Source organism: Drosophila sechellia, chromosome 2L, assembly GCF_004382195.2.
Source record: "Drosophila sechellia strain sech25 chromosome 2L, ASM438219v1, whole genome shotgun sequence".
In the NCBI taxonomy this organism is placed as follows: domain Eukaryota; kingdom Metazoa; phylum Arthropoda; class Insecta; order Diptera; family Drosophilidae; genus Drosophila; species Drosophila sechellia.
This window is the reverse complement of record NC_045949.1, coordinates 18,140,633-18,411,040: the sequence shown is the minus strand read 5'-3', so window position 1 is coordinate 18,411,040 and position 270,408 is coordinate 18,140,633. Positions and strand designations below refer to the sequence as shown.

Here is a 270,408-nt window from a genome sequence, read left to right as displayed (position 1 = left end):
CCGTCGTTCTTTTTTCCGTCGGTTTTATTTGGTTTTTCTCGATACTTTTCCACTACCCACTCAGACTTTTTTGCGAGACGCGTGTGCAACAGGAAAAGCAGGACGAAAACAAAAAAAGACAGACATCGGCTAGATTTTTGCTAGCCTAGCCACAAATTTGCAAACACCACCCCTCGGGATTCCTATGCAAATGCAATTGTGTCGGTTGTCCACCCCGGAAAAACTTGTGTTCTTGAATTGCAAAAGTGATTTTTAATTGTTTCGACTTCTTGGCTTAAAGAGTGAGATAGAGATAAGGAAAGCGAGAAAAAACAAAGCTGAGTATGTCAATGTCATTGGCCAAGTGCACCTGCATTGCTAAAGGATTTAGCCTCAGTCTTTGATTTCTCTGGACTATGGATATTAGCAAAGTCTAGTTTAATGACGTCACTGCTGGAGATTATCATGCGATCGAAAGCGATTGCCAGGAAATTTAATCAGGGTGAGTAAGTAGTTCAGTTGAAAGGATTTTTCAAATGGCCTCAGGGATGCTCTACATGACTGGCAGTAGTTCTAACTCATTCATTTATTCAACATTAAAAGAATTATATAAAATGTTATATGCGTCAGATAATATAAGATTATTTATTTACATGCGACTTGATTAAAATTGAAATGAATCTGAAACAATACTAATGAGTAATTGTACCAAATGAGTAATTGTTTTTTCCCATTAATATACCAACAGCTTCAAAAAAATTATCCCAAGGAGACCCATTAGGAACCATAAAATATACATCATTTCATAAAGTCATGCATAGTATGATTACGAATAGGCTCGGTTCGGACATGTTCTTTTTATTTTTGATAAAAGCCTCGAGTTATTTTTGATATTACTCCTAGAAGAATAGAGATATCACACATTTTAATTATACCCGTTACTTGTAGAGTTAAGGGGTATGATAGATTCGTTTGAAAAGTATTTAACAGAGCCAATAGCCGAGTCGATCTGACCACATCCGTCTGTCCGTCCATCTGTCCGTGCGTTCGTCCGTATGAGAGTCGAGATCTCAGAAATTATAAAGCTATCTGATAGTCGGTGAGCTCGACTATGACGTTCCCTCTCGTTTTATGTCGCGATTGAGTAATCATTTTTAAGACTCAGAAATATCAGAAATATTATCAACCCTTTGGGGAACATAAAAAGAGAAGTAAGAATTGGATTTAAGGCATTCCCCAGAGAGTTATTCTGTATGTAGCGGGAATTTCGTCACAGAATAAAACGTGGAATCAAAGTTTCTGAAATATTTTGACTTGCGGTTCCGTTCTTTCCCTCAAATAATCTGAGATTATATCCAAGACATCAACATCAATGTACAGCTCGTGTCTTTTATCCGCTTCCTCCTGAGCTCCGGATAAGAAGATTTTTAGAAACGGGAAGTTCCGCAGACAGGAATTAGCTAAATGTCTTGCTCGTTAGCTATAATTATTTGCCACTGAAAGCGAAAAATTCCGGAGACAAATTTTGGAGATCTAAGTAGATTGTGCGTACTTTTAGAAGTATTTAGTTGCTGATATAAATATTTAAAGAGAATTGACCCTTCCTGGAAAACATTTGATTAGCCAATTGTCGTTTAATTTCTGCCGGATTTCCTAATGCAGTTTTCTATATCGCAAGTTTTCCGTTTTATTAATAGAGTGATTCAAACAACGTCGATTGAATTCCTGAGGGGATACAAAGTTTCTGATTTGAGCTTATTTTTCTACCAGTCAGAATGTTTTTGATTGCTGAACAGACAAGTCAAATGTTATGTTTTAAAGTTTTATTTATCATAAATTATAAAATACTTAAAAAATACTCGCATTAAGATCGAAAATCCTGAAGACAATTTCCGAACAAGTAAATCAAAATTCTTACATTTTTGTTTGACCCTTTGCTCAATCTGTTGAACAGACGGACTTACCCCCACCAAATGTCACGAGTGTCCCCAAAAAGCACCAAAACGAGCGATAATCTACAATCGATAGCCAAAAGTTTCGGGCAATCGTGACCATCATCATAGCACTATCACCACCATCATCATCGGACCGCCTTCCATCATCGATCGGCTACTCAGTGAGTTGTGCCGACTCAGGTCGATGGTAAAATCCTTATCGGCTCCGAGTATCAGCACTTTTACGACCTGTGAATCGATTGTATTAAGAGCTATTAAAATATTTTCTAAAACCTGCTATCATATCATTCAATTAGGCAAGAAACGGCTATATATAGGATCATAAAACATAACATTCGGTGTCGCCTGATAATGGAAGACTCAAACACCAATCACTTGTGCCGTGGTTCTTTCTCAACACATTAAGGCGTCATAAATACATCAAAATAAAAGTGTCGCCCACGGAGAATTTACAGTTCGCGGGCAGATAATGGGAGAAGACCAGAATTGGGCGTCTTAAATTCGGCTGTAACTTGGCCAGATCGCCGGTGCTAGATACAATTCGCAGTAGACAAGTTCTCTTTCGACCGAATGTTTGTTTCGCTCGTGCAGAGATAAACGCCAGATAAGCGTTGGGATCAAGATTATGCAGCTAGTGGTGGAGTACTGGGTTATCAGCGGGACACGCTTTATGGTCGGTGCTATTGGATACTCTCATAAAGCAGTAATTTATGAAGTTCCCCCAGCGCTACTTGACTTTTGTTTTCATCTTTTCCATTGGGCGAGGTGCCATCGTCTTGCTGCCAAAAGTGGGTTAACCCATTTTCTGCTAACCTTGTATTGATACCCAAAGAATACATTTGAATATTAAAACTTCGAAAGAAGTGTTTCAAAAGTTACTAAAACAGTTAACAACGTATTTGCATTAGGACATTTCATAATGTATATATTGTACTTTTTGATAGCTGCTTGTATTATAGGTACACAATTAGAAAAGGTGCAATACCGATGAATTTTAGAATTGAATGCATTTAATTGTAAATTAAACCAAGAAAATCGACTTCGAGCAACCGGTGAAATTTACAGCTACAGTTAAGCACACATGGAAATCGCTCCACTAAAAAAGAAAGAATCTATGTTTGTTCGTATTTCCTGATGATATCATCTATCAGAGCGCACGTTTCACTACGGTTTTATTGTGCACTTGTGCGTTTTTAGCTCTCCTTCAACGCTTCTATATTTTTTTTGGATTGTGTTGCTTCATCGCAAAAGAACGGAAAATATCATCGGGAGTGGGGCATTAGGCGGGTTAAGGGGCGGGGGATATGGCGCATGCATCGCACCTGATATTTTTATGGATTTACAACACCCGAATTATTCTTCCAATTTCGACAATTTATTGCCGAATACACACTTTTGACATTTATTTGCTCGTTTCAATTCCCAACGATTCGGATTCGATTCGATTCAACTCGACTCTATTCGGCTTCGGACTCACCAAGTTCGACGTTTTACTGTCCGAAAGCAAAAGTGTTTCTTGTCGCCAACCTTTTTGTCTAGATAGAAACAGCCGATGATAGCCCTGGACAGACCCTGCGTATACGTTATATGGCCGAAGACAAGGGGTTCCAAGCGAGGCGCAGTTTAGTATTTTGTGCCGGAAAGGCGGTTGCTACATATATGGATCAAGTGTATCTAAGCTGTGTAGATTAAGATATATTCAAAGAGTATCATATCTTTAGGATAATCACTGAATAATATTATAGTAATTACACCCTTGGTCTAAACACATTTTTTTATTACTTGATAGCTCTATTTCCAAAGCAAAGATACTTTTCTTAGTGTCCAGTTTATCTGAACGACCCAGTCCCAGCACAGTCTTTTGTTTACGACATTACGTCAAGGTTTTTGTTGCAGATAAATAACTCTGGACTATGCCACAAGATATTTATTTAGATGACGAATTAAATGGAAGCCGAGTGGAGAGTGCATGGGAATTATGATACCCCACACCAAGGGGTATGTGGGTATGGTATTTGAGCGGGCTTGGTTTTATCGGCGTAACTGTCAGTGTCTTGTCACTGGTCTATTGTTTATCAACGTAACCGTCTCCTATAACGTTGTTTATGTTGTGGAACAAAAAAGCCTAGTGGTCAGTGAGGATAGTTCCGATATGCGGGAGGTACAGATACAGATACTTCATAAATACATATACTCTGCTAAAGAAAGGGAATACTTGAGGTAGGTGATACCCGTTAAAGAAGTAAGCGTGGACTTAATAAATTAAAGTACGAGATATTTTGCATCTAACGTCTAAGAACAATAAGCTGATATGCACAATTCTAAAAGGGCGGCTTATTGAGAATATTACAAATTGCACAACAGTCTAAGAAGCTATTATATTGTTGTCCCCTGATATTTCGCTTTCAAACAGTATTATTTATAGTACATTCCGTCAAAGTTCAATTAGGCTTAGATCATATTTATGCCATTATTGTAAACTAGTAATCAACTTTATAACGGCTTTGATAGACAGTTATAAAGATAGGGCCTATCGCACCGTTTTCCCACCATTCATTCATGTATCCAAGTTGGCTAACCACTAATCATATGAGTAACAGGTCCCTTCTCGCAGTGCATATTGTACTTTGCCGTTTTCCCTGCACCATAAATTCTATGACTTGAAATAGAATAGATAGTAAATAGGCTGTAGATATCAGTCGCGGGGTGCATAGTACACATGCCTACAATGTGGGCCCCATCACAGATACTAACTACTAACTACGAGAACGAGTATATTATACTTTCGATCAAGTGCTCGGCGCGTTTGGTTGGTTACGATCCTCGAGCACGAAGTGGCTTTATTGATAAGGTTTTGCTGGTGCTGCTTTTTGGAGGTCTCTCCCGGATTCAGAATCATTTGTCGGGTTTCTTCTATTTTTAACGTTCTGTGAGCAGTTCGTTCTTATTCTCCCGATTCTCACAAAAGTGCTCCGAATGCGCTTGCTTAGCGCCAACTTCCGAGAAAGGCAATTAATTGTCGAACGGCCAGCTTCGGACTTAGTTTATGACAATCTCTGGTCCGCGGTGTGCGGGATTGCGTTGCGTCGGCAAAATGGAAAAAGATAGCCCTCGAGTTCGCTTGATAAATGAGAGGAAGCTACCCAAATAAATAGACTAACCCAAAAAAAAAATAGTGACGTTATTCTCACGCTAATTAAAAGTGTTGTGCAAAAAAATAAAAATAATTCAAAATTCGGCAAAATACAGGAAAATCCGAAGAAAGCCGCAAATAAAAGGGTTACATGTGAGTGACATTTTCCAATTAATTGTTCATCTTTTGAGGTCAGATCCCCAGTGTTTCTGATCACCGGTTGAACCTGAACCACCCTGCTGCAATCGAAGATCCTGGCAGATGTGATTTTAGTGGAAAGTGTGCCAAGACAGGAAGCAGAGGGTATCTGCTCCTCTTCTACCATTTCCGTTGCACACTGCAAATTGCACTTGGGTAAACTCGATTCGAGGGCGCGTGCTGCAGGGATGGGTTCGAATCTTGCTCCAGATTCGAGTTTGCAGCTTTGGCTGGTATTAAGTTACGATCTCTGAGTTCACGCCTGCCGCTCCCCCTCCTCCTTCTACCCAGACGCGATCTTCAACGGCATTCGTAACGGTTTGACCTTGCCATAATTATAGTCCTGACCCCGCTCGTCTGTCTCGCGCATTTTGACTTGAGAACTTGCCCTGCTTCACTTTTTCCTTGGGGTCCTTTTCGGCAGAGAAGAGCGACTTCCGCTCCGCCTCGAAGGCAGAACAATGGAACAGCGGTCCTCGCAATAGCAATAGCAATCAGAATCGGAATCGGAGTAGGCATCGGCATCCGAACGGGAATCGCTACGGCAATCGCAGTGAGTCCTGTCCTGTCAATGAGACACACACACACAGTTGAAGTTGCCAGGCTTACAAGATCAGCGGAGATTGATATACAAATTCGCACAGTGCAGGGTAGACTAATGTAATGGCATTTTGCGATTTATATATAAGTTGATATATAATATATATATATATATAATATACCTGAAAATGTTTTATTTGATGCTTAGAAAACATTGATTTAAACACAAGCCAAATTTATTTAAAAAAAATATACCTACAACTGAATTTTGCAATTTGTTTGCAATCGAACTAGTATTCTTTCCGCAATCGTAGACGTTCCACATCGAAGTCGGTTCCACTCAACTGTTGTTTTATGCCAAAAGAAGGGCATTCCTACACACTCGGTCCTCCACTCGAGATCCGAACAATGGTAGCGATATGTGGACCGAGACGACTTTTGATTCCGATTCCTTCAAGAACTTTATTTCCCTGCACTCCGCAGCTTGTAAAAGCCATTCACAAAAGCCAGGGCAAGTCTTTGTCCTGGCTCAGACAGTCGGAGTCAAAGATCAGCCATCCAGCTGAGTTAATTACAGTCGACAGGACTTCCACAGAGACAAACCGGAGTCACTGACTCTGAATGGAACTCGCATGGAGTCCTTTTTGCCAGAAAGGAAGTGTCCCAGCCTCGGGATATTCAGTCGATCTGAAAAGCATATTTCGCTTCATTTTTGGCGCGTTAAAATTTGAATTTCAGCTGCAATTTCAAGCCTATTTTAGTGGTAGTGAAGTGTCCACGTCTTTTTTATTATCTGCAGTTGCTTTTGTGCTTTTTTATCTTTCGTATTTTTTTCAACCTAAATGTGCATGAGATATTATATAAAATGAGTTTTCAAATGTTGCTTCCGTTCAGATAAAGGAATTTATTAGTCAGATATAATTGTGTCTCTTCCTTTAATTTATTCCATCTGTTAACAGAGGAAAAAGCCATAAATATATATTCCTTCTTTTCCACCACAATGCACTGCAATCCTTTAATTGAAATTTTATCACCTTTTACTGACTGTCTGATCTGACCTGATTATTCCTGGTTATGCATTTCCACGGCTCCGCCCCTCGTGGAATTATTGACTTTTTCCGAGGCGTGTTGGCTAATGAATTATGGGCTATCATATGCGGAACAATCCGCCGACAAAGCGCAGAGCAAACGAAACCAGAGCGAAATGCAAATAAAGACACATCCTTTTTTCTATCTTTTGGGTCCTCGCGTGTGTTAAATTATGTGACAGCGTCGTGGAAGGGGTGACTCGTTGTCGATTATGTTGTTTTAATTTAACGCTATTAGCAGTGGAGTCAGAGCTGAATGTCAGGATACCCTCCGTTTCAACCCTTAAGCGCCCCTTTTTCGGCGATGACATTCCACCAATATTGCACCCGTATGTTGTGAGCTCCTAATTGAGTGCTGCTGTTTGACAAACGCAAACAGACAACGATGTGGATAGAAATTTGTGTACTTTATGGGCACCGTTTTTAGCACCTCTTCGCTGCGAAACCCGAAAGCCCATATTTCTGACCCTCGACATATCATGCAAATAAATAACAAGTGAAGGAATTTATGACCCCATCACAATGGAATTGCTCAAATATAAGCTTTTTTTTTCGGCCTGACAGGAAACACGCGGAATTAAACCATTTTTTTGTATGCATTATTATGATTCATATATATATATATTTTTTTTTTTTGGGAAATATGAAAAAAAAGCCAATTATGAGAAAATGTTGTAATACTTAATATTTATCTTGCATAAAAATATAATTATTACACTCGATACGTTCTTTATATAAAATCATTATACCATGTTTTGATTATGACACATGATTTCGACGTTCGCTTACAAAAGATATACTGTTGCATTTAATAATAACTTTATAACACTTTTAATACTCAAGACAAATCAAATTGATAAATAACTTGCGTTTCTTTTTCAATTTATACTCTGAATAGATTTTATGTATATTGGATAAGCGTAAAGAAAATGTAAAATCTTTAATTTCTCACCATAATTCCCTATTACTTATCTCATGGAAAAAAACAATATTCCTTATATACATATAGAGGTGATACTATCTTAGAGTGCGGGAATATCTTTGCTGACGCAAAGGCCGAGCAATAATATATTAAGATTACCTACTACGTGAGATAATATGAGGCAAAGTCTTAAAGGAAAATAATAGACCTCCGATTAAAAGGGGACCTCCTAAGTTCCATCTAATAGCCAGTCATCTATTCCCCCTCATCAGCATAACTTCCCACCCCCCACTTAGTCTAAGCCAAAGCCCAACAAAATTCCGCCAAAACATGAAAAAGTTTAACGACAGATACAAAATTAAGTTGCAAACAAAAGACCAAAAAGCCCGTGCACTTGTCACCCCCACCTTCCCCAAAAAAAACCAGGATTGTTGTTGTTTGCGCAGGGAAAAAGAGCAACCACAAGGAAGAGTGGAGAAAGTCGAGGAAATCAGCCCGGCACACTTTGCCTTTTCTGCCGCAGGCTAAAAGTCGTCGTCGCTTTCAATTATAGCCGTGAGTTTTCTCTGTCCGGCCAACACACACACACACACACTTTTATACACACCTATACAGTTGGCAGGAAGCCATAAACACACACAAACACTGAAGCGGTAGGGCAGTCTACACCCACACACAGCCATTAGCCTAATGTGTGTGCTTATTGCGCACGCTTTGGAACAGACGCAGGTTGAATTTTGGGGGAAAATTCAAGGGAGGTGGGTGCTGGTTGTGAAAAAGCCCACTGAGCTAACGAAGCCACAATCCCCAAACCAAAAGCCGAGTCCCCTTTGAAAACCAAACCTAAATGGATGCTAAGGATAAGGCAACCGCAACTTGCCACTTTGTCTTCTCGTCGGTGAGAAGGGGGTGGGGGGTGGCAAATCAGAAGAGGGGGCTGTGGGTGGTGTCTGGTCTGGGCCAACCGCAAACAAACAAACAGAGGAGCGCAACAGAGACAGAGACAGTACCGGCAGCCAGAAAAAGAGAGCAACAGCATCTCTGTATCTGTATCTGTATCTACAGCTGCATCGGAGTCTGCTCTGCCTCCATTTCGGTATATAGATATGCAGAGATATATAAAGCACAGTCTACATGTAGCCGAGTGCATAATGAATGCGAAGATGTGCCCGCCTATTATCCTGACTCCTCCCTCAACTCGAGCTGGCTGTCTGTGTATCTCAAAGATACATAGCCGCATTCTGATAGGAAAAATAGAGGGGTAAATAAGGCCATCGCACTCGCTCTCTCTCTCTTGCTCAGTCTCTGTCCCTGTCTTGTTGATGGCCATCTCCCTCTGTTATCCTTTCTGTGGCCACTGGCACTAAGGATTCGAATCAGAATCACCAAGTTTCAGATAATAATAATGACTGCGAACTGACACAGATTTCAAGGGGCGAGAAAGAGAGCTGTTCTCGCCGAGAAAGAGAAGGAGGAACAGAATCCGAGAGAGAGTGTGTGTGAGCGCAGGCTGGAGATACATATATAAACGCACTGTTAAAGATACAGATGCTGCACTCTCTCTCTCTTTCTCTCTATCTCTCTCCACCGATTTTGCTCTCCAGTTTCATCCCCTATCCTTTTGGTTTTGCTTTGCGAAAGATAGCCAGGACATCAGGGCGATCCTCTGGGAGATGGGATGAGATTTTCGGTTGGGAGAGAGGAGCGGAAACAACCACCATGGCGAATGGATAGCCAACCAGCCAACCGGCCCGAAAAATTCCCATTCAAACCGAGAATCCGAATCCGGCAATCCGAGAATCCTCATCGCCTCCAGACAATTCAGTTTCAGTTCGTTGCTGAGCGTGCTGGCAATCGGAATCGGAAAATCACACTCGCTTTTCGCTGCCGCCGTTTGCACTCTCGGTCGCCGTCGACGTCGACGTCGCTGCCACACAATTCTGTTTCTGTTCTTCACATATAAATATTTTTTGCGCTATCGCCGCTTCTTTTCCTGGCTGGCTGGCAGCAGTCTTGCGAAGACAACCGGCAGATAGAGACGACACCCATCACATAAATAAATATCCGTTGAAATCGTAGCAATATCGGGACCTACATAAAGCAACATCAAGCATACGCAGTGTTGGCCCCGCGGAAAATGTCGCATCGCGTGTTATGAAAATATTTGCCAGCGATCTGTTTATTGTGATAATTACAAGTAACGTTTGAAAGCGGAATCATGCTGTTCGATCGATATGTCATATCAGGTTGGTTCCACGCCGTGTTAATAAACAAAAGTCGGTATCTCGCACTGTCGCTTACAGGGAATCGGAGTTCCCTGAACTGAATCAGTTGCTTTGAAAACAGTTTACAACGGCCCTAACTTAAACAGAAGCCAAGTGAATCAGTTTGAACAAATCCACCCATTAGTTGTTCGATTGTTTTCTAACCCTAAAACATCAATGACAAGAATTGTGACAAATCAAGTGCCTAAAATAAGTGATGTCGTGGTTTTATCTCCTATTGTCTTGGCCATAATTAAAACATTTGGATTTGAATACATTTTTTCATTTAAATGTCCACAAAACTGGTGTTTATTTCCTACGGAATTTTTTAGACTTGCAGGAAATCCAAGGCTTGCTATTCAAATAGAATATGATCAAATTATATCAACCCAGCTAAAATACTTAATTCATTATTCAGTTAAATTGGCATATACCATTGAAAATAATTGAAGTACTGAAAAAAATTAGCACTAAACATTTTTTAAGAGCTCCGTATCTCGGGCCACAAAAAACATCTTTTAATCTAGTTTCCTTACTAAACTTGCCGCAACTTTTAATGACCAAACTAAAACCGAAGTAAGCCCTAAGTAAACCCATTAAAATCGATCCCCACTTATCAAGCCCCCACACACTGGCAATCAAGCGTTTATGGGCAGTTTTATCAGCAGACCAGTCCCAAATGTGATTACCTAAAACACAAATTAGCCGAAGGTCCCGTTGCAAAAACACTTGCGCTTGGGTAAAAGCGAAAACTAAAGAAAACCAGTGTGATTAACAATTGGGTTGTCAAATAGAGCCGAGGATAAACGCGAGATGAGTGGTTGCGAGGGCGCTCTTTGAAGTGTAGGCCACTTCAAAAAGATTTCGCTAAATGGTGTGAAGCCGTCGGGGTTCGCGATCGAAGTGCCAGGATACTGTGCAAACAGAGTGTGCCGCAGGATGTGCGAAATGCAGCAGGTTGTTTCGGGTCGAGAACTCCAAACGCAGTTTGCTATTTGTTTAGCCATTGTTTGCGAGCCATTGCTTTGTGGTCTGTTTATATGGCCGATACTTATCTGTTTCGGGGTAATGTTACTGTTACTCGTTGGCTCGTTATCTTCGGAGAGCTGTCATATTTTGTCTAACAGCTCAAATTACGATTTAGTTTCAAGTGTTCGAACAAGGCGGATGGACAAGACAAGAAACCAAACAGCAAACAACAACTATTAGTTGCTCAAATATCAATAATCGCCGGGTAATTTGTCCGTGTATACTTATGTTCCGAGCCCACCGATTATCGGTATATTAAAGAAGTGGGTGCTATTTTTTCAAATGACACCATGGGAATGCACTGACTAAGTTACCCATCACCACCCATCTAAAATAGTGCAAAATATTATTCTGAAGGTGAAAATCAAATGACCCCTGATTCTACTGTCACTAAGCTGACTCATCAAGTCGCCTAGTTCAGGTTTTTTATCTATTCAATCGGCAAAAGTCAATCCAGTCACATCAATTAAAAGTGAAGATAAACAGCAAATCTAAGCAATTTAAGTCGGAATTATTGTGTCAACAAAATAGTTTAAATATTCCCCGTCGATATTTATCCAGATTTTATTTGCTCAGCCTGCTTGGCTTAGCCGGGAAAACAGACGAGGTAACTGATACGCCCTGTCTGTGGAAAGGGTAGAGACACCTGTCTTGTGGGGAAGATAGGAGCCACGTAGAGTGGGCAGTGATAAACGGTCCAAGCTGTCCAAGTCGTGCATTGCAAAATCCCCGAAGACACCTTTATATGAAACCGGGCAACGATTGTCATCTCGACGTGAAGAGTCATTGGCTTTATCTATTTTATTTTGGGAGTGAATTGACAGCCAACAACTGATTAGGATTAGTGCTTTGAGTGCTTGCCAGCGGTCGGAAAAGTCATTTCTAATCGCTGTCTATTTCTTATCCGCTTCGGTTGTTAACAGGCTCCGGAGGCGACGACTTCGATCCAAGTGCAAGTGTAGCGCGCCACCATCATCACCTCCATCACCTGGATCTGAGTGCCAGGAGTCAGGGCTTCAATCCGCTGTCTGAACAAATCGAGGATTCATTCGCTGCCCGCCATCACTTACCGCAGCAGGATCCCGTGGAAGGATCTCCGCCGAGGCGGGATCATCTTGATATACAGGATCAGGAGCTCCTTCACCATCCAAATCACTTCCACCAGCAGAACCAGCGACAACAGCCACCGCCTCCCACGTTGCCACTGTCCGTGGAATCCTCCTCCGCCGCCGCCGACGGCATGGATGCCTTCTTCAAGGACCGCGCCCAGGCGGAGCACATCCTGCAGGAGTGGGTGCGAAGGCGCGAACCAGTCTGTGAGCTGGACATCCGTGATAGTGGTGGCGTCTACGCCAAGACGCCGCTCCAGAGGGGCACTCGCTACGGACCCTTTCCCATGAAGCTCAGCCACCAACCCAATGATCCTCAGCTGGCCTGGAAGGTATGTCGTTTTGACAATTCTGGAAATAGAGATAAATAATTTTTTAAGTTCTGACAAGTTAATATAACTATGGGGATGCAGTAGAGAAGACATTGAAGATTTAGAAACAAGCAATAGATAGATAGATATTTAAACTTGTAGTCTAAAGTTTTTTAGTTGATTGGGGTGGATCTGATTTTATTTTATTTATTTGCATAACTTATTAAACTACTTTCTAACGATGGTTTAAATATGTTTTAGTTGCTTAATGCTTACTAACCTAATTAATTTAAAAATCGGTACAACCCAATAATGTCGTTAGTTGCAATTATAATTATTTTCCCATGCAATCAGAAGCACAAATCCCATGCCTGAAACCCCAAAACTTTTATAAAACACATTTATCACCAAACGGCCCTTAAGCCTTTTACATGTGTGCGCATTTTGGCAATCTCAAATTTCCGATATTAGTTTTTCGCTGGTCGGGAAATTTAATCCCATCAGATCCGTACCAATTTTTATGTGCGAAAATTGCAAGCGAATTGAGTCATCCCAATTTTTGGGTGGTTTTCGCAGGGAAAATCAAACGATTGGAAAGAGATTTGATTAGAGCTCTACCTCGAGGGTATCAATTGTCAGTCAAATGTGCCTAATCCCTGGCCAGAGCTAATTTACCTTCCGCCGGAGTGGAAAACCAGGACGAAAGTCCACAAAGTGCACCCCAAATGAGGCTTAAGTCGAGGCCGGCTGATGATTCCAATTAGGGTATACGGATCCGATCCCAGTCTGAACCCTTCGATCGGTTGTCAGTCAGTCAGTCAGTCAACTGACACTTTTCCTCCTCCCTCCGCTACCACTTTTCTCTACCGAAAAACAGAGACAATCCAATCAAATTATCGCGCCTCGTCCTGTTGACAATTCGCAAAAGGAGATCCCTTCTTTTTACCTACTCGGCCCAGGTATTGCTACGAAAATATTGTTCCTGCCACTCGAGCGAAAATTGCAAAAATAACACAGCTCGGCTCGGATCGGATCCCTTCTGGCCTTTATTCCTGGATGATCCTCAAATCAAGCGCACTTTTATCGTTCACGTTTCCGTTTTGACAGATACATTGGCCGTATCTGTATCTGTATCTGTGCCTATCTGCCACCGTTTCCCGTCCGATCCTCCTGGAGGATCTGGATCTGATCTGGCAATTCGAAGCCAGTTCTGCCAGCCGAACCTAACCGAACCGAAGCCAACACTTTGAGATTATCTCTGGCGCGTAAATATTTTTCCTGCCCATTGACGTTTTCGTGTTTTTCTGCCGTGAGCGTGGTGGCCTCCTTTTTAATAAAGTTATGAATAGGCAAGGACATGTGTGATGTCTGTCCGGGGATTATCGGCAGACAAAACCAGCAACTGGAACTGTTTGCCAAACGGTTGCGGATATTTCTGGCCGTGTATTTGGGCATATCCAGATGATCTTATCATTTTTTAGTGGCTGCATCGGATTGCAGTTTCCTTTGCCGTCTTGAATAACCAGGAAAAACGGGGGAAATGTCATGTAAAGATATTCAGGTGATCAGTTCTGATTGCCTGAATAATCTTGAATATAAAACCATGTGGAAACTTAAAATTTCTTATACTAATTTGTCATAAATTTGCCACAGTACTGAAATAATAATTGCAAACATATAACTTACCTATTTTCCGTATTATAAATTCTTTTGGTTTGATGCTCAATATTGATTAAATAAATTAACTGTGCCTTCCCCTTTGAAGAGCGATTGCTTTCACCCCACATGTTCCTACTACTCCACCGTCTTCTAATTATTGTAATTGCGAATTGCCCCGTGTTTCGCAAATCAAAGCCCTTCCAATTATACATTTTTGCAACTATAACTTGCGTGGCCCTCGCCGAATGGAAAGCACAGACTGCAACCTACTTGTTTGGCAAGCCACTCGAGGAAACCTCTCTCCCTCGTCCTGAAAACGCAAAGTTTATTTCATTTATGTATTTATTTTATTTTTTATTTTTGCGCTGCATATGCCGCGGGGCAGCAGAAGCCACTTGAGGCGTTGTTAACTTAATTTTTGGAGCGTGCACATGACTCTCTCTCTCTCTCGTTCTCCCTAGACTCTCCCACTCGACGCACACACCCACATGAGCACACGCACACATAAACACACACACACACTCATACCACTTCATCGCCAACTGCAAAATGCCGTTTTTCCAAATGACTTCATAGACAAGAGTTCGACGGCGGCGACTTGAACGTTGCGCATACGCAAAGTCATTCAGTCAACCGCAGCATTTGAGTTTTTTTATTTTTTTCTTTTTCGGTTTTTTTGATTTTAATTTGTGGTTGCGGCAGCATCAAACTTTCGGCGTCGCAAAGTCTAAGGCAGTTTTTCCCATTTCCAGCCGCAACTACAAAACAAGAGAAAAAGAAAAAATCCACAGCCGCTGTTAACGATTTGTGTAAATTATGCGTAATTCAGCTTGGCGCCGCTGCTTTTATTTGTACACAAAAACTGTTGGCGGTTTTTGTTTAGTTTTCTGTTGTTTTGCTCTTTTCTTGTATTTTTGCACCGTGGCTGCAGTTTCCTCTTACTGTTTAGTGACCTTGATTTTGCGGGCAGACTTGTGGGCGGCGTCTGGCTGGGCCTGCATTTTACTGGAGTGTTTGAAGACCCTTATTAATTGGCTAAGTAATTATGCAGACGCTCAATGAAAATTTGTTTATAGGAGCTACTCAAAAATTATTCTAATATGCTCGCATTTTAGTGTGAGTTGTTGCAAGCTTGCATTTTGTATAAATAGTTAATTAAATTGCAAAGCATTTTCAGTTATTTTTTGTATTTTGTGTGTATATCTGAGTTGTATTTCTATTTTTTATTTATTTAAAACATATTTTACATATAAAAAGTTGATATATACTTACAAATATACACAAATATAACACTTTTGAGGGTTGTGTCTTGGCTTAGCAAAGACAAACGTGTAGAAATAGCACAGTTACCAGGGGTAGGCCAACAGATGGCGCCGGCAGATATTTTTCGAAACTGATTTCTAATTAACTTTTTTAATGAAAAGGAAAACACTTGAAATAAATATATTTTAAATTGATTACCCTTATACTGTGTTTGCAGGCCCATAGTAGACACTATAATGGATGGCTAGAGCCCACAGAAGATGTGTCCACGTGGTTGAAAAAAATCCGAAGCGTTCAGGACGATTGTATAGGCGAGGCTAATTTACAGAGTTACATTAATGCTGGTTATGTTAGTATACAACCCCAACCCCTTTATATAAAGCCCTTCAGCACGTGCCACTCGATTTTTTACAATTTTAACCATTACTTTCACTTGCCTTTTTATAGCTGTGGTACGAGACGAATCGGTACGTGAATGCTGGCAGTGAAATGGTCGTCGACGGGCGGCCCAAGAGTCCTGTTCAACTGAACGAGGACTTCATGAACGGCGGCAAGGTCCTGGCAGCAGCCGCAGCAGCAGCCGCCGCAGTGGTAGCCGCCTCCTCCTCGGGAGCAAAGAGCGGCGGTGGGGGCAGCTCCGCGCCCAGCGATGATCGCAGCGATCGTGATAATGGTGAGTTTCGTTTAAATATTTGGTTTGCCTAAGAATTTATTCCAAGTTAAAAATATTTACTGAAATTTTATTCCAAGAAGTTTAAAATATTTACTAAAATTTTTAAGTTATATCAAACATAAGCATATGTGTAGAGTGTATCAATCATCTTGTAATTGATATCCAAACATTTTTATTTATATTCGTCCTCTACTGGCAAAAGAATATCATGGGTTCATTTTTTAAAATGAAGCAATATTCAGCCTGCTGCTGTTAATCAAGATATCAATGCCCATTGTAATGCTTAGTTACCAGGACCCTGCCCAAAAAATGGGGCAATTCCATCAGGATTTGACATTGAATAAGAGTGTAATAACGTATGTGTTGTGTCCATGCTGGTGTGGCTAATAAGTGCAGCTGTGGTGCCAGGCAATTAGCGCGCAACGCAACCACTGTGGGTCACATCAAATCTAAAATCTAGAACCCAGAGTCCAGAATCCGGCGGCAATGCCCGTGACAGAGTTCCTGGCACGAGCGATACGTCCTGCGATACAATCTCAATTTCGGGTGCAGGAACAGTGGCTTATGAGGGCTCACAGAATCGGATACAGAAGAGCAGGCAGGCATCCCTTCTCCGATATTGCCGGTCACCCTTTTTGCCTCCCCTAAATGCGATCAATTTGTGCGCTGCGCATGCGCCCATGCAATATTGCGGCAACCGCACATGTTTTCATTTGTTATTAAAATGTTTGATAATTTCATTAGAGATCCATCAGCAAACAAAGGGTCCGAGATTGTGTCAGCGATATGCGGCATGTGCGATATGCTGCCGACAGTCAAAATGGCACACGCTCAATTTAAGCCTAATCCTGCATCCCTCGAATCGCCGAAAAACGGGAAGCCGGGGCGTGTTTGATTATAAACATGTGGGATTTATGGACAGCTCATTTGGCGTTTCACACTCTCTTTTTTTCATGCTTATCACAAATTTAAATCTCCACGAGTATGTGTTCGTTGGCGAGTCGGCTTTAAATTTGAATATGTAATGAACATAATGGTTAATTCCATACGCTTATCTGCCGGATCATAGTGCCTTACAATGGTCTAGCATTTATATTCGAGTTTTTCAATTAAAGCCAAGCTGTCAAAGTTTCCGCGTAAGTCCTTTTTCAAGCTTGATATTCAACCCGCTTTTCCGTTCAGCACAAGGGACACCTGTGTCTTGACTTTTTAACGTATTTTCGGGCAACTTTTCTCGCAGTTCACGCGCTGCTAAGCAGGGAAATTCCCTCTACTCTCTGGCAGAAGACAAGGCCCAGATGTCCTGTGCGTCCAAGGACATGCAGCGAGTGCCACCAGTGCAGCACGGGGGTGGCAACGCGATCGAGGTTCCGTCGCCGAGACCCGGAAAGGAAAGGAGGTGGCAAAGAGCGATCGAAAGTGTGGTTGCAACGGTAGCAAAGGATCGCTGGATTTCCAGGAGAGGGAGTTCCAAGTTCCGACCGTTACTTTTCTCGAGGAATACTTAATGAGCGGCGGGCTGGGAATTTTTCGCGTTCCAGAATTTTCAGTATGGAAAATGCTAATGTCAAGGGGTGCACTCTACAATGCATGGGAATGTTTTTTAAAAGTTGTACATAATATTAAATGCAATTGCTATTTTCCAAAAAAAAAAAAAACAATTTAATAATAAGTTTGAATGACTGTATTCAGTTTTAAATCAACTTACTTACTTCATAATACCGCAACTATTTGACAATGACTTCTAACCATTCCTCCAATCACTCCAAAGTCAACCAACCCACAAAGTTGTCAAAGCGAGCTCCCTTCACCTTGACTCCACCTCCGCCGCCGAAAAACCAAAACACAGAACCAAAAAAAGCATTCCCAACAATACAGAAACGAAACCAAGACACTTTTGAGATGGCTTTCGGCTTAAATCGCGGCAACTTTTCAATCGACCAATCAAACAATGGAACAAACTATACACGAAGCACATTTAGATACGTTCGTATCGCCAACTGGCGACTGGCAGAACACACGCCAGATAGACCAAGCCCATAAACGAGATCCTAACTAACTCTCAGATACGAATCCAAAACCGAAAAACTCAACAGACCTCCGTCGATTGACACTTTGTCGCCTGCAAAGCTGATGGATGATTAATGAGCTGAAAAATAAAAAGCGAAAGAGTAAAATTAAATTGAATAGAAGGCTCGTGTCGCGTCTTCCGCCAAATGATCATCGTGTGTCTATTTGGGCATCATTAGGAGTGCCACCTAACCCTTTTTGTTTGTTATTTTTTATTTTGTGCTGCTGCTGCCAAATCGATTAGCAGGCGGATCTAACTTTGATTTTTTCACATTTCGATTGAGCAAGTTGTAAGGTGTAAATAATTCAATCAATCATTTGTCAACAGTTTCGGCTTCCGTTTAGCAATATAGCCTCCGATTCAGGGTCAGCCGCTGGCTTTTGGCAGCCAGCAGCATATTCTCTGATATGTAATTGGCATGTCAAAGAGTTTCCAGCCCGCCCGCCTCCTTCGGCATCCCTTGGCCCTGGTTAATCCACATCCTGATCCCTCACAATGACTCTATTGATTGTCAGTTCGCTGTTGGTCGAGTGAATCAATCTGTCAGATGAAAGGGGAATCCAGCTGCAAGAGATCGGGTGAAAGGCGTGAAAGGATTGTGCAGGATTTGGGGGAGATGCTGACAAGGGGGCTGGGCAATGACCAAATGATAAGGCATCGATGGGCGAACTGACAGCGGAGATGCCTTTGTGGAAAGACAAATAAATTAGGAACTTTCATTGGGTATTTGATTAATTGCTTTGTTAAAGGGGTTTTAAAAAGAGTCAGAACAAATAGTAGTTTATTGGAAGTATCATTTTATTTATTTTTAAATTTTTCTTAAACTTGCTTAACTACTCCCAAGAGCAGCTGCTCTTAATATCTTCAAACTTAGTTCCCAGGAACTAGTTCCCTACTTCAAGCAACCCACCCAAACATAAGTTTTCCCAAGCATTCTCAGGCTCAAGGAACCTACAGCTACCCTCCTATTTGCCCAGGGCACCATATGTCAACCCACTCCTACCTTGACTCCTATGTGTCATCTCCACCCCCTAGAAACGGCGCCTACCCTCCTACTATCCCACGCTTGCCCACCCAAAATTAAGAACTGTAGAAACTCCGGGCAAAGTTCAAGTGCAGCCCACAAGGAAAACCCTTGACGTGGGAATCTTCGCTGCCCTTTGCGGCCATACGCTGAAAATTAACTTTTGACCCAAACAGCAATTACCACTCCGTTTTCAGAGCGGGCAAGGCTTGGGTGTTTGGTAAGCACCCCTCGTCGAGTGGGCAACCAAAGGGGGTGGGCTGCCTTGAGAGGCAACACCTGTTTAGAGGCCAAAAGCAGCGATACGCTGCTGCAAGGTGCCACATCTACATATATGACTTTTCAAACGAAATCAGTCCAACGGAACTAGAATTGCAGGGTGGCAGAGGTTGAGGGGTTGACTGCTGACGCTGTCCCTTCGGATGTGCTTGCATGCATAATCTCTGGTCATCGCCATCATCCCTTAGTCGCTGTGTTGGTGTCACCTGGTGGTTGTCCACTGCCCACCACCCCTGCTAACTAGTACCACTACCAATACGAGTACCACTACCACTACCAGTGTCAGTAGCCTACCCCAACCTCTACACCCCCTAGAGCACCTCAGCTTTCTCCTCAACCTCTCTGCTCATATTCAACACTCATTTCCCATAGGAATTGTTTAAAGATGCAGAGAGAGAAAAATTGGTAAGCAATTATGCTTCAAAAGCCCAGCCGCTATATGCTCATTAAAACTAAAGCATTATATAATGAAGAACTTCTGTGCAGCCAATGAAAACATACAGAATATAATCCAAGTAAAATTCATTCTAACTCTTATTTTATTTTAATTTTTAAACTATGCTTGCAATCTCCACATCATGTGTAAGTCTTATTCTAATTATACATAAAACTTATTTAAGACATACTCAAAGTTTTCTCCTCGTGCATCTGTGCACTTGGCACTCGTCGGGAGTTGGCCAAGTTAAGAGAGGGGTGAGGTGTGCCTCTAGAGATGGTGGGGTGGGTAGGGGTGTCTTGCCTTTACCTTACTTTCATTTGGGACAATTATCTATTCAACGTCAAGCTATGCGAGTGCCATATATGAGTGCACACGATTTCGTCTCTGCTACCAATTTTGTGTTAAGTGTTTGCGTGTTTACTCCCGAGCAAGCGTACTTGTGTGTGTGTGTGCTGGTGTGCAAAGGTGTGTGGTGGTCATATGCCAGTGCGTCCTGGCCAGAAAAAGGACCTGCCGCAGATTGTTAGCGGACAAACAGAACATTAGCTCGTCGGCATTATGCTCCGCAAACGACACACTTGTTCATCAAACGCGAAGCCGAACGGTTGTGTGTCAAGTGAGCAGCTCAAGTGATAACTGAAGGATCGAAGTGATATATAGTGAACATACGCAGTTGAACTTGATGGTATCCTGATTCTCTGTGAGTGCTAAAGAGCTGCAAATAAAACATAATAGTTTATTGAGATCTGTAATATCTTACGATCGCTTTTAAGCTGAACAAAGACCAATGCTTGAATATTTAGAATAAATCTAGTTCCTAAATCTGCAATATATAACAATTATATAATTATCCAACTTTCTTCTAATCGAGTGCATTTTCTTCATTCCAGGCTCCCTGTACAGTGGCGACGAATTCTCCAAGGATAAGAAAAACTCCTCGCTAATCAGAGAGGGCGACATCGATTTCACAGACGACGAAAACGGTTTCGATATACGCTGTGAGGTCTGTGATAAAGTCTATCCGGATTTGGATCTGTAAGTACGACTGGCCAACTTAATAGCCATTTATCAGACCCCCGAGGGGGAACCCCTCCAGGGTATCAAGTGTAGCTCCCGATTTTGGCGTAGGAGAATGTCTGCTGCCGAAATTGCTTTGGCATTTAAGCAGCAGCGACAATAATCTAAATCAAATTTTGTGTATAGCTTAGGATCTACAAAAAAAATCGAAAAAGTACAACAAGCCTCCAATTAGCTTCCATCTTACCCGAAAGAATTATGGGTGCGCAGCGAATAAAATCCGTGCAGAAGTATAAGTGTACAAGTTGAAAGAGAAATCCGACAGAGATACAAAGTATTCGCAAATGTTGCTAAATGCCTTTGGATCTAAGTGGATATGCGGTCTGATGCCAGACTCCGGCGGAGATCTTAATTAAAAGTTGATGGCGATAATAGTCCGCCCAATAAAAGTGCCATTAAACATCCAAGAGACGCTCAACCGAAAGTGAGAGTGAGCTCCGAGCTCGGAAATAAATCGAAATGGTCTTGGTCTTGATTTGACTGGCTTTCGGTTCGCTTTGGCCACCTGAAGTTTACTGTAAACTTCGGTTTGGCTTGGTTTGGCTTGACTTGGCCCGTTCCATGATTGGTTTTTTATGGGCCCAAATGTGCAATCTGTAGGTGTTAACTGAGCCTTAATGCCTCCTGCATTGATGCGGCATTTCGATTTCATTGGCCTTTATTTCGTTTTTCACCAAAGTTTGTTTTTCGCTCAATTTTCTGCACTTGCAGTAGTCCAGAGTGACTATCAAAAAAGGAAAAAGAAAATACTTGGCTTAATATCTTATATTTATAAACTAAATCATCATATAGATCACGGTATTCACATGACTTTCCCAACTAAGCTGACGGCTTTCCCTTGAATATCTGACCATCAATCTGGCCATTTAGTTTTCCCTCTTCAAAAACAAACACGACCATCATCATCCTCCCACACAAGTGGTTAATGCAAAAGTTTAGTCCCAATATTTACAAATGTTTTACGTTGTAATAAATAAATGACCCACAAGCAACAATTGGCGGCAACACGCAAATGACATTTCTATATGCCTGCGATGGCTATAATCATAGATACCCATATATTTAAGTTGAAGTGCTAAAAGCGAGCTTTGATTTGATGTTTGCCCCGAGATGTGGAGCGGCGGTCTATATGTTTACCGTTACTAGAGTGGGAGTCAGTGGGTCTCCAATCCCCCTGGGGTGCACTTATCAGTGCCGGTGATTTATTGAATTTTACATGAGCAGCTCTGGATGGAAGGGAAGCTATGTGAGCAATGTCTGCGTGTCCAGGCTGTCTCTATATTTTTTCGTTTCGTTCCTTTTTTTTGCCATTTATCTGATGTCGAACATGCATGGACTGTAAGTCAAACAAACGCCCACACTTCAGGTGAAGGTAGCGAAAAAAGGGGGGATTTGGGGGGACTCGGAACTATCAACTCTTCCATGACGATGACAAAACAAAGAAAAATGAAAACGTTGCCGCCTCTTGTCGACATCGCTTTGCCTCACATATATATATATTTTTTTTTTACTCCACCCACATACAAGTCGATAAGCATCGCACCACCACGCACCACTTTTGGCCACAATTCTCCTCCATCAAGGACGCCTCTGCTCATTGGTCGCAGCTGTTTCCTTTTTTTCGGACTAAGATCTCTTATCAGCTGGCCGCGCATATTAAATATTGAACATCATTTGACTAATTGACGCCCGTCCGGGAAAAAGGGGGAGGGATTTTCCGAGGTGGGCGTTATCCCAGGTGGTCGGCAAACAAAGGCGTGTGAACTGGCGCACATGACTTTGATTGAACCGCGGCGATTTGGCGCAGAGAGCCTCACGAAAATGTCACAATGCTAATTTCCCAACTTGCGATGACAGCCAGTCAGATAAGGGCGGGTAAAGTGGCTCCTGGTGCCCGGAGTTTTCCTTGAACTGCACTTCTAAGCATTTTCTTCTCTTTTCCTTCATTTTCAGCTTGGACGATCATCTGATAGGCGCTCACCATTTCAAGCAGGACGAATTCCCCTGCAAGCAATGCGCTCTGCGATTTTGCCATCGTCCTTTGCTGATTAAACACGAAGCTATCTCCCACAATAACATACGCAAATATTCCTGCGAAAATTGCAGCAAGGTAAGCATTTTTAAAAGTTTAAGATACACGTTGCATAAATAGTCCAAAAAAGTATCATCATCCACGACTTAAGACTTCTGATGAAGATAAAGAGAGAGCATCTCGGCCATAGCTTCTGTTACCAACAACCTTCGATCGGCCGAAAACTTACGCCGTCATTAATTATTGTATCAGCTCGTGGTGCTCTGGTGGCTTGGCAACACAAAAAGACTTTTGATTTCAAGCGGATCAATAGTCGCGGGCTGCTAACTTGGCTTTTAAGAGTGTGCCCCCTGCACCACCTGGCCCACCTGGTCCACCTTTTGAGCACGCGCTGAGCGGCTTACTTGCAATAGCTGGAAATCAGGGCGTGTACTCATCCAAAGCAGAAACACTTAAGCGACCCGTAATGAAGAAACCCTGTCGCAGCCCCCCTTTGCCCCGCCCTTGGTGGAGTTCATCTTCGCTGGCTGCATTTGAATGCCAAAGCGAAATCAAAAGGGCTTGGGAGCGGAGGCAACGCCATCAGAGCATTCAACCATTCCATCCATTCCATCCATTCCATCCATCCATCTAGCCATCGAAAATCAGGCATCCATCCATCGAACGATTCGTTTCATGCGTCATTGTCATCGCACTGCGACTTCGACATCTTCCAAAGATGTTTTAATGGCATGTTGATTACGATCTTGTGGTCGCAGTTGGGCCTTTTCTCTTGGCTTTTCCCATTTCCATTTCCAAATCCGAATCCCAATCCCAATCCAAATCGAACGGTATTTCAATGCCCATCGAGCATTACAGTTGGTTTACTTAGCGCTCTGTAATTGTTTCGGTGGCATGTAAGTAGCACGCATTGCGGCTCCACGGCTCCATGTACATATCTCCGAAGAAACCCATCCCTAAACGGGAGCCACTCGGCCCAAACAAATGATGATCGATCTTTTGGGCCAGACTTTCGCTGGGGTCCGAGCTTTTTTTGTGTTAACCTCTTCTGTAGGCCCTCTGACGGGCCCAAAAAGAGCTGCAGCTGTCAGCTTTGTTTGTTTTAAGCAGCGGGCTTAAGGCGTTTCCAAAGGGATTTGCCACGGATCTACAAGGCTTTGTTCGAGGGCTTAGCTTGGCATCCGTGATGAGGCAGTTGAGTGCACAATGGTGTTAAGAGGGGCGGATAACTGTAAAGTCTTTAGGGGGGTTAACTGACGGCACAGGAATGTGGTCTATTTAAAAGGAGAGTTTAAAATATGCAGCCATGAATTCTTATTTAAAGCAATTATAATTAAGTACCTTTCATAAGATTCAAATGAACGCTAGCACTTTTATCGGGCTTTCATTAGTTTATTTCCTTGCAACTTCAGCCAGAAGTTTCAACTCCATTAGGCTACCAGAGTCCGATCCCATCTTCAGGCCATGGACTCACAGGCACTGATGCCTTGGCTGACCCCACGTACGCTCCTAGATCTTGGCACACAGCCTCGTTCCGTCCCGTCCCCTTGACGACCATCTCCTCCTTAATAATACCCCCACCCAAGGCACATTCCACAGAAAAACAGAGATCTCGTCGGAGCCCCTGCACCACTTTCCCTTCTTCACTTCTGCACCGCCGAATGCCAAAACACCTACACTCAACCCAACGAAGCTGCGACTGCTTTTCATCTTTCAGTACACAGAAAAAAATATCTAAAAATTTGTTTCTTTGATCCTAAATCCAAGATCTTAGCATCTAAAAATATAATTTACTGAATATAAATCATTCCACTAGTTATATATGATATATGTTATATATGCTTATGTTCAGATCCTGTGTTAGTTTTGATTTTTTCACTGCTGCTTTAGTTGTTTTTTTCCTCGTTTGTTGTTTTTGCTGTAACACCGAGATCGTCGTTGTCTTTATATATATATACATATAATGTTTCTGTAGTTGTCGTTGTCTATTGTGGCGTTTTTCGCCTTTTTCGAGAGTAGTTGAATCTAATCCATTTGATGTAGTTATAGCACGAGCTATTCTTGTATGTCGCCTCTCTCTCTCGCTCTTCGGCTTCCCTGGATGTCCCAGCTTATCCCCACCAAGCCCCCCGTCCCACGGTTTTCCACCTTTTGTGTGGCTCATGGAGATAGACAAAAAAGGCTGCCTCGATCATCGTTTGATATGAATTCGTAGCGCATTATGACAGCATGATTAGGCATAACAGTTTCGTAAAAAGGCGACGGGGGAGTCGCAACGGCTGACCGAAATCAAGTTTGAAGTGGGTACACAAAACTGGATGCCAGGCTGGATCCCCTGCCCCACGGAAACACCTCCGCCGCCACCACCTGCCCCCGTATCCTCCACAACAAATCCCAAGCCCGATCTGTCATTGCCTTCGCCCCTCCGAAGTACGAAATGTGCGAGCTTCACATGGAGCACTTCTTACTTAGGGCTGGTCGCAATATTGGTTAAACAAATCTTATTTTATACAATTAGTTTAAAATATATACAAAATATAATTTTCCAATTAATTGTAAAAAAATGTTAATATAATATATACTTGTGTGACTTTCATGATTAGCCTTGTGCCACCTTGCTTTCCCATTTTGGCTTCACATATGAAGGGGGCTTCTCGTGTCCAGCCCTGATCTCCGCTTGGAGACCTTCCCGGGGGTGATGGATGATTCGGGCCAGGCAATGACAATTGTAGCAATTGATGTTAATAATTGACGAAGGTGTTTGGCTGCTGCCAAGTGGGTGGAGATGATGTTGTTGCCATTCGTCGCCGTTGCTCTGGTTACCTTTGCGTAATCTCGGAGAGCGTCGGGCATTGTCTAGCCCAAATAAGAGATCCGTTTAAGCGGCAAAAGCGGCAGCAGCAGCACCACCACCAGATGATTAATTAATTTCAGTTTCGTTTCATTTGGATTTGGAACCAGATCACCCGACCAGTTCACTATTTCGTACAGAGGAAGAAATTTTTATTTAGAAAAAGTCCACCCAAATTAATTAGTATAAGTTCTGTGTAAATTTCCATTAAAACAACGAAATTACAAAGAAGTGCAAGTATGACACATTTTATTATAATGTGAAATACTCATTTATATTTCTGAATTTGTAGCAGTGTACGCATTTTTTATTTTATTGCCAACAACCAATCGCAACTCACACCGTTCGCTTTGCTCTGTGATCCGTATTTTGCAGGTATTTTGTGACCCCTCGAATCTACAGCGGCATATTCGCGCCTACCACGTCGGAGCTCGCTGTCATCCGTGTCCGGAGTGCGGGAAAACGTTCGGAACCTCGTCGGGCCTGAAGCAGCACCAGCACATCCACAGCTCCGTGAAGCCCTTCGCCTGCGAGGTGTGCTCCAAGGCGTATACGCAATTCTCGAATCTGTGCCGGCACAAGCGGATGCACGCCACCTGTCGGATGCAGATCAAGTGCGACAAGTGCAACCAGAGCTTCAGCACGTTGACCTCCCTGACCAAGCACAAAAAGTTCTGTGATTCAACGGGTCCGGGTCCGTATCGAAACCAGCACGTGAATCGCCACCATCAGCACCCGCACCAGCACCCACTTCCGCATCAGCCCCACCTGGCCGCCACTGCCACATCCACCTGTCCAGCGCCACCAAGAGAATCTTCGGAGTCCTCGTCCTCAGCAGCAGCTGCCGCCGTTGCCGCCATGTCGACGCCACCGAATCCTTTCCTAATGTTCCGCACTGCACCGTCTTTCTTTCCCGGATTTCCGCCTTACGGATTCTCCCCCTTTCTACCACAAAATCCGCTGCATCCTACGAACATTCCAATGTTTTTCTCGAAAAATCCCATGGATTTGGGTTGCGGTGGCCCGGAAATCACCTCACCCGTTTCCGCCTTTGATCAGAAACTACCATTTGGCTTTCTGAAGGGTGAGAACTGTGAATCGCAGGCCTATGATAAAGTTACGGAGAAGGAGTTGGCCTTCAAGGCGGACGAAAAACTGAAGAAGGAGCCACTTGTGCAGGCTTTCGAAGGCGAAGAGGACGAGAGCCGGAATTCCCTGGACATTAAGGAGAAATTGGAGGACGCCAGAAACGACTCAAAATCTGAGGAGCAGGACGATATGAAGCAGGAACCCGAAAGGGTTAGCAGTCCCGATCAACAGCAGGCCGAGGATGATAGGGTAAGTTCGAAAGAGATACGCCGATGTATTTTAGTTCGTTTCTTTTTAGTTGCCAAAAATATACCCTTATTACAAGGGAATTGAAGTAGTTAGTTACTTTAATTGTTTTAAATTTTTCTAACCCGTATTCCCTTTGCCCACAGAAATCCATTGACATCATGAGCACACCACCACCCGCAGACACTCCCTCTGGAGTAGATGGACCGTTGGACCTTTCCATCTGCCGCAAACGCTCGCCTGGATCATTCTTTAACGCACCGGCAGAGGAAAACCTTATGCTCCATAGGTTCATGCCCAGGTTACACGAATTTGAAGCAGAAAGGGGGCCGCCGCTGAAAATGCGCAAATCACACAGCTCGGCGGAGTCGTCCACCTCGCAGAAGTCCCACAAGGGCAGCAGTCCCACACCCACGCCCACCGCCTCGCCCGGACTCACCCCTTCGCCGTCGCCACCCACAAGTGCGGGCGGCGAGCTGAGCAGCACGTCCGAGGGCGGAGCGGTACCGACGATAGCGGCAGCAGCGTTCGCAGCGGACCACAGCGCTCTGGCCTCTGGGCCAACGCTTCCGCAGACTCATCCCACCTTTCATCCGCTGTTGCTGGAGGAGATCTACCGCTCGGGGTTTCCTTTTTTATGCCAACCGGGCGGACGGCGCGGCATTGAGGCGCTGCTGGCGGGAGCCGCCGCAGCTGCCCCAAAGCGGCCGCTTCCGCCCGTGAAGTTCTCAACGGGCAGTGTGGTGGGACTCAAGACGAAGGATCGCTACAGCTGCAAGTTCTGCGGCAAGGTGTTCCCCAGATCGGCCAATCTGACGAGGCATTTGAGGACGCACACGGGCGAGCAGCCGTATCCCTGCAAGTACTGCGATCGGGCATTCAGTATATCCTCGAACCTGCAGCGCCATGTGAGGAACATCCACAACAAGGAGCGTCCTTTTCGCTGCGAGCTCTGCGATAGATCCTTTGGCCAGCAGACGAATCTCGATCGGCACGTGAAGAAGCACGAGTCGGAGGGCAACAATTTCCGGGATTCGCCCAGTTCCAGTGGCATTGCCGAAAGGGAGGAGTACTTCGATGACATAAGGAAGTTCATGAATCGGGTCTACACGCCCAACAGTCTGGTCGGCAATGAGGGCGATACCGAGGAGTATGCCAATAGCGACGATCAGTCTGTGACTCTGGAAAAGGACAGCGGCAACTTCAACAACAACAGCAGCAACATCAGCAACAACAACAGCAGCGGCGGCAACAACAACAACAACGCCAAGGCCATTACAATAAGCTCTTAGGAATCGTAAGAGATTAGAGAGCTTGCTTTCCTCGTTGTTAAATGATAAACTTACTTTAACTCTTACTTAAGCGTGCCTCCGAGAGGGAAATCTATCTTTAAGTAGTTACCATTTCGACGCAACTTGTACTAAACGAAACTCTAAACATTAGCTATGCAATCAATGGAAAAAGACGGTGAAGCATCAAACATTAACCTAAAATACAAACCAATAAATACAACTTAAAGGCAAAAACTTTATAAACAACTTACTATACATACTTACCCCCCTCTCTAAAACCACCTTAAAATTGTAGCTAATTTAAACAACTGTACATAGACATATGAAAGTCTTAACTTACTGGGTCGATTTCAACTACTTTGAAACTCTGTGAATTATATGCATATAAATATATGGATATATGTATATGGATATGGATATATTGATTGTGTACGTGTATAGGCTTTCTATGTATACATAAATCTTTATGTGTAAATCGATTTGTAACGTATGCCGTAAGTTTAACATATTTATAGAGCTAATTACTGCAATTCTCAACAACAAAAAACCCGAAAAACAAAATCAATTTTATAACATTTACTTAACGTTTAATTATATTATTATTATTATTATATATATGAAAACCAGAAAAGATCGTTATGAAACATGAAAAATCAATAAATGAAACAATCGCATACAAATTATGGGCTTTAAATTGGAATAAATGGCAGAGCAAATTGAGAATAAACTGGAGTAATTGCCTAAACAACAAAAAAGCATAAAAGGTAAAAGAAAAGGTTTAGACCATTTAAATTTTCCAGCTTATGTTTCGTCAGTTTATTGGCCCATGTTTTCCGAATCCAGATCGCTGCAAACCGCACAAGCCAAGCCAAATCTTGTGGGCATAATAAAGCCATTGAAAGAGGTTGGTTCATCCACACTCAATTACCGCATAAAAGAAGCCTTTATACACCCATCAATCCTGGCCGCAGACCCGAAACATAATTGTGAACGCATTTGCCTATATAAACCAGCTCGCCCGATTATTAATCATCGGCGCAGAGCAAAAATCAAATACGAGAAGGAAAAAAAAAACAGATCAGAAAGATCCAAACGAAACGAAAGCCGAAACTTATAGCTTTTTAATACACCCGGCCATCCATCTGGGCAACCAGCCCAAGTCATCTATCTATCCATCCGACCATTCATCCATCTCGAGTCCGATCTCCAGACTAGGAGCTCGAAACTCGATAACTCCGAGCTCGAAACTCCGATCTGAATGCAAAGGCGTGATCGGCAAAGCGAGTTAATTACCCTTCCGGTTTAGAGTGTGTTACGCCTTCGGCGAAATGCGGTTAAAACTATGCGATATATCCATGAATACTTTTCATTTTTTTCCGTCTTTTATATTTTTACCAAACGTATTTCGTTCGTTTGCGTTTGGTCTTTTGTTTTTAACTGAATTTTAAATTGTATTAGCCGGGGCGCTCGCCATTGGCATCAATCATTTTTTGCCAAAGCCTTTTTGGATACATTTTTTTTGTGTTTTTTTGCTCCAATCTTGTGTATTTCAATATTTCCCCAACCTGTGCATAACCGACGATCGACCGTTACCCGACTGGCATACAAAAGATCAGTCAAATAGCTGCGGTTCGGTCACTTTCGATTATGCGAAATACGCTTGGCAGTCAGCCAGTAGCCAAAATAATAATCTTCGGCCACAATTGGAGTCAGCCGGAGCCAACTGCCTCTGCCCGCCCATCTCCTTTTGGCCATGGAGCCGTTTCTTGGCCCTGACCACAGCCAACTTCCACAAATTGTGCCACAAATTTGAACGCAAAACTGGCCAAATTATGTTAAATTTGTGTGGAAAACAGTAGATAATTGGTAATTGGCTTCACATCCAGTGCCCCGCCCTGATCTCGGCCAGAATTCTATCTTGTCGGGGCGCATTAGCCGGTTATTTGGTCACAGTCTGCGACGGAAAATTGATCTCGGGGCGTTAATTGAAGAAGGCATAATTTGCAGTGGAGCTAGCCGACTAGATGAACAAATTCTTGGGCAACATGCTGGCCAATTACCAAGTTAGGAATATGAGAGTGATCATTAGAGCATTCCATGTTGTTATAAGTAGGGCATTTGTGTATTTGAATCAATTAAACGAGAAGAGACCTTATTCATAATAGCCCATATACGATCTACTTAAAAGTAACTGTTGGCAATTGACTCACTTTTATCTCCGATTCTTTCTTTAAGATACTTTTTGCCGTCCAAAACCAGATAGCCAGCCAAAGAAATCGCCGAGGTCAAGGAATGCCATCCAACCGCCCAGCGGACTTGGCAAGTGGTTTCTACTAGTTTTAACCTTTCTAACCGTTTATGGCTGCTAGAAATGCTTTTTTAATATGAGAGGATCAAGTAGCTTTTTGCCGAGATATTTTCCAACATTCTCTTTGGCAAGCCGGCCCAGCAATTTTCCTGCCCCATCCCCATCTCCATCCCTTCTCCAACGGCGACCGCTGACCAACCTTATTCAGGTCACTCACACCTCGCTGATTACAGAGTCGCTGGCTCCCGATCCCGATTCCGATCCCGATGCACATGGATCCACCCACCTCATCGAGTCCATTCAGTATCCGAGGGATCTGAGGCAGCCCGCCCAAATGAGGCAACACATTATGATAACGAGCATGGATAAAGCCGCAGAGCGCTGGAAACCTTGGCTGCGGCCTGGATCGAAATGTGGAAATTCGGAGGAACGCGATCCATAACGCCCTGACTAAGCAACTGTTGATTATGTGCCAGTTGCGCAAATGGGCTTTGTTGCGCCTCAGTTACACGCCCCAAAACGGATCGAATCGGGTCTGTATCCTCCGCTCGAATGTGACCGGCACTTGGAAAAAAGTGTTACTTGAACTCGATTCTAGCTTACTAACTAAGATATTTCGAGGAAACGGTTTTTCTTCAAACCAATCGAATCTATCTATTCTCTTTAATCCAATTTTAGAAACTCTACATTTGTAAGCATGTTAAGTATGTAGACTTTAATTTATTCTATGTCAAAAAACATTGAAGTCGAATTGCATTCTAAGCTATTCAAGTCCATTTAACGAAATATTTTTAAGTGTGGGTGGAAAAGCGCATCAATGTGCACATTAGGAGGGACCGTTAAATGCGACTTTCGAAAGGCAGGAAAAATGCTTGCCTAAACGGATGCAAATGTAGACACAAGCCAAAAAGGGGAAAGGGTTGCAACGCGGCGGAGGGGCAGTGAGGGAGGGCCAGACTGCAGTCGGCCACGTTAATGGCACAATTATGGCCAACGAAGTCGGGCGAACGGAAGACGTGCAAAGCGCAGAGCAGCAAACAGAATCTAGCCGAAGGACATCACGCGTATCCCATTGATCCATGAAGACCCACATTGCCGGATTGCCGGGCACTCGGCCAGGCTAACTCCGACTAACTGTTGTTCATAACCTGGCTGAGTGATTGGGCAGACTTTTGGCTTTCAAATGCTCTTATTGCGAATGGGCTCTCTGGATTTTTAACCTAATTAAAAATCTTTATTCTTAATCAATAATAGTCTTAATCAATTAAAATAATACTACTCATTTTGAAAATATGGAAAGTAGCTCAAAATTTCGTTATTATGCAGTGCGTATTTGTAATCCCTAAAGTCAAAGATTAAATATCATAAATACGGCTTTTTAATCTTACCATAAAAGAAAATGTATCTTAAAACTATCGGCTCAATTGTAAAATAAGATTTAGCATTGAACCAAACTGTAAATCCTTTGCCATTTCAATAAGATAACTTATTATTCCCCAGGGATCGACTGGCGAGTGCATTGGATCTTCGTCGTGGGGCGGATGATCCTCCTTTCCAGGCGTTTTTGCGGCTGCAAATCTGCGACCAGGGGGCAATCAGTCAGCAGATGTTTTCATTTCCTACTCCGGCATCGGCAGCGGAAAAAAAGCGGCAAAAAGCAGCCGAAGGTATTCAAGGCGCAGATGTTTGGCACAGTTTCGTGTAGCAAATTGCGCACAGTGGGCCCAGCAAAACGCCCGCCACCCCCCGGGCGCCCAGCCCCCCAGCCCCCCATCCGCCCCCGCTCACGCCCCCCACCTTTTTCGCCACGACTGCCACTGATGGAATCAAATATTGTGCAAACTACAAGAGCCATCCGAGGGGCATCGAACGTTCAACGGGATGTTGAATGTAAGTCAGACGAGCCAGCTCCGCATTTGTATCTGTATCTGCAAGTCGGGGCTCCGCAGCTTTTTGCTAGCCAGGTAGTTTGATAGTTTCGAAGCCGAACTGAGGAGCTTGTGTCATGCGCCTGGCACACGGCCTGTAACTAAATCACACTAATCAAGCCCCAAGTGCTGCTTTTCGAGTGCACTCGAAACATTTTACTGCCCAAAAGCGCGGCAAGTCAAGTCCATAAACATTGTGCGGCACAGAGACGAACATGTCCTGTGGATGGGAAAGTTGTTTTTGAGGATTATTGATTTTAATGAAGCACATATTCAATGATTTAACTTATGGCAAGAATTTAGACGTGTAGTGTACATATAAAATACGACGAAATTATTAGAAGGGGAACAACCAATTATTTTGCCAGTGCAGCCCAGTTTTGCCGCTCTGCTCGTGCCATTTTTCGTGCCTTCGTCGCCTCCGACGCACTCGCCGAGCACTGAAATTGGCAAATCAAAGCAATTGATACATTAAAATACAATGCCAACGATTTGTACACGACTCCACGCCTCGTCTTCAGCGTCACCTGGAGATCAGCCTTTAGACATCAGACATCCGACATACGACATCATCCGCAGCCGCAGCCTCAGCCATCCACGCACGCTGCAAATTTATCGCCGTGTCAGAGCTAAAGCCCGATCCGAACCTGAATCTGAGTTGAGGACGTAGCTGTGGCTCTGGCTGTAGCTGGTGTCATCGTCAACGCTGCCAAAATGCCAAACGGCAGACAAGAGACAAGATCGAGGCGGCTGGCAAATAGGCAAGTTTTTGGGCCATACGATACCCGCTAGTCGGGCACCTTTACGTCTTTATTGGCTGTCATAAGTCTTAAATAGCTTAATTGCATTTAATCAATTTTCCCCCGACGCCACATGCTGCTGTAATTGGCTGCCGACATTTATACAATTTAATTTAAGTCATGTTTTTTATCGAGCTCTTGATGTTAAAATTGTTAATTCACATCGTAACTTTAAAAAATATGCTCTATCATAGGTTGGCTTTCGTTGCTAATGACTGATATTTGGTTCAACTAAATTTAAGCTCTATACACCCATTAGTAATGGATATCAAAAGTCGGCGGAGATGTGCCTTGCCAGTCAACACCCATTACCGATGGGAAGGCTCATGATGCCCGGGATGAGGATGAGGATGCGGATGTCCCCATCCAGATTTGTGTCCCACTCCCCTCCGAAATCAGCCTGACATCGCAATCTACACTCTCTCTCCGGCGATCTCTCCGTGCGTGGGCCTAAATTATGTTGGAAATGTCATCGTAAGATTCAACACGACAACAAGGGATGACATAAATTTCCACCAACATGTTGTGCCTGGGTTGTAGAGACGCCACACTCTCCTCGCGGACGCGACGTCTGCCAGCTCCAAAAATGGCAACGCGCTTGCAGCTCACAGCCAACAGCTCAAGACAAAAGCGGGCAGAGATCGAAGAAAAGGAGAAAAAAAATGAAACCAAAACTGGAGTATGCGAATTGGCCGGGCCGTAGAGGAGCTCCATCTGGGTGTATGAGCCCCACATCCAGGCTACACATCATTGCTCTATCAGTTGAGATCTCGCGGAGATTGCGGCCAGAGACTGGGAGGCTTGCAGACTTGGGGGCTGTAAGACTGTTGGCTCGAATCGCGGGCCAGGCCAAAAACAACAGACAACGTTGATGATGACAATTGCCGGGTTAAGGCAAAGGGGTGGAGTACAAATATCTAGCCATATGCATAGACGAATTGGGTAGCTTAATGAATTGTTCTTTATTAATAATAAGTGTACGAGCAATCAAGGCCTGCTTAAATCATTACTAATTGTATTAATTTAGAAAAACATATATTAACAGATTTGATAGATATTTAAATTTTACAACTCTTTTGAGTTTATTTCAATGATTTTATTGATATGTATTCATAACAAAATATTTTAAAATCTTCGATCCACCCACTTATCATTATCCATGTGGCCCACAACAAATACTACAAAGTAAAACGGATCAAAAGGCCCAAACCAGCATAGAGATACGATACTACAGCAAAACCCCGCATCTCATATGTAAGGCTCCAGTGTAATTTCTGGCTCAGAGAGCTGAATCCCCCCGCATCGCCTAACTGGATCCCCGAACTACCTATGTGTATCCCCCCTTGGGATCCCCCAAAAGAGACCATCCGAAAAAATTCAGCTGTGGCTGCAAAGGTGTTTTGCAATTTAACTGGCAACGCCGAGGCAGAAACCTCAACTTGAGCATTGCAACGTGGTGGACGGGGATCCGTCTTTTGGGCCAAGAAGAGGAATGGGGAGAGGGTCGGCGATGGGGGATATTATAGGCTGTGTGAGGGCAACGGGATCTTGGATCTTGGCTCCAAAGCTGTAGCTGGAGCTGGAGCTGCACACTCCACATGCCACATGGCAAACATAAGTAGGCGCGTGGCATTCGTGTGTTGTTGTTACCATTATTGTTGTCGATTATTGTTGTCTTTGTGGCCGTTGCCTTGATTGTTGTTGCTTGTGTTGTTGCCTGCGCTGCAGCCAGACAACGTAAAATGACAATAAAATGCAAGCCGAGCAACAACAAATCCAAATTGAATGCAAATGAAAGCCACAAACTATGCTAAATTCCTGAAATCGCATCGCATCGAATTGGCAATTTGTGCTTTCCTTTTTATGTGTGTCTAGTACTGGTGATGATCTCTTTTCGTCGTCTTGGCCCTGGTCAGGCCACAAAAAAAAAATGGGAAAATACGAAAATGGGAAATGGAATCGACTCCACATCGGAGTCTTCTTCGACCGATGCCTTCGCCATGCAATTGGGTCGCACTTTGGAGTTCTATTTTCCCGATCTGGACTGCGAATGCGGTGATGTGGCTGTTATTGGGATCCGAAGAGTTTCGAAGGTCTAATGAACGTGGCCAGTAAGTGATCGGGAGGGAAATTCGACATGAAGGTTTCCATTCTGCTGCATGCAAATATGGATGTGCCTTCTCTGGCTCTATTATGCTACATCATGTGAATAAACCAATCGGTTGATTAGGAGGAACATAAATATTATTGCATTTGCCAGCTAAAATAAAACTAGATTGATCCTGTCAAATAATATATTGTTGAATATATTTCTTGGAAACATTATTAAGTAATGTTGTTCCACATCCCTGACAATAAATAATGAGTGGATCGAGTGGGTATAGATCGAGTCACTCTTACATCCTCCTCGGCGATTGAAGCAACAAACTGACTGACTGACCCCTGTCCACCTAAACATTTCCCATTTTTCATTGTCATAGGGCCGAGCAGTAAACACATTCTCTATGCTAATTTCTGACTGACGACTGGTGGTCAAGTTCCTGCATCCGTCTAGATCCGACAACAGGGTCGCCCACATACGGTGCTGTATATATATATAGTAGTAGTAGTGGTGGCTACCCCCGTATTCCCCCTTGATCACTGGGACCCCTTTGAGCGATCACTTTCCGGCTAAACTCCCCCGAACAAAACTCGATCCAATCAATTCGGCTTGCATTACATCAGCTGTGAGATTTCGCACTTTACGCAAAATGATATAAATCATTTGTCGATGTCGGATTTCGTGTCCAAGTGCCCATTAAAGTGAAGCATTTCTACATAAATAAATTGCCATACATACACACACGTCTAGAAAAAAACCGAAAAACAAAGCCCGGCTAAGGCGGAAAAAAATTAAATAGCAATGCAAATGGCAATAGATTTATTTTATTTTTCGCTTCCAGTCTTACAACAACCACTCATCACTGAAGCGGTCAGTAAATTGAAAATAACAAAACGGAAAATGCCCCAACAACGCCTAGTTACGGATATTCCTATACCACATATATATTGTATATTGAATGGGTATATGCGGCGGCACCTAATATAGCGAAACAAATTTAATTTAAATTACAGGCGTGGTCGCAATTGTGCATTTGCCTGTTTGCCTGTAGTTGTGGCTGTATAGTTCATAAAATATGCAATAATACGGCAAGAGAGCCCCGACACAAAGTTTAGAGGTCGCCATGGACTTTCTAATTTATTTATGCGTCGCTCCGGTCGTGTTCTCCATATAATTTCTGATCCTAGGCCAGGTTTTTCATCTCATGATGCGTTCGCGCCGGCCAGATAACAGATTGCGTCTATAAAGTAGCCGCTGACTTGGCATTGATAGACCAGCCCCACCCCCCAGAATGCCCAGTTACACCCAATTTCAACAATTGCAGTTGCAGACCTCTAGGTTTTTGGTTTTTGTGTTGTGGATGGTCAGGAGGGGTCTGGGATGCGAAAGGGGGGACCACCACGACCGCCGGCGAACACGCCCAAACGAGTCGCACAGCTGTGCAGAAACGATATCAGCCCTGACTTGGCCGCCAGCCATCGTTATGGCCACCGATCCGATCCGATCCGATCCGGAGTTGCAGTTGCAGTTGCATTAGCGGCCGCATTTTGTGGCTCAGACCGACGCGGCGGGTCAAGTCTTAATTCAATTTGCCTATTGTCGGTCAGACGAAAAGTATAGACGCGCCAGCCGGGGGACACAACTACTTATTAGTTCTCATAAAACTTTTAATTAAATGGAAGCACAATGAAATGGAAAATCAAGAAGGTTCGGTTGTTAGCACACTTTGCAATCGAAAGAAACATTAACATTAGGGGTGCCATTTAGCATTAAAATAATATTAATTTAAATTAAATTTAATCTGAATCCTTAGTTAATTGCTATCTAGTCCATAGTTAAAGATACAAATAGTTCATTCCATTCCATTGCATTCCAATATTTGTATAAACAATACACTCCCGCTGAAAACATGTAAACGAATAACCCGTTCAACAATTGTCGGGCAATAAAACGTTCTTTACATTAATTAGTAAAATCGAGTAATAAATATTTTCCTGCACCGTGGAATTTAGTTAGAAAGAGAATAGAATAAAATATAGCGCATTTTTTTATAAGCAATAAATGTTAAGCCAATGTTAAACATGCAAATCGATTAATGCGAAGCAAACATTGGCATAAATTACCACCCACGCCCAATATACATATGAGCAAATACATGTGGTGGTAAGTGGTAACTTTAAAACAAAAATAATGAAATGATCGTAAAGAAAACCTACTACTTCCCCTAACTAACTGAAGCGAATCTGAAGCAAAGCCCACCACGTGCAGATCACACTCGTATATCATCTAATCTGCAGACCCGATCTCAACACATCGCAACCAGCCCACAAAACAAAACTTTATTTATCTTTTAATATACGCTCTTTTCTTTTTGTGCTTTTTGATTAAATTGTAACAAGTGCCAGCCCACATGGCTTTTTGTCTGGCTAAAAATTTTGAACAAATTTATTGCTAATATTTCATGTTTTATGTCATGTTGCATAAATACAAAAGCCACACAGCCACATTTGATATGGGCCCCTTGGCCACCTTAACCCCTTAGTGCCCGCAATTTCCCCCTTTTCTTAATTGCAAACTTTTGCTTTTAATGGTCCAAAAAGGAGAGGGAAGTGCTGATTTTCCGGAGAGCGCTGAGAACATTTTCGCTTGTGTAGGAGAGCGGTCACCAATGGAGTCCACACCCATACACACACACACACAAACACTGCCGAACGACTGGCGCTAACGGTAATCGGCTGCGCAGTCGACGTCGGCGTCTGCGCATGCGCAAAGCCCGACTTTTGGCTTACTAACAAAGCCGTTATGGGCAGTAGCCGCTTGGGCGGGTGCCCACACCGCAAAAAACCACAGCACACCACAAACCGCACACCAGCGAACCAACCACCCAACCACCAGGGCATCGGCAGCACCACAGTACGTATACGTACGTGGCCGCAGCACCACCATAAATGTGGCTCAATTGTAGCAAAGGCCGCCAGTCGCCAGTCTTTTGTCTTTAGCTTTGAGCGTGACTCGTTTCTGGTGGCTCTTATAGCCGCTTTTTTCCGTTTTTTTCCTATTTCTTATTTTGCACGAGACTCCCGACGGCGACGGCGGCTGCGCTGCAGCTGCGACGCCACCACACCCTTGACTGGATTGCAAAAAAAATGGCAAAAACTCACAGACAAAAAGGAAAAACGCGAGAGGAGGACTGGTTTTTAGAGCGAAGCTTAGAATACTCTATCGCTAATCTGCATATGCTAACATATTATTAGTGGGCATGATAAAGATTCTAGTAACTCAAATAATACGGGTGATACGAGCAAAACAAAGTAGTACTATATATATCTATATCTTTCTATCTATAATAATATGTATAGATACTTTTTAAAAGGCTATAACTGGAACTGAAATCATTAAGGCACATCGTCTAATTAAAGAACTGTTATTACCAATTTTTGAAACATATATGTTTCCAAACAACTTGTCCCTTATTTCGAGAATAGCTCATCTCAAAGTTTCGTTACCCACTAGGGTATTAGAAGCCTAGATCGCCTTGGTCCACTCGCGTGGTTGGTCTTGTGTTTTCCTCAGCTGCTGCTGCATTGCTTTTGCTGCTCTGGCATTTGTTGCGGCGTCAATTTGCTTTTAGCCATTTCGCGCCGCAACCGCAGAGGCTGCACCACCCAGCACCGCCTTGAAGCACCACCAGCCCCTCCTCGATGGTCCCCCATCCCGGGGCAGCTGCTCCTTTTGTAATTGTGCCTTTGCTATTTTGATCAGCCTCGGACTCCGGCTGAGCCTTGTTTTTCAGCCTTTTCGTATGCGGAGGGGTCTGTGGGCCATTCCACATCGGTCCGGTTCGGACTTCTTTCTGTCTTAATGTACAGTGAACCTTAAATAGTTTCGACTTTACAAAAAATGTGACAATAAGTGTGTAAAGTGAAGATGAATCTAGGATTATTTTAGCCATTATTAAAATTAAAAAAACCACTTGTAAATTTAAGTTACAATTCAATCCTAGAAATAATCCTTCGTCTGTTTTTACCAATATCGGCAAATGCCTTGGCTTGCGCCAACTTCAGACAACCCCCGCTTTTCTCTCAGTGTGTTTCGGTTTCTGGGCTGATTCGAGTTTCGGATCCAGCCCCCAGATGGCAGCTGCAGCGGGGCGTTAATGTGGCTCGGCTATTTTATTTATTCATGGCAAAGCGTCTAAGCTAGTAAATTGTATTGCTGGACGCGAAAACTCGGGCTTGGCTTCCATCGGACATCGGACGATGGACAGTAGACAGTATTTGGTGTGTGTTGTGCGGTGTAGTTGTGTGTGTGGTTGTGTGCGGAGTGCACAGATGCATCGAGCGGGCTGGGACAGCTTTTGCTTTTCTTTGGACCACAACAACGACGACATCAGATTGTCATTCTTGTTTTTGCTTGCTTCTTTTTTAATTGAAAGTCGCCAGGCGTAGTTGATTATACCCTCTAGAGAGTTGAGGGTAGTCTCGTTTATGTAATAGTTACAAAAACCATGTTTACGGGCTTTTCAGCACTTTTTGTCAGCATCGAATTGATGTCATTCGATATGCTGTCAATTAAATATGGTTTTCAATCACAATCACATTACAGTTTGCTATTTCGTTGTTAAAAATATTGTATAAAAAATTTTATTAGTTTCTCACAAGAACAAAATAAGTTTTTTGTTATTTTCTGAAATCATAAGTAAAGCCGCTTTCACAGGCCTCAAAACTTTCACATACTCTCTTTTAAACCCCAATCACCCCATTAGCTCCCCATTTAGCAATCCATAAAATCCCACCTGCCAGGGTATTCCCACTTCCAGCCGTTTATGCCTTTCATGTCTTCCCCTCAATTTTTTGCTCTATTTGCCGTGGCCATTAATTTGTTGCTCTAATATCTTGTGTGGAAATTGGTTTGGCTCTGTGGGGCAGCTGGCTTCAGCTGGATTCACTTTTTAATGACTGCGTGGTGTGGTGCTGCCGTGGTCCAGCTCCAGTTTCAGTTCCAACTCCAGCTCCAGCTCCAGATATCCTCCAACCAATACCCCCCCTAAAGACCGATGCCTGTTGTTACACAATTGCGGATATGAATGAGTAATCCGTGGGCTTTGGCCTGATATATGTCCGTTATACATATTCAGATAGGCTGACACAAAGAGTGAAGTACTGAATGGCAGTGAAGAGGGGTGGGAAGAGAGGGAAGGGGGTGATCATACAATGGCTGCACACGTGTCGTATACGTAACGCAAATTTGTTTGACGATTCTTATCGACCACGTGTTTGGCGATTGCCGCCCGAACGTCCGTCGCTGCGTTTATTTGTTTGTTTATTCATATGTTTATTTGTTTGTTTGTTTGCTGGCTGCTGTTTGCTAGCTGGTTATGTAATTGCTCCAGCGAGCCTCTGTCGACTCATTAGGCCAACTTAATTTCGTGCAAATTTTTAACAGCTTCATGCTGAGCCGAGTGCCTCGGACAGGCCAATCACCCACGCGCCCGTCGACGGATGATTCATGGTGTCACGGTGTCAGTTGCTCCTACTCCATCCATCTCAAACAGCAGGCTGCCATTCAAAGTTCCCGCTCACCTGAAGAAAAATCTACGTTGGATGTTGACCCAAGAAACGCAAACAAAAGTACAAATATAGTCGTTTTGTTTCGACCAAAATGTAGTAAAAATTATGTCGGAGGATGCCATCATATCAAGCCATGAATTAGAATGTCCTTTACCCTCACCGTTCATAATATACCAATTTTTTTCTCTGTATGCCCGTTTAGAATTCGGTAGTCATTAAGCCCTGAACCACGGAGCATCAGCAGCCAGAGACAACCTCAGCCACAAGTCGGCCGATCTTTCGGCTTCAGTTTTCAGCTCTGTAGGTGATCGTAAAACCGCTCCACACACAGATCTTGCACGCCCATAAAAAGCGACTACAAAAGATCGGTTGGCGTTTAAAACTGCCGACGGCATTTTAAATAGCCATGTGGTGCCAAGTCATATCTTTTGGCTATGCGTGTTTTTCTTCGCCTTCGGCTGCGTTGGTTTTTAGGGCTTTGTTAATAGCAATTGTAACTGAGATGGCTAAGTAGCCGCGGGCCAGAATAGCTGAAAAAAGTGGGTGACTCCATAAATCGAAAGTAAGTGACATAACCGAATTGATTGAAAGCAGGAGGAAAGAGGAGTGGGAGTTGGAGATTGTTAATTGACTTGATCTGCAGGTGATTTGTAAGTGAAGCGAGGGAGTTGGATTCCGAAAGCTAATCATAAATCACAAAAAAAATAAATTATTAAAATATTATTAATTCATTACTATACATACCTAATAAGAAGGTGGTTCATAACATGCTCCGTTAGATTCATCAAAAGAAATAGTGTGCTTCTAGTTAATATTACTCATTAAAACTAATCCCACACAGCCCGCTTCCATAAAGAATTTTTTAATAGCATTTCAATAAAAACTGAAAGCCATCTACACCAAAGATCCAACGACTGAGATATGAACTAAAACAAGGTATAAATTCACTGCTACAGCCATTCCACCATATTGAAATATAAAGTGATTAAATAATTAGTAAGAATTTGCCAATTGCGCGGAGAATTATTGCACATAGTATATAAAATGCACGGGCGCACCGAAGACGGCCGATAAGAAGTCAGGAAGGCGGCAGGTGCTATATAGATACATATATATATATGCATATATATAGACAACTTTAGATCAGACGATGTCGCGCTACAGATAAAAAGCAGCAACAACAAGGTGGTTCAAGAAAAACCAGTGCACTTAACAAAAATCGCGCAAAAAATAAAAGTGGCGAGCAAAAAATATCGCCTCAACAAAACGAAAAGTGACAATTTAATTGCGTCAAACGCAGCGTTCGATTGGCGGCGATGGCCGGTGGGAAAGAGAGGGGTGCAGATCGCCGACAGAGAGAGGGATGCATCTGTATCTATATCTATATAGACAGATATGTGGATATATCAGCGGTGTCTGGCGACACTTTGCTCAAGACCCCGGCGATCGCGAGCTCGTTTAATTGAGAGGAGCTCATAAAAAGCGCTTATGACTTGTTTATAAGCAGCCGATCGAATCGCATCGGATTGAAATCAGTTGCTCTATTCAATTCGAACTGAGTTGGGAGCATTTTTGGGCCGGTATTGGGGGAGATGTCGTCTGGCCAGTGGCTACCGCAGATTGCTTGTAAATTATAATGAGATGCCAGTTACTTTTCGATATACGTAACCTTCCGAGCTCTACCTACTTGCTGAAAGGCATTCCTAGGCCGCCAGCGGATCGGGCTGATATATATAATTCACTCGATTGCAGGCACTTTCGAGTCAACTTTATGACTCTTTGATTGACTCAAACTTATTTCGGCACATGATACTTAAAGTCATTTACAAACAATGCTTTTAATGCTAAAGTAAAAAATTAAATAGACAATAGCCCGTATTCCTGTTCAAAAGTAAGATACAGCTTATTATTCCGAAGGATCCAATTAAAATGCTATTTACTGTTAATTGTTAGTCATTAGCGTCTTTTATGCTCTTTAACCTTTCAAAACACTTTGGTCTAATTATTGGTAACTTTCCAACACTCATGCAATCGTCAACACCCACTAGTCTGTTTTATACGCTTGGGAAAATCATACATCTGATATATTTACATTTGAAAATGTCGTTTGTCTGGAGATAACGATTTTCTTATTTTTTTAAGGATAAGAATATATTATTGGAAAATCAAAAAGAATATTAATTTATTTTCATTTAAAGAGATTTCAGTGTATTTATTTAATCAGCCTTAGAAGTTGGTAGTTCTTAGCCTCTCCTTCCTTTTGCCAACGACAAGGGTGTAAAAATCGCTTGCACGTTTCCATCAGATGCCTTTGCTCGCTGGCCGCGATTTTTCCCTTGTCTGCTGGTGGAGTTAACTCGGTTTTGGTGTGCTTTTATTGATTTATTTGCCGGGGCGACACAAGTTGGCATCATTAAGTGCCAGCACACACCGTTCTCTATTAGCCGACAAATTCTTGGCCTTCCCTGTCTCTTGGACTCTCGGCTGGCAGATAATTCTTGTTCACAATCTAAATGGCCGTCTTGACACACCTTAGAATTTGTGTGTTACAATTTGATGTTGTCGACAATGGCGGCAGTGGCTTGTTGGCCACGCTGGAGCTGGCCAACTGCATCGGCGGATTGTGAAAGTATCCGATGGATACCAGTGCCGGAGGGTGGGGTTGTTGGCATCCCAGTGCCCAGTGAGCAGTGTTCAGTTGCCAACTAGAAACTGGCAACAATCAACTGGCGCATGTGCCACACGGCGTATGCTTAATTACGAACAAGGGAAAACAAAGAGTCGGGCCAAGTTAAGATTTTGAGCCTGCCCAGGCTCTGAGAAGATTAGTCGCAGTGGGTCGCACATTTCGTTTCGCAATCGATTGCAACATGCAACACGGCAACAGCAACAACAACAACAGCAATACAAGCAACAACATCAGCGCGAAACGAATGTGGCTAGCTCTGCTGCTCTAAATCAACGATATATAAAACTAGTTTAGGTGGGTCCAATGGATATTCTTTTACTGCTATTTTGTTGCAACTGTTGCGCCGACTCCAGCTGAAGCTTGCCTCAGTTTTTTTGCTGATTTTTCCAGCGTTTTTTGCAGCACATTTTTTTTGGTGCATTCTAATGGCCGCCCAATATGACTAAGCACACTCATCGCGCACTCCTGCGTCCAACGTGTATGCAAATCAAAACCAGTTTAAGCCGCGGCAACAACAACAGCATCAACAGCCAGCTAACTTTATATATAGCAAAAATATGGGTCGAGATCTGCAAAATGCAGCTGATCGAATTTTTGCATTAGGCGCAGCAGCAGCAGCAACCGCAGCAGCAGCAGCCGCACCAGCAACAACTGCCATCCGGCCAGCTTGGAGCAACTGAATCGCAAGTCTGAGGCTGCTGCCTGATTATCTCTCAAGGAAGGCATGCCAGACTTTTGGGGGTGGGGGGAGTTCCGGGGGGTTTCCGCGGCAGGAGGGGCACATAGCCTGCAAACTGCAACTGCAACTGCAGCCGGCACCGGGTGAATATCGAATGCTATCTATATCTTACGAAGCAGGGCCATATAGCCAACATTTCGCTATTAGCCGCCAACAGAAATACTAAACACTCTTACACCCGGGGAAAAGGGGAGCCACCACAATAATATTGGACATCATATTCAATTCTATACTATTAAACTAAAGATTTGTTATAGTAAGCCTATCAAGCGGATCCCTAAAAGTATTAGTATTTCATGCTTACTTTTGAATAATTTAATTGGTATCCTTATCTTAATATATGCACTGAGACTGCAATTCTTATTGATAAGGAAATCCTTAAGAAGTGCATCTAACTATTTTCTCAGTGCATTCGCAGACGTATCTATATCTGAGTCTGGTCCAGGCAAACGCAAAGAAACGTAACGTATAATCTAGGAGGCAGCACAGCGAAAAAATGCGGCGGCTGTGCAAAATCAAGAGTGTGTCTAAGCCATGGCAATCCAGGCATCGGGCCAACAGAGCCACCAGGCACATTGCCTTGCCAGTGGACCGGGCAGCTGCTCCGACTTCTGATGAAATGCATTGTGAGCCACCGCCACCAGTGTGGCACCACCATCGCACCACCACCGCTATTGCAGTTGCATGTACGTGGCGTTTGCTTTCGGGGCGGCAGCCTTAGCTGCCCAATATTCCAGCAAATAGAGAACTAAAGCATCAAAACACTGAAGGAAACTTAATTTGGTCATCAGACAGTCTATCAGGACAAGAACAAATAGAACAAATAGTACTTTGAAAAAGAATGAGAGAATCTTGAGTTTATCAAAGGGCAAGATAATTTTAAAAATGCATTTTCCTTTTTCTCATTCCAAAATTTGTACAACTTTTTTGTAATATTCATGTGTGATTGTGATCCTATAATTGCCTATATTCATTAAACAAATAAGTTGCTTATAAGAAGTGTCAAGTGACAGTCAAAAAACGTAATCAGCTTAGGTAAAACGTCAGTTTTAAAATAGACTTGCATTTATGTGCAACAATCAATTTCCAATATCATCTACAAAAAGTACAAATTAATGGCCAATTATGGATTTGTTTTTTTCCTGTGCAAATAGTGCCAGTCAAACTAAAAGTAAAGACTAAAAAATGCGATGCGATGCTCGCTGGACCCACAGGCCACTCAACCACAACTGCAGAAAAAATCTACATTTGTCCAAAATATCACAAAATGCCAGCTTGTCGGTTGAAGGGGGCGGGGGTGGATGGAGAGGGGGGTTGAGGTTGCAACCAGGAGAGGCTGCAACTGCGATGCTGTGTGTTGCATAAAAGCAACGCTCCAAATTGCTAACTGAGCGATCCAGTTTAAATTGCAATTGCTCCTTAATGGGCTCTAAAACGTGCCAGTGTCGGTGTGACTGTGTGTGTGTGTGTGTGTTGGCGAATGCATCTGTGTGCGTTGCATTGCAGCGCTTGCTATTTTTTTCGGCGTCTTTACAGCTCGGTAATCCGAGCCGAAATGGCTGTCGTGTGGCATGCGAGGCGTATGCGCAACGAATCAACTCGGACAACGCGCATACGCGCAGTGGCACTCCATGGCAGGGAACGGATCTGTACAGAAAGGGAAATGAGAATATAATTACATAAGTTAATAATGCTTAGTGCCACATATCAGCAATTTGACTATTTGGAGCATTCAACGGGGATGATCTCAACAATCCAATTGTGAGATGAAAAAAAATAGAACAGATTAATCTCTAACAGCAGTCATAAAAACAATATTTAATAATATATATAAAATAATTTTATGCTGGATTTCAATTGTATTTCTTATTCTCATTAATAAATTAGTGGGTATTTGATGTTTATCAACAATTACTATTGTATATCCATGAGCCCAATCGGTTGTGTGTAATTTGTGTCTTACATAAAATCTGCTCCAATCGAATTCCCCCCTCCCGTCGTTACTCATCCAAACGATGTAGAATTCCTGAGTGCAATCGGAACATTGCCTTTCCCAGATCAAATGGAAGTGAAAATTCCGAGTGCATGTACCACGCCCCCGCATTTTGCGCAGATGTGGCAGCCCTCGGCTAACTTTACACACATTTGTCGCATCGCACGGCGGCAACAACGAGTTAGAGCATTACAACGTATTTTACAATTACGAAACAATTCGGCCCACAACTAAATACAGAAACCTCAGGCACTCTTCAGCTCTTCAGCCAGGCACACTGAACAATGGACGTAATAGAAAAACTCTAAAAAATAGAAAAATCCAAACTCTGAAATCCGAAGTTCGAAATGCGAAGCAAAGCTCGACGAGATCAGCAGACGAATAGGCGTAGACGCCAGACCAAGAACCGTGTCTCCAAAATGCGGCCTACTAGGGCGGCATGCCAACAGCACTCACACACTTGCAACAGAACGAAACCAGATCAAAAGCCCATGGCAATAATTATGAAAACACTCGGAGTCGCGACGACGTCGTCATCGTCATCGATGTAATTTTCCTGTTCGTGCCTTAATAATCTGCGCAAACGGCGGCCGCATATTGAAATTCCCCACAGTAATAATAACAATAATCGCGCGGCAGCAACATCTATTAAAATATCGATGGAGTGACTGACTGACTGACTGACTGCCTCTGTGACTCCCTGACTGACTTTGCCGGCTCTGGTTTTTCGTTTTTCTATAGTCTTTTCCATTTTCTTGGCTTTTTGGCTGGCTGGCTGGTGAAGCGATCAAAAGTCGCTAAAAGCAAACGCACACTGACGGCGTTATTATTGATTTAAACATCAAGATAAATTTCACCGGCTCCCCCGTACCGAACCACCCGCGCATTAAAATCGCCCTCAAGTGGGAATCTTTAGGAACCCTAGCTGAAGATCAGGCTGTAACTGAAGATCGCTCACTGCGAAAAATAATCAAGTGGAAACAAAAGTTTATAAAATAAACATCTTCTATTTCCATTAGTGTAATACCATGCTATCTTAAATTTAAAACTACAATTTTATAAGCATCACATATTTAATTTATGGAGTTAAATTCTTAAAAAGATCCAGATACAAAAACATCTATTAAAAAGCATATTTTTGTGAATCTTTTTTTTCCGTTTTTAAAAACTACCACCATTCTCTTAGTGCATTTCTGAGGCACCATATTGGATCGCTTTTTGGCCACTAACGAAGTTTCCTTTTGCCAGCGCTGTTGTTGTTGTTGCTGTTTCGCTATTGTTGTAATTGTGGGTAATTGTTGTTGCCGTTGTACCGACTGCTGTTGTTGCTGTTGCTGCATTGGGCGCTACAAATTTCCAAACCCACTAGGCACATTTGAACTGGCGCACGATCGCAAAAAAGAAAAAACCGAAAATCCAATGAACGGAGCAGCAATTGTAACATCAACATGAGATGTGCCCTGGCTCCAAAAAGGAGCAACGTGCCCGAAGATTCAGAGAGAGAGATGGCCACCGTCGAATAGAAAGAGATGGGCTATGAAGGCATAGGGAGTTGGAGTTAGCTTGTGCCCGGGTCTTTTGCTACTTTGACTTGTCGCTCGTTCCAAAACGTCGAATGCGTCTAATTTCTTGGCTTGCTTTTGGCTCTTTTTGTGCTGCCTATGTTTTTTTCGGCTTTATATCTGTCTCTTGGCCAGGCGAGCGAGGACAGAGCACGGGGAGGGGTGGAGTTCTCGGTGGATGTCGTGTCTCGGTCTCCGAAAGTCTGGCTCCAAAGCCTGGCGATCCATTCGCCAACGTCTGCTCGGCGGCTGCCGCGTTTGTCGTTTAAATCGTACCACCACAGGCGACATAAAAATAATGAAGTGTGCGGGTGTGGTCGACTCGCTTTTGGCCAGGTCTGGTCTTCAGTCTTCAGTCTCCAGTCCGCAGTCTCCAAGTCTTGGCTCTTTGCGCTGAGCCTGGTCCTCTCAGCCTGAGCATGCATCTCGGCCCGATTCGGGAACTGACTGGCCGATCGGGTGACTGTCGACTGTCGAACGCTGCGACGTTTGCAGATTGCCGAGTCGTGTTTGGCCCAGCGGTGCGGTGTCGGCGGCCCATAACCAAATCAACATTTGGCGGGAGTAAAGGTTTCTTGGCCGGGCTCCCTTTTTGGTATGATTTTACAGGGCGCAATGGCAGCCTTAGTTGGCCGAAATGAGGCTGAAGAGGAGTAATTTGAATATGGTTTACAAGCGATCGGGCATTGTTAAACTGAAAATTGGGATTAATTTAGATGATTTATATGATAGGTAGTTAAGCTCGTAATCTGGAAAACTATGAAGGACATTACTTTAAAATTTTACTAAATATTACAGTGATATATATTTCATCTAATATTTATTTAAATTGTGCAGCTCTATTACATATGTAAATTAAAAGCTCGCTTTGATTGATATTAAATATTAATAAAAAAAACCACCCAAATAGTTAAGTTGCAAATGTTTGTTGGGTAATCCGCTGAACACACGCCCAACCAACTGCAAAAATATAACGGCATCCAAGGTTGTGCTACGCTTAAAATGTAATTGTTCGACTTAAAGAGCCAGAGCAACAACATCAGCCAACAGCGAAACAACAAAACCAGAAACAACAACAGCACTGCGATCAAGTTTGCCGCCGTCGCCTTTTGCCGTCTAATCAAATACCAGACCAAGACCCAGCGAAAAACTACAGCGACGGAGACTCTGAGCTACCCACCTATGGATACGATGCGATACCATACGATATGTAGATACATCCCATAACCGGCAGATGCATGTGCAGTGAAAATAACACGCATTAATAACTAGATTAATTAGTCAGCAACTATTGTGTTTCTTTCAAAATATATTACATATTTGTATTTCTTAACTAAAAATTTTACCTTTGATTTGTTAATGGATCAACAAGCATTGCACCATTTAAATTTAAATTATATTATCGAACAGAATAAGTATCTTAATATTTACAATTTTTAAAGTCTCTTATATAAAATTAAAAGTATTAAATCGTTCTTTTAAATGCATCATGATTGTACACTATAGTGGCCATTCCATCAATCTCGCTTCCAGATTCTTGGCAGATTATGATTTCTCTCCGTGTCGATCCATGGCCATGCCTGCATGGGCAGGGAGACACCAACCAACACATGGTCGGATCCGAAATTCAAATCCCAGCTCAACGTCATCGAAGCGCCGCACTCTGGAGGACTCCGCGATGCATCGCAGCGGGTCTTTGGGGGCTGGGGCGGAATTTTCACTTGAATATTCGACACACTTTGAGCCCGGGCACACACAGCTGGAAGTCGCGAAGGTTTGCAGGATTTCCAGACTCAGATTCAGATTGAGATTCAGGGAGGGGCGCCACAGCTTGGCTGTCTCAGCGATTCTTGGGGCTATGCATCATCATCATCATAATCGGCCGGGCCGGCGTCGAAGTTGGAGCTGCAACATGGCAACATGTTGCAATCTGCCAGCTCTGCATGCATAAAATATTATGCAACATTATGCCACAGACACAGGCCAGACGACACTCTTGGTTTTATTTGCACTTTTTTCGGGCTGTGGCCACCCCTCTCCCGAAATGTTGCGGCTTATTAGTGCCGGGATGTTGACAGCGTTTAGATCTAATTGAATCGCCCGGATCGCCGATTTCTGGGCCGTTCGTAGAACATTTGGCTTGGCCCGCTCCCATTTGGCCCATAACCCATAAATCTAACACACCGGCACGAGAGATTTATAGAGTTCAGATTGCGAAATGCGCAGAAGCACAGCACAGCACAGCAGAGCGCAGCTCAGAGCTCGGAAAATCTTGAAAAATTAAAATGACTAGTGCCGCACGATCAAGACCGGGCTGTCGTCTTGATACCAGACAATGGCAACTCCGGAGGAGATGGAAAGCCCAAAAGCGAAACCTCAGCGGTAGTCAGCATTGGGGCGTCTGCAGTTCAACGTTCAAGTGGCACAGTACGCCCTAGAAAAATGAATTGATTCGATTGTTTTTCGCCGCAACTCGGGCTCCTTTACTTTATCTGCCAGCGTCGAGCGGAAAAATCTGAAAATGGTAAAAAAAAAAACTAAAAATCAGGGGCAGAGGCAAAGGCAGAGGCAGGGAGCGCGCCCCGAAAAATACTGATGATACAATCGCGTTTTTGACTTTGAAAAGTCAGCTTGGAGTCAGCCGGGCTATTGTTCAATGGGCCAACTGCAGCAGCAGCGGCAACATCAGCAACAGCAGCAGCAGCGGCAGCGGCCGACACTGATTGTTATGGTTTATGAGATGAAAATGCACTCGAAACAATATTCTGGGGCCAATGCAATTTGCGATTTTTAATCAACTCCTCTCGTCAGCACTCAGCAGCAGAAGAAAACATCGTATTTGGGGGCCCCTGATTGCAGCTTCCACTTCGAGAATCGTGGCTCCTTCATCTGGCTTTTGATCTTCTCCCCGTCCCCGAGATGGTTCCCCTGGCTCCTGGCCTGCATCCACTCGACCATCATCTGCAGGCCAGCAGAGCTGCCCTCCAGTTCGCCGCCCACTTTGCGGCCACAGTGCGTATGCGCGATGTAGCCACACACCTTCAGCTCAGCGGCTTTGTGGGCCACAGCTGAAAGCAGGGCCTCATCGGAATCTTCGGGCACACTCATTTCGTACGCTAATAGGTAGAATTCTGGCTGCGGTTGGAGCACCAGTTCCAGCGACATTATTGGGATTTGAAATTTGAGTATATGAGTTTTCACGGCTTTTTGAAAATAAATGATCCAGATTTCCCAAGTTACTCTGCTGATGATATAATCAAGAAATTTGAGCGGAGTATATCACTGATACATCCAAAGGTAAGCATTTAAAACCAATTCTGAATGTTTAAAAATTCTATACTTTTATATTTATATATAGTTTCGTATAAAGTATTTTTATAATCTTTTCTTGTTAGATAATTGATAATTTTAAAAAATGCCAATAATCATGCTTTGCGTATATCATCAGTTTAATCAATTTAGTTTAAAAACAAACATACACGCCAAAATTATAACCCTAAGTTATTTGCATATCTTGCAGCCAAACTAAACAAGAAATGACATTTAGAGGGTCCTATAGTTGGATGTTCAGTGAGGATATTCAACTGAGGACCGAGTTTAAGTTTTACAATATAATTTCAAGGAACCAATTTCGTGATATAATTCTTCAACAGTGCCACAAAAACCATGTAACCGGATACATAGTATTCACCCACCGGGGCAAACGAGCATTTGGAGTGATGGATGGAAAGCGGAAAGACTTAAACCTGATAAAGCACTGCCTACTGAGTTTTTGCATTCCAGAACCCTTTAAGCAACGAGCCACTTTTTCAGCCTACGAGTTATGCTTCAATCCGAACGAAGAGAAATTTAATATTAAGAATAGAGTGCCCAAGGGAACAAAGTTTTTGGGAGATATTTACGAGGACTGCTTTCTGAGGTTCAAGAATCAAAAACCGGAACCGGGAGAGGAAACCGAGGAAACTAAAGCCTTGCTCGCAAAACATGCAGACTTCTTTACCTCTAAATATTTCGCCAATTGTTAAACGACAATGGATACCGAGAGCTAAGACTATGCCAGCAAATTCCCGTTTTCCTTTGGTCGCAGGGATTTCTCGCAGTGTCGATGCGACTCGTGCTGGCCATTGTTCAACACTATTTGCGGCACTCAATCTCTTAATTAAATATGCGACTAACTGGCAGCTCGGAGGCACTCGAAGAGTGCCCCAGACATCGCCGTTTAGTGTCGAAATTGTGCAAGTTTTGATTTTCCTTTTGTTGTTATGGAAGTCGCTGTTTGTTTTTTTTTCGTTTTGGGTTGGCTTGGTTTGGTTTTCTTGTTCGCTGGATAATCACAGGCCCGGCGAATAGACGGCAGAAATTAAATCAGCCAAGGTTATCGCATTAATAAGCCCCCTGGTTTGGGTTTTACAGTTTTCTGAGCCAGTCAATTATTAAATTTGCAATTTCCGTAGCTGAACTTTTGGGGTCAGTAGACTGATTTAAATCAAAACCGTAATTGAGCATTGCCCGCGAGCTAGAACCAATCGCACCAAAATCCAAATACCAAATACCAACCTCCGGGCAGGAAAATTGACAAATGTTTGATCGCTACCTTTTCGGATTTCTTGTTTCACGTGCATATGTTTTCCTCCAATAGCGGATGTGGGGAGGCTGCGAATCCGATTCAGAAAAAAAAATCGATAATCAAAAACTCCCAGCTAAGTGGCTTTCCATGACATTTTACTGACACTCTTGCCGTTGAACTGGAAGACCTGTTTTCGTTTTCCCTCTTAGCGCAACTTAACACATTTGACGAAGATGTCTATGCCAGCAAATGACGTGTCATCAATGGAGCCCGCACTCCCACATAAAGATGCACAGCGTCCTCAACTCGATCTCGGATCTCGCATCTCGTACCCCAGCCACAAATCCCCAGCACTTGAAGCTTGAAGAGATCTGTTGGTGCTGTTGTATTAATAAGCCTGACATTTGAGCAGAGCATCCACTCGAAGCCATCGAGTTTCGGTTTTGCGTGTAGGCGTCTGAAAATAATAATTAAAAAATCGTTTCTAATGCGGAAATCTCGCGTTTTTGAGCTGGGGGTGAGCTTAATGCCGAAGATGTTAGACAAATATATCAGATTTCTATTTCTTTTTTTGTCGCGCTCTTCGCTTTGGTTAATCTTCAGTGGACGGTTGTGGGGGATCGGCAAATCGGTGACATGGGTAAAGATGGATCGTTGGGAAAGCAATTGAACAGTGGATCGTCAGAGGTGGGTCGTGGAATCGTATGGGACCACAAGATGTAAAAGGTGTAAAAAGAAAAAAAATTAGATTTGTAGGCTTGTGAGAAAAATGTATAAACTAATCCAACCGGCAATGTATCAGAAACATGAAAATAAATTGGCTATGAGAATAATATCTTTAAGCTTCATAAATTACATGGTAATTATAAACCCACAAAGTATTTATTGGCTAACCAAAGGGGGTTTGCAGAAGGAGTTTCTTCATAATATATCTTTATAATCGAACACCTAACGGCAGTTAATCGTTAACAATTAAACAAGTCACAACGACGAGAGATGGACAGATCGACAGCGGATATTAAGGCCAATAGGTTGGTCATTGGGCTGGGCTGTGGCCGAAAGCATTAGGCCAAGTGTCCCGGCCCGCCCAAGAATTTAAAGACCTGGCCCGCCCAAATAATTAAATATGTAAGAGGCAAGCGCCCAAGTTAATAACAGCTGCTACCACAGAAGCCTTTTGCCGGCCAAACGCTGAAAATTTAATAATCGCCTGCGAGTATAAGGCGGCCAGATGCATTCGGAGGCTCAGAGATACAGATACAGATGCAGGCCCATGCCCATGCCCAGGTCGAGATACAATATACAATATACTGTAATATGTACTGGTGCAATATAGTCGAAGGCAGCAGGCTCTGCGAGAAGGTCAGACCTCGCACGTTTCATGGCTCATAGCGCTCCTATCGTATAATTAGAAACGAACGACGACAACACGACGACAAACAACGACCGCCGTTCGCCGCTGTATCCGTATCTGTGGCCCGAATGTATCTGTATCTGGGAAACAGGGGAAGGTCTCTGGCTCTGGATACGCAACAAGCGATTCTCAAATGAGCCAATTGTAGAATGCCCGACTACGTCAGTGTGTGTGTATGCCCACTGTTTTTGTGTACATAAAGAGTGCCATAGTTCTGCAGAAACAGATAGCTTGTGTTGAGCAAGAAGAATGGAATAATACGTGCTAAGTGTGGGTTCGTTCAGAAAAAGGTTGATCTATTTATGGAATTAAAAAAAAGAATAAATAGTAAGTATGACGTAAAATAGTTCTAATGTGTCTGGCTGTCAAACATCTGATTTTTATTTCTGGCCAGGTTACGTACTTTAAATTCTTTTAATTTTCTGATATAAAAAAGAATGTCGAAACATATGAACTTCATAAAAATTCCATAAATTCCAGACTTTGTATCTTAGGGATGTGCTGGTCTGCTTTAAAAATATTTCAAAATATTGATATTCAGGCGCTTCAGGATTGTCTTAAAAACTTTTGTGTCCTAAGCTAACCAACATTGCATTAGGAGGTTTGCTTTGACTTTCCATTAAAGTTAAAAGTGCTGGGTGCCGTAAAGATAGCCATGTTCGTTACGGCTCGTCTCTTTGCCGCCATTCCACATTCCTGGCAGATAGCCACCCAACTGAATCTTTTCAGCTGGGGCACACTCTTCGCTTTTAAAACCCAGTGGTGCAATGTGGAACCGACAACCATGGTGGCCACCAGCGCGTATAAAGCCGACTCTATGCACCGAAAAATAATACTATCAATTTCAGTTACCAATTGCTTAAAATTAGCTTTTATTAACTCAAATTTCGAACACTGTGTTGGGGTGTATTATGAAATATTTTTATTGTTATTTTTATTCAATATATTTATATATAATGAACAAAGGCTGTCTTTATTGTGATACTATTTATTTATTTATTTTAACATTGTAGACACAAGTTTTAAACTTATGCAACAATTGATATAGCTGCTTGGGCTTTCAGCAGGACTTCTTTAATATTTAATTAAGTATTAAGTTACAACATTATTTATAATTATTTACAATATAAATACCGTGATTAACAATTAGATATTACAGAGATGTGCTGTTTTTTTTACAAAATAGTGTTTGCATAAAATAGATTGTGTTGCCTTATCAATCATTTAAAACAAAGATATCCTTCAAGTTCTATCAAGTATTTCTTCCATACGACTTTTAGAACACTATTGTTTTCAAATATGATTTATTTAAATATTATTTATATCATTGAAGTGTACGATTCCGCGGCCCGATGTGCCATACGATGGTCGTCGGCCGGTCGACCGGCCATGCAAAGTCTCTCGGAAATAGTGGAGGGGATCAGATCGGATCGGATCGGACGGGGGGCAGTACGTGATGTGATGTGGCGACTGATGCGGGTATAGTGTGTATGGCGTGGTATATGGGGGATCGGATGGGGGCACTACGAGCGCTCTGATACGTCGACAACATTGCCGGGTAGCGCTTCGTTATATGCTCACTTTCGATGTGTTTCATTTTTTCTTTCGTTTTCATTCGCTGTGCGATTTGAAAACGTTTAAACAAAAACTCGCCAGCGGCGGCAGCAAAAACAACAACAACACCGGCGGTCCAAAGGCGGGCGGGTCTTCCACACACACACACAGATACACCACACACGCGCATAAACCGCCACACCTGCAACAACCAAACGAAAAATAAATGTTTACGATCGCTCCATGTTGTTGTTTTTCTCCAGTTGTGGGCCAATTATGTGCAGCAGCTGCCGTTGAAGGGTTAAGGGGGCGAAAAGGGGACGGCGTTGGGGGCGCCGAGGTGTTAAAGCTCTCCTAAACACTCTTAAAAAAATAAGTTGCTATAGCTGCTATAGTTTCGCGTTTATTATTTTGCTCTTTTATTCATTTTTCCGTTTTTTTTGTCGCAGCTCGCATAAATTTATCAAACTGTTTATTCGGCTTAACTGTTGTTGTCTCGTTTAGTTAAAAGGTATAAGCCATAAACTAAACGTTTATTTAGCCATTTAACAGCGGCACTTTGCATGTGTATTTGAGTTTGGTTAATTATTTTATATGAACATTTTAATTATGCCCAATCTCCGTGGCATCGTGCCTGACTTATGCGAATCGATCGGCCTTATGCTAATTTCCTATATGTATATTGCTGCCAATCGGAGCTATGCGGCGTTTATAACTATGCTGGTATGTACCTGCCCAGATGAAGTTAATCAGGAAATTCTTCGCTCCACAGAACATGATTTGTGTTGACAAGGTTCCGAGCATGGCGATCATCGATGGCGAATAGAGCTTCGATGGGAGAAAAACTAAGTAATTAAATACTACATAACTCAAGGGGATATCAGATTGAGGTATTTATTCAAGGTGTGGTGCACTCATTTTCACATACAACATATCTTATTCGTGAAGTAACATGAAATGCTACCCAAGAATTTATTCTACCGAACTGAACTAATGAATATATCGTTCATACATCTTCCCCCCATCTATTTTTCTTCAATCAACAACTCACTCAAGCCCAAAGTTCCGGCATTTCACCGTCAATCTACTCCGCATTCCACCACCCAATTCCAATCACTCCACAAAGGATGCCCCAATCATCCAACTGAATTCCATCGTTGACCCACATTCCTCCGCCACGCTAATTAATAAAAGATAATCTTCAACTCATTTGCAGCACACCGGCCATCATAACAATCCTTTTGGCCACAGAGGCCCAAAATACAAGCCAGCCGACTTCATATTATCAAAGCATCAATCAAGTGAAGACAACAAGGCGCTTCCCTGCCCGGAAAAACAGCCAAGCGAGCGAAGGAAAATGCTGTGCGGGGATCGCGTGGAAAGCGGGAGCGGGTGGAAAAAGGAAAGGCCATTAAGGAAAAATAGAAAAATAGTTGTGAACTCATTGACTCAAATAAATAACCAACGACCATGGCACGCGGCCGACGCTGTGAAAGATGAGAGCGTCGAGGAGAGTGGGTATGGGTATCTCGGCCTTCGCAGCTTCCTCTTGGCGGGATGAAGATGATGGCAGATCATCAGCTAGAATAACAAGAGGAGAACAGCTACAATAACAGCTCAAGATGCTGCGGAACCTGGAGATTTGCAAATATCTGAGCCATAAAGCTGCCAAGTGTTGGCCTGGCCGATCATCAGCATGATGGCAGTGGAGAAATGGACAGTGCGGACTGGGGACTGCGGACTGCGGACTGTGGACAAACGACCTGATGTGCATGGGGTGCGCTGTACCTGTAACGGTAAAATTTCTACAAGGGAATGTGCTTTCATTTTGAAGTGTTGTATGTCCATGCTCTTGGACTTGGACTTGCGCCAAAAAATCAAGGCAGCCAAGCTACTGTTAGACAGCCGCAGCGGCCGGAGCAGCGGCAGCAGCAACATCAGCAACTTGCAACAGCAACTAGCAACGGCAGCTGGCAGTTAGGCAGTTAGTCACTTCACAAAGTCATTTTTGATTTGATCGATTTCGTGCAACAGCAACAGCAGCCAGGCACCGCAGCAACATCAAGAGTTGCAGTTGCTGCTGCTGCAGCTATTGCTGCTGCAGTTGCAGTTGCAATTGCTGCTTCTGCTGTTGCTGTTGCAGCTGTGTGAAGTGGCCAAGAAGAAGGCACATGACATGGTCTTGAACATGGACATGGACATTGAAAATGCCCGATTCCAGTCTCGTGCCAAGTAGGACACACAAGTTAAGACCAGAGACCCTTCTCTGACCGTATGTTAATCTGCGATCAGTGAAAGAACCCGTTGAACTTTCCCATTCCCCTAAAGAGTGTGCACACAGAGAAACGATGAGATATTTCTTGACAAGGAGAAAGAAATCAGTCCACAAAAGACTTCATTCGGACTTCTACACATTTGGTATAACCATTTTGTCTTTCATACTTCGATAATTTTTGACAAGAGTATATCATTGTTTATAATAATTTACAATAGAGTTTTAAGTGTGATTATCCCAGCAGCTATGTAAAATAATTAAATACTAACGTGTAGATTCAATTAAAGCTTTAAAAAGCAAGGTGCATCTCTATAATTGAATGAATGCATCTTAAAATTGAATTCAAAAGATACATTCCCGTGTATCCTACAACTAAAATTCGCCCCATTCAACCCATGAGTAATCTATTTTTCTTTCTGTGCACCTCCCCTTCCCAAGTTACTAGAATGTTGTCCGCTTGTGGCCCGCTCGAGCTTCCAGCGGCGACTGCTTCACGCTCACTTTTCAGATACAGTATCTCGGCGTTTGTGGAACCCAAGTGGAGCGGCCACGAGATCGGCTTTGGTTCGGGTTCGGGTCTTGAGCTCGGCTCTCTGTTCGGCGCTGGGGCGGAAGATCTCCACCCAGTTTTTGGATGCAGGTCTAGCGCTTTTGGAATTTTCATTGAGTAAAACCAGGCAGGATGCATTGCGCGGATCGCTCGGCTGGCGGCCCCTCATTTACCGTTCGAAACTCGTCTAGGCCAGAGCATCTTTGTATGTGTTCGTGTATCGGTGTGAGCACGTTCGCTGGATCACTCTACATTAAGAAAGAAGTGTATTAGCTTCGATTTATTGCATCGTTGCCTAGGCCTCTGCCTCGGTCGCTGCCCCTGCTGGCGTCGCTGGTGCAGCTGGCGTCGCTGCCGACGCTGTGGATTGTGAGTCTCGCGTGGAAGTGGAATCATCACTGGGGGATCGGGGATCGGTCTTTTATCGTTGTGTATTCATTCAGAGCACCCATACACTCGCCGAAGACGTCGTCTATTTTGCGTTTTTTCCTTCTGTTATGTTTCTGAGCTGTGCTGCTGCTCTTTTCTTAGCTTTTCGTTATTAGGAAATCGAAAACTGAAGCTGCGACTGCGACTGGGTCTATCATCAGTCCGTGAGACGGTCTCAAAGCTATTGGTCGTGTTGTCGCTTTTGTCGGAAAAACAGCAGCACGTAACGCTGAGCAGAAGAGATCCACTACGTAAAGCGGTCGTAAGACGTAACGCCATGCGATCGGTGATAACGGTAAAACATTCAAAATGAAGCGCTACCGTTTACAGTGAAGTGAAGATAGGATCGCTTAAGGATACATCCTAAATACAAAATATATGTTATGTGTTAATTAAAAGTATATGCAAATGCAAATTCCTAACTGTGTAACTTTCATCCTAGACAAAAACAACAAGAAACTATCTCCAAACTCGAATCCTCCTATAGACAATAAATCTATACAACTTTGCTGCAAATCTCGAATAAAACGTACAATTTATGCTTCTCACACAAATAAAATCACAAATTGCTTAGGAATTTTATGGACTACGCCCAGTACTTTGATGATGTGATATTAAAACACTTACACAGAGCGATGCATATCTATGGCCTATATATACCAGAGATCGGTGCTAAATCAATGATAACTACTCGCTTAGATCCAATTAATGCAAATTGTGACAGCGCGTAAATGAAAAGTGATCCAAGCCGAGCTGCACGGAAATCAACAACAAATGCCACCGAGACATGTGTACAGGCTGATGATTATGGGCAGACATTAAACAGACAATCCATAATGAAATTATAAAATTGAAAAGATTATAGCCCGGGCTGAGCGATCGTCGAGAGGAAACTGAAACGACTGGGAAGTGCGGTGAGATTGGATCGAAGCGGCTTGGCCGGGGATCGATGTCAACTCCGGGGAGAACAGCTCGCCAATTAAAACGAATTAAATAGAAATATACATACATATAATAAAAAGTAATTCTAAGCAACTTGTATCATAAATCAGACCGAACTGGCCAACGCGAGTGATTGTAAAAAGTGTAAAAAGATCAGTAAAATATACCTATATCTCAAAGTGGCAACTTCCCTCGTATATACGTACAACTAAAGCTCCTAATTACCATAAATCTAAAAGTGTTAAATACAATAATTTATAAAATACATTCGATCAACATCTTTTACCGTTGACTACATTTGATTGATAAAACGAATATTGACAGCCAGACAATATTTATTAAAAGTTGTACAAAGCTATTTTCTGCTATAAAAAAACTACCTAAAGACTATCCTATACAAACTTAAATCCATCTGAAAAATACCGCCTAAACTGAAATTCCCACGCGCCATCGGATATCAAAGCTAGATATATCCAATATATCTTATATCTTGGCCCGATCACAGGATGACTTACGCTCCACTGCGACAACAACAAAAACCAGCTGAAGCAACAACTATAACCACCAGAAGATCAAATTTGTATAGCAACCAATGCCAGTCGAGCTATCAACATCCGTAAGCCGCGAGAGAAAAATACGCTGCAATAGCCAAACGGTGCTCAAATGGTGATTTCTTCCTGCCAGCGGCCAACGGATATCCGTGCGGATTTTATACCAACAACAACGACAACGAGTTGTGCAATTAGAGCAAAGCTGCTCAATAAACTAGAAGAGGCTGGCAAATCGATGCTACCAAAGCGATCAGAAATATCAAGCATGTAAGTTGAAAGATATACATAGATGGTGATATGATAAAGGAATCTGAAGAGGTTGAGCAAAAGATACTTTTTCCGATGGGCAAAAAACAATATACAAATACCTTAGAATATCCCAAATGAACAGACATAGTACCACAATATTCAAGAAACCTTCCTGCCTTTTACGCTTACTAAATGAATTTTAAAAGTCTAATGAACCACTACAGCTTAATTTAATTGATTACAATAAGCACCATCACAGGATCAACAAATATTAGACTTAATGTCAACTGAGGAACATTTACCACCAACAAAAAGTTGATAGATGAATTTTAGTTTTTGTACCTGGCTGCCTCGCGATCCGCAGACACGTATTCGAAAGATTCAAGGCTTCCAACGCTCGAAACTGTATTTTTCTTGTATTGTAATTGATGAATGAATGAAATTGAAGTTCGAGTAATGACGCAGCGATTTCGTGGGGCGGCATTAAGATTTAGCCAGGCCAAAAAGACGGGCCGAGCGAAATAGAGTTGTCCGCGCACACAGACACAGACACACTTTTTAATTTGGCAATCAAAAGAAAAAATAAATTATATAATTTTTCCCTTTTGGCTACGCCTAGATTCACGCACTATTGGCCCACCGAGCGAGCATGGAATGTATTTTCTATAAATTCGATTGTTTCCTTAGCCCAAGAAGAGTGTTGTGCTTTATTTTCGAAAGTGATTAATAGGTTTGACATGTTACTTTTACGCTAATTGAGCGATCAAAATCGAATCGAAATGGTGAAGGGCGAAAGGGTAGCAGCGGCGATAATGATAATCCCCGAACGGAATAAAAGTGTCCAAAAAGCGTTTATGCGTTAAATGCACGGAAATCGGCCGCATGTATCCGCCAGATGCAGATACATTGAATCCGTAGGCATTGGGGCGATTAGTAGCGCCTTTCGATTTTTTTTCGCCCCTCGTTTTGGAGTGAATGTTTTGGGCGCGTCCATCGCAGAGGAGGAGTAACGAGGGGTGGGGGCAAATTAAGCAGGTTAATTTAATTTTAAATAGAAGTCGATGGTCAGTCGGTTGGATACAGATTTTTTCCTTTTCTTTTTGTTTTTGGTTTTGGGAGTGCGGTGGCAGATGGGCGTAAAAGAAGCGCCCGAAACAGAAACAACAGATCATTAATTAAACGTTTGGAGGTTAGTGAGTGGCCAAAAAGCCAGACAGGTTGATAGAAGCCAGTCCCTGTTCCAGAGCCCCAGTAATGAAATAAACTATTAGACCATTAGATCATTAGGCGAGGAACACGAAGTAAAGCGAAGAAGTGACGAATCGATGGTCTGCGGACAGTTCAATGAAGTTCTCAAAAGGCGAGGTCCAATTTAGATTGTGTGAAGAGATACATTCATCTACTTCCCATAAGTAATATTTTAAATAAGATGTTCATGGGACTTAAGGAAGTATAACTCACTTAGCACGTTTAATTTGAAACACTAGGTTAGTAAATTATGTATCTAAAATGTTAAAACTACTAATTGGGCTGACGTTTCTTCTATTATAGTCTTCAAATTTGTAGCTAATACTCGAACTATTATGAGCTGGCTGGAAAATATCATAGCAACAAAATTGCAATAAACCAAGCATTGTTAGGGACCATGAAAAACTTTCGCACAAATTCACACACAGCCCATTTCACTGAGGTGGCGAAAAGAAATTATGACACTTGATCGTTCGGGGGCAGTGAATAATTTGTTTACGGCATTAAAATGCCAATTAAAGTGCGAGTTGGCCCGAAAGGAAGTAAATCGAGTGAAATTAAATGAAATGTTTCAGAGATAATCTGCGAAATGATGGCCATGACGCTAAATATAGCAAAGTCGGGTCCCCAGTCCGAACGGGCACTACAAAGCTTCCACCGCCAAATGCAGTGGGAATCGCAGGGGAGGAGGAGCTGGTTGCCCACTGGCAAGAGCGTAATCCAAGGTAGTTAATTGCGCCTTAAACCGGAAGCGATGGCTTTGATTGCGTTACACATTTTGCTGGCTGCGAACGGAATGTGCGCTGATTTCAGTTGCCCTCTCTTTCTGGCCAGCTCAGGCCCTCTCTCTCTATCTATCTATATTTACGTGTATTTTTCAATTTAAACTCTATTTTCGTTGGCTTTTCGATGACGACGGTGATGATGATGATGGTGACGGTGACTTCGATAACCGCAGAGCGGCGCAATCTGAAAAGCAAATCACTCTAGGCTATACAAAGTCTTGGCTCGGAATACACTTAATCCACATTCAAATCGGGGAAAAAGCGGCGGGGACAATGAAAGTTTGTGGAGCCATTACTGCTGCCCGAAATACGCAAATCGATTAAATGAAAAGCCTAGGAAAATCGGGCAAAAGGAGCCATAGAGCTGGGAGCACACTAAGCAAAATTAATTGCCACAAAATGTTGTTATTTACTTTTGGCAACAAAACTTTCCAAATTTCAAATAAATTAGTTGATTGCATTAAATGCTCCTATCGATATAACACTTTAAATTAACTAAATGGGTAATAAGCAGTGTTATCTTTTTTTAATAATCTAGGATACACATTTCTTTCGGTGCAGCAATAGACTTGCACCAAATCCAAGACCGTAGACAACTCAATAACAGAGTTTTACATAGATGCCTCGCCCTGACTTATGTAAGGCGCAATTTGCAATGCAACAATTTGCAAATGCGGCCCAGGAGATGAGTTGTATTTTAATTGGAGCGACAGTCGGCCGCAGCTTAAATGGATCGCCTCGGCAAAAATAAAAACAAACACAAGCGCCGAATGCTAAATAGCTCCAGATATGCTATTAGTACTTATAATATATGCGCACGGGGAGATAGTGAACTATCGAGTTTGGCCTGGTCTAAAAGGCAGCTGGTGGGAACAGAGAAAGGTCGAGAAAATGATTAGCTCGAGCAAAGTTTAGAAATAAGCTCATCAAATTGTTAATATCCACGATGAAAATAAAGTGTATAATTTCCACAATCAAAAGCAAGTAAATTCTAAAAATACGATTGAATCTATATGAAGGTTGTCCAATCTTTTTAGGCTTCAGAAACTGTAATTTGCATAAACATCTTCATGTAACTAAGAAATATCCTAATATCCTTATTCCACATAAAACAGACTCATATATAATTTAGCTGCAAATACCTTACTTCTTGATCAACACTTCCATTCTCCACGCGACTCCTATGATTAGGCGACCCCTACCACAAATCTCACAACAGCAAAAGCGCAAGAGCCACCGATGAGATCAGATCATCAATTTAAATCACATTCTAAATGTGTTCGAGATCAATCACAATGCCCTGGCCACACCTTTCGATGGAGCCCAGTTGCCAATCATCGATCCTATCGAGCAACCATCTCATCTGGCTTCTGCAACTCGGCGGCGCTAATTCTCTTTCTCTAGACCCCGTTTATAGCCATATAGCCAAGTATACGAGTATAGTAGCTAGGTGAGTTGGTAGGTAGAGAGCGTTTTGTCGAGATCAAACCTTAACAGCGCAGAAAATCTACTTAAACAACTTAATGATTACCCCACCCATTTGCAGCAACAGCAACGCATATTTTGAAAGCAAAAGTAAAGTGTTTTGAAAGTAAACTACACTAATTTAAAGCTGTAAATTAACCAAGTGAACAACATAGCGCTTCCAAAGATAACCTTGAATGCAATGAGAGCTTTAATTAATTGTGAACGAGTGTGCGTGTGCTTGTGTGTGTGTTGGTAATGAAAAAGGTGTAAAGGGGCAGAGATTTCTGGAGCCAATTCTGATGCCAAGAAATAGGTAGTTAATCGTAATCGAAATTGAAATCGAAATTGAAATATTTTCATAGAAATGTAACTTTTTAATGGGGCCAATTTTCATGCCCCTCGCATCAGTGTCGAGAAATTCAAGCCTAAGGGCAAAAGTGCATTGATTTCGGAGAAGCGTAACTTGTACTTGAAAATGAGTTGACCAACAGCCGAAAGCGAAAAGAAAACTACAAAAATGTGCTTCAGACCGAAATAACCACAACTTTGGAGACGTTGTTCGGCTGATGAGATGAGTAAACACAACCGGAGCGTCGCGTTGATTACAATAGGAAATAATCCCACAAATTGCTTTAATATTCACTGCAAATCAAATGAACCACCCCGCCGCCATCGAAAAAAATAGGAAAAAACACATCTCAAAAGTCCCAGACAAAAGTCACCATTTTTTTGTGTGTCTCTGCCTTCTTTCTTGGCTCTTTTCTTGCTTTTCAGCTTCATTTTCAAAGCATTTAACCTTGGACCATAAAACTCGGCAGACAAAGGCAGCAGCACTAACAACAACAACAACTGCACATAATATGTAATCACATCGCATTGAATCTTAAATTCCCTCCCCCCGCCCATCGCATGTGTGTGAAAATTCGCATTTTTCAAGACGACAAAAAGAGCTGAAAAAAATGGCAAAAAAATTAAAAAACGTCTATCTCGGCCTCTGATAATTGTATCGCATTTAGCTTTTGGCATATTGTTTAGCAGACGATGATATATGGGAACCCATTCCGCACAGACAGCAGGTGTACTATATGGATATATGGCTATGGATTTGGATTTGGCCAGCTCCTAACTTCTCGACTTTGTGAACTTCGCCTTTGATGACGGCGACTTACGCTCTAGATATTGGCATAGGAGGCATGGATGTGGTTCCATTGTCGGATCCTAAGTGGGCTAGTTTGTGGGCAATTTCGGAAGAATTCGCGTGGTTTGGTTTCAGTTTTTTTCTTTTTTTTTTGTTTCTTTTGGAGTGTGGCACGATCTGAATTGTGGGTTGACATGGAAGTGCCTCGTTTGCGGTCGTAAGCTGGTGGTTCCAACATGTGCCAAAGGGAGTTTTTGGCAGATGATGAGTTGGCGGAATGAATTAAGGCCTGATTTGCCAGCTCGCCCTTGCCTATAACTTGAGCAAATTTTAAACGATTCCGTTGCTGGTTTACTGGAGATGTGTGGTTTCCGGTTTGGGGTTGAACAAAAAATGGCTTCGGAATTTTAACAGGCAGCGGTAATAAAATATGTAAGATTGGATAATTAATAGGAATCTGCAGCAGTTTCAAATATTTCAAGAACTGCTACAAAATTGCTTATATGCATAGTTAAAATTTGTAACAGCATGTTGCTTAGCCGTTATACAACTTTTTTCTCGTTTATCAATCTTCATATCCAATAACCTCTCTTGATCTTGATAACTCGTTAACATCTCGTGGAAATATCTTAGTTATCGCATGCAAATTCCAGCAAATCCCCTCTATTGAATAAAATGATATGCTAATGGGAGTGTTCTGCCATGTGGCAAGCTAAATCACTTAATATCCAATCACAAGCCTCTTCAGCCATTATAACTTAATGCGCCCTAATGCATGCAATTTTGTGAATGATAACTAGCTTTTTTGCATCTTGCACTTCAACACTCACGCTCACCAATTAAACAATAGCTGTTCGTTCGGGTTTGTTTTCCTTTTTGTGTTGACCGGAAGGAAATACCATTTTGTTCACTAGCAGAAACCTCGAGGCCCAGGTCTTCAGGCAATTGACCAACACTGGAGCCGTCAATTGTGATTGCCAGCGAGCTAATAGCGGCGCACTTGAAGCTTTCAGTCATGGCAATTATTCCGCAGTGTGCGATGCACTGAGAAAATACAACGAAGTCAAGATAAGTCAACACACACTAAAAAGTGTTTGAATTATATTAAAGGCTGGTCACACTTAAGTCTAGTGTCATCATGTGTCAAATCATGTTTATTACCGTATTTAGGGATATTCTAAAAGTCGTTTGTAAGTGTAGTTGTTTCGTGTGCTGAAGTGGAGAGAGGCTGGGTGATGAGATGGATGGATGGGTGGTTAGTCGGCTGGGTGGCGCAGCTTAGAGGAGGGTGCAGCGTGGACACAAACAACTTGTCAGCAAGTGTGCAGCGACTGCTCATCGAGGAGGAGTCAAGGCACTTGGCCGCATCCGCAAATGAAGCCAGGGTCCAGTCTCAGCCCCAGCATCGTTGGCTGCATCGTCAATTGGAGCACTTTCACTTTAGGCCGCCTAAGTCCGAGCCAGATCGGTATTTGCTCTTTGATTGGTACTGTTGTTAGAGGGGCCGTTGCTGCCGTGGCTACTGATGATACACTTCCTTGGAGAGAGTGCAGTGAAGTGGATGCCCGCATGCATATTAAGATGCTTTGATAATGATTACGATTGCTGCTGTTGAAGATTGTCGTTAGCGATGTGGAAAACTTAAATAGGGAATAGCCAAAGCAACAACACATAGAGTGATAATTACGTAAGAGTACAGTGTCCTAAGATTGGGAAAACCATCATAGACAACAGGACAGGATTGTAGTTTTTGGGTAAAGTACACCCACCTAGTGTATTCCATCTTCGACCATTGCACCTAGTGGAATCCCTCCCACCCCCCTCATTCTGTTGGCCTGGCTACTGCTTTTGTTATTGTTGCGCCTGCCACTGGTTGTCGTTGTTGTTGACTGTTGCCAGCTTTGTTGTTGCTTTTGCTTTGTTTGTTGTTTGGTGTTGCTTGCTCGGTGTTTTGTGCTTCTTGTTGTTTTGTGTCGCGGCGCACGTGTTTGAACGGTAGCATGTGTCAGGCAATGATAGGTTGCGGCTCAAGCCCCCACTTGGACCGCTTCGGATCGGAGCGGATCGGAGCGGATCGGATCGGATCGGCGGCAATATAATTAGGCCTGCCGCGGATCGCAGCGACATGTGGACACTTTGGATGTGCGCAATATTTCATGCTTATGGCCAAAAAAAGGAGCTCGTAGCCTGCCATGTTACAGTTAGGTTTCCTTTTTTTGGCCCCAGCTCCATTGTTCCAACGCCCGCTAGATCGCAGGCTCCTCCGAGTCCGGCAGATAGTATATATAGGTATAAATTGCAATATATATATAGAGTTATAAAAAAAAAACAGAGTCTTGGGGCAGCGCAGTGCAAACACACAAAAATGGCCAAGACAACTTTCTTCTTCCTCTCTCAGGTGCAAACTGGTTTACTTATGATGTGAATGTTGATATGGTTTCTTTTAAATTTTTTTTTCTTTTTCTATTTGTATTTTTGCTTCTTTCTTCGGCCCCTGGGCTGCTGCTTCTATTTCGATGGTTTAATGGAGCTTATATGACAAACGAAAAGCCAACAGTTAGCAGAAAACTGGCCAAGGAGGAGTTGCAGTTTGGCTATCGCTTTCAACTAGAACAAGCTTGACTGGCTTGGATGTGTCTGCAAATGTGGCTTTATAAATAATTGTATCATTTGGCCCGCTTCGAGTGTGTGGTAATAAATCGAAATCAAACTGCTCCCATCGATATGTGAGTGTATGTGTGTGCCCACACTGGCACTTTACCAGCTGGCTGGAATGAAGAAATAAAAATCTAATTAATTGCATCAAAAATGCTGAGCTGTTGAAAACGTTTAGGCAATCAAATGGAGCAGTTTATTCCCCCCGCTCCCAATCCTATTTAATTTTATTTTGCCTGATTTGTGAACTGCTCCACTCCGCTTCGCTTTGCGCTATGGAATCGTGAAATGTGGCATTATTTCGCGGCTGCTTTTTCAATTAAGTATTTGAATACCTTGCCTGGATGAGTGTTTGTACTGTGCTTTATTTTGTGTGTTTTTGGGTCCGGTGTCCGTTTGCCGTTAGCCGTTAGCCTGGTCATATGGGCACTTTCAAAAATTTCGCCATTCACTCTTTTTGGCTCGGCCAGTTAGCTGGATGTTCGTTCGGCTATTTCTGTTTCGGTGGGTGGATGTCGCGTCGGCTGTCTGATATACGGATGCACATCTGGCCATCTGGATGCACATTTGGCTCGTTTTCATGCTCTCTGTTGCCTTTCAATTAGTTAATAGTTAGGAGCCTTCATTAGTTCCATTCAGGGCGGTCCCGTTTACATTCCCTGTGAAGCAAATGGCACACTGCCAACTTAACGCGCTGCCATTGCCATTACCATTAAAAAGAGTACTTTCAAATTGTTCCATTTCTTAGTGGCTCAGCTATCGGCAATACATTTCTGCAAACTTTATTTTATGTCCAAGTGTGTAGGATCCTTAAAAATTTAAACCACCACTCGCAAATACAGCTCTCGATGGACTACAACTACTGTATCAAATTTATGCTCCATCTCGTCTAACATCATACATACTTAAATTTTGTTTTACTCCTTTTACAATAAAATGTTCACTTGAAAAGTGCTCTAAGCAAACACACAGGAGTGGAAATCCCGAAAACAATTATTGCACTTTTGAAAGTATTGACTTTTATCTCCTCGCTATAGTTGAATATAAGCTTTATCGCACACGAATCCGCCGAATGGCTGAGCCTTTGGCTCTGGCAAATATTTAAACCAGGCAAATCGCTATAAATCAATCCCGTCCACCGATAATTACAAAGTGCGGCCATTGATTATCTCTGGGCTCTAAACTGGCACCTCCGAAATTCAATTGAGCTGTATTTCATGCATTCCAAACATTTGCCCAGCTCGCTGGCAATAAAAGTAAAATCCGAAGACCCGCTAAACACAAATTTATGGGCTCCAGTTTGTCCGTATGTCCGTACGTCCAGTTGTCCGTTTGTCCGTCATTTACAAATGATCCGGTGCGAAAGAGAGGCTCCAGCTTAGAGGGACATAAAATTGCCCAAGACTGGCAAAGCTAAACTTATTTTTGCACCTAAAAAAAAAAGAGCAAATGAGGGGGAATAAGGCGGCGGGGGGAAGAAAATCTCAATTATTTAGGCTGAGCATTTAGCCAGAGCTGAGTTAACTGGTTGGTCGTCTGCATGTGTGCTAGTTATATAAAGATAAAGTAAGAAATAAAACATCGCAAACTATAACAAACAACAGGATGCAGTCAGCCAGCGGCGAGGCAGCCAACTGGTCTGTGTTTTAATTTTTGTTTTTATTTTTTTTTTATTTTAGTTTTCCTCTTCATTTTTCCCTCGATTTTTTGGAGCATTGGGAAAGCACTTGCTGGCTGGCTGGCATACGTAGAAAAATGCTTTTCGATACACTTTTCGACATTCATTCATTTGGCGGACGGACCAACGACCGACCAACCGACCGGCTGGCTGGCTGGCTGGCTGCTCAAGTTGCCTATCCGATGACGATGGCAATTGCAATTGCGGCAACTTTTAGCTAGCTGCTAGTTTGTTGGCTTCGTTTGGAAAATTGAAACAATTTCCGATGTCACTCTCACTTTTTATTTCACCTGACGACGAGTTGCAGCCAATCTAGACAACCAGATATGTAACGACGACGATGGACGGCGGCGACTACAGCACAACGTGATTTGGAGATGTGTTTGCTCTCTGTTGCAACTGTCGCTGCTGCTGCTGCTGCTGCACTTGTTGTGTCCAGCGGGGAAAAAGTGGTTCAGATGGCACTAGAGTCCCAGCTCCAGCTCCAGCTCCAGCCACAGCGTCATCATCATTATCGCCATCGTCATCATCGGCTGACTCCCCAAAAACGCATCCATGGCAGCTAATGCAACATCTGCGGCTGCTGCTGCATGTTGCTGCTGCAGAAGTTGCTCTCGTTGATGAGTTGCACAGTTCGCCACAGCAACTTGGGCATCTTGGGGCTTTCGGTTTGAGGACCCCTGTTCCTGACAGGCCATTACTTACGTATGCCCGGGTTAGAGAGCAGATCTTGCTGGGGATTTTACGACCAGCAGGTGCAAGAATCATCAAATTTGGCCCAGTTATCTTGGGGAATACAATTTAGAAGTTTCAACAATTCAGTTTGCATTAAGCATAAACTAACATACACAAGGGTGGTCATAGGTAATTATATCTTGTCATCACTTTAAAGGAAAACTTGTATTTGCGCATTGAGTGTTAACGTACGAAATGCAATCCATTAAGATATCAGTGACTTATTAAATCGCAGGCTTATCTTAACTTGCTGATGCTGCCGCTCGCATATCTGCATTTTTCGATATTCTTCGGATTGGTAAAATATCTACTCAACCAATAAATGCCTGCGATGATCTTGTGAATGATCTCGCGTATTAATCTCTTCTATCTGAGGCATTTTTCGCATTGGCTTTGTTGCTCGTGCGTGTCTCTGTCTTTTTGCTTCTCTGTTTGTTTGCTTGCTTGTTTGTTTGTTTGTTTGTTTGTCGTTGCATGTTGTGTTTGTTGTGACGCTTTTGGTATCAGGTTGCCATTGCCTCGTTAGAGAGTGTGCATGAGTGTGTGTGAGCCGCTATCCTGGCAGCGAATATTTGTTGTTGTCGCCACTGCCAGTTGCAAGTTGCTGTGTGCAGTTGTTGCTGATGCTGCGATGTTGCTGCTGCTTGGACTGATGTAACGAGGTTTAATTTTCCATTTCAGTGAGCGGCTTGCTTTGGAGATTTTACTCTCGTTTTTCATTGTGTCGCCGGCTTTGGCTCGGTTTTCCTTTTAGCCAAGTCGCAGTCTGGGCCCTGGTTGTGGTTTTGTTGCGCTTGATTATGCTTTTGGCTCTTGCTATTGCCGCTGCTGAAGCGCGACTGCGTCGACTGATTGTCATGATTAGCACGATAATTATGCGGCCAGGCCAGCATTTAATAATCACCATGCCGCTGCTGATGACGGGGGTTCGTCTGAAATTTGACAAAGTTAATTTGGGGCTACTCGTACGATTCGCTCTATAACTATGCTTCAATTGCAGTACAGCACTGAAGAAAAATCCATGTATTAAATCCAACAAAAACATCTAAATCGCTTTATAAATTTTAAAATATTAATGCACTATGCAAACCCTTCAGCTTCAGCTTAAATAAGTCCTTTCTTGTGCCACAAATACCTATGATTTGAATTTTTATTGAGCAGGATTGTATTTCTTTTATATTTTGTATAGTATTTTTTTATATTTGGTATCTAGCTGTTATCATAAAATAAGAACAAGGTGGTTACAAATAACACTTTAACATTTTTGACCACAGTAATGGTGGCGCTGGGCTATTTCCTCAGTGCAGTTGCAGTTGCAACTGCAATCCCGTACCAGCAACATTGTCAACGACAACAACATCTCCTCCGCTGGACATTTTTGCCAATCTGGAGCGCCGTTTTCCATCGTCGCCATCGCCATCGCCTGTCTGCCTGACTGCGTTTTTCGCGGTTTTACAACTTTGATTTCACTTTTCTTTGCAACATGCGACGCCGCTTGCGGGATTCGGTTGGTACTCGCATTCGTATCTGTATCTGTGGCTTTTTCGCTGTGCATCTGCAGCCGCACGTACCTGTGTATCTGAATCTGTATCCGTACCTTCACCGTCCGTTTCTTGAACTGTTTGCTTCATTGCTCCCGTTGTTGTCGTCCACTGTCGCTCCGCTAAAACTCTGTTACTCTTTAATTGGTTTCTTTTTTTTGTTATTTTATTATTTTCTTCCCGGCTTTCGCAGGCATCCGCTTAAAGGTGACCATCGCTGCGATGATCGCGTCGCTGATGATGATGCAGTGGCGTCCAGCTGAGGAGTCGGATATAATTGTCAACCGCTTTGGCACGTTTGCAACAAATTATAAAACACATCGCGGCTTTTGGGCAATGGAGAGCGGCTTGGGATTTGTCAAAGTCACATGAAAGGTGTTGACGCTTCAGGTGCAACACGGGCTTAATTGTCGCGGTCAGGTTGAGATTCATTCATTATGAAGAATCTTGTTCGCTACAGCGAACAAATACTGTTCCCAACTTAATAAGTTAAATATATCTTGATCCTTAGCCATAAAAGATATGAAAGTATAATGCTACAACCTACAAAAGTATTGCATACAAGACCAATTTGTTTATTACCCTGTAATTCATTTAAGACGATACTAACTTTCATATTTTGCCATCTTCAATTGGCTCGAACTCGTTTCGGCTCGACTATAAACCGACAATTTCTTTACCAGCTAAGCAAATAGAAGAAAAATATGTTGATAATGCCAACCAATTTCAAATATTTGATAACCGATTAGATTAGCAAAGTAAAGCTTAGTTTGTGGGCCTCACTAAGTAAATAATTTCCAGACTCTTGAAATTCCAATTAACTTACTTATAATTTTATCTTCCGAAATCTTAAACGATTCATAAAAAACACCTGATCGTTGCATTTATGAACGCTGCAATCTTTCCACGCGTTCTCAAGCTCTAATTACAATTCTGCAACAATCATTTTCGACTCCATAACACCGCAGACAACAAATCAAAGGCAGCAAATGCGGCTAATTAACTTTTTGGCAACACGGCCAACCAGCCGGCCAGTCAGCAACAACAACAAAACGCAATTTGTTGTCGCCAGACGATCGCTAAATGCTGCAACAACAACAACGAGTTGCAACAAAAACAACAGCCACATCAGCGACGACAGCAGCAACCCACGAAAATGTCTCATGAAAAATTCTGTTCTAGATAGGAGAACAGAGCTCCATAGATCAACGCGCCCACCTGAATGCAAGTTGTCTGTTAAAGTTGTTGCTGTTGCAGCAGTTGTTGCAGTTGCTGCAGTCGCTGTTGCTGATGCAGTTTGCAAATATGCAACTTTACTTGCCGTTGCTGTTGCCGTTGAGCTCGGTTCACATGATGAGCCGTGGAGTTGGGGATCTCTTTAAGGTCTATTCTTGGCGTGCCATCTGCCCAGAGTCGAGCTTCAGCTTATGCACAGCACAAAAATGCGTACTAAACATAAATACAAGGAAAAATATATAACTAGGATTTACTTTACACTAAGCTTATTTTAATTTTATAAAGCTATAGCTCTTAAATGATTTGATTGCTTATTGTGTTAATAATATGATTTTCTGCACTTTCAAAATCTTCACACTTAGTCCTTGTTTTCGCGCAGTGTAACCCACCCTCCTTCTTGAAAGCCCACGCATTTTCCGCTGACTCGCACGCACCTTCAGGCGATGTTGGACGACCTCCACACGAGGTGCCACTGTACCCCACTTCCTACCCATGGGCTGCCCCCACCACCCCCTTGGAGGTGTGTGCTTAGATGTTTGTCTGCCCGTCTGTTTGTCTTACATAATCGTCACTCTAGATACCGTTAAGGTTTTTGTTAATTTTCATGACTTCTTTTTCTTGTCAGTTTTCAAGTATTTTTCCACCCTAAAACAACAGACAATAGAACAATTGTTTAAACATTTCGGCGGCCCCCTTCCTTTTCGAACTTTTTTGGCATTGCGGCAAAAGAATCCATTAAAATGAGAAGAGAAGAAAATAACCAGAAAATGGTCCAAAATGATGTTCTTTGGGTTGCCGAACAGTCGACACTGCACTATTATTAGATGGGTTGGTGTGTCGCCAGGCCGCTTAATGACGTACATGGAATTACCTTAAACATAATGATAGTAAAGAACATATAGTCCGATCTACACAGCTGCGAAAAGTCGAACTCTGTGACGCACCAGGGAACTGGGTTTATTAGTCTAGAATTGGATTTTAATTTCGGCAATGGGTGTAAGCACTTGCCTTCTTTTGGGTCCAAGTAAACAAAGCTTTTGAATGAATTTGTTAGGTCTAATGAAAAGTTATAGGTATAGGCCACAGTATATCTTGATATATATCCAGTTATATCTTAATATCCAACTTTTTAGATTGCACCTTTAACAAAAGTTTTGAAATTCGAACCATGACGAACCATGAATCATCACACTAACTGAAATTTAACCAATTTGTACCGAATGATATAATTTTAGCGCTACCTTTCGATTGAAAGGTCACACACTCTCGTGGTGCGCTTCGTCACTAAGTAGAGTGCCATCCACAATGATATGATTTGTGTTTAAAATAGTCTTATACTCTTATTAATCAACCAAGCTTTGCTTTTCCTTTCAGGTACATAATCACTGTAAGTCGAAGGCAATTCTGAAACAGAATCATTCTGAGTATCCTTGGCACCAGACGCATTGAAAGTTGAGAAAGCAAGCACCAAACCTAAAACCTATAACCTACAAGTCCACCAATCAATCAATCAAACAATCGAAATCAAGGGGATAACGCAGGAAAACGGAGGAAAAACTCGGTTACCGCCCGTTCGCGACTTATGAGAGTTATGAGAGAGAAAGACCACTCACCAAGAAAGATGCTTCCTAGCCCGAAACAGGGCTGCGTATACCCTGCCTTAGGATTAATACCCACATCGTATATATCACACGTACCTTATGATCTGGCCTCCTCAGCGGCGGTGGCGGCAACATCCTCGTCATCAACGTCGCCGACGACGACGTCGGCAACGACAACTGGGCGGCTGCAGCACCAACACTCCCACCAGCAACACCAGACCTTAAATCACCATGCCAAGGGCAAGCGGAGAAGCAGTTTCGATCAGCCGTTGGATCTGCGTTTGGCACACAAGCGGAAGACGGACCTGGTGGATCAAGGACCCATGGAGGATGAGAACAGCAACCTCATCATGTTCGCCAGTGAACTGGCGGTGGCTCAGCAAAAGGAGAAGGAGCTGAACAACAACCATATCGCAGCATCGCTGGCTGACCTGGGCTTTGATATGAGCCGCAAAATGCTGAGGGCCTTGAGAGAGGGTGGTGCAGGTGGCGGTGGTGGAGGAGTTGGAGGAAGCGGCGGTGGACCACCCAACGCACCGCCCTTAACACCAGCGCAATGTTCGATACCCGCCGTACATCCCACACTCCTAGAAGCCATGACCAAGAACTTGCCCTTGCAGTATCGCAATGTGTTCGCTGGGGTTTTGCCGGGCAAGGTGACCAGTCCAGCGGCCTCAAGTAGTCCGACGGGCGCCGATTTCCCGTTCCGGCATCCGCTCAAGAAATGCGAGCTCACCTGGCCACCGCCCACAGAGCAATTGCAACTGGAGCTGCCTCATCCGAACCCGAAGTTGTCGCCGGTCCTGCCGCATCCGCAACTGCAGGACTATCAGACGCGGCGGAAAAACAAGGCCAGAACAGCTGCCACCGGGGGCAATGCTACGCCCAACTTGCCACAACGCAACAAGGATCGCTATACCTGCAAGTTTTGCGGAAAAGTCTTTCCGAGATCGGCGAACCTGACGCGGCATCTGCGAACGCACACGGGCGAGCAGCCCTACAAGTGCAAATACTGCGAACGTTCCTTTAGCATATCCTCGAATCTGCAGCGCCATGTGCGGAATATCCACAACAAGGAGCGACCCTTCAAGTGTGAGATATGCGAGCGATGCTTTGGCCAACAGACGAATCTGGACAGGCACCTCAAGAAGCACGAGTCGGATGCGGTGTCCTTGAGCGCCCTGTCGGGCGTGAGCGAAAGGATGCACTGCATACGCAGATTCTGCGAGAATCCCACTGAAGAATCCTATTTCGAGGAGATACGCAGCTTCATGGGCAAGGTCACGCAGCAGCAGCAGCAGCAGCACGACCAACAGCAGCAGCAACAGCACCAGTCAACCGCAACATCGGCGTCCAGTTCGTGCTCCTCGTCGCGGGACACGCCCACATCCTCACAGGAGGAGGTGGACCATGCGCCAGCAGCATCGGCGGCTGACACGGCAGCACCATCGTCCAGCAGAGACCAGGAGGAGGAGGACTCGCAGCCGATCATGGAGCTCAAGAGGACCCTCACCTCCAAGCTCTTCCCCACCACTACCGCAGACAGCGCGATGACGACGCCCCAAACAACATCCATCAAGGAAGAGGAACCCTAACTACGTAAAATGAATTTCAGCAAACAAATTTCCTATAGAAGAGGAGCCGGATGGAGGCGAAGAAGTTTCTAAACTATGTCTAACACTTAGCTGAGGAGCAGATCCCTAAAACTATTTCTAATATCTAGCTGTAAATATATGTATACATGTATCCCTAAACCCCTATATGTTCTACAAATACGTGTAAATCGAATTGTACAAATCGAGAATTGGCAGATATTTTAATATAAATAAATACGAACGTATGTGCATAACTATTATTAGATTCGTCCTAAGCATTGGTATTCTTTTGTACATATACGAGCGTGACATGACGAAAAGTGTATGAAAAGTAATGACAAACAAAACAACGCGCCCACTGTTTGAATAAAAAGTTACAATTTTTTGAAATTAAAATAAACTGAATTCTTAACTGGGTTGGGTTTAAGGAAAAAAAAATGTAATAAAAATAAAAATGAAATGTTCACTGAAAAAACGAATTTCAAATTTGACATTCTGTATTTTGTATGTATTATACATCGATTTTACGAAGATTTTGACATACATATATTTAGCCTGGAACCCAACCAGTCTGGTTGTGATCTGAGCTATTCAAATCTTTAAACTTTGCCAAAGGATTGAATTGCATATTGTTTTTTAATCAGGCCCAATATTTTATTTTTAGCTTGAGAAATTAGGTAACATGACTTTTATCACTTATTTTCAGCTTTGTTCAAAAATAAGAATATTAAATACAATTCAAGTCGCAGTTCTATTAAAATTCTATTATAATAGTTTCCTTATCAGGCCTTAAAATGTTCTTACACAAGTGCCTCGATCGATTGTGTGGGCGCCAAATTCAAACGTAACCGCATATATCTTAACAAACACTATCTACTTCCAGTCGAGAGATGCAGATGCAAAAGATTGTGCTGCCCTCTCGACGTATAAAAAGTGAAATATTTGCCAGACTTAGGACAATATTTGATCGTTCGCAAAATAAATACACTGATAGCGTCCGACTTTTACTTTAGATCTTGGGGCACATTTCGAGGCACTAATCTCGGCGGGCGGCGGACAACCGCTGTCATATGCCCCACGAACCAGATAATAAATAAATCCAAATGCACATCTTCAAGGGGCAAATAGTATGGACGCGGACTTAGTCAGTGTCAAGCGGTCAGGCAATCAAGTTGAGCTCTCGCTCTCACTATAAATCGTAGCCGTGGGCCACTGCAGCCTAATTCAATTCAATTAAAATTAAAACGCAGATCTACGCGTTCGAGTGAAATTGCCCCAAATTTCCGACAATTATAGGCCACGCTCTCGTCAGTGATCCCGCGTCTGCGTAGGCGGCAATAGCTGAATCCCGGTCATGCAATCGGACGCATCTCCCCCGGGAGCTGCTGCCACGGATTCCCTACCCATGCACCGCTCCACCTCCATGCCGGTGAAGCCCAAGCCACTGGAGCAGAAGCCGCTGCTCCGTTCATCCGAAAAGGAGACGGTCAATGCGTCGGATTACTATCCGGAAAGTCCGGGCTTCGTACGGCGCAGAAGGTCAAAAGCAGCCGGGGATCACCTGGAAACACGCAGCGAGCAGAAGTGAGTTGAGTTTACGCAAAAGGAATTACTAATCAGATAATTTTTATAATGACTATGGAAACGATGAAGGAGTGAATTGAATATTTTCTTTAATCTGAACAATAATTTTATAATGGGTTATTGTATTAAATTAAGGTTTTATGAAACAAAACCCCTTCTTTTTTATGAACTTTTCTGGTATTATAATAACCTTACAAGTTCATAGAAATAGTTATTTTAAATAACTAAATTTTCTATATACCCCACGTTTAGTTTCCCCTACGCACACGACTGGGCGGGCAGTACGATAGAGCTTACTCCAGATTTGGGATCCGGACCGCGGACTTCCACCTCCGATGGACTGAGGCGCAGTCTTAATCGCGTGATGGAAAAGAACGGCAAGGAGAACGTTGTGTTCCGGCGCATTCCGGAGAAGTCATGGCGCTACATGCGGGATCTGGTCACCACGCTGGTAAGATCCTGGTTTGGCCACAGGAAAACGTCAACGCCCAGAGCCGATCAATTGCGATCGGATGTGTATAGCATAACGCCAAGTATTCAGCGCAGACTCGATGAACTGGCCAATGAGCCACCGCACCTGAGTCCCCATCTTTCGAAGTCTAATCCTAACCAAAACGAGCGCGTCACGTTCAGCATATAGTCTGTAGTACATGGCTTGATCATGACCGACTAAAATACTCACACATATTAATAAATACGTATTAACCAACCACATATCCACTTGCCAAAATGGGGGGAATATGCAGTAAAGCTATTAAAATGGATAGTATTTTCATTCATTGGTAATCTATAAAGGTCGTTTCTTTCCAATCGCACAGATGGAACTGGAGTGGAAGTATATGCTGACCCTGTTCCTGGGCAGCTACTTCCTCAGCTGGCTGCTCTTCGCCGCCCTCTGCTACGTGGTGGCCTACTCGCACGGTGACTTTATCTTCGATCCGGTAAGCGGCAAGCGAATGGGCGAGGGCGTCGATCCCTGCATCTACGGGGTGCACAGCTGGGTGGCCATGATCATATACTCTGTGGAAACACAGACGACCCTCGGATTCGGCGAAAAGTACGCCAGCGAGGAGTGTCCGGAGACGATCTTCCTGTTCGTCATGCAGATGGTGAGTGCGGCCCTAATCGAGGGCTGTATGGTGAGCGTGATCTATGCCAAAACCGCACGGCCAGCGAAGCAGCTGACCAAGCTGAAGTTCAGCGATAAGGCGGTGGTAAGTAAACTACCTCCACTGGGCGAGGGGCACACCCATCCATTCGGATCCATCCTTTAGCGATTATCTCACGTAGATCTGTTATCGCGACGGCAGGCTTTGTTTGCTATTCCGCGTCTGCGATCCCCGCGAGCAGCAGTCTATCGAGTCCAAGATACGAGTCTACATCATCGTGGACAAGCGGTGAGTCACTGTCGCATTTTCGGGAAAATCTCAATACTTAAGTAAAATCTGACTATAATCTGATTATAATCATATAATAAGTATAATAATAATATATAATAATAAGGAATTGGAAGTTAATATTTAAATAATAAATTTAAAAATTCTATAGAACCACTCTAATCACACTTGAATTACTGAACGATTCCTATTGAAACCTTAATAAATAGAATTAGTTCCCTTAAAAAAAAAAAAAAAAAAGAATCCTTAAATATTGACATTGACACAGTCATAAGGAAAATCCTAAATTAACTGACCTTTCATTTAGATAGTACTTGCTGCTGGATAAAACAAGCAACTAATACGAACCCCCATCTTATCTATTTCGCTGACAGCACGCGCGAGGGTGAGACTATTAAAAGTCACGTGGAACTGAAGCTGGAGGGGAATGGGGAGCAGATTATTCTCTGGCCCGATGTGGTGTGCCATGTCATTGATGAGACCAGTCCGTTGTCCCAGTTCACCACAGCAAAACTCTTCAATGCTGCCCAATTCGAGTTGTATGTGTCCATTGTGGGCACTTCGCCTGCCACGGCGCAGATGACGGAGGCCAAGACGTCCTATCTGCCAAGGGAGATTTTCTGGGGCCAGCGGTTCGTCAATATCATTCATTACGACGCTCAAAACGAGCGCTACATTGTCGACTACGAGAAATTCAACAGGACCATATCGGTGGACATGCCCATCGTTAGTCCAAAAAATGATCACTTAAAGCTGGAATACAGAAAGTGAAGTTTTTTATAAAATACATTTTAAGAAGCTTTCTTATCGCATTACACTTTTGGCGGCACTTTATTAATAACGAATTTAAAAACATTTTATAGACCGCGGTAAATATTCTAAAACATTTGTAAAATATTATCTAAATGTATCGATTAACGAATTAAAATTTTCATAAGATTCATGAGACGCCAAAACCTATTTTGAAAAATGTTACTAATAGTTGAAAATAACAATAAATTAAATATAATAATAACAATGTTTCAATTAATTATTAACATGTCTTCCGCTCATTTTACTCTCCGCATGATTCCGTTTGCTCCTGCTCCAGGTAGAACTTCAATTTGGCCTTTAACATTTCGTTTTCATTTTTTAGGCGCGAGAACTCGCGCATGAAGCTATCTCCTTGAAGTAGTAAAGCTAGGGCGTCCCGGATCTCCCTTGTGTTTTCCGCCTGCTTGTCCATGTATTTGGTCATCTTATTAGCCAGTAGCCGCTGATTAGAGAAGGTAACATACTCCAGTTCCCGCTCCACCTTCCCGCAGCGCTGGTCTACAAAATCTCTTAGCTCGCTGAATTCCTTGCGCCAATCTGCATCCATTTGGGCGGAAAGTCCGCTTGACGATTTGGCCAGCAACTGCTGAGGCTTCAAGAGAGGATTTGAGGATTGTGGTGTGATGTTAGTATGGTGCGGGGTACTGTTTCGACTGGCCGAAAGTAGGCGCAGACGTCGTTTCATTTCTGCGTCTACCGGCGGGGGATTCTCTTTGTCGCTGCCGCCTCCTGTGCTGCTGGCTACGGAAATGTTGGCAGACTGCTCCTCGCAGAGCTCGTCCGTCTCGGCGATCTTCATCAGCTTTCCATCTCCGGAAATGTTGCTCCGATCTTTAAGTGGGCCGCTTAAGGTCTCTGCAAATAATAAGCTTATTAAAACTAAAAAAAAAATAATCTCTACAGTAACTTGCGTTGCAGTGACTCCGTGGTAGAGCTGTTAACTGAGTTATCCACCGAGGTGGGGCCAGATGCCACTGGAGGACAAAGACTTTGACGGTTGGCAGTTTCATTAGGTTGCGGTTTTCGGTTGAGCGTCTCCCAGTCAAAACTATCTCTGTAAGAGGCGCCCAAGCGGGTCGACATGCGATCCACAGCCCTCGGACCTTGGGCATCCAGGAACTCGCAAAAGGAATCCCGGCGAACTATGGTAGGTGTTGACACGCCGTAACCCAGACTGGTCAGATGATGGTTTTGGGTGCTCAACAAATTAGCGGCAATCGATTTACGCAACTCATCGCTGGGCCCGCGCTCTACACGAGGAGCTTCGGCCGTCAAACCAGTTGCATTTTCGGAGCTGTTGAGGCTACCGTTCTGCTGGCTATCCACACTTGGCACGGGCACAAAGGCTACACGTGTCACAGCCGCATCATGAACACTCCTCACGGTCAGCGGAGCCTTCGTACTCCTCATATCATAGGCTATCAATTCGCCCTTAAGGTTTCCAGCACAAAGGTAAGTGCCACATTCACTCAGCGACACCGTCGATAGTGGATGCGAGTAGGTCAGGCGATCCGTGGATGCCTGAGCACGATTTCGTCTAATGTCGAAGATGTTTATCTTGCAATCGTAGCCCACGCTGACCAGCACCGCCGGCTGGGATGCGCACATACTGATGTCCCGGCAGGGAGCACTGTGTGCTTCGCTGGCATGGAAAATCTTCCGCATTCCCTGCACATCATAGACGGTCACGGCTCCTTTATAGGAAGCGATTGACAAATGGAAGCGTTTGCTCGGATGAAAGCGCACAAGAGTAGAGCTGATATTAACAGGATAGCGAAAGGTTAATGCAATCTTGTTCTAAGATGCCTATGTTATTAGGTCTTTTACTTACTCGCCATCTATGGTGAAGGTGTTGGTCTTCTGCTTGGTCTTGGTGCCCAAGATACTGATGTCCCCGCCATCGCGCACGGCGGCTATATACTCGTCCGTATTGTTGTAGTCCATGTAGAGGACAGTACTCCTTTGCGGGTCTGCCGGAAAACGGTGGATGAGCTGTGCCGTCCGGAAGTTGTATAGCTTAACACAACCGCTCTGGCCCACGGCGATCTCTTCCAGGGATTGTTTGGCGCACGCCACACAGAAGGCATTGTCGATGGTGAGCTTACGGACTCGTTGAATCTCGGGCGCTGTGATATGGGAAGTTGTTTACATTCGTGGTATTTGGGGATCGGCAACTCTCTCTTACTCTTGCCATCCTTCTCCTTTATTCGCATCACGGCCAAGCCCGCCATTTTATCCACCTCCACGAAGACGCGGCGCTGGCCGTTGAACTGAAAGTCCGTGGGCTCTGCATTCTGGTGCACATACTCAGACTTTGTTTCCAGATCCGCGAAGTCGGAGAGCACGGTTTTCTTAGACGTGGAAATCACATACATTTTGATCTATTTCTTCAGTTATTACCCAATTCAAATCTGAGTGCTATTGTCCGGATTGATAAAAGAATGTGCCCGCCGCTTTATTACCTGAAAATTCCAAAGCTCTTCCGTCGATTCACCAAGTGATGTTAGACAAATAGGCTGATTCCACTACTCCTTGTCTTCATCTGACACCTTTCAAATAAATGTCAATATTGCTTTTAATCAGTTCTGTGTTTTACAGCGTCAGGCATAGAGATCAAATAAATAAGAAAAATATTTTTTTAATAAGCGAACTCAAATTGTTAGTGCGCTAATAGCAGCTGCTGTGACCGCTGGAGTTCGCAGTGAGAACACTTCGGCCTGCGCGGTCACACTAGTCATTCACAACTAAATTCATCGGATCATTGGCAGAAAGGCAAGAAGAAGAGCAAGCAATCACCTGCGGAAAAGAAATAAATTGCCAAGAAATGTTAAACACCTTGTAGTGCGGCAATTTGGCGTGCGTTGAAATGATTCCTGGCGACCAGTAGAATCATTTAGTGCCCACGGTTCTCATCCCCCGTCCCTCGCCGCAGCGGCTGAGCCACTGGACAAAGGCCAGCTTACAACAAAAACAACACCACAGAGACAGTCACGGCCCATTGGCACCCACACAAACACACACACATACGCACGCACTGCGTAGAAGCCAACAACAACGTCAACTGGGAACGGAGGCCTTCAACTGCAGGAAATATGGAAGCTGATGGACTGACCAACGAACAGACGGAGAAGGTGCTCCAGTTCCAGGATCTCACCGGCATCGAGGACATGAACGTCTGTCGCGACGTCCTAATCAGACACCAATGGGATCTCGAGGTATGCAAATGTTTATATGCCCACACAGTGAATGTCAGAATAACAGGGACACGTAAGACGCCAGTCCTTCATACAGTGGTGGCTGGAAAAATACTACTACCAACGACTAAAGATAGTAATCATTTTATACGAAATTATTTTTATATTTCTTTTTTTTTTCAATGGGCCATATTCGCCCTGCAATAGGAAATACCAGCTTATTTACCATTTGTCATATCTAAATTTGTAGGTGGCCTTCCAGGAGCAGCTAAATATCCGCGAGGGCCGTCCCACTATGTTCGCCGCCTCCACAGATGTCCGAGCGCCCGCTGTCGTTAACGACCGCTTCCTGCAGCAGGTGTTTTCCGCCAACATGCCTGGCGGAAGGACGGTTAGCCGGGTGCCCAGTGGCCCCGTTCCCCGCAGCTTCACCGGCATTCTTGGATACGTGATTAACTTCGTATTTCAATACTTCTATTCCACGGTGACGAGCATCATCAGTGCGTTTGTGAACCTGGGCGGCGGAAACGAAGCCCGCTTGGTGACAGATCCACTGGGCGATGTGATGAAGTTTATTAGGGAATACTACGAAAGGTATCCCGAGCACCCGGTCTTCTATCAGGGCACATATGCCCAGGCCCTGAACGATGCTAAGCAGGAGCTGCGCTTTCTAATCGTTTACCTGCACAAGGATCCCACCAAGAACCCAGATGTGGAATCGTTCTGCCGCAACACACTGTCGTCAAGATCGGTCATTGACTACATTAACACACACACTCTGTTATGGGGATGCGACGTAGCCACGCCGGAGGGCTACCGGGTTATGCAGTCGATCACGGTGCGCAGCTATCCAATAATGGTGATGATCAGCCTTCGAGCAAATCGCATGATGATCGTCGGACGCTTCGAGGGGGATTGCACGCCCGAAGAGCTGCTCCGTCGCCTCCAGTCGGTGACGAACGCCAACGAGGTGTGGCTGAGTCAAGCGCGTGCAGATCGCTTGGAGCGGAATTTTACACAGACTTTAAGAAGACAGCAGGACGAGGCCTATGAACAGAGTTTGCTTGCGGACGAGGAGAAGGAGCGTCAGCGCCAAAGGGAGCGAGATGCCGTCCGGCAGGCGGAGGAGGCTGTGGAACAAGCTCGACGCGATGTCGAGCTTCGCAAGGAGGAGATTGCCCGGCAAAAGATCGAGCTGGCCACTCTGGTGCCATCCGAGCCGGCAGTGGATGCTGTCGACGCCATCGCAGTTGTATTCAAGCTGCCCAGTGGAACACGCCTAGAGCGCCGATTTAACCAGACGGATTCGGTGCTTGTGAGTTACACAAATTTAAACTGCTAATTTTGGATTGATTTTCTAATATTTTTGCAGGACGTTTATCACTATCTCTTCTGCCATCCCGATTCGCCGGATGAGTTCGAGATCACAACGAATTTCCCAAAGCGCGTGCTCTTCTCGAAAGCGAATTTGGATGAGGCTGGGGAAGCAGGCACAGCCAAGGATACGCTGACCAAAAGCCTTCAGGACGTGGGACTCAAGAACCGCGAGGTGCTGTTCGTTAACGATCTGGAAGCGTAACCAAGCACCACTTACCAAATGAAAGCATCATCGTGTTACCAGCAGCAACGCATTACCAAAACTTGAACCAAGTTTTAAGTAGTCGTAGTCAACGTCCAAGTCGGAGGATAAACGAGAAACTATTTCTAATTTAATCATGAACATTAATATTAATATTTGTTTAATAATGTTTAGGTTGATTCTCTAATCTGCCCAACACCACCAACCAACCTGTTTCTCAAACATTCACACATCAGTAAAAATCGTTTCCAGAATAATTTCCGTGAACCACAATTTAGTTCTTTTTATTTAAGATGCGTTGTTATGTTAGCTGTACTTATACTTCCGTCTGTTTAACGGAAAATAGAGCCACATTCTTGTTATTTGACAGAGTTTGAATTCAATTTGAATGTGGTCAAATTGAAGTTATAATAATCATTTTAAGTGAGAACGTTCAAATACACAAGTTCGGGACAGTTGATCATAAAAATATAGTTATACAGACATTACTTTAAAACACCAAACAAGTGCTTTTCTATAATATGGGCTTCTTGTAAGTTTACTGAATATCAAAAGAAAAACCAAATTTAAGTTTAAAATATATATTTTTTAATTTTTGGTATGGCAACGCCATTTGTACCTATCGATAGCTCATGGTGATGGACTATTACGACTCACGCACTTAATGCCTAATATTTAATTAATTTAATAATTAATTTTACAATTTCATTGCTAGCGAATGATTAAAATGGGTAAAGTTAAATTGTGCGACGAGTGTATACAATTCCTTCTTGTGTACTCACGGCAGCAGTCACGAGCCCACCTCCAGAACCCCATAGTCATTGCTTGTTAGTCAGCACGAAAGTCACGACGGAGTCGTGTGAAAATCTGCATATACGCTGGAATTCCGAGGATTGGAGGATAATAGTGAGCAAGAGGACAATAACAACTGGTTCACCGACGACGAGAGGACGCGTCTGCTGCCCGGGAAAAGGGCAAAATCAGCAACCACTGGCTTGCGGCCGAAAATTCGGCAGTTGACTTCTAATCTGCTCAACGTAGAGGAGGTTCGCAACGTCGCACGGAGCCTACGTCAACCGAGCTATCAGAAGCTCTTTCAGCAAGACAAGAGTCAGCAGGACATCCGCAATAACCCGAAGACCATGACAACGCCCTCCACTTCCGTGGGCGATGCAGCCGCCGCCTTGTCCGGCAATCTTCAGTTGCCGCCTCTGCGAACCCTCGATGACTTCATCCTGGGATCGGCCCGATTCCAACTGCCCAATCTCAAGGATTTTGAGAAGTGGGGCAACCGAGTGGTGAAGAACCTGCTCTACTACCAAACAAATTACTTTTTGCTCTTCCTTACCATCTACGCTTTGATGATTTTCTGCAATCCTTCAAAGATTATTACTGGTCTGCTGGTGCAGGCTTTGATCATAGGCGTTATCTGGCAGTTCTTCAGCGGAAAGTCGAAGAAGAACTTCATCGCTAGTCGTCTGACCGGCGGAAATGCCAATGCAGCGGAGCAGAATGCCCAACAGAAGTGGTACATACTGGCTGGAGCTCTGCTCGGAGGTTATCTCCTTCTGCACCTGCTGAGCGCAGTGCTCTTGACGATTTTCACCGTGTTGCTGCCTATTTCGCTGACCTTCATCCACGCCTCCTTGCGATTGCGAAACATCAAGAACAAGCTGACCAACAGCATCGAGAGCTTTGCTCCCTCCACTCCCATGGGCTCCTTTCTGGATGCCCTAAATGTCCGGGCCGAAGGCGTCTTTAATTAGACTGACCCGTTTGACACAGTTTGAATGATCGTTTTTATCGCTAGTTATCCTTGTCAATGTTGATCCTTGCTAAGCAAATCCCGGTATTATAATCGATTTTTATTTTTACTTTTGTATTAAACTATGATTTTATGCAGCCATCATGTAACGCAAATATTACAAATGTCAATAAAGTTTTCCCAGGAATTTCGCTGTGTTGCTCCTCTAAAGGTAATCTAATCTTATAAGGGCCAATCCTCGCACCCAAATCAAAAGTTGCAACCTTTAATAGTTAGTAGCGTAAATAGATTTTATGATAGCCGCGCATGCAGTCACTCGCATTTATTCTATCACATAAAAACGGTATTGGCTTTTGATTTCAATTTGAGGTTTCCTCGATGTTTTTACTCCTATTTTTAGTTGGTAGGCATTTTAGTTGTTCAGGGGATGAAGAGCTGGAGCGTTGGACGCTGCGATTTCGGCGGCAGTGAGAGCGTCATCGTTTTTGCCACCCGTCTGCGATAAATGCTTGACGAGGTCCACCCAATCCCAGCCACGTTCCCGGTCTCCTTTGTGATCGGTTCTCTCCCACTGACGGCGCTTTTGCGCCTTAGTCAAGTGCTCCTTCTTGGGCTCCTTCTTCTTGGACTCCGCATCGGCATTGGGATCGGAGATCTTTAGAGCACCCACGCCATCATCCACTAACGCTACCGTGGGAGCGGATTCGGGTTGCTCTGCGGTTAGTTGCTCCAGATTGTCCTTAAGGCATTCGAATAGAGTATATGTCATGCCACAGCCCAGCCATTGGTCCGCTTCCGTACTCAGAGCCGTTTGGATCCCTTCCTTGACAGCTGGCAGTCTGTTGAAAAGGAAAGCGTCGTCTTTAGAGCTAAGCATTGTCCAATATCCCAGGGCATACCGATGCACTTACAGATTCCTATTGTAAAACGCGTTCATGTTGATCGCTGGCGCTTCATCGGGGTAATTTTCGCCCCACTTGAGCTCGACCAAAAAGGACTTGTAGTTATCCTCTTCGCCATACTAAAAGTTCATTTATTAAATTCAAAATTAACATATTTGTGTGCATTTTTGTATCCATGTGGCGGCTTACTTTGTACTGAAATGTGACGCTATCTATTTCCTTGAAGTTCGTGTCGCCCTCGTATATTGACTGCAATGCCTCCCGTTCTTCCGTTTGCTGTTCCAGTGGCGTGCTCATGGTAAATTGTGTAGATTATCTTTACTGTTTAAGATTTTAACATTTTTTGTTAAAACAACACAAAAATCATAAGTGATTTTGTAACAAAAACAAAAGCAACAGAAACAATCAGCTGGCCACCGGTGGATGTGTGGTCGTTCCATTTTAAATCAGTTATAGCTTGTTTCCACTTTCGCATGCGGCCTTAAAATAAATATATGTTTTTTTATTTATCGGACAGGATATTATGTTTATATTTATATTCTATTAATTTTAAATAGCTCTGTAGTTTTTTTTAGTGTTTCCAAATATTTGATGATGCAGTTAAAGGTTTTCAATCAAAATTTAAAGAAGATAAAAGAGAAATTCAACGTAATATGAAACCGATGATGAAGGGTAACCAATCTTCGTAGGTGGGAATATCCCGAATCCTTTTCGATAGGCAGAGCAAAGTTATCGAGCCAGTACAGTTCAGTTCGCAGCAGAACAACATAGAAGAACGCAAACAATAACAACATAAAAACTCATAAAATGCACAGTGCGCGCGTGAATCATCGTTGAGCAACAATTAGCATTGATTAACTCATGATCGCGCGGCGCCACTAGCAGCGGCAACAGGAACTGGGGTACACGCGACCCTTGACAAGTATGTCGTCAGATGCGATTCCCGCATCGGAATGTGCGCACCTGGTGGAATTTAAGCGATTTCTGGCCAGTACGGCGGAGAAGGCAGCAGCCGTAAGCGAGGAGGTGGTCAGCCGGAGTTGTGTAACCCGTACGTCCAATGAGACATACAAAGTGTCCGGCGAGGAGCGTCATGCCGAATTGGTCTCAGCGATTTGGAAACAACTGGAGACTCGAGGATGTCCGGCGCAGTTCCGGATTAAGCTACTCCATCGAAGCACACAGCAGCTGGAGCGGGATCTGTGCTTTGCCAAGGAGTGTGAAGTCACCGTGGAGGGTCCGCCACAGTACGATCTTCTCAAGCTGCAGAAGTTCGTGGCCAGTGAGTTTGAGAAGTACATCCTAAAACTCACCGACAACTCGGAGGTGGATCGCCTCAAGGACTTCGCTGATGAGGCGGCGACGGAAAACTGCGAGTGCCACCAGCAGAAAGAACCCCTGCACACATCTGCCGCTGTAAAGAACAAACCCCGCAAAATGGAGGATCGCTGTGTTTGCCTGGATCGATTTGGTGAAATGTTCGAGTTGCCGGACAAGACCACCCGTTTTTTTGGCGTCTTTGATGGTCACTCTGGCTCTTTATCCGCCACCTATGCAACCAGCCAACTTCCACAACTGCTGGCCGATCAGCTTAAAGCAAATTCAGATCCTGCTGCACTCTCCCCAGACTTTTATCGCAATGCCTTCGAGTCGGCATTTTTGTTGGCCGACGAGCGTTTCACCCAGAAGAAGATCACCAGCGGCACAACCAGCGTGTGTGCCTTGATCACAAAGGATCAGCTTTATATCGCTTGGGTGGGCGATTCCAAGGCCCTTCTCGTGGGCAAGCGGACTCAATTGCAGCTGGTGAAACCGCACAAGCCAGAGAATCCGGATGAGCGCAAGAGAATAGAAACAGCCGGTGGAACAGTGCTCCACGCCCAGGGGCAGTGGCGTGTAAATGGCATACTGAACGTGGCTCGCTCCATTGGCGACTACAGCCTGGAGGCAGTGATCGCAGAGCCGGACTTCGTGGATGTGCAGTTAAATGAGGCTCACGACTTTCTCGTACTAGGTACCGATGGCCTGTGGGATCATGTGCCCGAGTCGCTCATAATCGAAACCGTTTACGATTCCCTAGCGGATACCACAATGAAGTTGGACGACATTCCCAAACTGCTGATAGAGGCTGCCAAGGAGCGGGATTCCCAGGACAACATAACAGCGGTGGTGGTTTTGCTCAAACCGCGACACCAGATCGAACATCTTTAAAAGTTTAGGTCCGAGGAGCGAATTTTTTATATTGTTACCCGCCTTGGGATGGGTTAATTTTGTACAAATTCGAAGCAACTTAAAAGTCTTAGTAGCGAAAAGTAATCTTAAAAAATCATATCAAATTTTACGTATTCGAAAAAGAAAAGTGCCAAATATTTTTAATCAATTCAAGAACGCAATATACACTTGATATTGGCATGTATATTGTGGGAATATAGGAGAAATATTCCATTTTCTAAAAGATTATTGAACGTACGCAATCGTTTAATGTGATACAACGAAAATAAGGTATTACAAGATGATAGAACCCAAATCCTTGCCTAATTAAAAACTAATAATATGCCCAAAGATTACTTTCCGAACCTATGCACATGTGCACATTAGTCATCAACGAAAATTAACCCAGACCGACACATTGTTGTTTCGTTTACTTTACGTTATTGTTGTAATGTAAATAGCTTGGAGCTGTTCAGAGTGCTCCTACCCTTATTGTCACATTCTCACGTGCCTACGTGGTCCTGGAAATGGATGACCCCATCCCGGTCCACATGTTTGGTTGCTCGAATAAGCTCAATCAAAATATTTTGTGGTTGCTCAGCAGTTGAACGAAATTTTAACAAGTTACATCCAAGTCTCGGCTTAAGGCAACTGTTGTTAGCCCCAATAGTATATAGAAAAAGTGCACAAGTACGCACATAAACATGTTTGCATATATTTTAGATTAGCCAGCAAGCATATTTATACACATTGAAGTTGTTTTCGGCCGCTTAGTGCTTCCTGCTGTACGATAATAAGCCAAGCCAGGTAGCCAGTTAGCCAGGTATACATGTATCGTAGTTAAACGCGTATATATATTTACACCCGTTAACGTATTTAATGATCCTAAACAGATTAAGTACCTTTTTATACAAATCCAACGAACCTTTCATGCATTTTATCGAACAACCCAGAACACATTTTTAACACACACGCAAATTGATGAAGATTTTTTATTGGAATAATAAAAGTAATTCACTGAATTGTCATACCTATCTCTAGCTGGGTGGCGGCTGATGTGACCGGTTGTTCGGCGGAGGAGGAGCAAAGGGTGGTGGTGGCGGGTACATGTGTGGGTACATGGGCGGCGGCATGGCGTAGGGCATTCCGTAGCCATAGTTGGGCACTGGGAACGGCATGCCAGGATGCTGCTGAGCCATGTTAAAGTTAGCTGCTGCCTGGTGATAGTTCTGGTAGTAGTTGGAGTGCCAGCTGCCCGGATTGTAGCTTGGATGGTAGTTGTACTGTTCGTCCCGTGGCTGATTTTGGTTGTTCTGGTTGATGGAGGGTCGCTGGCTCTGGCGGAAACTCTCTCGTTGCCCACGACGTCCGCGCTGACGAGGAGGAGGAACCACTGAAGAAGCCTGAGTGGCTGTCGTGGCCACCGAGGTTACCGTGTCCACGGAATCTGTGGAGTTTGTGCGATCCCTTTGGCGGCGCTTTCGCTGCTCTGCCCTGGCTTCTCTTTCCTCTTCATCATCCGAGTGATCTACGTAGCGGGCTGGTGGTTCTACATCGTGCTCCCACGAAGCATCCGATCCTCGAACTTGCATCAGCTTGGAGAGGATCACAAATTGAGTGTGTTCGGTTTTGGGAGCGCAGTACACTACGTCGCCAATTTTGATGCCCCTATCGAGGATCTGTTGGTTACTGTTGAATCGAACGCAGTACAGTGGATCCGACACTTGACCCAACACATCGAACACTTCGCCCAGGACCTTGCGACCCTTCTCCAGGAACAAAACGGTGTCGAGATCGAATAGCATGGAATTCGGCAGCACGGAAACCAAAACAAGCTGATCGACGATGGACTGAACCTTGCCCAGTTCAACGCATTCATCCTCGGGTACAGTAATCTCTAGCTGGTGGATGGGTGGAAGGTCATCAAGGAGCATTTCTCCTCGTACTTTCGGGGGCTGGCGACGACGAGACCGATCTCCTGTAGCACCATCTTCATCGAAGTCCTCGTCATCCTCATCGCAATCCACGGTGTTGATCCTTTTGTCAATCTTCTTGCGAAGTACGGTGAGGTACTCTCCTTCGGAATCGGAGTCTGAGTCACTGCTGCTGCTGCTGCTCTTTGAGCTCTCGTCGTCCGAGCTAACAGCTACAACTGGACGATATGCGGTGGTGGAGGAGGCGGGGTCTGTAACTGGAACTTCAATCACATCGTTGTCGCCGTTCTGCACTTTTTCCTCATCGGAGTCATCAGAGCTGTAGGCAGCCAACAGACTGAGGCCACTTGCTTGAGGACTTGAATTAACCTCTGGAGCGGGATGAACTTGAGGTGCGGTCACAGTGGCAGACGCGTCAGAGGCAACTTTTTTGGATTCATCCGATGTTAAAGGAGTGGCTTCCGATTGACCAGACGTTTCACAATCCATTTCCTGAGGGGGATCTTGTTTTTTTCCGCGACTTCCCTGGACAACGAGATTTGATGAAGTTTCGCACTCCATTCCCATACTCTGTTGCTCCTGTGCAAGATTATTCACTGAATCCGCAGCCTTTTCCTGGGTTGTGGTCGATGTTATGGCTTGTGTTGACTCATTTACCAGTTCATTCTCCACCTGCTGCTCCATTTCTATTGGTTCTTCTACTGCATTCGTAGTTTCTGCATTAAAATTCCAAGTATATTATTGAACTAATAGCATAGAAAGCTCATAAGATTACCTGTAGTCGCTGATTGCACCTTATCTGTTGATAAGTCTGCTTCCAAGGCGCTATGTTTCCCCAATTCAACAGCTGTTTCATTGGATTGCGGCTCTTCAATTGGAGCCGGAGCCTTTACAGCCGTTGGCTGCTCACTTTCCATACTTATTTAACTTTAAATAGTTAGATGATTCCTTAATCAAGTTGAAATCGCAGGTAAACGAATATCAACTGGGAATAAACACGTTGAATGCCCGCACGTGTTGTCTTCTTCTTCCTAAAATAACATTCACAGTCACAGTAAAGAAAATACATCGAATCGTTACGAATGGCAAAGGTATATGCCGCTTTCAAAAATTTTAAATTCTTAAAAACGCATGTGTAATTTTTTCCTTAAAATTTTTTACTTTTATTTGTTTTGTTAAAATCGTTTGCGTGGTGAGACGGTATGCACACAATTCATGTATTGCATTCATTGAAAAGCATTTTAGTTAAGCAAAAATGGACGCCAACTTATTTCGTAGATATTCGAAGCTAATAATTAACTTACTATTGCACATTTAGCATTAAAAAAAAGCTTAAAACTTTGTACACTTTTTGCTCAGAATGCAATTGAAACTGGTTTTCCGTAGTTCGTTGTGAGATTCTTCATGACTAAAATCTAAAAATGTATTGTATGCTCTCGAAATATCGAAGTGCATACTTACAATAAGTCCTTACAAAATAGATTCTTGATTTTCTTTTGTGTCTCCTTTAGTCCTAGTAGCAGCTAGTAATTGAAACAATGTCTTCCGATAAATTCATGGGTAAAAGCAGGGCTAAATTAGCTTATCAAATATCGGTTACAAACATTACTTTGTGCTAAGGCAGAGTTAGTTGGAAGATGTTCAAGTGCGAACGAGATTCACAAAGCTAATTCTAGGTAAATATCAATAGCACTTAGTTAATATCAATGTTTTCGCTCTATGGTAGCCATGTGAGATATGTGAGAATGATAATGAAGTCCAATGAAATCAATTCTTCAGGTCAAAGCAAGCAACTAAGGTCAAAATCAAAAGCAATCAAAGTCACCATCCTCCTACACCTTCCAGTCCAAGCGGTATTCGTCCACCAGCAGCAAATGCTGATGGATTAGCCAACCTATAATACATAGAAAAATTATTTAGGGCTATAGCACAAATAGTACAAATGGATTCATATTATCCCTACCCTCTTGCTGCGCCAGCGCCAAAAACTCCTGCCACTTCGTCTGTATGTCCCAGTATTTCTCCTTAATCTGATTCCTGTCCTGCAAATAGGACACCGCAAAGAAGTACGCCTTCAGCACATCTTGCGGGCGCGTTTCAAAGTGCAGATATACACCCAGACACTTTTTGGTCTGTGCGATGATGAAGTGCTCGTGGGGATCGAAGGAGGACACTATGTTCTCAATAACACTGCTGCTCTTGTACTCGTCAATCAGATTTTTAACGCTCAGTCCGAGCTTTATGTTCAGTGACACAGAAACCGTTTGGCCAACAGTCACCCGCTCCATGGCGTTCACCTAGAAAAAATAAGCCAAAGCTGAACAAAACCATATTTTTCGACAAGATCAACGATGTACCAACCTGCTGCGGACTGAGCATCCTTGACGACCTGAAAAACTCCTCGAGGGCGATCAAATAGCGCGACTCGTTAAAGCTTCGTAAGCATACCGCCCGTACCGCTTTCAGATTGGCATACAGATGCAGGCTGACCACCACGTAGAATATGGTGTACAGGACCGCCTGACTCTTGATCAGGGAGAGGAGATACAGGCCCACAAAGGAGGCCACCAGATTCACGCACGTCTCCTGCGAACTGTCCTTGGATGCCACATCCGCCAGGTTGCCCCTCAAGGCATGATGCTGGGTCAATGCCGATCTAGTGGCACCTCCGGCAACGCCCACAATCGCCTTCAGCAGGGTCGAGCAGCACAGGATTTGGGTGCTTAAATGCGGATACTTGGGAAGCACGTAGATCTCGATGCCCATGGCCAGATCGTTCAGAAAATCCGCACGCAGGCGCCATTTCTTTGAGTCCACATCCAACTGGGAGCCCTGCCACCATGCGAACACTATGCGACCCACGTGACCACTGCCCTCCTTCAAGATCCAAGTTGCTGTTGCGGAAAAGGCATTGATGTTCTCGCTGCCAACGCCGATGCCCTTCAAGATGGCGTGTGTGCACAGGGTGCCGCAGATGGTGCTACAGAATGCCTGAGCCGTGTCCCAGATCTGGTATGCCGCATAGTCCTCACTCACACTATCCGGATAGCCCTTGGGCAGGAAGACCTTCTGCAGCACGCGAAACAGCAGGAACTTTTCCTGGATGACCAGCTTATCCCCACGCAGCGGCACACGCACAATGTTGCTCTGATCTGGAGTTGGGATGACAAACTAGTAATTAAGTATATATACCGCCAACCTAATCGTTTCAGAATATATTCATACACATTTACCTAAATAAATTAATAACAAAGCAAAGAGAAACAATGTCAATGAACAAAAGCTTGTCTTAAAAGTCGATATGCTATAAAAAGATAGGGTAATGCAAGTAAAACGCCATAATTCCAAACAAAAATAATAATAATAAACAAGATTATTAAATGTTAGAATTTTAAGCTTGAACAGTTCCAATGGTGTTTCCCCAAGTTTCGTAGTGCCAGTACGGCTACTGAATTTTCGCCTGCCATGTTTTGGCTTGTTGGTTTGATCGATTTGCTCACCTGCTGGCGTCACATAGAGGATTTCCTCCCCCTTCCTTCCATACTGCTCCCGAAAATGGATTTTCATCTTTGCTGTGCGTGTCTGGCTCTTTGGTAGTTGTGCGTCGTCTGGAAATTATGACTTATGGCCTATCCGGGACTGGCTGGGCTGTCTGCTTTTCAGTGGCTCCAGCAGCAAAGCTTCACCCTCCTGGCTCCACTAGCACCCGCAACCAGCGCTTCTTAGTCAGTTACCTTGGCTGTCTGTCTCAGGCGGGTAGTCCGCGAAAAGCCATCGAACTAGCGGCTAGCGCAACTGAACTCGAACGAACCAATGAACACGGCGTTGGGAAGCGAACTCTAGGGCATTTTACAAACAAGCCAATGGAGCTGGAGCTGCTTCAATCAAATGCTAGCAACTTATTGTGGCCCAAAATAAATATATCCCAAAATGAAATTCTCCCCTTCCGATTGTCTTATCAGTCAGCTGTGCAATGGGTGCGTTTCGCGGTGAATGCTGGATTATTTTCACCATGCCATATTCGGTCATACTAAATATTTGATTTAAATTCTGCAAAATTACAGTTTGTCAGCGTTGTGTGAAATGGACAGTTAATCTAACCAGTGTTTGTTTAGAAAAATGAAAATATTCTAGTGAAAATAATTCGTGCTAAGTCGACCCCTCAGCAACGTCACATACACCTGCCCATGAGCTTCCCACCACCCACATCTGTATTCCATCAGCTGCAATTGTCTCGCTGCGAATGGCAACAGCTGACAGGCGCGGACGGTCACACCAACGGCTAGTTTATAAAAACGAAAGTCCTGATAAATTCGCCAGCAATAACAGCTCAGCAGACAAGCAAAAGCAAGCAACAAAACAAACTATAAGCAGTCCCAGTGACAGCCACAAAGCTAAACAGTCCCTATTGCTATCATTTGCAGGGGCCAGTGTGTGTGATACAATCGTCTAAATTTAAAGTGTGAAGAACTGAGCAAACTTTTGGCAGTCGACTGCAGAGTGAATCCCGTTGGTGTGTGTGCCTAGTGTTACACTGAAAAACAAAGAAACACTTGGAACAAAACCATCAGAAAGCAGGCAATGTCATTGGAGGATCTCAAGACCAAGCTGCGCCGTCATCCGAAGTTATTGGGAGTTGGCCTCATTACTGCGTAAGTAATTCACGCCATGTCAACCGAGAAAACCACAACAAACCCATTTCTCAAGCAGCTGCTACAGGTCGCAGTACACAGAAGATAAGATGTGGCTCCGTTTACATGCTCGTCAATTTTTAATTAAAAAATGTAATAATTCGCTTAGTATTGACTAGTGTTTTTAACTAATCAATGTCCAAATCTTATTAAATTGACCTACTAAAAAGACTATAATTTCGTATAAAAAATTTTCTTTGTTTGCCGTGAAAATAGGGAATTTAGAAACAAACATCCCGATGACTCACAACTTTTACAGGGCTTACTACGTTTTAGGGGGCTCGTATGCACACGTTTTTATTTATTTTTGCCCCATTTTACATGGCGCCACATGGCACCGATCAGTCGTACGATCTGTGCATACTATATGCAAATATCGGGTAAACAACAACAACAACTGATCTTGTTTTCCGCATTCCCTATACTAAATGGGTGTTGTCGCACCGGTGACGTCTTTTGTTTACAGCAAATGGCGCGGTGAATAATCATGCATTAGCGGAAAACTGGTTACAAAAAAAGGGTTTTCAGTGGGGTGACTTTAAGTGGAAGTTGATAATATGTTGATAGCATTTTAATTAAGAATTGCACTTGACCTTAAAATTACAGTTATAAATTGATCTCATTTCACTCTAGCAAATAACCATAATTTATCAGACATTTTACTAGACTTAAGTCCAGTTAGAGCTGACAAAACCTATTTTCATAAACTGTATTTTTACGTTTCAAAGGGTATTTTCGTGGTGTTAATCATGCGGTTCATATACAGACTCTTTTTTTTTTTCTCGGCGAAACACGATCAAAACATAACGTACGATTTTGTAAAAGTGAGATAGCAAGCTGGTGAAGTTTGTTTGTGTTATTGTTTTTGGCTCGCCTCTACTTCTTCTTCTTCAGCGTGTGCGTTCACAGCTGTTCAAGGCCCCCACAAAAAAAAGAAACACTGAAAAAAAAAAAAACAGATACCAAAACTAGCATGGCGCCATTGAAGTGCGCAGTTTTTAATGTTAGTGCCCCCCGCGAATTTATAGTTCCGCTTATCAGAAGTGATAATAGTTCTATTCTTATTGTTTGTTTTGTAATTTTGCACTTGGCGCGTGTTTTCAAATACGAAGAATGGGATAAGTAGGTAGTTGTTTTTTGCAATCCGAGGTGACGCGCCCACTTTTTATAAATAAACAAACTAGTCTTTGATTTCACTTTTGTTGTTGTTTATCTCGCGTTTATCTCAATAACAAATAGTTGGCAGCTAAAGGTGTTGTTGTTATTTAAGGTCAAAATAATCTAAAAAAAATAAAAACAATCAAACGGAAGTTAAGAGTGATAAGAAATCAAGAACTTAAATCAAATGGGTTCACTTTCTAAATTATTGATTCGAAGATTTATAAAAGTTGAAATGTTTATATGGAAATATTAAAACTTATTTGTTATATAAGAAAACGAGTAGAACAATATTGTAAACCATAACAGAATATTTAAAATATATAGTATTACTTTTTTTTCAGTGCTGGTTTCTTGCTGTACGAGTCGCCCCAGGTCCGCCGGTTCCTTTCCCAATATGTGGACAAGAAATCGCCGGAGCCGGACAAACGGCGTGCCGAGTACATCTACATCAAGTACCACATCTACCGCGAGTCCATGCGAAAGCTAAAGCAGAAGGAGGAGGACGAGAAGAAGTGGATCAGCGTGATCATCAACCCGATTGGGAAATGGTGGAAGGCGGCTAAGCACTCGGTGGCCTGGCGACTGCTCAATATCGCCCAAACTGGCAGCCAGCCGGAACGGCTCAAGGCGGTCCAGCAGCTCATCTGCATGGATCACTTGAAAGACTGGGACTTCCGTCATCTTGCCCAAATCTGCGATGCTCGCACGGCTGTCTCCTTGGCCCGTTGCAATGCCGACACGCGCTGGTTCATGCCCGTTCCCCGACGTGGGTGCATCAAGAATCCCAAGATGCTCCTCTCGGAACTCCACGTGATGCTGGCCCGCCTGCGACCCATGGCATGCGTAGACCACTTCTTTAGCAAATACTTTCCCGAACAGGATCCCATTGTAAGCTGAACCTAATAACCACATTTTGCATGATACAAAATCAATCTTGTTTTCCTGCAGGAGGACATTCACGAATACTTGACCCAGGAGCAGACAATAGTTCTTTCCACAGCCGACACGGACTTACTGAAAGAAATCATCTCGTTCCTGCACCACATCACAAAGGATCCCGAGGTCTCCGCCAGACTTATGAGGGATGGAGGCCTCGTGCATCTCATGGAGCTACGAAAGATATTTAACGACGACAACGAGACCTTATCGACTCTGTGCAAAGTGTTGGCCAATATGTCCCTGGTGTCCGATGCCGTGGAACATTTCTTTACGTCCGGCTGGGTGGGCGCTCTGGCCGAGTGGCAACAATGTCCCGATCTCCGCCTGCAGGTGATCTCGGCTAAGACTATGGCCAATCTGGATCACGACGATCCGAACCAGTGCACGTATCCACCAAATGTCTATCCCCTGCATCCGCGAGTTCGCACCCGCAGGAAGCCAAAGGCAGACATTGTTTTCGTCCACGGATTGCTGGGAGGTGTTTTTATCACCTGGCGTCAGCGAGATAGGAAGCCCACTGAGCTGGGTCTCTACGGAAAAAACGCCTTCTACACCAGCGAAACAGACGACGTATTTCTGGTGGGCGAGCAGAAGAGACTTAATGGAGGCAAACAAAAACCCGGCGAGGCGGTCAAAAATGTCAATAGCAACCAAAAGACAGAAACAATTAAAGGTAAATGACAGTACTCATATTACAATTGGTTTTTGACTAATTCACAATTTATTTCCAACTCTAGATCCTGTCTTGAAAGCTAGCAAAAAAGTGGAGGAACAGCGTCTGAACATTAGCGATGCTGCCACCAAGGAGTTCGTGGAAACACTGAGAAACGAAGCCGAGTTGGACTCGGATTGGGAAGTGGTCCACCCCGATGTTCCCCTAAATGCCAACGAAGAGTGCGAGGGAAAATTTAGTGTGTGCGGGAGCGAATGGCGGAACCAGGACACAAGTGAGGAGTACACCAACTGCTGGCCCATGGAATGGCTGCCAGATGATTATCCAGATTCCAGAATTCTCGGCATAGATTACACATCAGCAGTCACAGAGTGGTCTGCCAATTTTACAAAATACTGTCCGTGTGAAAAGGGTCAGGGTCACATTGATGTGAGAGCTAACACACTGCTCGACAGGATCTCAGCGTCCGATGTGGGCAACGACCGTCCGATCGTGTGGATAGGACATTCCATGGGCGGCCTGCTGACCAAGCTGATACTGCTGAAATCCCTGGACTCCCAAGAGCCGAAGGTCCAACAGCTGGCCAAAAATACTAAAGGCATTGTATTTTTGGGAACCCCACACCGGGGCTCACCAATTGCCAAGTGGAAGCAGCACATGCAGATGATCCTGTCTCCATCGATTGAGGTCAAGGAGATGGAAGAGAACTCGCCGAAGCTGCTGGAGATGCACCGCCGCTTTATGGGGTGCTTGCACACGTTCCTGCGCCATGTAAAGGTGGTCAGTGTAGCTGAAGGATCCCCCACCATGTTAACCTCGTTCAAGTTCCCACTGCGCATTGTCACTGAAGAGTCCTCTAAGATAGATTTCGGGGACTTCTATCTGCTGAAGGATGATCACTTGAGTCTCTCCAAGCCCATTTACCGGCAATCGTTTCTGTATCAGAGATTATTGCACGTAATCCGCGAGGCCATTAAGGAACGATCAGATCCCAAGGATCAGGATGGCCAGTCACAAAGCACTTCGAGTCAAGATGTTGTGCTTGTCAAGATCGTGGCTGCTCTGCTGAAGGGAGCCAAGGGTCTGTTCGAATCGCTCCCCAGAGTCGCGCTCAGATTTAGCACTTAGGATGGGCTAAGTCCCACTAAACACCAGTACCTTAATAGTATCCCGACTAGTCTTTAAAGACTTGTGAAGTATTTTCTACACGAGCCCTCACCATCATGACCATTACACTTTGTAAATACTCTAGCACTCCATATAGTTTTTTACACCCGAATCCTAACTTATTATTCTCGGTCTCAGAATAAAATGTTTTAATAAATATACATGTGTAACACTAAAGCGAGTGGTATTAATAAGATTAAGGGTATATTTAAAGCGAGCAAGTCCCGATATTCATCACCGATCGAAGTATAGAAAAATCAATTTAGAAATTATGTACCGTCGCTTAACTTTCAAGGTAGCTTATTCATTTATTTTTATAAATTATCCTTTTAAAAATATGCGTTCTTATATCATAAATAGTTCGCCATACACTATCTTTTACTTGCGTTCTCCTGCTGCTGCTTGGCCTTAAGTCGCTCCTGCGCCAGTCTGCGGTTTTCCGCAATTCTGGCCATCTGTTCGTTGGATAATTTCTTTGCCGCCGGTGTGGGAGGCTGTGAGGGAGGCAGCGGCTGACCATAGTCGCTGATGTCCATCGATGCCAACGGAGCTCCATTTCGATCGAAGGCCGGAGCCACAGGAGCTCCAGTTCCGTCGAAGGTCGCATTCACACCGGAGTACGGCGTGGACATCACAGCATTGCCGCGGGAGAATGAGGGAGTAACCAGCGTGCTGTTACTGGAAGCAGTGGGCGTTTTCCTTTGGTGCGGGCTGCGAGGCGCCAGTCTGGACATGGCAATCTGTTCACCTAGCAGGGCGTCGAACTCATCAAAGGGTTCCTCGCCGGCACCTTCCTGTTGCTCATCTTGCGCCTCCTCCAGAGCTTCCACTTCGTGGGCGCGCATCTGCTCCAGCTGCCCGAGTCGATATCGCGCCATGTGCACTTGGAGGGGTTTCTTCTTGCCCAGCCGTTCGATATTGTTAAGCACATCGTCAAAGGTGTAAGTGGGATACATACGATGGCCCCAGTGTTGCAGGCGGCGGAGCACCTCGTCGAGATCGGTTTTCTCGTAACCCTTGCCCTTGAATTTGATATCCTTAAAATAATCTTCGATGGTCTGGATGCCACGAGGACCTCGAAGTGTTTCCACAGTGAGTCGCGGTCGGGGATTTCGTACAGCTCGCTTCTTAGGCTCCACTATCTGACCATCCTGGCTACCAGGTTCTTCGCCGTTGTCCTCGTCGTCCGCAAACAGCTTTTCGCCTTCGCCATCGCTGGGCAGCTGATCCGGGTCCGTCGGAATGTTGTCATTGAATAGGTCATCCACACCATCATCTCCGAACAGTGATGCCATGGAACTAGTGGCCAAAACTTAAATACCAAATAAACAATCTAACAAAATTTTGCCGCCAATTTTTCTTCTTCTTCTCTATCTACCATTCACAGGAGACGCTTGCATAAGCCACAGGGGGCTGCCAACTGAACAGCTCTTTGTTCTTTTAATTTTCCGATTACATAACTATTTGAGCTTTCCCGAAGGCTATTTTGATTTGCTTAGACATATTTTCATTAGTTTGTGGCACTAAAAGTCGTTTTTACAGCCAACCCGGCTTTTGCATTGGTGGCAACAGACATAAGAGATGGCAGCGTGACACGTTTTGCAGTCACTAGGCGATAAAGTCACGAATTTTTGTTATAATATTTTATTTATACCATTATACAACGAAGGTAATTCATCCATAGATTGTAGTTGTTCAATTTATTGGTCATTTGATCGGAACTCTTATAATTTCTATTGAAATATTTAATTAAATTTATTAATTTACTTATAAGAGGAGTTGGCAATGTTGTAAAATAAAAACATTATTAGCTAGCTTCTTTTTCTTCTATTTACTCAAATTACTCATAGCACATAAAAATTAAATTTAATTATTACATTCCATGGCCATGGTTGCTATTGTTTTGAGGAAGCTTAATGAAATGAATTTTTTTAATTGAAAGTAGTAAAGTTGCGTTAAAATACATTTATTCAGCTGTTATGTGCAACTCAAGTACAGTTTCGTGCAAAATATTTTCACTTCGTGCTTGTCGTGCTCAACCTTCCATCGCGGCAAACTACCATCTCTATGCCCCAAATCAACTCTGCGGTTCGCCACAAAGTGGCAACGCCAGCAAAACGCCATACTTTTAAGAGCATTTTCGGGGCGAGTTTACATTCTGCGGACAATTGTGGAAAAAGCGGTGAAAGAACGTTCAAACACGAACCGAAAAACCGATGTCTAAATGCGGTCACCACGTGCGATAAGAACGTCACGGTTAAAACGATAAATCCATTAGATTCTGGCCAAGAAAAGAGCGGTTCTTTTGCTAGGGCGAGCAAGGAAAATTAAGTGTGGTGGGAATTGTAATCGGGATTCTACGCACTGTACGGCGTATCAGCTGAAGAAGATTGTGTGCACCCCAAGCGACGCAAACAAAACCAAAACAAAACAAAAACATTTGGAGAATTATGAGATCGTAGGACCAACGGCACGGGATTTAATTCGACCGCCATGGACAAGCGATTCAAGTGGCCGCTCAAACAGCGGACCAACTACTCGCCCTATCACCACAACCCGTCTCGTGGCCACCAAAGGCATCTGCACGGCCACCCCAATCAGACGCAGCATCTGCATCAGCATCCCGGGAAGAGCTATGTACGCCAGCAATATGGCTATGATCGTGGAGGACATGGCGGGGGTAATAACAACTACCGAAAGCCTTTGCCTCCGCCGCCTGCTCCTCTAGGTGAGCATGGTGGCGGAGCCATGGCCCCTCCTTCCTCCGGCGGAACTGTGGGTGCCGGAGCCGATATGGTCACCCTCATCGTGGAGAACAACAACCTGAAGCGCATGATTGTGTTGCACTTGAAGCTGATGCAGGAGCAGACGGACAGCATTGCGGCCAAGGACAAGGAGCTGGACGACCAAAGCGCTAAGATGAGCGTGGTGATGGCGCAGAATATGGAATTAAAGCAGGCCGTTGCCCAGCTGGAGGCCGCCAACGAGGATCTATCCAAACAGCTGCGGCGAAAGAACCAGCGAAGGAACGACAATGACGACGACGACGATGATCCCTCACTGCCACCTGCTGCCCCGCAGCAGAAGTTGATACGTTGCCATGCTGAGACGCAAACTGTGTTTCGGGAGCGGGAACAGGGCACACAAACGATAGATGCGCAGCCTCAACTCGCTAATGCTTTTCCCAGGGGTATCAACATGGAGGAGTCTCCGGCTGTGTACCAGCACGCTGGAGCGGAAACGAATCAACCAGCCAGCAAACGCTCAGAGAGCAAAGGCCGCGGTGAATTCAACGGCAAAAAGGTGAGCACTTTTATTCTCCAGCGCATGAATCAGGATTTCGAGCACCACATCCACGACCAAACGGAAGCGGCAGAGGAGCACGAGATGGAGGCACATAAGGAGCAACTATCGCAGGAAGAGGACCAGCTGGTCGCCGAGGAAGATCATCTGCAAATGCAAGAAGTGCACACCGAGGAAGTCGTTGGAGGCGATATCTTTCATGATGCTTTGGAATCAATTGAAATGGAAGTGGTCACCGAAGAGCTGGTTGATATGGAGGAGCATGGACAGTCCGTGGATGCCAACGGCCATATCGAAGAGGACGATGACGAGGATGACGAAGATGAGGAGAATAGTGATAAAGATGATGACAGTGAAGAGGATGATTATCAGTGGATGGATAACGATGCGAAAGTAAACGCCAGAACTGAGGAAGAGCTCTGGCAGAATCAGGTATGTTTAATGTTATTTTTTAATCAAAAGAATATGTCAAGCAATCCTCTACTCTTTCAGAATTACTTTTTGGAATTGGACCCGACGGAGGAGAAGACCTGTGCGCCTTCGGCACATTCAACTCCCAATCACCAGCAGAAGTCTTCGACACAGGCAGATATAAGGATGAAGGGAAACCAGAATTGGATAACTGAAAAGATGTTGCAACTAAAGCCTGAGCCAATGGAAGCAGGGGACGCAATAGAAGCGCCGATTATCCTGAGCTGGGTGGGTCTAAAAAAAAAGGATAAGGAACATGAATCAGTCCCCGAGCCCCCAGAAGTACCTAAGCAGCAGACGCATCAGGAAGATGCCACCGTTGATCATAAAGCAATAAAGAATAAGTTGGAAGTTCCAAAGTCGGACCTAAAACCGAAGGACCAGCCCAAAGAGGAACAGAGGCAGGATGGGCATGTTCGCGTGGAACAACAAGAGGATGTTCGTAAGGAACAGAAAGAAACTCTGAAAAAGCAGCCGGAGGATGCACCTAAGCACCTTACGAATGCGGTAGCCCCAAAGGTAGCTTCTGTTACGAAAACATCCTCTCGAGAATGTACGTTGCCCAAGGCAAACACCGCTGACATAAAAGATGCTCCCGCTCAAAAAATATTAGCCAACCATCAGTCCACCAAGACGCAAACGGAACCTGTAAAAACGCAGCGTTTGCAGGTTAAGATCAGGCAGTATGAAATGCATCCTGAAATGAGAACCGGCTCCTCCGCCCCGTCTGATATTCGAAAACAGAAGAACGTAGATCCAGTTTCGGCGCCCGAGACGAAAACCATTAAAAGTATGTTGGTCAATGATAAAAAGACCACGTCGGAAACGTCTCAGAGCCTAGATCATGAAATAGATGATGTGGAAACAGTTAAAAGAAAACTGGCGGAACATTTAAAAAAGGAGCTTCTAAGCCAGAGCCATCAGTCACAGGTTACGCTCAAGAAAATCAGAGAGAGAGTCGCCACAAATCTAATATATCCACCACCCAGTGCACCAGTATCCTCAACAACAATAACCCCAGCGCCCACGCCGTCAACGACACCAACGCCTGGCTCAACGCCACAGCATGCGGTTACATCCTCAATGGACCAGGAAATATCTGCGGCCAAATCGAAATCCAAGGCAGCTGAACAAATAGCAACTCCTCTGACACCTCAATCTAATAGCAGTGTTAGCAGCACCACTTCGACTATCAGAAAAACGCTAAACAACTGTTCACCCCATACGTACAGCAAGGCAACGGCGAGATCGGGAAAACTGCAGTCCAGATTCCGCACTGCCACGTTTCCGTACAGCACGAGAACGTGGGAGGATCAGGAGTTCCACTGTGACAACGAGTTCTTCCTGGAGGAGGCCGACGAGCTGCTGGCGGATAACCCTAGTCTGGAGATACCCAAGTGGCGGGATGTCCCAGTGCCACCCAGTTCGGATAAAATTGACACAGAACCACTGAGCGATGCGACCTTCGAGCGCCGGCACCAGAAATATGTGAAGGATGAGGTCGATCGAAAGTGTCGGGATGCACGTTATATGAAGGAGCAGATACGGCTTGAACAGCTTAGGATGCGACGGAACCAAGACGAGGTGTTGGTTGCGCTGGATCCGCTGCGCGCCTCCACTTTCTACCCGCTGCCCGAGGACATAGAGGCCATCCAATTCGTCAACGAGGTGACAGTTCAGGCATTCGGCGAAAACGTGGTCAACATGGAGGCGCGGGATGATTTCGGTGTGCCTTGGGTGGATGCAGTCGAAGCGCCAACCTCCATAGCCAGGTCCAAGGCACTGGCTGAGCCGGTGGCAACGTTGGCAAGCAAAAAGATACCCACCACTGCTGCCGAGGCGAGGCATCAAGAAAACCACTCCTCCTACGTATTTCCCAAGCGACGCAAGCGCCAGAAGAATCGTTAGCCAGGCAACGCCTGGGGGATCTGCTACTGGAGCTAAGCTGAAGACTGTCGGTTGGGGGGAAGTCGTTGCGTCTACCATACTAATGATTTTCAGTTTTCAATCATTAATTATTTCTTAAGCGTAAAGTGAAAGCACCAGAGTTAACAGTAGCGATTCCCACAGATCGTCTGGAAGTCAAATAATCCAGAGCAGACGATGTTTATTGTATATATGGTTCCTCAACTGTCCGTCTTTATTTGTGTAATAAAATGAACGGAACGCTGAATTCTGGGACATTAGAAATTCTTTGTTATAGAATCTATAAATTTATGTCAAAGTTTTGTCGTTTCTTATGCGATGAGAGGTCATAAAAGGCAAGTAAATTGAGCTGTCCTATTCAAACTTTTTTCTATTAAATTGTTATATTTATTTCCTTGAAATATAAATAATTCGATCTGATATTAGATGTAAATGAATCTAAATGTTCGTCGCCTGGTCTGGAAATTATAAGTTTTAGTTAACGTCTTGCAATTGAAGAGTTTCACTCCTGCTTGTTTCCAATCTACGTAAATTACTTAGTCCACCTCAGCTGTAATCCAAACCAGTCGCTTAGTTAGATTCGATAACTCATCTCAGCTTTATCACCTTAAAAATCGCCCGCACTAAAGTGATAAGAACGCGAAAGATATACACATAAGTTATATTGGGCATTTTTTTGGAGAAAAACAATGAAATTCGTAGACTTATATTTTTAAATATTTTTTTTCCTAGCCCTTAAAACCTTTTTTTTGTCTACATTTATACTGTGTTATATCTGTCGATTCTCGAATGCAGACAACGTGTGTGTTGCAAAGAGTTACTCAGGTATATCTCTATTTTCTTTTTTTTTTTAAATTTGATTGTGTAAAAATTGAGTGCGAGTTGTTGTCTGCTTAGAGTAATCAAATTATACATTGGACGACCTATTGTTTTATTATATTAACTTCCTTAAACTCGTTTTATGTTGTATCGAACAAGAAAGACCGTTAAGATGCAAACAAGATTTAAAGAATAAATATAAAACTGATTCCCAAGCTGCAAACCCGTTTGGCCTTATGGGCACCATGCATTTTTGGCAAAATATTGTTTCGTTTAACACTTCTTCTATTTGACTTTCTGTCGCAATGATAAGGAGCCTGCCAACGTCCGGAGATATCAAATCCCCAGCTCGCTTTCGAGTGGCGTCTTATTTTTGTACATTTCGGTAGGTGTTAAGTCGGTTATTTGTAATATAGCGTTAAGTAGGCACGTACCCAAACGCATAGAGATAATTATAATGTAACAAAGTGAATACGATACCATGTACATTGTCCAGGAGACGGAGGAGCGGGTGAGCGGAGGGTGGAGGAACTTCGTTCAACACCCATTTTACACCATTCAATGTAATTAGCGTTAATTAGTTCAATTTACTGAAGCTTCAACTGAAAATCAATTCGAAATTAATTGCCACCATTGTAGAGCCCTAAACAAACTCACCTACTGTAAGAATAAATGTACTACATACAATGTATTTGTATTTGTTTAACAAGTTTTATTGTAAAGATAACGATAATAATATACAGGATAAAGTAAATTGTAACGCAACGAAATGCAATCAATACTTGGACTTGCAACTTATTGTGCACAGGTGATATGTAAATGAAATTCTAATAATTGACAATGGGTTTATTTAACAGGCCTCATTTGATTTTCCAAGGACCTGGTATCGATTGATTCTGGTTTCCTCAGATGTCTTTTCGTTTTCGATCCTCTCAATATCAAATTGTTTAGGGGCTAATTGCACATGTATTTAACATCTTACACAATGCTTAATTATACACTATATATTGGCTGTGACAATTTTATCTGACTCTCGTCAGCTAATGGAAAACATAACATACGAAATCTTCAACAACCACAACACCTGGATTGAAAATCAGTTAAAATACCTTTAAAATCGGAAAAGCCCCTCGGAATTTTATATTATTTATTGCTCTGCGTCAAGTACTGGTGTCCAGTGCTTGCCCACAGCTCATCAATATCGCCCAAGCTCTCGCGCCACAGCTTCTGGAGGAGCTTCCATCCCTTTTCCTGGGTCACCAGCAGGTACTCATTTGTGGGATGCAGCGTGTGGGTGTAGAGTCCCATTACCAGGCTCTGAACCAATCGGGCAGCCACACAGTACTTGAGAAGGGCCAGCTCGGAGTTCTCAATGGGGTTCAGACTGGTATAACCGGACAGAAATATGCCACCATTGGCCAAATCATTGGCCTGCAGGATCATATAAGTGAGGGCAATACCAATTTCGAAGATCAGTGGCGATTTGCTTGTATCACCGAAATCAATAACTCCCTTAATGGTATATTCAGTTTGATTGGGCACCTGCTCCACCACTATATTCTGTTCGTTGAAGTCCCCATGGATGATCTGGTGCTCCATAGAGGGCAGTTGGCTCAGAACCTTGGCTTCGAAGGCATCGATCACCTCGTCGCAGATAAGCCGCAGCTCCTGATCCTTCACCACGTACAGGAATTGCCTCAGCTCCGGAACACTCTGAAGCATCCACAAGGTCTTGTGGGTTTCATATGCCTGGTGGTTGAAGTTCTTGAGCGCCCGATCCAATCTGGCCAAGTATTCGCCGCTGCGGTAGAGCAGGTGCTTCGTCACCGGCACCTGGTGGAAGATCTCTCCCGGTATAAATTCTAGCAGTCGCACCACATTCGAGTTCCCATTCAGCCGTTCCACGGAGTAATACTTTCCTGTTGCATTGGCTACTGGTCGTGGGCACTTCACACTGTGTTTTCCTAGTTAATAAGATTGCATTTTCAATTTGCTGATGATTTGGCTAGCAATTCTTACCCAAGTAAAGCAGCATCTGGTTTTGGGCATCCACGAAGTCCTCTTTCTTAGAGTCCAGTGAGTTGAGGATTTTCAGGACGTATCCTTGTGGACAGTGGGTCACAATGAGGGGGTTCTTAACATTACTGCAATACGGAAATGTATTCAATAAGAAATTACTTATCTTGAGAAGTAAATAATAAATGAGGCATAACAAAGCGCCACATTCATAAAAATACAAAAAAATATCTGTTAGAAATATTGAATTATTTTTAAAATCCAAGTGTTGGATAACGATAAACATATGCGTCCCATGTGAATGGCAATTCGAATTTTTTTTATAGCATCGCGCTTTGGTCACACTGATGCATTGGCAATTTTGGCGCTAAGATCCGCAATTTTATTAATTGTTTATTTCGTTTTTATATGTGTTATTATTGTTGGTCCTAACCATGGGCATTACCGGCCTAATTCCCTTCGTGGGCAAGGCCTCCTCGCAGCTGCATCTAAAAGACATTCGCGGCAGCACAGTGGCCGTGGACACATATTGCTGGCTACACAAGGGAGTCTTCGGCTGTGCGGAGAAGTTGGCCCGCGGCGAGGATACGGATGTGTATATTCAGTACTGCCTGAAGTATGTGAATATGCTGCTGTCCTACGACATCAAGCCCATTCTGGTCTTCGATGGGCAGCACTTGCCGGCCAAGGCGTTGACCGAAAAACGGAGAAGGGACTCCAGGAAGCAGAGCAAAGAGCGGGCGGCGGAACTCCTCCGATTAGGTCGCATCGAAGAGGCGCGATCCCATATGCGACGCTGCGTGGATGTCACCCACGACATGGCGTTGCGGTTGATCCGGGAATGCCGGAGCCGGAATGTTGACTGCATTGTGGCGCCCTACGAGGCCGATGCCCAAATGGCCTGGCTGAATAGAGCAGATGTGGCCCAGTACATCATCACCGAAGACTCGGACTTAACGCTTTTTGGCGCCAAGAACATCATATTCAAGCTGGACCTCAATGGCAGCGGCCTGCTGGTGGAGGCGGAAAAACTTCACCTGGCCATGGGCTGCACGGAGGAGAAGTACCACTTTGACAAGTTCCGCCGCATGTGCATCCTATCCGGCTGTGATTACCTGGACTCACTGCCTGGCATCGGATTGGCCAAGGCATGCAAATTTATACTAAAAACGGAACAGGAAGACATGCGAATAGCATTAAAAAAGATTCCAAGTTACCTCAATATGCGAAATCTTGAGGTAAGTTATCTTGCAGTTGGGTCTGAATTGTAAGACTAATAATCTTTTAATCCAGGTAGATGACGATTATATTGAAAATTTCATGAAAGCGGAGGCCACCTTCAGGCACATGTTTATCTACAACCCGCTAGAGCGTCGCATGCAGCGGTTGTGTGCCCTGGAAGATTATGAAACTGATGAGCGCTACTGCAGCAATGCTGGCACCTTGCTGGAGGATAGCGTGCAGGCTTTGCACTTGGCCCTAGGCAACTTGAACCCCTTCTCTATGAAGCGACTGGACTCTTGGACACCGGAAAAGGCATGGCCAACGCCGAAGAACGTGAAACGATCCAAGCACAAAAGTATTTGGCAAACGAATTTTCAAAACGAAAACACTCACACGCCGAAGAAAGAAAATCCGTGTGCCTTGTTCTTCAAAAAAGTGGATTTCGTGAGCAAAACTGTAAACGAGGAAATCGAGGCTAATCAGCGACTGGAACAGGCTAAACAAACGGAGGCCCAGTTGTTTAACATGTACAGTTTTAAAGCCAAAAGGAGGAGAAGTCCGAGCAGGGAAGATTCTCTAGATCAAGAACGTACACCTCCTCCGTCGCCGGTGCACAAAAGTCGGCACAATCCATTTGCCAAGGAAAGGACTGGAGAAGAAGCTAATCAGCGATCCCCGGTGGTTTGTGAGAATGCCTCTTTGCTGCGTTTGCTCAGCCCGAAGAAGGCAAGTCCGATGGGTGGAGAAGCTGATGTAAAGAAGGTTGATTCTCTTAAAAGAAGCATATTCGCCAAGGAACAAGTTCAGGTGCGAAGTCGCTTCTTCGCCTCGCAGGATGAACAGACAAGGCTTCAAAGGGAGCACTCAAAAGACACGGAAAATGACGATATGGACGAGCAGAAGCTGGGCTCTCACTCAGGCCATAAGAAACTAAGACTCGAATGGAAAGACATTCCAGGGAAGAACCCAATAAGACAACGTTTTAGCTCACAAATGAGTGACGGTGAAACAGATACAGATACCACAGCCTCTTCTCTTTTGGAATCACAAGATAAGTGTGTTCCTTCGCCTTTAGAATCCCAAGAAGATCACAACAATTATCAACCCCAAATACCAACTGAAGGCAATACCAATTCCACAACTATTCGCATTAAGTCACTGGATTTACTTTTGGAAAACTCTTCGGAACCCACTCAGGAATCCGACAGGAACAACAATGATGCCATCGTTCTGCTATCGGACGACAGCTGTAGCTCAGATCAAAGAGCATCATCTACCTCATCCTCCAGCCTGCAACGCCAGAACTCTTTGCCAACCAGCAAACGAAGAGTGGGGCTGAGTAAACCCTCCACTGCCAAGAAGGGCACTCCTAAATCAAGGACGAATGGAAAACTGGGTGCCGTGAGCCAGAATCAAACCAAGCTCAGCATGTTTGGCTTCCAGACGAAACCTGTCCTCAAATAGATTGCTCTTCTAGACTGTAAGCTTATTGTTCTGTAGATTAATCTAATTTATTAAAATGAAGACCTGAACTGACTACATCAGTGCTGAAAACCATGAATCCATCAAGATAGCAATTGCGATGCTGGCAAGGTGACTGTCGACTGCGTCACACTCAACTGCCGCGATTAACAACTTTAATTAAACTGGGTATAAATAGATGCTACACCCCGCCGCATTTCTCCGGCTTATTATCATTTGTTTTCGTGTTGCACAGTCGTGCTACGAACAGCAGCTAAAATTGCAGTCATGTCAAAGCACAGAAAATATGTTGTTGATGCTTTAAAAGAAGAATTATTCCATGCAACGAATTATTGTGTTTACTATCTCGAAGACTAATCCTGATCTAAATGATATATTATGATGTCTGAAATTGCCTGTGCTAATTTTCTGACTGCAGCTGTATGAGATGCTTACGCTGAACTCCCTGACACGAGATAAACCTCCGGATGTGGTGCTGGATTGGGAAAGGGTGTCAGCGAGATACCGCCATCGCTTTGCTTACCTATCCTCCTTGACAAAGAAGTTGCGATCGTCGTAGGCGACGATTTCCTTAACCTCGCTTATCGTGATCCCGTAGAGGCGTCGCAGCAGGCTCTCCACGTCCTCGGGCTCCACTTTTGGGCGCACATCCGATCCGGGCTTGAGGAGATCGCCATCTGCAGCTGCTGATTCATCGGCACTGGTGCCATTGCCATTCGAGGACTTTGCCGTGTTTTCCTTGTTCAACTTCTCGGCGGCATCGTAGGCATGATTCAGGGTATACGACTTTTTGGACATGTTCGTCAGCTCCACATTGTTCCACTGCTCCATTTTATTTTTGGGGCTCTATCGGAGACGCAAAAGACCAAAGGCCAAGAAACCGTGAGTAAACAAATATCAATTAGAAGACGAATAAGAGCAGAGGTGGAAAATGTTTTCGGTTGCGCGTTCTCCAGCGAAATGAATTGTGTTTCAGTTTGCGTCTCAATTGAAACGAGTTCGTCGACGTCTTCTCCATATCTTTTTCGCCAGTTTGTGTGCGTTCAACTACAGTCAAGCGTCGTCTATATAATCCACAATCTTAAGTTAAACACAATTTACAATAAGGTCGATTTTTAAAGATCAAAGTTTTTAAAGTAAAGTTTTAGTTTTTATATAGCACCTTTACTAGCTTTTCATTTTAAAGCCTTTACAATGATTTGTAGTTATTTTTTCTGAGATTCTTATGGTGATCTTTTAACTGTAGCCAATTTAGAGCTAATTAATCACAAATTGTGTTTAAAGGCTAGTCAGTTTAAGCATTAAACATGCTTTTTTCATTTCAAATATAACGTTTTGGTTAATTATGTTGGAAATTTAAGGTTTGAGTGAAATAATTCTGTTGAGTGGGTGTTTTTTTGCGAGGGTCGCCTTTATACTTCGCCGGTATTTGATTAGCGAGTTTCGACTGTACCTACGTAAGATTCAGTCCCGTGAGTTTTGTTCCAAGTGGGTGAGTGTGTGAGCTTCTGTTGCCACTTGCAGTGTTAACTTGGCTATTTGCTCTATTGCTTAAAGCCGGCTCTGTTTGCATTTTGATTGTGAGCTCCATGGTGCAGTGGACGAGCCTTATTTTCGACTCTTTTCGGTGCTTATCAGGGGACAGGGACAGTGGTTGCCCAACCGCAGCAAAGCAAACTGTCAGTCGTGATCGGCTTTGGTTAACGCTCCAGTGGAAACCACATCAATTATATGGCGCATAAACCGAACAGGTCGCAGGGATTAGAGGCACTAATATGGACAGAAAGAGGGAAGAGCAAATACCTTTTTCAGGTCATAAATTCAAACGTCAGTGGAAAGGTTTTCAAACCCGAACCGATCGATGATAAGCAGGGCAGGTGGAATATGTGTAAATATTTGGGCGGAGAGAGGCGATAATAATTGAATTTAAATGTACATAAGCGAGTAGCTATCGAAGTTTGTCAATCAAGTGTCAATTGCTGACCTTGACTCAATTACTGTTTATTGCTTATACGCAGTGATGTACGTAACTACGATTTCTGGGCTCACACACACGGCCACAAGCTCCCACTCTGGCACACACACACACGCGCAGCTGGGGGTAATTAAAAGCCAAATATAGTGTGCATGTGAGAGACGCAAATATGCACAGCTGACTGCTAATCAAGCACATAAACAAGCCGCCGAATACACAAACAAGAGACTAAGACAAGCTTATTTACCTGGTCACGGAAAATGCACCTGTGTCTCCGAATCGGAAAAGTGGTCAACTAAACTTAGTAACTCTGAGCGCTGCGGATGGAAACTGGCCGGTCAGAGGACAGTCGATTAGATTCAGTCCCACCTGTGCGATTGCTTATGTAAACTGACAAGCGGAGCAACTAACTTTGATTAAAACAATAAACAACACTCGAAAAACAATGAGAAAAAGGAATAAACGAACACATTCAAAAATTCAAAGCAATGTGCAGGTACGCCGACATGCGAATGAAGCTGCTGCTTCTATCCACTGTCTAATCAGCTGTTTATTTGTTCGCTTCGCAGCTGCGTTTGCCAACACTAGATGGCGGGGAATTTGAATGTTATACATATAAGTTATTAACTCGGTGGTGTGGCATTCAATGCGTTGTATTCAGCTTTCACCATCATATATGTATGTGAGCACCTTTTAATATTACTCCCTAGAAATGATACTCACAAAAAATACTTCAGAATAGAAAACATAAAACAAAAATAAACAAAAAAACTCAAAAAATGACCCATAAAAAGACAAAGCATTTGAAAGACGTGGTACCTGGCGTGGTTAACCTGGAGAGTCTGGAAGGAGAGCAATTTGACCCTTGGGAAATTCCTTTTCCCTTGCCGGAGCAAGAAGATCCATCAATGTGCCGAGATGAGTTTCTTAAGGATCTGATAAGGGAGCACGAGTCCCGAGTGGCCTCACTAGTGGTCAGATCTACAATGCGTGACGCTTCGACAGTCAAGCGGCCAGTGGAGCTACAAGACTCAGATGTAAAGGAAGCCGAGGCTATGGTGGTGCTGCAGATGGCCAAAAAGCGCCAGAGAACGTCCGTTAGGAGAACAATGGAGGAAGTTATAGCCAGCATAAGATTGAGGTCCACCATAATAGCAGATCTCATTCGCCAAATCCAAAAGGCGGCCATCGAGTTCCTATCGGTTCGTCTGCTCAGACAGTTGCGGCTCTTCTCGATGCCCTGGCCAGGCGAACTGGAGGAGACCCCAAACAACCTGTTTAGCTGGTCGTTGGATGACTTCTTATTCCGACTGGACGTGAAGCAGATGTACCTTGATGTCCTCCATCGGGAGCGAAGTGTCAAGGATCTTGATTGCGTAAAGTTCTGCAAGGATCTTAGCGAAATCGAACACCTTATACAAGAGATGAGAAGAGATTTTCGAGACGACGTAGACCTCTGCGAAAACAGCCTTCGTTTGTTAAAGTAAGAGTATTTCGATAGCTGTGTAGTTACGTAGTGCGACATTGACATTTGTGTTCCATTGCAGAAATGCACAATACCACATAAATGCCCCTTGGGTAAAGAGCCTTAATGCTAACATCCAAAATCTGGCGTCCAGTGCGTCAGTCGCTATGCTCAATGAGCAAAGTGGCTCCTTGACGTCGTTGCGTCGTAACTCATCGGCAATGATAGTGTTCGAAACGAAATCAGGTGAGTGAGGTTACTATGTGCCATATTTGGAAAACTCATCTTCTTCCGCAGCGATGAACCCGATTGAAACGCGATATCAAATCAACTGGTTTAGAAGCTGTACGGATCAGCGTCTGACCCGGATGAATGGAAGAAATGTGGAGATAAAAAAAGAACTACATGACCTGGAGGTACAAGCAGTGCAGGATGAAAAGGTGCAGTATTCCTCCGGACTCATGTATGAGTTGGAGGTGGGAAAGCTTAGGGAAAGCATCAGAAATTGGCAGGACCGACTTGATACCGATTTGGAACACGCCGACGTCATGTGCACCGTATCAAGGCTTGCACTGCAAAAGGTTAAGGACGACCTAAAGTTTTACATGGAACAGAAGGACATGTATCTCCACCGAATCGAAGAAGTGCAAGCTCTCATAGATCAGGAAAGGATGATTCGCGAAGAAAGGGTAAGTCTTGGCGGAGAAATCGAATTTTGGAGTCATCATTATATGAAATGTCACTAGGAATTAGCCGCCTTAAAACGAATGTCGAGGGGGTCCTTAAGGAAATCTGTACCAAAAGCTACAAAGAACTTTCAAAAGAAGTCTAAAAGGAAGTCTGAAAAGAAGTCTGAAAAGAAGTCTGAAATGAAGTCTGAAGTCAAGTCTGATATAAAGCCTGATATGAAGACGGAAAGAAAGTCTGACGTAAAAGCTGAAAGAAAATCCCAAACAATGTTGGCGGAAAAATCTCAAAGAAAATCCACAAATTCTAAAGCTGAATAGCATATCCTTTATTTCGGCCCATTCTACTTATATATGTTTACAATTTACCAACGGTTTCAATAAAATACTTCTTAAGCTTGAGCTCATCCTTCTTATTAATGCAGAATTGAAAACCAGCTACGAACTTATTGATAAATACTTCTGCTGAAGATCGTTGAAGACTCTATTGATTCTAGCAAAGTAGAATTTTATATAAAGTATTCAAAGTATACAGTAGCTGTATTGATTTTACAGAAAATGTGACACATTCAAACACAACACTCAACAGAATAAAACACAAAAAAAAAAAACAAAAAAATAAAAAAAAAAATGGTTTCCAAAAAGAGAAAAAATTCTGATGAAAGTAAGAAGAAGGTAGAAACCACGTTTGAGTCCGATCCATATGAGATTAAATTTCCATTGCCGGAGCAACTCGATCCGTCCCAATGCCGCGATGAATTCATTGGCACATTCATTCGGGAGCACGAACTTCGGGCCAGTTCCCTGCGGCCCAGATCAACATTCCGGGCCGCTTCGGAATTCAGGTCATCACAGGATCTCACGGATCAGGGGCCCGAAAAGGGGGCAGAGGCTATGGTGGTGCGACAGTTGGTGAGTCAGCGCAAAAGATTAAGTCTGCGGAAGACGAAGGAAGAGATCTTGGAGAACATTAAGCTCCGGTGTACCATGATGAATGACCTGAACCTGAAATGCCAGAAGGCGGCCATCGAGTTCCTGTCGGTTCGCCTGCTAAAGCAGTTGCGCCTCTTTTCGAGTCCCTGGCCTGGAGACACTGGGGATATCCCTTACAACCTGTTTAGCTGGTCGATGGACGACTTCCTGATGCGCTTGTCCATCAAGCAGGTCTATCTAGACGTCATCAATCGGGAGAGAAGTGCGGAGGATCTTGACTGTCTCAAGTTCTGCAAGGACCTAGGTCAGATCGAACTTCTTATACACGAGATCAGAGAAGACTATCGCAACGATAGGGATCTATGTCAGGGGAGCATGGAGTTGTTAAGGTAAGGATGATACATATGATTTCGCCTGTTTATAAAGAGTACTCACTATCTGATATCATTAAATTGCAGAAGTGCCCAATACAACATTAACGCACCTTGGGTCAGTACTCTTAAAGAAAATCTTGAGAGCATTAGATCCAGTTCTTTAACCGCAAGGCTTTTTGCTCAAAGTAGCGCCTTTAACATAGTAATGCGTCACTCATCGGCAATGGGAGCCTTCGAAGACGAGTCAGGTGAGTGGGTTTACTATGAGGCATATCTGGAAGACTAACCTCCGTCCGCAGCTCAGGATCCGATTGAAATGCGGTACCAAATCAACTGGATTAGAAGCTGTACGGATCAGCGTCTCTACCGGATAAACGGAAGGGAGGAGAAGATGAGAAAGGAACTAAATGACCTGGAGGTACAAGCACTGCAGGATGAAAAGGTACGTAATTCCTCCGAGCTCATATACTCGCTAGAGGTGGGAAAGCTTAGGGAAAGCGTCAGAGTGTGGCAGGAGCGGCTTGATACCGATTTGGAGAACGCCGAGGTCACGTGCACCGTATCAAGGCTTGCATTGCAAAAGGTCAAGGATGATATTAAGTTCTACAAAGAACAGAAGGACATGTACCTCCAGCGAATCGAAGAAGTGCAGGCTTTAATAGCTCAGGAACAGGGGGTAAGTCAATATGAAGTGATTCCGTGTTTTTGACTACCATAATATGACATATGCTTAGATATTTGTTTCCACCCGAAGCCGATTGTCCAGGAAGTCGGTTCGAAATTCCGAGAGAAAGTCCGAAAGGAAGTCCGAGAGAAAGTCAGAGAGGAAGTCCGCGAGGATTTCCGAAAATAAGATAGCACGAAAATCTGAAAGGCTTTCTGAGAGAAGGTCTGAAAGGAAGTCCCGAAATTCCAAAATGCAATAGAAGACTCTCCGATTTGGCCTCCTTGAATTTACCTATGTGTTTGCAATTTACCAAAGATTACATTAAACATTTTTTTTAAAGTTAGAACGACTTCTTTCTTAATAAAACTAATTCCTATCTAACTAATTAAATTAACAGTGTTAAAACTTTGAAATCACACAGCAGTTGTGTTTCTTTTTATTGAAAACCTGACATTTATACAAAAAAAAAACATTTAAGTGGGGAAAAGCTAAATAAAAGCCCAAGAAATTATAATGGATGTGTTAATAGACGAAAAAGAATCGGATCCTTTTGCGATTCAGTTCCCTTTGCCGGATCAGCTCGATCCCTCCCAATGCCGCGATAAATTCCTTAGCACAATCATCGAGGATCACGAACGCCGGGTGAGTTCGTTGTTGGCCGCATCGTCCATTCGGGGCAAATCCGTGGTTGATTATCCTGTGGAGACCGTGGATCGGGTGGTCGAAAATGGAGCAGAGGCTATGGTGGTGCGGCAGATGACCAGGATGCGGAAGAGGGAGAGCGGAAGGAAGACCGTAAAGGAGGCCATAGAAAGCATTAAATTGCGATCGTCCATGATGACCGAGTTGAATATCAAATGCCAGAAGGCGGCCATAGAGTTCCTATCCGTTCGCCTGCTGAAGCAACTGCGTCTCTTTTCGAGTCCTTGGCCCGGTAAGATCGACGAGATTCCCTACAATCTATTCAAGTGGCCGTTGGATCACTTCCTGGCACGACTGGAACATAACCAGTTGTACCTGGACGTGATCCATCGCGAACGGACCGCCGAGGATCTCGACTGCGTAAAGTTCCGCACTGATCTGAATGAGATCGAACAAATTCTACACGAAATGCGTGAGGACTTTCAAAGGGATGACGACCTTTGCGAAAATAGCATTAAACTCATACGGTATTGGCCTTATTTGGTTCAAGAAGAACTTTCTATATTTGAAACCTCTATATTCATAGAGATTGCAAGTACAACACGGTTGGTGCATGGTTTGAGGCCCTCAAGGACAATTCCCGGATTAAGGAGGGAATGAGCAACAGTAGTCTGGCAATGGAATCCAGCTTATCTAGTCTGGATATCCATCAAACTGCACTCGCAGACCCCTTCGAAGGCAGTAGTTGTGAGTTATTAATTTTTAACATATACCAAAAGATACATTTTTTGTACATTTTCTTAGTGACTGATCCGATACAGATGCGTTACCACATCAAGTGGGTAAACAGCTGTATGGATCAGCGACTAATGCTTAACAGTAAGCGGGAGGATCTGCTGAGAAAGGAGTTGATGGAACTGGAAACCAAGCTGAAACAGGACATGACGGTGCAGCGCAGCTCGGAGATGATATACTCCTGGGAAGTGGAGAAGCTCAAGATACGCAAAAGGGAGTGGGAGGCCAAGCTGGAGCGTGATCTGGAAAACGCCGAGGTGCAGTGCACGATAGCCAGGCTCGCACTGCAGAAGGTCAAGGACGATCACAAGTTCTGCATGGAACAGGAGGAAATGTACCATCAAAAAATAGCCGAGATCAACAAGCTGATGGGAACGCAAAACGCTCGTCAGCAAAAACAGGTGGGCTTAATTCATTTTATTTTAAAAGATTAAATAGATAGACAAGCCTTTACAAATTAGTCAATCCTATAGATGATATGAAATTGAAAATTAATACAATTTGTTTAATTTCAGCATGTATAAGCCAGGAAGCCAGAAATCCATAAAGAAGCAGGCGAAATGCTGGAGCTCATCAAAATTCGACAACTATTATTTATGTTGGCAACCCAAACAAAATAATCAAAATCCCGAAATGCATGAACTTAACCCCAAAGGGTTGTTGCCTTCAAAGTCACTGCCAAAGGATCAGGCCATTGAGGGGGGTATTCCATCGGCCGGGGAGTGGGTGCCAAGTTAGGGCAAACATTTACCATATTCATTATTTTTGGCAAACGGCTGCGGGGTAGCTGCCCCTCTACCCCTTTACAGCGATTGCAGTTTAGAAAATCGAATTATGTGCACTTTAGTCACCGTAGTTACCCACCAGGAAGCACACCCTCCACCCAAATGGGGGATCTAGTGTAGTATCGCCTCATGCATAGTTATTTTATGCGCCGTGGCAACCTGAAAGTTGCCTCATAACTTTGCCTCTTCTTGTTGCCTGGTCGGGTCGGGTGTATTATTTACGCTTAGAAAACAGAGAGTAGAATTTTTCCAACGCCAGTCGGAGGCGGATCGAGTTCACCCGGATAAAATCCATTGGAATGCCAACTAATCCGCGACCCACGACCAATGGCAACACTCCCGAGGACTGGCAGGTGTTCGAGGTCTTGTTCGGTGCTGATCAGGACCCGAAATCGATTCCCGCACGGATGACCACAATGTCACCTTTGCCACAACCAGCTATTTCATTTTGCCAGGTGAGTAGTTTGTGTCGCTGAGCTATCTTGCCAAAATCGTGCGCCAAATTGCCATAAAAGCGTGTAGACATCATATCAAGATAGATTTATGTGAATTCGCAATTGAATAACGACTTTGGTTCGCTGTTTTTTATGTTTCAAATGTATGCGGTTGTTAGGGGAACTAATGATGAAGCCATGTGGATGGGGGTGCATAATCAAAATATATGAATGATTGTAAAGCTATTCATATACACACAATAGGATAAAATGGAGCCATGCTATCTAATTTACTGATCTGAGGACTTGTGAAAGCCTAAAGTTCAATCCCATGTAACTTAAAGATCTAAAATCAAGTTCAATAAAATATCTGTAGATGTTCATACAATCTAAACTGTTTGAAGCATTTCCCTTCGCCCATTTCAATTTCATTAAAGTGGCAACCCGAATTGGCTTCATAATTAACCCGGCCAAGCTTATCGAATGTTCAACACATTTGAGTTCCCAATTGTCTTGCCGTTGCTCCTTCCTAAATTGCAGACAATTGGCCAAAAGTTGCACACCTCATTTTCCGTTTCCGGCCAAGTTGAAAATTTCCATCGTATATCCATCCACCTGGCCTGTGGCGTCCGCACTCGCGTGCGTGAGTCCGTTGTGGATATTGCATTTGATACTTCGCCACTTGGCGCCATGTGAATGACCCAAATAATCCAAACAAACTGCAAAGTTTCCCCCATGTGTAAGTGTAATCGTGGCTACACCTTTCTAGCTCCACACGGCTGCTCCTCAACCAAAGCCCCTTGCTCCTGCCATTGAGCTCGTTTTCACTTGGAGCATAAATTTGAGCATTGTGTGATGTTATGTTGGGGTAAATTCCTCGGTGCCATGCATCGGACTCCCCCCAGTTGTTAGGTGGAGGTTGTTAGGCTTCCGAAAGTAGTTTTTCCCGAACCAAAGTTCAGTTCTTCGACGGCTTTTACTGGGAACAGTTGACTTGGTTCTTGGAGTGCTCTAAATATACGTGGCTCTAAATATGCCCAGTGAAAATCATCTGCATCACCATCACATGGGACACACTGGTGGATTGTCTCCGCATCATCATCACTTGGTGGGCATTGGGACTATGTTAATGCCAGAAAAGTTAAAAATTACACATTATAATTAAAAGTACAATTGGAAGTCTGAATGGTCCAAAACCATTTTATCTTAAATTGTATAAATATAACTTTAATAACAAGAAAATGTGAAAATGGTACATAGTTTTAATAGAGCCAATCCAGAAAGTACAGATTTTTGTGGAAAGGTTTTCTTAAATAGGAAATTATATAAATTTATATGTAATTATTTAATAACTCCGCATATCAAATATTATTGTGTGTTCTCCAAACTTTAATGCGATTATCCAGCTGGACACATCCTGCAGCAATCCGGGAATCACTGTGACAGAACATCATCATGGACTCGACTTGACCACCACCCTGCGCAGTGAACTGGCTGCGTTGTCCTACAAAAAGGAGCGACTTACGGGGGAGGTAAATAAAAGAATCAATTTATTATGGAAACAAGTAATGCAAAGGATATACATACATATATTTACACTTATCCTAGCTTGCTGAAGCGCGCACCGCCTTGTGCAGCAAAGATGCGGATATCGAGAATCTGCGAGCCCAGGCTGCTCGGCAGACTGCCCTCATCGGATCCCTCCAGAGTCGTCTGCAGAACTCGGAGAGCAGGGAGCAGGCTGTCCAGGCCCGATGTGATTCCACCATTCAGACGTTGCAGCGGGAGAAGCGTAGCTCCGACGAGCGCAACAAGGAGCTAATCTGCAAGGTACAGCATCTGGAAACGCATATGGCCAGCGAGGAATCGCAAAAAGAGCAGGTCAAGGCTCAGCTGCACGATCTCCTGCGACGCCTTAGCATCACTTTGGGAATGGATGTGTGCGATGGCAACCAGAATTCCCATGCCACACCCGAGTGTATCATCTCGCGGGCCGAAGAGGTGATGGTGGAGCTGCAAAGGACGAAGGCCAAGGTCAGTTCCACCTGCGACACGCTGAGCTCCTGCGAAAATGAACTGCTCAACTTGAAGTCACTGGCCAACATTGAGAAGCAGCGCCTCACGGCTCAACTCGATGGAGCTGGCAATCACAACCACGAGCTGGAAGGACGCTGTCGCCAATACGAAAGGGATCTTCAGATCCAAAGGGATCGCTTGACCGAATCGGAAATCAACGGCGAGAAGCTCAAGGAAGAACTGCGCGGCTTTGAGTCGCGATGCCATCGCTTGCAAAACAACCTGGACCGGACTCAGGGCGATCGTCTGCAGTTCTTGCGGGGATTGAGCAATCTCTTGAATGTTCCCGAACCGTGCGAAACGCTCATCAAGGACAAGCTGAGAGAGACTCTGGCGGAGAACCAGTCCATGCATGCGGTAATAGAACTTATTAAATCATAATTTAACAGACAATAAACCAATTTGTATATCCCCTAGCAAATGCACTCTCTGCGAGATCAGCTGAACTCGGAGCATGAGAAGCTCAAGGAGACCCAACAGACGACCGAATGTCGCCTCCGTTCTGGCGAGGCTCAGAAATGTGAGCTAACTGAGCGCTTGGAGAAGTGCCATGCCGAGATCCATACTCTTCGAAAGGATCACATGGGTCTATCGGAGTTCCTGCAGCGACTGGCCCTCGCGATGAACTGGGGCGAGTGCTCTGCCCCTCCGGCTCTTGGAACTGATACCAATCTAATGGCGGAGAACTTGCTTGAGAGAGCCGAAAGACTCGCCGCTCACTGCGACCACGAGGCATCCCATCATCATCATCATCACAGCCCGGATAAGGGTTGCTGTGATCACGGACATGGTCATGGGAAACTTCGCCGCGAGAGATCCTGTCATGACATTCCCCTCAAGGAAAGCAGCAGTGTCTACAACCTGCAGCGACGTGTTCGAGTTCTCAGGGAGCAAGTGCAGCGACGCGATCTCCACCTGGAGCTACTGCGTCGCAAGCTGGCCATCATAGAGGACGGTGCGCGGGGGAAGTGCATGTTGCAGGGTGAACGGGATGAGGCCGTTTGCCGTGCCAAGAAGGCGGTCAAGCAGGTGGACAAGTTGAGTGCCCAGCTGGCCGATGCCCGATCACAAATAGCAGAGGTCAAGGCCCAGCTAGCCGAGGCTGTGGAGTACAAGATCACCTCGTTGGAGAGGGCTCGAAAGATCGATGAGCTGTCCACACAGATATGCGATCTGGAGGACGAGAAGACGCGCCTGCTATCCCAACTTAATGCCCTGAAGGAGCGCCTCAAATCCTCCTGTGAATCCAATCAGAATCGCAGATGCCGCGATGAGGCGCTAATAAATGTAATTAAAAGTTTAGCTTATGTATAAAATTAAAAACTCAATACTTCTCCAAATTTCAGTCAATGCGCGATGATGTCAGCCGCTTGAGCTCCCAACTCTCGGATGCCAATCAGCGCCTTTCGCATTTGCAATCCTTCCGCACGTCGGTTGCCAGGACACTGCATCTTCGCGACCTGCCGGAAACGGATCTTCTGCATCGTCTGCAGGCCCTGTGCTCCGCACATCAGGAGTTCACGATGCTTTCGAAACGCTATGAAACAGCTTCGCCAGTTGGAGATCATCCATGTCCTCGGTTTGATGATCCCATACCACCATCCAGCCACTGTCGCCCGCCAAGGGAGCTCAGTCCTCCGCCAACTTCCTTCCACCATAAGGCGACACTCCATTCAGGCAGCAGCCATCACCCACCACCGTCTGAGCATCATCATGGTTCCAGCAGCCACGTGCACAATCACCACGGACATGGACACGGACACGGTCACTCATCCCATTCCAGGCGGCAGCGAAGTAAAAGCCGGGACAAACGACTCCACGATGAGTGCTTCGACACGGATGTGCATCGACTGCACCATGGCTGCAAGGAGGAGCTACTGGCCACCGGATCGGAGGATGACTATGACTTCAAGAGCAAATACTGCTAGAGTATTAAGCTTTTTCTTGCATTTGTATTTTTTCAAAATAACTCAGAATAAAATATGGTTTCTACATTTCGGAAAATGTAACTTTTTTGTGGCATGATTGATTATTCTGGTTGATCATTATGTATGTCGGGAGGATAAGGATAGGAAGGAAAGGACTGGTCTTCATCGCAGTCCCTACTGGAGGCACAAGTCCAACAGCATTCCGGAAATTTTAGCAACAAGTCCATGGCCTTGTCGTCCTGGCAGCCACTGCTCGGCAAAGTGCGAGGACAGCTGGAAAATAGCTTGGATATCATATGCATTAGGGTATACCATTCCAAATTGGATCGATCTTACTAGTACACATGAGTAAGTCCTTCGGCGTTCATGCAAACCTGCACGCCGCAAGTGTTTGGATCACTGACTTCCTCGCCAGGTTGAAGGGCAAAAACATCGTATTGCTTCTTTTTACCCACTCGAACATGGATGGGGTAACACTGGCCGGGGTACTCTACCAAGGCATTTTAACGAGATTTTATTATTCTTACATACATACAAAGTTTTCTGAAGGCATTACTATCACTGTGCAGTATCTTCACAAAAACGATGGACTCCACATAGGCCACTAAAATTAAAGCAACAATGAAATATATGAACTTCATTCTAACGCAATAGAAGGCCAACTGATGGAAGTTACATTAAAGTACCTGAGAAAAAACTCGCCTTTGAAATTGATACTTAGTGTAAATAATAGTGCCACATTACATTCTTCTGCGAACCTTTAACTGTCTTTGTATATTTTGTGTAGAAAAAGTGTCAGCACTATCTACATGTATAGTTTAAAGTTTCCGAAATTAGCCGAAAGAGCGCTGCTTGCGAGTAGTTCTCAGAGTAGCCGCCAGGCGGATAAGTTTTAATGAAGCAACAGTTGAAAATGATTAATATATAAAAATGATTAATATAAAAAAATAATATATGCTTTATTTCAAACAGATTGTTACTTAATAAACATTATACAAATGGTCGAGGACTAAAAAAACAACATTGTTGCAGATATGACACTTTTGGTCGGTCGCTCACCTGGTGGACATGAGTAGCCCGACCAATTCAGACCTGGTTGATTGACTCCCCTGGCCATTATTACCACCAGTTCCACCGACCTGGACCATCGGCGGAATTATGCAAATGGGAAAAGTGGCAAACGCATTGTACCGCCTGCCGCATCTCGGTAGCCTGTCAAATAAATCAAAAATTGACTGCAGCACATGCAACCCGTTTTCCGGACCAAGTTCATATGCAAGGCAAACGGTGCCCGGCGCCTGGGAATGTGCAATTAATCAAAAGTTCAGTAAACGCTTTTAATGTGGATCTGTGTGCATGGCAATCCCACTGAAGAGTCGTCAACGCCAATCAAGATGCATATTTTTGCATGTTCGAAATTACACAACACACGTGAGTGGTAACTAATGCCCCATCCGCCCCATCCTCGTCATTTGCGGCACAGACTTGCCACAGACGACACCCAGAGCAATGAACTTGGCCGACGAGATCGGCTCGCTTGACTGCCCCCAGTTCCGTCGGCCAGGGAGAGGAATCTCGGCGGCACAAAGAACATAAACACTCTCAGAAAATGCCTATCAGTTGCATATATATATATATATATATGAATGTATAAAACAAACTTAAGTATTTATACATTTAGAATTTATAAAACAAATAGCTTACTTTTGAGTCAATGTAAATAATACTTGACATTCCAACAAAGTTGCCTCCATTATTCATAATATATCTTTAATTTTTCATAGAAAAAATAAACTTCTGCATTACTCTAACTTCTGATTATCTAACTTACTTAATTTTTCCAGTATTAGTTACACTGTTCTATTAAATTTTTTAGAGTGAACAGAAGACAAACATATCCAGAAAACATGTTTATGAGGGGTCGAGCGGGTGGTGCTGGTTGCTGCCCCATGTGTGTGCCTGTGGCCCCTGCCGCTTATTTTCTGCCGCCCGATCTTGCCACATGAGCCAGGAGTATGAGTTGCTAACAGCGGGGAGTGCATATCGTTTCGTTTTGCAATTGAGTTCCTTCTTCTTCTCTAACAGGTTTAACTCTTTGATCTGCTGCCTCTGCATCCCCGCTCCGTGTCTCCTGGCGACTTTTGATCTTTCGCATCGAGGAGGAGGAGGCCGAGTTGGAGCAGGAGGAGTTCCACGGTGGAGGAGATGCGGCCATTAGAGTCGCAGTCACTCAGGTGTGGCATAAGCCGCAAGAGAAGCCAGACTGCAAATCGGAAAAAGAGGAAGGAGTTGGCCTAGCCCATAATTAATATCGTTGAGGATTTGATTTAACACTCTGCGTTCTTAACAAATTGCCCGTCAGTCAGGGACTAAATTATGTAAATGGAAGTGAGGTATTTAGATTCGTTTTGTTAGCTCAAATACAAAACAATAGAATAGTTTGTATATTTAAGCCTTGTCTAAATTTTCATAGCACAAAGCCCCTTCGGTAAAGCCTGAATATTGCGAATCCAATTCAGTCAAATCAATAGCAAATAAAAATAGTTAAAAATTGATGAGAAATATGGATTAAAATCGTATGCAATTCAAATTAAATTGGCACTTTATGCGTATTTTTCTCCAAAAGGGGGTTGGCTTTCGGGATTTGCTGCCCCTCAGGAAAGTGGCAATTGAAATGCGTTGCCAAGCAAAAACTAGGACACAAACTATGGAAATGCGGACAAGTTTAAGTCCACAAAGCCAAACATGATGCGTGTGGTGCAGAGTCCAAAATAAATACACGTGTGCTCGCCACAAAAGCTGGATGGGTTGAATAAAAGGCGGACTGGGAAGGTCACAAGTGCCTTTGGTGTCACTCCAAATTGTTTACAAATACAGAACACGCGTTGAAAAGCTGCCATAAAGAATGGCGACGAGGAAAGTGAAGAAATGGAGCTGAAACCTCTGGCAACGCCTTACCTTGAAGTAAACCCATCTACATTCCTCTTGGCCTGTAATGGTTTTTTTTCTAGCACAAAAGATTCAGTAGCAACATCATCATCATCATCATTATCGTATGGTGGGTGCCTGACTGGCATCTGAGATGATTTTAATGCTGTCGATTGTGGGCTTACATTGACATTTTGGCCAACTTGCCATCGCCCTCCCCCCTTTGGCCTGTCGAGATTTGTTAAAGCCACAAGCTTCCGCTTATTGTTTGTTGGCAACAATTAAGCCGCACTTTTGCACCAGTCAACTTAAATAATCAAAATGTTTGCGGCTCACCCATGCACCCACAACCAAATGGAAATAAGAACTGCTACAGTCGAGAAAATTCTAGGCATCTACAGAATTTTTAAATTGGGGAACAACATGAGTAAATTAATACTTGTTATATTCTATCTCAACATTAAGAGTTGAAGCTTATTCTTCAGAAAGAAACTTTGTTATTAACTTTCTAGTCTGCAATCATCATTACTATGTAGAAAATCGATTGTTTATTTCGAATATTTTTTTTTCGCTGTGCATATTTTGTGTGTGGGTAATCTCCATTTCGAAACTGAACGCAAATGCAATTTTTGAATTTTTCCACAGAGTTGTGAGTTGAGTTAGGAATGGCTTTGTCCATGAATTTGCATGTTTTCGCAGGGATCAGTTCTCGGCACTGGGAATGGTTCGGCAGCTGCGGAATCATGGGGATTGCTTTTGCCATTAGTCCGGCTGCTCCGCTTGCGGACAATGCCAATACACGTCTTTGGCCACATCAAAAATGCAGCCAGTGAATTGGCCATTACACACACACATCGACCAATACAAAGTTGTATGCCAAACTGAGTTTTTGCCGGCTTAGCATGTTTTTGATTAAATCGCTTTGGTTTGTATTTTGAATGGAAATCGGAGGAGTATGATGGGTTCCGAGCGCCACATTTGGATAAACACAGAGTGCGAATAATACTCGTGAATGACAAGCGAAATCGATTAAATTCGAGAACCTCAAGTTATCCAAGCACTTTTACTCGTTTTCTTGTTTATATTAAGGCAGACTTACGCACTAACCAAAATCCAAAATGGTAAGTGCATAGTAGTTGGAATTTGCATGATATACTAAGTACAGTGTGAGAGGCGACCCATAATACGACTTGATCTAGAGACCAAGTCGGCACTTCATGTACTTTAGCTCATGTTTAACCCATTTCCCCGCATTGTTTCAATTCGCTTGCATTGTTCGCACTTAATCAAGGTCGGCACTTAATTAGACTTTCTGCTGTGGGAATCAAGTGTCGCCCGGCAGCGAAACAATTGCGCTGCCATTGCATCAGCTAGATGGATGCCCGGCCATTTGGAGTCCGCCTGGGAGTCGAGCTGTTGGCCAAGTCGGCATAACTGCACACATTATTCAACAGCGTGGCAAGCAAAAATTGTTGCTATTTTAATTGTCCGACATGAAATATTAAATGCTCACCACAAATAGCATTAACAATGGCGATGCACACATAAAACAATAAAAACGAAAAGCGGCCATAAAATGCAAGAGACTGTCCACCACTTTTGGCTGCCACTCGACGTGGATGTATCTTAATTAGCATAAATATGCAACCCGCCTGTGCAATTGGGAAATGGGTAGGGAGGTGAGTTGGAGCTGTTGGATTGGAGTGTCACCCGAGTGCACCGCAACATCATTTATGGCCGTGGCTACTGCCATCGGTCAATCAGGAACAGAATCAGCTCCCGTTTCGGTGCACCATCCATATGCATATATCTTCATACACATGGCCGCATTATTATGCGGGCTCACTTCTCCAGTCGTAATGGCTTTAATTGTTATTGTAATTGGCAGTGCATTCAATGGTAAGTAATTGAGTCATGGGGGCAAATGATTGAAGTTTGATATGCTAGATTATGTCATTGAATTTGGAGAGGTTGCAAAAGAGCTGGGATTAATGCGAACTGATGGATGTTGATCTCATTTGATTGCACTTATGTACCATAAGCCTCTGCAAACAAATTATATCTTTTCACTTAGTCGATTTCACTACACATTGGCTTTTTAATTATTTCCGTCATTAACATTGGTTTTTATAATGACATAAATTCAATAAATCTACACCCAATCTGGCACTGTCCATAACCTGATTATTTAAATAATTCATTTTAATTTGAAACCCGATTAAGTGATTTAGATTGCCTCTAAAACAAACCAATTAAGAATAATTTTCACATTTAATTTGCTCTCTTTTTCAGCTTTATTTGATTCTTGCGATTGTTTTGCACAGGCAAAATATGAAGTTCATAGATATACAGACAAGTGGCTATGATGTAATGCTTAGAGCTACATATAATATATAGATAGGTGTAATATAGCATATATATTTATGTGTGTAATATGATACATCGATTTCAAAAAACAGTTTTTGTATCTTTGTCTGGGCTTAGTCAATAATCCGATAGGAAAGCAAGCTTTTCAGGCATCAAAATCATTCGCAGTGTCTGCGAGTGTGGACATAAAGATTACTCGATAGATATCAGGACTATATGGTACGAATATAATTATGCATAAGGGTATATGTGTGATATTAGAAAAGGTTTTACAAAAACTTGCTTATCGACAAAAGTTAATCGCTTAATATGCTTTAATAACTTGCAAAAACTCTCGCTTCATTTGCTATGTTCTTCGTTTAAAAATGTTCTTTATCAAAGTGTGTTATCAGTATCCTCTTCTAAAGTAAAGACGCCTAAATCGTATCACAGATAAATGTGTTGGCCGAGTTCCGCTCTCGGATCGCACATTGGCATAACTTAGGCCTATAACAAATGGATCTATAACTAGCCATACGAACTAAGGGGTTGTTTTTCCTGGATTTTGTCGTGGTTGTGTTGGGTTGTGGCTTCGCGGCAGATTCAGTTCTGCCACCATAGGGCGCTCGTGTTCCAGATCCACGCGCCCGACCCTACTCAACGATGCTGCTGGGGATTGGGGGGTCCGAAGGCCTGCATGCTGTAGTACCGCTCGCTGTCCTCCTTGACCACACTGGTCACGTGGTGGAACTGGCATGGATGCGAAATCTGTGACTTCGGTGGCAAGGGAGCCGGCTTGACGCGCTTCTGTTTCTTCTGCTTGCGGGTTCCGGCCACGGTTAGAGCCTCATTCTCCGGATTGCTGACCAAACGCTCCACGTGCTGCCACAACTCGCGTGCCGCATCCGTGGAATCGAAGCTGAAGCCAATCATCTGCTGATGATTGCTGGACCGGCACATGGTGTGGAACGAGGGACCTGCGATCCGATAGTTCGACAGGTTATCAATCCGATCCGACCACAGGGCGAAGCAGGAGCCCCTCTCCGCCAGAACCAGAGTAACTCTGGGTATAGCTCTGGCCTTGGAGTTTCCCTTGTCGTGCAGTATCACCGGTATGCCGGTGAACACCAAACGCCAGTCGCCATCGTTTCCGGTTCCCTCGTAGAGATTGGCCAAAGCGCCGCTCACGAATATCTCTGTGCCCAATCCGCCGAAGAAACTCTCCACCTGACCACGTTCGTAGTCCGATAGATTTGTGTTGCTCGTGGTGTCCGTGCTGATGGTATCCGCATCGATATCCGAGGCGTTGTACAGCGATGTGGTTCCATGGGCGCTGCTCCTCTGTGCCGACGAATGCGAGTGGGCCGACCAGTCCGGATGGAGAATCAGCTCGTCCCGGGGCTCCAGGGAGGAGCCTGTGCCCTCACTGGACTCCGATGGTGGCGCCGAATCGCTAACGGAGCCCAAACGGCGGCGTGTCTGCTGCAGTTGATGCGACATCTAGTTGGAGGAAGAGAAGAGCGAGAGTGCTAAATTAGATTTCTGTGGCAAAAGCTTTTCGGCTGCGGTTTTCGCTGCAAGTGGAGTTAATGCAATTCTCTTTTGCCATTTTCCGCCACCTCGCAAAGTTGGCAACCGACAATAAAAACAGTTGGAGCTTGTATTTAAAATGCGACTATAAGATACCCGGTTCCCAATTAGAAATATATACTCGCTAGGTAGCGGCATTACTTGAAAGAAAATACATTTAAATGCACAACACAATTGTAATAATCTAATTATAGTTTTCAATTATCGAATTAAACGCATGAATAAATCAAAACAAGTGAGTAATCCGTTTGTAGTTGTATTCTTAATCCATGATGTGAATATCCAAATGAAAGCACAAACACTATATACCCTCGAAGCCCACGAAATACCGCGTAAAACAATTCCCAGTCGCAACACGAGTTTCAGTTTCTGATTCTCTGGTTCTCTAATTTTTTATTTACTTTGTTGCCCTGCTGCAATTGCTGCCAAGTTAAAAAAAAACAAAAAATATATATATATATACATTTTCATTGTGGTCGCTGTGCTGGAAATTAAACACAATCAATTTCCGCTCCAGAAACTGAAATTGTAAACAAACAATATATTACACAAATTTATGCTCAATGAACAATTTGCCAAATTTCATTTACTTAGCAAGTTCAAAAACGGTTAAATACAATTGACAACGTGAGTAATTGCTCATTCAGTTTTAATCGACGGGTGTTAAGTGAATATTTGCAGACAAAAGAGGTTAGAACGGTTCGTTTTTGCAAAACGTGGGTAATTAGCTGAAAAATTAATTCAAATCTAAAATCCAACTTCTACATTTTCCGCAGATTTTCCACTGTGACAGGCAAATTTGAGCTAATAAAAACCAAATTCCGAAACCAATTAGAACTCCCACACAGAATGATACATTTGCATGTACAGGTGGAAGAATTTACATTTCAAAGAACTCACGTCCTATGCAAATACCTTTAAAAAAGTTTTAGCCAAAAACTACGTGTACTTACAGGCAAACAAATTCAGAGGCAAAGCGCATAACTAATGAATATGGAGCGTTCAAATTTCGTTAGCTTCTCCAACTCAAATACCAGAAAAGCTAGTCCGGGCACGTGGACATTGGCACGTTTTAATTAGCGCCGCAAATTGCAGGCCACGACGTAATTAAATTATTTAAATTGCTAATTTTCCCAAAACACAGCGGAAAATACACGGCAAGTGCTAAAAATGAAAGTGATAAACACTCGAACGCGTTTTAAAGTTGTCAATGCCCCGACCGACAGCAGCACCAATAAATAATAATCAACAAATTGGAGGGAGGAACTAAGAAAGCTCCTTACACTTCAACAGCGAGGATGGCGGAATTTGTCCGGGACACGCAGGAAGTTGCTGTGGAAATGTATCGCGCATCCGCCGAAGCTCTTTGGCACACTTTCGGCCAACTTCTGGCAGGCAGGGCCAAAAACTTTGCGCTGGCAACTTTGTTTGTTTGGGTTCTGTCGCCGTTCAAAGAACCATTTCGGTTGGGGGCGGGGCAGAGGAGGAGTGGCACTGCAACATTAACACGGTTATCTATAATTTACACGCACGGGGGCAAGCGGAGCCTCCTAACTGCGGTGATTCTGGCTGCCTGATGCACATTTATTGTGCTATTACTTTTCTGGCCCCACGATGTCCCCTGCCCGTTTGCCCCAAAGGCAAACGACTTTCCTCCCTTGAGTGTTTTTTTACGTGTCCTGGTCTGGCGGCCAAAAAAAGTTTTCAGCTACAGTCAGGGGCGTGATATTAGCAACAGGATATATTTATTAAAAAAAAGTTCCAATAATAGCAGTTCTTTTATTGGGATTTATGAAAATGCGTAGTATATTTTTACAAAGTAAATACAATTTTTTTCCTTGTCCTCGATTTAAATATTTTTTGATTGGTACAAATAATAGTACCCTTAACACAATTGTTTTATTTTTGTTCACCAGCTTATAGATTTTTGTTAGTTGCTGTTTGCTAACTTTTATATATCTTCCAGCAAAAGATTAATTGCCTCACTTCCCCAGCTCCCCGAAGTTGGCAAATATATTTAATGCCGAGATTTATGTGGGTTCATTACGACCACCCATCAGCGTCCCTAGGAAACCAGCCCGAAAGATATCTTACACCCATTGGGAGCAGAGGACAATCGGTCTATGCATGTATATCGAACATTTTGGTCAAACAATTAAAAAAATATTGTCCCTTCTTCGCCATATCTTTTCTCGTCCCTGTTGGGCCACTTTTTATTGTTGTCAAGGCAGCCGGCTGCCAAATGAATTTTTAATGTCACCCCCAACTGTCGCCAACCAACCTCGAATGGCCTTCGAAATATCGAACGGCAAGTTCAATGTCAAGTTTGTTTCGTACCACGCGGCGTATGCGTAATTTCCGTTCTACCCGTTTGCCATGATTTCAGATTTTATTAATGGCCTCGTGTCTACTTTAAGCTAATAATCGGTAAAAGCAAACATGAGAATAGGAAGAAAAATAAAAGCAAGCTATTATTTATGGCAATCATACTATATGTGTCCATACAAATTGCCCAATTAATTTTAATTTGCGAAAAATGGGTAAGAGAAATTGTCGAAATGAATTTAAATTTTCATGTAGGAAAAATAGTACAGCTAAATAAATGAAAATGACAACTTAAGCTTTACTTAAAGTTTCAGCTTCAATAAAACGAACCAACAAATTAAAAGGTCTTAAAACAAAAAACAAAACTCGGTTAAAATATCAAAAATCATTTGCAGGTCAAGCGAGGGAATCTAACCAAATCCCCGGGGGATTTTTGGTGAAAACATGTTTGAAGAACTGTCACAAAATTTCATATTTCACTTTATTTGTGACAAATGTTTGAAATTGACAGCCATAAGAAATAAACGAAATAAATCAAAAGTGGGTGGGGATTGCGAGGATTTGTATGGCCAAAAAGTAATTTTAGATGCCAATAGACGCCTACACCGTAAAAATAGAAAGCAGAAATTATAAGAAATAATAATATTAACTGAAAGATTATTAAGCACAGGAAACGGCTTTCTCTCGAAACCAGCGATCTAAAACTTCGAATTATAGGGAAAAAGTAAGAATCGACATGATTTTCCTCTGCGTGCTGGAGATGGCTGGAAAATCCCACACACCACCAAGACTTTTCATCGTGGGACAGGTCAGTGAAAATGTTGGACATGTCAGCAGAGTCAGAGAGAAATCAAACAAAATTGCCGTGCATGTACTACAATTGAAACCGTTAGCGGGGCGGTGGGCGTGGCCGCCTAACAATGCCCAGTTTTGAAAAAGAAATGGAACAACAATGCAATGAGCAACAGATACAGGTTGGTTGGTTGGCTTTGAGGCCTTTATGTTAATTTCTGATTCGTTTCCAGTTTGTTTTCCCCTGACCTGCGCTTTATGGAAACCCACTCAAGTGCATCCGCGCAGGAGTGGCAGCGCGTAAGAGCAAACGTGCTGTGATTTAATTTTTTCTGTGACGGTCGGCGGCAAACAAAATAATTCAACATACATACCTATAGTGGCTATTACGAGCAGCAGGAAAATGCTTGGAAAAACTCAATTAAAATGCACAAAGCCTCTCGTCTCGCCTGACCTCTCGTTTTGCTGGCTCCTTTCCATTTTCCGAGGACAAGCAATTATCGCTGTTGCTGTGCCGTGCGCACGTATGTGGATGGATCAAAAACTGCTTCAAGTCAAATTGAATTTGTTATTAAAACCCAAATTTACACGCCGCATTCTGATGACATATCATCATCCATCCTCCTGCTTCGCTGGAAGCCAACTTCAATTTCAAACGCAGACGATGGAGCTAAGTTGACGTGGTCGCAAATCGCGAGTTTCCACATTCCCTGCGTTGCTAACACATGGAAAACGGAAAATTTTCATCACAACAACCGAATATTTTTTCGCATAAACATGCAAATTTATCACTCAAACGCAGATCTCATCTTTCCCGCCCGTTGCACTCATCTGCTGAATGAGTAATTTGCATGTAAATATATAAAAGCGAGCACATACTATTTTCCTGTTCGCTTTTTAGCATTTGTTCATGAACTTCGCCGTTGACGAGAACAACAAACTGTCATACAAAGCTTTGCCATTGTTCAAGGAAATTTCGCAAAACGATGGAGAGGGGGGCGGTGAAAGGGGAGCCGGACTATTGCCTTCAAGTGACTAACAAGTTTCGTTTACGTCGTATCTGCACTTGGATAAAATAAATACGCTGACGAAAGTAGATTTTATTAATAAAAGTCTCAAAACAACAAAATATATGATCACAGACTAACTCAGCCACATTGATGATCTAACTTAGATCATCTAAGGCATTGAAGGCACAAATATGTAAAACAGAGATGTAACTTTACATTACGAAATGTATATTTAAAACTCTTGTTTAGATTTCCCAATGTATATTTTGTATATTTACGCTACATTTCTATACATGCATTATGGTTCTCACTCAAGTTTCATTGCGCTCTGGGGAACAAGTTTTGATTGATGACCAAATTGAAATGGCGAACACAATATTTACGTAATAATTCGGTGAAAACGCACAGCAAGCCCGTGTATTTGGGTGGGGAAATGTATACTACAGCTTTATTTCAACGAGTCGTGGAATAATTACATTTTATTTGTGGGAAAACGAACAGCACATGGAAGTGAATTGACACGTGTCTGTTGGCAATAATGCAAAACAAATGCTTCATGACTTCGTGTACGTGAACATTATGAATCACAGGCATTTTTAAACATTTGTTCATTTGGATGACTAAAAGCCAATAAATATGAGCTTGAGGGGGCGGGTATGACATATCAACAATAAAAAAAGGTTAACAAAAAAGCTAGCAAGAAATCAAAATCCGAATAAGCTGCTTAACATTTTTTCTGCAGAATTTAAATGGCGTTAATGCACTTATTTATGGTTTTTATTATAGTTAAGGTTGGTTGATTTTTAAAGTAATGAGCTCAATAATTTAATGATATATTGGATGGGTTAATAACGTTTTAAATTAAAATTATTTCTATGAATTGTTAATAAAAGTGAGAAATCATGGTGTTAGTCTCTGTAATTACGTGTATACATGTTTCTGCTTAAATTTTAAACCTTTAATTTGAAACCCAGTGTGCATAAAATCACCGTGACGGTTGGCAAAAAGACGTCAGAATATTCTGGCCAGGCTTAAATAATTATTTTCTTGCAATATTTTGTGCACCTCCAGGATCTGCCAAGTCACTCAATTGCCTCAAACGAAAAAAGCCCTCCTGTACTTGTATTTCGCAACTTCATTCAATTTGTGGCATGACTTGCCGCTGTTGCGGCTGCGACTGTTGCTGCTGCGGCTGATACTGCTGCAAGCCATGTTGCTGATGAGCCACGCCAGCAAGCTGTTGCTGTATTGAGTTGGCAGAAGCCATCGACTGGAGTCTGCCAACCTAATAAGGAAATATTGAAATTGTTTTTGGCAAACACTCAATTGAAAAGGACCCATCGAATTGTGCACCCAATGAACTTGCGACCCAAACTGCAACATAGATGTGGGAAATTGTGCAGAACGACTTCGCGTCGGATACAAAAATTTATAAATTTGTATGTGAGCGCAGATACACGGGCTCATTTAAATCAAATTCCCACAGGGCTCGTCAATTATGTGGAGCAGCAACAAGTGGTTACCTGTAGGATCCCCTTTTGCTCCATTGCTGTGGAAAATTGCCTCCGGTGCGACAACAGCGGCAACTGCAATGCATTTTAGCCTCGTTTTTTGTTACCCTTTTTACACAATTTACATTTTTTTCAACTTTGGCATGCAATGGGCGTGATTAACAACTTCCCCTTGTCGCCGAGGAGTGAAGTGAGTGGATGATGGCAAATTGCCTTGATTCACTTGGTTAGGCATGGAAACTGTCACTTTCGAGGCAACCTGGCTAAAACGCTAACTGCTCGATAAAGCCATGGAAAAACGAGAGACTGCGTTATGCGTAATGGAATTAATGACTGATTGACACACCAATCGTTATAAAAGCCTGGCTCCCTGGTAACTAAAGTCTTAAATTACAAAACAATAAACGATGGGAAGTGAGTCCATGGGAGTGGTTAGCTTGTGGGCTTTCGTTGATTGACTATTTCCTTTTTTATCAACCATGATTTGTCGGGGATTTTTATATCTATAAACCTATATAAATAAGCAATCTTGTACTGCAGACTTTGTTAGTCTAGTTACCTAACCTTGCGAATGAGGAATCTGTTGTCAAGTGTTCACCTTTTGTTCTACCCGGAAATGCGTAACCGCATTGGAAATCATTGCCCCAAGATCCATTGATAATGCTACCCATTGGAATCCATTGAAGCGACACCGATGACATGATTTTAAAATAGTAAATATTCTTATCAACGAATACAATAAATCAGAATACATTTGTCAGATGGGAACGTGAAACGAAAAAAGTAATGCAGATATGGACTGGTTAATGCCCATTAATTTGATTAGTATTGAAAACATGAACATTTCATTTGCTAAAATATTGCTTAGTGCAGCGCTTTGTCTTGAAGTTTTCCTAGAATTGTTGAAATATTTGACAGATGTTATATCTTTCATGTTTAGCTAATAGCCTGATAGATACATCAGCATAATGGGTATTTTTTTGGGTACAAAAACTTGCTCCAGACTTTGATAATAACATGGTACAGCCCAGGGGCTGTATAAATTACTATCAGTCCGTTCAGAACAGCCATAAAGAGAAACAGGGAGATAACTGAAGGCGAATGTGATGTGATAGTATGCTCGGAATTTTTTTGTTCGATTTTTTCCCTCCCGATTTTGTTCGAATTTCGGTTTTGTTATTTTTTGGTCAGACAAGATTGACTTGCAGTTGTTGCCAGTTGCCAGACGAGAAGAGCCGTGATTCGATCGCGACTTTCGATTTCGTTTGGCATCTTCATCATTATCAATATCATTATCATTATCGCTATCATCCGCACAGGGGCTGCCAACTCGCAGTAATTATCTGCATCGGGGCAGACGTCCTCAGAGAATCGGCTTTAGTTTTCCAGACCTCAGGCACCACCAGTCTGTCAGGGCACCTCGAAGTCGCAACATCATCAACATAATGTGGCTGCTGTTGCCTATTCTGCTATATTCGGCGGTATTCCTCTCGGTTCGCCACATTTACAGCCACTGGCGACGCAGGGGATTCCCCTCGGAAAAGGCCGGCATTACGTGGAGTTTCCTGCAGAAGGCCTACAGACGGGAGTTCCGACACGTGGAGGCCATCTGTGAGGCCTACCAGTCGGGGAAGGATCGGCTTCTGGGCATCTACTGCTTTTTCAGGCCTGTTCTTCTGGTGCGAAATGTGGAGCTGGCCCAGACGATTCTGCAGCAATCGAATGGACACTTCAACGAACTGAAGTGGGACTATGTCGCGGGTTATAGCAGGTTCAATTTGCTGGAGAAACTGGCGCCCATTTTTGGAACCAAACGATTGTCCGAGATGTTCGGGCAGGTCCAGAAAGTAGGTGATCATTTAATTCGCCATCTGCTGGACAGGCAAGTTCAAGGATGTCCACTGGAAGTGGATCTCCAGCAAAAACTAAGAGTGTAAGAAGAGGCTCAAGTGTTCTCGGCTTAAACACAGTTACAGAGTTAATATTTCTTCCCCTCTTAGTTATTCCGTCAACATAATTGCCAATCTGATTTACGGCCTGGACATTAATAACTTTGAGCACGAGGACCACATCTTGACCAGCTACCTGAGCCACGGTCAGGCTTCGATACAATCCTTGTAAGTACACATAATGGGAAATCCCACTTAAAGCATACCTACTATTCCATCCTACCTTCAGCACTTTGGGTCGCCTGTCGCAGAAATCTTCATATACCTACCGCTTAAGAGATCTCATTAAACAAAGCGTCGAGCTACGTGAAGATCAAGGGTTGATACGCAAAGATATTCTACAACTACTAGTCAGATTTAGAAACGGCAATGAAGTTAGTGGCGATAAATGGCAACTGGAACCGGTTAATGGTATATTTTGAAGTTTAAATTGTGAAAAGCAGTACTAATTCGTTATTTCTAGAAGCAGACAAACTGTTGTCCATCAAACGCTTGGCTAAAGTTGCCGAGGATCTCTTGAAAGTATCTCTAGATGCCGTGGCTTCAACTGTAACCTTCACCCTCTTGGAAATCCTGCAGGAACCTTTAATAGTGGAAAAACTGCGAGCGGAAATAAAGGAGCTGAGCAATGAAAATGGCCAGCTCAAATTTGAAGAGCTTAATGGTCTGAGGTATATGGACATGTGTCTGAAAGGTATGTTTAATTTTGAGAACTTAATAAGAGATGTTTGAGTGATTATGACATTATTAACTTTACAGAAACGCTTCGCAAATATCCACCTCTACCCATTATTGAACGTGTTTGCCGCAAAAGTTATTCGCTACCCAATTCAAAATTCACAATTGATGAGGGAAAGACTTTGATGGTGCCTTTACTGGCCATGCACAGAGATGAAAAATACTTCAGTGAGCCTATGAAATATAAGCCACTTCGGTTTCTGCAAACTGCCAATGATGTGGGCCAATGTGAAGACAAGACAAAGAGCAATATCTTTATAGGATTTGGCATTGGGGGATCACAGTGTGTGGGTACGTAAAGGATTCAAATTATTTTAGAAATGTTCCGAAAATAATTTTCTCATCCCAATTACAGGACAGAACTTTGCCAAGTTGGTAATTAAAGTGGCCCTGATCAAATTACTTCAAAACTTTCATTTGGAATTGGATGCGAACCAGGTGAAGACCCTTGAAGTTTCCCACCGGCCAGCTCCTTTTATACACACAAAGGATGGGCTAAAAGTCAAATTGAAGAGACGCGAAATAAACACGAAATTTTACAGCTAAACTAAGTTAAGCTAAGTTAAGTTCTTTAATTTGAGCATCTTTTTCAACACTTTGTCGTGTGTGCGCGACACCTGAAATTATGCTATAAATAAAATTCAGTATATTATGGCCACAGTTTCCCCTTCTCGTCCTTGTTGCTGCTGTTGTTGTTTTTGTATATGTCTGGTCGTGTTTGCTTCGTTCGCTTCGTTAACTTTGCAAAATGCCAAAGGGTCCCGGCGCTCACGGTGCGTATACGTAACGTTACACAACACCAAACTCGACGCATTAAATTAGTCATTCCTATGTGCCCCCGTTGTTGTTGTTTACGCCAACACGGATATAAAGACCCGATTCTAGAGAGTGAGATAGATAGATAGGGGGCGTGGCATAGATGGCAGATATCATCTCGGGCGGAAAAGACATGTGCTTCCATTCGAGTTTATCATTAAATTTGATTTGCTTTGTTGCCAATCCAACATGACAGCCGCCTGGATACCAATAGCCAGGCCCCCCACTTGTCTGCCGAAATAGGTATGCTTAAGTCAAGTCCGTCTGTCCACTTCAAGTACTCAACACTTCGAGAAAAAGATTGACGGGAAATTAAATCAGTCTATCAGATCACAAAAACAATCTATAGGAATATGTAATGTAGCTTTAAATCAATAGACCAAAGTTCCTTTCACAAATTAACTCCGCATGAAAATCACCATTACTTTTGCCACTAAACTTATTTTCCCCCAGTGTACCCATCCAGTTCGAGTATGTTCGCAGGAGTGGCAATCAGGGCCGAAAGGCGCCTCTAATGATGCCGCAATTAGGCCGCATTATGGACACATTTATCATCCACAGACCGGACCGGGCAAACGGAATGCAAGATAGAGATGTCACAAACAAATGACTCTAATGAGTGCGTAAAGTGTTTTACATTAATGAAAACTTTTTGGACGGCCGGCCACAAGCCAAAGTAACCGAAAAGGAAGAAGCGCCATCAAACTAATTGAGCCCGAGCTGGAGATAAGCGTTCCGGGACAAATGACCTGGAAAGAGTCCGAAATCAACGGCAAACTTTACGACTCCTGCTCTGGTCGAAGTATTAAAATTGAAAATTGAAATTCAATCAAACGAACAGGGGTTGCAAGAGTCGTGGGGTTGCACCACCATAGAGCCCATGGACAATTTAAAGCCCCAGCCGGAATAGGATGATAAAATCCACTGGCACGACTACGACAACAGGAGCAAGTGGCGCTCTTCACATGTTTTGACCCAGTTCGCAACAGGCAACAGGCCAAGTGCCGAATATAAATTGCATGAGATGGAGGATGGAAGATGGAAGCTGGCGATGGTGATCCGGTGGCAACTCCCTTTGGCGCAATCTTGGCTGCCATTGTCCTGGTTACATTTTAACATTACTCATTCCACATTAAGCGCTCAAAGCGCCACCAGCCTCGCCCGAAAAACCGCACAATTCCAGTTTAAAAAGTTGTGCATAAATTATACACAGCGAGGAGTATACAATTTTCATTTCTCCTAGCATAAATTATGATTTATTTCACCCAGGGGACAACAGACAGGCTCCGTGTACTGCTAATTTCCATGTAAAGTTGTTGTCCAATTAGGGTTATTAACTTACCATAATTTCAAGATCTGTTTTCGGGGTTAACTGCAAGGAGATAGAGAAACGAAAATGGCATCGATTAATCAAGTGCACATTTATGGAGCTGTGCCATTGAACTTTTGATGGCAAAACGCAACCAGATTGCAATTGAACAATGTTTGAGATACATTTGTTACAAACAAGCGTCAGATCGCTGCTGTCCCCTTTAATTAGCCTATTGACATATGACTTTTGGCTTGGCTTTTATTGTTTTTGCCCAGCCAAAGTTGTGCAACACTGTACACTGCTTAGGTAAAATCACTTTAAAAGCATTTAAGTGGCTTAACTAGGGGAATTATTTGTTATGCGCTAGACAAACAGAAACTTGAGCGTTTTGTATCGTTCAATTTAAGCCCACAAATATGCCAAATATTTGCATAATAAAAACAGAAATTTCTTTACACAACAAAGAGGCGCTCTCAAATAATAGGGCTATTATTTTAGCAGTTTTCAATAGCTGAGCAAAGTTACGTAAATTATATAAAATGTGTTTAAAATAAAAAAAATGCTTAAAAGAAGCCCGCACATTTTTTCGCATGGTCTTTATTTTCTTTAATAATTATACCGACTTTAATTTCAGAAATTTGTTCTGCTTTTTTTGACAACTGCAATTATCTTCGCTAATTGGATGAGAACTTTTCTCGTTCAAAAACTTTCCCACTTGCATGGCTAAGAAAACAATTTAAGTGGCGGTCATCTCATGAGCTTATATGTATGAATGAAACCTCTTCACACTTCACCCCCTCACATAAGAATTTGCCCAACTTTGCCCCGAAAAAAGATAAAGTAACCAACGACCTCGGAGGTCAGCAGTAATAAAACCAAGTAAATGTTTGGCCTTTAATTTTGCTCTCTCTTCCTCTCTCTCTGTTGTTTTTTATGAATATTTGTTTAACAATTAAAGCTGGCAAGGGTGTTAGTCTGCGTGGTTGTCATGTATGAAGATTATGATCACCAAGAGCTTGAAGAATAAGGAAAACTGGAGAATTTCAGAAAAGCAGTTATTCGGCTTACTTAACAGCTAGAAGTAAAGCTTCTACACTAAAAAAAATATATATATGCATTATGTGAGCATGAAATAAAAGGATATTAAATTTAGTATGACGTTTTTAATATAAAAGTTTTTTTCAATATAAAAGTATGATTAAAGAACAAGTGTTTTAAAGCTTTACAATTATTTTCTATCCATGCCTGATTACTTTACACTACAACTCTAAATGCTTAGTTCCTTTTAAAGAGGCCGCACTGTCTGCTGATTCAGTTGGTTTACTTTTTCAATTTGTGTGCGCTGCATTCACATAATTGCCGCATGGAGTTGCATGATGTCTGCGTGCTGCATCCGCCTGCCGCCCTTCAAACTGCACATACATACACATATGTACGTATGTACATATGTATGTGGGTGCATCCACATCATCCATATATAGATCATCTTTGTTCCGAGGAGAGAGTCGAGGATGTTTGAGGATGCCGCTGGTGTTTGCGTGCAGCTGTTTGTTGTTACTATTGGCGGCTGTGTGCAGTTGCTTTAATTATTGTCAGCCAAACTGTCGCGGCCACCAGTCGCATGTGTAATTTGTTTGTCTGCCTCTTTTCATATCGGTTGCTTTGCTTTTTTGTCGGCTGCTTCGTCTTCTTTGCACCATATTTTTATCTGTTTCCGACTCTTAATTAATTTATGGCTCTGTCATTTTGGCGGGTGCTTAAATAGTGCGTCGAATTTGGGGCTTGTGGGTGGCACTGCATTTTCTGCTTATCTTACATTCAATTAAATTATACATTGAACAAATAATTAACTGCATTAAGCTTAGTTAACCTTAAAATAGAATCTCGGTTTTAAGTTCCGGTTTTCGCTTGCCAGAAGCGCAACCTTCCTAATGGCCAAAATCATTTAGCCTTCACTTTCAATTACCCGGCGTAACGAAGCGTCGAGAGCATTTATCAAAATGCCAAACTAGATAACTTAATTAAAGCCCCAAAATCAATCTGCATATATATGGGGCCTGACAAAATCAAAATCTCAGCAGCACCACCCACCGCCCACCGCCCCACGCCGCACAAACAATGGGAAGCAACGGCAAACAACAACATCCGCTTATCGCGATAAATCAAAGCCACGAGTGTTGTTAATTTTCCAAGAAAATTTTGGTTATACAAAGTTTCTTTCGGGGCCATAAAGGAGCAAAGGAGAAATACGTGCGTGAGTGTGCGTGTGGTAATAAAAACAACTTGAATTTATGTTTTCACGGCGGAAAAATTATCTTAAGCCCAGAAAGGGGGAGCTGGATATGGAAACTTCTTGCTCACTTTGGGGTCCAAACTGAATGGCAGTCATGTGTGAGTACAGACAACATACCATTTTTGTAGCCACGACGACAAGCGAGTTGCTAATTCTAATTAAAAGCAACAGCAACTGTGGGGGGAAGTCTGCAACACACTCAAGCAGAAAATGATCAACTCCGCGGAGAGATGCGCAGATGAAGATATTAACTAAGCTTCTGCTAGGCTAGACCAAAAGATGTTTCTTGAAGAAGAAAAAAAAAAGCAGGGAGGAAGTGAGCAAACCCCTGCTACCGCAGGCCAAAATTAAATTGTGCACATTTCCGTGGAGCGGAAATTGCCCAAGTTTGTCACTTGGAATGAGTGCATACGGAATCTGGGATGTGCGTACATACATAATAGAATCGCCATCCATGAGTTTCCTTTCCGCAAATTGAAATTCATATCATTCACTTTAATGCGAAATAGCACTCCGCCCCCTCAGAATTCTGAACAAAGCACGCAGGTGTAAATTATGTATTGAAATTGTGGCAGTTTTGGTTTACATTTTAAAGCCCCAGAGCGGTGAACAAAACGTTTGCCGCGCCATAATCACTTCCATTGCATTTAACCAGAAATTAGCGGATGCTGTGACCTGTGCGCAATTTGCACTCATAATTAAATTAAATGCCTAATTAATTACCATTAGGCGCGTGCATCAACTGCAAATGTGCCAAATGTAATCCAAATGAACATGTATGCTGCACAGTTGTGCACGAAGTTATTTAATTTATGATCGAATATAAATCAAATCAATAGTTGAGCTAAATTATGACAATGCCACACCGGATGGCCCAAAAGCACAGGTGTGTGTATAGGTGTAAAATGTTTAAAGCATTCCTTTAAAGTTTAACATATTTTACACAATTTGTTGGATTAACCCTGCTGAATTGCACTTTCTAATCGAAGTAAGTGTTCTGTGTGCAGCTGTTCTAACTTCCCAAATATCCGTCTTCTGCTGAAAGCATTATCATGTAAAACATAAACTCCTTTTCCTGCTAAAATTGTCTCTCCTTTAGGTTAAGCTGCCGAAGTTAACCCCATAAAATCCAGGCCAGTCATCAAATTGGCTCCTCCAGCGGCTTAGCTCTTCATGAACCGGATGAACCTTTGACTACCTAATTCCGGTTGCAACATGCATGTATCTATATCCATTGCCCACAGCCCTGCAGCTGATCCTTTGGCTGGAAATATTCACAACTCCTTCGTTGCCTTCTCTAATTTACTTCACTGCTGCGACTCATAACTCAATGCCCGACTCCTCCCACTTCGTGACTCTGATAAACCTAAGCCACATCCAGATGCATTGACAAAATTTCACTCTGGACGGGAGATGGGAGATGCGGGTCCCTGCTGCTGTGGATTGCAAATTGCGAAGCTTTGGAGACCCGACGACTGCAGTTGGTTGCAGATGCAGCTGCAGAAGTGGGAACCTTTGGGTGGTTGGTTGGTGGGAGCTCAGGCTCTTCTTCAGCGCCCTGTCACATGCCACATTCTGGCAACTCTTTTTGGTACAGGGTATGCAACAGCGCAGGGTATACAAGTACTTTTCAACAAAGTTAGTGTTAAAAAAAAGCAACCTAACCTTTGTGAGATACTAAGTAGCTCAAATAAAATATGCAACGTTACAATTAGTTACTATAAAGTCCGATGTAACCAAAGGGGTATCCTACAGTCTACTACCAAGACTCTCGAAGTTTTATCTTGTCGGCATGATTTTCGCAATCAGTGGAAGGCAGCTTGAACCGCTGAAGTTGTTGCATTTGTTGGCGTTGCATGGTTTGGCGTGACATTTGGCTCGCAGAGGAATCCGGGAATTGCGGAGCAGGGACATGGGACACGAGATTGGGAGTCATCTCCTTCTCGACATGCAGCATAATCTGGCGTAGCTTTATGCCCTGGGCTTTTTTCTGGGTTTCGATGTCACACGATGTGTAACGCCGTTGCCAAATGATGCGCAATTCACAAGTGAAACTAATTTTCCGAACGACAACAAAGTCAATTTTCCATCTAATCCGAAAGGGGCAAAAGTGGGTACAATGTTTATGGTGCCATCGCCTTAAACTATGTCAAATGCCGTTCAATTAAGTTTTCGCTTGCACAATGATAAGGAAAACCTGCCCACTCTCGCCGCCGACTCATAACAGTGACGCCAAAGGGTATTAACACGGCTTTAGGGCGGGGGTTTTGGGGCCAATCGAGGGGCGTGGCGCAGTGGCCCGGGGCTCTGGAGCATGTGGGAACATCAGATTGATAGCGTCGCTAAACAACACAAAACTGAAAGACCCCAACGGGCTGGTCTAGCTCCCTACTTCTAATCAAGCACGTAAATAAAGTTAAGGTTTACGTACATATATGCATGAAAGGGACACAAAAGCACAAAGGGGATGCAATTTATTTAGGGAAAATGAAGTTAGGATACCCTAATTTGGAAAAAATTTATTAGCTTTGAAAGCGTTCTGAAAAAATGTGACTTTTTGATGTGCTAAAATGAATAAAAATCGTTTACAATATGTGCTGTAAACAAAGTCATTCATAATCACAAACTAAAATTGGTTGGAAGATAGTTTTGAAAAAATAAATCTTATACTAAATTAAACCTCATGTCTAATATTTATTCGACACTTGCGGCAATAGTTACATCATAATAATAATAAAATCTCTTTCCAAATTTAATATACCCTTAGTAGCAAGCACAGCCAATTGTTAGAAGCTCGCTGAAGGGCTGGGATTGCCTTTGGGCTAGTCATCATCAGATTAATGGGGTTAAAACACACACACACTCTGCCCTCAACAAAGGCGGCCAAATGACAACCTCAGGTTCCATTCTCCCCCTATATATAGAAAAAGGTATAAGTATGTGACGGGGCGTTTGAAGGGTCTGATGGGTGGTTACTGGAGGGATCCGCTGTTGCTGCCACTGTTGCTGCCCGGCGGCGAAGTACAATAAAAACTGCTCCAACGTTGCATGTAACATTTGATTAGCCTGTGGAAGGGGCACCGTGCGGTCGCATGGACTGGATGGCCAACGGAGGGGCACAAAAATGAGCAGCATATTGCCGCTCGGTGCACTTGGGGCAATGGCAATTAGAGGTTAACTTGAAGTACTCTCGCCCACAAACAACCACTGCCATCTTCTTCCTATTCCTGCACAACCATAGTTCCGGACAAGAACTTATTCAGAACTGACTACAGTGGAGCTTCATTGTGGGCAACTGACTTTAAGTTCGCTTAACAAATTTGAAGCAAAAGGAGTGACAATTTGCAGCATCACTTTTACTGGGATCTTCACATTGTGACAATGCATTTTAGTAACATTTACAGCACTAACAAATATAATACGTATTAAGTCACAAAAGTTTGACTGTACTCTGCCAGGAAGCAAAGGAAGTACATGCTTATATTGTTAGTTTGGTTAATATACGACTTGTTCCGTTTCGGCCCATTTACACCCAAGCACAATGTTAACTTGGTGATACGCTCCCAACATTCTTGGGAAATTTACTTGTTCCTCCACCTAAAACTTCAACTTGGCTTGTGTTCGAGTGCAGTGATGTATTTTGAAGGGGGGAAATGTGATTGTAGTTTCTGCGGTCACAAGTGAAAACTTGGAAGTTTCGTTAAATATATTTGCCGGGCAAGTTTATTATAGAAGTTTGCCAACTTAAAGCTGCGGAAATGGTTTACCTAATCGGGAATCGGGCGTGAAATGATCAAAGGTGGCGGGTTATAAATTTACAACTTGGTGTAAACACATAAAACTGGTTAACCACTTGTTTGTAAGTGAAAACAAGAGGTGAGTAGGTGGTATTATAAAAAAAACAATACCTTCTTCAAAGTTGTCACTGCTCAGATTGCATTTAAATCGATTGAAAAATCCAATTTATCCACGGCCAAATCCGTTCTTCAAAATCAATCAAGCCATCCAAAAAGGAAGAGCTCTGAGATTTATCCCAAAATATCCTCGCTACTTCCTTACCAATTTACCCCCATACTTCTGACTTTTCCACAACCCATCCACCGCAATTTCGCACAGCAGACGGCTCAAGTTTTCCACGTGAAAAATGGCATCATAAGAAAAGTTATTGTCTCTGTTGTTGCCCAACTCGACAGAAGTACAGTGAAGCCCCCCACTGGCTACGGTGAACCCTTCATCTGCACTGGCATGGCAGCGTCATCGTCGAGAGTTTATTATGCAATGGCAAAAATTTAGTGCCATTTGTTGTCAACGCGGTGAATGCAACAAACGGCGGAACGAAAGGAGTCAGTGGTGAGCATTAATCGGGCATATTAACTTCAATGTGATTTTAGTTCTCCAGAATAAGATATGAAATTTGACCGATTTTAAACCGATCCTAAAAAATATCTGAATATCTTATATTCAGAACAGTTGGAGTCTAGACCAATCAGTTTTCCCTATAAACAGTTGAGTAATAAGAAACTTGTAGTTCCAATCCTTTTTATTTGCACCTAAACTAGTTAAAGATACATTTTATCTGGTGGCATCACTGAAAGCATGAACGAAGTTTTGCCATTACAATGAGAGGGGGTGCGGGGAGTTCGTCTGGGAGCTGACTGTTCACATTTGTGCAGCCATAGCTATTGTAATGAGTTTGTGAGCCAAGTCGAGAGACAATCCAAAGGCAAGGCAACGTAAAATGTTGCAATATGTAAAATTAACATCGCCTTGATTGTGGGGACTTTGCGAGACGAGCGAAGAAGTTTGTTGGCCATAAAGTTCGGAAGTCGAAAGGGTGTCTCTATGGATGGGAATGACTGAAAAACAGCACTTACCCCCCATTTTTGCCATCAGCACTGAAAACTGGCTACAAATTTGCCACTAATTGCAGCTGGAGAGGATTCAAAAAACTCATAAAACGGCACGAAACGGAAACCAATTTCGTTTGACAATGATTGTGTGCGATTGATTGATTGACTGATTGATGAACTGGCCAAATTGCTGGACGTGTCGCTGTACGATGTCCAATTAAGACCGAATTAATGTGGAATGAAATCTATGTTAATCAAAGTCGTCAAAATCAAATTTGTTCGTCGTATCGAAAACAAAAGTGAAATTCCATAGCCAGCGGTCACTGCGATCTCTGCGGTTTTACCTTCTGAATTTTACCACCACCGACTTTGGAGATCAATGTTCGGAGAAGAGTGAAAGTCAAGTCCAAACATTATGTTTTATGGTCTGGGACACCTTTTTTCGCCGGCCAACTCTTTCTTTGATTTGTTGTCTTTGTCGTTGCGTTTGAGTTTATTTAAATTTTGTAAAAGAAACCACAAACAATTAGCTACGCCCACGTCGGGGGTAAAATTATACCTAAATCGCAGAAAGGGTGGAGTATTGCCTTGCAAAATTGTAATTAAATTAAGACACAAATTAAATGATATGGTAATAATGTTTTGGGGCCATATTCGATCTTCAGCTTTAGCAAATTGAATTAAAGTCAGTACTTGATTCGGAAAAATCCCCCTTAATCACCATCAAGGCTACGCCTTTGCCGAAGTTCAAAAATAACTTTCTTTTACCAGCCCCCATAAAATTTAAGAAGATCTCATTCATTGTGTGGCCTTCGCCGTCAGCGACAATAAGGCTAACATACAAAATTATAACACAATATAAGAAATGCTTTTAAATCCGACAATGCAAGTCACACAATAGCCCATCCAAGTACAATTAACTTAAATTTTTCTGCTTCTTCAGCTAGACCTTCAAATTGTTGAAAGCGAAACTTAAAAACGCCGAATGCCAAAAACATTTTGCCGACCATTGGAAAACCAACTCGAAGACCAATTGTCTTGGGATGTGTGCGGGTGTGAACTTAAATGTATTGGGAAGTTGGCCAAATGTTTGTAAGTCGGCTAAGCCCCCGTGTCAATCCATCAATCACTCGGCCAATTCCTAATTAGCATGCGATTCATGGGAAAAATTGAAAAGTGTTGGTCAAATTTTAAATGTCATGCTCGCACTTGTTTTCGTATTTGGCGGCTGGGGATTATATAGACATTATATGGACTTGTGTTCAAGGGCCCGAAGCCCAGAAACGTGAGTCGAATTGCAGAGTGCGAATTCACATATTACTAAGGTCATTCCGCTGTATGTTTGTTTTGCAAATGCCGAATTAACATTTATTATGCGTGTGTGAAAATCATTTTTGTTGCCGGCCAACGTTGAACTTTCCTTTTAGCTGGCTTGTGTGAACAGGGGAACAAGTTCTCGTCCACCTGCCACGCCAAAAATCATTATCATCGAAGAAAACCTGATTCCGGACGCGTGTTTCCTGTTCGCAAGGCCTAAAACAAGTTTCCATCTTTTTTCACCAGCATCGCAACGCAATGAGTTAAACATTCCTTTCCTTTTTGGCCAACACTCTCCAGAAATAATTAAAAACTCTGCTCTGAGATTTATCGAAACAAGGAGCCCATCGAACCGCATTCCAATCAAGCAACTTAACCGATAAGAAAGAACATTTGGGGTACACAAATCGAGTTTCGAGTTACTTGCCAACGCCAAAGAAACCAGCCAAGCCCTATTGATGTTGCCATGATATATGGTGTAGGGGGAATAAAAGTTTCGTAACGAAAGCACTGAAATTGAGTTTGACTTTCGGCAAATCACGTGACATGCCCCAAATATGGAACATCGAAATTTATTTGGCCACATCAACTCCCAATCTATGCAAATAAGTAGAACAAATGCGAATCCATTTTGAAGGCCCTTCCGTTTTTGCTGCCCCAACAACCACAGACAAGATTTATGCGTTTTTCATATTGACATCGCTTAAACAATAGACTGAATATTTGCTATTGCTGCCATGGCAACTGTCGTTTATTACACTTTGATTTTGCCCCCCAAATGCTGTAAAAAATGGCATTGGAAAAACTATGCTTCATGCTAAACTGGCTTTAATGGCAAACAGTTTAGTTGTCGTCCTGTATTAAAGAAACAGGCTTCCAGGTCTATTAATAAATAAATATAGCTTCCTTTGAGCAACTTTTTTATTGCCAGCATTTCTCTCGGTCATTTCAAAGTTTCTATTGAGCACCAAGCTTCTGTTACGAACTTAGCTACTGATGATGGTGACAAAGTTACCTTCCTGCCTGGAAATGCATAATTCGTTTTAAGCCATAACAATTTTAGTTTAATTTGAAAAGTAATAAAAATTTCTCCGTAAATAGCTGCAGCACTTGCAATGAAAATAATTTTCGCTTTTTGTGCTTCAATTTCACGTCATTTGAATTGGGCTCGACATTACCAGCCAACGCATTTCGTTCATAATCTGAACAATTATGGTATAGGCCAAACCTAATGATAGCCTGATAGCCCGGCTGAACAATGTGGTTCAATTTTGAAAGAAAATCGTGCCGCAGCGGCCAATCTCGGCTTTAATTAAGGTTTATTCGACCAAAGTTGGGACAACGCCTCTACACAGAAATGTGCATAGAAGCGATCAAAGATATAGATATGGGCAAATATATAAGGCCCATTCGAGTGGACGGCTTTCGCCTTGTTCATGCAATTTGTATAAGATCTAAATGATTATTGCCAATAAATTTGCGGGTAAAAAAATAAAAGACACGTACAGAAAATCCGACAAACTGGTTGGGGTAGAAAGCCAGAAAAAAACAGGGACACCGCCCAAACTGACCACCACTTATAGACCCAGTATCTGCGGATGATATGTAACCCAAGTGACAGACGACAGACGCAAACAGGTAAAAGTGATTTGTCTCTCAAAGCCTAAGCAGCCGATCCGAGCAAATATCTGCATACATGTGTAAGATACAGATACATGTGGACTATGAGTGCGTCCAATCGTGTTTTGGGACAGGTTGCGTGAATTGAGCGCCGGCTTCCGACAGCTTGTCATGCAAATGAGCAGGTCGATCCTTATGGGGGAAATGAACATGGAAAGTCAAGAGGGCACACGGAGAAACTATATAGCTATATATGATTGAGGTGCTTTAACTTCAATATTCCAATTTTTCATATCAATTTATCTACAAATTGTGCCTCAGTTCATTCATTAGATATGCTGTTTTTAAAGCTTTGTTAAAATATAGCTATGATTTTCTCTCTCTGTATGCAAACACTGGACTTTCCCAGCACACCTAGTGATTCTCCCACGTTGACACCTAACCTAACGGCAAAACAAAATAAACAAATTAGGTGTAATGAGATGGGGCCACTGGGCCACAAAAGTAAGTGTAGTCATCAGCAGTCGGTCAGCTTTTCCACACTTTTCACTTTCACGCTCCGGCGAAAATCTTCGACCCACTTGTATTCTTGATTACCGAGGCCTGGCTTTCATTTTCATTGGGCAAAAAGCGAAACAGAAAAATAATGGAAGTTGATCTGGTGACAGATACACCTGGCGGCCACTACAGGTTGCTTAACCCAATTTTCGATATCTGTTCATCGCCGCCTTGTGGGCTTAGCCAAGCTACGCAACTGTATTTTATTTTTTTTGTTTTTGCGAAAAAACTACAACCCGATTGCATTGAGGTGGCCTAAACGCATTTTTGCGGCAAGCTTTACAAAAGTCGAACAGAAAACCAGACCGAACTAAAGCAAAGCAATGCTGTGGTATGGATTGCACCTGTCAGTGGGTATCTGAAAAATGAATGTTGCATTGCTTTTTAAATCACGAGACAAATGGGAAATACGCAGAAAATTGCACACCCTTAATTAACTCAAAAAATATGGTTGAATTGCCTTAGTAATAGGTAATGTGGCATATATAATAATATATATTATATATATCTTATATATATATATAAGAGATATTTCCTGGAATCTTATTTAAAAATAAATTGACAAATTAACTTGGTTTCTTTAAATGCAAAACAAAATAAATACACGCTGATATCTACTATTTACATCCTATTTTATTTAAAGCGAAATAAAACGACAGAGAGTTTAAATTGAAGAAATTCCTGTGGTGTTGGAACAGGCACGCGTCTCATAATTCAATTTTAGGCATGTCTGACTGCCATATTAAGCTTGAATAAATTGGGTTTCGCAAAAAAACAGACGCACATCTATACGATGTTTGGATTGGCTAGATTGTTGGTTTTTGTTTATAATTTTGAACAAACAGAAATTCTGAATAAATACGATGTTTAAATAATAACCCTTCTATGATTACAATGCCGCTGGCTAAAAGCGACCACCCAAAATAAATACATTGGAGCTCCATAAATCAAAGATTAAACGCTTAATTAATCTTGCTCATTCCCAAAGCGTGAAATTTAATAAATGATGGGCGAAATAAAAGTTCCTAAAGCGTAAAATAAATAAATTAAATGCCAGAGAATAGCAAAACGAAGTTTACTGCAATTTGGCTGTATGATGTCATGCCACAGAATAGAAAGAGGAAAATCAACAAAGCCTTAAATACTTAGATAAACAAAAATAGCGGAAAACGAAATAATTAACTACAGTATGCAACCAAATTAACAACAAAAGGAACGCCATCATGATCATCATGACTATTTTTAATTCCCATATCAATGCATGATTTTGTTTCCCACCTTCAAGAAGCTAAGTTGTCCAGCTGGAGGTCACATGTGTGCGCGATCAAGTTCCAAAGAACCGGACAGAAATCCCCTGTAAAACCTTCTCCGCCAATCCATACAAATTGGCAATAAACTTGACTTAACTCAGCTCACTTACAGCTATTTGCTACTTATTATTGTATAGCTACAGATGGATACTAAACTATAAGTATCTCTCGGATACAGTTGAATAACTACTGAGAACGAGTGTATATACCATCTTTCAGTTGAAGAAGTAACTTGGGATTGACACGACAGAGCTGTTGCATAAAGCAAATTTTTGTAATATACGTGCATTACGAGAGAACCGAGAATTGCATGTGCAATCAGTGGAAAGTAGCGTAAAAAATTAAAATATTGACAAGGAATAAGCAGTGTAAAGTGTCTGAAGGTGAAATTTAATGGCAATGACAATATCAGCTCAATAGGCACTCGGAAATCTAAACAGCAGGGACGTTTTTATAGATTTATTAATTTACAAGTAGAATAACACCAGCTATAAGTTAGTAACTGTATTTAGTGTCTCATAAAGATTATATATTTACTTAGTACTGCATGCAGGTATATAAGTATGTATATATAGTTTTAGAATGTATGACAGGCCAACTCTGGCCGATTTTTCATGAACAATCCCTCAATTGTATTGTTCAAACCACACTTCGTTTAAACTTTTCGCACAATTTCCATATCAGACTACTAGACCATCATAAATCAGTCCGTCCCCCTTTCGGGTTGAAAGCAACTCTGCCACTCAATATGCAATTTAAAAATTCTCAGAATTTCTGACCGCCAGGTAGAAGTCAAAACCAAAAGTGTTTAGCAGCAGAAACCGCCACAAACTCAAAACAAAAAGCTACAAAAAAAACTTTGGAGCATCGTAAATTATTTCGGAGACTCGACTCAAACTACAATTAGAACTCCCACAGAGCGGGATGGGGCTATCACCGGATGAGGGGCGGGAGCGAGATGCAGCCACACTCATTTGAGGATTTTTAACGAGTTTCCAACTCGTTGCCGGCTAATTATTATTAGAGCCGTAAACGGAATTTAAGATCATGTGACTTGAAATCGCAACGATAATGAAAATGAGTCGCACATAAAATTACGCATTAAAACGTCAGCTTTCAAGTTTAAATGGCCCGAAGGCGGAATTGGGTTAAGAACTATGTACATGTCAAATGGATTTTATTTGGGAACTTACGTTTCCGGTCGATGAAGAAATCGAAGAAGGAACTGCAAAGAGAAGAAGCAAAAATATAAATATTAATCAAAATTTGCTTAGCGAATTTTCCAAGAATAGGCATTCAAATCAACTGCGACTGAAAACATTTATCTTAGAGAAATTGCGCACTGTGCGAAGAATCAGCGGAAGCGAAAACAGTTCCCAATGCGAAATCAACTCAATTACTGGGCATATTTGTTTCAGATCACAAACTCAAATCAAATGACGACATTCTCGCTAGACAAGTTCAAGGTGATGCCCGCGTCTGACTCGTTCTCCTTATTCCATTCAATTTCAATTAAATTCACGGAAAATTTTAAAGTTCACAGCGAGCAAAATTGAATAGCTCGCGGTCCAATGGGCTGACCTACCGCAGTTGAAGCCACCCCGTCCATCGCATTGCAATCTTCTCGCCGGGTATTAAATTTCCAACTCATTAAAATTTGCACACTGTCTGGCTGGAGTGGCAGTGGCAGTGGACCGACCGACAGACTATACACGTTTAAGGGTTGTCCGTCCGGGACTCCATATCCCAGCTACAGCTCCTCCATTCCCATCCTGTGCCCTGCGCTTTTCCCAGCCGAAAGGGCACAAAACTGGGATGAAGGCTTGTCATTTATAAATGAAGTGCATAAAAATGCCTTCAGCCGATGTGGGAAACGTGAAGAAGTCCCGACAACTCTATGGATGGTGCATTGCTCTGCATTAACCCCCACCAATAACTCATGTCTGAGCTTAATCAGAACCTTTTGACTTATCAATTAGGAATTCTAGAGTCATTCACTTGCCTCGCTAATTGATATCAATTGTTTGGGTTCCGGAAGGTCGGACGGCAACGGAAGTGGGCATTATTTACAGAATCTTATCTTATCCGCTCGCAATCCGCGTCATCTATATACATATATACATATTGTAATTATTGTGGGACAAAAATATCGACTGGTTGCGTCAGTTCGGTCAACCCACGCCGCGTAAACAATAAACAATGAGTCGAATTGGGCAAAAACAAATTACAAATTGCGCCAAATTGAGTGAGAGATGCTCACTCGAAAAACTCATAATTGGAGGGGTTCCTACAAAAGGTCATCGTGGCAATTGGAGAACCACTCGAACAAAACAACTGAACGGAACAAAAACAAACTGGCGAAAAATACTTATATATAAAAGCAAAAAGCTAATGACAAAGCGAAGCAATAAAAATTAGAAGTTTGTGGCTAGATTAAACGTTTTCTCAAGTGCCCTAGGCTAGAAAGGGTATACTGACATAGTACAGGAAGTTCGTAATGAGGATGGCAAGATGGCCGGATATTATTCTTAACTTAGTTGCCCAACAAGAGCAGGGAAATTAAATCGAATTATTATTTAATTAAGAAATGTTCAAAATAATATATAATTAAAATATATTAATTGGCTAGATTAGCTAAAGGTCAAATAATTAAACAAAGTCGATTAATTAAACAGCCGGAAATAAATTATTTAAATTTAAATTTATTGTATGTAAGGTATCTGTTTATTCCAATAACTCTATAATAGTCGCTTCCCTTTTCTTCAGTCAGTTTTTCTCATGTTTTCCAAGCATTTTACTTCCTTTTCAACCACGACGACGACAAGCCCTTTTTTCGCTGTTGTGCGTTGTTGTTTGGCTTGTTCTTCTAGGGCGTTTGTTTTGGGTGGGAAGCATTTAACTTGGCTAAAAGCGGCATTAGTGCGATGTATGGGGCGTGTTCCGCCCGAAAGGAAGGCAGCCAATTAATTTTTTAATGGCTTAGACGAAATGACTGACTTTGGGGTTATTACAAAAAGAAAACGACAAAAGAGCGACAGAGAAGTTTTTCTTTTTCAGTTGGAAATTGTCAATTAGTAAAGTGCCTGCCAAGAATTGGCCATTTTTAAACTCCTTCAGGACACGCCCTCGCCGCCCCATTTTTGTTTCTTTTTTATTAGAATCTAAGTTACTTGTGGCCAGCATTTTTATGATGTTTAATCTAATTTCTATTTTACGATCTGGGCTTTTTTTTACGGTCGTTTGCCTAACGACCTGAGCGCTGAAATAAGTTAACCACAAAAAGATTTTGCCACTGGCTTGGTCGGGCATTTTTTTTTTTTAGATTGTTGAGTACATTTGTTATTTATTTAAGAGCGGTGGTCCAGAGCTTCGGACCACAGCAATTTGTTTTGATTGAATGAAATATCAAAAACGTGACCTGGCCGTGCACTTTGAGCAATCCAGCAAACCGAAAAGAAGCAAATATATAATTCAGCGAAAGAGAGAGGTATAAAGCGGTCGAAAGAGATGGATGGAGGGCCATGCTCGCCGCCTAAATGAAATGCATGCAAATTGAGCGTGAACAACCGCTCAACCGCTCTAACCCGCAAGCACGTGCGAGTGATTGAGCTGACGGAGAGAGAGAGAGAGAGGGCTACAGGGCGACCGAAAGAGGAGGAATGATTGTAAGAAAGAGATGGCTGGGGGAGAGATAATTCTATATAGCTGGGCGAGACTGATGTTCATTGCCCGATAAGTGTTCAATGATTAGTAATCTCAATATATTTCGCCAGCATCACGATAACTCACTTCTTGCCAACTCTTTCTGCATGTCTTCCTTTCTCTCCTAATCGTGTTCAAGTGGCCAGTTAATCCTGGCAGCTTCCAAGGAGTTAAGACCCATGTGTGCGTAAGAGCGTTTTTAGTAGCTGGTTTGAATACGTCATCAGATTCATGATTCCTTTACATGGATTGCACTTCCGTGAGTGCTTCTACTTTGCAAACGAGGGTTGTTCGAGGAGTTGCAATAAAGACTGAATTGATTGGTTCAAGAAATATTCTTCATTTTTTATTTACTTAAGTTAAGTAGGTGGTTTGATACAAACGCTAAAACCAATAAGATAAATAAATAAAGCTTTTACTTTCTTGCTATGTCCCGCTTAAATAAAAGTTTCGTTCACCTATTCCAATCTTGTTTTATCTCACCATGAACTTAGCGCTCAACAATCCTTCTATATCGACGATAATCTACATCCTTTGCTAGTTCACTGAAAATTTATTCATCTCCAGCGATGATAATTATATTTAACCGCCCACGCCGCTGATTCCCTCGTTTTTGCTAAGCTCTCTTGGAACGCTTTTGCCAACGCCATAACTTTGGACCAACACCCGCTACAGTGCCACATCTACTCCTTTCCCCATCCAAGACCCCCTTTTTAGGTCTGACCCATCTGTGTTGGGCACATTGTTTGGTTCTCCATCGCCATTTTTTCATGTTTTAGATGCACAGAACAAATTAAGCTGAAATATTAACTTTTTCCACAAAACTGTACAATTTGAGTTGAACTAGATGTAGGTTCAAAAAATTAGATTTTTTATATACTCCATATCTTACAATAATTTAAATTTTTGTTCAACATGTTTTTTCACCATTTGACACTTTTTAATGCCTCTTTTATTATATTCGCTCAGGGGCCAGTGCATTTCTCTCTGTGTACATCTCCTGCGGGTCTCAGCTGCGGTCACACACAACAGCGAACGAAATCTTTACCGCTGCCACAATTGGCAGGCAGTTGGAAGTCCGCGAGCGGTTCCAAAAGGGGAGCGGGGATTCGCGGTTTTGCAGCTCGGAGGACCAGAGGAGCGGACAGCCGGAGAACCGGAGGCGGAGCAGCTGGAGGAGGCCACTTGGTCGCGACCACAGAAGTGACTTAACTCGTTTTAAGCCTCCTCATATGCTCGTCGTTTTTGTCTTTCTCAGTTGCCTGCATCTATTTCATTTCAAACTCCACTAGACATGCCACAACGATGACACTTGACTGAATATTTATGGCCACAAATGGAGCGAAATAAAATCGCCAAGTCACGGGGCCAGAGACAGAAAAAAATATAACAGTGGAGCAGAAAAAAACGGACACACATGGCGATGATTTTTAGATGCGGATGGGCTGCTGCTCCATGTCCGTGGAGGCCATGCCCTTTTTTGGGGCGGTCTGTAACCGTTAGTCCGGCCCGTCTGCATCCGACTCTAAATCGGGATCTGCGTTCGGTTTCCAATTCCAATTCTTACACAGAACAAAATGTGACTTAGAATTCGTATTTTAACATTAAGTGTTATTGTGTCAGAAATAATCCTATATTTTTCCAAAGCTGATTTAATCTCAATATATATATTATCCTTTAGCTTGAAAAAGTATTGCCTGCCTCACTCCAAGCTCAAAATATAGACTTAAAAAATGTATTTTCTGTGCCCAAACTTGCCACGTTTAGTGTTTTTTGACGAGCTCTTTTTTGGCGATCTCTATCTTTATCTTCACTTATATGGATATGGGCGCACATGAAAGTCTGCTCTCGTTGAGTCTCAAATATTTGCGCTTATACAAATACGTTGCTTTTGTTTTATCAGCTTGTTTATTCAGTGATTATAGGTTTTTGTTGTTCCTTTTTTTTTGTACGACCTGAGTCGACAAAAGCGGGTTCGACTGGATAGGTTTTCGGGTTGCTTGGAGAGCAGGGAGTTCTTTTGCTTTAAGCCTATCTGTATGACCGCCATGTACTCGCCGGCAAATATGTAATGAAGCATAAGCAATTATGATAATGTCGTTTGAGTTTGTGTTCCGCTTTTGCGGCTGCTTCGCGGCTTATCAGCAGTTGGGTGGTAACTGGGCGGTGCAAGACACTGGCAGCATCGAAAATGTTGACAGAATTGTAAAAACAAGGAAAGGAATGCTGATTAAAGCCGAAAAATAAATACACTGTCGGCGACCCCAAGAAAGGTCAGAAGGGAGGGAGGCTCCGAAAATATGTTAAGTTCACCAGGGTTTACAATTTCAATTTAGCACAATTCCAGCATCACATATGAACAAGCTTTCAAGTATTTAAATGGTAAAAGTCGTCTTATTTTTGAAATATTATTTAATTAATATTAGCATGACCTACATATCTGTATTGTAAATGCAAAAATACAACAGCAAAGCTATACCCTAAATAAATAGAAATTCTCAGAAATTCAAAATATCTCTCATTTCCCATCGAAAGCAAAATAGAAACGAAAACATTAAGGAATACACAACGAAAAGTGTCTACGACTGACTCGCACAAATGGCTCTTTCATTTATCAATTTTATTCATACTTCTCTGGAAATTTGTGTTTATTGGACATTTTCTCATGAATGTCACGTTCACAGTTGAAATGCACAAATTTTTGTTGATATTTACGTTTATTTTTTTTATTTGCATTTCATATATTTTTTTTTTTGTTTAGGGCGCTTTTGAAGTATTGAGTTGTGAGTTCCCTGCCACAGGTCGAAGCAATTTGAGCCAAAGTTTTGCCAGGTGCCACGGAAAAGTTGTGGTAGTTTCGAACAGCCCGCAGACCCGCTGGCAATTTATGCAAATCAAAATGGATCTAACCGAAGCAATAGCTCCATCGAATGGCTCAACCACTAGAGAGAAAGAGACCCGACCCGAGGCGAGGCTAAATTAAAACTCTCGCTTTGTGGCACTTTGCACCCATTGAACCTCAAAGATAGTTTGACACTCGACACCGAGCACGGAGCAGCGAGCAGCGAGTGGCAGGAACGTTTATCTAAAGTTCAACAACTTATGCAAATAATACCGGAGACGCATCGGATTGAGTGTGTGCCTGGGATGAGTGTGCTTCAATCAATGCCAATGCCTCGTGTAGAAGCACTTTTATGTGCAGGAATTTCATCCCATCCATCCATCGTGATTGCCAACCGCAATTGTAATTCTCTATGAGCTATCTTCAATCATTTCTCGTCTCTCATGTCTGTTCCTTCTCCGCTGGTTTTTCTCTTGATGATTAATATTTTTCCACACATGCTGCCATATTTCTAATGCGATTACTCACCACTAGGCTTGGCTCCACCGGTCAGTATACAATGTTTTCTTAGGTCTAACCTGCCAGGTAAATCAGCTTAGGTCTCTAGCATACGTGTCAAAGGTTAAACCATCACTTGGAGACTCGAAAATGATGGCTGAGATCTCCATTTGTTTGTCACTTGAGATTGTTAGCCAAGTAAATATTGAGCTATCAGTCCGTGCCAGTTGGTGGTAATTTGTTAAAGATTCAGGGTAGTAGAAAACACATGTTGGGAGTTGATAAAGCAAACAACGATAAAACACACACGACTCTCTTAAGTTTGTGGTGCGAAATGTCAGAAAAACTCTTTTGATTTCTTTGAATTCCCCAATTCCCAGGGTAAATATTTTGAACCTACCAAAAGCTGATAACCAGCTGTAGAACCGTTTCTCAAGCGAAACGCTTTATCGCACACTAGTGTTTCCTCAATAAGAAATTTGAAAATTAAAAACCAAAATTACAAACTCCCCGCATCTGCGTAAATATCGTAAACAGCACGTTCACTCGCCGAACCGATAAAAACTCGAATTGCACTGACAATTAGCAAATGTTCACATTAACCTCATAAAGCCTAGTTATAAATGGGATAACAATTGTCTAAATACAGCCGAACAAGCAAATAATTAAACTATAAATAAACAACAGAAACAGACGTCAACGAGTGCGATTGTGGTTATAATTTACGCTGAATTACTTCAAGGGGACAATAAAAACATCAAGAAAACCCCACATTGGCAATTAGAAAAAAGTGGGGAAAATTCTGAACAGCTCTGAAATTAATAAACCTTTAATTGCATTTAAGAATACACTCGAAAAAATTAGATTTTTAGTAAAAAAAAAACATGTATTTTTAAGACTTTAAAATATTTTATAAAATATTGTGCTGATACAAAAGCAGAATGTCACTCTAAGGATATGTTTATCTATTTATTTGTCCTAGAATGTACCCTGCACAGAAGCCTCTTTTAAAAGTGATTTTCTTTAAGTTGCATAATAGTAGAACACCAAGACTTTGTCTCGATCGCAACCGGTTCACATGGATGTGGTTACATGGATCGAACTTGACCTTTTCCCACCACATCTGGCTGCAGTGGATGCACATTGGCCGCTTATGTCACCACCGAGCATCATTAGCATAGTCGTTGAAACAATGCCGGTTGCTATGTAGCTGATGGTAAGCCGCTTACCCCTGACATGCTGCCCCCCTTCCCTTGCAACTTGGCTGCAAGTGGCTTCGATTCTCGCCACTCGCCACTCGCGGTCTCGTGCCACATTTCGACCCAATTTCCTTTGGGGCACGTTTCTGGGTTGCGCAACCCGCGACTTTTCCCCCTCTCCCCTCGCGCCGCTCCGCATTCTATTACAACTACTAATTGGATTAATAATGACAGACAAACAATGGGGCAGCAGCGCCATGTGCGAGAAATGCTCAATGGCCAGTGGGATTATGTAAGGCCCATTGGGCCGCCTTCTATGGCCAGCGGAGAGAAAGAGCTGACAAAATCTAGTCTTTGTTAGCTGCTGGCCAGAAATTAAACAAGGCAAGACAAGACAAGAAGTCAAGTCATTTGGCTGCTCAAGTGATCAACTTTCGATAGGGTCTTTGGCCTAATAGGCAGTTCTCTGAATAGACATTGATGGAATGAAGAGTGAGATAAATTTCGATGTGGAATGATATTTAGATAGAAATTGAGTGTATCAAATGAACTGTTTTAAAACTTTTACGAATATTTAGCTAAAATATTTGTGCACCAACTTAATATAGTCACAAATAGTGAGGGAGTTGGTACAATATATATATATATATACCAATAGTTCCCTTCGCAGAAGCACAAGCCCAACTTCACTAAGTTTCTTTTAGACAAGGTTTTAACCTCTCTCTTGTTAAGTGGATTTCCTCAGAAAGCTTATAAATTAATCTCTCCCCTCCGCCAGAAAGACAATTTGCCACATCCATTGCTCTTAGCGTCGCAGACCCCGACCCCCCAAAAGCCCTACGCTTGCCCCTTCAAGTCTTGTGGCACACAGCTGGCGGCAAGCTCACTTTGTCGTAAATAAAATGCATCCTCCGAAACTAAGTTCACTTGCCAACACTTTCGCCAGGAGAAAAGGGGGCCACTGCAGATTGGACGAATTTTTCCTCATAATTAGCCCAAGCGCCTAAAAGCAGGCTAAAGTGGCAGGACCGAGTGAAAGTCGCTCTTTGTCTCCTAATGAGCAAAGATAGAGAATGAGAATGCGAATCAGTGTGAGCCCTCTAGGGCGCAAACTGGGATGAGACTATGAAGCCGACTCGCTGCAAAATGTCATTCCATTATGCCGGGCCATTTTTTATACAATATATAAACTGCATATATTGTTGGGGGTCTCTTGGAGGGGCTGACCCAATTCGAGGGGACAAAACCGCGCCCCAAAAACTAAACATAATGAATGGCAGCCCTCTTGGTCTCTATCTCCATCTCTCTCGGCAGCCATCGTGGCCTCTCTTTCCGCTCTGCACGTGCTGCCAAATATATTATTTTGAAATGACTCTGCCTCACCATGTGGGCTCGTCTTTGTGCCTTGCTGATTCAAGGGTGTTTTTTTGGTTTGGTTTAAAAAATTTGGGTCAACGGTGCGTATGATAATTCCTGCATTTGTCTGTGTAAGCCGCAGGCATAACAACACCAGCAACAACAAGTTTGATTGAAATATGCACGAACAAGCAGCGGAAAGTGCTACATAGAAATGTACAAGTGGGAATCGGTTGAAAGCAACCCTGAAAGTGTTCCAAATTCGAAACACCCGTGTGGGGCTTTAAAATATATAAAATAAAATTTATGTGAAATACTTTACAAATACGATTTTGTCGATTTAAGCGATTAAAGTCTTTGAACAATCTTAAAATTTCGAGTAAGTATGCTGATTAGGCAACCAATTTTTGCTACTTCCCGATTTCGCTGGCCGGAAGTGGACACTCATTGTGTCACCAACCACAATGACAAACTAAAATTGCCGCTTGTTTGTAAGGATATGAAAAGGGAAGCCGACAGTGCGGTACATGCAGCATGTTGACAACGCCATCAGCGAATCCTGACAGGATAACAAAAGCATACCTAAAGCAACTACAACGAGCAGTACAACCACCACTGTGACGTGTGACATGCACGTGCGTCAAATTCATCATACGCCCTGGTGGCACACCCCACAACACACCGCCGAGCGAAAGAGACGGCATGAAATGGTGCTAGGAGGCCCACCTTCGGGCAATTATACAATTTGTATCCGTATGCTTATGTTAATTCGGCAGAGTGTCATGCCAGAAAACAAGATAAAAGTCGAACTGCATGCGCATGAAACTTCAACTTTACCGTGCTTTATTTTTATATCTTGCAGATACTTTAGCTCGCTGCAACTTTCGACTCTTTCAATTTGTTCTCCACAAAGTTTTCAAAACTTTTCCCAGATACAACTCACACACAAACAATTTGGCACGTGTTGACACCCAGTCACCTTCCAACCGCCCACCCCTCGCCTATTTTATCTATGCATCCTAATCTACCCCTTCGTTTTATCATACAGTTTCCCAAGGATTTTAAGCGATTTTTAATTAAAATTATGGTGCGACCAGCTGACGCCTCGACTAACTCGAGCCAAACAAACAAGAATGGAAAATTAAAAGTGGAGAAGAAAAAGGTTTCATAAGCAGCAAAACACCGTAAGACGATTTTTTATGAGCACAAGAACCCGCTCGATGACATCAAAATGATAAAAGTCGAACAGCAACAAAGACAGCGGAAAGAACAGAACATCGAGGAACTGACTCAGCGAAGAGTCAACAACAACTGACTGCCCCAACAAATTGCAAAATAAAATAAAGGTTTGGGGGAAAGATATATAGAAATACGTATGAACACTGAAAACAATAGGGCTGCAGTTAGACATTTAAATCAAATTGAAACCGAACTCTACATGATAATAATTAAATTAATCAAGACTTAAAGCGGTTAAAAGGAAAAATGGTTTTAATTTTAAATAAAATTTTTTTTTAAATTAAATGTAAATAAATATTCATTTTAGTGAGCGAATTTATTGCTTATCTCTCGATTTTCTCCTGAAATTGTTGATAAGTCCTATAAATAAATGCAAGTTTCAAATCGTTAGCGCCAACCTGTCGAATCCATTGATGAGCTCATAACTTGCTGGAAAAAATAAATATGAGGGAATCGAAACTAATCGACAGCGATTTCTTTGTATTGCTGGGTATTTAATACGAGGAAGCCAAGGGTATTGGTATTTGGAAGGGGGGTTGGGTCTAGTGTTTGGTATTAAGATAGGTTATCTAAAGTAAACACATAACCCCCATAACCCCACCCCCCCCTACATTGATATTGATACGCTAGGAATTGAATTACATTTCCAAGTCAATGTATTTCTTTTCTTCGTTTCTAACTTTGCTCCATTTGACTTTTTGCTGATAAAGCAATCGTCTTGTGGTTACTACTAGTCTGGCTGGTAGTTATGAAGTACTGTGTTTAGTAATTTGGTAATTGAAAATCACACAAAGCATATATACCGAGCAAAATGGGTCAGCATAATAACAATCATGCGGTGGCAAAGGAAAAGAACAAAAAGCGTTAGAACTGTTTATTGGAATGCCACAGAATGACAAAGCGAAGCAGATATGATGGAGCAGAACGACGGTGAAGATATAACAATCAAAGCCACAGACAATACAAAAACTTTTCTTAGAAATTGGCTATTAGCAAGTTCCAGACCAGACCAAAATGGCTAAAAACTGCTCTTTCCAACAAGTGGAACTTGAGATCGTATTTTGATAAGATCTGCATATCTTTTGCGATTATAGTTTTAGTTTAACGAACTTGGTCTAGTTCTATCGCAATCCAGATCGTGGTTTTAAACAGAGTTTACCATAATTTTAAACAGAATTGGTATATTGAGCACAAAATTTAATTGCAGCCGATGGTAGAGTTAAAGCTATATATACGTAAAGTCATTTTCTGTTGTGCAAACATAATATGTATCGCATGTATTACGCTGTCAATATGATTGAATACTCGAAATATTAATAGATTACGTGTTTACATTTTATGCTAAACATTTGCATAATACTTCCATTTTCGGTTTTAATGATTCTGCTAAATTATTGCAAAATATTATTAGTTTGGTTTGAAATTTAGAATATCTTATTTCTACAATGGAGTTAAGAGGATGTTTTTTAAATGTGTAATCCTTAAGCATAGCTTATCACTTTGCAGCGATTTTCAAGGTGCATTAATCATTAATTGGCACCCTCTTAAATAATCAATCTCATTGATAACTTGAAGGCTTTCTGCCTCTGTGGCGTTGATGACGCCTTGATAACTTCATCACCGCCAGCATAATTCATTTCACTTTGCGTTTTCACAGCCTTTGCCATGTAAATGATATTTTCGGTGTGTAAGCTGTGATAAATGATACAACGACTGGCTGGCTGGGAGGGAGATTTTTCTCCAGCCGGAGATGTTTACCAAAGCTATCTTTGAGTGGCTGGGCGTGGAGTTGTTTTTTTGTATTTTCATTTTGAATTGGCTTGGGAAAGTTGTGTGTGCGTGTGTGTTTTCCCCTTGTGATCCCCTCGGGATTATGCTGATGAGAAATAGAGACCCGGGTCAGCCGAAAAGGTTAACGAAAGAAGTTTGCCCGGCAATCGAGCGTTGTGTGTTATTTTCTGTTTGCCAAACTTTCCATGGGCTAGCTGATGTGGATCTGAATTGGCATTTAATAAACTGTCATTATTACTTGACTCTTTTGAAAAGGGGTGCTTTGACACTTGGAGACACAATAAAAAGCCAAATATAAAGAATAACCGAACAGCCAAAGAGTTTGCGACAGCAGTCAGTGTATGAAAACATTTGCTTGCTAGACAGTAAAAATCATGTGCAATTTGTCATTGATAGGCGACACTGAAATCGGATTCCTCAGCCCCCCCGAAAGCTAACCATTTTTGTTTATTTATTCGAGTCTGGGGCTAAACTTCTGCGGAACTCGTTTGTCGGCTGGGGACAGCTGAGTTGGCCATAAAGGCAAGGGAATCCGGAGCGCAGCAAGTTCTCAATCTCAGCCCGAAAATCAATTTCTGTATCTTCTGTTTTAACACTTCAGCGAACATGGGAGCCTTGGTGCTCCGCCCAAAGGAATCTAAAACTAATTTAAATAAAAACCAATCTGGCATAATTCGTTGCCTCTGTGGGTAAACGACAAACTTTCAACCGTAGGACGATTTTCATTTTTATGGTGACCCTCCAACCACGTTTTCGCTTTCGCTGAACTTGAAGAAGATTAGAGGAGGAGTGGGAGCAGCAGGAGGAGCAGCAGCAGCCATGTGGCTCTGCATGCTGATGACTATAAAAAAAAATCCAAAAGGAGAGTCCTTAAGCCCCGACACCCATCAACAGAGCCCAGAAAACAAAGCACAACACACATAAAAATGTGTAGGCACACAGAGATAAGCAAACATTTTCGTTGCCTTTCCTTTATTTTCCATTTCCACACACAATGAAAAGCGAAAGTGGAAATGGGCGCTGGTGCCTGCTTTCAGGCCTTGGCTGCGAAATGTCCAAAGCACGTTGTTGGGCACAATAGAATCGCCTATATAGGTCGAAGTCGCCAGTCGCTAGTTATGGGGCCAAGAAGAACCATAGACCATGGACCATAAAAATTACAATAAACAGCAATAGCAGCCGCCGCAAATACAAATGAAAATGGCAGAGAAAACTCGTGGAATTTATATTGGCCGCAAATAAATGGTTATGCCGGACAGTGGACAATATACAAATGAAACGGACTGTCCGGACTTCTCCTCGTAGATCTAATAGCTACATTCTGTCTAACATCTATCTGTCCGTCCCTTTTTCACTTCCTCTCGTTGTGTCGGGAAATTAATTTGCGGTTTTCCATGGTATACGTATTTCCATTTACTGAATGGAAATTAATTAGCCACGCAGGGCTGTCGAATGCTGCATGTGGTTGGATGGCTAATAACCTCTGACTTGGCCAAGAAATTAGATTCTCCTCGCTGCAAATGAATCTCAATATTGGCTAAAGGCTGCAATTGAGTGCGGAGAAAAAGGAAAGCGAAAATGATGCCCTTCGATATTAATGGACGATGGATTTTCGGTTAATTAAACTTAAGTTTGTATGTGAAGTGTATTTATGGTGGGAATTGCTTAATAAATGGTTTTAGGATCAGTAACTTAACCATCTCTTTGCATAAAATGAAATGAGGCTTTGTGTTACTTGTAATATAAATTGAAACTATTTCTAATGTTAATAAAACAATGTTTATATTTTATATTTATCCTCAGTTACTCCTTATTGTTGTTGTCAGTGCAGCGACCGGTTTGCAGTTTTGCATACAACTCTTATCGGGCGGTGACTAAAGCTGCGCACAAAATTGATAAACTGGTCGTTACTCCGCTGAACTCTATAAAACCTTCGCCAATTTGCAGAAACCACAACACCCCCTCCAAAAAACCAACCCCTTCGAACTTCCTCACGCCCAACATATGGCCCCAAAAGTGGGGGGTCAGGCGTTGGGAGACCCTCGTTTTATGGGCTGATAAAAGGACTTGGCAGCAATCAAAAACCGCAAACATGTTAACCGTTAATGCCCCCAGACACCTATAAGAGTGCTCAGTCCTTTTCCGGGTCCCGAGGTCCTGGCTATAAATGCGCCAAATATAAATTATATTTAAACAAAATGAAAAAAGCCCAAACCAGAAAGGTACCATCCGGTTACAGGCCGCTCTTTCTGCCAGATCTCAATAATTCAAAACAATTTCGTTTTATTGCCGGCACTTTTTCGGGGGCTTTCATTGTTTGGCTCGCATTGGGAGGGGCGTGGCGGTATGTGGGCGGTAAGAGCGGGGTGGGATTTGTATTCCCCTAGAACGGTTTAACCTCAACAGAAGCATATTGACCCCGGCCAAAACATGGTCAACCCTTTTTAACTCTTGCGAGGGTCGCGTGAAAGCCAACGCATAAAACGGATGAGGAATTAAAGATGTGCACAGTGAAAAAAAGGTATTCCCCAAATATATATTGAATTTTAATAAGGAATCATTTGAACAAAGAAATTTACTTAGTAACTCACTTCCTGCTTCGTTTTTAATGATTAGGACTGTGTATTAAATTCGTCTGTGTGATAATATAAATGCATGTGGGGAATCCCCCGCAACTTACCGTTACTCGGTACGCGGGTCTGATGAAGATGAACGGGTTCGTAATCCTTTTAGCGTCGGTTTAATGAGAAATTCCTTCACAACCACTGCACACACACACTCAGTCCAGCGGAAGGACACACACGGGCAAGCACTGTCCTTTTAATTATCCCAAAAAAGGAGTGTGTGCAAAAATATCTTTTGGCACCCGATCAAATTGTTTTTATTGCCGCACTGGTCCGGCTTTATAACCGTTAATTGCCGTTTTCTATTGTGTTTTGTAATTCGCAATTTAATTCAATCAAAAGTCGTACAGATTCAATTGACACACAGTCACTTCAGCATTTAATTAGTGACCAATGCTGCTGCTGTTATCGCTGTTATTAAGATACAACGTGATAAAACGGCACCAGTATATACGCGCACCAAAGACGAAAAAGTCGCAGTTACCTTACGTCCGCACGCCACAAGATTCAAAAGCCGAATGCCGATGAATGGCAGGCAAGACAAGTGGCGAACTCCCGCCGCCGTTGCTGTTAGTTCCGGCTAACAGCACGTTAACAGAGTCGGAAAATGTTGTCGCTGTACCCATTAATCGTAGGAAGCAGGGGCATATTCGTTTAAGCAAAAATATGTAACATATAAAATAAATAAAAATATTAATATAAAATCAGCATTATCTCTTGGTTATTGACATTATTAATATTAAAATAAATAAATAAATAAAAATAAATAATACAAAAGACTAATAATTATAACATTCACCTTAGTCACGTAATTATTGTGAAGTGGAACCTAGGATTGTTACATTACAGAAGGGCGTTTATATTAAATGTAAGAAAATGTATTGATTACTAAACATTTAAATTGTACAAATTAAATAGTCTTAAGAACAACGCTAAAACCTAAAATTGTATATAAATATTTCATAATTTTGGTGCATTTTGATGCATTTTAATAGTTTCTTATTATAATCAACCGCGCGTTCTAAAGTTTGAGGGCTTTAAATTAATAAAAACTATAATAATAATTTTATTCACTTTCGGTTTGTTTTCCATTAATTAATTTCCCTTCGGTATTTCTCGGGCAAAAACAGATTTGTATCGTATGGTCCAAAGAAAGGAATGTTCGCTAAGGGAAAAAAATTGTTAGATATTAGACCCCTATCAAAAAAACCCACATATGTATGTATGGTGTTTTGAACATCGTTATCACCTTTTAAATAAGCATTCAAATTTGGAAATAAGTTCCGGAAAGACGGCGCCTTGTGAAAATGTGAACCTATTTGGTTAAGCCTTTTATGGGCACATGTTCGCATGTTCATTAATAAATCGGCGCCATAAACTCCTCTTTAAACAGTAGCAACAAATTATTTAAATGGACGGAGGACGAACGCCGATGGTAAATCGGTTCAAAAATTGAATGTAATTAAAACCCTGGCCCATAACAAAGGGCAACTGTTTCAGCTGTAAATGTTTACTTACGCAGGCCAAAAAGGATATGACAATAACAACCACTTGATGCACAGAGAGAAAACGCGTGTACAAAAATTATAATTGTATTGTCTGTCATATATAGCAGTTTCGTATAATGTTAATATAAGTAATAATATTTAGTCACCTATTCCTTAAAAAGAATATAAAATTCATATATACGTACTTACAGTCTAAACACACGACAATTTTTCTCGCAGTGCAGCGTTGTGGGTTGCGTTGTCAGGACGACCACATCGACATCGACACCGGCATTGGCCAAAGCAATTGACAAGTTTCCAGCAGGTAAGCAAGTGAAAACAGCAAAAACGACGCGGAAAACGCTGAAAAGGAAGAAAACTCTGCTCTGGAGATAGGAAGCAAGGACGAGGACCCAGCACCTGCAAAAGGAGCGGAAAATTGCGGGACAAGTGTTGTGCGAATTTCGCGGAAAGCCAGGAAGTGGGCAGGAAAACGGTGAAAGGAAACTGAATAGCTCGAGAGGACTCGCAGCTGGAAAGCTATTTGAATCTGAATCTGAATCCGGGTCCTCGCAGCTGGTCTTGGCCATGAACTTCTACGACGAGGAGATCACAATCGGCGGACCCGACTCCAAGCACCTGAGCAGTGTTCAAATGGAGTCCCGAAATGGAGGAACAGGCGGTGGCAGGGGTGGTGCAGGCGGTGGTGGAGCAGGAACAGTGGGCGGAGAGGGAGCTGGAGCTGTACAAAGAGCAGCCGCGGGCAGGCACCGTCGAATGGTGAGTGGTAAAGAATTTCCACGGTGACAAAAAAAAAATAAGTATTAAGGCGCAATTTGAATAGGAAAAATAAAAACAATTCTATACATATTAGATATATCTCTCGAAATAAAAAAAGACTACATAACTAAACCACCTTTCATAACTTTCCCATTCAACAGTTCCAACACAACTCTACTGATGACGATGGTCTGCTGCAGGACATCATTGATCACGATGACGAGGCGGAGGACAGCGAGGATGACGATGACAGCGAGATGCAGCTGCCCCAGGGCATGACCATGGGCGTGGGAATGACGGGCCTGGTTCCCGGGCCGAAAATGCAAAAGCGGCCGGGAAGCAACCGGAGTTCCAAGCAAGCACCGGATGACACACTGAGCTCGGGCAGCGAAGAGGCAGCAATGGGTGGCGAAATGGGATCCGGAGGAGCCAGAGGCGGAGCCAAGCTACCACATCACAAGCTAACGCTTCCCACGAGGGGAAGTGCTGGTGGAGCAGGAAGATCTGAGCGGCAGGATGAGCAATCCTTTATCATGAGTCCCGAAAAATGGGAGGATCTATCCGTGCCCGGAGAACTCAAGGAACTCTTTCCCTACATCGTCAAATACACCCCACAAACAATCGATACTCCGTTTCACCTGCAACCTTTCATCCCAGAGTTTGTGCCCGCTGTGGGCGATGTGGATGCCCTTCTGAAAGTCCAGGCTCCGCCACTTCTGCAGCCCCAACGCCAGAAGGAGCTGAACGATCACTTGGAGAAATTGGGCTTATGGTTGCTCGATGAGCCCTCTGGCGCTCAAAGTGAGCCCAGTCTGCTGAATATGAAACTTCGCTCGGTACTGAGTGGCAGCATGGGGCGAAATCCGAGACATGCCTCCTCCGCATCTCTGGTTCCCACCGCCCGATCGGGCAAGGATATAGAGAAGTGGATCACTGAGGTGGAACAAGTGCATATGACTCAGTCAATGTACGATGCCCAGCCCAGAAAGGACATAGATGTCCTCCTGGAGGATTGGCCGAGATCCTTTGGCGATGAGGAAACCATTAATGCCCTTGATCAGGCCTACAGATCCTGCCTACAGCAGAATATTTCAGTAGCTGAATATGTGGGTGTGCTTTGCGAGAGATTCGGAGTGGAAGGACCTCTGGAATCGCAGGCGGACTACATCCACAATGTCCATACACTCTTTGCCCTCTACTTGGCCGCCAGTCAGGCGTGGGAATAAGAGAGGCATATAAAACATTTGAACATTAAGGAAATCAATACAATATTTGTTCTTAAAATATATATATTTATGCAAGTCTTAAAGTTAATAAAATATTTATGCTTAGAGCTTAAATTTTACTATTAAATTATGTTTTCTGTCCACTAAACAAGCGTAATAGAGATCCATACACAGTTAAACCTAACTACAAAGAATTTAACAATAATTTTTTATATAACTTATAATTCAATTTAATGAAATATTCATCGAACATCGCATATATTTTCTCAGTGCATCGGCTGGTAGCAGCTCCACTAATAACGCTAATGGCTTCGATTAAGTGACAGCCAGACGGCGTTTGTTTGCCCCTCTCGATGGGGGGATGCCCCCATGTCCATCCCTTACTTCCCTACTTCCCTTTGTGCCAGGACCTGGCCTTAAATCGCTCGGAAAACGGTCAAGCCATGGCCGTGGAGCGAAGGTGCAATAAGTCTGCTGATTGAGAGCAAATACGGTTGTTATGAACAAAATGGGTGGCCAAACAAATTCTAACCAGCATCACATCTGTAAATGTCATAATCAGCAAGTAAACGACTATTCAATTTGTCAAGCTCTTTCCAGAAAACATTTACCCCCGAGCATTAAGTGATTTATGAGTGAAACTCATTTTAACTTTAGCAATGCTTTAAAACATAATTCGGGGAGGTGCCTATATACTTTTGACTGTAGTACCTACCACCAACAAATTAATTTGTTTCACCATATTTTTCGCTCTTTTCGACTTGCCAGCGGGCAGTCGCGAATTAAATGAAAATCTCCTCGAGGCGCCAGACAAGCAAGTTGAAAGAATTCCACTACAGAAATTAAAGGCAGGGAAAAACTTGAAGTGCAATATTCAAATCGAATTGAAAACGATGGGTGTTGAAGTGAAATAGTAAATAGGTACATGTCCTGTAAGATGCACAAACTGCATGATTTGCTGTAATAATCATTCAACAAATAGAAAGTGATTTACAAAAGAAACAATTGCGGATCCGTTCAGCTTTGGTTCTCAACTGAATACCCCACTTAGCCGGCCTGCAGTTTCGACCATCCCACTTCAGTCCATAAACCAATCATGCATTTCATCAAACACACAACAGCAGCAGAAGCAGCAGCAGAAGCAACAGCTCCGCCAGAACGCAGCAGACGGCGATGCCTAATTAGGCCCGCTTAAGACAACACACTGACCGGGCCAAAAGCAATGGAACCAGGTTCGATGGTCGATGGTCTGCCGGAAACAGCCTTAATTATGCGTAAGCCGTAAAGAGCCCATTAATGTCATTTTCGTTGCATGGCCAAAGGACGATGGGCGTTGGGTGGTGGGTGTTGGTACAAATGTGCTTGGTGGGCGTGGGGCGTGACAAACGCAAGTTTGATCAAGCGACCATTCGGTACCTCACTAATCAAGCGTATTCTGCAACTTGGCTGATATCTTTTTACTCCTTTGCCACTCCCACTGTAACGCCCACAAAAAGCTCAAAACTTTTAAAAAGTGTTTTGATATTTGTTTGCCAGAAAGTGTTGAAATCACCTGAGTAGAGGGTATATGATATTGGAAGAAATCTACCATAGCGTTGTCTCTGTTTTATGTTAATTAAAAATGTTTATGTATGACAAATATGACTTCAAATTATGTTCATACTGACATCTTCGTCATTTTAAAACGGCAATGTTAAAAATAAATAAGTGCTTAATCATAATATGTTTTGTAATGCTTCAGTTGAGATCAATTAAGAATACAAATTAATTATTTTTTAGTTTTCTCAATTCAAATTATTTCAAAATACGGTTACAAATTTGAACCGAGCACAGTGCGGTTTTTTGGTATTTTCAAAATGTAAACTTCAAATGTATATGGTATAAAACCAAAAGTGCGAAACGGTAACACATAAGCAACACATTGTTTTGTTGATTGTTTTTAATTTGCAATTTGTGTTGTTTTACTGGGTAAATGAATCGGCCCAGTGATTGGGATGATCCCCAGGGACCATGCCGCTACTGCGAATTGACGGTGGAGGACGACAACTACCTGGAATGCCAGGAATGCCGGCGGATGGTCCACATCAAATGCCTGCCGCATGCTTGCACGCCCGGAGATCTTTTGGGCGACATTTTCTTCGAGTTCACGTGCGTCAAGTGTGTGCTGGATAAAGCAAAGGAATCGGCCGGGCCCACAGATATAGAACCCATTAAAGAAGTGATCGTGCGCCAAAGGATACCTTGGCTGCTGGTGCTCACCCTAACGCTCTACAATCTGTCCATCAAACAAAAGGGCTTGGGACACCATGGATTCTTCCATTGGCGCACGCACATCATCAGTTTTGTGGACAAGAACTGGAACTTCATATTCGGTCCCAATGTGTAAGTGTTCGTAAAGCTATAATTTCCAGAGACCACATCCAATTTATTCCCCTTGTTCAGGCGGCGTCGCAAGCAATGGACTGGTTCCGTATCCGGCGCTCTGTCCCACAACAGTCCGGAGTACTTTCAGTCCGGTCTGGATGTCTTTCAGGGGAACGGCTGGTGGAAACTGGCCAATCCCTTTCAAACCCCAAGAAGCGTTCTCAGAGAATGTAAGTGCCATTTAAGTTAATGAAATAATAGATCTCACAAGTCGCCACATTTCAGATGAGAAAAAGCAACAGCTGCGGCTACAAATGCGTATTGAAAAGCGGTTGCCCGCAGCGGACGAGACCAGCTGTAGCAGCGAGATCTCAGTGACGGATCATGCCCAGGATAACCCATCGCTTATTAAAACGGAAGCTGAGAAACCCAATTCAAAAGAGGGCTGTGCGCGAACTATGTAAGACAATTAAAGACATTAAACAACTATGCGTACCTTTCATTAAATTCTTTCATTTGTATTGCAGTCCCTACATGGGACGTCTGCCAAAAATACAAACACAACCTTCGTCCTTGTTACAGGAACCGCTTCCAGGGCCACCAGTTCTTCAAGAAAATGTTGCGCCACCAAGTCAGGAGGAGGAAGAACCACAGAATCAGCCCATGAGCATGGTCCAAGCAGGGCTGATGGATTTTCTGGCTGAAAGTTTGGAATATGATGATTTTACCATGTTTGGTAACCTACCAAGCATAATGCCCCCACCCATGATTGGAGCGGGTAAAAGTGATTTCTTCATGACCGAGCCGTTGCTTCACGCACCTTTGAATAATGAAGGTCTTTTTGAAATGGATACAACTTTTGCCGTACCAAATACCACTGATAAGGCCAAACCCGAATCAACTGAAGAACTTGCAGCCGAAAGCAGCGAGGAACAAAAAGAAGACGAGGTAGAAGATGAAAAGCCAGAGGAGGACGAATCACCAGACTATCAGCCACGTATTGTTCAGGTTACAAATTACCAGGCGCAAGAGGCAAGCGAAAGCATCAAAGAGGAACCACTGGAAGAGATAATGCAAGATGAAGATGTCATGACAAATAGCAAATCATCTATGCTAGAGCCTTGCAAACCGAGTGGATTTGTGAGACAACCACGGCGAAATTGGCCTTGGTTGCAGGAGGCACAGGATGCCGATGACATGGCCATTCCCAGCGAAAATCTCAAACTAATGAATGCATACGAAGAACAGAAGTTGTACCAACGACTCGATAGAATATTCGCACTGGAGCATCAATGCCAAATACCCATACCTGCCTATGTGCGGCGTCTATATCGAAAGCTTTCTCTTCGAAAATGGAAAAGGGACCACAATCGCCACATATTCAACTTGGACGAGCACATAGACCCCCTGGGAAGAGCACGCCTAAAGATGCTGGGTCATCAGAAGGGCGAAATTCTCGACAGATATCAGTTGTTAGCCCATTCACGACAAGATGCAAGGAGCTCCTTTCACGCCCGCCTGGCGGGATGCACTCAGTACGAGCTCTTTGAATCGCCCTACTCTCAAAGAGTTCTTCATCCATTCATCTTTCGGAGCGAAACGATGGCTCCTCCATGGCTGAAGCTTATGTGCGAGCTGCAGCATCGAGTAAACGGATCTAATCCCACAAGATCTACCATCGACTTCTGTTTTGTGAGACCGCAGCATATTCCGGCGGTAAACGCATTACTCCAAAGTACTTTTTGGCCAAATATTGATGGTGGGTTTCATGATTTTCTTTTTAGCTATTTCAATGTTTGAATTTCTATGACCGTTCTCTTTTAGTAAGCGAGTGTCTCAGCTACCCGGACTACAGCGTAGTGGCGTTGTACAAGAAACTGGTCATCGGTTGCGGATTCCTTGTGCCCGACGTAGGTTACAACGAGGCCTACATCTCATTCATGGCGGTGCGGCCGTGCTGGCAACGCAGTGGCATCGCCAGCTTCATGTTATATCACCTTATCCAGACATGTATGTCCAAGGACATAACGTTGCATGTTTCCGCCACCAACGCAGCAGTCATGTTGTATCAGAAATTCGGATTTAAGATGGAGGAAATCATCTTGGACTTTTATGACAAGTATCTGCCTCTTGACTCGAAACAGAGCAGAAATGCCTTCTTTTTGAGATTACAAAGATGAGACCTGTTCAAATAAATGGTTTATAAATCTTAAGTTTCAAAAGACTATTTCCAAAGTGAAATTTTGGTTGCCAAGGCATGGCTTTTGGCATACCCAACTTTATTAGTTTTAACTTTTAACCTAAAGTATTTCTGCTTAGAATGTGCCAAATTTAGGCGAATATTTTTTCCTCTCTGCGCTTTTTGGTAACAACCGTGCCCGGCTTGTGCTGCGCTTCCGGGTGATTCATTAGCTCCGGCGGACAGGTCGAGACAGGACTTGCAGACACACATTGCTTAAGATCGTAGAACAAAGCGCTATCGTCCTTGGTGACAAACGAGATGGCACAACCGGTTTTGCCGGCACGACCGGTACGACCGATACGATGAGTGTAATCCTCGATGGTCTTGGCCATGTCATAGTTAATGACCAAGGACACGTCCTTGATGTCGATACCACGACCAGCGACGTCGGTGGCCACCAGAATGTCCTTTGCGCCTGACTTCAAAGCAGCCAAAGCATACTCTCTCTGCTCCTGACCCTTGCCACCGTGCAGTGTGCACGAGTTGTAGCCCAGTTTCTCCAGACCCTTAGCCAGAACATCGGCGCCCTTCTTTTGATTAACGAAGATAATAACTGGTGGATCGATTTTCCTCGAAAGAATCTCCATGAGCTTCTTGCGCTTGTCGTTCTCGCCCATCATGTACACTATTTGCTCTGTTCTCTCTGTCGGCTTGCCAACGGATCCGATGTAAACCGTTGCCGGTCGCCGGAGATACGTGCGAGCTAATCTTTCCACAGCCGGAGGCATCGTTGCCGTAAACATCACGGTTTGGCGGTACTTCTTCTTAGAGTAGAAGTTCTCCATCAGCTTAGTTTCATCCTCAGCCTCCTCGGTGTCGGGCTTCAGGTTGGTGACGGGCATGTACTCCAAGATCTTTTGAACATCTGGCTCGAAGCCCATGTCTATCATACGGTCGGCTTCATCGAGTACAATGTATGTACATTGGTTCAGCACCAAATACCGATTTTCCAACACATCGATAAGACGACCTGGCGTAGCAATGACAATCTCGCAGCCCAATCGCAGGCGAAAGCCCTGCTCCTCTCTTGACAAACCACCCACAACGACCACAGTTCGTATGCCCAATGGTTGTCCAAACTTGGTTGTTTCCTCCTCGATTTGCTGGGCCAATTCACGCGTGGGAGCCATGATAATGGCATAGGGTCCTTGGTCCACATCCTCCAGACGCTCGATCTTGGGCAGGGACTGAATCCAAGAGAGCAGGGGTATGAGGAATGCCAATGTTTTACCGGAACCGGTCTCAGCGACGCCAATAATATCTCTGTTCTGCAAACCAATGGGTATAGCTTGCCTCTGAATGGGCGTGGGTTCCTTGTAGCCCACTTTGTCGATAATGTCGATGATCTCCTTGGGAAATCCGGACTCATTCCAACTTCGGATGGGATTGGGAATTCTTCCACCTTTAATGGTGACATTGTAGTCCTCCCTGAAGATACGCCAATCGCGTTCAGTCATTTCATCATTTTCCTTTTCGGACCAATGTCGATCGTCCCACTTCTGCTTGTCCTCCTTGCGCTTCATCTTCTTTAGTCGCACTTTCTCCTGTTCCTTCTCAGCCTCGGTTCGCCTTTTTTCCAGAAGATCTCCATAGAATTTGCTCTGGGTACGTTTTTGCTCCTTGATATCGATGCCGGCCACATTTCCTCTTCCAAAGAATTGCACATGATGGCGTTCTTTGTAGAGATTGTTGTAGTCAATGGAGGTATCTTCTCCAGCATCCCAATCAAAAACGAATTTGCGGTCGTTGAGTCGGCGAACACGGCGCTTCTTCTTGATTATGCCCAGGTAGCGTTCTCGGATGGCTTCTAATTCCTTTTCCTTGTCTTTGTGGGTGAGGTCTTCAGCTCGCTTGTCATCGCCACGTTCGCCTCTGTCATTCCTGTCGCCTCGATCCCGACCACCTCCTCGTTCCCGCCGATCCGGTTTGGGTGGCGGTGCCACGATTGCCGGCGGCGGAGCTCCCGATGCCATGGCTGTGCCCATAGAGATACTGACCTTGCTGGCGGCCGCCATTTGCTCACGGGCAGCATCATGGGCAGCTCGCTGGCGCTCCACTTCCTCCTGGCGTCGCTTGATGGCCTCCAGGGCTCTTTGTTCCTTGGTGAGGAAAACTGGCTTGCTTCTGGCTTCCTCTTCGCGTTTCTTTTTGTCCAGCAGTTCCTCCAGCGAAAGCGGCTCTTTCTTCAGCTTTGCCTCCTTGCCGACCTGTTGCTCCTCGTCGTCAACAATCAAGGGTTTGGGTGGGGCATCGCCATTATCCATTTTGGCCTTCTTTTCCACACCACCTCCTCCTCCACCACCGGCGCCACCACCTCTTTCTCTTGACCGCTCTCGGACATTATCCCTAGGCCTTTGACGTTCGGGTGACCTTCGCCTGTTGCGATCCTCTCTGGAACACATGAGTTTATGAGTTTATGAGACTTATTTCACCATAATTGAAAGTAAAACCTACCGGGAACGCGAGCGACGTTGGCGTCTGTCCTTCTCCCTTTCGAACTGCCTATCACGCTCCCTCACACGATCCCTCTCTCGCTCTCGATCCCGCGGATTGCCCACGGCCGGTCGATCCTCCCTGTGACGCTCCCGCGATCGTGAGCGACGCTTTTTATCGTTAACCATTCTTTCTTTCCAAATTAATTAAAAACTTGTAAACTTTTTCGGCTTTCGGAAATAAACAGCTGATAATGGGACCGTACCATAAATACCAATGGAAACCACTATCGGTAACAACACACTTATCGATAACCTCAGGTGGACGGAGGCTGACGTTGAGCTTATCATCTCTCAATTTGGCACAAAGTTCCTAGCGGCAGGTGATTGGAACGCAAAGCACAGATGGTGGGGAAACTACAGGATGTGCACTAGAGGCAGGGTGCTTCTCTCCGCTCTGGCGGGCAAAGGTATTGACATTGTTGCAACTGGAGAAGCTACTTGCTATCCCTTTCGAACAAGTGTCACTCCAAGTGCAATTGATTTCGGGATCTCCAAAGGATTCAGACAGCAAGAAATCAACGTGCAAACCCTGACAGAACTGTCGTCTGACCATCTCCCCCTGCTGTTTGTGCTGGATGAAGACGCTCAGCTTTTCAAAGGTGTCACTAAAATGCTGTCACCTACTGCAAATACTGTGGCCTTCAAGGAGCACATCGAGGCCACAGTTGATCTCAACATCCCCATTGACACATGCAGTAGTCTGGAAGCTTATGTAGATTACCTCGTAGCTACAATCGCGGAAGCAGCACGGAGGGCCACACCTCCCCCACATCAAGCTCGTCACACGACCGCAAGGAGGGCTCCCATCTTGAGCCATCCCAGCTTAATAGGCTCCGTGTGGTCCAGTCAAGAGCTGCACGTCACGCATCTGGGCTCCCCTGGTACGTGACGAACATAGTCATCGAAAGAGATCTGAAAGTTACCCTTCTTGGGGATCAGATTAATTTCCACAGCAGCCGTTATGCCGACAGGCTTATGGCCCACCCGAACCGACTAGCAACTATCCTAGCTGATCCCATCTCTCTCCGAAGACTGAAGAGGGTACACCCCAGCGATCTCCTTACACGGAGGATAACATAACATATTACATTTTCTTTTGTACTTTATAATTAAGATACCACTTGGTCTCATTTATCTTTATCACACATTAGGTTAAGTTCAGAGGAATTACTGAACGATTCCTTTTGAAATCTTAATAAATAGAATTAGTTACTCCTTAGGGTTTTTAAAATAACAGTAAAAACGAAACAAATAAACAAAAATTGTTTAAGCTGTTTTCCCTATGACATTTTTATATGTCTAAATGAACTACAGAAGTAAATTGAATAAGTCATAGACTTCAGTTTCTTTTTTTTAAGCAATAGTTAAATCAAATGTGTTGAATTCCACTTCGTTAAACATTATTGTCAATATTCAAGACGTCTTTTTTATTTTGTTTGTAGCATATCGACTTGGGATTTGAAAATAATTATTTACCAGTTCGGAATTACATTTAAATTACATTGCAAAACAGAAAATTGTAAAATTTTGTTTCCGGCAAAGTTGTAGGTTTAGGCATCCACCCAAAATTGAGCAGTCACATTGATTCCTTGAGAAAACTGGCTCGTGACATTGACCTTGGCACTGATGAATCCTGGCCCACCGGACCACAAGGTGGAGTACGGTCCCGAGCTGTTGGTAAACCTATCAGTTATGCTAATGTACCGAATGGTTTTGGTGTTGCTCTGGCCCTGTTTAATAATGAATTATGATAAGAAGGTTAAGAATATTTCTTCATAAAAGGTATAATTCTAATCACCGCCAGTGGGAAACTGATGATACTGCTCACATATTGGTTGGCCTTCTTGTAGATGGTCACGTTCTGAGTGCTGACCAACTTACTGCTGGACAATTTGGCTCCCCAACTGGCATTTGCAGCGAAGGCAATGGCCACAATAGCCGAAAATACAAGAGCGATTTGCAAGGCCTTCATTATATCTGGCCAATGAAATATTCTCCAATTGGGCTCTCACTTTTATAAAAAAACGGACCGAAAACTTATCTTTTGTGAAGAGCCATATTTTATTATCAATTTCTAAGAAGGCCGACCAATTAGGTACTATATTTAGAGACAATCAATGTGCTTGGTCATTTATTAAATGATTCTTCTTTAGCAGTCTTTTTAATTAGTGATATCTGGACTTGACTATTAACTTTGCGTACATTCATTATTAAGGCATTTATTAAGTTAGCTTTATCGGTTGTTATTGTACTATTCATGTACCATAAAATGTTTCACCTTCTTAATTTTTTCAATTGTTTACCCCTCATAAACTTAATTGCCTAACATTGCAGTGATTGCTAAAATTTTATTATATTATTATTTTGTTACATTAACACATAAAAATCTTATATCCGCCGAAATTGTTGTTAAAACTATTTATTTGACACTGGTTTTACTATTTGATATTATATTAAATGAATTTTAATAGATTTGTAAAACCGACGAAATTTTTTATCCAACAACTGCAGATTTGTTTAAAGACTATGATTTAGGTTTTAAAGATATCTGAATTCATATGCGATATATACTGCACAAATATTGTTATAGTTTAGTATTTTTTATATTTTAATGCTTAGTATATTTAAGTGCGCTGCCACATTATTTGAGTGACTTTAAAAACATGGTCGTAGAAGGGGTTCTGGGGGGTTGGAAAATCCACAAATACCTACTACATCGAAATTTCAAGTGTTTTATTAACTCATTTATAATGTCGTATAAGTCTTATGATTGCACATTATAAGTGTTCAATATGAAGGGCACATTCATGCGCGATAAATAAATTTCTGTATACTATTTGCATGAAGAACCCCGTTAAAAAGTTTCTATGCTCTGCCCATGGTTGTGATTATTCTTATTGGTCTGCGACAGCTGGAAATTGTAGGCGTTCGTTGAAACGTCTTTAGTGTTTCCGGATTTCTCGCACCCGCACCACGGACATCGAGATGAGCGCCTCCGCGGAGCAGGAGACGGCTCCCATAGCTAATTCCCGTAGTGGTCGTACGGGCAGTGTTTTCCGCAGTTTCGGATCCTTATTCGGCGGCAGCCAAAACAGTGGCGATCGCCCCCACACCCCGCAGGATGGCGACGGATATGTGGAGTTCGGAATGCAGGACCCGGATCGCAGTGGCCGTACGCTCGGCACCTTTGCCGGAGTCTTCAGCCCGGTGGCTTTGTCCATGTTTAGTGCTTTGGTCTTCATCCGAGTCGGTAAGTGCGCGGCGATGACGTCACAAAACACTTGTTGTGATGGTCCGTTGATCTCGGTCTTTTCCACTATTTAACTCTCTTTGTTCAGGCTACATCGTCGGAAATGCGGGCCTGTATGTAACCCTGCTGCAGTTCCTCATCGCCTACGGAATTCTGCTCTTCACGGTGGCTTCGGTCTGCGCCATTTCCACCAATGGAGCCATCGAGGGAGGGGGAGTTTATTGTGAGTAACTAACTAACATGTGTCAGAAATGGTTCAGAAGTACTTTATAATTCTCATTTATTCATATTTTAATTTTTAATCTCTTACTTTGTTTTTAATAAGTAAATTACTTTACAAACATTACAAATTACATACAAAATATATTAAAATGTAACTTTTGTGGTTATTTTCAATTAATGTACATATGTATATGTACATATGTATATAAATATGTACATTAATTGAAAATAACCACAAAAGTTACATTTTAATATATTTTGTATGTCTTACAAACAATAATAATACATGCAAAACTGCATGTTTTTAAGTCAACGACTTGTCAAATATTTTATATGGTAATTGATTTTACTTTTTTAGTATCTCTGACTATGAAATACTTTAAAAATAGACGAATTCGTTACGCTCTGCTTTGGTTTTTCTCGTTTACATTCATTAAATCATTTATTTTATCACATTTTTTTGCAGTCATGATTAGTCGAACGCTGGGACTGGAGTTTGGTGGCTCGATAGGAACCCTCTTCTTCTTTGCCAATGTGGTGGGATCTGCAATGGCCATATCCGGTTGCACTGAGGGCATCATGGATAACTTCGGACCGCGTGGCCATTTTGTGAGCGGTGACTCCCACCTACCGGATGGGGATTGGTGGCGTTTCCTTACCAGCAGCATGATAAACACCCTGCAACTGCTGGTTTGCCTGGTGGGCGCCGCTCTGTTCGCCAAGACGTCAGTGATTATTTTGGCCACCGTGACCGTTTGCCTGTTCGCCACGTACTTTAGTTTTCTAATTGTGGGCGCCACCAATAACACGGTAAGATATCTTTTGGTACACAGAAGAAAAGCCTTTCCATGCATTGATAAGATTTTGTTGCACTATTTACAAACAGCTACTAACAATACCATTTATGTATACATAAAAGAATTAGAATGGTATACAACAAAATAAGGGGAATAATACATATGTGAGGCTACTAATTTTTCAAAGACCTTAAATTTTTTAACCAACTTTTCATAATTATATGGTATGATATAGTATGAAATTACTTTTTTTTGCTGTGTAGCTATTGCTCGTTGAGGAAAAGCCCTGTTGTTCTTATCAATTTAAATGTGATACTGATATCTAGTCTATCTTGGGATCAAATCGGGCTTATTATAAATATTTGGTCAGGACTTACTCGGGGTGATAAATACTTGGTTGGAATTGGACACACATTTTATCATTTATGTGTGGCATTTATAATACCTGGCTGATTCACAAATCTTTTTTTAATTACATTACTTAAAGTCGATTTAACCGAAATGTTTTCCTGATAATTACAAGTATTTGATATGTGAATCATAATGGGTCCGTAAATAGGACATTATAGCAAAAATTGAATGTATTTTAAAGTTTATTTGGGAATTATTTTTTATGTGACATAGAAATATCCATGATTAAAAAAAGGATTATCCACAATCTAATCTTTATCTCAAGGTTGACCTTCATAGCCAATTATTTAAAAAAACAATATTTTCAAGAACATTTTATTTAATACTCGTAAGGCAGGCAGACTATAAGCTGAATAAACTGATAAGAATGTTTGAGTCATTAAAGAGCGTGCCGGACTGCAAGTAATGAAAAACTAAGCATGTATATACAACCTTTCTGGCAACATCAGCACTATACCTTAACACTTTTCTTCTATTCCAGATACCCGTTCCTGGGGACAATATTTTATCGAATACCACAACTTTTCTCGACTATACAGGACTGAATGCCACAACGCTGCGGGATAATCTTGGATCCCACTATGGTCGCGATTACACGTCGAATGGAAAGCAAGTAGACTTCTCCACCACCTTCGGTGTGCTGTTTTCCGGAGTCACTGGCATAATGGCGGGAGCAAACATGTCCGGAGAACTGAAGAACCCATCAAAGAGTATTCCCTATGGCACTCTCTCGGCGGTGGCGTTTACCTTCGTCTCCTACATCATCCTGTCCTTCCTCATGAGCTGCACGACTCCGTACTTTACAATGCAGAACAATTACCTGTTCCTGATGCCCGTGAATCTTTGGCCGCCATTTACGGCGATCGGCATTTTGACCGCCACCTTTTCAACAAGTCTGAGCAATCTGATTGGATCAAGCAGGATTCTGGAGGCATTGTCTAAGGATCAAGTGTTTGGCAGTCTTCTGAACTTTGTGATTCATGGAACTTGGAAGGGCAATCCCATTGCAGCGGTTGCGGTGAGCTGGTGTCTCGTGGAGTGCATTCTGCTGATTGGATCCTTCAACATCATCGCCCAGATTAATTCGGTGCTCTTCATGCTCTCCTACTTAGCCACCAACCTGGCTTGTTTGGGCATTGAACTCACGGGAGCTCCAAACTTCAGGCCCCTATTTAAGTTCTTCACCTGGCACACTTGTCTGGTTGGATTACTGGGCACTCTGATCATGATGTTTGTGATTAACTTCATCTACGCCTCTTCGTGCATTATACTGTGCCTCATCCTGGTGATTGCTTTACATTTGTTCTCGCCTGCCACTCAGGCAGCTCAATGGGGCTCGATCTCCCAGGCTTTGATGTTCCACCAGGTGCGGAAGTATCTGTTAATGCTGGATCCCCGCAAGGATCACGTTAAGTTCTGGCGTCCGCAGATCCTACTGCTCGTGTCATCGCCACGTTCCTGCTGTCCACTGGTGGACTTTGTAAATGATCTCAAAAAGAGCGGTCTGTACATAATTGGTCATGTCAAATTGGGTGACTTCAAGGGCATCGAAGATGCCGAGGACAACCAGCAGTGGTGGTCATTCCTAGATCACATGAGAGTCAAGGCCTTTACAGAGGTCACTCTCAGTCGGAGCATCCGCGAGGGAGTCCAGCACCTGATTCGCTTATCAGGAATTGGAGCCATGAAACCAAACACGATTATCTTGGGTTTCTACGACAGCGAGGCTCCCAGGGACTTTTTTCAAAAGTGTGTATAACTTTTTTATCTGCAAGCATTACAAAACTTATCTATGTACATTTTTTTCAGCGGTTCCTCCCCCTATAAAACCGATGACTTTAATAATGGCGAAATTCAAAACTTCCCCATTCGACGCGATGGCGATCCGAAGCAATTCCAAATTCAGGAGTACGTTCAGATCCTGTGCGACACTCTTAGGATGAAGAAGAATCTGTGCTTGTGCAGAAATTTCCAAAGATTGGACAAAAACTTTATTTCCATGTGAGTAGAAAATGCACTTTTAATTCTTGAGCACATTTTTAGGTGCACATTTTTGAATGTAGGAGCAAACATGTGAAGTACATTGATGTGTGGCCCATAAATATATTCAATCCAACATCTGGAGATCCCTTCGATATGGTGTCTTTGTTCATGATGCAATTGGCGGTGATTATGCTGGCCAAATGGAAGCATCTGAGAGTGAGGATTTTCCTGTGCGAGGCCAATGACGAGCGGACAGTGGGGTAAGTGAAATGAATACAAAATTTTATAAACATTTAATGTATTTATCGTCTATTTTACACAGCACTTTCGACACTCAGACACCGCAAATTGAGATTTTCTCGAAAATGAAGCTGGAGCAGTCTCTTAAGGAGCTGCGCATCACGGCCGACATTGTGGAGATCCAGGAATGGAGCCGGGACACCGACTTCAGCCGACATGCCCGCACCCTCAAGCAGTTCACCGCTCAGGCGGACAATGTGGTGCTGGAGGATGATGACGAGGTGGGCGAGGAGACCCTGAATCGCTCCCTTCTCTACATGCAGCGTGCCAATCAAATCATACGCGAACGCTCCGATCAGACGGCATTATCGTTCATCTATCTGGCCGCTCCGCCGAAGCTCTCGGCGCCGGATTTCGCGCAACGCAGCGCCAGCTATATGGAACTGCTAACCGAACTGACCGCCGATTTACCGCCCACCATTCTCGTCCATGGTGTCAGCACTGTGACCTCCACAACGCTCTAGGCTTCGAATTGAAGATATTCGCGTTTCCATGAGTGATAAAATCCGGAGTGCAACCGGAATAAACCAATTGTGAGGGTGTATTTCCAACATTGTGTGCGTTTTTGTGTGCTCGTAGCTTTATCGAGTAACATTATACATTAGGGTGAGGCGATTAAGTTGGAATGCACATGTCGCCGACGCCGAAAGGGCAAACATATAACTCGATTATTTGATTGTAATTACTTAAAAATTACAAACTTTTTAGAAGAAAAAAACTGCATTGCCTCACCCCATAAAAGTAGTATGCCTTTAGTTTGTTAATTTTATGTTGTAGCTAATTTAATATTTATTCGCACAGACCCACAAAACAATGTCGTAAATTCCGAATCAAAATTTGTAATCATATCAGAGTACTATTGCAACAATTTAATCGAACCCACGTGGACCATCCCTCAACTGATAACTAATATCATATTCAAAACTCATCCCCAACGGAACTCACACCGATATTAACCTCTTTGTGATTGATTATAAATATCTACTATTACTAATTCACGATTAAAAACACCACAGGACAAAAAGTATTAGATAACCGCGTTCCATTGTGGTTGTAAAATTGATGATTTCATATTGCACTTAGTTTGTAATCCATTTTTGGAAGACCTTCACAGCTCGGACGGACATTGATCGATTGTCGTAGACAAGTGTTTTGCGTGTATAAATATATATATATATAGCTAATAATATAATAATTGATCACAGCATTCATTGTAATCGGTTCTTTCCAATATTTTAAATAAAGACTTAGCGATATGTATTTATGTAAATGATATTGGATTTTTACTGGGTATTATACAAAATCGTATATTCATTCATATATAAAAAACTAGATTTTCAGTTATTTGGTTTCGCTAACAAAGGATAAATGGATTTTTCGCCACTATATGAAGCGATATCCTGTTCATTGTTTTATTCTTTCCTTATCGAAGCATCCATTAACACTTCCCCTTTTCAAAAAGGCGGCTCTTATCTGGCTTTAGCTTTGTTTGTGAATCGCTTACCGCTACCATTAACTGCTTATTAAGATAGGGGAGCGGGTCACGTGTAAGAGGACACTGATTGCCCAGCAGGAGCATCTAGGAAATCAGGAGCAGCGGCAGACGGTCAATAGAGTCATAAATGTCACCGGGGATACGGTTGGTCCTGTTGTTTCACTATTTATGTGATGACAATTTATGATACCTATCATTGAAGGTCGGCGTCGCACTCGGGATTGGCCCCGATTACCTGCCCGCGTCCTTTCGAGGATCACTCTCCGTTTCTGTAACTGTTTTTATCCCGATCACCTCTCAAGTGTCAATAAATTCCAATAAACACTCGCAATTGCCTGACACTTTTCGGGGCGCTATCCTTGGCAGCCCAACGGACATTTTGTTGATAGTAAGGACTAGCCGGCCTGGTTAAACATATATCCTTGTTAGACCTTGAAGTGTGCCGTAAGTTATGGCATGAGTTTTGTGGAACTGGGATCTAAGCAAAACATTTAAATATTTATAACTTTTACTTGTAACCTCTCTTTAAAGCGAAGGAAACTATTTCTTGCCTAAGAAATAATTATAGGGCGTACATTTAAATAAAATAATGATCAGCAAAGTTAATTATTAAGAACATTTAAAGTATGCAATTAAAAATTATATTCCAATTCTCCGCTTTCGCTGGAAGCACTCATTTCAAGTCCTTGCTAGACATACTGTCTGGAAAATTTTGCACATCTGTGACCACAACGAATTTACTTGGAAACAAACAAATCTTTGTATATAATAATTCATAATTCCAGATTATTACATGGTAATTATGCTCAGGACAATGGAGTTAGGTCTGAACCATTTCTGACCAACAATGGGACCAAAAACAAAGATCCATTTTCAGGCATTGCAATACAAAGAGTGGAATCAACAAGTGTCGGGCGAGAAGAGATTCCCATGGAATTCCTGGTGACCCCGGGACTCTGACTTCTAATCTCATTTTCGCAATTTAGCGCCAACAACTAATCCGCAAAACGAAAACGATTAATCTGGCAGGGAAAACCCAGAAACACGCAACTGCCCGACGTATCCGAGATTATCATCAGGTGACCTATTGTTGGTCAGAAGAAAAGAAACAAACGGGTATGGATATGGAGTGCGGAGAGAGGTTCCCACTTTCAACCAGAACCGCCCACCAACCGACTACCTATTGTTGCTATTTTGACAGGATCGAGGTCCCAGGTAGCGCAGAAAAATGCTAATTGGAAATTCCAGAACCTCTTTTCGAAGGCGTTGCAGATATTTAGGTTATCCGCGAACCTTTCTCCCGAAAATATTGCAGCATAATGCCTAATCCGGGCCAGGATTTCAACTAAGCTGCGGTCGCGTGGCACTCTTAACAAAGTGAACCGATCGAGCGATCGATCGATCCATCAGCTATCATCATCACCGTCAAGATCAAACGTCAGGATCCTTTGTCGGCTCGGGACTTTGTTCCTTGACAATTTGGGCGAAGTATCTGGGCCATCTTGCAGTGGCATCATTTGTACTCTTTAGCCATGCTCGGCGCTTCTCGGCCAGTGTTTTCCAATTGTTTTGCTCGGTTTCCTTAGAAATTCAGCGAACTCCTCGAATTGATTTTCCCTCTAATGCTGCGAGTCTGTGGAGTTAATTAGCCTTTCGATGCGGTCACTTGAAAGTGGGCTTGATCCCAAGATGACTATGACGTGGAAACCAGAGCATTCGATTGGAAGTATGTGATGTGAGGGTGCAACATATTGCGCCAAAGTTTCGAAGGACACTCGAATGGTTTCAGCATGTTTGAGTAGTAGTAACTCTCCAGTAAAGGCGTTAATATGACACATTTCAAATCCGTTAATATGAAAATAATAAATTCTTAAAAATTAAATATGCAATATTTAATGCAATAATTAAATAAAATAAAATTATTAGTAATATACGTAGATAATGTATTCTTTTAGTTTCCATGAAAGAACACTTTAAAGGAGGTAAATCTAGTATGTTGATAACAAGAATTCTTTTTACAAATGCAATTTATTAAAGGTGATACTTTCTTAGATTTCTTCATGATTTTTTGAATTTTAAACTTCTTGACTTCCTGTAATTTGGCCATGTAAAGCAGGAGAAAGCTACTATTAATACACCCACTTAAATTTGACCCAATAAAGTAAGTACAACCGCCTAAAATCGAAAGTCACAAACCGCACAAGCACAATTGTTGCTCTTTGTTCTGTCCGAGAAATGGGGTTTCCAACCAACCAGTCGAGCACTCCACTCACTAGACCACAGACATGCAACCAAGATGATCCATGGGGATCTTCGAGGGAGCCACATTGTGGAAAATATTCCCATATGACCAGAGTCTTTTGTGCGTTCGCATTTTGACCTTGGCTAAATTTATTTGAATATAAAAAGTCAATTCCAGGGCAAGTAACAAAAGAGGTATGATTACAGACGGTAGCCAAATGACAGGTCAAACAAAAGGAGTCGACCTGTAGCTGATACAGTAAATACCTGGGAGAAAGAGGGAGAGAGTTGCAGCCAGAGACAATTAAACGTCTTGACCGCAAGCCAATTTAGGGCACGGGCTGTGCTGCTGATCCTCAAGAGGTTGGCACTCGGGTACCTGAGCGGATCGGATCAGCTTGAGGCAGCGAATCAGGTAACAGGACATATGGAGTGAACCAATCACGTGAGAGCTGAATAATCGGCAGGCAGCTATATAAAGACCCATCCTCAACCAGCCACTTCAGTTGTCCTTTGAGCCTGCAAACGTAAACATGTTGACCAACAACGAGCTAATGGAGCAGTTCTACTTCCCCGACGAGGCCCCAGCGATTCCCGAGTTCCTGGGCAACGACACCTTCCAGCAGTTGGAGCAGCTCATGTACCAGCAGGAGTTCAGCACCAGCGACAGCCAGTCGGACGGAGCGAACAGTTGCTCCTTGGAGATGTACTACGATACGCCGTCTGTCCTGGAATTGGAGCATATGCTGAGTGCCCAGGAGCAGCAGCAGCACCACCAAGCGAATCCTTTGAGCAAGAGCCAGGGCAGAAGTCCAAGGTACTGGAACAAGCAGCAGAGGAGCAAGCCATACGACAAGCTGTCCACTTCCATGTCTTCATCTGCATCCTCCGCCTCTTCGAGCAGTTCATCGTCCGCGGGATTCGGTGGCGAAGTCCTCAAGAAGCGGCGACTGGCCGCCAATGCTCGGGAACGGAGGCGGATGAACAGCCTGAACGATGCCTTCGACAAGTTGAGGGATGTGGTTCCATCACTCGGGCACGATCGGCGACTGTCCAAATACGAAACTCTGCAAATGGCGCAGGCATACATCGGGGATCTGGTCACGTTGCTTTCCAGAGACTACTAGCCAGTGTGGGCGCTCCTTCATCCTTTCTTCCTCAAATGGAAGTTCCTTTGCGGGCTGTGTTGCAGCAACACCTTCATCCTAGTGGAAATCTTATAAAGGCTGTTAGTTTTACGTTTATTATCATAGTTGTAAATAATTCAAGCAATAATTTTCTAATAAAAATTAAAATAAAATATCAATTACATTGTTTTAAATTCATATGGTATGAAATGGTGGAGTTTGAAAAAAAATAATGTTGGACGAACTTTGAAATTTATATTTTGTGTGAATTGTATCTTTGCATTTTGTGCTGGTACATATATAGAACTTAAAGCAGATATTTTTAGAGAGTAAAAGGAAAAAATACAATAACTATTTTAAAAAGGATAGAAAGATGATAGGTACTGGTACTGAAATGTAAATAACTTATCAGACTTATAAATTTACATAAATATATAAAAATGTGAAAACTCCATTTATCAATCCAACTGATGCCTCCACATTTGTTTATATTCGCCACGCTTTCATCTCAGCCCGAAAAAGGGTATCCTTGTTATCCTTGAAGGATGAGAGCGGCATGGCAAGGTAGGGAGCGCCACGCCCACGAACCAAACGAAAGGTCACAACATCAGTAACCAACCGAGAATTAATGAGTTCCGCTTCCGACTCAAAGTGAGGGAAATCCAAAACAGAAGTGATTAAATGCCGCAAACGTCAACAGGTAAACACTGAGGATAAACACAGTCGCTGCCTTAGATCCTTCGAAGGTTGGACGAAAATTGATTTAAACATAGTCATTTGTAAGTGCTATGGGAACTGTGGGTGGACCGAGCGAGGATCTATCTGAAACGGATGAAGTCGAGGATCCAGAAAGACAAAACACGTATCGTAGGATACAGTTTTCAATTGCAAATATCACATTGATGTTTGTATTTATAGAACTAAATACAGATTGTTAACTTAGCTTACTATAACTATGGTATATTGCTTGAGTCCACAGAAATCTGAGAAATTGCTCTTCACTAAGTCTGGAATAGAATGCACAACGAAATAAGTAAGATATAGTTAGATATATAAGTAAGTATTTAGTAAACTAATTAGGTGGTCAATAAATTCGATAAGCCTTTTAAAATGTTTTTCAAATAGGCAGAATGTTAATGTAATTCTCAAGAACTATATATACTCTTACAAACTTATTTACTCTTGAAATTAGTCAGATCATTGCAACGGTTGTCTCGTTTTTAGTGATACTTTGATTTCAACGATCGATGGATGTGAATGCCACCAATAGGAATAATATATCCCGTTTTCATAGAATTATAAAATCTTGAGATGCCTTAAACTGGATCGTAGCTAATCCAAAAATATTTATTTAATTGATATATAGTAAATTTGAAAATAACGAAGATCGGAAAACATAGTTCTAAAAATGCCATTACAACGATCTGACGAAATTGCTGAAAGGTGTTTTTTATTACCATTATATTTGGATTTTCATTATAAAGTAGTTTAAATCAAATTCAAATCGATATATATTTAAAAAGTTAATATCATTGACCATTAGTGAAGAGTATATTTGAATTACGTTAACAATTAATTTTTGGACTACTTTTCGTTATAACTATTTACAAGTACTAGTGTCTATGGTTAGCACTAGGATCTAAAAGCGAAGGCATTAACTAATCATACACTATATGCTTAATCTATGTCAATACACAAACATAAGTTAAGTCGAGGGTGTAAGTGTAAAGTCTTTGCACGTGTTGTCCTAGATTCCCCTTGATGAAGGCTGCTGACGTTGGCTGATTGGAAACAATTCGCGTTATCATATTTAGTCATCATTTAATAATTTACATAATAAAATAGCTGAACGGGTCTCGTGGATAATTTTATTTAACTTTCACTTCAATTGCTGATGGCTTTTTGTTTAGAATTCAGGTTATATATTTTTTAAAATCACATGAATTTACTTCAATAACAACCATGGCTAGGTAATATTATACACAGCAATGTACAATATCTTCTGCCAACGTCATCTGCCCACCGCCCAAAGGGAAACCAAGAGAAATGTGTGGGGTTGAGTTATCTGTTCTATGCAATACACTTTTTTGTTAAATTAAATCAAAGTGAGATAAGTGAAATCTAAAACTAGTTTCTCTCTTTTTGTAAATCTATAAAATACGTAATTACATCATCCAAGCTTTACCACGCATACGCCCGCGGCCACGCATCGGACCGCCAGGCCCGCCACCCCTAGGAAAAAATGGTCGCGGCCCTGGTCCGGGTCCATCAAATCCCGGTCCGGGCATCCGTTGGTAAGGCGGTCTAAAAGGGCCTGGTCCGGGTCCATTCCATCCCCGACCTCGTCCACGCCCGCGCTGCATTCCATCGGGACCGTTCATCGGTGGACCGGGGAAGCGCTGAAAGGGCGGGAAAGGTTGTCCGTATGGTGGTCGCGGAGGTGGCGGTGCTCCACCTCCTCCCATTTGCATGGGATTCATTTGGTTCCAGGGCTGCTGCTGTTGATGCTGCTGATGTTGGTGATGTTGAAGCTCTTGCTGTTGATTTTGCTGCTGTTCATGGTGTTGCTGCTGATCCTCTTCATCGGGCAAAGGCGGCCCCATAAAACTGTTGTTCGCGTCCCACGGATTTATAAAGTCCGGCGGAGTTTCCAGCAAAACTGGACGCGATGGCGTCAATGCACCATTGGCGTCAATCTCGGCATCTCCACTATCTTCCTTGGGCTCTAAAAGATCATATAGTTTAAAAGTTATAAACATTACCCTAGGGAGATTGCTTTCAACTTACCTCTCAGTGACTCATCAATATCGTCATCCGACATATCCATATCAATTACCATATCAGCAGGATCATAACGAGTAGCTCCATCTACACGATCCGATTCAGATGACGAGCCTGTTTTAAAGGATTAAACTCGTTTTAATTTGTAAAACTTATATTTTTTTTACTTGTACGTACTAGCATTGGATTTAAGCGGCGAACAGGTCTTGCTTTTTGCGTAGTTGTTGCCAGGAGGGGCCATGATACCTTCATCGTTGGGACTCGGGACAATGCGGTAATCCACATCACCGCTGGCAAAGTCCTGTAAGGAAGACTGTCACATATTCATAAAATATTTAACTAAAACTATTAAAAATGCTGCATAAAGTAAGAATTTCCGGCAATTTGTTGTGAGAAAAATAAGATGACTATAAACGTTACCTTTTCTGCTCCGCCAGGTGATCCAGTGAGTGATATTAAATTTCTGTGATCAATGTCCACCAACTGCCTGGACTTGTCTTTGCTCAGACCCAACTTTGCGCCAAAATCGAACGCCGGGGGAAGCTGCAAGGTGCGATGGTCTACGTCCTCGGCGCCCAGCGCTGCAGGATTCGTATGTAGAAGCTCGTTATATTCGATCGGAGCTGCCGTCGAGCTAGCCTTTCTGTCAAAGTGCGGCGGCGAATGGGGAGTTGATTGATTTGCATACGAAGAAGAGCTAGCGCCACTGCTATTAAGGCTAGAGTCCAGCGGCGTCCACGACATACTCATATTCCACGTGCTGTTGAAATCATCTGCCGATCCACTGGAGGGTCCAAACGACGGTGGCAGTGGTGGCGGTGGCATGGGTGCAGGCGTGTACTGGTCGGAAGGATCACCACTGCTTCCTCCGTTTCCGTTATCACCGTAGAGATGCGATGGTGGAGGCGGGATATATTGGTCTTGGCTGTTAGAACCAAACAGGGGCGCATCGGGCGTATATATCGCTGATCCACCAAGACCTGGTATGGAGCCGCTATCGGCACTGGAAATAGGCTCCGGTTTGTAAAAATTGGCACTCGGCACGTATGCCTCGTCGTCCGATCGCGATCCAATCACCTCAATGGCACTTCCCCTATCTTTCGAGTCCCGCTTGAAATCGTTGATGTCGAAGGGCAGCTTGCCACCATCCAGATAACTCGTGAAGCCATTAATACTACCGCCAAAAAGGTTCTGCAAAGAAAATAAATGAATAAACTTGACTGGAATCAATTATTATTTTGTTTGATATAAGTACCAGTGGTATATTATTTTCTTCGGGCAGTTGGAGATCTGCATCGCGTTCGGGTGATGGAGCATTTACGTCCGGCGAGGGTATCGGACTGGACAGGTTGGGTATGGTCTCGTCCAGCTTTCGTTTCACAATTTTAATGCGCGTACCAAAGCTCTTATAGGCCTGTAAGATTTAATTAGTTAGACTTTGTAATATTGATAGCTTAATAGATTCAACTTACACTGGCTACCACTTTGACTTCCTTTCCCTGATGCTCGTAAAACTTTTTCGCTGCTTCAATACTGGCCAGCACCGCCTTTCGACTTTTAATTTCGTTCTGCAGGTTCTTATTGTAGGCATTGATGAAGGCTACACAGCGCTCCACCTCCTTCTCAATGTTCCCGGAGTGACTCTTGTCCTTCAGCTGCTGCTTGATGACTTCGATTTCGAAGGTTGGCGGCTTCGGCAGCTTCTGCATGCTTTTGTCGGTGATCTCGGCCAGCTCGACGCACTCCCTCACCTGGGCGATCAGTGTGGCGTTCTGAAACTCGTCGCTGACATCGACCTGGGACTTTTTGGGCGGCGCTATGTTCAGCAGGCCGCTCAAGTCGCTTAGGTACTCCTCATTGTAGATCTCCCGCTGCTCCCAGATCTTGAAGATTCGTAGGATTTTATCTTTGACGCGCTCGTCGCTGGGGGAAGAAGACATTTTGAAAGGTTAATTAGTATGGCTCTAATATTGAAAAGAAGTCGAAAGTTTAAGAATAAAGTGGATTGAATTTGTTTGTTTTTCAATAAAAATGATAGTCGTGCCTTATGTTTCCGGCTGGGAATACCTACCGCACCATGGTGGTGGCCCTTTGGAGGGCTGTGGCCCAGCACTCCACAAACTCGTAGCGCTTGCGCTTGCTGTACTGGATGACATCGTTGGCCAGATAGAACAGGACCAGGCGGTGGTCGACGCGAACTGCAGAGATAGAGGCGTCATTAGCTTGTGCGGCACGGGCGAGCGCTGCGAACTCACCCCTTTTGAAGACGTTTAGCCAGCATTGGATGATCTTCTTGTGGTTAGAGCGGTGCTGCAGGCACCAGTTCGACATCTGCTGGATACCCTCCTGCGTGTCCTTTAGCGCCTCCAGTCGCGTCTCGAACAGCTCCTCGTCGAAGGTTTCCGTCATTTTAATCGATCCCACTTGGCGGCTGGATGCTCAGCGCATTACAATTGTTTACTACGTTTTTTGCCGCTGTTAATTTTCAGCGTTGTATTTCCACTTTTCTTCTTCTCGCCACACGCGCACTCAATGAATTATCGCTCACTCCACTTTTCCCGCTCGAATTTTCCTCAAACCGTTGACATTTTCAAAGTGTCGCATGGTTTCCACACGTTTTCCCGGCCGTTTTGAGCTACTGTAGCGTTTTTTTGTTGGCTTAAATAATAGCATTCGGTAAAAAACAGAAAAATCGTGCCCACTTTACCTAGAGGTGGTACAAAAGCTGGCGATGCTATCGGTATCTTTGATTACAACGCTGGCCGAAAAGGGACTAACCGATATTAATCGTATCGGGGGCGGGTTGAGAACTTGGATGTATTTAAAAATGTGTATTATGTATTATTATTTATTATTATTATGTGAACAATAAAACCTGTGTGCATTTTATTTAAATATGGTTACAGCATAAGCTTTCACTAAATGAGTTTTAATTCAGCTTGAGCTAACATATTATCAACGTTAACAGAGCTCTATCATTGAGAACAGCGCCTGATGTCGTTTTCTTTTAATAGGTAATTTTGGGCTCCTAACTTGGCATAACATGGTATTAAATGTAGTTAAATATGTTCAAAACTCTTATTAGCACTAGTAAGCATTGGAAACAAACATTTAGATTAGCAATATTTATCGAAACCCCTCTGCATGCGCCCCTGAAGAAAGAGAGCGAATGCTTAACAGCGGTGAACCTATATAAGCAAGCCGCACACGCTGAAAATATCCTGTAAGGATTCGAACGCGACGCGGATGCTACAGCAGTTTGGTGTGAATTTTACCGACGCTATCGCAACTCTCGCACATTTTGCCGGTATGGTGAACGCTTCTGTTTGCTTTAATTCATTGATAACGATTTGTGTTCAAACGCGTTGGGGATTTGTTGCACGTTGCTGTTGCTACTGTACCGAGTTGCCGGCATATGGTGTCCTGACCAGGGATGAGCAAGAAAAACATCATAAAATCATCAAAAAATAAAAATATAAAAGTTCAATGTAAGAAGGCAAATGAGGTTTAGGCACCCCAGCGAGTTTGTAGTTTGGTGTTTGTGGCTCAAATAAATGCCACATTTTCCGCTTGAGTAAGCAACAAGTGTGTCCTTTCTCGTGAGTTTTCCTCGATCACGCTTACTTCACCGCCTGCGGTTGCTTGGATTTTGTGCGGCTTAATTTTATTTCGGCAGACAGGGGCGCAACAAAAACTAATCAAAAAGTAGAGATATTATTTAGCAGGGAAGAGAGGGAAAACACTGAATATTTGTCACGGATACCAAGGATGTATATACGAAATAAAAATCCATAAAAATCCTTTGTCCGTGAGCCCTGCGAAGGGAACTCAATTTTATTCGATAAATACTATTTTTGGTTAGAGCGTATGTTACATGAATTTCCAAATATTTGCCAAGAAAAGCAATACTTATGTTCGTGAGATGTATTTAAAAGGGTTCGAGCAATATGGGCGAAATATGATAGCGGAATGTTCATTTTTCCAGTTGTACATTTAATTTTCCGTAGGCCGTCCCATATTCCCCAGACGATTGCCTGCCAACTGCAAAATGAGCAAGTGTCCTGCATTTTTTTCTGCCAGCTCCTCTTCCTCGTTGCCATTAGGGCCATGTAATTATTCTGATTACTTGGCTCAGACTCACAGACAGGACACCAATCACAGCGGCAGCCACGGCAATCCCACGCTGCGCCACTGACCCAGTGCCAAGTTACGTCGGTGTCGGTGCCACTCCCAGTCCCACTCCCCAGTCCCACTTCTACATCCATGACCAGTCCGCCCGGACTTCCTTCATCCGGCTCGCTTACGGCTCTGGCCATTTGACCAGCGACGCCACACGGCCAAGGAAATGCGCCGTAGCAAAAAAATAACGCTTCAATTGCTGCTCTCCCTTCAAGGACTTTCGTTTTGATTGTGTCCACAGCTCAATAAAAAAATTAGATAAACTGGAACGGAATTTCGAGTGGCTTGAAGTGTTGCAAAAGGAAACAAGAGAAGGAAAGTGATAAAAATCAAATCGGAAGAATCAGCTAAAAAGGTGAGTTAACTTAGTTCAACGATTTGATTGACTGCGTAATTGGTAAAGCTTGAAAGTTTGGGAAATATGAATATTTCACAGTTTGAATAACTAGAGTTCTCAATTCAATTATGAACTGAGTTTCTGAAATACATGATTGAGAATAATGATTATCCTGCTCATTTCATGCCAATCCCTTGGGCGCCGACGTCATTTCCCTTGGCTTTAAGCGTACATTTACACAGCTTTCAACTGCTTCGCTTGACACCCACAGAAACTCAACGATAATCACAATTAGCCCACACCTTTGGCGCAACGAGAAACAATAAACACTAATTAGAAGGCAATTCCGACGACAACATCGCGCATTTGAAAAGCGCTGGGCTTTCCACTCCTGCAACCTGATTTTCCGCGCCCAAGGACCTTTCTCCTTAGTCGAACACACACACTCGCTGGCGTTTGTCAATTAGTTGCTCGTTCGCAGGGCACAATCATCTGCCTTTTTCCCTTCTCACTTTTCCAATTCGAGCTCCACAGACTGCGTCGCATATACTTCCTGGAAAATTTAATTTCAGTTTTGCCACAGTTTCTGTTTGTTGACTGCACCGTTCACATCGATAAGAATATGAATATGCACAATTACCCATTTTCATTTGCATATCCCAGAGCGTTTTTCCACTTCAGCTGCACTCCTCAACTTTTGATTTGTACGTCAGTCAATGTTGCAGGGCGAAAACAACAAAGTCATACCTGGTTTCTTCCCATGTGTGTCAACATTTCCGGAAAAATAGCAAGAGGAAAAATCGCTATAGGGTGAAATAAATTTCAAATGGCTGCCATCAACCTGTGTTGGCGGCGATCGACGTCATCGGAGCAGCATCCCACGCCCCGTGTGGGCAAAAAAATCCGAAAACGGCGTAAACAAGTGCCAGCGTCAGCACTAAATTAGTTGGATGGCTCCGGATTAGGTTAGTCACGTTGTTTTGTGGAATACCTCTTTAACAAGTGGTTCTATCCCTAGGATCACGATTACGTTGAATAGGATAGAGAGTATTAAAGTTGGGCGAAGATACTGTCTCAATACTTAAGATGGCTACAACTTGATTTTCCATTTCTGAGCTCTTGGAAGACTTGCGTGTAGTCAGCGGGCTCCACGTCGAAGCCATTGCCCTTGGAGTAGGTGCATTGCCGTAGGTGGCAGGGGCAGGGGCGCAGTTGACAAATTGAATGCATCGTTTGCCAGGGGGCCACATGATGGATGGCCACGAGCTCCTCAGCCAGGCAATTGTGTGGCCAAACGCCAGCCCACACACAATCCATGACGCGGAGGAAGGAGTCGGTCGGTAGTCACTTTGGCTGCTTTCTTTTTTCATTTGCATGCATATGTGAGAACGACAACCCGCAGAGTCGCAGGACCAACAAAAACGCAAGCATTCAGTGACAGCTTGACAAAGGACATGCAGGGCAGGGCCAGGATGTGTGCAAGGATACGCGTATCCCCGCTGCCGTGGATGTCGAGAAAGCTGCCGTGGCTGGCACTTAATAAGTCAACATGGCTCTGCTCATTTATGATATATGACAATTTACTTTGCCCCTCGGATAAATTAAGTGGCAGGGAGTGGAGAAAAGGGGACAACGTAATGTATCACATGACTTATTCATCGCAAAAACTTTGAGATAGGTTAAGGGAACTGAAAAAATTGTGGAGAAAGCATATCGTATATTAAGTCATACTTGGCTTCTAGCGAGGGCAATGAATAATATAATTTGATAGAGTATATAGAATAGTATTTCATGCTCTTAAAAGTGATTATATCTAATGATTATTAGGTGTAAATAGTGAAGTTTAATTAGCTGTACTCATGTGCTTAAATGTTCAATTTCTTACCTTCAAATATTTTTACTTCTGTAACGAAGTTCATGTAAAACTTATATTTTCCAACATGCAACAAGCTAAAAGCAATATATCTCATGTCTGGTTTTTTTGGTTGCTTTTGTGAGTTAATGAGCCATCTCTCATTCAACCCACAAGTCATCAGCAGCATTGTCCTGGTAATTCATTGCCACAGCCACGCCCATTCGGTTGACGCCCCCAAGGATTCGCCACGCGGCATCGCTTGACTTGCATAATTAGCTAATTGAGCGCTCAGCGTTAATGATTCGGCATCAAGAATAGGAGGAATTGTTAACCGCATACTGGCACACAAATTGAAAATGGAAAAACCCCGAGCGACGGTTAAAAAGGCGTTAGCTAAAAAATGCTTTCACTTTCTCCAGGCTCTTCGAGATTCCCGTCTCCGAACGCGCCATTCAGCTAATAAACGTTCTGTTGTACACTCTTGTCCCACGCGGCGTATACGCAACATGCAACGAAAATGTCTGCTACGTGATTTGAACACCAGAATCGAGATACACGTGGCTTCGTAAAATTCCGGCTCCATACTCATTTTGATACAAAAATGTACACTTCAAGGCAGGGAATTAATTTTTAAAATTACACAAATTATTTTGGATTTTAGAATGCGGTTTTAAAAACAGGCTTTATTGGAAAAATATATTGTAGCAACTTTGGGCCTAAAGATTTTTGTGCAATGTATAACTTTTATTACTTTTCATCACTTCGAGCAGTATTATTATTAGAATTATATTAAATGATTAGTTTTTGTTTCCTGTGTAACTTCTCACTTTTTCTCCCATCACGTCTGTTGTCTGTTTGCCTTGGTTTTCCTTATTCTCGCCATTGTTGTCGCGTCGGTTTTTCGCCGCTGCTGTTGACTTTCGAGTGCGTACAATGGCTGCGTCTTGAGATCCGTGGATCCTGCTCCAGGACGATTGGCAGGACTCGTCAGGCTCGTCGTGTGTTGAGCACGTTTTATTTTAATAGCGCTCTAGTGGCGCATTTCCTCAAAATCCCTGGCCAACGATTGTTTTGAAAAGGGCTTTTGGAGCCTTGGCAATCCTTGGTACTCATCTCTTTCTCTGAAGTTGCATTAAGTGGCTGTTTTCCCGGTACTTTGGCAGAAGAAAAGTGCCAGGTGGCAACTGTTTCGAACGCAAGTCTAACATGGCAATTTAACTTGCCTGGAAAAGCGGTTTAAAAAGTTGCTAAAAAGTTGTATTTACAAGTGACATAAAACTTTATTGCATTCCTTTATAACTATATATTTAATGTTAAGTATTTATTTTGTTGAAAAGACTCTCCATATATCAACTTGAATTGCACCTATTGAAATTCAATGAAACCAAACCCAATTTGGCCATCAACGTAGTAAATCTGTTTGCATTTAAGCATATTCCAACAAAGATTCTTCTCTTCTAGCTTACCTAGCCAGCTATTATTCTCTAATTTGATTATTCAACATTAAGTTCCTAAGCTTTAGCCTGTCAAGTCAACTGTTCAGAGTGTAACACATTAAGTTCATTACATTAAACACTGATTTATTGTGACCACTAGGAGTGCATGGAATACCCCTCTATCCTTTGAATTCTCCAAGCTTCCAAGTACGTGTCTTGAGCAGAATGTGGCTTAGTTGATAGAACATGAAATATGCGAAGATTCTGTTGATTTGCATACTGGGAAGCGAAGAGAAACAGACAGAACAGAATGATATGGAATGCAATTGTGAACTGCCAGGAGGGAGAGCGAATTCCTCTGGTGCTGCTGCCATGTGCTGCATTAATCATAGTTTGTGTTGGCCATCCGACCACTATTGCTGCACCTCATATTTCATGCATCAGCTGACACGTCATCGCAGCCATTGAACTCGCAAGGACATTTGCAGGACTCGCCGGAGTGGAAACTCGGAAACTCAGTTGCGTATCGGTTTCCGAGTGCTGCCACAAACGTTTTACCCCCTCGCCTTAATTTCCACTCACTGGCAGTCTTGATTTGGCAGGTCGATAAGAAATCACTTCCATCAATTAGTTTGGCTAATCTTTTCTTTTAGTTGCTCCATTTAACAAACCTCTGCATTCAGTTTGGATTTTTTTTTGTGTTTCCTTTGTTTTACTGCGTATTTTTCTATCATCCTGGGTTTATTTGTTTGCTTTTGCTGGCGGGGAACGCTTAAACTGACCATAAAAGTTCAGGTACCCAAATACAGAGAGAGAAAAGTATATGAATATTAATTCATATATTATAAAATGTGTGTTTCTAATTAGAAAATTTGTAATAGAATGTTTTGTGACTTAAATCTGATTTATTCTTTAAAAAAGATTGCTAACTGGTCCAGAATTTTTCCAGTGCACTCACCCACACATACCTCAAAATGGCGTGGAATAGTGTGAGTGTATCACATTTCCTTTTCCTGTGAGTGAGTGTGTGTGTGTGTCGATGCCAAGGTGCTGGCCATTATAATTAATCATTTTGGCGAGATACAACGCCAAGGGAACGCCTGTGGAATTTTGTTCATTTTGATGCATAATTGAACTTTATTACAAAATGTGTTGCACACACTTTTAGGTGACAACCTACATCATGGCGGCTCATTTGTCTTTTGAAGGAGGGTTGGCATTTTATCAAAGCCTTTTGTAATTTCAGCTGGCCGCCCAAAGCTGAATTTACCAGATAAGCACCGAGAAGTGAAGAATTTTCAAAAACGGAAAAAAAGCTAAGGCATGTCATACTAGAGTAAAAGTTTTAATATATGGTAGTTAGAAGTCGAAAGCGAGATTCATTTCGATGGAAAAACCCATTTGCGAGCACTCAAATTGCAATTAGACTGATGTCAGAAGCAAAAGTAACTTGAAATCATAGGAGTAAAATGGAAAAGTGGTCTACTTAGGCCGACATACTGCGCCTTTTATTTGTCATTAGACAACTTTTTGACATTATCCTTTTGGCCGGGCTTGTGTGCGAAAAGTTGTTCCATGCTGCAACAGAGCGCACACTCACAAATGAGATTTGTAATTAGCCGCGACTGGCTTTCATAAAATGTGCTGTATTTTTAATGCTAATTGCTTTTTAATGCGCCGCTCGAAAGTTTTCACCAACAATTAGGCCGCAGCTCAAAGAGAAGCGCTGTCCCTAGCAGCGCGAAATGATAATTTCACGCAACAGAACGCAGGAAACTTTCTTCACATTAAATCCTTCGGGATTTCTTGTAAATGATGCCCCCAATCCTTTTAAGCCCTCACTTTTATGGCGAATAATTTTGTGTTAAAATCAAAAAGGGGCCCACACGCGCTGCAGGGCATAAAAAGTGGGCAGCTTTGGCGCCTGAAATCGACAAGAAAAACGACGGAGACAATTGCTTTTGCATAACGAAAAGCCGTGAGCCGTATCCTTAAAGTGGAAAAGCCAAGCCAGAAGGGGAAACCTGTTTACAAATGCCACACACGAGATTACTCCGCCCAGGACGAACGTACATCCAATGATATCCTTGACATCTGGCCCAAAGCCAAATAAGGCATTCCTTTGCTGAGTCCTGTATTTGTAGTTTTCTTTGCCTTCGATCGGAAAACTATGCTCCACCGGGCTGGGGAATGTATGAAGGTATACCAATAATATTTCTGTTAAGCAATCATGTAGGCAAACTTACCTACCGAAGATTGACTTTTTTAGTTCTTCAATGCTTTTACTAAAATCTAAATTTGTGCACGTCATTTAGCCATTAATTTCGAATTGATTTAGCGTTTGGTTTATTTCGATTAAGGGCCATAATCTATTACCATCAATTAGTTATACAGATAAGCCATTTCAACCCTCGTTGATAATTGTATTAGGACATTATCAGTCGCTTATTACAATTCCATATTAATTTGACTATCTTAGTGATAAGATATTGGCTTACTGGAGGGACCTTTAGACTATATACCTATATAACTTTTGCTATTTAAGAATTTCTTGTTCATGCTTAATAAATTAAAGTTCATTTTTACTGTTTAAATTATTTTATTTAAATTTCTTCTGTAGCTCTACCTTATAATGTGTAATTCATTTAAAATTTCTAAGCACACTTTTGGCTGAAATGTACATACGTCGACAGGATTGCTTGCGGCGATTTTCAATTCCATTGATGTGTGTCTGTTGTTTGTGGCTGACAAAGGTGGTATCTGCCTTCCCCATTTGGCCCCACATCCATTTCCACTCAACGAAATGAAATTGTTTTGCCTTTTACCCGAAATTTACAATACTTATCCCCAATTTCGTTTTGCCGGCGCGTGTGTGAATTTATTTATTTGAATTTCATTTTGCGGTTGCCTTTTTCCCCTCTCACCCACTCAAAGTTATTTTAGCACTGTTTTCCAAACTTTGCATTACAAATTTTCTTGGCTCAAAATGACGTGCGAAATGTTTTCCTCTGCCCGCTTTTCTTCGCAGCGCTTTTCAAGTGCTAAAAATTAACGTGACTTTTGGACCACTTTTATCGCCGTTCCCTTTTGTTCTTCTCACATTTTTCCGGGTCGGGCTTAAATGTTGCCGGTCCACTCGGCCATTTGCATGGAAAATCCATTCGGAGGTTGGGAAAATGAATTGCGTTTGCTATTCGCAGTTATTGTGAGCGCTTCCGCGCAGGCACAAAAAAAAAGACATTTTCCATTCAGAATTTTTGGGGACTTGTTGGGTGCGTGATATAAGGGATTTATAGGGTTTAAAAAAGGGAGAGGCTGGTGAAAGCCCGAAATGAAATTAAGAACTTGATGCTTCTAGGTGGATAAAAAATATTCTTCTGAAAATTGAAACAGAATAATAACTGGGGAGTGCGCTGCAGGCGAGTTCCTCGACTATCAGATACCTTATAGAAAATTTAAAAGCTTGTTTGGCATATCAATAAAATAAGAAAGAATATAAATAAATTGAAAACATGTTTTAAAAGTATGGTCGTTAGAGTGAAGGGTATCTGGTAGTCTTTTCTTTTTGATTTTGCAATAATTTAATTTGCACGAAGCCCAGCACTTTTCATATGTGGCATATTACATATTTTTCAGCGCTTATATTTGCGTTTCCCTCGTTTCGGCTTATTCGACTTTTGTGATTTATGCGCATAGTCATGGGTTTTTATCAACACTACATTTACATAATAATGTTTACCTATTTTATCCTTGTGCCCGACGGTGGGGAATGGTAATTCATTGATAAGCGACTCGTGCCTCCACTTCAGTTCGTTTTTTCCTAGAACAATATGTTTGCGATTAAGTTGGTTGCACATGGGGCAAACATCAGTGGAAGAGGAGGGAATAACCTACATTTTACAGGCATTATCATGGGCCAATGGAGCCGGTATAATGTGATCCACCATGAGCTCCACTCACCTGCTTTCCAGCTTGATAATCACGGCGATGATGACGGGGATGATGAGGATAAGGCCACGGCGGAGGATAATGAAGATGATTTGTTGGCTTGCCGCAAATTTATGGGCTCTGCGGTTGAGTCTCATAAACATCCTCAGGCACTGCGCCGTCATCAATAAATTAACCTGGACCTTTTTTTCTCCCTCTTATTCTGGGAAAGCGACTGCTAAGTGATTTTCCATGTCAGTTCAGGTCGGGTTAGGGTCATGTTGGGCAAGTTACACGGTGAAACCGAGCTTTAGGTGTTGGTAACCATCGATTAATTGGCTAGACCGCTGACATTTCAATTTAAAAAACAGATGATTTAGAAACGTGAAAGAGATACATTTTGTAAATATTAAAAATAAATGTAGATTCGTTCTCTTTAAACTATATTATATACCAGGCAAATATAGCTGATGATTCTAATTTTGTAACCCAGAGTTGTCTCTTAATATATTCGCAAAACCCAACCCGAATGTACTTAACATTCCAACCAGCTAATCGATAGCTTCGCTTCCCATTTCCCATAGCTTAATTCAATTTAAACATACAAAGTTTTCCTGGCTTGACCACTTTTCCCGGATTTTTCCTCGTCGCCCGCTCAAGTCGTGGCCAATTTTCCAGTGGCTACTTAAAACCACAAAGGAACAAGTTGCTGCCAAGTTGGCTGCGAGATAAATTGAGTGGAAGTTTCGAATGCCAATACGGCATCGAATAAATCGAATGCAACAGGGAACTCCAACTTAACTTCTTACTTGAACCCCCAAATAGTATAAAAAGCACACTTTTCTCGAACTCAATTTTTAGTCGCAATTTGTTTATTGAACTGCGTGGCAGGCAGCTTGGCTGATCAATTAATTCAAGAGCACTTGGCTGAGGGAAAACAGCGGTTTTATTGGTCAAGGCTTTTCAGATGAGTTATTGAAGTCCTGTCATTTGCATGTCCGCCAGAGGATTGTGTTCGCTTTGTAGAATTAAATGGTTTCCCGGCTCGAATCCATAAATTTTGTGCTTGATGGCTTAATAGACGTGTCTTTATTCGTTTGGAAATGAATTTGCGTGCCATTGTTTAGTTGCCCTGTTAAGTGGATTGAGTATTTAATCAATGGTAAGGGTTTTTTGGACTAACTTTATTAACTGCGTGCTGGAATAATTTCCTAGAAATCAATAATATTAATATCAACGTAAGTATGTGAATGGGCTTATAAGAATATTTGTTTTATTAGTTTCTTACGACTATGTATGCCATATAAAATTAATCAATGACGAAAAAACGCATTCTTAAGTTTTGCTCGGTACAAGAAGCAAAACTTTTTCCAATGACTCATTTGATTTTATTTGGCAATTTAACGGTCAATGAACTTTGCCAAAGTTTTATATTTCTATGGGGTCAATTGTTTTTTGGAAATACTTGATGTTTGATTTAACTATCGATTCGTTGCTCACGAAATTATGCAACTTTTTTTTCGGTCATCGCATTGCAAATCCTTCTGGCCACATTCTCTCTGGTTACCATCCTCGCTGTGATTTATTTTCCTCTGACTTCTCAGGCTGTGCTATCGAATGTCCTGCCATTTGTCCTCGTCTGTTGTCCTGCGTTACTGCCAACGTTCTCTATGGGCTTAGCCATAAAAGTTTTTCCATGTTCACTGTTGTCAAGCGGCCAAAAAGAAGATGAAAATCCAGTATGGCAGACAGAAAGAGCGGAAGATGAAATGGCAATAATATTACAACTTTTAATGAGAATTTATGCTTTCTTTTTATTGTATTTTCTATGATGAATTATTGATAATTATTGATTACTTAGTAAGTGACTCTAATTTCCAAAAGCCAGAACAGAAACCAGAGATTAACAATGCGAAAACCTTATTCAATTTTTGGGAATTTTTTACGTTTCTTAATTCAATACGGATGCCATTGATTACAGAAAAGGATTTACATAAAATGGTAAATAAGTGCTGAGTTAATAAAATAGAAATGCCCACAATAACACATCCACAGTAAAAACAATGGAAGCTTTTACTTTTTTAACGGATTAAATGGACAACAATGGAATTAAGAGAAGCCTTTCAGTACATCATCCTTTGATACCATTTCCATTTATTAAATTCATTTAGGGGCTTTCAACTTACGGCTGCGAATTATCTCGATATAAATCCATAATACGCTGTGAAAATTGAATTAAAAGTCCCGGTCATAAAAGCAAAGTTCTGGCCCCGAGGGACCCAGTTGAAATTGAATCAGCCCCACGCTAATTGACCAGGCTAATTTGTAGCATAACAAATAACCGCATTGGGCTGCTCGCCACTAGCCGGCTAACAACATAGTCCGAATAAAGTTGGCTAATAGCGCATTAAGTTCGAGCGAGCAGGGATTCGCTGGGAACTCGGTATCCACCCGATTCCATTTGCTTTTATGGCCTTCTTGCCGGGGAGAGAGCTGCTCAAATGAAAAACCCAGGGGATGGTGGGGCAACCACCGAAGGTCATGTGTGTGGGTGAGCGATAGCAAGCTGTTTGCCACAGGTATCCAGGCAGAAATTGTAGACTCTGGAAATTGGTTTTGCAATAATACAGCCGCATTTTCATATTTAATATTCGGATACTGAAAAGTTCCCTCAGCGCAAAGTGTTAGGCTAAGTAAAAACGGATTGGGCAACGATAAATGAATATGGCTTTGTAGGTTTCCTTCTTATGCATAATTTACTTAATTGAATCTGAATATTTTCCCTAGAAATCAATAAAGTTTATGCCGCACACATTTTACCAATCAAACACAGAACAGGCTTTAATTAAGCCCCAGTTGAGTGCTTGTTAATGCCACTTAATGACACAGTAGACCAGGCTTTCCGCCACCGAGTTTCCCAGAATTTCCCATAGTCTACTTATGCGGGCTTGGCCATCGCAAAACGCACGTCCGACAACTGAGCATAATTTAATTGTCGGCGTCTTGGTAATCGAAATCAAACAGGCTTTCAACTAAATCAACGAACGCCTTTCAATTAGCACTTTCAGCGCTAACGAAGTCCTATGTGGTGAAGATTTTCAGTCGCCTAATTAGCCAAGACCAAGAAACTCGCCCGAGTTGGTCTAATTGAAATTATTTCCCATGCGAGCCACTGTGGATATCTCGATAGCATTAATTTGGCACAACCACGCCTATCCAGCCCCCTTTTCCAGTATGTGGCCAACGGTTTATTGAATTTTCCGCCTGGGGAAGGCAGCTGCAGCTGTTGACCAGCCCTGTGTGTTTGGGTTGCCCGAAGTGTTGATAACTTGGGCAAAAACGTCAGTCCAAAATATAACAAAGCAGCTTAAAGAGCCTTTGTTTTTGCTACGAACTTTTCCTCTGAGTGCTTGGCAGCCAAATGAAATTAAGAAGAGATATGGGGAAAGTGTACGTATGTCTATACTACTAATATTGAACTAGACCTTAAATATATTTAGTAAGTGCTTAGATATTGGTCACAGGATTATAAATTACAAACTGAAAGTTATTTAAAGTGATTAAGAAATATTCGGCTTGAATGCTTTCCTACTAAATACCGCCTTTAAATGATTTTTGATTTTACCCTCTTCCTGTTAATTTATGTTAATTGTGGACCCATTAAAAATCTGCCCCCGCCGATCTTTCATCGCCTGTAATATGCATATTAATTAGTTGTTTGACAAAGTTTTTGACGCAATTCGGCCTTGAAAGCGTTTGATGTTGCCCCGGGCGGAAAATGGTGGCTGCTTACGAGGCTGCGAAGTGTCTGCAACAAGTTGCGGCATTCAACGACGGTTCAATGGCCCCTCAATTGGTTCTTGACTGGATCTTTTGTGGCCAAGAAATTTCCTTGAAGTGGGTAAGAGCAGCAGCGAGTGAATCTCAAGTGCCTCGTGGAAGGTGCAAAATAATTGGCCATTTAGCATTTTACAACAGCGGGATCAACAAATTTGAAATTGAATCTCTCAGCAGATGCGGCAACAAAGTAGCAAAATGGAACAATAAACATTTAGGAATGTATTTATCGTTATGTGCAGCATTCTATTCGCTTTGGCCGGCTTTTGTTGCTCTTTTATGGCCATTATCTGGGCTTTTGACTTTCCTCTTTTTGGTGCCCATCACGGTGGCCACAGGTGGAAATCCTGGCCCGGAGCATTCAGCTTATTCGGTCGTTTGTCGGGGTCACTTTTTTGCTTTATGGTCATGATTTTTGGGGGACTGGAAGTTGAATGACTCTCGTCGGCTGTGTGAAGGACTCGAAAAGCGTGAATATTGGATTTACATAAACGCAAACATAAAAGAAGAATAAATAAATATGTGCAGCCATGAAATTTTGGAAAATGCATTAAATTTGTAAACACGATAAACATTTTGCGGTTTCTATGGTTTGTATTCACTTTAGATTAAACATAAATATGTAAATGTTGAGAATTTTTTGTCATATAACTTATATCAGTATTCCTATTACTTAGTTTTTCATTTATTTTTGTGATGTTATTTAACATTTAATTAAATTTATATTTTTTACGATATAAAAAATAAATTGTGGAATCCATAAATTGAAAGCTTTACGTCAACGGTATTCACTCTTACGTGCGGTTTGTGCCTCGGCTAAAATCGCAACAGAAAGCTCTATTGAGTGAAACCAGAATCAGTTTACCGTAAACGGTAAACATTGCGTAGAGTGATGTTAACGAGGCGTATGAGTAATGCGAATTGAACGGAAATACGCGTCTGATCAAACTAAACAAATATAGTAGTAGAACGCTCAACAAGTTGTAGAATTAATCCGCAATACATTGGAATGGCATCTTGCGAATTTCCTGAATGAGAAATTCATCAAAATACAGCATAATTCGCCACTTAGTCGTGACGATTTGACAAGTACTCGCCACCACATTTGTCGCCAAGGTATTTTAATGACTTTAACTTGTTCAGCTGTCAGTTTCTGTTGCATTCGTGTCGGACTTTTATTTGCGTCTCAAGCGATTTCCGTCATATACGGCTCAATTAGGCGATTGCCTCGCTTTTCTTTGCTTTAGAAATTTGCAAGTTGCAGTTCAATGCTGGTCGCGCTTTTCGGTCACCGTTCGATGATCCCTGGCAGCGCTAAAAGGGTTTCCAATGGCCTTACACAGTGACCCCAAAGCAAATATACTGGCCAGTTCATGTCGACTCATAAGTGTTTCACTTGCTCATTAACTCTTGCCGCTTCGTTCCGTAGGTGCAGTACGGATCATGATTGTAAATGACTTGGTCAGTAGATAGTTTTACATTTCTTACGCTAAGTATGGTGCTTATTGATTGTAAGATATCACTTAAGAGTATATTTCAAAGTATATTTTTTAAGACATCTGGCCAATTAATGTACATTATGAGACGCACATTATGTTTATGGCGGCGGCTCTGTTAAGTTTTCTTTCCACTTTCCGTGTCGCACGTTGCGCATTCGATTAGCACCTCGTCTCGATTATTTACCTGATGCAGCTGCTTCGTCTTCATTGAATAATTCGTGCTGGTTGTGGAAGATTTGCATCACAAAGTCTCGCTGTATTTTGTTATTTATCTTGCTTTTTTCATTTACTGTTTTTCTCGATCTTGATTATCTTGGCTTTAATTTGCGGCTTCCTACGAGTGGGCTTGTATGTGCTGCCGGGGCAATTGTTTGGCCATTGTGGATACAACACTTAGATAGCACTCGCCATTACAATGCAGTTTTGTTCGGCCAAAATGCGAAACGTGCCCGTTATTGACAGCGGTGAGATTTTCTATTGCGTCTGTTTGTCAACGAATGTAAATGTGAATGGAAAGAAATACATTTTCGTAATTGTTTGCGATTTTTAGAAATGGAAAGGAAGCTTGGGTAACTTGGTTCTCGCGATTCCCATACTATGCGCCATTCATTCGTTTTTTTTAATTTTTTTTTTTGGCCGGGAGAACAAAGGCCTAAAATATTCAGTTGAACATGTTTATTTGATCTACCGTTTCCCGCCTTTTTCTGCCCTGAGCGCCAATCAAGCGAACAAGTTTTTTGATTTCCCTCTTTTCAGTGGAAATTTGCACAATTCTTTTGCATTTCCGACAATTGGCGCACGTTGCCTTTCAATGTGTGCTTTATTTTTAATGGCGCTGATGTTGATGGGCATATTGATGACGGTTGCAGGGGGCTGAGGGGGTGCCGCACAAACATTTGCGATGGCCAGTTGGTGGGCTCGTGTTGGCTAGCTTAACGATGTGCAACTTACATTATTTTTACAAAAATTACGCCAATTGCAAAGTGTCTGTTTGGGAAAAGGTTATAAGCTTACAAGGATCAATGATCATCTTTTAATTAAATAATTTAGTTAGGAATTTCCATGCATTAGTATGCACCTTGCACCCATAAATGTAACTTAACATTTAACATTTAGCTTTAACCTCAGCCTGGTTTCCCATATTAAAAGCCCTATTTCGTTGTTGGTAATGCATGTAAGCTGATTTAAAAGAGCTTCCTTTACACAAAAATTGTGGCCAAGTGATTCCAGACACCAGCAGATTCATTGATCCAATGCGGAGTTCTCACAGTAATTTTCCGGTGTGTTGTTTGATAAACTGTCGTTTGCGGAACACGAGCACATCGCCTGATTTAGTTGAAATACCGACTATTTGCTCTCGATTTGCTCTGTTTTACTTAGCGACAATTGTTTCGATTTTGGGGCTGTCTTTATCCGCTCGAATTTGGCCTTTTGTCTGGCGGAGGGCAATGTCACAGTTAGCTTCAGCCACATGTGGTGTCTGTTTTTTCTTACCCATTATGTAGACCACCAAGAGCAAACAGATATGGGTGTATGTACACATCACATGTGACGGACGGGCCACAAACCTAGCAACCGAGTGGTGACGGCGCGAGGTGTTTTCCTCGGTTTTTATTTTTCGGCATTTTACAGAATGCAAATAGGGCAACAAAAGTTTAGCAAATCGCCACCTTCTATTGCCAAATGGCCTGTGACTAATCGACCCGATTGCTGTGAGGTCGCTAATTGGTAGTTTCAACTGATATCCCAGAGTGGCTATGAACACATCCCCGCCATATGTTGGGGCTGCTAAGTATCGGTATCTGATTGTTGGGCTATCTGGCGCATCGGCGTATCTGTGTATCCGTGCAAACAAACACAATTCCAACTAATCAAATCACGCGAGCGTTTCGGGTCTGTCGAGTTGCGATTGCGGTTTCGGTTTAGAAAGATACTTTTTGGGGCCTCTTGCGATCATTGCAAGTCTCCGTTGGCTTTGCTTTCGGTGGTTTCTTGACCCAAAATAAAATATGTCGACACTGCAGAGACTGCAAAGGTTAAGAGCTCGAGGAAATCTTGAACGAGAACACATTTTTGGGCACAATGAAGCGGCAATACTCTGTGCTCGATTTATTTTTGGAAGAGCAGAATATTGTGAATTAAAAAGCCAATAGTTGAATCACCAAGTAAATATAAGCAAGTTCGAGTATTCTGACTTGATGTACTTTTCTTTTGAAACTAGCGGCCCCTTAAATAGTCCTATAAATCGAAATTAGCAAATGTAAGTATATAATTTATTGGTTCTGGTCGGAAATGCATACTGCATAAGCTCTTATATCTGACTTTAACTATTTTTGTAGGCGCTGTTACTCTTTTTGCGTTAAGTTTTACAGCCTGTAATTATATATATCCCCAGATCCCGAGATTATACTAGTGCGTTGATCTTTTAATTTTCCCCAATCCCGTGACTCCATTAATAGTGTCCTCTAAAGTCTCGCAGACGTAATACCCTAATACCCTCCGCGGATCCCAGGGGAATGCAAAGCGGAAAGCGCAGCGCGAGAATTAGTTTCAGTTAGCACCGCCGAGCTCGGCGAACTAGTCGAGCAGGGGCGCAGGGGGAGGGCATCCAAAGGGGGGAGGGGGATGTGCAGTGGAGCAGGAAGGGGGAAATGGGCAATGGGAAGTGCGGAGGGGGGCGACGGAAGGTGTGAAGGCAAACAGCAGACGGCAAACAGAAAACAGAAAAACTGAAAACTGGATGCACTCCCGAATGCGAATACCTATCGGATGCACTCGCTCTTGGTAATGGACTTTGCACCCGTTAGCTGCCAAAAAGAGAGGAGATTAAAGGGAGCGGGGTAAGCCAAAAAAAACAAACCAAAAGAACACTTTACAACGTGGAATCCAAGTGCTCCAGCTGCAGCTCCACTGCTGCTCGGCTCCCTCTGCCAACCGAGGCAGCGCCTTCTAGTGCTGGCCCAGTTTAAGATTTCCAAACATCTTCATCGCTAGCAAATATTTCGTAATATTGCTATGCCCATAAATTATGTATACAATGAATATGTTCTTCCTTTTCATGATAAGGCTTAATACATTGATTTTTCAAACTAACCAATACATCTGTGGATTAATTTAATTTCTTGGTTACCATTTACTGGATGTATAAATTTAGCAAAGTTGCATTTGTTTAGTAATATGTACGTAATGATCGAATTTTGTTATTCTTATAACCAATTTCTTTACAAATTAAGATATAAATACCGAGAATCCATTCAAACAAAACCTAAATTCCCGCTAACATTCGTACTAAAATAGCTAAAATGGCTATAATTCGGCTCAGTCGCCATCTCTGCTCAGTCGACGCCAACGCCGGCTGCGCTGCTCCACGATCGCTGGTGGAGCAGCTTTAGCCTTCCGTTCAGTTCGCGCTCACCGCTCGTCGCGCTCAGTGCTCAGCTGACAGTAGTCGGATCGCCGGTCGCGAAGGATTCTGATTCTGATTCTCGCCGAAAGTGAAGGCAGTGCCAAGGCGAAAAGAAATAGGTGCACAGCAGCCTGGATGCGGATTATATTATTATATTTTTGGGATCGAGATAATAATGATGATCGTGAACCGATCGGGCTGAACGTGTTGTGCGCGTGTGTTTCGCTTTTTACGCCTTTTTTTCAACTTCGGCGAGGAATCGAATGCGATTGCGGTTCGGAAATCGAGGGAAATTTTTAGAACCTCCAGAAGTTCCGTTCCCCCTTTCAAATAACAGTGAAGTGTATTGTTAAACAAAAGAAAGAGCAGAAGCAGAAGCAGTGAGCAAAGCAAAGCGAAAGAGCTGAGCAAAGGAGGCAGAATTTACCAATCCAGAGTCTGATTTACAGCTGCGCGTTGGTGTGCGAAACCATAAAGAAGGCCCATTCGCAAAAAGGCCTACTTATCCCAACTTCTACATATATGAGCCCCAGAGAATTGTTTCACAATTTTACAATCGTGTTTTCTAATGACAACGGTCGCACTGAAATCGGGCAACAAATAATTGGCCGTCGTCTCAGTTCCATACATCTTCTAATTTATTAAAAGCAGTGACAGTGTTTTTTCTCCATTTTCTGCCTGCCCGGTTCGTTGGGAAAAAACTGGGCGAGAAACAAAGGGAAAGGAAACCGAAATACACAAAACACAAAAAGTATAAAATACAAATTCAACACGCGAATGTTTCATCGAAAGTCGAAGAGAGTTGAGTGAATTAATGAAATATATATATACACGCGCATAAAATCTACACACACAAGTGCGTTTTTGTGATATATTAAACAACGCTCGCATAACGGCAAATTTATTTCAATTGCCAAGTCGGTGGAAAAAGGCTAGAAAATAAATAAGCTAACAAATTGAGGAATATCATAGTTCACCCTATAAATTTGGATTAATTGGGAAACCCCTCAAAGGCGGATAAATACTGTAAGTTCTGTGGCAAAGGCGGGAAATTCATTGAGAAAAACTTGTTGATGATCGAATATGTAGTTCGCTTTTACGAATAATAAACTTAGTTTTTTTCACTTGGATAAATACGTTGAGTTTTTCAGAGTGTTAACTTTCTTAACTCGACTCACACCTTTTACCTTGCCCATTTCTTTTTGGGTACTCTTAAACTTGCTCTAGTTTCTTTCACGTTGCGATCCCTCTTTTAATTGCATTTTATGCTTACTTGGCCATTTCACTTGTGCCATGAAGTGCCCGCTCGAGACTGTCAAAAAATGAAAATAAATACAAGAAAAGTAAGTGAAATAAAATAAAGCACGAAGCGATTTTGCAAGCTCGTTAGCCGGTTAACGTTCGAGGTAGAGAGTTACCATGTTATATGGTCATAAGATAAGACACTTCAGACAGCACTTCATGTTTATGGCGTGCCTTCTTCCTCTTCTCCCGCTTCCGCCCCTTTTCGACCACGCCTCCACCCCCTTCTGGGCATCCAGTTGCCCACCTGGGCCGAATATCTCAACGCTCGGCGAATGACAAGCACTGCCTACCTGTCAGATCAACTAGGTTTACCGTTAGCTAATTAAAGATCTGTTCCGCCCTTTTCTATCTATCTGAAGTAAGTGCGGTCCGAAATTACAGTCTTACCTGGCTAAAACGGCAGTTTTTCAATGTTATAGAGAGTCGCTTCAATATGTTTATGTTATCTGAATGCCAAAAATTTTAAATTGCCATTGATGTTCAAGAAATTGTTAATTTTTCTCTAATTTTTTCCTAAAATGAATGCTTTTCTATAAGAGAAGTACAATTGATTTCTTTCGATTCCTTCATTGAAAAATGTTACAACCACAAGTAGTATTTTGTACAGTGGGTGCGATAAGTGTGCGTGCACACACAATAAATCGTGCGATGACTTCCCCGTCGAAATTTCGCTCCGCTGGTTCTTCCTGTTCCATATCAATCACGTCGTTAAGGTCTCCGGTTGATATTTTTCTCAGTTTCAGTCGGTTTGCAGCCGCTCAACGTGTTTCGCATTATAACTATCATATTTAACCGCCAATATTTTGCTGTTGTTCTCTATGCCTGGCACACACACAAAAACATCCATAGGTGTGTAATTAACTCAGGTGGGAGAGAGATCCCTCTGCTGCTACGGCGATGATGATGATAATGATTACAGCGATGATTATATGAGTATTGTTATGAACGTGTGTGGGCTTTTTTGGAGCGGTGAGAACGGGCATTTGTCTAGCTGTCAGAAAATTGGAGCAGCTCCATCGACCACGTGAATCAGATAAGCGCCAGTACACGTTACCATTTTGGGGGCTGCCAGTTGGTTGATGAAATTTTCAGGAAATGACCAGATGAGTGGCAGATAATATTTAAATTGCGGAAAATATATCCTGACAAAAAACCAGTGAACATCCTAAAATATAGGTAAACAGATAAATATTTGTTTTAGCATGCGAAAGACTATTAAGATTTTTGGCTTCATAATCCGAAAAGAAATGATTTAATTTAATATGCAAAAATTGGCAAACCGGTTTGACATTCATAAGTTAGAGCCACTGATTTGAAGATTTTAATAATAAATAAAACTAATAAAGCAAGTCGTACGACTCTGGCCATGATTATCACGTTTAGCAGATGTATTAAATTAAGACAAAAGAGAAATGAAGATATTCATTTGATTTACTCGAATATATATTATCGTTATCTTTGGAATTAGAGCGAGCATTCTCAAATGTACTCATGTGACTCACTCACTTATCAGCGACTAATTAAACTTAGCATATTCATCAGCTGGCAGGGCCATTTCCCACTAAAGAGATTCATATTCCCCCGCAAATGCCGGGTGACTCAATTGTCAGGTGTGTGCCTGCTGGCCAGATTATAAAATCACTCCCCCTTTTCTTTGTGTCCAATGCATCGGAACTCCGTCGGCACGTGTGTTCCTCAAGCAGACAGCCAGCCCAGAAGTGACCAGAAATAACTCGATATTGAATCAAAGACGTCAGAGACTTGCGTCACCTGAATGCACGTCACTTAGCCGAAGTGTGGAAAGATTTTGGCTTTTTGCGAGAAATTGTTAATTAACTGGTTCGGCTGGGAGGCCTGAGATGGCTGAGATGTCGCCAAGTGAATCACTGCAATTTCCCAGCAGCTGGCAACAAAGGGAGTTCCACTTTTCGAGTACAATGCCATAAAATCTTTTCAGAAATGTGTTGAAAATGTGCTGGCCGCGAATGAAATTGACTCGCCTAATCAGCACGCTAATGTTAATTCGAAATACGCGTGGGTTTTAGCAATGTGACGGACCCGGCTTCTGATATCAACGCTTTTATCAGCGCGAACAAATCCGCTCGAATATCAAATATGTGCCAAGTACAGGATATATTATATACTTCACTTTGTGGTATGTGGTATGTGCTATGTGGCATTATCTTATCTCCTCACAACGTGCATGTCAGCATTTAAACGACGCATTAGCCACCAGTCATAAGCCAACTCCATGCACTTCGCTCTATCGAGTTATCAAGTCCCCAAAGATACGAAAGTTTGGGCCAAAAAGAAAAGTGTTTGGCATGCCGCACAGCCGCACTGAAAAGGCAAACAAACACTCACGGATACTTTTAAGTTTGAGGTTGTTTTGTATGCCAAACAATTGCTCCAACTTAAGCAAAAGAAAAGCACACGATTTTCGGGCAATGAAAACCACACAGCTACATAAAAGCTTGGAGTGGGTTTTATGATGCCACGAAGAAACAAGTTTCATAATGTTTTAACCCAAATGGGTTCAGAGCTGAACATTGTTATTACTAACCAATTTAAATAGGAAGTTAGGGTTTTAAAATGCTTAAGACCACCAGGTGTACAATGTAGTCTAAGATCTTATATGCCTCACACCTTTTATGTAGGGGCTTATAAAGTTAGCAGAAATGTTAAGTCATTTTTCAAATAAGGAGCTAAGCTTCTGACAAGCTGTATTAAAAGGCAGATTTGTGATTAAGATTGCATTTAACCGGCTTAGATACAGTTTATACTTTATGGCCTACCATACACAACTTTCAGCTATGGTTATGGCCCTACAGCCATTTAGAGTGTGTACACAAAAAACGAATGACAAACGAAATATATTAAGATTGCAAAGCATCATCTTAGTTGGCAGCGCAGAAATATTAAAAATGCCAAACAAGTCGCAACTTTTTCTTATGTACTTTTCGGCTGATTGATTTGTTGCCTGTCGCTTGGGCCGCTCCACCCACAGCTCCATGATGGCCTGCCAGGGTGTGGGTGTTGGCCACATAGCGATGGAACGCCCCCCACAGATCTCACCTAGATTCGCTGCGCTCTCCTTTTTCATTTCCCCCGCCGTTTCTTTTTCGTTTTGGCCAGGCCAATTTGAGGCCTCTGTTTGCCAAGTTGCTCCGCTCGTGTTTTATTGTTTACCGGGCTCTCTAGCTGCCTGTTGTTTACCCATCGTCAGCTGCTGTTTGATTTGCAACAATAATTTTTGTTTACGGTTTATGGGGCCCCAGCGAAGGTGGATTGTTATTATTTAGATGATTACGCATTTTATAGTCACAAAACGGTCAACGTTTGCGTGATATGCGTTTCGTATTAATTATGAATTATTATTCCTTGGCCACTTCTTTTTTTTTTTTGGCAAGTTGCGAAATTGATTGGGCAAGTGCTGAAGTAGTCCAATGACGTTTACGAGGGCATTTTTAATTAGAGTATATGTTTATGTCCAAAAATGAGGGAAGGTCATTTAAACTAAGGGATTGATTATAAAGTAGTTAAATTGTAAAGTTACAATTCAGAGCTATAGAAAACTAAACTGATGCTAAGCAATTAGCGATTGGCGTATCGGAAACTATCGGAAATCGAAATCGGTTGAACATTTGTAAAGCCGTTAACTTACTATAGTGCTGTTCTGCCTTTAAAAGTGGGCTTATCTAATGACTTTTTGCCGTGCCTGCTAACTGTTTGTATTTCATTTCACCATTGTCTTGGCAATGTTTTCTGTGTTTTGCAACCACTAATTGCAAATAAATTGTGCGCAGTTAAATCCGTGGAAGCGGGCCCTGCTCCGGCCGGCCCCTTTCTCCCCTCAACACTATCTGTTCCGCCCCTGTCGAGTAATCTCGAGCACGCTGATCGACGAATAGGCGCCAACTGACAATGAAATTTCATACAATCAAATTGACAGCCCCATAAACAAAGTAAAAGAAGTGCAAAAAAATTGCTTGCCAACTACCAAAGATTTATTTCATATAATGGTAGAATATTAAATCATATGCATATGTTGTGTAAAATTTATTTAAATTAAATTATACAACCACTGAGGCTATTGTATTCATTACACCTTCATCTGCATAAATATTTAAATGCACAATTTTTCTGCGTGTACGCACGCGCTTCTTGTTTATTATTTGTATAATTCATTTCTTACATTTCACTTGATGCGCGTTCACAATTTATTGCTTATCAGGAAATGGTAAAGTGAGTTGCGCTTAGCCAATCCTTACTGTAGAAATGAACTTGTTACTGGTAAATTCATTAAAAACATAAACGAAATGAAATCAAATGAAATCAAATCGAGGCGAGAAACCTTTCGGTAGTCAGTCGGTTGGCGATCGGTTCATTGACTTTTCCACGCCTTGGGCGACTGTTTGAGTGGCGACGAAGATTGAAGAGTGGCGTTTAAATGTGAGATAAAAAGTCAAGGTCGGCCCGGTCTGTTTTCCGCTGATAAGGCGAAGGCAGCAATGTGTCGCGATAAGAAAAACCAAACATGAGCCAGCAGCAATGCGCAGAGAAAAGTCATAAACCAGGGCAATCATCCGACACATACAAGAATACAAGAAGGCAAACAGTCAGAGGAAAGTTCCTCTACATTGAATGGAATTTCATTCAAAAATTTGGCAATATCACTGCTTATTGCCGATCATATTGTGGCCAAAAAGCACGCATTGTTGTCTCAACAAGCGCTTACTCAGTTCTTTATTTGGTTTGCCTCTTTTAAATTGTCTGTTATAAACGACTTTTGTTGACCTAATGAATATTTCCATAATATCCATCGTTTTAAAGTGCCTTCAAATAAATATATAATTTATGCAAAGCTCTAGGATCTTTTTGTGTAGGGTTGGTCAACATTTTTATGGGACATTATATATATCGAACTCGGGTTCTTTGGCACATATAGTTATTATATATGTATGTTCTAAATATTTTTTGTTAAAACTACAAATTATATCTTCCATAGTCTCAGGAGGCTATAATGTTGTCTGCCAACTTCTGCATATTTTTTGTAAGCATAGATAGTCTAATGATGTTGCTGTGCTGCTGACTCCATTAATCAAATCTTGTCACTCAGTCATTCACCCATTCAGCCGGCATTCATTCACTGCCTTTTTTCGCTGGCGGATGTATTTTGTATTTCGGGCTGTTCAATGTTATCTTCGCATAATTTTGTATGGAATTTTTTTGTTGAAAAGTTTTTGCCGGATTCGCGGCTCGAGGGTTTTTCCAACGAACCATTTGAAACGGACCCGCAATTAATCTGGCAATTAAATGGTGTTGCAAATGTTAAATGAGTTTCTAGGTAAATCCTCTCAAAATTATGAAACTAATTTTCGATGTCTTCAATTGCAGATTTAATTGGAATGGCATCATCCCCAAATAACGCGGCGCCGCCTGTTTTATGGCGGGCGAGACGTAAAATTGGTAAGTTCCAGACCAACTCTTGTTCCCATTTTCCCAGCTAATCAATCAACACTGTTTTGTGGCATTAATTCTTGACCAGATTTATGTGCTGAATTTAAAGGCGAAAGCCATCAGGGTTCAGTGCCATTTTTGCATGTTAAAATGTTCATTATCCTGCCTGCCTGTTGAAAACAAGAAGATGGTCTAAGAATCTCGCTTTGTGATTGTGCCATAAAATATTAACGAACCAGCGCGAGATTTTAAGTGGCGTAAAATTGAGAACACGGAATCAAAGAAAGGTTTATGAATTTTGAAACAGTCCAATTAGCAAATGAATTTTGGATCAACATCGAAATCAATGGCAATGGATTTGGACTTTTTTCAGGTCCCATTATTTAGTTGGGGTCAAGTGGGGTTTGGATGACACTAGCCCCCACTAACTTCTGCCCGACTGAAAACAATCACATAAAGTTTTAATTAATTTCAAACAAGCGGCCAAACAAACAGCGGGCAGGCAAACAAACAAAGCCAACCAACAGAACTAGAGAACTTTGCACAATTTATGGTTGCTGTCGCGTGGCTCCCACGCCCCCTTTTCGCAACCCCGCCCCTTCGGTACAGTGAACCCCAGACCGGCGGATTTTGTGTTTGCTTTTGTAATGGTAAGAAGAAGCAGCAGAACGGCCGGCTTGTGGCTTGCCACGCTTTGTCAACACTTTTCAGGAAGCGAAAGTCGTCGCTGCACGCTCCATGTGGTTTATAGGGCCTCCCGCACACACACACACACACTTCGGAGCCTTCATTTCCGTTTCCGTTCTCACAAAAAACACTGGCAAACAAAGGCCGAAACAAAATAAGTGAAAAGTAAACTTAAATCATAGAAAATTTAAAAAAGATAGCTTGTTAGAGGTTCTGAAATCGTTTGTTATCTTTTTGTACTATTTGTAATATTAATCCGTTAATAAAAGGCAAAATTTATAGCAATAGTTAATATAGCCTTTTCTCGTAAGATATGTTTTAACAACGATAGAACAGTGAGTCGTAAGACTATGCAGATGTGGCACTCAAAAAATTAACTGATTTTTTAGTAAGACTCCGCATGAAGTAGAAATGAACTTGCCTTTTTACCGGCTTTACTTACTTTACTTTACTTTTACTCAAAACGTATTCAATATCGTAACTTTTTGAGCTTTTTTATTGGCGGAGTAAAAGCTGCCCGAAGTTTATGCAAAGTTTATCTGAATTTTGCTTCTGTTTTTGTTCCTCTTTTGGCTCGAAGCCGGTTTTTTTCGGCGTATTTGTGGGTCTGAAAGTAATTTTTATTGTCCAACTAACGGTGCATTCTTGGATACAATGGGTTTTGAGTCATGTCACATAATTGCATTTCACCGGGGGAACAAGGAAAACAGCTGTTGTCTTTGTTCGAATCTACAGGGGAATCCAGAAAAAAATAAGTTTAATTAATTATCTCATGTTGCTTTTTTCACTGCGCCTCCTAATCTCTTTTATTAATTCGAGCTCATTCGTGCTCGTGTGATAAAGAATGATATAAAAATGTTGAATAATATATATATGTATATTTTTTGACATAACGGAGAAGAATATTTCGTTAGATAACAGGGATTAAACAACTAAAAAGTAAATTTATAACGAAAGTGGTTGTTAAATTATTGTTATTATAAGCTTGAAAGCAACAAAAAAACTTAAATAAGTCTTGTAGATTAAAGGTCATCGGCCTTTTCTGTAATTACTCAAAATAGGAAAATACTTTGTGTGTTCTCAATTTCAGACTTTTAGTCTTTGCCATCGATTGTTTATTCTATATTCAAGCAGTCGAATCAATTACGGCCAAGAGCGAAAAGGAATATATAAAGTCGCACATTTCCCAGGTCACAGAACACAGATACAATTTGTTTTCGCTGATAAGAAATCAGAAAAAAGAAAAATGTAGCGCTATCAACAAGTTGAATGCGAATGCCAGCGCAAAGGGAACACGCGCTAAACGAGCGTGTGGAGAGCGATAAACTAAAAACGGCATATGTAAATAAAAAGTCAAAAACAAAGAAAATCACTCAGCTCACACACACACTCGCAACGAATTGAGCATTTTGCTTTGTTTATTTTAGGCGAATTCGCCGCGCTTGTTGTTCGCCGCGTATCTGCCAGCTACGTTCGCCGCTCGCACTTCGCCTTAGTATCGCTCAGATATTCAAAGCGTTCGGTTCGCTCGAAAAGAGAACGCGCGACAAAAGCGGCCCGAAAATAAATTACATTAAAATACTGCTCTATGGCAACTAACAAAAATAAATAGGCAATCGATTCAAAACCATATATATCTGAAATTCGGGCAGAGTTTTGTGCGTGTGTGTAAGGAAAATCAAATTGGAAATTTGCGAATACAAAAGTAATCTTTTCGAGATGAGCCCATGAAACGTATTTAATACGCGATCAACGGTCGCGTGCTCAATTCGCCGATGCGCGTGTGTGTGTACGTGTCTGTGTGTCGCCAAGGTGTGAAAATATACCCACATACCCACATAAATATCTCAGCCGATATAACGAAAAAGTATCTATATACACAACTGCATAATAGCGGTGCCACAATTAACGCAGGCCAAATAAAAGGCGTAAAATTAAGCAAAGCAATTTTGAATTTCTAGATCGTCCGCTAAGTGGCTGGGTAAACTAAATGGTTTTTGTGATCCAACGATCTTTTTTCGCAGAGTATCGTATCTCGTAGTGGGGAAAAATGCATTTTATTCTTTGCAGCTGATCAGCGGCGCCAGTGTTGCCAGCTGTGCATTTTCTGTGCTTATCGCCACTTGCGGCTGGGAGAGTAAATGCGTGTGTGTTTGTGTGTGTGTGCTTTTCGCTATTTTGTTGTTTATTATTTGATATTGTTGCGGCGAATTTGCAGAGAAATAAAAACAAAAATTGTAAATCGTTGCCCTCTACAATTTTTGCGAGCCCATTTAAACAGTTATTTGAAAATATATGGGCTCTCTTTTTTGTGGGAAAAATTTACAGAATAAAACTAATAAAATTAAGCTCGTATTGCACAATTGAAAAAGTCTCTAAATATCTTCTGAAACCACACAGCTTATTTGATTCTCAATGTAAATAAATAGAAAGACTGGTGGTATATTATTACTTGACATTCATTTATTTCGGTGGTGGCACTAAATAATTAAATAATTTTCCATAGGCTATCTGTCCATTTTTTGTTTCTTTTATAAAATGATTACCTTTATTTATTGTTGCATCTAACCGTATGAATTTGTGTTGGTCAGTTAAGTTTTATTACGTTTTTTTGGCAGAAACTGCGCGTTTTTCCTGCTCCCTGAGATAAAGAACGAGAGAGCTGGAAGAGAGAGAGAGAGGGAAGAGGCGATAAGCTGTCTGGGCAGCCCTTTCCCCCCTTTCCTTCGTCGGACCCCTTTCAACAACCCCTCCTCCCCACGAGCAGACAGGTGCGTTCACCGAGTTCAATTCGCTTGTGTTGTCACTCTGCTCTTGTGCTGTTCTCCTCGCACTTTTATCAGGGGAACAGTACACACACGATCGCATATGTTTTCCCCTGCGAGTGTGTGGGTGCTCGGCAAGTTTAGTCATTAAAGTCTTTTGCCCCTCGTTGTTGTTTTTGCTGTAACGGAAGTGGTTTTGTCGCTCTCTTTCTACACTTCTCGCCTATTTTTTGGCAGTTTTGTATCTTTATTCGAATAAGTAGAATTTCAGTATGAATAAAGTTTTAGGATGAAACTGAGCTGAATAAAGTGAGTAACAATATGCCTTATTTCACATTGATTCGCGCCAAAGTTTAAATTTACGAACTTGTTTAAGAACTAGAGCAGTATAAATCATACTTTCAATATTTCCACTACCCGCTGACTTTAATGAGCCCTAATTTGAGGCTTGATTCGATTGGGATCTACAAGTTGTGTGAATCGGAGCTTGAATACATCCTGTTGGCCAAAAGCCGAGCCAATGCTAACGAGATCCACACACACAGACCGTTTTTTGCGAACCCCCTCCGCAGCGCCCCGCTTCCCACGCGACTTTGTTGTTTATGGTTGTCATTATCAGGAGGAATTACCATTGTTATCCAGCTAAATCTAGTCATTACTCACTCACGCGCCACTCATCTCGCTCGCACCCACGGCGACCTTATCAGTGGGCGTCCGACTCGTGCTTTTGATGCTGATAACACGCTCTGACTTGGCTTACCTGCGCCAGTCCTCCACTGGGGCTATCAGTCACATTGAAATGGTGCCGTCACTTGGCCAAAATAATCATTGACTGGTCATTCTTGTTGACCAAGCAGATGAAATTGGCTGATGGAAGAGATTGGCTAAAGAAACATTTTTGAAGTCATAAGGACCATAAATATATGTACTTAGCTATTTTGGAACCCAAAATTAGGAATCTTGGGAAGGAATTCCCAAGATAAACTACAAATATGAATGATCTATTGATTAGTAGCACTTTCCCAGCTATCAAAGCGATACTTAAGATATCTCAAAAATATGATTTATACGCCTTTTATAATTACACCATTCTTCGAGCAAAACCAGTTGAAACTGCAATATTTCAAGATCGTATAGTAACTTTTGAAAACCGTATGTGATTCCCCCAAAAATTTTAATAATCGGTTAATTCTGAACATCAAAATTATAATGACCATCATAAAGACGTCATGATTATAACACTTCCAAGAAGTTCGGGTCCGACGGTTTTTTCAAAGACTTTAAGCTCACTTTGGACCTTTTCGCTGTGACCCAATGAATACTCTTCCGATATCGAGTTTTTAATGAAGTCGCACTTGCGACCAGTTATCCATGATTTTATACAAGCAACCGCGTTGAGTGTGGATATGGATTATATGTGGTACAATATCAAGTAGCCGCCATGCTGTCCAAATGGGTTCTCCGTGACCGTTCTTCTTCTCCTTCCCAAGCGGTATATGAAGGGGGTGAGAAGGGGAGGGTGAAATTCAACCAATATAAGCATAGCATATACAATATAAAAGATCTCAAGTTGATTGCAATGGCAAAAGTCACACACATATATGGTAATTACGCGCGGATTATTATGGCCAAATGCAGAAGGTGGTCCATGGAGGCTGGTATCTGGTAGCTGTTAGCTGGTTTGGCCCGACTTCCAGTTTCAGCTGCATGTGACTGACTGGCTTCCTGCTGCCCACATTTGGTAGGATTGGGCCAAGCTCGCTGGAGGCCTTCTTCGATGTGGGTTAACCGTTCTTGGAGGAATTCCAATAAAAGCCGAACAAAAGAATCGGAAAGACACTTTTATTCCATTCCTCCTACGCTGGCGGTCGCTGTCGCTTTATTAGTACCTTGTTATTGGAAATCAATAAAGAAACACATTTTGTTAAGGCTCGCCAAATTGAATACATTTTGGCCTGCTTCTGAATATTTCTTAATGAATATTTGTAGCCTTTTTAAAATTCAACTGGCAATAATTTGGGCATTTTTAATTAATTTTGTAGTTGATATCAATAAATGTATTCGATCTTTGAATTGATTTTTAAAATGTGATTTTATTCTTTCTCCTTAATTAATACGGATTAAAAAGTTTCTATATTTTTAAATTAATAGGCATATTATAATTTTGTATATATTTTATTCAGTTCTTGAAAAATGTAATACATAAATATTGGCTTGGGACATAAATGTGTTTCAAAGCCCATGTTTTTTTTCTGATTAAGGCGAATCACGAAGCTTATCGAGAACGTATTCATTTCTCCTTAGATTTCGCTTAATTTACTGAAATCAATAAATGCATTCATGTTGATATGAAGAGTTCTTTATGGACATTTTATGTATATTTATCGCTTCTTCGCCGAGTCTTTGAACCTATACTTGGCTCGCTTATTGTTTGACACCTTTTGTTGTTCGTTTTGTTCGTTTTGTTTTCCCCGTGGTTGTTGCTGTCTCGGCTTTTGGTTTGTTTAATTTTTATTGATGTTATTGCTTTTTATCGGGGAATGCCAAACAGCTGTTTCACTTAGTCTTCGAGTGTTTCTGCCCCTCTCGCTGGAATCTGGCACGTGTCAGCTGGATGAATTCTAGTCGTATCTTCTGCTGTTGATCTTGCGGATACGTTTTATTTTCTTTTATTCGGATCGTGTGGCTGTTGATTTATTTAATTCGTATCTCGTTTATGGTTCGTCAAAGGCTCTGAGCTTTGGAGGGGTTTTTTTGGGAGGTAATTTGCTTGCCAAACTCGTTTGCAAACCCTCCAAATTTAAATCATGTGCAGTATTTTCAAATTAATTATTTAAATATTCAAATGCCTGCCTTCTTCGCATGGTTTTTTTTTTTTTTTTTTTTTTAAGGGAACTAATTCTATTTATTAAGGTTTCAATAGGAATCGTTCAGTAATTCCTCTGATTGATAAAAAGTTGTTGTTTTGATTTAGCTGAGAAATGCAATATTCGAAATTAAATGCCTTAGACATGCTCAGTTTCATGGCAACCATTTGTTAATTCACTTACCATACGGAAATTCCCGCAGGCAGCGTTTTAATTTCTTTAATTGTATGTTTATTTTCTGTGCTCCTTATTTATGTCGCTCGTATGATAAAAAATCATGGGACTATGACGGCGAAAAGATTTTATTTTATCTTACACAATTCCCGCAACTCGTAAAATGTCGAAAATATTGCCCGACTTTTGTCTACACATACATATGTATGCGCATATGTGTATTGCTCATTCGCAGTTCGATGTCTCAAGGCTAGAACTCAAAACATATGTAAACATATTCAACAACAGTTTTTCCACGTTTGGCAGCTTTTCCTACTAATTAATGTGACTGAATCAAATGCATTTTAATTATTCTTCGAAAAGACATTCCCGGCTCTCGTGCGTGGAAAATGTGGTTTCGGGAAACCCATTTGGAATTGACTCACTTCATAGGCATTTCCCTCATGTGAGGGGGTGTGTGCTTGCGTCACAATCCCATGGACAAAAGAAAATGTGTGCCAATTGAACGATTTAAAATTCGTATATATACGCTCCGTATGTAAAATACGATCGGTAGGAATCGAGGCAGCTGCCCACACACGCCTTTTGTGAGAAGGGAAAACGTTGGGGAAACAGTCGTCATAGTTGGGCTCTCTCAACTTTGCACTCAGAATATTGGAAAAATAGTCATTTAAATATGTAAATAAATCTTAAATGTCAGGAAAATGTAAAATGTGCGATATTTACAGTGGAACAGGATACAAATTCTTGGTTTGCTCAAACTATTTCACATTTCTCAGAATAATAATAACCCTATGAAATAGCATTTTAATTATATTTCTCTATTTATTATAATTTCAATATAGAGAGTTTTTTTTCGGTGTAGATATGAGCACCGCTCTCCGCCAATTCGTCGCAAGTGAGGCGCGCAGCTTTTGCTCATTTCCCCCACGCTTATCACTCTTTTCTCTGTGCTGCTCCCCTTCTTGTTTCTCCCCGTCTCTTTCCGCCCTAGTCTTCCCTCTCTTTCGCGGTCGAACTAGAAGAAAATAATTAATATAATTAATATTAATTAATATACTTCAATAACGCATATTTTTTCGCCTGCCCGCAATTAATCTTCGTTTTGTTTATAGAAATCAAACAGATTTAATTAATTTATATCTGGCTCTCTCCTCTGTTTGTTTTGTTTACCCGTGTTTTGTTTTGCTCTTATTTTGCTTTCGTGCCGAGAGTTTGGATGGAAAATTTTCCAACGCTTAGTAAGTGAATAGAAAAAAAATTGATTCTAAAAGCACCGGATGGGGGGCGTACCACTGCAGGTGGGCGGGGGCTTGTGGGGCTGGCGCCAGCTTAAACGCTTTTGTTGTTCTAAGCAATTGCATTATTCCCAGTTTATATATCTTTTTATCTAGCCTTTTTTTAATTACCCAAAGGGGCAATTTGCGAATGTTGTTCGACCGCAGATCTACTACGAGGCTTGCGGTCGGCAATCAGCCCTTAAACTGGTTGGAAATCATACAAATTACACAGCCGCAACTGAGATTGTCTAGGACAGTAGAACGATACAGATTACTCAATTAATTGGTGGGAAAAGGTATATTCCAAGGAAAGTACAATGATAATTGTAATAATTGGAATACAGGCATATTTAGATTTTTACATTCAGTGGATGTAATCTTTGTTCAAATTTGAAATCCATCAGCACTCACAACAAATGCTTATACATATATTTCATAATAAATATTAATGTAAAGCTCCTTTCGCCTGTCAGAAACATTTGCCAACTGAAGACAAAAGCGTCTTCGAATGAAGAGAAATTATTTATGATTTCATTAGTCTGCTCATTACCCTTATCAGACAAGACGTCAACATCATTTGCATTTGTGCAGACTTTTTGAACTTCAAAAGAATTAACCTTTCCTCCGTCGTCAGCTGTTCAGTGAGTTCGCAAAGGTCTTACACTGGGTATCGTTTCGAATTGCCCAATTTCCAAGAAGTCGAACAAGTTTGCCGGAGCTGCCGTTCCTGTTTCCCTTTCTGTTTACTTATTAATGTGCAATGTCGGGCAATATTTTGAATATTGTGTGTAACTTTTTGTATTTTCTGCGGATCGCCCAGAGCCCAGACACATCCAGGCATCGTGTTACAATTTATGCTACTGATAGCCAAGTCAACTGAAGCCAAGTCGAATATCCGTTACTCAGACTCGTGGCTGTGAGGGCTTCTAGAGAATCGAACCTGCCAAAGTGTTGGAAAAGTTCCTTCCATTCGGACTGTTGACCCAACTGATATCGATATTGATCCTCGTTAAGCGTCTCTATTTACGATTTATGGCTTAAACCAAACACACAAGTGGATCAAAGGCATAAACGTATTCTGAAACTTTTCCAGTCACCGTCCTCCCGCGCACTAAATATCAAATAAATATTGTATATATATATTTGTTTGCCTTATGGTAACGGAGCATCGAGTTCGGGTACTGGCGATTCCGTATTTTTTATTTGCTCGGCTCATTTTCTTGAATTAGACTCCGTGACAATTCCGAAATTCGTGTGTAAAAAAGTTTCCATTAATGAATAATATTTGTAAAGATATTTCTATTTATTTTCGGTGTCATTGTCGGACGTTTCCAGATCAAAGTCAAGCGATATATATGCGAGTAAACAAATATTGTCGCAGACGCTACGTAACGTCTGATCATCGGCTAATTAACACTTTATTAACGCGATTGATTGTCAAGGGTTGGATTGAGACTTGGCTTAAAGTCGGTTTTGAAGATTGGAAAATGTCCCAGGTTCAACTGTGCTATGGAAAATACTATTTGCTTGCATGATGTGTTTGAGAAAAACAGTTCAATTCATATTCCTAAAGCGTAGTACGGCCTAATGGACACATTCGCGACTTAAAAAAATAAGTTCCTCTAAATTTCTCCCCGACTTTCCCCCTTTCGTTATCTGATACTGTTTCCAGTCCATACTTAGCCAAATTATCTGTTGGCTCAGAACTTACCTTGCCCACTCATAAATATTTGCCCTCCGTTTCTCGACACTCGCCAGCTGGCAAGCGTTCAAAATTTAGCCAAATTTCCATTTATAAAATTAATTACTTTGCTGCAAATACGAGTGGCTTTAAATCGAAATAATCGGCTTCTGAAAAGTTTTTCAAATTATTTCAAATGTGTTCGACTTGGTGGGGACTTTTCAAAAAGATCGTGTGCGTGCTGATTAGGTTTTCACACGCTGGCGAAAAAGTGTTGCGAGCATTTCACATATTGCTAATTGTTGGATTCGATTTATCTGGCGTGGTTTTATATATTTTTTTATTGATATTGACGTCAATTTCCTTCGAATCAATGACGTTTATGTTCTGGGACTCATTGGTCGTTTGGCCAATCATTCATACATTCAAGCAACATACCATTTGTCACCAATGACACAAATCTATTCGCTGCATGAGTAATTCTCACTCATGTTTTTGTTTACCTGGGTAATTAGTATTTTATTTTCATTTCGTTTTCCCTTCATGATTGTTTTCAACAGATTTTTACTGACAGGCATTTGGATTTTGTTTTCGAAAATGGCTTTAACCTTTAACGGTCCGTTCACATCTGCTGCTAGGTCCTGAGGTCTTCGGTTTTGCTTGGGTTGATTGCACGCGCTGATGGCCAGCAAAGTCAGCAGGACGTCAAGGTGTGGCCAAGATGGGCACAGCGGTCAAGGAAAATCATAGGAAATTCCATGGGAAAGTTGCCTGAAAGGTACTTAGGTTTCAGCGAATCGAAACATGTGTAAGGCGGAAATAGTTTTAAAGTGGTTAAAATAAAGTTCTCTAGAGTTCCTCTTGGTTTGGTGCTTTAGGGAAATATTTATTTATGTTCCTTACAAATTTGTGCTGCTTTTAAAACAATACAATTATCAACCATATTGCGCATACTCCTCGTGTTGTCCCACCCTAATTAAAAAGCAATTTAAAATGTCGAGCAATATAAAATATTAATTATTTTTCGCTAATTGGACTGCGAGCATATATGGAGCATATGGATTATTGAATCACGTTCACAATTATTGCAGTTAAATTGGAAATTTGTTTCGCTTGATTGATTTTCTCCTTCCCTGTTTAGCCAAGTTGCTTGGGAAAATTCAGCATTTCACGAGATCGCATTCACAGCATCTAACTGCTGGTCATAATTCAAATATTCCGCTGAAATGGCAAAAAATTAGCAATTAATTCGACAGATTAATTAAAAATCTTCGCTCCACCAAAGATGAAGTTGATTGCCAAAGGGGGCGTAGTGTGGGAGCTGACGGCTGTGCGTGAGTGTGTGTGCAATCAGCCGGTTAATTGAACTGCACCCAGCCAAGCTCACACACTCGCACACACAGCGAGCACACACTCCTCCAAGGCAAATGCAGTTGGGGAGGGGTACACTTAAAAAATAAACAAGAAGTGACACCCATCTATATATACACTATAATAGTTTATGAAGAATCTGAAATTAAGGAAACTAAAACCTATCATAGATACTCCTAAATCTTTAAAATTAATGAGTTAAAAAATATTGGTTCTGAATACAATATATTCTAGTCCAGTTCTGACTGTAGTATCAGTACCTTCTAGCAGGGCATGTTGGCGGCTCCTCGCTGGCGGCTCACTTGGCTTTGGATGGCGGAAAGGCGGGTCAGGAGCAGGTCCGAGAGTCAGTCAGAGAAATTGCTTTGGCTGGCGTCACTTGTTGTTGCTGGCCGGCAATTATAAGTGCAACAACAATGGCTGCTACAAAGCATATTATTTTCTTGTTATTGTCTTGGAAGCACTGGCAGCTCCGAACACGCCGAATGAATGAACGAGTGAGCGGGCGAGTGAATGAATGAGTATTTGAAAAAAGTCCAAAGAAATGACACGATAATCACACGGCAACAGCAGCGGCAGCGGCAACGCAAAACTCCTGATAGTCTTTGACTTTTGCCAACACCCTTTGCTCGGTGCGTCAGTTTCACGTCTAGTTTTATTTCGCATTGCCATGGTTGTGTTTTTGCTGCTTTTGTTTCTGTCCCATTGACGCGCAAGGGGTTCATTGACTGTTTGTTGATTTTTATGGTCGGATTGCTGGAAAATCTAATGTATGTGCATGGAATCAACTCGCATTTAGTGGAAGCGAAAGCAGCAGCACCAGCTGCCAGGGTTAATGTTGCTGTTGGGGTTAATGCTGTTGCTGTCTCTACGGAATCGAGTTCTATTAGCAACGTGGCTGCTCTTCTCCCATGTCCTGGTCTCACGTTCAATTGTGCTTCATTTGTAGGTTCAAGTTCTGCATTCCATTTAATTTGGTTATAAGTCCATGCTATTAATCCAAATCTATTATCTAAAATCAGCATATTCAGCTTATCCTAATTTGCTTTCCGGATTGTTCTGAGAAATGCTTAATATCAGAATTCGCAAGAAATGATGTTCAAAGTGGTCACTTGCACATGTTTAGATGCTTACATGGAGAGTTCTTTGGAAAATATTAAATTTTATAAACTTTGATTTACAGGTTCTAATTGAATTGAATGGAATGCAATTGGCCTTTGTAATGTAAACTGTCCGAGTAATGTGAATAGCTATTGTTTCTATATTGTGGTTAAAACAACTAGAGCTGTTGTTACAGCTGCTTTGTATTGATTTGCCCACATACAATCGCTGGCTGCTGTTATTTTGGACCTTTGTGTGCTTAAACCAATATTTTTCTTGTCATGTTTCAAAGTGCTGTGTGGTTGGTGCAGATTTTGCTGCTGCAACTGTTTTGGCTGTGCGGTTTTATCACTCTTGTTACTGTCGCAGTTGAAGTCACGTTTAATTGCTGGCAAAAGTTGGCCCAAAGACAGCTTTAAGTCCTCTCTCGACCCGGCCAACTCAAGTCTCCTTCAGGTGCATCCACTTGCTGCCTTCTTTGGGTGCGGGCACGCTTGTGTGCCTGTGCTTTTGCCGCACAGTATGCTACGTTTGCTGGCGTGCTGCTGGCCTGGCCAAAAGTGCAGAAAGCAGGCATCAGCAAAGCAGCAAGCAGCAGGCCAGAAGACCTCCAGAAGCAGCCTGCACCACTTTATCTTCTGGCCTTGACTGGCGCAAAACTATTTTGTCTTAATTAGAGCTGCCGACGCATTGCCGCTCCTGCCAGCTTCCCAGCTTCCAAGCTTTTCCTCTTGACGTCACCATGCAAATGCAACAGCACTCAAGCAACAACCAGATTTTCCCAGTGGTCAGCCACTGTTGTTTCGGCTAATTTTAGCCGACAAACAAAAGCGTTGAACTCGCTTTGTTGCCTTCAACGCAAGTTGGTAAATTTCCACACCGAAAATAGAGTGTTTGCTTAGCTCTAGCAACTTGAATGGTCTCCAGAAAAGCAAATGACCACCCACAGGAAACGACCATTTGACATCAAACCGTTCCGTTTGAATTTTTCTATTTTGGGCGCGTTGTGGCCCCATTCATAATTTTCGAGGGTTCGATTATATCTAATAAAATGTGTTCTCTACTCTTTTATTGTCAGGTAATTTAATTAATGATTGTTCGGTTGAAAGTGTTCAAATATTTGCTTATTGAGTGCGTGGCTGGAAACACGCCAAGTGATACGGGCAACTTTCAAGAGGTTGCGAAGCAGAGATAATGCTTGGGGTGCTATAAGGAAGTGGTGTGATGGGAGATTATGAGTGCAGCTATGGGGCGCAGTACAAATTTCATAGATACATTTCAGTCTTTGGCACTTGAACTCCGCTCTATGATTTATGATAGTTCTTTATAAAAGTTATGGAAGAGTTTCCATTAACATTAACGTTTAAAATCAAGCAGGCTGTTTAACTTTCAAACTAAACTTAAAAATACTTATTTTAGATATATACCAAGAGTCTGAAAATAATATCATATATTTGAGAACAACTTAAATTCCCACTCGCAATGCGCCTGAGCTATCAAGATCCCCATGGCGTATACTCTATCTTCCTTCTATTTCCATTTCGTACCATTTTGACATCTTGGCAGATGAAAATAGTTTAATCAAAATCTCAAATGGAGCATTTAAATTCTTGGCAAAGCTTTGACTTCCTGCTGCAAGAGGTGCAGAGCACGCAGAGATTGGCCGTTTGTCCTCCCCTCACGACCTTTCTTTCCACCCGACCCTGCCTTTTTCGATGGAGAAACAAACAACCTAATTTCGCCCCGCTTAGTCATGCTGCACCATGTTGGACTGGACATGGCTCTGGGGATTCGGCACTGGGTTTTGGCCAGGAGGCGGTGGAATCTGGGGTGGGAGTGGAGACTCCTAACCGAACATTCCGGCGACAAGCGCAATCAGCGCAATAACACTGGAGCACAAGCAGAAGAACAAGGCAGGCTCCAAATGTTTGACCTTCATTGAGGGCTGCACGGGCAGAAAAAGTCTTAAAGTTGGGAGAATTTGGGAGTCAGGGGCAAAAGTGAATCACTTTTTAATTTAAAAATTTATAGTTACCCGATTAGAGTGAGCAGTTAGTTTAAACATCTTCACATCCAAAATAACCAAACAACTTATCAATACTTTATATACTTTCTCCCAGTGCAGCGTTCGCTCGGGGAGATGAGTATGGATGTGCTCGTTTGGATAGTCAAGGCACGTTTGTCATTGGTAATTTCGAGCGTGTCATAATGATAACTCAAACAAACAGTGAGCATATGGGGAGGGGCTGGAGATGCAAAGAGCCAAATGTTTGTTTATAATTTATTTTTAGACCAAAACTCCTGACCTCTTCCTGCGCCTTTTCGGCGACTTCAGCTATTAAGCTGAGACCTGTTCAAATATTTGGCCAACGGCTCACGTAGTTCACTTCATGTAATTGATAAAATAAAGGTATGAGGCGAAAAGGGGGAGTCTGCGAGACAATTCCTCGGGCGGTGGACGGAAAGTGAAATTAAATTCCAGGAAACGTGGCTTTGAAGTGGTTCCGTTCGGCCAACAAATTGTCAAACCCCATTCCCGTAATATATTTTTATTAAAAATGTTACATAATCCGCTCGAGTTCTCGTGCACAATAAGAAGACGTGTAATAAGTTGGCCGCAAACGAGATTTATGAGACGAACTAACTGGCGACGCCTCTTGCTCGCGCATACAATTTCAATATTTCTTCATCAGGATAACAAAGTAAAGGAGGAAAAGGCGTCTGGGGTTTCCCTCAGTCGGTGGAAGTAAATTGAAAATCTTGCTCAAGTAGCTGACAGCATTTTGTAGCTGGCTTCTTCTCTTTTTTTTTCGTCTGCGGATGCGTTCAAATTGGAAATGCGATACGCAGCAAAAAAGCTCGGGGAGTTTGCTTTCCGCTAGAGAATAGAAAGTTGCTCATACGCCCCGTTGTCGGCTGGTCTTTAATGTTTCCTTAGCCATTAAATCCGAGTGGGAAATAAATAACACTTGCATTCGTGTCATAAAAGCAGACTTTAATTAAAGTCGTTCGTAGCAACTACACGCAATTAGAGATTTTCTTTTATATCTATCATCGCGCATAAGTGTGATTTATGCAATTGCATTGACTTTTAAATACTTTTTACAACTAGCTATGATAAAAATATAAATTTGTTTACTCAAATTTTATTTAATTTTTTTGGAAAATGTTTAAAAACCCTATGTTAATCATTAGATGTATCTGATTTGTAAATTTATGAAAATAAATTATAAATTTCATCGCCGTTTAATTGTCAACATTAATAAGGCAAAATTGGCTTTACATTAAAAATGTTCCTTGTCTAATGTGAAATTTACATTTTAGAGCTTGATTTGTACATATCTTATTACTTTTTTAAGTGCGGCGCATTAGTGGACGCCAACAGTTGTATAACATTAATGCTTTACCATATGGGCCCCTTGGAGTTCGCCTTTTGCCGCCAGACAAATGGGACTCGTTTATGGCTGGCGTTCGGATAAATTTTTCATCGCGATGACCTTGAGGCCATGCATGAATACGCGTAGTTACAATATGCATACGTTTATATATAAGCTGGGTATACTAAAATGTTGACTGCCAATAAAAAATGTGTAAATATGTGGATAAGTGCGTACTATGTGGGTCTTTAGGATAGTTAAATGTCCACTAAGATTGAATTTTTAGTCGTTGTATTACGTTTTAATTTTCCTTCAATATGTTTAATGTCTACTTGTAATCTTCCTTAACTTTATTACAGCAGTTAGTAGCTGCCTTTTTTTGATAACTTATGAAACATGTGTGAAATTTGAGCTCATCAAGTGCGTGGGGGTGGTATTTCCCGCTTTAAACTCTCTCCCCCCTTGATGTTTGCCAAGCTGCTAATATAATTGAATACACGAGCCACATGTGATAATGAGATTTATTTATTTATTTAATTTAAATTGCCAGAGCTCGCTCATTTCGCTTTTTGCACTCTCGCGCTCTTTGTTTTTCGCGTTATGTGGGACAAGTAACATAATTCACAGGCAAATGCTAAATAAAATAATATTTTACCATTTCTCCCCGTCCATTTATCAATCGCTCTCTGGCCAGCAACAGGTTATTGATCCAGGCCGACAATTCGAGCCTTTCGAGAATGCAAATAGCATTTCGGATCGTCCTTTCTGACTGTTTCCTCCACTAATCGACTTTGGCTAGTTCATGACGCGCCAACGCCGCCGCCTAATGACAGTTTTTCCCGCCTCAAGCCGCCCCATCCGGCTTTCCGCCCCTCGATGGCTTACGCCATCTTGCCCCCGCTTGTTTGCATTGCCACAAACACCCATGAAAAACTAGGCGAACACAGATACCCGGCGACGGGCACACAGACACCGCTATACGCAGATATATATAGTATATGGCTTTGTTATCTGTTATCTGGCCCGCCTTTTGTGACACTATCAACGTTGTCAGCCAAATGCAGACCAAACCGAATTGAGTTTCGCACAAATGGTGCACTCGGAAAAACATGATACCAACAGCAAATGATAAAATGTGTCCTATAACATTTACTATTATTTATTATTTCCATTATGTAAGGAAAATGCTTTTACAGTTATTTTATTAAAACAAATATATGATTTAAACTTTTGAAACCTAATGTAGTTACCAAATTAAGGGATTTTTTTCTCTGTGCTTGGCGTGCGCCATTAATGAACACCGTTTGCTTATCCAGACTGGCCCCACAATGGTTCCCCCTCTCATTACAGTGCTTTTACCTATGCTATTGACATAATGTAAGCCGCCGAAGTCCGTCTGTGCGAGAGTACTTCCATTTCCCACTCGCTCTCTAGCTCTCGTTGGCATAAAAATAGTTTTGTCGTTTTTTTGGTCCTCTCTCTCTCCTTTGGCTACCAGTTGCTAGGTGTACAAAGATAGAAGTGCTAAAAGGATGGCGAGAAACAAAGACAAGCCACAACGGTGCGTATGCTTAATTCCCAGTCAACGTTGCGTATGAGCAATGTGGCATATCAAGATAATCCGAACAAAATATGACTAGCAAGGAATTTAAGAGTTGAGCGTGTTTAATTTGTTGCGTTATTTGGAACGTATGCATACACAGTATGTGTTAATATCGTTAAAACTGTCTTGAAAGATCAACACTTCAAACAGACAACTGCAACAATGCGCGTCACCACTTTGGACTCATTGTCTATTAAAATGCGAACAAAAGCAGAAATATACATAGTTTCAATTGCAAGTTGTGCAATCCTCTCACAGCCTTCACTTCACTTTGCAGCTGCCAAACGCAGCAGGATGATTTCCCATTGTTGTAGAACGGAAATTAAATCATTTCCGCTGTCAACTATCGCAGGCCCCTGCCAGGCAACAGCTGTCAAATAAAAGTGCGGGGAGAACTGCGTGAGCGATTGAATCGAAGTTGCCGAAGATCCGCTTAAATTCTCATGGCAAGTTGCAGTCAATAAATTCAACACAAAAATTGTACAGAGTCCCATGGTGGGAGGGGGCAAAGATGTGAAAATGATGGTCGAAAAGTGGGTGAAAAGCGGATGAAAGTGAATGTGGAAGGCGGGATGCTAGAGGGCAGAACATAAGTGGATTGGTTGCCAAAAACAAGCACGAGTCACTGGCAACTCAGTGCAATTGGTTCGAATTGTGGTAACGTATTTCTCTAGGAAGAACGTTTTGTGAGCGGGTATATGAACTATGACCAGGAGTGTGAGCATTTCAAATTTCAAATAATTAATCCTTCCATTACAAAGCAAGCCACACCGCAAGCCACTTCAAACAATGTTCAAATATTATATATATTTATGGTAAAACAATCTAACGTAACTTAAACATTTTCCCAATAAATTAAATGAAATTCGTAGAACATTTTTCAATTACTTAATAAATATACCTATTCAAAATTAAAATCAGCTTGGCCGCAAGCCACAACAATCCTTTCAGAGCATTCCCGTCCATTTATCCTTTTCATCACCCCTCGTCGCATTTTCCTGCCATTGTTTGCTTTTGGCTTTTGAGCATTGTTGACGTTTCAGCCATGTCAGGCGCTTTGGCCATGTTTATTTTACTTAACTGACATTTTACTATGGCCTACGTGTGCCCGTGCTGCACCGTCGGTCCCATGGGGTCACCACTCGAATTTCTCGCGACATTTCGGAGTCTTGTTTGTTCATCAATTGGCGGTCCGTCAGGCGAGCTCCCTGTTCCACCCTCCCCTTTCCACGGCCAATTGACTGTGGCGACCCCAAACGCGTTAATTGAATTGCTTCGACTCGCTCTCGCAGACACATGGGAAAATCGCCAGCGTAGGGCTTTAAAAGCTGTCAGGAATGTGAGATAAGCGAAAAGTGGTCAGGAAACTCTGGAGATACTCTGCGAAATTGTTGGGCGAAAAACTTTTGGTCTGCAAAGTTCACGTAGAGCACGTGAACTCGGGTCATGCATAAAAATATTTATTCAAAACAAAACTCCAACAGGTCTCGGCAAAAACTTTTTCCTCTCGCCTAACTGAATAATTGACAAAGTAAATACGTTATTATGAGAGTGAGACAGAGTAAGAACACGAGAAATACGAGCGATCGCAGTAAAAGTGTGCAAACTAATCGAAAATTCGACAATTTCAATTGGCTGATATCCTGCGGCCTTTTGGCGGCAGCAAAATCAACAAAATTGATTCCACAACTTCCACGACAACAGCAGCCAAAAAATACAATTTACATTACGCGGCTGAGTTGCTTAAGTTCGACAAAATTCAATTCATTAAAACGGAGGGTTTAACATTCGCATTGCTGGCGGGCCCCATGGGCCAAGCGGCAAGTATGTGTCGATTTCGTGGTTGTCGCTACAAAAATAAGAACAAAAGCAGCAAGCAACAGCAGCAGCAACAGCAGCAGCAACATCAACAGCAGCAGCAGCAACAGCAAGCGCAGCAAACACCAAGCCATAGTCCTCAGATTCAGCATCATTCTGAAATAATCCCAGCTACAACAGGTGAGAATGTGGCAAGCAAGAAAGTTTTTGTCATGCCTCGCATTTGCATAAATATTTCGTCACACAAACTTCTGGGCAAACAAAGCAAACAGGAAAACGCCAAAGAGACCAAAGAACTGAAAGAACAACAATGCTTATTTCATGCCCAGAAGCTCTTTTTCTTCTTCTTATTCAACTTCCGGTGCTCAGCTTTACGTTTTTCCGCCTTTCAGCTACCCAACATCGATCCGAATGGCAGCAAAAAATTGTTCTCTTTTGCACATTTGCCAACTTTCAATTTGCATTTGGTTGCACTCGAAAGCAACAATGCCATTTACACACTGGCTCATATATGCGAGCTAGTGTGTGCAGATATATGGTATTGTATGTGGTAACCATACCCTATAAATTTGGGCCATATTGCTGCTAACAAAAAGAACCGATGTCATTCAAGAATATCTATGGATCTATGATATGTTTAAACCTGATATAACTCTATATTAAATATATAGAAATAGAAAAGATACAATTACTATCTTTCCATCGCAAATATGCTTATATTTTCCTAATATGGATCTATTGAAAAATTATTCCTGTACCAAATCTACTGTTCTGACTATTTTTAGTACTCCACTAAATGTATTCCCATTTGCATTAGCATGTAAATCAAATATTGCCATCCCACGAAGAGTACTAAATTTGTTGTCATATCGCCTAGAACTCTTGATCCTTGCTTGTTCGTGCTAAAAGTAAAATTCCATTACAAATGTTGTATAAAAATTTGCCATTCGCCTGACTCAGGCGATGGTGCCGGAGGGGGATTGGGGGTTGGATGTTGGTTGAGGGGCCATATGAATGTCTTACATAAAGCTGACACATCAAACCGCAGCAAAGTGTTGGCGGCGGCGGGAAAATGGGAAACTTGGAAAACGGGTGCCACAGAACACCTCCCACACGACTCTGTCAAGTTGTCATTTGACTTCGAGTGCAGGAAATGGCCAAAGGAATTCGGCGGGGAGTGGAAAAGTGCTCCTGCTCTGTGCCAAATGTTTTGCTGCAGCTTAAGAATGTTGCATGTTGGATGTGTGCAAGGCAAATGCAGCTTAAAAGATTAAATTCCCTCCCTCGGAGGCTGCATTACATGGGTGGCATGTGTGTGGCGTTCTAGTCATTCCATCTACACAAATCCCCCACTGCAGCACTAAGTAGCCGACTTTCAACTTATTGGCAAGCTTAGAAGCGAAAGACCAACGAAAAGTATATACAACTCAGGAGAGTGGGAGACCTTGCAGATGCTTAACATGGAAATTTATGTCTGCACAGGGAAATCTTGGGGGCACAAATCATGGAGGAAAATCTGAAATTAATATTAAAGTGAATTTTAAATGGCAAAGCGAAAGGACCCACAAGAAAAGTATGGTAGCATAAAATCCAATTAAATTTTTACTGCTATAAATTCCATCGAAAAGAAAAACCTCGGATGGCATTAAAAGCTATTTTAATATAAACGTTATCGAACCCATATGGTAAACATATAAATAATTTTCATACCAGAAACAAAATAGGTATTGAAGCTTGCTGCAAATCAGTAATACATTTTCTGTGTTACCCAAAAAAGGATAAAAATGTAGAGTGGCATGGTTATGTAAACTAGGAATTGCTAATTAAATAAACTTCCCAAAAATGTTGCGAATGAAATATAGCCACACAACAGAAAATATTTCCGTATGTAATCTAGCCCAAAATAGACTACTCTAACGTATTTAAGCAAACGAAATATCCTCGATATTTGTTGTATACCAGCTTAGCCCGAAAGTCAAATTGTCAAGCGACAGGAACAAGTCATTTGTTTATTTCTTTTGTGTAAGTCGAAAAGCAGCACATAAATCATATTTTCTATAGAACAAATAACTGGGGCACAAACAAAAAAGGGGACAATAGAGAGAGAGATGAGGAAGGACCCCTTTCATCGCATCCTTGAGACATGTATCAGTGGGTTACTCGTTCTCGTATTTATATCTATTTTTAGCACTTAATCAGGCGCTCAATGCTAGCATTACAGACGCCAGACACTTTGCAGCAAGCCCACACGGAGTCAATATTTCAAGGAAATTGCCAATATTTCCGGTTAATGTTAACTGAAACACTTTGGGGGGCCCCAACTGCCAATGTTATTTATGGCGTTACGTATACGCCGCGTTTGCCATGTGTTACATATGCACACAGCTGTGTGCGAACGTCTCAGCGAACTCCCTTAAAAGTCGCTACTTGACACTTAATTGTTCGAAGAGGGACAGGGACAGCTTCAAATTGATGAGCTGAAAAAGCTATTGAACAAATTTATGTGATTTGCTCTCACAGCCAAATTGCTGAAATTGAAACGAAAGCAGCAGCAAAGCGGCGAAAAGAAGCCATGTCAATTGCCAGCGACGTGGAGAGGGGCGTGTCCACGGTCACGTGCCAAGTGTGACTTCCCCTAAAGGATATGACCCATTTGCAATGCAAATGGTGCGTCAAGGGCTAAAGAGCTGGCGGCAAGCTCATAAAACTGTCGACACATGCAGCAGGCAAATTACACACGATGCAAAAAGTCAGCTTAAACGAATGTTTATACAATTTAAATACATAAATACTGCTTTTAATAATTAATAATAATTTATTTAGCCATAATTTTACCTCTTTAAAATGCGTTTGGAGTAAACAAGCTTTTAAACGATGCTTTATAACAACTATTTAAGAGGTCTAATAAGATCCAACTTAAAGTATATGTCCCCATAATATATCGCAGTGTAAGAATTTCGAATGTCCTGATAATGCGAATTGAGTATTTATTTTTCTATTACTCCTTCCTCGTTGCAGGCCTGCATCTGCGGAGCATCGAGGAGCCAGCGACGACGCCGCTCCAGTTCCAGCCCACTGGCAGGATGAACACGGAGCAGGGGGGCACGGGGTACGGCGGCTACGGATACAGCGAGCACTCGCTGCTCATCGCCACACGCCACGCCGGTGTCCCCCTGCCCGTCGCCCAGCACCAGCCACTCCCCGCCCACTATCAGCCGCTGAACCACTCCGGACCAGCCCCGCAATCCTCCTCCAACGGATCATCCTCCTCCGGCGGCGGAGTCCAGACGTCGGCCACGCCGCAGCAACAGCAACAGTACCAGGTGCAACAGCCGTACCAGTACCAGTACCAGCATCACTATCACCACCAGGCCAACTCGCCACAGCACCACAGACCCTACGATCCGGAGCACGCGCGGATGGAGGCCTGGCTGGATGAGAATCAGGAATTTGTACAGGATTATTTTATAAGGCAAGTCGAATTTGGATACTTTAAACTTGGTTTCAACTATAAGAGGGTCTTTATTAAACATAATACATATTACATAAGATGGCTGTTAAACTGCCACTTGCCGAAAACCAATCGAACTCTCCTTAAAATGTCCCAGTTGACCAATCGATAGCTCTTCTGTTAGCCAAGACAGACAGAGAGAACTAACCGAATCCTTTTAGAGACATAAATGGCATCTGCCTACAAGCGTTTTCGATGAACCCATCGAGCCAATAATCTATTTTGTCCATCGACGCGATAAATTCTTAAATTTGAAACTGCATTGTCAGTTGACACAGCCGTACGGCAAACAATTGGGTTTGCCGATGGGGTTGGTAGGGATTTGGCCATGGGCGTGGATGGCTCGTTTCCGCCATAAACCGGAAATTGCCTTTGCCACAGCAGGACATCTAGGGCAGCCCGGCAGCAAAGCGGGTTAAAGGACGTCCGTTGCCTATGACACATAATAAAAATCACTAACAACTAAAAGCATAAATTGGGCTTTATTTTCATGGTCGAGAGGAGCTGGCCAACGTACTCGGCTCCACTGCTCCTCCGGCTTTTTGGCCTGCGGGATGGTCATTAAACGAGGCCGAAAAGGCTTCATTCTCTTGTGTATGTATTTTGCATAAGAATATGCCGTCCTAAACAGTGGAACCATTTTGCTAGTAGTTCTCCTCCTACTTGTTTATATTAAAGGGAGTATTAGCTTTTCTGCAGATCACGGGAAAAAATAAGTATTTCAAAAAATTACTAAACCATTTATTGCTGACTAAATCCATTTAGACTATAATTTGTTAAATTTCAATTTGGCTAATGTAAATTTTTGTTTTTTTTTCCATCTTATTTATTAGTTTCATTCTTTATCTTATATGGTTTTAAAACAAATTTAAATAGAAAACAATAAATATTTTCCTAATTTCCACGCACTTGCCTTTTTAAAGAGTTGTTTGCTTGGATTTCCCGACGTTTTGTGGCGTTTTGGTAGGATTTTATGTCGAAAGCGCGTGCCGAAAAGGACACATGCTGGGCAGGAATGGGAGTAGGAGTTGGAGCAGCTGATGCTGTGTAGTCTCGCTGCCTGAATATTTATGAGTTGGCATTTTATTAGACAATTTTATGCGGCACATGCATATGGAACGCGGCGCAAAATGCGTCGGCCAGCGCCTATTCATTTGCGATTTTTAATAAGGTTTTAACGCGTTTACTAACTGAATTTTTACGTCTATTTCCCACAGGAAAGCCACACGTCAGACTGTGGATGCCTGGCTGGTTTCCCATGCCACATCGGCGGGTAACGATGTGGTCAGCAGCACCTCACCCACACACGCCAATGGACAGACGAGCTCCTCGCGGGGTGGATCCGGTGCCACCACACCAGTGCGGTAAGTGATTCAATTGGGGCTTCGTACATTAAATACTGGTAAAATTCAATGTGGAAAATGTTGAGGAGAGCACTTTTACAGCGAAATAAATTGATGAAGTTACGTACTTAAAAAAATTAATGCATTTTCCGAAGATCCCTTTTTTTGAAGCCAGCTATTTATATAAGCCAATTGGTTGCCAGTACAGAAAAGTTTTTACTTGCCAGCTTTGTGAGCCTTAAAAGATACTTTTTAATGATACTAATGATTTTTGAATTCTTTTCAGAAAAATCTCTGCTCACGAGTTTGAGCGCGGCGGACTGCTGAAACCGATTGTCAACACAATCGACGGCACGCCCACATTTTTGAGCATTGGTCCGCCGATGGACAACGGCGGCGTGAGCGGCAGCTGCAGCAATCTGCAGAATGTCGGTGGCGTCGTGGCCGGACAGTATCACCATCAGCAGCACCACCACAATCATGCCCATCTGCACCACAGCCAGCACAGTCATTACCAGGCGGGCGGGGCCGTTGGGAGCAGCAGCTTGGGCAGCACCGGTGGCGCCTCGGGAGCGGGAGGAGCACCCGGTCTGGGTGGCAGCGGTGGAGCCGGAAATGGCCATCAATATCCATACTATCATTGCCACCAGCGACCACAGCGCTTGTCACGCAACGAGCTCAAGCAGCTGGACGAGAAGGAGTTGATTTTCGAGCTGGTGAGTGGAAGCAATAATATTTTTGATTATAAGAAAAATATGTTAAAGTTGTCCGATCACGTTCTGATAAATAATAATGATAATAATAATAGCCCAATATGATTCAAAAGTGCAATTGATTCGGAAATAACGTGACACATTCGCTTATATAAAAGTTATTCAGTGCTCATTGAGTAAGTGAATGAGTAAGGTTTCCTCTGAATGCTTAACCATTAGATATCAAATTGAAGGTTCCCGCGAATCTCGATAGCTCGTCAATGATTATTTGTTGAGTTCCGCAAACGTGTTTGTTTGTCGGCCCATTGACGCTGTTATCGGCAAACACTCGAAAGGCGTCAGTCACACAGTCTGTATTTCCCCATGGCTCCCTTTCTTTTTCAAATGCAACTGCTTATCAGTCGTGTAAATAACCGGACTGTGCTGTTTATCGCCTCCAGGTGAAGGACATTTGCAACGAGCTCGAGGTGCGCACTTTGTGCCACAAGATACTCCAGAACGTGTCCATTCTGCTGAATGCCGATCGCGGATCTCTGTTCCTGGTGCAAGGACGATGCAACGGACCCGATGGCCTAAAAAAGTAAGTGAAGTTAGCTTATACATGTACGGTGCTAAGATTCCGTTTATCAAATAAAGGATAATTCCATATTTAGTCCCCGCTTCATCCAAATATGAGCTTTCTAAAATATCTTTAAAATTCAATTTTGAAAATATCTCAGTGCTTCGCCAGTTGGTGAAGAGAGCTGCAATGAAGACAGCCATCTATCATAAATCAGTCGCATTCTAATAGCACAAAAGTGGACTGGTTCATGGCGCATAGCAATCAGCCAGTTGCTTCAGTCCTCCGCGTTAGCTATTTTCAACAATTTGTTGATGACTTCATATAGCTGCATTTTTGTGGACATTGTGGATAGAGCAGGAGCTCAGCTCCAACTTTGTCTTGGCAACATTTTGATGGCATTTATTTTTGGCATTTTATGAGTGCATCGCGCGGATGCTGCGTCCCCTTTCCCCCCGAAAGCCGTGCCATAAATGCCATAACCCGGCAGCAACCTGCAACGAGGGGGTCAGTGGGGCATGTCAGCCATTTTGTATGCATCGTATGACGCCATTTTGCTGCCAACACTAATTGCAATTGTCTGCACGCGCATTTGGCAAATGCATTCTGTTGGGTAAAAAGTTTTTAAAGCCAAAGAAAAGCAGCAGGAAAGCTGGAAAAGTAGGCGAGGCACTGAGAAACAAATGGCTCAAATGTAAATCAATAATACTTATCAGGCTCGGATTGTGACTGCACATTCGTATTAATAAATTATGACCTAATTAAAAGTTTGGGAATTTTCGCCAGTTTTAATTATCAACAAACGGAAATTCTGGTTGCATTAGTTTGCTTTCGCGTAATTTAGCAAGCTGATGTCATGCTGCTTATAATATTTTGGAAAACACTAATATTATTTTTCCTCTCAGTGGAATAGGAAAAGTTTGCATTGTGTCCGATGACAATGGACGATAGTTGCCGCCTGCAACACAATTTATAATTTTCAACTTTGGATTCCGTTTCTCCTGCAGATGCCTCGTCTCCAAGCTGTTCGATGTGTGCCCCCGCAGCACCGTGGAGGAAATGGAGCAGCAGGACGAAGTGCGGGTGGCATGGGGCACGGGAATCGCCGGCCATGTGGCCGAAAGCGGGGAGCCCGTCAACATACCAGATGCTTACCAGGTCAGTACCCAGCGAGTACTATCTTGAGGCAAATTTGACAAATTTGAATGCCAACCGGGTCATAAATCAAGCTCTGCTGCGAGAGTTGCAGATTATTCATTCGATTGTAAGATTTATGGAGGCAGATACCAATCCAATGTGTGTGTTGTGTGTACACTCGTATTAGTGTGGTGCTGCTCTTTAAGTTTTCAATATTGCGCAGTGAACTCGGTGGCCATCACCAGCACTTTTCACATTTCCCAGCTTCCGCCCCCGTGGCCACTGCCACATTTTCCCATTTTTTCGGCAGTTTTTCTTCGGCCTGTCTGCCAATTGGAGCGTAATTAATCTTACGCCAAGACAAGGCCGTGTTAGGCATGTTATATCACCCAGATATGGACTCCCAGTGCTTTTATTCTGTTTTTTTTTTTTACTTTAAGCCGCCCGGCTAACGATAACAATTGCGGCTGCTCGAAATGTTTTCCCCAAGTCACATTAAGCCAATGGGTGTAGATAAACTTACCGCAAATACGTGACGCACAGACAGATCGCTTGTAGCCCGCAGATCTCCTGATTGTTAGCACAATTAATCAAGGCCCAAATTTGACACTTTTCGGTACCAGACAGCGCGACCAAAGGTTTTCGGTGCGAATGAGGCGCATTATGGTTAGGCACACCAGTTACGCTCGGGTGCAGATCTTTTGGTCGATCCCAGTGGACTTTTGACTCGGCTAAATGGCTGGCCAAACAGTTGTCAGCCGGCAGCGACAATTCGAGGCGTCTGGATTCCAATAACCAATTTTTGGAGCGAAGAAAGGCAGATAGTATAGATCATGGGGAATGTGTGCCAAGTGGGATAAAAATAGCATGGCCAACAATGGAATGATTGATAGATACAGAGCGTTCTCAGTGTTAGATGGTGTAAAAGGGAGATGCGTTTTTTTAAAGAATCTTTTTTAGTAAGAAACTTATCTAAACGGGGGTATTTGATTACAATCAGTCAAAATTTGTTGACCTTATTGCCAAGACAATAATTTTACTTTGATAATTTAAACCAAATTAATCTGAAATGTGCTTTTATTGACGTTAATACTTGAATTAATAATTTTACTTTTATATAGCAGCCTGTATTGAATTTTTACTTGACCATCATAATGTAAGGAAAATAATAATAACTAAATTTGGTTCTCTGTACATTGGCACTTGCTAGCGAGAGGAAATCGAAAAATTTAAGGGGAAACCATTTGTAAAGGCTTACGAACGCTGAGCTTAAGTTAACAACGAAAACCCATTTAAATGAGATACTAATTCGTGCGCAAATTTATTTCGTTTCCCCGATTTTCCCCACCCACAGGACGAGCGATTCAATTGTGAAATTGACTCGCTGACCGGCTATCGGACGAAGGCCTTGCTCTGCATGCCCATCAAGGATTCATCCGGGGATGTGATTGGCGTGGCGCAGGTCATCAACAAAATGAATGGCGAGTGTTTCTCCGAAATCGATGAAAAGGTGAGTGGACTGGACGGGCTGTGGCCTGTGGGCTGAAGGCTGAGGGGTAAATGCGGAAATGGGCCGAATGGGGCCATGTGGAGATCACATGACGGGGTCTGATGGTTTCTTTTGTTCCGAATAAAGCCGCATAAGAGCTGCACCCACTGCCGTGGCAAATTGCATTCATTATTCAACAAAGGGGAAACTTGTTAAGAAAGCTTAGCAGAATGTCAGGCAAAATGCCATAAGGGATTATCCGATGTGCGATGCCAGTGGGACGCTCTCATAATTTTTATGGCATTTTGCAAGCTCTGCTCTGCTATTTTCTGTTGTTTGAGCCATGTTAATCCTTTGCGGTAATCCCCATTAGGTCTTTTCCTCGTATCTGCAATTCTGTGGCATTGGGCTGCGGAATGCACAGCTGTATGAGAAATCTCAACTGGAGATCAAGCGGAATCAAGTGCTCCTGGATCTGGCCCGTATGATCTTCGAGGAGCAGAGCACCATAGAGCACATGGTCTTCCGCATTCTCACCCACATGCAGAGTCTCATCCAGTGCCAGCGCGTCCAGATCCTCCTGGTCCACGAGGCGGACAAGGGCAGCTTCTCGCGGGTCTTTGACTTCGAGGCGAATGACTTGAGCGAGGAGGAGGCCACTTCACGCACCAGCCCCTACGAGTCGCGGTTTCCCATCAACATTGGTATCACTGGACATGTGGCCACCACCGGGGAAACCGTAAATGTGCCCAATGCCTATGAGGACGATCGCTTCGATGCGAGCGTGGACGAGAACTCCTGCTTCAAGCACCGATCTATTCTATGCATGGCCATCAAGAACTCGCTGGGTCAGATCATTGGTGTGATCCAGCTGATCAACAAGTTCAATGAGTTGGTAAGTAAATCCCGAATAAATTACTTTACTCTTTGTCAAAAAATTCAAATTGCAATGCTCCAACAAGTTAAATCTTTTATCTTTGTCTAGAGTCTAGACACAGAACTATAATTTAAGCATATTAAGCCCCAATCGCGAGCTGCATATTTTAAACTGCTCCTTTCTGCTCCCCCAGGACTTCACCAAGAACGACGAGAACTTTGTGGAGGCGTTCGCCATCTTCTGCGGCATGGGAATCCACAACACGCACATGTACGAGAAGGCCATTGTGGCAATGGCCAAGCAGAGTGTCACCCTGGAGGTGCTCAGCTACCACGCATCGGCCACCATGGACGAGGCTCATCGGCTGCGGGTGAGTTTCGGTTCGGTTCCCATCTGGTGCTCCTTATTGCCGTATTCTCGTAGTTCGTTCCGGATTAAATTGCCCTCCCGGTTGTCGTAGCTGGGAGGCCAGTGAAATACTTAATTTTATTTGCACTCACTTAATTTGCCGGAGGCCAAGAGGTCGTCCACTAGTTCGGTCTCTTAATTTTTACGCTGAGCCATAAATTAATGTGTCCTGCCGGATGCCCACTTCGGGTGCTTCGCTGTGCATTGTGTCTGCTGCGTTAGCTTCACGGTTTTTATTCGTTTAATATATCTGTGTGACAGAAACAGCAGCAACAAGCTGTCGGCCAAAGGCAAGCTCCACTGTCCCTGCCCCCGCGTAAAAAGCTCCAACGTGTTGACAGTTGTAATTAGTTTGTTCGCACAAGTATGACAAAAAGAAACTTTTCTACTGAATCGTGCGACTCCGACTCCACGCAGCTCGCTCTTCAGCGCCGGACTCACTCTGTAATTATGCTGGGAAAATTATGACCGCCTGTCGAGTTGCCAGCCAGACAAAGATGCTGGGTTATTAATTTTAATTAAAATTATGCCATACTAGGCTCTATTCCTGCATCACACGAAGGCGGAGAGACGCTTATGCCATTTAGCTGGGAAAACCCTTTTTCCGGTCCGCAGCTGCCCTCTGCTTGGGTTTCTCCTTCTCGCACTCTTGTGGGTGCCTTGGCGGAAAAATGTCAGAAATTTTGATAAACTTCTCAGCTTTGGTGGCTAATATAGCACCATTTACATTTGCTGACAGCAAACAGATGAAGGTCCAGTGGGAGATTTTGCTTTTTATTCCTTTTCTTGGGAGCGTCTTGGTCTTGGGCACGTGCTGGTTTGTTTTAAGGTGTTAAAAGTAAGTTGCTCCAAGCAAAAGTTGGTTAAGTACTATGGGTTTATATTTTTGGACATGTTAAGCGATGCAATATGTAAACCAATAATAATTGGATTATATTAAGTGATAAGAAAAGAGTTATTTGTAGTAGATTATAAAGCAATTACAATATCTATTTTAGTTTCATTTGGAGAATCGGAAGCATTGAACCAATCTATTTAAGGTTTCTTAAGGTTTTTAAGGTTCTTTAAGGTTTAACAATGCCTGTTATGCCTCTTGAAATAATAAATTGAAATACTTTTTAGCGCCTTCGAGTGCCTTCAGCTGTACATTTTCGACTGCATGACTTTAAGTTCGATGACATACACTTTGAAGATGATGATACACTAAAGGTAAGCTCGAATACCATCCGCTGAATGTGAAACAAGTATCTAATCCGTTTTCATTAGGCCTGCCTGCGCATGTTTTTGGATCTCGATTTTGTAGAACGCTTTCATATCGACTATGAAGTTCTGTGCCGGTGGCTATTGAGTGTCAAGAAGAACTATCGTAATGTTACCTATCACAACTGGCGTCATGCCTTCAATGTGGCCCAAATGATGTTTGCCATTCTTACAGTATGTATAAAATGAAATTTTTTTTTGTTTATAACATTTATTTTATATTTTTATCTTATTTATGCAGACCACACAATGGTGGAAGATCTTTGGGGAAATCGAATGCTTGGCGCTTATTATTGGCTGCCTGTGTCATGATCTCGATCATCGGGGGACCAACAACTCCTTCCAGATAAAGTGAGTATAAAAAGTAAATCTAAAGCTAAGTTTCTTACTTTACCATTCGTTTTTAGAGCCTCGTCGCCTTTGGCGCAGCTGTACTCAACCTCCACCATGGAACACCATCACTTTGATCAGTGTCTAATGATCCTGAATAGTCCTGGAAATCAAATTCTGGCCAATCTCTCATCCGATGACTACTGTCGGGTCATTAGGGTATTGGAAGATGCCATTTTGTCCACTGATTTGGCCGTGTATTTCAAGTAAGCATAGCTGGAACATATTTTGTGTGGATCAGTGTCTAAATTCCGGGTTGTTTTCACAGGAAACGAGGTCCTTTCTTGGAGAGTGTGAGCCAACCGACGAGCTACTGGGTGGCGGAGGAGCCGCGCGCCCTTTTGCGTGCAATGAGCATGACTGTCTGTGATTTGTCGGCCATCACGAAGCCGTGGGAGATTGAGAAGCGTGTGGCCGATTTGGTTAGCTCGGAGTTCTTCGAGCAGGGAGACATGGAGAAGCAGGAGCTCAATATAACTCCTATTGTGAGTTTACAAAAATTTAACAGTTAGGTTGAAATTAAATCATAATTATCTGTTGTAGGATATCATGAATCGCGAAAAGGAGGACGAGCTGCCCATGATGCAAGTGAACTTTATCGACTCCATTTGCTTGCCAATCTATGAGGTTTGTTCTGGCTAAATATTTTGTAAGCATGTTTATTAATATCTACTTACTTGACAGGCCTTCGCCACCCTCTCCGACAAGCTTGAGCCTCTTGTCGAGGGCGTGCGCGATAATCGGGGCCATTGGATTGATCTGGCCGATGTCGTGAAAACCAAAACTAGTCAGGATCAGGAGCCGGGGGAGGAGCAGCAGCAGCAGCAGCAAAATGTGATATCGAACGGTGACTGCAAGGCGATGAGTGATGATGATGTGGCTGCATCGGAGGCGGAAGTGGCAGTGGACTCCCCGAGCGAGAAAGCAAGCGTAAATGGCTCCAACGTTGCCAACAACAGCAGCAACACTAATAAGAAAATTGCCGTCGCTTCTCATCCCACCAGCACCCAGCCCAGTGATGATGATGATGATGCAAATGCAGATGCGGATGACGTGGACGAACAGGCCGCCGAGGAGAATGGTCACGATGCTGAAGTGGATGAGGCATCCTGCCGCTCTAACAGTACCTGCAGCTCCTCGACCGCCTCCAGTCGTCTGTCCACGCCACCGCCCACAGGCGAGGATGACAGCACGCCAGTCTCGCCCTCGAAAACCCTTCAAGCCAAGCTGGTGGCAGCCAATTTGAATGCGCTGCAACGGCAGACGTCCAATCAGGCTCAGACGCAAAAGCAGCGTTGCAAGAGTTGCGACCATTCGCGCAGTGGGCTGCAGGTTCGGAAGACCAGCTCCCTGCGCGGAGCGCAAGAACTCGAGTTGGATACTAATTCAAGAAATGGAACGCACGCTGCTCTCTGCAAAAGCACGCCCGTGATCAACAACCACAGCCATCATCATTGTCATAGTCACAGCCACAACCACAACCACCATCATCATCATAATCATCATCACCATCACTCGCATCACAATCACAGTCAGCACGGAATTGGGATTGGCAGTGCCAGCATCGGCGGTAGTGGGCTAATCAGCCTGGCCACACCACTGCTGGCTATGGACAGTGATAGGATACCAAAAATCGTAGGCAAAATTGGAAATCTCGATGGCCTGCCCTTCGCCAATGGCATTGGAGGTCCACAAAATGGTCATGGGTTGCCCTTCGGCAGCTATCAGCATCATCATCATCAACAGCATCATCATCTAGTGGCGCGTCGGCATTCGGAGACAAATAGCAATGGGGCCACCGCTATGGCGGTTGAAAAATAAATACATCCCAATCTGGTGTGTTCCTAGAAACTCGGAAACAGATTAAAGGGGGTTCATATTTAACATGATAACTCTTAAGTCACATATGTGATGCCTAAAAGTATGCAAGAAATCAAAAAGCTTGTATTGGTCATAACTCTTCAAAAGGTTTTCTAGACAAGTCCGCTGTGGCAAGATTTCTGGATCACATTAGCATATCTTCAATATGTACATAGTTCTAAACACCTCATCTAAATCGCAAAACACATTACCGCCCACTCTCATCCTGTATATAACATCCATTTTGAGCAACAGTATCGGAGAGCAGTAGGAAAGGATATTGAGAAAAACACATACCATAAGCAAATTGTGGCACAACAATTTGATAGCCTGCAACTAAAGCTAAATAGAAAGATTCCTATAAACGTATGTAAGTCGTTATATACCTATGTATGTGTATATTCTGATCTGTGTGTGTTTGTAACTTAAATTTTTAGTTCGTACCGTCGGCGTTAGTTAATGATAATGCAAAGAAGTCAAATTCTGTAGATGTTTAAGCACCAACCAACAAAAGAAAGAAACAAAACAAAAGAAAACAAAAATCTTACCAAAAATGGCAGAGTAGTAGTGGACTCTTTAATTGTCGTTCGCTTGCAAGTTACGCTCATTTTTATGGAACACAGCAAGGATAAAAGTATTGTAATGTCGGCGAAACACATGCATATTCGAGTACGATAACACTGTATAACTGTAAACGTTAGTTGAATTATCTCTATGGGTACCAAAAGTCTAACTTTAGTAGCATTAACCAACCGCTTAGTGATGATGTTAGCTGTCGAGTAACGAGAAACCGATCCGATCGCATAGATTGTAATAATCACCCATAATACGCCCGACACCGGTAACCAGAAAACAAAACCAACACTTAGCGCTTTGATTTTCCCCGTCGCTGCGCTCCTTTCGAATTTAAATAATTGTAATGTTATGCGATGATAAGAAATGTATTTGTATCTACATATGTAATCGATGGCCCCGATGGGCTGGCCCAATGTGCAAAACCCAGACCATCTTGGTAGCATGTATCCTTGGGGCGACAGCACGTCTAACGTTCTGCGTGCCACTGGGACCAACTGCTCGTGCATATTTGCAGATACGCCTATAAAAAGCATGTAATCCTTCTTTAGACTAGATTGTACTTTGTGAGTTTTGTTATTTATTGTCCGCATTATAGAAAAACCTTTCGAAATTACACAAACTATTTGCTGTAACGGACCATGTTCAATAAGGCAAAACTAAATAAAGCAACATAATACCTAAAAAACTGTGTTTTCAATACTTTGGTGCCCAGATCACAGAAGAAACAACGCGTGACTATTATTTCACTCACATAAAGCGTTTATTATAGTTTGTTTATAGTTATGGTGTAATTTTAATTAGGATATAACTAGGACACTTCGAGTAGAAAGTGTCTGATGATGCGGCCGAGTGTTTTGTATCTTATGCCGTGTACAACATGCATTGACAAGTCTTTAGGTAAGCAATTAACAAAGAAACCTATGTACAAACGCAAGATTTATTTACAAAATGCGTCTCAATATTTGTAGCTTCTGCTTACTCCGCACCCAAAGTTGATGATTCACTCCCTCCTCCACCTTGCAGGAGAAAGTGCCCTCCAGCTTACAGGGAAGCAATGAAGGGCGTGAGGTCGGGGAACTTGAAGAGATTCTGATTGCGTGAACGGGTCACACGTGGCTGAGCCTGACCCTGTCGCTGTTGGGGATTGAAGCCACTGGCCTGCTGGCCGGTCAAGTAAATGCCGCACTGCGAGTTGCACACCTCGTCACGGAGAATGGCCTCCTTGGGCCACTGCCGGATCAGCTGGCCACAATCCGTAATGCGCAGAGAGGCACACTGACCCTACAAGTGGGAAAATAGCATTTAGAATAATGGTCCCATAAGAGAATACCATTTAACTTACTCCCTCGGCGGAGCAGACACAACTGGTGCAGGGTGATGGGAAGGCAGATTCTCCAACACGGACATTGCGGTTGCCAATCTGACAACCCTGGACATTTTCGCGCCAGGCGTTCAGGTCAATCTGGGGCATCGAGGCGCAAGGCACACGTGGGTTACTGTAATAAAAATTGTTTAGTTTGTAAAGTATTTTTTAAATCGTCTTCTTATACTCACAGGAAATTGCTAGGCAAATCGAAGGCAGCGCGCTGCATATCTCCGGTGATCTCCAGGTTCTCGCACACGATCTTGGCCAGCGTCACCTTACGGACCTCAGCCAGCTGAGCCTCCGTAAACTTGACCTCTGGGTTCTGATTCTCGTACCAGAAGCGATCGCACTTGCGCAGCTGCCTGAACTGGATGCCAATGATGCAGGCCAAGGTGGGTCCAACCAGACCGCCTTGCAGCGGACGTTCAGTCATGGCACCAGGGAACAGATCAATGTCATCCACGCTGGCGTAGACCTTCTGGAACCGGTTGATGACCTCGGTGGGAATCTCGCGGCTCAAGTCGTTCCAGTTGGTGGCGCGTTTCAGATTGCAAAGAGCTCGGTAGTTGTTGTACGAGGGGATTCCATGATCACGGGCTGGAGGAAAAAACGATAATGGTAACATCTCCTATTTAAATGTCTATGTAGTAAGAAAACAAACCTCTCTGAATATTCAGGGCAATCAAATCAATGCCAGAGAAAGGAATCTTGCGGTCCTCGAACAAATGGTTGGTCACTTCGCCGGTAATGAACTGATCCAGGGTCTCCATTGGAGTGGCCACCAGACCACGCAGGATTTCGTCAATGATTCCAGGCTGCAGCAGGGCATCCATGCGGAAGAAACCATCACGAAGCAATAGTGGCGGCTCCACAGGCTGGTGCTGGACACTCAGACGAGGAATATGGGGACGCAGCAGAGAGTGACCAATACGGAAGGCAGCTGCCGCGAACTCGTTGAAAACAATCGGAGAGCACGATGGGTTGTAGTCCTTGTAGTATCCCTGGGGCAGAAGCTTAAGACCGTACAGATTGACGGCATTCCAGCTGAGAATGCGGGGCAGGAACTCGTTGAACACGATATGCTGCACTTGGGCACTGACAATTTTACGGGCATGATGGAAGAGCTGTTCTCCATTCCAGTGAGGATTGACTCCACGCAGACCCTCAACAATGCGGTTGTGTTCACGCAGGAAGGCGGTGTGAATGGCAGTCAGACCTGGCTGCTCGGAAGCACGATCATCGCCTCCAAGGAAGCACAGACCGTTGCGGGACTTGCACTCGGGATGGGGTCCCAGTGGCAGAAGTTCCTTGCCTCTGACTTGGGTGCTGTTCATGCGTCCGGAGAAACCGCGAAGTTTGTTTGATAGACAAGTGGTCTCGCCATACACCATGGAGCCGTCCAGGAAGTGAGTGTTCTGATTGATCTGATCACGGGGTCCCAGCGATTGCTGTCCAGGCAGCGATCTCATCGAGGGGAAGCAGAAACGCTCGCCACTGGTCACATTCACTTCGGGATAATAGAAATCGCCAGCGGGCACTGGGAAGGGATTACATTCTGGATGCACCGTCTGGCGGGAGTTGCAAGGTCGGCAACTTGGAATGGACTCGTGGAAACCCTTATGGATCGGGGTTAAAGTCAAATCGTGGTCGACAAACTGGGCGAACTGCATCACCATCAGTGAGTAGCGAGTGTGCAGGTTGGAAATATCAGGATGAATGGTGGTGGAAATTGTTCTGGGATTGGGCAATGCGGTGCCAGTCACTCCAGTCAATCTGGGTGCCGAGATGCCGTCCTCATACTGAGCGGGCAGCAGACGGGAGAAAGTGGTCAGTGACTTGCCCCAGTTGGGATTACGCAGATTGTTGCACCTGCCAGAAAGAGTACGGAATGGCGAGTTTGCATCGCACTGCTGACTGGGTTCCGGGCATGTGTCCAGTTGCTTCTGGGCACCACCAAGTAGTCCACTTATGTCCACCGTTTGCAGGGTATCGGTCAGTTCGTTGCGATTAAAAGCATTCTGGTTAGGATTGAAGATCTGACGCTTGCGTCTGGTTATGTGGTTGAGGGTCTTCACAATCTCGTTGGAGGTCAGCTCGAAGATCAGTGACGAGTTGGCCAAGTTCAGGGCAGCCAAATTGGCCTTGCTGAAGGAGGCAGCCGTGCCGTCGGGAGATCTGGCGCTGATACCACCCTCTGTGATGAAGACAGGATTTAAGTTAGTTTATGTCCTAGGAACACGTAAAAACCGTATAGAACTTACTTGTACGCCACACTTCGTACTCGAAGCGCTTGCGTTCCTCCAATTCTTGCTTGGCACGCTCTACAGCAGCTTCGATCAGTTCGGGACTCAGTTCGGCAATGGCTTCCTTAGTCGCGGGTTCCACCTCAACGTGCTCCACATGCACTTCATCTTCAGGGTTTACTTGCCAGGGTTTTAGATCAAACTTGGGCAGCTGGTCGCAGTCCAAAATGGAATTCCTAATAGGATATGAACCTCTAGAATATCTGACATTTAGGTGTCACCATGAATTACTCACAGGTAGTTGTCCTCCAGAATGAAAGCCTTGGACTGGGCGGTGCTCACTTGATGAGAACCACACAGCAATCCAGACAGAGTCGTCTGGCGAATGCTTTTCAGCTGATCCAAAGTGAAGGACGAGGGCGGGATCTCGTTTTCGTACCAAAAACGATCGGTCTGCTTCAGCTGCTCAAATTGCAAGGTCAGCAAGCAGCTAATTGTGGGTCCAAATAGCGCTCCAACTACAGGCTCTTCCAGAAGAGCACCCACCAACAAGTCAACATCCTTAGCGTTTCTGGAAAGGGACAAAATATTTAAAAACTTGTAATAATAAATAATAAAAATGGTTGGATAAAACCCTTTTATATGAAACATATTTTAAATTTACATAAAGCAATTCAATATTTATATTAAGCCATTGACATTTAAATATATATTTTAAATACTTCTTGGCGTGCATTTAGATCAGTTGACTTGAGTGTTTCAAAGTCCGAAGCTAACCGGTATTTAAAATGTCTACCATAAATTGGGGTTTCACCATTTAGCAAAGTAATAAAAACTCACTGGTAAATGTCACGCAGATTGGTGATGTACTCCTCGGGAATGTTGGAAACCTGGGCTAAAGTATCGAAGCTCACATTGCCAGCGCTCTGGTCGGCGAATCGACGCTCGCAGAGATCAAGGGCATGCACATAGGATGCCACTCCGTGGTCACGACCGCGATGTACGGCCAGAGCCAACTCGGACCAACCCTCGGCATTCGTTTGACTCGGAACCAGTGACTTTTGCAGGGCGGCAATGGACAGCAGCTCGTGGGCGGACATCTTCTTGGCCAGCATCTCTGGGGGATACATGCTCCAGAAAGCGGGCATGGCGGCGGTTGCGAACTCATTGTAGATTCCTCCCCTCACCGAGCTGGAGTAGTTGCTCGAGTGCTTCTCGGCAGTCAGTCTCAGACCCTCCTTGGCAGTGGTTTCCTGTCCCAAGACCAAAGGCAAGAACTCGTTGTAGGTGATGTGCTGAATGGTGGCCGTGATGATGCGTCTGGCCTCCAGGAATACGTCTTCTTCGGACCAATCGGGATTGATGTGCGACAGCCGCTCGCCGATGTTGTTGTGCTGCTGCAGCAGAGCACGATGCAGTGCTCCAGTGGCTCCAGCCACCTGGCAGTACTTGCAGGACTCCACCTTTACTCCGCCACTGATGTAGGTGCGCAACTGGTCGAATTCATGGCGCGTGGAGCCATACAGTCCAGAGCCATCAATGTAGGCCGAGGCAATGTTCATCTGCTGGCGAGTGTCTGTAAAAGCGAACCATATTTATTGTACACAGAATACCTATTTTCTGGTGCCTCTTAAACTTACGCTTCTGGCACGCATCCGAATCGAATCCTGGTGCCGAACGCTTGTACTCCTTGCAGTCGGGTCCCGCCCGAACGAAGCAGTGCTGCAGCTCGCTTGGATCCTTGACGGCGGAGTCGCGCTCGCAGCACTTTCCGGAAATGGGTAGCTGTCCCACCTCGACCAGGTCATTGGCCAACAGTTGACCCCAGGCGGGCAGCATGGCAGTGATGTGCGCGTGGCGCAGCTCGCCTTCCACATGGCGCTGCAGTTGCTCTATCACCACCTCAGCATCGGGTAGAGCATGGGTTCCCTTGGAGGTCCTCGGCTGGCTTACACCATCGGCATAATCAGCAGCCAGCAGACGCTGGAAGATATCTCCTCGGGCACCCCACTTCCGGTGGGAGACGTTGTTGCACTCAGCTGTTGGCTGGCGGTACTTGCTCGGCGGGCAAACGTCATATTCACCGGCCACACTGCCCTCTGCCTCCGCGGAGGATCCACAGGGGGTCAGGGAACGGGCACGTTCGGAGCTCAGGGCATTGATGGCGGCATTCTCAAGGTCCTCGGGGATACGTAGTGTCAGACTGGAAGCGCAAAGGCACCTGGAAAATAATGGAAAACAATTAAGCTATATATTTGTCCCTTGAAAAATAGCTTACAAATCTTTAAAAAATAATATCATAACCCACAACAAATTATTTTGTGTTTTCTTCAGCACCTAGACCTTATTGCAATGAAATACTAGAAATTATTTCGCCGGTTGGGTATTTGCGATTAAAAACTAGTTTTTACTGAGAAAGATAGAATATAAAATATAATCTCAGTTTCATTCGTTCATTTCATTCATTGTATCGCAACCAAACAATTCAAGTGTCTAATGAATAAAATACAATTAAGCTTGCCGATAAGTAGACTTTGGGTGATTGCTGACTCATCAAAACAACTATCAACTCACGGAATTTCTCTTCTGATAAAATTCCCGAACACAAACGGCTTTGGACTCTATGATAGCAATCCTTTTTGGTTTACTCAGAAGTTTAAAGGTTTTTCCTGCTATTTTGTTATCACAAATAGGTTTAACCCAAAAGCTTAAATCACGTGTTTTTAATTTGCTCGGAGTAGCTTCATTCATTCATGGGCTCGCATCGCATTTTCCGGCATTTAATTACAAGTTTTCCCACATCGCCATCGTTTGCTCACTCTGTTCATCAAACGCGGTACAGACAACAAAAATCTGAAACTGAAACTATGCATATAAAAAGCTATATAATAGAGGTGGCGTAGGTCTGCGATTTTCTGCCTAACCGGATATGAGAAACGTCTGTCGAACTAATCAATTTTGAATTATGAACAATGACGCTGTCTGCCCCCAAATGGCTATAGATGACTTATTGACTGACTGACTGAATGGCTTATTAAGCCGCACTTCGTTGGCCTGTCATTATGCTATTCTATTGATTTCGGCCAGCCGTCTCGGCTCACGTGACGGATTTTCTTTTGTGGTTGGTTGCATTGACATTAATTTCCGAATTGAAGTCTTTTGTCAACAGCCACAATATGCAATTTATGTGCTTGCCCCTGACGTCAAGATCCGCGATTATGCAACAATCTGCAATCTGGTGTATGTGGATGTGGGCGTAGAAGATCCGCTTTTAGAATCCGCCTAATGAGCTGAATTCGGTGTTTGGGTAAACGTCCTCACCTTCCCCTACATAAATTTTTGCCAAACTCCGCTGATCCTAAATGATATTCAAGCAGAGTTACCTTTCTGGTTTCGGTTTAATTGGTTTTATTTTAGATTTTTTATTGAGTTATACACACATATATTTTGTTTAGCACTCATTTAAAAGTTGAACGTAATTTGTGTTATTTCGTTCGGGTTGTTTAGACGAATGTGCAAGGCTATTGCATTATTAGTAACTTTTAAGTGACCGCTTGTGGTGTCTATCTAAGCAGATTCCAGTCGATTATAATGTTTCAAGATAGCTACGTTTGGGTATATGAACTTGTCTTGAGTTCAAGAGCCACATAAATCTATTTTGTTTGTGAAAAAACGTAGGAAATGTTTGCGTAATGATGGAGTTCTCATGGTTTAGATAAATAAGATGTGCCATCTTCGACACATAATTTTGTGTTTTAGGAGGTAATTTGGGTCACGAACCTATTTCATTTATTCGTCATCAACGAAATCCCATTACAAAAAAAAATTCATTATTGCGATTCTGGCATAAAAAAAGGAAATGCCAAATGAAGTAACGATTACCGAAAATAACTCGTAATGCGATTACCCATTTGCCAGGTGCGTGGCTGCCCATTGAGGCCAGTCAAATCCATAACCATTGGCCAATATGCAGGCAACGGACGGCAGGCAATTGGCACACATAAGTTAATTTATTGCCGGGCACGAGTAATCCCCTTTAGTTGTACTTTTGCAGAACTTGACTGCCGACACGTATCTCAATAACTTGGCCGAAACCGAAACCGAGCTGAAAGCGAAAGCAGAAGTGCTGGCAATTTACATTTGTTTGTTTATGGCTTTTATGCGGCATGGAGCGGGTCGTCTGGTATTTATGTCACCAACTGAAATGCAAAAATGTGTGTCATGCCTCGCCACTGATGGCACCCATAAACCAAACAAACAAAACAAAAAAAAAAAGGCGTTAAAAAAAAGCAAATAGAAATGCACGGCACATGCCGCATATACGTTATTTAACAACATTATGACATCAATAGTTAGCATTTCTTTTTTATTTTTATCGAGCGTCGTTTGCTGAAATCCAACAATTAAATACATCAAATATTGAAAAGGAAAGTTCGTGTGGGGTTTATCAATCAGTCCATTGGCAAACGGCAGCTGAGATTGACTTTAAGTAGTTATAAGCCTTTCGATTGAATTGGTAGGAAATTTTGCTGATCTGCGTACAGGTTACTTGAACTTGTTTTCGGCGAAATTTATTTGTTTGACATTCATTTGATTTGTTCTGATGACCAGTTGGCAAACGGAAACAGCAGCCAGTATGGTAATTCCCAAAATATTATATGAATTCAAGTTGAGTCAAATTCCTCGTAAAAATCGCACTTGATTATCGGTCATATCAACATATTTCGGGGTAATTGGTTTTATATATTGATTGGGTCTCCATGCATACACCCATTGTCAGCGACAGCTCGTGGTATTTGCATTCTGTTTACAGCCGTTTTACAATCGGTAGTTAGTCATTCTCTCGATCGATTGGCAATTATAAAACACGTGAGTAAGAACTGTAAAAATACCAAATGGCACATCTAACAAGTCAAACCAGTTGCACAAAATAGCTGATGAACGCGTGCCAATCTTAAAATAGTTGAGTTTAGCGAAGCCACCAAGCAGCTTGCATAAAACCCATCACAATTGCAAACAATAAATCGTTGTTAATTTGACTTATCAAATAAATATTGCACAACGCGCTAGCTTGTTGGATATTATGCTATTTTGCGATTTGCATAAATTCCCGGTGATGTCGATAAGCGATGTATGTTTAATTTGCAAGTGCTGATAGTTCGGTAGCTCTGCGCAATTGAGAGTCACGAATTAATTGTCTGTGCAAATCATGAGTTAAGTGGCCTTAGATAAGACACTCACTACCCACACACGAATGAACACTGTGCGTCAACATAAGCGGCACGGGAATACTTAGAAGCGGAAAATCTCCGAACACTCGCAATCGCTTTGCGCAATCAGCGGGAAAACAAAAGACTTAGGCAACAAACTTGACTCGCTGCCAATTGCCAAATCATGCAGCACTGGTAACAGCAACCGATACAAAAATTACTTACGCCTGCGAAGAAAGCTTACACAAATGGGTTAGTGTGGCACTAGCCAGCAATAATAACAGAAAAGACACAATTGCGGAAGCCATCAAGTGTTTGGTATGCGCATTACTCATGCGATCGACCGTTTGACGTCGTTTTCATTATCAACAGTCCGCAGTGCTGCCGCCTGGCCAAATATGTAGACGGGCCGACCAAACACATATGTACGAATTGGCTGTTTATATCTTCATCCGTATTTTGCATGCTTCTCGACGGCTGGCAACACCCCTGGCATCCATGTGTTTCTGCAATTACTCCAAAGGCACGTATCGTCATCGTCATGTGACTTTGCACATGATTTCCTACCACCAACACAGGCAACAGGAAAATAAGCAACACCAGCGACAGCAGTAAATACTACCACAAAGGCGTGGAACAAGCAAGAAAGCGAAAGTGTTTTCCACAAAAGTCGAGTCCTGCATACTCTACTGACAAAACTTAAATTATCAGCTAGCTCAAGTACTTTTAGAATTTTGAAACATATGGAAAATAATTATGTTCTTCTTTAAAAGAAAAACGATGATGATCAAATAAGATATATATAATTTAACAATGCTTAAATGCGCCCAACATCCTGTTTAGCATGTTGTAATTTTTCGCATACCCTTCTGCAATCATGTGATACACTCCCCAAACACTTTGTTTCACTCTGGCTTTGTGGTTTCTTTGTCGTGTTTATAACACAGCCAGTTTCTTGGCTCTGAACATTGCACAATGGGTAGGAATAGACCGGCCCGAAAACCAGACAACAGGCTATGAAAATACTCATGATTGAATACATTACGCTCTTACCCAGTTTGTATGGCTCTTTCTTGGACGGATGAGGAAATATGCATGAAAAAACCTACAGAAGATCTGCACACAGAAATTTTCAAGTGCACTTCATTACCATAACGATGTTCATTGGCAACTTTGATGATCATCACCAGCGACACACGAACGTCGAGTGCAGGCATGATGCAATTTTCATGTTTACTTCTTTTTTCAGTGACGTTCATCGATGTGGCTTCCAATATTGGTTACATTGCCAAGTCTGTAGTTGCCGCAGATGTTGCTGGCTGCTGGTGAACGTTGCTTGAACGCCAGCCAAGAGGCGTGAAGATCATAATTCTATGCCGGTGTGTGTCCCCTCATGTGGCCGTTGGTTTTTATGGCAAGAAAGTGTAAACGTTGGCAAAGTCACGCGCCGCACACGCCATCTGGATATACGAATATTCGAATAGCGGGGCGTAACTTTCGTTTTCATTGCGAAAGTGCATACAACTTGATATTGGTAAATAATTCGAAGAGCAGCTTTTGGGCTCGTATCTCCATATCTTACAGGGTGTTTCCTGCATGCAAATCGTTGGATGTTTTCATTTGATATACGATCAAATGTCAGGCGGTTACCGGTTAAGCACCAAGGTCACAGTTTGTTGGCCAACTGACGCCCAATCGGGCAAAAGGGAAAATATAATCGCCCAATTTAAGGCCTGAAACTCTGTAATCGACGTTTTGACAACGCCTAGATGATCGTTTATAATTTACAAACATTTGACGCGGAATTTACCAACATTGACAACGCACCCTGGTGTTTCTGGTGAAAATTGCTATGTGTTCCCCCCGGCAGCCAAATGCTGTGAAATCTTTTCGGGCAATTTAAGGTGAAATGTGAGAAAGTTAAATGGGGACTTATTTATGGAAACCAAGATGAAAATCTCTAGAGAGAAAATGGGACAGAAATCTATCTGAATTATATTGAGTATGTATAATAAGGCACCAAACAAAACCAGATACTATCCCCCGGTTCCACAAGTTCCGCGCTTTAAATTAAAAAATGCATATATTTAGTCGCTCATCATAATCATCATATCTTACCCATCCTCATTCGACTTATGTAAGATGACAACCAGTTGTAGCGCCTTGAAATGACGGAAGAGGCCTGTTGCTCTCAGCAGGCAAGTGCCAAAAGCAAAAACCTCAAAAGGCTCTTTAAACTTCATTTGAAGAGCTAGACACATTAACAAATATTTAGTTCCGTTGCTGGAGAGCAAAATTACTGAAAACCCGAAAAAAATGAGGCCCAGTCAAGCCTGTTGGCCACTTGATCCTGTTGAAGTTGATTACGTCGTACAATGGCAGCAACAAAAGTTTCACTTTCTTGTGTTTGGCATTTTGCTTCAGATTTTGTTTATGGGTTTTTGATTTTTTTTTCACAGATGTCGGGTTCCGTTATCTTTCTAAAAGAGCAAAGCTCGGACGCATCCGAAAAATTTCTTTTTAACCCAAATAAACCAGTCGCTAACAAGATGTATGCATGGGTGTACTTTTATATATTGTTTGCGGTTGAATGTGGAACATTTTTGTGTATTGAAGGGAGAGACCACCAGCTACATGTATTGAAAAGACAATTGGCACCCGTTCCTTTCAGATTTTTTCTTGATCCAGCTGTTGTGCATATTGGTCGTTATACTTTTATTTTATTCGGGTTAACCCGTTTTTTGGAGTCATGTATGTAGAAATGAGCGAAGTGGTCAGACAGGCGCTGCCAGAGTTGGACACTCGCAGAAATATTTGTGCGCATTGAATTATTCTTGGCGGAGCAGAAAACAAGTTGAGCAACGGATCTTGATTTATCGAATCACTTGGAATTGGCCAACGACAGAGTTATACGTGCTCTCTCAGGGTCAGCAACTAAAGCGATCTCTAGTTTTGATCGCCTTTCACCAGGAAGGCCCAGAAAGAAAAGGAATTCTCGGCCATCGAGCGACAGCTACATGTCAAAAAAGTTTATTCAACTTTTCACTGGATCAACTTTCGGTGTTGGATCTCCAGCCCAGACAAATGATGATAAATTAGTCAATAAATTAGACATGGATATACATAAATAAAAAACGTGTCTTAGACACAGCAAACAACGGATGAAATAAATATGATAAATGACAGCCCATCGAAAGACGGGCAAAACTTGCAAATTAAATTTTAAAAAACACCTAAAATAACGAATTCTCGACTAAGAGAATTCGGTTTCGGTTTCAGATATCGTTTCAGCCTTGAACTCGCCGTTCTGTTTTTTCTCTCTTAATTACTTATTTATCATATACACGTTGGCTAATTGACTTTAAAACCGTTCTAGCCAGCAAAAAAATGTCTTGACTAATTTTCTTCACAAAAATGTGTTAAACGAAGAGGCGGCGCTAAAGTTAATTTAAATTTAAGTTTCCCTTTTGGAAAGGTGCTAATGGATGTCTGTGAAATAGATTAATGACAACGACAACACTTAAAGTGGGATTGAAGAGCCATGTGAAGATGCGGAATTGTTGGATCCAAAATAAATTAGATCATTAATATTTTGATAAATTCTAAACTATCGTGTTTGGTTTTAGAGAAATAAATATCTTAACATCTGATTAAAGATTAGAGTTAGATCCCAGCAATTTTTATGCCATTATCTGTGGCTTTGAAGTCTCTTTTTGGGGTTTGTTAAATAATAATGGTGGAAAAATAAATCTGCTTGCTTAATTTCATGATTTGCTCAATTTCATAGCTTGACCTTCGACAAATTCTGCTCTCCTTGGCCTCATCCCTATTTTCTCATTTCTTAGGCACGTGTGAAATCATGTCATCCCACAATTTCAACCCACACCCTCTTGGCTTTGCTACCGTCGAAGCTTTCAGTCAAATTGTAATTTCAAGTTCGCTTCCTAAGTCTTTCGTTTCGACCCACGCGAGTGCTCTAATTCACCGAAAAATGTTGCTTGCGACTATCGCAATTATGAATAACCATAATTTGTCGCATTCGGTGAGCCGGTGACATCCCATTAGGGGGCGCCAAGCCTTGACGCAGCAGTCGATAGAAAAATGTCAAAAAGTGTTAAACAAAAATGTTTGTATGCTGTAAAACACTCGAGAAAACTTTTAGCAAGAATTCTACGACATTTAAGTGACTTAAGTGTGTCAACTAGACAATGTCAGCATCTGGCAGCGCAGTCGGCAATCGGCAGCACTTGTGCTTAATTTGCCTGAGCAATCAAGTTGCTCGGCTGCATTCTGAGCGTCGCCGCATGACTAAGCCAAAGAAGTCGCATCTGGCCAAGGCCTCGAAAATAGAAAACCTGGTGAGCCTGGCCTGGTCCACCAATGTCGCCAGCCGGGGAGGGGATTATCCAATACATTGCATAAGCGAACTGCTAATGCCGCGATCCAATTTGCATAACTTACGCACACTGATTAACACAAAACGCCAAATTAATGCGACCGGAGATAGGAGGAAACTTTCTACACTTAGCGGCCGCCTGTTAAACTCGCACAAAAAATAAATCTGTTAATTAAAACTAGGCTCTGCTGCGCTGAGCGTCTTCATCGATAAAGCCAGCTTAATTGCAGGCCTATGAATCGGATACGCCTGCAAATTATGTAAAGTTTTATGCTTCAGTTTCTTTTTTTTTGATGCCTACGCTGGAAATTATGTCAATGCGGTTAACACAAAACCGAAAAGAGGTGGACTGAAAACGAAAATAAAGTCATGATTATGTAACCGTTCCAAAAAACACCTGGCACGACACACAAACATAAAAAGCGAAAGAGTCTTTTGTTGCCGCCACTGACAACTTTTTCTCTTCAATTTGTTTTGGCATCTTCCCAGTCAAGAGAGGGAAAAATGAAAGTGAAACTTTTCAAATTGATTTTTCACTGGTGAGCAAAGAAATCCAATTCGAATCGATATTACATGATCGCCCCGCTTTGATCGCGCCTCGATAAATAAATATTCATATGCAGACATACGATATAATCATCCGATTTCATCTTTTTGTCAAGATGTTAATTCTTGAAAATAGTTTTTGATTTCTTATAGAGTTAACAAACGCCTCAAGGACCATTAAAACGGGGAAGTCGAATCGCTTGGTGATAAGCCGACCGACTCTGTCAATCTCTCACTTCCGTTGACGCTTCTTGTCCAACGCGAGTCGAGTAGAAAATTCATGATTAATGATGCTCTTGGCCCGACAAAACAGTCAAATGGGATGTATAGTCTTACAAACTATAATTTGCTTTAATGGCCATCCGTATTTTATTTGTGTCTCGTTGTAGTAGGCCGGCCATTTGGCCAAAGCTTCACTGGTCGGAGTTGATGCATAAATAATGTGATAAATGCAGCTAAGTTTCGACTTCAAAAATATGCCAAGAAACTTGTTTCTAAGGCCGGACATTGAAGACAACATTTTCATATTCTCGCAATTAAATTGGCAACCGAGGGAGTGACAAAACACAAATTAACTAAGATTTGAGGACACTGAATCACAGATATAATAACCCATTTGATTTAAGGTCTAAGGACCATCAAAGGCCGCATCTTCTTCAAAGCGAATGGGTTTCTCATAATAAATATGCATTTAAGAATAAAATTGAAAACAACAATAGGTATCTTGATTTCGGACTTTAACAAATCACACATTAAATATTAATTAAGAATTTTCAACTCACCATAAAATTAAACTAATCAGCATTTCTGGCTTCGTCATGATGAAGCCAACGGCTGCTCCTGCGGCAACTTCCTTTTGTTGTGGCTTTTTATTAGGATTTAAATTAAACGACTTACTAATTTATATATACTTTAGACTTATTATCTCTTTGTTAAACAAAATAAATAGATTTAAATTATATTTGGCACGTTTTGCGAATTTGTTGTGTGATATATTAAATAAATATATTCGTTATATTTATATATGTGTTGCTAGCTATTCTCCTGGCTATGTATCTTTTTATTTCTAGCGCTTATTTGTCGGGTTGGTCACCGGGCGTGGAATTTGTCACCAGCGGTGCGACGGAGTCTTGCCAAAGAGATTGTAACCGATGATGTATGCTATGATTTGTATCCTTTCGGTAATTAGCATAACGTTGGCAATGCAGAGCACAGCATTGACCCGAATATAAGAGCGACGAGCCTATCTTGGCCACCAAATGGGTTGGTATATGTATTTTAATATATGTATATATTTTTTAGTTAAGTGACTTTAGCCGTGCACACGACTCGATCCGTGCGAACGCGCCAACGAACTGAATTCGAAACTGAAACCGAAACCGAAACCAAGACACACAAACGAAACCGAAAGCCGAGACCAAGATCCAAGATCTTTTCCAGACCCAGACCCAGACGATAAATCCGACTCTGACTCTGAACGCGACAGAGGCAAAAACGTATCTGAAAGCTGCCAGTCCCGGTGGCCGGGCTTAAAAGGCAATTCACACAGACACCAAAACGGATCTGCTGTAAGCCAAGCTTCACCCCATAGCGAAACCGGTAACACCGACACGAAGTTTCGCTCTCGGATCGGGCTCTCTTTTGGCCCACACCTCTCCCTCTCTCGGCTTGGCTTCTTTCTTGAGCTTGAGTTTGAGTTTGGGTTTTGAGGGGAGAAAGTAAAAATGATGCGACTGGCGTACACTCAACTACACAGCATTGGACAGGGCCAATACCACCAATATTGACCAAAAAGAGATGGGGGAAAAAATACAGCTATATGTATAGGACCCATAAAAATCAGGCCAAAAACTCATGCTTTTGTTTCGTCTGCGGTCAGAGGCTCTTTTTTTTAACACCTTTTGTCTGCACTTTTGATTTCAAATCGCATCTTGTGAAAGGAGTCACGCGCATTGTAATTTGCACAAGAAGCAAAAACAAAAGTTCCCCAAAACAACCAAGAAGATATAAAAGCCGAGTGAGGAGGCAAATATTTGTTGCTGGCAAAGAGTCGAGAGGAAACAAGTTTCATCTCATTGTGGGACGAGTCTCGAGTCTGGGATCTCCTGCTGTGATGTAAGCACCCAAGACCCCATTACCCCAGACCATAGACATTCCCAGACCCAGTCTCGATCTGGGGGTTCCAATTCCAATTCCCATTCCAGTCTAAGACTCAGTTTCAGAGCCAGCTGCAAAGGTCTCTCTGGCATTGGGCAATCTGAGGATCATTTAGAAATCGAATGCAAACCATCAGTGATAGGGCATCCCCGCGATGCCCAGACACCAAAGCTGACTTGGCCAAGTTGATTGTTTAGCCAAACATTTCGATTAGTAGCCGGGTGCTAAAATGCCAGGCAAACACCGCCGAC

At 42.6% G+C, this 270,408-nt stretch overlaps 32 protein-coding genes across 44 annotated transcripts; 20 read left to right on the top strand and 12 right to left on the bottom strand.

The window, feature by feature from the left end:
• Nucleotides 1–392: 392 nt before the first annotated feature.
• LOC6614589 (transcription factor hamlet) lies at nt 393–28,757 on the top strand. Of its 4 annotated transcripts, none has more exons than XM_032724644.1 (8): nt 393–481; nt 12,032–12,549; nt 15,668–15,799; nt 15,898–16,123; nt 20,827–20,971; nt 22,967–23,123; nt 26,272–27,234; nt 27,378–28,757. In XM_032724644.1, the coding sequence occupies exons 1-8, from the start codon at nt 421–423 to the stop codon at nt 28,521–28,523; spliced, it is 3,348 nt and encodes a 1,115-aa protein (XP_032580535.1). In that variant the 5' UTR covers nt 393–420; the 3' UTR covers nt 28,524–28,757. The 4 variants fall into 4 exon arrangements, with proteins under 4 accessions (XP_032580535.1, XP_032580548.1, XP_032580552.1 ...); XM_032724661.1 differs by lacking the exon at nt 393–481 and adding an exon at nt 5,072–5,220; XM_002038981.2 differs by lacking the exon at nt 393–481 and adding an exon at nt 9,777–10,061.
• Nucleotides 28,758–50,976: 22,219 nt separating this feature from the next.
• On the bottom strand, nt 50,977–51,448 carry LOC6614588. Its single transcript, XM_002038980.2, has one exon. It carries the CDS (start codon nt 51,376–51,378, stop codon nt 51,028–51,030), a length of 351 nt encoding a protein of 116 aa, XP_002039016.1. The 5' UTR covers nt 51,379–51,448; the 3' UTR covers nt 50,977–51,027.
• Nucleotides 51,449–51,666: 218 nt separating this feature from the next.
• LOC116802309 lies at nt 51,667–52,523 on the top strand. Its single transcript, XM_032726435.1, has one exon. It carries the CDS (start codon nt 51,750–51,752, stop codon nt 52,236–52,238), a length of 489 nt encoding a protein of 162 aa, XP_032582326.1. The 5' UTR covers nt 51,667–51,749; the 3' UTR covers nt 52,239–52,523.
• A 6,647-nt stretch (nt 52,524–59,170) lies between these two features.
• LOC6614586 (protein bowel) lies at nt 59,171–76,819 on the top strand. The gene is made up of 2 exons (XM_002038978.2): nt 59,171–60,762; nt 74,602–76,819. The coding sequence occupies exon 2, from the start codon at nt 74,810–74,812 to the stop codon at nt 76,421–76,423; it is 1,614 nt and encodes a 537-aa protein (XP_002039014.2). The 5' UTR covers nt 59,171–60,762; nt 74,602–74,809; the 3' UTR covers nt 76,424–76,819.
• A 741-nt stretch (nt 76,820–77,560) lies between these two features.
• Nucleotides 77,561–80,288, top strand: LOC6614585 (ATP-sensitive inward rectifier potassium channel 15). Its single transcript, XM_002038977.2, has 5 exons — nt 77,561–78,007; nt 78,260–78,458; nt 78,826–79,221; nt 79,298–79,404; nt 79,779–80,288. The coding sequence occupies exons 1-5, from the start codon at nt 77,778–77,780 to the stop codon at nt 80,173–80,175; spliced, it is 1,329 nt and encodes a 442-aa protein (XP_002039013.1). The 5' UTR covers nt 77,561–77,777; the 3' UTR covers nt 80,176–80,288.
• A 118-nt stretch (nt 80,289–80,406) lies between these two features.
• Nucleotides 80,407–82,679, bottom strand: LOC6614584. The gene is made up of 4 exons (XM_002038976.2): nt 82,403–82,679; nt 82,049–82,343; nt 81,129–81,973; nt 80,407–81,072 (listed from the first exon to the last, which is right to left on the bottom strand). Exons 1-4 carry the CDS (start codon nt 82,590–82,592, stop codon nt 80,459–80,461), a joined length of 1,944 nt encoding a protein of 647 aa, XP_002039012.1. The 5' UTR covers nt 82,593–82,679; the 3' UTR covers nt 80,407–80,458.
• Nucleotides 82,680–82,806: 127 nt separating this feature from the next.
• Nucleotides 82,807–85,486, top strand: LOC6614583 (FAS-associated factor 2). Its single transcript, XM_002038975.2, has 3 exons — nt 82,807–83,432; nt 83,662–84,726; nt 84,784–85,486. Exons 1-3 carry the CDS (start codon nt 83,310–83,312, stop codon nt 84,988–84,990), a joined length of 1,395 nt encoding a protein of 464 aa, XP_002039011.1. The 5' UTR covers nt 82,807–83,309; the 3' UTR covers nt 84,991–85,486.
• A 370-nt stretch (nt 85,487–85,856) lies between these two features.
• Nucleotides 85,857–86,942, top strand: LOC6614582 (PRA1 family protein 3). The gene has a single exon (XM_002038974.2). It carries the CDS (start codon nt 86,133–86,135, stop codon nt 86,754–86,756), a length of 624 nt encoding a protein of 207 aa, XP_002039010.1. The 5' UTR covers nt 85,857–86,132; the 3' UTR covers nt 86,757–86,942.
• Nucleotides 86,943–87,040: 98 nt separating this feature from the next.
• LOC6614581 (RWD domain-containing protein 4) lies at nt 87,041–88,046 on the bottom strand. Its single transcript, XM_002038973.2, has 3 exons — nt 87,847–88,046; nt 87,667–87,776; nt 87,041–87,594 (listed from the first exon to the last, which is right to left on the bottom strand). The coding sequence occupies exons 1-3, from the start codon at nt 87,952–87,954 to the stop codon at nt 87,168–87,170; spliced, it is 645 nt and encodes a 214-aa protein (XP_002039009.1). The 5' UTR covers nt 87,955–88,046; the 3' UTR covers nt 87,041–87,167.
• Nucleotides 88,047–88,398: 352 nt separating this feature from the next.
• On the top strand, nt 88,399–90,896 carry LOC6614579 (protein phosphatase 1F). Its single transcript, XM_032714031.1, has one exon. The coding sequence runs from the start codon at nt 88,582–88,584 to the stop codon at nt 89,866–89,868; it is 1,287 nt and encodes a 428-aa protein (XP_032569922.1). The 5' UTR covers nt 88,399–88,581; the 3' UTR covers nt 89,869–90,896.
• On the bottom strand, nt 90,847–92,837 carry LOC6614578 (H/ACA ribonucleoprotein complex non-core subunit NAF1). The gene is made up of 2 exons (XM_032714030.1): nt 92,578–92,837; nt 90,847–92,518 (listed from the first exon to the last, which is right to left on the bottom strand). Exons 1-2 carry the CDS (start codon nt 92,717–92,719, stop codon nt 90,906–90,908), a joined length of 1,755 nt encoding a protein of 584 aa, XP_032569921.1. The 5' UTR covers nt 92,720–92,837; the 3' UTR covers nt 90,847–90,905.
• A 101-nt stretch (nt 92,838–92,938) lies between these two features.
• On the bottom strand, nt 92,939–95,777 carry LOC6614577 (RUS1 family protein C16orf58 homolog). The gene is made up of 4 exons (XM_002038969.2): nt 95,303–95,777; nt 94,164–94,954; nt 93,766–94,099; nt 92,939–93,696 (listed from the first exon to the last, which is right to left on the bottom strand). Exons 1-4 carry the CDS (start codon nt 95,367–95,369, stop codon nt 93,635–93,637), a joined length of 1,254 nt encoding a protein of 417 aa, XP_002039005.1. The 5' UTR covers nt 95,370–95,777; the 3' UTR covers nt 92,939–93,634.
• A 302-nt stretch (nt 95,778–96,079) lies between these two features.
• LOC6614576 (protein SERAC1) lies at nt 96,080–100,610 on the top strand. The gene is made up of 4 exons (XM_002038968.2): nt 96,080–96,454; nt 97,996–98,542; nt 98,603–99,266; nt 99,331–100,610. The coding sequence occupies exons 1-4, from the start codon at nt 96,384–96,386 to the stop codon at nt 100,392–100,394; spliced, it is 2,346 nt and encodes a 781-aa protein (XP_002039004.1). The 5' UTR covers nt 96,080–96,383; the 3' UTR covers nt 100,395–100,610.
• An 84-nt stretch (nt 100,611–100,694) lies between these two features.
• On the bottom strand, nt 100,695–101,803 carry LOC6614575 (protein TIPIN homolog). The gene has a single exon (XM_032714032.1). It carries the CDS (start codon nt 101,726–101,728, stop codon nt 100,805–100,807), a length of 924 nt encoding a protein of 307 aa, XP_032569923.1. The 5' UTR covers nt 101,729–101,803; the 3' UTR covers nt 100,695–100,804.
• Nucleotides 101,804–102,551: 748 nt separating this feature from the next.
• Nucleotides 102,552–107,643, top strand: LOC6614574 (protein male-specific lethal-1). Its single transcript, XM_002038966.2, has 2 exons — nt 102,552–104,168; nt 104,229–107,643. The coding sequence occupies exons 1-2, from the start codon at nt 102,927–102,929 to the stop codon at nt 106,113–106,115; spliced, it is 3,129 nt and encodes a 1,042-aa protein (XP_002039002.1). The 5' UTR covers nt 102,552–102,926; the 3' UTR covers nt 106,116–107,643.
• Nucleotides 107,644–108,058: 415 nt separating this feature from the next.
• Nucleotides 108,059–114,090, bottom strand: LOC6614572 (hydroxylysine kinase). Its single transcript, XM_002038964.2, has 4 exons — nt 113,897–114,090; nt 112,198–112,520; nt 108,972–109,096; nt 108,059–108,916 (listed from the first exon to the last, which is right to left on the bottom strand). Exons 2-4 carry the CDS (start codon nt 112,503–112,505, stop codon nt 108,096–108,098), a joined length of 1,254 nt encoding a protein of 417 aa, XP_002039000.1. The 5' UTR covers nt 112,506–112,520; nt 113,897–114,090; the 3' UTR covers nt 108,059–108,095.
• On the top strand, nt 109,403–111,753 carry LOC6614573 (exonuclease 1). The gene is made up of 2 exons (XM_002038965.2): nt 109,403–110,206; nt 110,262–111,753. The coding sequence occupies exons 1-2, from the start codon at nt 109,403–109,405 to the stop codon at nt 111,654–111,656; spliced, it is 2,199 nt and encodes a 732-aa protein (XP_002039001.1). The 3' UTR covers nt 111,657–111,753.
• LOC6614571 lies at nt 114,056–116,202 on the top strand. 2 transcript variants are annotated; one of them, XM_002038963.2, is made up of 5 exons: nt 114,056–114,145; nt 114,219–115,132; nt 115,197–115,360; nt 115,412–115,803; nt 115,861–116,202. In XM_002038963.2, the coding sequence occupies exons 2-5, from the start codon at nt 114,429–114,431 to the stop codon at nt 116,119–116,121; spliced, it is 1,521 nt and encodes a 506-aa protein (XP_002038999.2). In that variant the 5' UTR covers nt 114,056–114,145; nt 114,219–114,428; the 3' UTR covers nt 116,122–116,202. The 2 variants fall into 2 exon arrangements, with proteins under 2 accessions (XP_002038999.2, XP_032569895.1); XM_032714004.1 differs by having other exon boundaries at nt 114,077–114,145; nt 114,196–115,132.
• A 96-nt stretch (nt 116,203–116,298) lies between these two features.
• Nucleotides 116,299–118,117, top strand: LOC116800213. Of its 2 annotated transcripts, XM_032714005.1 has the most exons (4): nt 116,299–117,122; nt 117,192–117,355; nt 117,407–117,783; nt 117,842–118,117. In XM_032714005.1, exons 1-4 carry the CDS (start codon nt 116,431–116,433, stop codon nt 118,031–118,033), a joined length of 1,425 nt encoding a protein of 474 aa, XP_032569896.1. In that variant the 5' UTR covers nt 116,299–116,430; the 3' UTR covers nt 118,034–118,117. The 2 variants fall into 2 exon arrangements, with proteins under 2 accessions (XP_032569896.1, XP_032569897.1); XM_032714006.1 differs by lacking the exon at nt 117,842–118,117 and having other exon boundaries at nt 117,412–117,505.
• A 76-nt stretch (nt 118,118–118,193) lies between these two features.
• On the top strand, nt 118,194–119,954 carry LOC6614570. The gene is made up of 4 exons (XM_032714007.1): nt 118,194–118,943; nt 119,003–119,163; nt 119,221–119,612; nt 119,727–119,954. Exons 1-4 carry the CDS (start codon nt 118,288–118,290, stop codon nt 119,733–119,735), a joined length of 1,218 nt encoding a protein of 405 aa, XP_032569898.1. The 5' UTR covers nt 118,194–118,287; the 3' UTR covers nt 119,736–119,954.
• Nucleotides 119,953–124,518, top strand: LOC6614568 (coiled-coil domain-containing protein 170). Its single transcript, XM_032714002.1, has 5 exons — nt 119,953–120,451; nt 121,837–121,962; nt 122,039–122,863; nt 122,924–123,793; nt 123,853–124,518. Exons 1-5 carry the CDS (start codon nt 120,296–120,298, stop codon nt 124,432–124,434), a joined length of 2,559 nt encoding a protein of 852 aa, XP_032569893.1. The 5' UTR covers nt 119,953–120,295; the 3' UTR covers nt 124,435–124,518.
• A 5,114-nt stretch (nt 124,519–129,632) lies between these two features.
• Nucleotides 129,633–169,470, bottom strand: LOC6614567. Of its 2 annotated transcripts, XM_032718284.1 has the most exons (4): nt 169,007–169,469; nt 154,893–154,924; nt 141,782–141,811; nt 129,633–131,208 (listed from the first exon to the last, which is right to left on the bottom strand). In XM_032718284.1, the coding sequence occupies exons 3-4, from the start codon at nt 141,782–141,784 to the stop codon at nt 130,366–130,368; spliced, it is 846 nt and encodes a 281-aa protein (XP_032574175.1). In that variant the 5' UTR covers nt 141,785–141,811; nt 154,893–154,924; nt 169,007–169,469; the 3' UTR covers nt 129,633–130,365. The 2 variants fall into 2 exon arrangements, with proteins under 2 accessions (XP_032574175.1, XP_002038995.1); XM_002038959.2 differs by lacking the exon at nt 141,782–141,811 and having other exon boundaries at nt 169,007–169,470.
• LOC6614566 (probable cytochrome P450 310a1) lies at nt 138,247–140,283 on the top strand. Its single transcript, XM_032718280.1, has 6 exons — nt 138,247–138,869; nt 138,937–139,053; nt 139,115–139,296; nt 139,349–139,579; nt 139,645–139,914; nt 139,979–140,283. The coding sequence occupies exons 1-6, from the start codon at nt 138,382–138,384 to the stop codon at nt 140,167–140,169; spliced, it is 1,479 nt and encodes a 492-aa protein (XP_032574171.1). The 5' UTR covers nt 138,247–138,381; the 3' UTR covers nt 140,170–140,283.
• Nucleotides 169,471–170,729: 1,259 nt separating the features above from the next.
• On the top strand, nt 170,730–172,570 carry LOC6614565 (intraflagellar transport protein 46). The gene is made up of 2 exons (XM_002038957.2): nt 170,730–171,217; nt 171,379–172,570. The coding sequence occupies exons 1-2, from the start codon at nt 171,026–171,028 to the stop codon at nt 172,441–172,443; spliced, it is 1,257 nt and encodes a 418-aa protein (XP_002038993.1). The 5' UTR covers nt 170,730–171,025; the 3' UTR covers nt 172,444–172,570.
• A 1,779-nt stretch (nt 172,571–174,349) lies between these two features.
• LOC6614564 (cysteine-rich protein 2-binding protein) lies at nt 174,350–177,020 on the top strand. The gene is made up of 5 exons (XM_002038956.2): nt 174,350–174,825; nt 174,886–175,037; nt 175,093–175,267; nt 175,335–176,566; nt 176,632–177,020. The coding sequence occupies exons 1-5, from the start codon at nt 174,416–174,418 to the stop codon at nt 176,985–176,987; spliced, it is 2,325 nt and encodes a 774-aa protein (XP_002038992.2). The 5' UTR covers nt 174,350–174,415; the 3' UTR covers nt 176,988–177,020.
• Nucleotides 177,021–177,034: 14 nt separating this feature from the next.
• Nucleotides 177,035–179,735, bottom strand: LOC6614563 (probable ATP-dependent RNA helicase DDX23). The gene is made up of 2 exons (XM_002038955.2): nt 179,504–179,735; nt 177,035–179,440 (listed from the first exon to the last, which is right to left on the bottom strand). Exons 1-2 carry the CDS (start codon nt 179,668–179,670, stop codon nt 177,139–177,141), a joined length of 2,469 nt encoding a protein of 822 aa, XP_002038991.1. The 5' UTR covers nt 179,671–179,735; the 3' UTR covers nt 177,035–177,138.
• A 1,209-nt stretch (nt 179,736–180,944) lies between these two features.
• Nucleotides 180,945–181,538, bottom strand: LOC6614562. Its single transcript, XM_002038954.2, has 2 exons — nt 181,343–181,538; nt 180,945–181,274 (listed from the first exon to the last, which is right to left on the bottom strand). Exons 1-2 carry the CDS (start codon nt 181,514–181,516, stop codon nt 181,095–181,097), a joined length of 354 nt encoding a protein of 117 aa, XP_002038990.1. The 5' UTR covers nt 181,517–181,538; the 3' UTR covers nt 180,945–181,094.
• A 907-nt stretch (nt 181,539–182,445) lies between these two features.
• LOC6614561 (solute carrier family 12 member 9) lies at nt 182,446–187,777 on the top strand. Its single transcript, XM_032720368.1, has 7 exons — nt 182,446–182,794; nt 182,883–183,017; nt 183,483–183,826; nt 184,706–185,973; nt 186,034–186,225; nt 186,288–186,467; nt 186,530–187,777. Exons 1-7 carry the CDS (start codon nt 182,530–182,532, stop codon nt 186,969–186,971), a joined length of 2,826 nt encoding a protein of 941 aa, XP_032576259.1. The 5' UTR covers nt 182,446–182,529; the 3' UTR covers nt 186,972–187,777.
• A 2,661-nt stretch (nt 187,778–190,438) lies between these two features.
• On the top strand, nt 190,439–191,370 carry LOC6614560 (basic helix-loop-helix transcription factor amos). The gene has a single exon (XM_002038952.2). The coding sequence runs from the start codon at nt 190,777–190,779 to the stop codon at nt 191,368–191,370; it is 594 nt and encodes a 197-aa protein (XP_002038988.1). The 5' UTR covers nt 190,439–190,776.
• An 878-nt stretch (nt 191,371–192,248) lies between these two features.
• On the bottom strand, nt 192,249–196,869 carry LOC6614559 (regulation of nuclear pre-mRNA domain-containing protein 2). 3 transcript variants are annotated; one of them, XM_032723695.1, is made up of 9 exons: nt 196,407–196,869; nt 196,223–196,349; nt 195,624–196,074; nt 195,407–195,565; nt 194,572–195,342; nt 194,329–194,452; nt 194,158–194,265; nt 193,556–194,095; nt 192,249–192,377 (listed from the first exon to the last, which is right to left on the bottom strand). In XM_032723695.1, exons 1-9 carry the CDS (start codon nt 196,558–196,560, stop codon nt 192,310–192,312), a joined length of 2,502 nt encoding a protein of 833 aa, XP_032579586.1. In that variant the 5' UTR covers nt 196,561–196,869; the 3' UTR covers nt 192,249–192,309. The 3 variants fall into 3 exon arrangements, with proteins under 3 accessions (XP_032579586.1, XP_002038987.2, XP_032579580.1); XM_002038951.2 differs by lacking the exon at nt 192,249–192,377 and having other exon boundaries at nt 192,885–194,095; nt 194,329–194,464; nt 196,407–196,560; XM_032723689.1 differs by lacking the exon at nt 192,249–192,377 and having other exon boundaries at nt 193,536–194,095; nt 196,407–196,560.
• Nucleotides 196,870–214,631: 17,762 nt separating this feature from the next.
• Nucleotides 214,632–254,924, top strand: LOC6614558 (dual 3',5'-cyclic-AMP and -GMP phosphodiesterase 11). 4 transcript variants are annotated; one of them, XM_032713879.1, is made up of 17 exons: nt 214,632–215,653; nt 221,330–221,401; nt 243,135–243,588; nt 244,845–244,991; nt 245,257–245,686; nt 246,124–246,263; nt 247,250–247,400; nt 248,734–248,889; nt 249,242–249,763; nt 249,939–250,115; nt 251,276–251,362; nt 251,420–251,587; nt 251,655–251,764; nt 251,821–252,009; nt 252,072–252,288; nt 252,347–252,430; nt 252,488–254,924. In XM_032713879.1, exons 2-17 carry the CDS (start codon nt 221,341–221,343, stop codon nt 253,622–253,624), a joined length of 4,230 nt encoding a protein of 1,409 aa, XP_032569770.1. In that variant the 5' UTR covers nt 214,632–215,653; nt 221,330–221,340; the 3' UTR covers nt 253,625–254,924. The 4 variants fall into 4 exon arrangements, with proteins under 4 accessions (XP_032569770.1, XP_032569771.1, XP_032569772.1 ...); XM_032713881.1 differs by lacking the exons at nt 214,632–215,653; nt 221,330–221,401 and adding an exon at nt 239,912–240,296 and having other exon boundaries at nt 252,488–252,733; nt 252,808–252,918; XM_032713880.1 differs by lacking the exons at nt 214,632–215,653; nt 221,330–221,401 and adding an exon at nt 223,592–223,891.
• Nucleotides 254,925–254,975: 51 nt separating this feature from the next.
• Nucleotides 254,976–269,460, bottom strand: LOC6614557. Of its 2 annotated transcripts, XR_004361192.1 has the most exons (10): nt 268,783–269,460; nt 259,489–260,069; nt 258,689–259,424; nt 258,144–258,419; nt 257,867–258,084; nt 256,267–257,799; nt 255,794–256,202; nt 255,582–255,735; nt 255,219–255,520; nt 254,976–255,157 (listed from the first exon to the last, which is right to left on the bottom strand). XR_004361192.1 is itself a non-coding variant. In XM_002038949.2 (9 exons), exons 1-9 carry the CDS (start codon nt 268,818–268,820, stop codon nt 255,281–255,283), a joined length of 4,185 nt encoding a protein of 1,394 aa, XP_002038985.1. In that variant the 5' UTR covers nt 268,821–269,460; the 3' UTR covers nt 254,976–255,280. The 2 variants fall into 2 exon arrangements, 1 of the variants encoding a protein (XP_002038985.1); XM_002038949.2 differs by having other exon boundaries at nt 254,976–255,520.
• Nucleotides 269,461–270,408: the final 948 nt, after the last annotated feature.

Bases quoted from the DNA above. Each gene is read 5' to 3' on its own strand.
- LOC6614589 (XM_032724644.1), top strand. From the start codon at position 421: ATGACGTCACTGCTGGAGATTATCATGCGATCGAAAGCGATTGCCAGG. The intron at 12,550-15,667 runs GTATGTCGTTTT...CTGTGTTTGCAG, and splicing joins ATCCTCAGCTGGCCTGGAAG to GCCCATAGTAGACACTATAA. The intron at 27,235-27,377 runs GTAAGTTCGAAA...CTTTGCCCACAG, and splicing joins AGCAGGCCGAGGATGATAGG to AAATCCATTGACATCATGAG.
- LOC6614588 (XM_002038980.2), bottom strand. From the start codon at position 51,378: ATGTCGCTGGAACTGGTGCTCCAACCGCAGCCAGAATTCTACCTATTA.
- LOC116802309 (XM_032726435.1), top strand. From the start codon at position 51,750: ATGACATTTAGAGGGTCCTATAGTTGGATGTTCAGTGAGGATATTCAA.
- LOC6614586 (XM_002038978.2), top strand. From the start codon at position 74,810: ATGAGAGTTATGAGAGAGAAAGACCACTCACCAAGAAAGATGCTTCCT.
- LOC6614585 (XM_002038977.2), top strand. From the start codon at position 77,778: ATGCAATCGGACGCATCTCCCCCGGGAGCTGCTGCCACGGATTCCCTA. The intron at 79,222-79,297 runs GTAAGTAAACTA...TATCTCACGTAG, and splicing joins AGTTCAGCGATAAGGCGGTG to ATCTGTTATCGCGACGGCAG. The intron at 79,405-79,778 runs GTGAGTCACTGT...TTTCGCTGACAG, and splicing joins TACATCATCGTGGACAAGCG to CACGCGCGAGGGTGAGACTA.
- LOC6614584 (XM_002038976.2), bottom strand. From the start codon at position 82,592: ATGTATGTGATTTCCACGTCTAAGAAAACCGTGCTCTCCGACTTCGCG. The intron at 82,344-82,402 runs GTAAGAGAGAGT...CCCATATCACAG, and splicing joins AAAGGAGAAGGATGGCAAGA to CGCCCGAGATTCAACGAGTC. The intron at 81,974-82,048 runs GTAAGTAAAAGA...TGTTAATATCAG, and splicing joins ACCTTCACCATAGATGGCGA to CTCTACTCTTGTGCGCTTTC.
- LOC6614583 (XM_002038975.2), top strand. From the start codon at position 83,310: ATGGAAGCTGATGGACTGACCAACGAACAGACGGAGAAGGTGCTCCAG. The intron at 83,433-83,661 runs GTATGCAAATGT...CTAAATTTGTAG, and splicing joins GACACCAATGGGATCTCGAG to GTGGCCTTCCAGGAGCAGCT. The intron at 84,727-84,783 runs GTGAGTTACACA...ATATTTTTGCAG, and splicing joins ACCAGACGGATTCGGTGCTT to GACGTTTATCACTATCTCTT.
- LOC6614582 (XM_002038974.2), top strand. From the start codon at position 86,133: ATGACAACGCCCTCCACTTCCGTGGGCGATGCAGCCGCCGCCTTGTCC.
- LOC6614581 (XM_002038973.2), bottom strand. From the start codon at position 87,954: ATGAGCACGCCACTGGAACAGCAAACGGAAGAACGGGAGGCATTGCAG. The intron at 87,777-87,846 runs GTAAGCCGCCAC...ATGAACTTTTAG, and splicing joins GCGTCACATTTCAGTACAAA to TATGGCGAAGAGGATAACTA. The intron at 87,595-87,666 runs GTAAGTGCATCG...CCTTTTCAACAG, and splicing joins GCGTTTTACAATAGGAATCT to ACTGCCAGCTGTCAAGGAAG.
- LOC6614579 (XM_032714031.1), top strand. From the start codon at position 88,582: ATGTCGTCAGATGCGATTCCCGCATCGGAATGTGCGCACCTGGTGGAA.
- LOC6614578 (XM_032714030.1), bottom strand. From the start codon at position 92,719: ATGGAAAGTGAGCAGCCAACGGCTGTAAAGGCTCCGGCTCCAATTGAA. The intron at 92,519-92,577 runs GTAATCTTATGA...ATTTTAATGCAG, and splicing joins GGTGCAATCAGCGACTACAG to AAACTACGAATGCAGTAGAA.
- LOC6614577 (XM_002038969.2), bottom strand. From the start codon at position 95,369: ATGAAAATCCATTTTCGGGAGCAGTATGGAAGGAAGGGGGAGGAAATC. The intron at 94,100-94,163 runs GTTGGTACATCG...TATTTTTTCTAG, and splicing joins GGATGCTCAGTCCGCAGCAG to GTGAACGCCATGGAGCGGGT. The intron at 93,697-93,765 runs GTAGGGATAATA...TATGTATTATAG, and splicing joins GGCGCTGGCGCAGCAAGAGG to GTTGGCTAATCCATCAGCAT.
- LOC6614576 (XM_002038968.2), top strand. From the start codon at position 96,384: ATGTCATTGGAGGATCTCAAGACCAAGCTGCGCCGTCATCCGAAGTTA. The intron at 96,455-97,995 runs GTAAGTAATTCA...CTTTTTTTTCAG, and splicing joins GGAGTTGGCCTCATTACTGC to TGCTGGTTTCTTGCTGTACG. The intron at 98,543-98,602 runs GTAAGCTGAACC...GTTTTCCTGCAG, and splicing joins TTCCCGAACAGGATCCCATT to GAGGACATTCACGAATACTT.
- LOC6614575 (XM_032714032.1), bottom strand. From the start codon at position 101,728: ATGGCATCACTGTTCGGAGATGATGGTGTGGATGACCTATTCAATGAC.
- LOC6614574 (XM_002038966.2), top strand. From the start codon at position 102,927: ATGGACAAGCGATTCAAGTGGCCGCTCAAACAGCGGACCAACTACTCG. The intron at 104,169-104,228 runs GTATGTTTAATG...CTACTCTTTCAG, and splicing joins AAGAGCTCTGGCAGAATCAG to AATTACTTTTTGGAATTGGA.
- LOC6614573 (XM_002038965.2), top strand. From the start codon at position 109,403: ATGGGCATTACCGGCCTAATTCCCTTCGTGGGCAAGGCCTCCTCGCAG. The intron at 110,207-110,261 runs GTAAGTTATCTT...CTTTTAATCCAG, and splicing joins TCAATATGCGAAATCTTGAG to GTAGATGACGATTATATTGA.
- LOC6614572 (XM_002038964.2), bottom strand. From the start codon at position 112,505: ATGGAGCAGTGGAACAATGTGGAGCTGACGAACATGTCCAAAAAGTCG. The intron at 109,097-112,197 runs GTAAGCAAAGCG...TCCGTATTGCAG, and splicing joins TTCTTTGTCAAGGAGGATAG to TAATGTTAAGAACCCCCTCA. The intron at 108,917-108,971 runs GTAAGAATTGCT...CTTATTAACTAG, and splicing joins CCAGATGCTGCTTTACTTGG to GAAAACACAGTGTGAAGTGC.
- LOC6614571 (XM_002038963.2), top strand. From the start codon at position 114,429: ATGACCCATAAAAAGACAAAGCATTTGAAAGACGTGGTACCTGGCGTG. The intron at 115,133-115,196 runs GTAAGAGTATTT...GTTCCATTGCAG, and splicing joins AACAGCCTTCGTTTGTTAAA to AAATGCACAATACCACATAA. The intron at 115,361-115,411 runs GTGAGTGAGGTT...CTTCTTCCGCAG, and splicing joins AGTGTTCGAAACGAAATCAG to CGATGAACCCGATTGAAACG.
- LOC116800213 (XM_032714005.1), top strand. From the start codon at position 116,431: ATGGTTTCCAAAAAGAGAAAAAATTCTGATGAAAGTAAGAAGAAGGTA. The intron at 117,356-117,406 runs GTGAGTGGGTTT...CTCCGTCCGCAG, and splicing joins AGCCTTCGAAGACGAGTCAG to CTCAGGATCCGATTGAAATG. The intron at 117,784-117,841 runs GTAAGTCAATAT...ACATATGCTTAG, and splicing joins TAATAGCTCAGGAACAGGGG to ATATTTGTTTCCACCCGAAG.
- LOC6614570 (XM_032714007.1), top strand. From the start codon at position 118,288: ATGGATGTGTTAATAGACGAAAAAGAATCGGATCCTTTTGCGATTCAG. The intron at 118,944-119,002 runs GTATTGGCCTTA...CTATATTCATAG, and splicing joins AATAGCATTAAACTCATACG to AGATTGCAAGTACAACACGG. The intron at 119,164-119,220 runs GTGAGTTATTAA...ACATTTTCTTAG, and splicing joins CCCCTTCGAAGGCAGTAGTT to TGACTGATCCGATACAGATG.
- LOC6614568 (XM_032714002.1), top strand. From the start codon at position 120,296: ATGCCAACTAATCCGCGACCCACGACCAATGGCAACACTCCCGAGGAC. The intron at 121,963-122,038 runs GTAAATAAAAGA...CACTTATCCTAG, and splicing joins AGGAGCGACTTACGGGGGAG to CTTGCTGAAGCGCGCACCGC. The intron at 123,794-123,852 runs GTAATTAAAAGT...TCCAAATTTCAG, and splicing joins GCGATGAGGCGCTAATAAAT to TCAATGCGCGATGATGTCAG.
- LOC6614566 (XM_032718280.1), top strand. From the start codon at position 138,382: ATGTGGCTGCTGTTGCCTATTCTGCTATATTCGGCGGTATTCCTCTCG. The intron at 139,580-139,644 runs GTATGTTTAATT...TTAACTTTACAG, and splicing joins TATGGACATGTGTCTGAAAG to AAACGCTTCGCAAATATCCA. The intron at 139,915-139,978 runs GTACGTAAAGGA...TCCCAATTACAG, and splicing joins TGGGGGATCACAGTGTGTGG to GACAGAACTTTGCCAAGTTG.
- LOC6614565 (XM_002038957.2), top strand. From the start codon at position 171,026: ATGAACTTCTACGACGAGGAGATCACAATCGGCGGACCCGACTCCAAG. The intron at 171,218-171,378 runs GTGAGTGGTAAA...CCCATTCAACAG, and splicing joins CGGGCAGGCACCGTCGAATG to TTCCAACACAACTCTACTGA.
- LOC6614564 (XM_002038956.2), top strand. From the start codon at position 174,416: ATGAATCGGCCCAGTGATTGGGATGATCCCCAGGGACCATGCCGCTAC. The intron at 174,826-174,885 runs GTAAGTGTTCGT...CCCCTTGTTCAG, and splicing joins TTCATATTCGGTCCCAATGT to GCGGCGTCGCAAGCAATGGA. The intron at 175,268-175,334 runs GTAAGACAATTA...TTTGTATTGCAG, and splicing joins GAGGGCTGTGCGCGAACTAT to TCCCTACATGGGACGTCTGC.
- LOC6614563 (XM_002038955.2), bottom strand. From the start codon at position 179,670: ATGGTTAACGATAAAAAGCGTCGCTCACGATCGCGGGAGCGTCACAGG. The intron at 179,441-179,503 runs GTAGGTTTTACT...CATGTGTTCCAG, and splicing joins CAACGTCGCTCGCGTTCCCG to AGAGGATCGCAACAGGCGAA.
- LOC6614562 (XM_002038954.2), bottom strand. From the start codon at position 181,516: ATGAAGGCCTTGCAAATCGCTCTTGTATTTTCGGCTATTGTGGCCATT. The intron at 181,275-181,342 runs GTGATTAGAATT...ATTATTAAACAG, and splicing joins TCATCAGTTTCCCACTGGCG to GGCCAGAGCAACACCAAAAC.
- LOC6614561 (XM_032720368.1), top strand. From the start codon at position 182,530: ATGAGCGCCTCCGCGGAGCAGGAGACGGCTCCCATAGCTAATTCCCGT. The intron at 183,827-184,705 runs GTAAGATATCTT...CTTCTATTCCAG, and splicing joins TGGGCGCCACCAATAACACG to ATACCCGTTCCTGGGGACAA. The intron at 185,974-186,033 runs GTGTGTATAACT...CATTTTTTTCAG, and splicing joins CCCAGGGACTTTTTTCAAAA to CGGTTCCTCCCCCTATAAAA.
- LOC6614560 (XM_002038952.2), top strand. From the start codon at position 190,777: ATGTTGACCAACAACGAGCTAATGGAGCAGTTCTACTTCCCCGACGAG.
- LOC6614559 (XM_032723695.1), bottom strand. From the start codon at position 196,560: ATGACGGAAACCTTCGACGAGGAGCTGTTCGAGACGCGACTGGAGGCG. The intron at 196,075-196,222 runs GTAGGTATTCCC...TTCTTCCCCCAG, and splicing joins AGGGCCACCACCATGGTGCG to CGACGAGCGCGTCAAAGATA. The intron at 195,343-195,406 runs GTACTTATATCA...TTTTCTTTGCAG, and splicing joins AAGAAAATAATATACCACTG to AACCTTTTTGGCGGTAGTAT.
- LOC6614558 (XM_032713878.1), top strand. From the start codon at position 240,107: ATGGGCCAAGCGGCAAGTATGTGTCGATTTCGTGGTTGTCGCTACAAA. The intron at 240,297-243,134 runs GTGAGAATGTGG...TCCTCGTTGCAG, and splicing joins AATAATCCCAGCTACAACAG to GCCTGCATCTGCGGAGCATC. The intron at 247,401-248,733 runs GTCAGTACCCAG...CCCCACCCACAG, and splicing joins ACATACCAGATGCTTACCAG to GACGAGCGATTCAATTGTGA.
- LOC6614557 (XM_002038949.2), bottom strand. From the start codon at position 268,820: ATGACGAAGCCAGAAATGCTGATTAGTTTAATTTTATG. The intron at 257,800-257,866 runs GTAAGTTCTATA...TCTTCATCACAG, and splicing joins GTACGAAGTGTGGCGTACAA to AGGGTGGTATCAGCGCCAGA. The intron at 256,203-256,266 runs GTTTGTTTTCTT...TTTTTCCTCCAG, and splicing joins TGCCCTGAATATTCAGAGAG to CCCGTGATCATGGAATCCCC.